General features: G+C 39.0%; 1 protein-coding gene across 1 annotated transcript; it reads right to left on the bottom strand.

Annotated features, from left to right (window-relative positions):
* Positions 1-47247: 47247 nt before the first annotated feature.
* On the bottom strand, positions 47248-252682 carry MOCOS (molybdenum cofactor sulfurase). The gene is made up of 15 exons (XM_054285191.1): positions 252559-252682; positions 225129-225218; positions 222463-222529; positions 168207-168845; positions 130496-130572; positions 96409-96608; positions 81963-82079; positions 78872-79315; positions 71864-72026; positions 65829-65910; positions 61613-61737; positions 60924-61029; positions 56856-56982; positions 54476-54580; positions 47248-47471 (listed from the first exon to the last, which is right to left on the bottom strand). Exons 1-15 carry the CDS (start codon positions 252680-252682, stop codon positions 47325-47327), a joined length of 2613 nt encoding a protein of 870 aa, XP_054141166.1. The 3' UTR covers positions 47248-47324.
* Positions 252683-280622: the final 27940 nt, after the last annotated feature.

Raw genomic sequence — 280622 nt, 5'->3', positions numbered from 1 at the left:
TGGGTGAAGTGCCTCTGAACTCATGTCCATAGGGCATAAATCCAAGCTGGCAAATCCAACCAGACTTCCATCTGAGTGGGAGGAGGCATGGTTAATTTGATTAGAAAGTGGCTAAGGTGCCCATTCCTGCTACCACTGCTAAAATAATAGTAGGTGAGGGCAAAAAATGAAGATGACACATTTGCAAACAATCTAAAAAGAAGCAGTCCTCAAATTTACCTGTTCCACAACCTTCCAATGCCTTTACAACAAGGGATGTGGGTTTTCTTATGACTGTTTTTCCAACAATAGAAAATTACTTGATGTCAACTTCTGTTTTTGAATGGCATGAACTGAGTTGGGTGGAGTAGGAAGGAGCCAGCCAAGAGGAAATTTGAGGCTTTTTTGTTTTTCCCTGTAAGCAGGTATGCATTGACTGTACTGCTTCCAAAGGCGTATGCTGCAACTCAGCATTAATAATACCTCACAAAAATGTGGCTAAACCTGTATAATACACAAGATGTAGTCATAGCACCTGGTAGGACAGCACCCATTATAGTGCAACCTCAAGATGCCTAAGTAGTAAGTCCTCTGCCCTCTGCAAGGCCACCACGTTTACAACCTATTTGCTCCCAAATTCCTCTGTCTCAGAATGACCCTGTCTAATAAAGGCAGCAGAAATCAGGCTCATGGGATTTTCCAACGAAATATTTTTACTGGAAAATTCCATTTCTGAGAACTGAAATGGTCCTCCAAAATGTAACTCTAAAAGAACAGGGAAATAAGACTTCCTGAGAAGATACTCAGTGGGCTTTGGTGCTCCCACATCTTGTAATGCCTGTGATTACTTGTGGGTTTTTCAGTCAGATTCCTGCACAGCCTTGCCACATGGAGTGAAAAATAATCCCCAAGGTTTCTGCTGCAGAAACAAGGGGCTGGTAACCCTGAGGGTTTATCTGCACTGAACCTTAGCTTTAGACTCTGCAATACAGGGCTGGAAAGCCTCACATTCCTGTTGATTCAGAGGTTTCCAGACTTATTTCACAGCTGGTCCCTCCTCTCATTGGCTCTTAAAAGCCATGTGGCAGCAATGGAAAGTGAACTTTCAAACTCAATTTTATTCCTAAACAAAAGATTTTAACTGTTTCTAAAACTTTTTTTGGTTGGTTTGGGTGTTTTGGTGGAGGGAGTTGGGGGTTTTTTTGTGGGTTTTTTGTTTGTTCATTTGTTTTGTTCTGCCACTGTGGAACATTTAGAACTTTTTTTTCTCCATTTTTCCTCACTTGGTATCTTTGGATTCCCAATTAGAAGGAAAAGTATAATTTTCGCCAGCTTTAATCAAAGTCCAAAAATAGAAACAAAAAATGAAAAACCTCCCAAACCTGTAGTATGATCCCCTACTTGGGAAATCTGTGGAGCTTTCCATCCTAACAGTGCAATTGCATCATTTGTCAGAAAGAGCAACATAGAATGGTTTTGCATTGAAAATACAGATGAACAGAAGAGCTATGGCCTTTGTCATCATAATCAGAAAACAAAGAGTTGATCCTGCTATTTACATAAGATAAAGATTTGTATTTCCCTGCTTTTCATTTAAGTGGATTTTTTGAATCTTGGGCAGTGAATAAAGAAACTAGTTGAGAGATTTCAGATAATGTGAAAAGAATGAAAAACCACACTTTTTAAAATTCATTGAAATGCTTTCATTAAACAAACTCAAATTATGACCTTTTATTCAGATTCCCTAAAATTTTATTTTGAAATATTGTGGAGGACAAAAAAGTTGTCTGTGATACACTTTGGTCTGGTGTCCTAAGAAAATAAGGATTACATTATCATTCTCTCAGTGTGTCTCTGCTTGTCTGTCCTCCTTCTCTCTTCCCACACCCCCAAAAGGTTTTGAATCTAGTTTTGATGAAATGTGTCAGAATGTTCTACAATTCTTACAGTCTCAGAAAAGTAGGCTTGAGAGTGAAGCTGGAAAAGAAACACTATTAATAGACCATTAGGGGTACAAGAACAAATATAAATCTTGTTAAACATGGGAGAATTTGCACCAGAATTTCTCATTATAGTCCCACCACTTACAAATCAGCTCATTAACGGTGTTGGGGAATTCAGGTCCTCAGTGTGATGGTCTTCTGGCTGAACACATAAGGAGAACCCAAAAGTTTTAAAGAAGCAAGAAACAGCAAAATAGAGACAAGGATAAGACTCTGAAGAAACACCGGGGAAGACAAATATTCAGGAATTGCCTTCAGCTAGGAATGGTCTAAAAGGATGTTTCTTCCCACATTTGATCACAGAGAAAAAAAAAGAAAAGAAGAAAAGAGTCCAAACTACTGAACTATTGGTCCAAACTATTGAACTATTGTTATTTAATCTAGAAATCTATTGAGTCTGAATAATCTGTGAGAATTATGAAGAAGTTTGAATTGCAAAAAGGCAGGCCCTGAAAGAGAAGAAAAAGCCTCCCCATCACACAGGACATTGCTCCCTGAGGGTGATGGAGATCTAAGCTGAAAGGAACAAACAGGTGCTTTCAAGGAAGTATTCAGAGATAGAACACTGGACCCATTTAATCATTTTTTACAATGTATTATGACTGTGAATAGAAGAATCCATCATGTTTTGAAAAAACTCTTCACAGGTTATTGGTTAATCACTTATATAGCTTCCATAGGAGCAGCCTTAAACTTCCAAGAGCAGCTGGGCAGGGGAGGTGTGGCAATACTGGGATCCCACTAGGAGTGGTTGCACTAGGGGCTCATACAGCCCAAGGCAGAGGAAGAGTGAAGATCACACTTAAGAAGGGTTCAAAGTAGGGTTTGAAAAAACCAGGTTACACTGCACGCCTGAGGGAAATGTGGTGTAAAGTCCAAAGCCATTTAAAAACAAAAAAACCCCAAAATTGGAAAAATAACCTTTGAATGATTGACAGAGGAAACAAGACTATTTTTGGAGCAGCTCCTGGTGAGTTCCCATCTCACAGTTTTCTCTTCAAAACAAAACTCTCCACTCCAAGTAGTTCATAGCCAGGTTTGCTGCCTGGGTGCACAAGTCAGAGGGATTGGGGACACTACAGAGCCAGGTGACAGCGAGATTGCCTGAGCAAGGCAACAAAACCAGCCAGGCTCTATCGAGTGCTCTGTAGCAACTGCCCCATGACAGTAATCCCTCATAGTAAGCAAAAGCAGGATTAACTGGTCTGCAATTACCAGGAGGGTTAATTCCCTCCTTTTAACATAAACATAGATCTAAAATGAGATTATATTACATCAGAAACAAGGCAAAGTTTGAGGATATTTGTTGAAAATTGGCCTAATGACTCTTTTGTCATTGTAATTCACACCTTTCACCTTGCTAATATCCAGCAATTGCAAATTGGCATACTACCAGAAAACGAAAGTAGTGTCTTTCACTTGTCCTGTTTGCTTGATCTGCTCTTTCCTCTTCTTTCTTAGGTACTTTTCAGACACGATGGACTTCCTTTTAAAAGCTACTAGTCATTTCCAATTTCTGACCACTGTACAGCCAGCTGCCTGTTTGTTTTTATAACAGGAGCCTTTTTTTCTTTTTTTTTGCTAAGCTAATGATATCAAAGTACCTCTGCACCCCTGTGCATTTTACACTCCCTGGCTGACAGCAGATTACAGCGAAAGAAATCAAAATTCCTTAACATGTCTTACACCCACCCAGAATGCATGGCTCCAAGGAATTTTGTTGAAGGCAAGGAAGAAACTCAAGAGGACAATTTCTGGATGTACTAGGCATTATCTAAGCTTTTTTAAAGCTGGCACAGAATAGGTACTTTGTAGAGACTCAGAAGGGAGCCCAAGCCATGAACTGGTCTGCCCACATGTGGAACACCATACAAGGGGTCTCCGGCCATGAGCACCTGCACTGCGGGGTGGGGAGAGCACATGGTGGGCAGCAGGCACGGCACTGCAGGCATGTAACCCCGGGGAGGTGAGGAAGAAAGGCAGTTCAGGCTGTTTTGAGGGTGGTGTTGCTGAGCTGGGCTGGGCCCCAGCTGCCTGCCTTGCCTGGTCCCCTCCCACAGCAGACAACTCAGAGCCCTGTGGAAGCTGTTATCATCTGCCACCATGAATTACTCGCAGAATTCCTCCTCCCTTTAGTCCTCCAGCAGCTGTCTTGTGGCTCAGATTCAGGAAAATCACTACACCCATCTTGGACACAGTAGACAGATCTTGCAGTGGCACTAGAAGCAAGGAAGGAATTTGCCTTGCCCTTATAAAGGCAAATTTTCCATGTACCCAGAATCACATGGACTGCAGGGTTAGGAATTGCCCTGTTTCAGTTAGCACAGGCAGGCTGTGCTGCCACTGTGCCCTGAGGGTGATGGTGACATCTCCTACACTGATATATCTTTACATTCTATAGTTTGTTATTTATTAAGTATTCCTTTCCAGAAGAATCATCAGTACTAACCAGACCAGAGGGGAGAGGAGTCCCCTTTGCCAGGAATCTTCTCCTCTCAAGATTCCAGTTTCATGAATCAGATTTCTGTTTAACTCATTTTTTCTGGCACAAAATACAGCAGATTCGTTCCATGCAGACAAGTAACAGCAGAAAAGGATGCAAGCATTTTCAGGGGGCAGTAAGCTAGCATATGAAGGGAAGAAGTTAGTATAACAAGTCCAATTTCATAGCTGTCTTTTCTTCAAGGACACAGAACTTGCCAAGTAGATGCTCTCTGCTGTCAGCTTTTAGCTTTTTTTTCTCTCCCTTATCACTCTGGTAGGAAGCAACATTCATGTTTTGTAAACACCTGCTCCCCAGTTTAGGAAAAAACTGTGGCTATGGGGGCAGCAGGAAGAATTTGCAAGAGCTTTGTTACAGTGATGACAAGCTCTCAGTGGATATAGGGGCATGTTTGATTCACACAACATCTGACAGACCTGTTTTCCAAGGTTTGGTGTAAATCTTAAAAAAATATGTGGTATGAAAATACCAGATTGTGAGGCTGAGGTTAAAACACAGCCTTGCCTTTCCACTGAGAGCCTGAGGTGCATGCTGTTTACTTACTCATCACAGTAACCAGTCTGGTGCATCTTTCCAGATTTTCAATATTAGATTATCTAAGGATATAAAATCAAATTGGGAGAATGAGTCAGCTGATAGATTATTGCCTACTATAGAAAAAGTACAGGAATGTCATTATATTTGCCTACAAAGAGCCACATGTACCTATGAGGTTGTAAAGATGGTAAGCATGAACTTGATTACTGCTAACAGGCTCTGCTTCATGTCACAGAAATTTCTTTTATATAATTTTTTGTTAATATCCTAGAGTTGATAAAATGCTTCAGAAAAATTAAACTGATGAATACTGTTTCACTGGCCTCATTAAAAATTCAAGCAATAATACCACAATAGCAATAAAAGCTATTGTTAAAAAAAGTAAACAGTTCCAGCTTAATGGTATCAAATATAATTAAGAAAATGGCATATTAACTCCAATGTTAATAGAAGTACAGTTTATATTGATAAAATTCCTTTTTTTTTTCTGCTATGGACACCACACCTAATTCTCTCCTTTTGTAGAGCTGAAAATTAATATTTCAGTTTACACATATATGTTACATATTATCAGCTAGAGATGGGATAGATTGCAGTCTAGCAGTTGCTGCTGCTGTGACTTTACAGAAAAAAAACCAACCAAACAAAAAACCCCCAACAATAGAAAGGCAGAAATGGCAGTGGTATTCGATCAATTGTCCCTCTGGAAGCTGGAAACAGTTGTCCATTCTGCCACTGGGAGCCTGTACATTGTCCCACTCTTTTTCCTGACATGCCTGAAGTATAGCAACTTGACAGCTCCCCACAGGTTTTCCCTCAGGTCTGTTCTGACCAAGGGAACAGACGTGGTGGCCTCACTTTGCGCTCTGCAAGGAGCATTCTTCTGCATGCTGTCCTGTGGGGCAGGGAGCTCAAGCTACAGGGGGTCATTCAAGAAGACACATCAGGAGAAACCTGCTCACCTTTCTCCTGATGTGGCCAGAGTACTTTAGCTATAAATACTATAATACCAGTGGGGCTCTTCAGGGAGAGCTGGAGGGAATCACAGCAGCAAGGTGGTCTGAGTAAAACTGCAGGGCTGATGCGAGGTGTTGTTACCTGAGTTTCTCCAGGTAACAAAGACCCTGTTTCCACAGAGATTTGGATTGAGCCCTCACAGCCTTCATCTGAGTCCACAGGCAGTGGGAAGACCTGCACTTCCCCACCAGGAGCATTTTGGAGGTAAAAGCCATCTGTGGAAGACTGACTCTGACTGGAAACCAGGTGCTCATTAAAGCCAATGGGTCCCTCCCACAGGAGGTGGTCCTTCAGGAGCAGGCTGCTCTACTGTGGGCCCCCCATGGGTCACAAGTCCTGACAGCAACCCTGCTCCCATGTAGACTCCTCTCTCCACAGGTCCTGTCAAGATCCCGCTCCAGCCTGGGCTCCCCATGGGGTCCTTCAGGTACCTCCACCTGCTCTGGTGTGGGCTCCTCCATCGCTCCAGGGGATCTCTGCTCCACTGTGCTCCTCCATGAGCTGCAGAAGCACAGCTGCCTCATCAGGGTCTGCACCACACCTTGCAGGGGAACCACTGCTCCAGTGGAGCACCTCCTGCCCCTCCATATCCACTGACCTTGGGTCTGCAGGGCTGTTCAGCTCACATATTCCCACTCCTCTCTGGCTGCAGTTGCTTTTGTGCAGTAAGTTTTCCCCCTTCTTAAATATGCCATCCCAGAAGTCCCAGAAGTCCTGCCACTGCTGCTGCCAGGCTCAGCCTTGGCCAGCAGTGGGTCCATTTTGGAGCCCCCTGGCACTAGCTCCATCAGACATGGGGAAACTTTCTATCAGCTTCTCACAGAATCCATGCCTGTAGCCTCTTCTCCAGCTACCAAAACCTCAGCACGCAAACCCAATACAACATTCCACCCTTCTGGCCTCTCTAGGGAGAGGCTGATCATCAGTCCTCATCCAAGGTCTTCTCTCATGGCCAGAGAGGGCAGAGCCCTCAGTGGTCACCAGTGAGGGGAAGCTGATATTGCACAGAAAGAAAAAAACTAAAGTGGAAGCAGCGAGGAAAACTAGCTAACTGTGATAGTGAGATGTGGAAGGAAGACAACTTGCCTGAGCCCTCCTACAACATATGAAGCCACAGGCCAAATCCAAAATGGCAGAGCAGATCCATGATTTCCATAGGCTTTTCTGTCACAGAAGCCATGACTACTAGCTATGGAAAAAGACTTAATGGTCAATAGCTTCCTGCCATCTCAGACAGTTACAAACCAAGAGGGATGCAGGTGCTGCCAGCCTGTCCTGTGTCATGGCCATGGTGGCTGGCACATGGCATGCCTGGGGAATGCCACAGTTCCAGAGAAACAACGGTCCCTCACTGCTCCTGAGGGTGATCTCCATGGATAGAACAACACCTTCCTACAGCAATATACTTTTTTCTTCCCCCTGCATAATTTCTCTCTAGCGAAGCCTAGCAAAATTTCCCAGTATTGCTTTCTCTGAGCATGAGCTGCTTGTAGGATGGTTGACTAACTCCTACCTGCAGGGAAGGCAGGGAGGAAAAGGCATGCTCTCTTTAATTTAATAATGAAAATAAAATTTAACAAAAATGAAAATATTCTTCATGAAATGTGGTTCTTTCTTTTTTTTTCAATAAAGAAGAAAAATGCAAGTAAGAATAGTGTCCAAAATAGTTCTGATAAACACCAAAACTTCCATTTGAAGAAAAAGAGTTACTGGAAAACATTTCTGAGGCCAGAGAGAATTCTGTATTTATTAACAGGCAAAGTTCAAAAGATTAATCATACAGAGTCTTTGATATTTTATAATGCAAAAGAATAATCTTGATAAGAAAAATGTTTTGGCAAGAGCACCCTCACTGTTGAACACACGATGGTTACTCTGGGAGAGGGAACAAGATCTAACTTGTTGAAATGGCACTGTAAATGCAGAAGAAAAGCAGGTTTTACTCAACACTGGTTCTAGACACTTATGTTGGTTTTTGTCCAATTTCTTGGACTACCTCTCACACAGCACCGGTGGGAGAATGAAAATAGAAAAGCCATCTCCTTCATGCCATTTATTTTTCCTCTTTCTCATTCCTGTTGGTTTTATTGTTGGGAAAGGATTCTCTAGGAGGCTCATAAGGCCATTTGTCTCTGAATCACAGAGAACAACAGGCAGCTCAGTGAAAAGCCACACTGGGGGAAAAGAAATCCAAACCACAAGCCATCAAGGTGAGTTAGTATTTCCGCCCCTGGTTTTGCAAGGGATTAACTATTAATAAAGATTTAACTAATCCCTGCTTTGCCTGTACAGCTGAAATATTAATAATGGCCATACATCTTGTAGATCTGTTGTATTTCCTCCATGGCAAGTCTGCAACAGTGAATATAGCTCCAGGCTGTTTCTATATTACTGAAACTCACATCATTGTGCTTTTCTGACCCTTTTCCCCCATCATCATTAAAAATAAAAAGGAAAAAGTGTTTTCTTCCACTCAGACTCTGCTGTCCCTCTCCATTCCCACCATATGTTATTGTCCTTCTCATTATCTCAGCCACAACAGTAAAAGTACAGAATGAAGCACGGACAAAAAGCCTGGAGCTATCTTAGAATGCCTGATGTCACGAGAATTACCTAACTAGCCAGCTTCCCTTTGCAATCAGATTTGATGTGATACCACGGCTGGAAGCCTGTAAAGTGCTTTTAGTTCTGACTTTACTTCTGCCTCTCTCTTGTTTACATATTTTTTGGCATCTCTAGAAGTTTATTTTCTTTACTTTGATTTCACAAATATTCTTATTTGTGATTTAGGTTGCATAAATGTCTGAGGTTTCTAGAGCAGACTAAATCTTGGTCTTCAGGACAACCCACAACTTCTAGGTCTGTACTAAAAGCCTTTAGTCACAACCCCTAAAACATGCATCACTATGGAAAATGTTTATTGATAGCCTTTTTTCCTCTCCTGGTTAGGAGGTACCTCAAACTTCAGGACAACTTAATTTCTGGCCTCATAAATTCTCCTAGTGCTATGAGCTGTACCCCAGGTTCATCCCTGTGTCTCCTCAGGGTGGGAGAAAGGGCAGGGAAGGTGGGCATCCATTGCCTTCCTAAAAACACCAAAGGAGGTGCAGGGACTCCAGTCACAGAGGTCTTGGAAACGCGCCAGCTACTGTGTGTGGAAGCCAAGGGAAATGCAGATGGCAGTCTCAGTATTTTGAGCTGTTGTGATCTCACATTATGACACCAAATAAAAAAAAGAAAAAAAGAGAAAATTAACTACAACAGATTTGACCTTTTCCAATTCCAGACAAAACATTATCAAGGACACTTTCGGCCTTCATCTCTCTTCAATTAATATGTACCTCCCTAGCAAATATTTTATGAATCCCATTGGTTTCTGTGCAGCAAAAACAAATGTTGAAAGAAACCAATCTGAAGGAAATGGTTTGGCTTTTGGAGTGTTGGGCCTTTTCGTTATGTTTTTTTTCCCTTTTTCTTTTTTAAAATTTGTTTTTTGATCTCTACTTTATTCTTTTGTCCTGAAATTACAAAATTGGTTCCAAACTTTGAACACAATTGTTTATGACAATAAATCAGTTGACTTCACTGTTTCAGTGCCATCCAAAATGACTTTGTAATCTGGAAAAAAATGATTGTTCTGAGGAGAAAGGGAGCAATGAACATTTCCCAGGCTTTTTTGACCTTCTGAGCAAGAATTGGAACTTGCCTAGTGGTTTAGATGCTAATCTATCTACCCAGTGTGTGGGTGTGCTCTGAGTCACAGCCAACATGCGCAGTCACTTCTAAAACAGGGCTTCCTAATATATTTTTGTAAGGGTAGCTTTTGTTTAACTTTCATTTGGCAGAGTCCCACATTGGGAACAGTCAAAAGCTCAGGAAGGACCATATGTTGCATGTAGAGCTGCTAAGGACAACTTTGAAAGTTTTCAAATCTTTTTCTCTCAAATTGAAGAAAAGACTCACCCTCCTCCCTAACATGATTCAGATATTGCTTTTTTCTCACCCACTTGCCAGAAAACCACAACTGTCAGACTTCAAGTGTGCAACAACTGTCTGTCCACAGTGAAGATAATTGTCTTTTTGTCTGGGTTTTTGTTTCTGTTCTTGGGGTGGGTGGTGGGGGGGGTGATTCATTTGTTTTGATGTTTGGTGGTTTTTTTACTGTTTTGTTTCATTTTGGGGTCTTTTTTGTGTGTGTGTGCTTGTTGTATTTATTTTTTTAACCTATGTCCAGCTCCCAAAACTCAAGGGGCATTCTGCTGAGGATGTTCCAGGCTACTGTAACCCTGTAAGTCTGAGCAAACAGGATACAGTGGCCACAGAGGCAGTGGGTACTGCAGACATTTCTGCAAGAAGTATTTTTTGGATATTTTTCTCCCTGTTACATAACTGGGAATGGGGATAATGAACATGTTTCAGTCAAAGTATCAGAGGTGTTACAAATTGCTTTCTCTCTAGGAGGCCCTGTTATTAACCCAGTTACTCCTCGTAATAATACCTGCTGCTCTGCAAATAAACCTGAAAAATGCACTGGGGCTAGATTCAATAAAGGGCTTTGGTGACTCAGAATAAGTTGGTGCAATACCCCGTATTTAAGATCTCAGGCCTTTGAGCAGAGTCTGAATCCTGAGCAATAGATCTATAAAGTGCACAAAGAGTGTTAGGAGCTAGCAATAACAACCCCAAGGAGCTTAGCATGTACCTGCACAGACCTAGCCAATAAAGCTGGCTGGGTGGGGAGAGAAACCTTAAAACCTACCTGTCAAACCTGCAAGGAGATACTAGCATCTGGTTGGGATCTGCAAACTGGATCCCTTCCAAAATATAACTTTTTGGGCTTTTCTGCCCCCTTTATTTATTTTCCTTTTCTTTTTCTTCTTCCCTTCAGAGAACTGTGCAGGCCTTAAGGTTTTTGATGTTCCCTCTTTGCCATAGTTTCCACACAACCACAGCACACACTGCTGCAGAAGCAGTGACCTGGGAATTGGATATCCTGAGTTTGGTTCCTCGCTTTGGCTGCACAGTGTGTGTGGGAAGGGGGCTGCTGTTCCTGCCCACCCTCCTTCCCTCCAAGCTTATGCCTTTAGCAGCTCTAAAGTAGGTCAGGCTGAGTGGGCTGGAGGGATGTGCTCCTCATCCTCCATCTGCAACTGTGCAGGAAACATTTCAAAAAACACTACTCCATTAAGAGAAGGAGCATATTAGGCAACTGAGTCAGGTTTCCTCATGCTCAGGACACTCACTTGGCGTGAGGGCATACAGCCTTCTGGCCCTTGTCTCTGCTTGGTTTTCTGTGTTTTATCCACTGGTGGTTGAATGTGAATGACAAGAAAAAAGTCCCAGCAGGGAAACTAAAACTCAGGCCTGTCCAGCTCTGCTTGAAATGAATAATCAGAACCAGGCTGGTGGCATGGTAGAAGTGGGACTGCCTGTTGCCAGAATAGCCTCTCTGCTGCTGGCATGGCTGTGTCTCAAGAGGCTGAAAAGATCTCAACATTCTCTGTTCACATAGGGAACGAAAATCTCCAAGCCCTCTGAAGTAAATACTCAGTCTACAAAGAAGTGCTTGGGCAAGAACAGGAATGCTGAATTTTGGCAGTAAAAAGCAAGAGTCACTGCACATAATAAGGTGAGAAATATGTCCCTGAAAGCTGAGTATGGTTAGAACACATTTGTGGGACCAATTGTCCCTACAATAGGCTTAGTTAGAGGTATGTACAAAGTGACACTTGAATTACCCACTCAACCCCACTAAGACTGGGACATCTCAGGATATAAACAGACATACAGCTTCAAGATCTTGGTAAACTGAAGAGCAAAAAAGCTTTTAAACTTAATCACCAGAAGCTTTGTTGGGATTTTAGTCTTAGATGTCTCAGCTGGGTCAAGTCCCAGGTCAGAAAATCTGATGTGGATTTGACACCTTGCTCCTTTTAAATGAGCAGCAAAGGACAGAGTCTCCTGCAGACTGCAGTGCTCCAAACCCATCACTCTGGAAGGAAACACTGTGCAAAATTTTGTTCTCAGTTACATCATTACAACTTTGACAGCATAACTGGGCCAAAAATAGGATAGCAGGATTGCTTTGTGGGGTTGTTTGTTTTGGTTTCTTATTATTCATAGGCAAAGTTATGCTATGGTATGGTGAGAAATACAAGTAGACATGTCAGTACCAATAGCTTTGTGTGGCCAGTGCAGTAGAGCCTCTACCCCTTGGGAACCCAGTAAAGCAAAAGTGATGAAGATACTTGCAGATGTGATTGAAGAAAAAAACCTTAAGAGAGCCAGAAACCTTCCTGGACCCAGGACTAGATGTGTGGGCCGTAGATGTGTGCATGATACCTTTGAGATGTGACATGTATGCTGAGCTATACTGCAGATGTATTCTGAGTCCATTTTAAACCTCCTTCTGCTGTTTTCTCCCTGAACATTGTTTCACTTTTTGGCAGAGTTAGCCTAGGCCAGCTCCCAGTGTCCCCCAGAGCCCATCTCCCTGCACGGGGAGCTGCAGGCCCCCAGCTCTGGTGGCGTTCCCACCCGTGTTACCACAGCAGCACAAACATTCAACTCAAGGATGCTGTGTGGGCAAAGCCCCTGCGTCCTCCGGGCTCCTGAGCAGCCTTTATGCAGCTGCCAGGCCCCTGAAGGAGCCTGCAGAGTTTGGGTGTTTGTTCCTTCCACTTTTCCAGCTAAGCCTGGCATTTTCCTGGGACATATAAAATAACCTGTGCAGAATGAGTAGTCAGTAGTGGTTATACCAACATTATGCAGAGAATATTTTTAGTGGCCATTCTATTCAGGAAGAATATAACTTAAGCTGTTTCCCCAAATATACTTCTCTGTAACCTTTGACAGGCACATTTGTCCATCTTATATGTCTGCCTGGGCTCCACCCTTGCATTGCATAAGCCCTTCTTCCAAAGATAATTCAGCACACAGGAATTCACATGGAAGTATCTTTCAATTTGGCTCTGAGTGGAGAAGCATGTGAATAGCACGTGTGTTGCTTTTGGCTTGTTTTCATTTATTTTCACTTCCTTTGGACATATCTGATCTTCAGAAATTAAGGAGTGATACAGACTTCATTTCCTATTAGCTGACTACAGCTATAGATTGGATTGACATAAACTGATGTGTTAATTTGGCAAGATATCAAAAAATCAGCCAGAAAAGCTGACAGGCAGCACAGTTCCCTGGAAAACAGATTTCCTTAAATAAATCTTTTGTTTTGACAGTATGACAGCTCTGTTCAAGAACTCTATCTGTATTAGAACAGTATATTTTGATTTCTCCAAGACATGCAATTTAACTGTACATGGCTTTTTAATTCAAAGTGTGCATTTACCGGAACTTATAAAGAGTGTCTTAGATAGATTAGAAATTGATTCCCTGTTAGGTTTTAAAAAGGTAGCTGTTCATCAGGAGATAGCTAGGGCTGTTTTTGTTGTGATCCACCTGAGACCAGTTCTTAGTCTGACATGATTTAATATGTTAATTCACAATCCAAACAAAAGAAAAGAAGTCTTTACAGGCAAATTCAAGAAGTGATTAAAAAAGGTGATATTGCTAACAGCGAATCACCCTGCTTTGAGGACGGTCATTAATTTAAGAGTCTTAGTCTAAAAAAATGCCTTCTGACATGATCAAACAAAACATTTAGATTTGAAAAGGAAAAAGATGAAAATTAGACTGAGAATGAGGAAGTGTCTGGGAAAACTGTTTCAAATAAAGACTTTTTAAATACTCCGCTTAGGCTACCACCATATTTTTGTATTCTCAAGACAGAGAGTGAACAGATATTTCCCATATCTTCTCATCAGCACACACATAACATCATAGTGCTTCTCTTAGACAGCAAGAATGAAATATATTAATTGTACAATATTTTTTCAAATCTGAAATCTAAGTAAGCCATCCTGAAAGTGTGTTTGACATTTCATGGCTGAGAAACAGTGGTCAAAAACAAGAAAATGAACAAAAAAACCCTTGATCTTCTCTACAAGCATAATTTGTGGTTGAAATATCTTTGTTTGCTTCTAAGAGAAAGTTGATTTGCTTTTAGAATAATTGAAAAAAAAAAAAAAGCAGTTATTTACTGTGTGACAGAAAACTAAAGCACAAGCACAAATGTGTTGGTTTTTTTTTTTGCGGGTTTTTTGTTTGCTTGTTGGTGAGTTATTGTTTGTTTTGATTTGGGGTTTTGTTGGTTTTGTTTGTTTGTTTTTTTGTTTGGTTGGCTGGCTGTTTTTTGGGTTTTTAATAAATGCTTAGACCAGTGTATTTTTGTCATATGCTCTTCTAGAGTTAATAAATTAATAAATAAATAAATCTATATTTGAGCTTTGGGAATGTACAAATATTCCCTAAAGAAGCAGCCTAACATAAGATATTCAAAATACACAAAAGATATGAAACTATTATTGAAATAGATGCAAAGGGAGAAGTGCAAAAAAGGCAGCTTCTGTCATTTTCCTTAGAAATTTACATTTGCAAGCAGCTGTTTAGGAATACTGTGTGATCATGTCACATAGTTTAGAAGTCTGTTTATCCTATTCTAGGAACAATAACATATTTGATACACTTTTTTCTTTCTAAGAGGAGTAAAATCCATTGTAATGGCTAATTTACTATTTTTTCCTTTGAAAGCTGCCTCTGCCAAGGGAGTTTCTAGTGACTTCAACAGAGTTTGCTCCAAATACCTAGTGAAATAAGGCTACAGACCACAGAAAACCCCAGCTCATATTCCTTTCAAGGGAAGAGAAAATATTCCCCTGTGGACTGAATAACATGACACTACAGCAGTAGACCCTCACATTTCTATGGAAAACATGCCATGTCTCTACAGGCTGATTTTTCAATGTTCTGACCATTCTGGTTTGTCTTAGAGGTCAAAAACCCCAAATATCTTAGTTTTCCCTTGCAAGAATTTTAGGGAGACAAATGGCATTAAGCAGAAGGCACATGGAAATGCATCATTACAGACAGCCAGCCCTTTGGTTCAGGTACAAAGTTCTGAGTTTCTTGTTGACTTCACACAGCAACAGGTACAAAACCAACAGCTCCCAACAAGTAGGTCCAGAGTTCCAAAGACATACCATGCTTAGCAGAAAGAATTTCTTAAAAGACTCAGTTTTTTATTTATAAGCTTAAATCTCCAGCAGTTTGACCTCTTGGATCAATCCAATACATCACTTAGCTTTGAGCTGAAAAGCATCACCCACTGAGGCATAATTTGACCCTTTACAGCTAGAATGGACCCATTCAGTGCTCTGTTTGTCTTTTTAACATGTCAGACACACACTGTACCTGGTCTGGGCAAGAGCTCAATGCTGTAAATGCAGCGAGGCTGGTCCTGCACATAGTCCTTTCCTAAGCCCATGGGGTAACCCTGTTGGCTTCAGGGGGGTCACTGCTGATTCATGGCACCACAAGGTGTAATTAGTGGACCCAGCTCATCCATCCTGAGGTATTACATGGCTTCCTTCCTCCTGTGGATTTAGTTCCTTTGGGCTTGATTTGATTTCTCTATGCAATTTTTTCAGCCCCTACAGCGCTGCGTGTCAGATTTCTGTGAATTTGACAGCCAAACTGAGACTGAGAAATCTCTCTCACACACACACAAATACAATGACACACAGTTTGAAGTTAAATTTCAGACACACAACTGAGCAATTTGAGAGGTTCAGTGACTTTTTAAGTTTTCCATAAAAGGCAATTGCATGACTTTAACCCACTATGACTCCCATTTTCTATTTAACATTAAAATGAACAACAGAAAAAAAAAAAAACAGTCCTTGAAACAAAAACCAATCATTTATATTGCTGATGTTGTTGCAAAGCTAAAAATAAAGTATTGTTATCCTGCTTTTTAAAAAACCTTTTAATAGGACACTAGGCAGCAGAAAGGAAAGTGTGGTTTGGTTGGGGTTTTTTAATAGCACAGATATTTTAACTCCAGGTTTCATTTAAACTCTGTCACAGTCAGTTGGTTATGAACTTCTAAGTCAGCTCAACAGGACACTGTGGTAAGGATGATTTCTATCTCTCTTGCCTTTTGCATACACATAGCAGGAAGTAGAAAACAAGACAAAAGTGAAAACGTCTCTCCACAGGTAAACTGCATTTTGCTGACATCCCTGGTCTATTCTGCTCCCAAAAATGAACACAAAGCCCTGTGCAAGGTGATAGTTTTACAAACAGAACAAAGACTATCCTTCAATCTGGAGTAAATTTTAAATAACCTCGTCATGAAGCAAGCTTGGCCATTCAAAAAGCAGCATTTCTTTAGTTGAAAGGGAGAAGGTTTGTTTTTTTTTTTTGCACTGGATTTTGTTCTGGCAGTGCACTGAAGCGGCTTCAGGACATACGAGTTCCATTTCTACATTTGCTTAATATTTTGTTCAGACATGTCCAGTCCACACTTAGTTACCTGACTTTGTTGCAGTCAGCTACATTTCTACCTTTCTGTCATACTCATCTTTAGCATGCTGGAAATCTGACTTGGTTATTTCACCAGTCTTTTAAAACATTCTCAGGCATTTTAAAAGCCAATATGTAGAGATTCTATTTGGTTTATTGTCTGTATTATATTTTCTGGTAATAAAAATAAAAATTCTTGTTCACAAAGTGGTTCTGTGACAGTGTGCTTTCAGGAAGGAGGAATGGATTTGGGTATATTCTCACTGTACCCTAATTTCAGCTAATATTTGGATAAAATAGCAGAAAGTGTGCTGATGTGTCAGGAAAAACAGGCATTGCATTGTTAAAAAAGCCTAAACTGTTGATTTTAATCACACCATGTCTTTCTTGAAAATGCTTTCTTTGCACTCCAGTCTGCTTCTTAAGTAACTAAATCAAAGCTCATTGTTCATGTTCTCTACCACACAAGCAGCTCCACACCACAGCACTTTGCAAATACAAACAGAAAGTGGAAGATTAAAGCAAGTTTCTTCAAGAAGCTTTTATATCAGAGTTGTGCATACAAGCATCCTTTCTTTTGCTTGCAAGCACGCTAATCGTATTTCAATTGCATGCCTACAATATAAAGTTAATAGCTTCCTTATTTCCTTCTTTCAGCATTTCCCCTCTACTCCCTCAGTCTTTTCAATTATACAACCTAGATAATTTCTTTCATTTCCTTCCTCCAGCCCCCTGTTTTCATTTCTTATACAAAATCATATTTGGTCACTTACACTTTTCTTGAGGATAAGCACACGATAGCAGCATCTCTTGCTCCACCATGGCGCTGTCTGTAGCAGAGGACAGTGGTCCCTTGAATAGCGCTTTAAGAAAATATTTGGGAAAGCTGAGCTCACTCATGCAGGCTTCTGATCTTCTCCAGCGCTCGCTCTTGGCTTCTCTGTGTGCTGTCACATGTTAGCCTCCCTCCCGAGAAACCTGTGAAACGGGTCTGGCAACACACAACTGGTGTGTCAGAGGAGTTTTAATTGATTCATTGCAACAGGTACCCACCCTCATTAAAAAAAAAGCTGTTGAAAGGAGTAGTCTCTTAGCGCCTCGTTTGAAATTACAGAACCTGCCCAGTGTCACAGCTGGTGCACTTTAAAGGGAAACTGCTTGCTGGGTTTGCGAATGCGCAGGAAATAATTTCAAATCAATCTTAACGTGCCAAAGAAACCACAAATAGCGGGAGAGTTCGGAGCCTTCTGCACTGTGGGAATGCAGGAATCCTTCTGCTCTGCCATGAGGTGGGGAGGGCTGCCCCTGCATCTCTCCAAGGCACGATGTCCTGAGGGACAAAGCAGCTCCACATTGCTGTACAGAGTCCTCTGTCTCCATGCTCAGCCGCTCTGATCGCTGCTGAAGGGGAACAATTGTGTGGGCCTGATTTCTGAGGAATGCCTCTTCAGGAACGTGAGGTTATCAGTGCCTCAGTGCTTGCAGGGAGGATTCCTCCATGCAGCAGCCATGGACGTGGCTCTGCCTTTCAGCAGCCCCTCTACCCACCCAGGGTTCGGTGAGGAGCCTCCAGCACTGCTCTGTGAGCCCCTCTCAGATCAGTTATCATTTACCTGCTGCCCCTGGGACCAAGAAGAACTGCAGGTGGACCCTGATTCTGATCCCACATCAGCTTCACATCAGGCTGCACTTTGCCGTACTCCCATAGCAGTTCCCTACTGCTTTTACAAGCTGGTGATACCATCTCCGAGTGAGGCTGTGGTTAGCAAGGAAGCAAAAAGCAGGAGACATGGGATTTATGCCTGACTCTGCCTCTAATTTGTCCTGTCACCTTGGGCAAATCGCTTTACCTCTTGGTGTTTCTGTTTCCCCATCTCTACCACGTGCATAATTACAGTTCACTTTCTTTGGGAAATGCTTTGAAATCTCTTTACAGAATGCAGCGTGAAAGAGGGAGCTATCATTATAGGACACTTGTAAAACATTGGGATGTGGCAGACAATAAACCCCAAGCATATGAGATTTTAAGCATGTAAAGTGTTTTATTTAAGAAGAACTTGACCTTATTGTAATAATGATTTTAAAAAAGAGGCACTCCTACAGAATTTGGCAAAAGCTCAGAGTCTATTTTCACAGTGGAATGATGAGAGAAAAATCTAAATCAATTCTCACTTCTAGGGTCACTACACCCTCCTGGAAATAACAATTCCACCAGCGGCTCCTCGCTGGAAAATGATATAATGTGGCAATTTCCTGCTTTTCTTTCACCTAGGTTAATAAAATCTCTCATTTTATAGCCTGTGACTACTTACATTATACTCAATAGGTCTAAATTCTTATCCTCATTTTCTTTCTGTCTCTTTGAAAGCTGAAACTCAACAATGCTTACAAAGATTGGTTTTGGTTTATTTTATTCATGTGCAGGTAAGATTGAACAGATTGATGCAAAGTTGTGTTTTCCGGAGGTCAAATTCACTCATATGGGAGCCTTATACTTCTTTTAGTACTTCAGTGAACAAATTGAAAGGGGTGCCCAGAGAAGCTGTGCCTGCTCCATCACTGGAAGTGTCCAAGGTCAGACTGGTCTGTACTATAAGGAACCTGGTCTAGTGAAAAATTTTCCTGTCCATGACAGAGGGCTTGGGTTAGATGATCTCTAAAGATCTCTTTCAACCCAAACAATTTTGTGGTTCTGTGCATACTTTCAGTGTTAATCATCGAGGAGCCTTCCTCAATGGGGAGCATTGTAAAAGGCACAACAGTGAACTTATTTTCCCCTGGACATTAGAGAAAATAATTTTTCACCTGCTCTGCTTGGGAAAACAGCAGTAGCTGGGCTGTGTGAAGAACAAGAGGATCTGCTTTGCCTTTCCTGCCTGTGCTTCTGCTGCCATAATCCATGTACTTTCACCATCAGGCTGAAGGCATCTCAAATGATGGCAACATTCTTGAGATGATACACTGAGGACTCATATAAGCTTGAAAACTAAAACAAATTTGCAAAAGCTTTCAGGACTTATATTGTTGTGTGGTCTGTGAAGAAGCAAAGTTACTGTTTTTTCTCCCTGCTTCCTCTTTCTCAATAGATGTTTATTTATCCACTATCCTGCTTATCCTAAAATCCTTAACGCGGGCGATAGCTCAGAGATTAAGCTGGGCAACACTGAACTGAAGATAAGTGGATGTGGAGAAATAGCTTTTTGTGAAATGCCCTTTGATTGCACTTAATACTGACACATTCCAAAGGCTTACCTGAGTCTTGAAACATAATTCTCTACATGACTTAACATGGCCAGCCAGCATTATTATAGACCAAGATAATAATGTATATAATAAATGCATAACCTACTTGCTTCTTACTCCATAATCCACTAACTTCAGAGTCATGTTCTAGGATGTCCTAAGGTTACTGCACTGACAATTTATAGTATGAGGTGAATAAGTTGGAGCTGCAAGCTCAGAAACTCTTGGAAGGGCATTTGCAGAGGAGTGTGTATTCATTTGTGTTGTCTGAATACATGTAGTTGCAGTGGGTGACTCCTCAATAATCACATTCTCAAATGAAGCACATTACCAAACTCCTATTGGGCATCAGATGAGCATAGTTTGAATGTCAGCGGAAGGAACTGTTAAAAAAATAAATAAAAGCTTTCTGTAGAGAGATAGTATAAAAATTGCACAGGCAATACTAATTTTTTTTCCTCTCTGTATACTTCTTCCTGTCAATGAAACATGTAAGGAATTAAAACAGTTCCTCAATCTTTGGAAATCAAAGGTACAGCCTGACTTGTTCCCAACTTTTTACAGCACAGAAGTGAAAACTATCAATTGAAGCTGTGCTATTTGTTTGAGGTCACACTTGAATGAGTGAATGCATTTGATTAAACATCAAATCTGAAAACCTTCTAATAAGTTAAGTGAACCAATATTGTCAAGTTTAGCCAGAACACCAGGAAGAATCAAATTCACATAAAATAGCATTCCGTTGCAATTACGAAATTAGGAGTATGAAGTGGTATCAGCCATCTATGTCTTTGGATGGACTCCAAACATTCAGATTGATGCATACATTTCTATGTCAGTTCCTGCCAAGTGTTCAAATGACAAACATCTCATAATTGCAGTCCTTGACCTTCCAAGAGGCTCATATCTATAATTATAACCATTGTCTGAAAAATAAACTGAGCAATTGATGCTTGTCCCCACTTCTGTCACTGAAGTGACAAAATAACCAAGTCCTGCTCTTACCTGCTTCCTTGTAATGCTACATTTGCCCTCACCTCAATATCTTGCTGCAACCTACAATCATGTGTCATTAATTTTGTGGAACTGATCAAAGCTTGTTCAGCTGAAGGCTGATTTGGGAATATGCCAAAAGTCTGAGGGTGGATGCTAACTGGCATCCAATGGATCAGGTTTATGCAACTGTTCCTTTAAACAGCACAGATTTTCCACTACAGGTAATGACTCTGTTATCCAGTGCTCTGTGAACACCAAGTCTTGAACACGTTGGTGCAGAGAGATGTGTTATGGTGTCATCCAAACCATTTGGGTAATCTTTGCCTTTCTGTTCTAACTGAAGAACCTCAAAATGCTAAATTTACACAGCAGGACAGTGTGTGCTTGAAAAAAGATTTCTGGTATTGCTGCACAAGTTACAGGACTGGGGCAAGCAGAGGAAAGGGAGCCAGAGCTTTCTTTGGAAGAGGTGAAGCTCACTTGGTGAGAAACTGCACTGAAACTGCTGCCTTGCCCTGGAAACAGTGAGCTGAGAGGTTATGAAACACAGAGATGCCAACCATGGTGTTGGGGAGCACATATCCACATCACCTGTGTGCAGGTGAGAGGCTCAGCACACACTGGGACCAGGGCTGCTGTGTATAAAAGGCTTTAGGAAGTGCAATCTTGCTCCAGGTATGTTTGAAGGAGAGGCTGTATTCCGAATTCCAGACACCTGTGCTGTAGATCTGTGTGTGTGAGGTGGTCAGCCCAGGCTGTCCCCACAGTCATGGAGAGAACCAGGCATGCTGAGGGTATAAATCGTTCCAGACACGTCCTTCAGGAGGAGCTGAGCCATGCCCTCGTTCCCTTTGAGCACTGATTCTCTCTCCCTTGTCTGTCAAGGGCACTCCCCCACGACCAGCTCTGAGGTGAGCTTCTGCATTTACTGAGATGAATTCTTCTTTCCAGATGCTGCACAAAACCAAATAGGTTCCATTTGTTTTTCTAATCTACATTTCTATCTATTTTCTCAGACAAGGGGATGAATAGCTTTCCCTAAGCTCCAGACTCCAGGACGACCCTGGGACCATAAAAGCCAAAAGAGGAACCACAAAGCAATACACAGCATTAGCAGTGCTGAACATGTCACTGCTGAGCAGTAAAACTAGGAGACCAGCAAAGATCACCTGAAATTTATCTTAGAACAAGATTTTCTGAACATGATATTAAATTGTTGAAATTTTTTTTACGTTATTTTGGTTGTTCGTTTGTTTGTTTTTTAAATTTAAATTAAACAGCAGCTCAATGTTGATGTCTCCAGATCACAAACCAAATGTCATCACGTACTTTTAGACAAAATCTAGCTCAAGCATCCACTGGCAGGGTAATTTCTGTGTGATGTGTATCTGCTGTCAGATACAATGCAGATTTCTGAAGAGCAAAGAGTGGTAAGATAACTTGATACACTGGCTACTTCATCTGGAGTCATTTCAATAAAAGCAGATTTAAATACCAGCCCATTCAACACTACTATCAAAGCTTTTCCTTCTAAACTTCCAGTTCCTGAAGGTAAATGAGCAAATCCCAGCAGGTTGAAAAGACCCTGGGAATGAAGTCAGCCTGCTAAGTTGCTGCAGAAACCTGAAGGGTTCCAGAGACAAAAGGCTGGGAGGAAGTGATGTGCTTTCACACTCTCTGTGAGGGTGATGCAATGCGTTGGGATCCAGTGCCACTTTTTTTTTCTCGAGCTTCAGCTCAAGGGATCAACAAACACACCTGAAGACAGCAGGGATGTGTTCAAACAAAGGACATGTGAACAGATTCAAACCTCAGACTTAAAACAGGCAAACAAAAAGACTGCATAAGGGAAAAAGGAGGCAGTTGTAGTAATTGCAAGGGCAAAACCTTGCAGAATAATGAACCCAGCAATAAACTGCTGCCAGCACACACAGATTTCCAGTTAAGTCTGTAGGCTGTTCCACTGCCAAATCCTGCCTGTTGAGGGGGGCACAATCAGGTAGAACATTTTTTTAAGGATTAAGTTATTTTTCCAACTTGTCTTCTCTCCATATTTGGTTATGTTGTGGTGTGAGTGTTTGGCTGACTGGCTGGTGAGCCAAGAGGGCTGATGCCAGAATTTGCTTTCGCTGTATGCTCCCACTTGCAGCAGTTCCCCTCACAGCCCCTCTGGCTTCATTACTTGCAGCCTCGAATTTCTCAGGTCTGTGGCTCTTTGTTTTGCCAGTAGTGAGTCATGCTACTCCAGCATGGATGAAATAACATCAGATGGAAACTGTGAAAGCTCCATCTTACAGTCAAAATTTCATACTCTGGAGGTAAAGATTGTTCTTGATGAAAAAAGTAGGGAGAGGTAGATATTCATGTATCAGCTCTGGAATTCTTTATAATGACAAATAAGGGCAATATACAATAAGTTCTCTTTTAATGTTCCTACATTAAACAGAATAAGAAGGACTTTATTTGCTGTTTCCATTCAAAATGTATTGATAGAGAGCAATGTGTCCACCACTGGTTGTGCTTGGACCATTTTCCACAGGTAATCTTTGCTAATCTCCCTAAAACCAAGGAGTCAAGAAGCCAGATTAATGTAGCTCTAAAAGGGAGGATAGCTGGAGAAGGCAGAGATATATCCCTTGGTTGTGGAAACCTCAGTTAGGTGCCCCCTCAGTGTGTATTTCTGGCTGGTTCCATCTCTTAGAGCTTCTGAGAGTACATCAGGGACATGAAGCCTCCTGGAGCAGTACAGGGTTAGGTGTAAGCGAAGCTGGCTAAACCCCCTGCTGGGCATGTTCCTCTTGCAGCTTGTAATTTTAAGTGATTGTCTGGAATTTAATCTATTTTTCAACTACAATTAGCATAAACTGGCACTTCCTCACTCTGAGTGCTGAAACTTATTTTTGTCATGAACAAAAAAACCAGAAAGGTATAATAACAAGAGGAAGAGGGTAGTCTTGCCTATTAGTCAGTGCATGCAGCCAGGTTCTTTTAAAAAACAATAATTAAGCATAAACAGACTAGATCATAGAATCATTGAATATCCTGAATTGGAAGGTACCCACAAGGATAATTGAAGTCCAATTCCTGGCCCCGCACAGGATATCCCCAAAAATTACATCATATGCCTGAAAGCCTTGTCCAAATGCCTCTTGAGCTCAGGCAGGTTTCATGCTGTGACCACTCCCCTGGGGAGTCTGTTCCAGTGCCCAGCCAGCCTCTGGGTGAAGAAGCTTTTTCTGATATCCAACCTAAACCTTCCCTGACAGACCTTCAGGCCATTTCCTTGGTCTTGTCATTGGTCACCACAGAGAAGGGATCAGTGCCTGCTTTTCCTCTTCACCTTGTGGGGATGTTGGAGCCTGTAATGAGGCCTTCCCTCAATCTCTTCTCCAGGCTGAACAGACCAAGTGACCTCAGCTGCTCCTCTTTTGGCTTCCCCTCAAGGCCCCTCACCATCTTTGTTGCCCTCCTTTGGATGCTCTCTCGCAGTTTAATGTCTTTCTTGTATTGTGACACCCAAAACCTCACACAATATTCAAGGTGAGGCCACCCCAGCTCAGAGCAGAGCAGAGCAAAGCAGGACAATCCCCTCCCTTGCCTGGCTGGCCATGTTGTGCCTGATGCTCTCCAGGACAGGGTTGGCCCTCCTGGCTGCCAGGGCACTGCTGACTCATGGTCACCTTGGCACTGACCAGGACCCCCAGGTGCCTTTCCGTGGTCCTCCTCTCCAGTATCTCATTCCCCTGTTTGTTTGTCCCATTCTGGGTGCAGGATTCAGCACTTGTCTTTATTAAACTGCATATGGTTGGTAGATAATTCCAATCTTTGCTAGAAATGATAGCCAGGAACTAGAGGACACTCTGAGGGTATTAAATGTACAGGAAATTCCTAGTGTGATTTTGTAGGTCAACTGAAAGATGGGGATTATTCTGAGTGGAGGGCAAAAATGCAACCACAAACATTCATTTAAAAAAATCATAAAACTGATCATTTAGGGTGTAGGAGGTTCCTCAGAGTTAGCTGGAGGGTTTAATTACCCTGCATTTCTTGGATGAGTAAGCTTCTTGACTTCTTTTCAATGTGCTGACCAGAGGACATGTGTAAGCTTCACTGTATTTAGTAAATACCTTAGAGTAGACGAATTCCAAGTGACATCCCCATGGTTTCATGCAGCAAAATTGTGACATGTCATCACCACCATGTTATCATCACACAAATTGTCAACATGGCCATGTTATTCACTACTGAGTGTGACACCTTTATGACATGGAGTGACATTTTGTTCCTTTTCAGCACCTGTACGTCTCGGAAGTGTGGCTCCTTCCTAGCCTAGTTTTAAGTCCCATCAATCCTTTTGTATTGACACACAAGCATGACCCTTGCACACACACTACAAAGCAAGAAGTGCCTACTAACTATATCTCCAAATTTTATCAAAGCCTAACACAGAAGGAGCTGGCTGCCAAAGGATCCAGAATAGCAAAAAGGCCCTGCAGAGGCAATCCAAATTTGGGCAATCTCTGAATAAAGCTTTAACCCTACTAGATTATTTGAGCCATTTTCAACAGTTGAAGTGAATTTGAAGCTCCAGATGCATTAAGCTTTACGCTTAAGGAAGGAGCTAGAAATATTCCTGTACAATTCTACCTGGACTACAGAGTCAGATGCATCCATGCAGAGCAGCAAAGAAAATGTCCCAGTCAGTCAGCAAGACAATGGGACACCCTCTGTTTAACCACCTCACTAAGAACTCTGCAAACTTGGGGTGCGGACCAAAAGTCAGGTAAGTGCTCAGGTAGATATTTGTCATCCTTAGATGAAAGGAAGTGACATATTTGATATACATTGGCTTAGAGATCAATACCAAGAAACTGTTTTTAAAGCTGCATAGGACCAGTATTTCAATAATGAGAGTTTTAGAGGTATGCTAGTTGAATTTAATCAGTCTCCACTTATGTTCATTACACATAAATGATGCTTCATCTTCACATAAGGCTCCAGATTTTTCACATCTATGTGTGAAATGCTCCATACCTAAGCACTTTGAAGCATTTTATCCATTGATCTCTTTGCAGCTATGCACACACATACAATTTTAAGAATTTTTTAATGTTTTCAAATACTCTCTGCACTATGGGATTTCATCTAGCTTATTATCCACTTGGCTACTGATTTCTTTGGCATCTGTGCTTTGCCTGCTGGGAATCAGGAGATTCAACCAAAGATCTAAATAAAAAAAAAAAAAAAAAACAGTCTAGGCTTAACTTCATTTTCTTCATTCAGGTAGCTTAGATGTAAAAGTTAAACATGCTGTATAGTAGATGAGGTTGTTGGGCAAAGTAAACATGAGTGTTTAAAAGAATATTTTAATGCTTGATCTGACATTAACTTCCAAACGGTGATATACTTGCTCACATAGCTATTGAATTTAACTTCAATAACAAAAAAATTTCTATTCAGTTTATTGTACATATCATGCTGGTTTTATGGTAACATCTGAAGGAAAAAAGAAAAGTTAAAGCTCTATATTTAACACTACTTTATGTATACATACACTTCTAACATTGTGCTTCAGCTTACCAAAAATATACTATCCCTTTGTGGCTTGTAAAAGGAGGTCTGTGATAAAAAACCAGCATATACCTCTCAGTATTTCTGCTGTTAATTGCCCTGATCTTATGAATCTACATGCCATGACTAAAAATCTTACTGCTCTTTATGAAGTCACACACTCCAGCATGGAGAGTGAAGGCATTGAATGTTGGGTCTTACAACTTTTTTTTTAAAAATCTCTGTGAACACAAAATATTCACAGCTAATAGAATGCCCTTACAGAAGAAGATGTTAGCATTCTCTGGAGAACAGATCAAACTTGTTTATTATCCACACAAGGACACCTCTCCGCCTATGAAGGAAGTGCCTCCAAAAGAAAGCACAAATGTAACACTAAGAGTTTGAAATGCATCTTAAGATGCTTTCTCAGAATCTGTTACTGCTTTTGACCACTACAGTTTTTAAGCCAAAATTCTAACCAAAATAGCTGATAACACAACTTAGTCCATGAGCTGATGGAAGTGTTTCATTATTCTTTCTTTGATAACTCTCAGTGCCTTGTTCTGGCACTGACAGTGTCAATTTTCTGTCACTTGTGGCTTTTTTATTATTTGAGGGTTTATTATTTTTTAATTATTGTATTTCTTAAATAATTTATTGTTTGCAATCTGATCTTTTTTGATATGCCACTTAGGACCAGGTAGTTTGTAATTTAGTGAGTATGGTCACAAGCGGTCCATTGGTAATTGAGAAAATAAAGGAGATAAGGTAATTAACAGGAAACTGATCCTATTCTTATTTAGCACATATTTTATGCCTTGAGAAAAATAAATCTTTTTCTGTGTTTGCTGTTAGATGTAAAGACCAGTGATCACTGCATTCCAAGTGCTGTGTAGCAAAGGCTTTGAAAAGAAGTGTGAGCTACTACTGTGTGTTGTGCATTTCTGCTTTTAAGGCCAGATATTCTGTTTTGTGATTTATATCAAAGTAACATTGGTTCCATTAACTATATTTAGAGTGATACAAAGCCAGATATAAAAAAATAGATGATACATCTGATGCCCTGAGCAAAGATCCACTAACCAAAAATCCCAATCCTTTTGCAGGATTTTTTGGATACCTTATTTCATGAGGCAGTGGTACCTCAGCATGTAATGTTCTTCAAGAGCTAATGACGTGAGCAGATGGGACTTTTGCTGTGAGTCAGCTCCATATTCATGATACAACTTCATCAGCATTTTAGTCCAGGTGAGGAGGGCATGCTGAAGTGACTCTCAGTTCCTGGACTACTCAGCTTTGGCCTGGGAGAGCACTAATTGGATCAAACTCCAGCCACAAAAAAACCCAATCACTCCTTGGAGTAGAATAATCCCTGTGGCAGAGATTTTGGACACGTTCTGTGGAGCCCCTGCTCTTGCTCTGCGCTGATTGCTAATGCAGACACGGCCTCAGGGTGCTCAGTGTTGCTGCTTCAGTAAAATGTTGGTGGGTTTTTGGGTGATCAAATCACACCACCTCTGACAGTCTGTGTTTCTTTAAAACAAAAGGTCGTGGGGGGAACAGATCATATTAAGGGAGGGAAGGGTTGGCAGGATAATTAAAACAATTCACTATCATGGAACTGGCTGGGATGTGGAGGCTGGGGGCTTTTTGATTGACTTGGTTCCAATTTCTTACAGAAGTTTAGCTTTTTCGATATAACAAACTAAGAATTAAAGCATTTTAACTTTATAAAAGTTATTGTTCTCTTTCCAAATGAGAATATATTACCTTAAAAGAAACAAACAAACAAAAAAACCCAAAAAACCAAGACAACCAACTAACTAACAAATTAAAAACAATTTATCATCTAAATCCTTGAAAAAACTTGCATGATTTTGAAATTCCAGAGTTTCTTATAGGACTAGGTTTCATTTTCAAAGAAACTCTTTTTTATACTATTCCTGAACTGGCACAACTATAACAGATATGGCCAAACGTGTTTCAGAGCAAAACCATGTACTCCAATTCCTTTCAATAGCTGCTGACACCTTGCACCCCCTCTCTCTGCTGAGAGCTATTATTTCCCAGGAAAAGGTGGCAGAAAATTAACTTATAAATCCAGATTTGTGGTAAATGCCCCAGGAAGCTCACCTTTGCTCCCGTTAATTTGTCCTCCTGCAAAAAATTCCACAGTGCTCTGCATTCATGAAGTTTTGTGCATTTGCAAGGAGTCAAAAGAAAAGAAATTTCTTTCCCGTAGTGCAGGCTCTGCCCCTTCCAAGGAAGAACATTTCTGAGCAGGCAGAACAGCAAATATTCCCTTCCTTTCCTCACCTAATGCCCTGCCACCACCCACAACATTTGGACTCCTCCCAAGGTCAAAAATGACAGTTGTTTCTCTTCCCAACCTGAAAGATACGGCATTAAAATCATTAGCATGAAGGCGTGTGAATACTGGAGAGCATGGAGCTCACCTGCCCTGCAAGGCAGTGGAAAGACTTATAGTTTCTAATTCATTTGGGTTGCACCACTTTTATTGTGGTAAAAATGATACTGCTTTTTAAAATCCTGCTACTGCTGTTCCCAGACAGGAATGCTGGGAGGAGTGGATGCTGCAATGTGTTTTTTTAGGATTAGCCACATAAGAGCACACACAGTCAACTTTGTGCTTCTAAAACAGGTTTTGGACATTCTGGTAGAGCTTCTAATGCCAGGAATGGGCTTTGCAGGTGACCCCAGTTATGGCCATTTGTCTGGAGGCATTTTGGTTTTATTGGACACTGTCTTACCTCCCTTTCTGTGCAACTTCTCCCTCTTGCCACCCAGCAGGAAGGTTATCATCTCCAGCAGAACAAAACCCTCCTGTGATTTCAGCTTGGACACTGAGAGAGAGAGAGATCTCCTCAAGGAAACAAGGACCAGAGGAGGGAAAGATGCTCAGGATTAGGGCAGTGGTGCTCAGCTGAAATGGTTCAGGAAAAGGCAACCAAGAGAAACCAGAGAATGTTTTTGGTCATGGTGCTGTGAGCAGCTGAGGCTTGGTACCCTGAGCTACCACACATGGCAGGCAGTGGGATGATTTGAGGCCATAGAGAGCCTGACTCAGCCTCCTGGGCAGCAGGAGTGGAAGTGCTGACCTGCTGTGGCCATTTGGGTAAGCCAAAGGCAATAACTTCATTTGAGTAATTCCAAGGTTTTCAACAGTTTCTTAATGTGTGGGTAACCACCCTGCTGTGTCATGCTTTTTAGGGAGAGAGAGGCATCTTCTCCAGGAATGGCCAGCTCCCTTTTCTCCCGGTTCAGGGTCAGCAGCTCCTTTTCCTGCCTTTGCTGGGGCATGGAGACAAAAAAAAATTATATATATATAGGTGTAAATATGTTTAAAGTTGCTGTTTATACATGAAAGGAAAAGGTTGATATATTAGCAAAAAATTACAGAACTTCCTGAAGGTCATATTAAGGCAGGCTTCCTGATACCAGCTTCAATTAGTGAATGGACTCTCAGATTTCTTTGGAATTCTGCCCATGTCTAAGAGCTTCCTCTTAATCCTTGCCTTGACTAGTTTTCAAAAATCCAATTGCAAATAAACAATATCAGTTTGCCAACACTGTGAGCAAAGCGCATGTTACTTTAACTCCTGCTAAAGAGCAGCCAATCACAATGCCCTGTGACTCAGTTATTCATGAACTGGTCTAATTTTCCTGTGAAAACTATAAAGAAACTTTCAAATTGCTTGCACACACATGCTTTTTGATCAGCTCAGCTCTATTTTTGGAACAAGCTCTCATGAACACATTAGCAGTCAGTCCTCATATTTATATTTTTCATTCTGTCTGAGTTTAGGGGAAATATGTGTCATTTATAAATTGGCTTATTATAGCTTTGTGTTGAGCTCATATGTGGAGCACACTGGTCTAAATTGGATTCCTTCATTATTTTAAATTGTAGCCCTAACAGAGGAGCTAAATACACAATTATATACTCATAATAACACGACTCTGGCCAAAGGGCAGTGGGGAGGGGTGAGATACTGACTGAGCCAACTAGTCAAGCAACAACACAAGTCCTTTGTACAGCCAGCCATTCTCCCCAGGGCTTCCTTGAAACCCAAAGAGCACTATTTACATTAGAAAACCTTCTCACAGAGGAAGCCCAGGCTGGGTTAGGAGTACTGGCTCTCCTTACATGGGGCCTTCTCCCTCTCTTCACTGCTCTGGTGACACCTGGCAGCCCTGGCTTGGCTCTGAATGTTGGACTGGCCTTTAGATGTCAGCTCCTGTCCATAATGCCCACCTATCCATGTGCACAGGAAAATAACTGGCTGTGACAGCGCATTACTGATGGATTTCCATCGTAGTACTATGCTGGGTCTTTGGGACTTTGGGTGAAAAATTGTGATGTTTTTAATGAGATCTGGGATGCGTCTGCTCTGGAGAGCTGGAAGCTGAGCACAAGCAGACAAAAGCACTTGATACTTACTAGGCACCCTGAAGGATAGGTCCTGCTTGGAAAAGTCCCATGAACTGAGAGTTAATCACTCAAAGAAAAAGAGGAAAGATAGCAACATGATGTAGGTCATACTCTGGAAGAGCAGATTAGGGATGGATCATTTGCAAATGCCATCCGGCTGGCAGCCACTCTCGCCCTCCTGGTAATGAAATTCACTCAGCATTTGCTATCACTATGAACAGAGTTTAGGATTTTGTATAGGCTGGACTTGCAAAGCATGACTTTTCCAAAGGCACAGAATTTTTTAGCTTGTCTTCGTCACACATTTAGAAGTATGATCCCCAGCTATCAATATATACTGCAGTGCAGGACAGAGTAAGATGTCCATCACATTTGTTACTGAGATAGGTAAAGAAATTCTTTATTCCAAAGCTCCATTTCATCAGTATTGAGACATTTTTGATTTGTGAGGACTTTCATAAGATAACCATACACATGCATTTATAGAATGTTTTTAAAATATATATCATCAAAAAAGTTGGTGATGAACCCAGCTCATGAAGTACCGCAAACCTCCACCCTCTGCACATTTAATGAGGGAGACAGCAGAACACAAACTCAGATTTAACTTATTCTGTACCTAAACTGCTTCTCAGTTAGAGCAATGCAAAGGAGATGAAAACAAGAGTCCAAATTGTAACAGACTCATTGCCCACTGTAAGCGGAAGAAGGAGATTGCAACTTGCCTTTCTTATTTTTTCCTCCCTCTTCCTATCAGGCTGGACGACTTACCTGTGTGAGTGCTTCTGCACCCCACAAAAGGATAATACAGCCTCCACACTGAGCTGGGTGTGAGAGATCCTGTTCTCTGGGTCTGCTCCAGCCCCAGGGCATAGCCTGAAGCAAAGGATGTAGGGGTGTGTGTAATTTGCATGACCTGCTCCTTCACAACTAGAAAACAAGGCCAAAAATAATTTCCTCGGGGTCTTTCCATTGATTCTTACTTGAAGGTGCTGTAAAAATACAAAACAAGATATATAAATATTCAAGCACCACTCACAGATCCACTTCTCAATAGCTTGAAGAAGAGAGGAAATAAAAGTGCCTAAAAAGTCAGGGCATGGATGATTGAATGTGTATTCAAAGCATCAGTATTTAAAAAATAGGAAGGAAGAGGAGACCTTAAGCTTGAGTGAAGTTCTGCTGCAATACACAGTAACCACATCATATTTCACACACAAATCCATGAGGAAACATATCCTCTGCTCAAATTCCCTAATTCACTGGCTGCTGTTTCCTTCACAGCTTCTTCTACATAAGAGTCTAACACCACCATTTTTCTCAGCAGTTACACACACTTATCTGATAAAGATTTTTCAGCATTTATCTGGATGCTTTGGGATGCTTTGACCTTGAAGGAGAAGGTCTCCATGCACCCACCTGGCAGCCAGGGGCATCTTTTGAGTGGGGTTGAAAGAATTGCCTGCTGTGGGAAAGCAGCAGCTCAGGTGTTGGTTGCTCCTCCTTGCCACAAGGTAGGACAAAGGCCACCTTGTGCAAGAGCACGTTGCAGGGACCTGCAGGAGCCCTGTCCCAGAGCACTGTTGTGTCTCACTGGGGAGAAGGGTTAGCCCTCATTTGCCAGTCAGGCTGAGCTGCTGAGAGCCACAGGGCAGGGATTCCCACCACCTTGCTCAGTTCAGAGGGATATGCTAAATATATGCAAAGGCATGAAATCAGATGCAATAGGGAAAGGGAAGGCTGATTATCTGTGGACCTTCCAGAAGGCCGCACTGTGCCATTGCCTCAGGGACGAAGAAAAATTCTCCCCCGGGACGTCGTGCGCACTGGATCATGCTTGCTGTGTCCTTGCTTCTAAGCAGAGGCAGTTAGCGTTTTTTCCCTGCCCTTCAGTGGTAAAATTAGGAGTAAAATCAAGAGAAAACAAAATGTGTTGTCTCAGATTAGGACAAATTAAGTTGTCAGAGCTTTCTTGTCAACATAGAGAGAAATAATTGTTGTGGACAATATAAGAATTCAATCATGTCCATGGATAGTAGTGGCCAAGATTATATTGCCATGCATTTTATGCACTGGCATGTAAGGACATGGCACATTCTCCTGTTCATTATCAGTGAAAAGTCTGATTCCATAAAAGATGAAAGAATTACATTAATCCACTTCCCCTGCTATTTTGGAGGACAGTTGATGTCTGATCACAAAGTGCTCAGAGGTGAGTGGTGACCCTAAGCAGAGGAAATGGAGAAAACAGGTCTCTTGGTGCCCTGACTGGAATGGTTATGCAAGAACCAGGCACAAACCACTTCATTTTCATTATCTAGGGCAGGCACTGTCTCCAGGGAAGGGAAAGGCAGGGAGCCGGAGGCAAGAGGAGAGAGGTTGTCAGGGACAGGAGTGTGTGCTGCAATGTGGCAGTGACCAAGGAGACTTCTGTCCTTCTGTCGGGGAGGAGAGATGAGTAACCCTCTCCAGGTGACTCAGCTGAGGTCTGATCAGCAAAACTGCTCAGAGCTCTGGGTACCCTCCTCTATAGAGCAAATCTTGCTTTCTAATTTCTATCAAATCCCTGACCAGACAGAGGTCAAGTGGTGGCAGCAATATTTTCTGGGCTGGGAAGACTGACTGGTCCAAGCTGGGAAAACAGACTTGAGGAAAGTTGGGTGAGCTGGGATAGGCTACAGGCAATTTCTCTGACAAGATTATTTGAAGGGTGGAGGTGAAAAAAGGAGACAAATCATCTAAGGCAGAGTAAGCACTATGGCCAGATCATTATGTACTTTTACAGCACTTAAAGAGTGATCAGATATTTTATAAAACAAATAAAATCCACGGTCTGAGACCCTTATACTATAGTCAGAGGCATAACAAGATGCATGACTGAAGGAATGAAAGGCAAGAAAATAGAGATTGAGGGACATAATAATAAGTAATGTGCTGAAACTAAGACAGGACAAATGTAAATTGAAATTAAAATTCAAATAGATCATTGGAGCCATTGCAAAATCATCCAAAATACTGATTAATATTCCATTTATCACACCTGAACAAAGTGTCATGTATAGCATCCCTTGCAAAATGCATGAAAGGAGTTCTTCTTAGAGGAATTCACAAACTGTTTCAGACAGGAGAAGGAACAGAGATGAGGTCTCAGCAAGGGGAATACAGAAACAGTGCAAAGAGTAGAGCACTGGACACAAGCAATGGCCTCTAAGGACATTGTCTCATTTGTCCTCAGAAAATGCAGGACGTCGTATAGAAAATACAGACATCATATAGAGACCCATTACACCAGTCATACACTGCTCAATTGGGGTTTTCATAAACACCAAGAATTATTTTGGAAGCTCTTTCTGTTGTGTCAAGCATTAGGGCTGGGCTGTATCCTGATTTCCAGAGTGATATGGGCTTGATTCCTTGTCATATTGCTTTCCAGTAAATCATCCAACACCATCAAATCCATAACACAATTCTGTGTCCCAGCACTACCACCACACTTCAAAAGACAACCTAGGATGCAAAATAGCTGTTCTTTAGTAATATTTTTCTTTAATATCGAAATGCTGGATGCACACAAGACCATCTTACAGGAATTTTATGCCAGAAAGTCCACTGGTATAATTGCTAATTACACAGGACCTAGATTGGGATCAGCTCTCAGGGCAATTTTATTGATTTCCTCATTCTATTTCTGATTTCTTACACTCATTCCTCACTGACTTAGCAGCAGTGAAAGTGCTAATTCCTAGAAAAGTTGGGGCAGAGAGAGACTTCCCTCACATTCAGCACAGCCTCTGGGAGTAAACTGATCCACGTCTTCATCACTAGGTCAAGTAAAAATGTTTGTAAAATAGGCCACCTTTCAAAAAAAATTTAATTTTTTACATATTCCACAAGTAAACACATTTCTCAATAAATTGGTGCATCATTCACAATTTTGTTTTCCTACTGAAACTTGCTCAGGACCCTAGGAGCTGATAGTTCCGAACAGACAGAATGGCCCGAGTAGCATAGAAAGTTTTTTCAGTGCAGCTGAGCCTGAACACACTCATTTTTGAGCAGATAAGATAAATAGAACAGATAAAGCTTGCCATCTAGAGGAACTGTACAGAAATCCACTTTTCTTTCTACTGAACCTGTTCTTGCAGTTACTCATTTGAGTGTGAGCAGACCAACAAGAGCAAGTGACTCATTTTAGTACTGATCAGAATTCAGCAGCTACCAAGGAGATTGGAACAAGATGATAGAGAGACGTGCCTTCAGCTTGTCCTTCTGCCATCCAACTTCTCCCTCTTTTTGCACCCAGTATAAAGATCCCTGCTCCATCTTGCTCCCACAACTATTCCATGGTGAGATCCCCTTCCTACTGCTTTCTGTGTAATAATGAGAAGGGACAGCAGAGCAGAGGGGTGAATCCCTGCCCTGATATTTTGCTGAGGTGAGGGAAATGCCTCAGGGGACTGAAATATCAATTCAAGACATCTTTCTCTGCTCATTACAGAAAGACAACCTTTAGACCATGAAGAAGCTCACAGGGACAGAAAAGGACCCAGGCCACAAGCTATTGGAGCTGCCTGAAAAATGCTGTTGATAAGGCAGAGGTAGGATGGTACAGCTGTGTCCTGCTAAAATCTCAGAGGCACACTGCAGTGCATCTCCTGGGTAGGAGATGCCTCTTGGTGGGAGCCCCAGAGCAGCCCCATCTGACTTGCTTGGTAAAGTTGACAGGATTTCCAAACCCGTTTGTTGCTTGGAGCGGAAGGAAGGTGGCCATGGTGGGCAGGGATAAATGCATCCAGGCAGCCAGGCCAAGGAAAATCAGGTCTCCTGCTCTGGAGGTGAAAGCAAGCTGCCCTGGCTGTGTGCAATCCAGTCGAGGCTGCTGTGCCATTCACCCTGGCCAAACACACAAGGTGACTCCCAGCTACTTTCTCTTGCACAAGAGTGTGTTACATAAGCAGCAGTGGTGGTGCAATTATTTGTCTGGGTACAGCACTGGGCACAAGGTCAGTGACACTGCCTGTTAAATTGCCTCAATTTCAGACCTGAGCTTCCGCCTCGAGTGCAGACACTTCAAAGAGATTGTGAGAAGAATGAGCACCACTCTCATTTCACTGGATGGAAAGTAATATGTCCTTTCAGCTTCAGGCCTAGCAAAAACAATAAACTGAGCTTCTCATGATTTTCACATTTGGGAGAACTTCATATAATTAAGAGAATGACCCTGTCCTGCTTCTCTTGAAATCAAAAGGAGTTCTGCAGTTTACAGGAATTAAAATTGCAGAAGTGTTCACTGTGCTTTTGCCTTTTCCCAGTCACACTGATATCAGAAGAGTCATGTTGGTGGAAATCAAGGAGATGCTGCCAACTTACACCAGGGCTGGAGGCAACTGATCATGAGTTGTCATCCCTCAGGCTAATTATGAACTCATCAGTTCAAGGACTCTTCTGAGTTCACTTTTAGGGATCAGTATGGTTAGTCCTCCACCTCCACTAAACCTAATTTTTAGCCTTAGAATGACATACCTAAGTACCTATGTTTAACTTCTGAGTTACCACTCCTTTGGGCTGGGAAACTGATAACAATTAGATGAGTTGTCCCCAGATCAGTGCTGGCCTCATATTTCACCCACCCTGCTGTACCCTGTTGTTTAATCATACCTCACTGCTCTTAATGAGACTCATTTGTCTTACTCTCAAGTTTCATACTGTTTGCTGCTTTACTGACTTTTGTGATGAAAGCAACAGAAACACTGTTAATTGATGCTTTTCAGGTGACATTAGCCCTTGCAAGAGCATCCATCAATGGTAAACATCTGTCTGATGAGAATTTTCCTTTTTATATTCCACTTTGGAAATTTAAAAATAGCTAAAGCTCTGCTGATAAAGGATAAGCAATACACAGCCTTCAACTGAGAAATTACAAGGATGGGGAGCCTGGTAACAGAAGTCTCTCAGATCCTTGGTGGCATGGTGGTGATTATAAGACCATGTTAAGCAGACTGACAAAATCCTTTCATCAAGAGCTGCCCTTTGCACATTAAGTTGCATGAGCATAAGCCTGTGAACACAGTGTCCATAATAGTCTGGGTGCACTGCCAGACTGGGTCAGCTCAGGGACAGCAAGAGTCTCCACGTTCAGCTATTAGTTGAAAAATAATCACCTTGGTCTTTGGCCAACATCAGTTACCTGGCAGAAAGTAAAAGTCAGGGAGCAAATCAGTGGAACTGACTGACTGAGGTGTCCAGGCTTGTGCACAAGCAGACTGACCACTTTGGTCCTCAGCCAAAGCAGTTACTGCTGCTTTCTGTGGCAAATGGAGAATGATCCTGATTGTCACAAGGAGAGAGCTGAGTGTTTTCAAGAGCACTTATCCCTAGTTCAGGCCTTGAGGGCACTGATATGGCACAACTGCCCTGAGCAGTGTTCCAAGACTCCATCCCTGCTCAGCCCAAGAGACCTGTCAGCTCCATCTGGGCACTCTGTTCAGCACTGCCCTCTGCTGCAGCAGGCTGGGGATGAAGAATGCTGGAGTTAGGGAACCATTTTTGATCTTTTTGTCACCAGCCAGGTAATCCACTGCTATATTTGGTGCTGTTCCAGGGCTGAGGGAAACATTTGATAACATCTCAAGGACTCTACTCCCTCCATTTTGCTGCTCTTCTCTAAGACACCAGGGTCATGTTTATCCTTGAGATTAATTGCACACCATTGCAAATATTGAAGTCTTGGGAATCTTCCAAGTGATCAGCTGGAAACGCCCAACTTTGTACAGCTCCTTTGTAGTTCAGCTAGATAACATGCATATGAGAATATCCCATCAAAGGGAAGAAGAACTGAGAAAAGCAAGAAATGTTGATTGACTTACTAACAACCTCTGCCTGGTAATAAAAGACTTGGATGCAAGGATTTTTAGATTGACAACCTCAACTCCTATGCTTGCAACATTAGCCTAATACAACAGAAAAAAATTGAAAAGTAAAAAAATTGGGAATCATTTTGAGCTCTGCCACCTCAGCAGGCAAAGAATTTAGGTTCTAACACCTTCTCAACTTCTTCACAATAAAAACATCCTACTGATCCTGGTTCAACATCACCTTGGAATTCATGCAGATTATTCATCACCTGTGTATGGGGATTTCAGAGCAATACTCGAGGGAAGGTTCTCTGCTCCCATGTCATTACAGCTTTTATATGTTGCACTGGGACAAATAAATATGCCAGGTGCCAGGGAAAGAAAAACGAGGCTGCTCAGCAGTTCAGGCCTTATTTTGTTCCTGTGATCGCCTGAATCACATTGACCTATTCTGCCTGATTCACACTTTTTGCACTGTACATGCTAAAGAGAGAAGCACAAAGATACATTTGTGAACAGCTGTCAACTTTCTCTGCCTGCTGGCAGAGAAACAGCTGATTAACTGCTTTCAGATGTGGTTCATTTAGTAAATTAGGAAGTGGTACATCTTTGTCTAAAGTTTCAGAAGTCCTTGGGCTGCATGGATATTTGACTGTTGCACTGCTCAGTCAACCCAATTTTTATTGAGTGTTCAGCTCATGCTTCTAGGAAATCAAATTTGTTAAGTATCCAAAACTGGGTATGCAGAAATGGAACTGCCTCAGTTGCATAGCAACTTTCTGAATATTGTGGAGATCCATTTAGAACATGTTGAGGGAAGCAAATATGATTACCACCAACCTAGAGAGGAAATGTGAGTTTACTCAGCAAAGATGAGTTTAGTTCTGCTGCTGACTTCATTCAGACCAAGATTTCAACCACATTCCAGTCTTGCAAAGAATGTACTAAACACCCCATCCCTCCCAATCCTTGAAAGTAAAACCCCAAATTTTCCTTGATTAAGTCAAGGGAAGTCTGAGGATTGCAGCACAGGATGTATGAGGTGATGCTGAGGGAGTGGGTTTCTTCAGACTAGAGAAGAGAAAGCAAAGGGCTGGGGGTACAATTACCTATGGGCCAGGGGTAGAGACCAGTCCTCAAAAAGATGCACAGTGAAAGGATAAGAAGCAACAGCCTGGAGTTGAATTTTGGTCTAAAGAAGGACTTCTTCATCAGAAGGTGGAAAAGCAAAGGATGAGGTTGCCCAAAAACATGGTTGGAGAGACTCAGGATACAGCCTGAGATATCTGATCTAGCCCTGAAACTTGGAGCAGTGTTTTGAACTAGAGGACCTTTAGAAGTTGACAGCTCCATTATCAAGAGGGTAACCAAAATTAATGAATGCTAGTAGCACTCAAAACAAAGTTTTGCATGAATGAATTCATGCAAAGCCCATCATAAACATTTTTTAAAATTTTTGAAGTTGCTATTGCACGGCAATATTTTGACTCATTAAATGAGGAAACTGGCTTATAATGAAAAAGGATTCACACTGAAATACACAGCTTTCTAATCTCATGTTTTTTTCTTTTCCAAATCCAGCTTTGCTTTTAGACAGAAATGAGAAATAGGTGAAAGATAGAGGGGAGAGTTCACTTTTAAGGCAGCATTTCCCCATTCTCAAGTCCATTCATGAATCTGTAGTTGCATTTTCAGATGGATTACCAGGCTCATGACTCCTGTTGCCCTAAGGGCACCAAGGGCTTTTGTTCTACTTATAGGCTCTAAAGACGCTTCATCTCCTCTGCCATTCATGCTCAGACATCCTCTTCCAGCCTGCAGTTATTTCTACCATGGAAAATCCAGGTTAAGAAAGGCTGAGTGTATGTCACAAAAATGCCAGCATCAAGAGGTCAAAAATCATGATGTTTCTGAACCAATAAATCTTGCTATAGCTAGAAAGCTTTTCAGCTTTTTATTGCAGTATTAAGGTCAGAATTTTCCTCTTTCTGAGAAAGAGTGCATCTCTTCATGAGGCCTTCCCTTATGATTTTAAGGTTTGCTCTATCATATAACTACATTGATTAGCAACTTTATCTCCATGCCCACATCCAGCATGAGTATCTCTGTCAATAATAAGCTGATAACAACATTATTTCAGTGACTTCTATCCACAATCTGGCAGTCAGGGGGCTGTAAAAACAATAACTGGTACGACAAACTGTGGCTTGGGTGTTCAAAACCCAAGAAATGGTTTTTATTTATGTTAATGTATTTTAGAAGGCTTAGTTTTGTTTAGTTCTGTTATTCACTTTTATACTAATTTTCATATTATTTTTAAACGTAATTTTCTTCCTACAGAGAAAGTGGTAGAAAATCAAAGCATGCTGTTTTCATTTAAAAAATTCCATTATTTTGCTGTATTGTGGCACTTTCCATCTGATACCACTTTGCCTCTCAATCTCTACTTGTTCCTTCTGGCATAAAGATCATCACCGGAGACTTCAGAAAAATAAGACCACCTGCTTAAAGTAAATGTCCTAATTTGAGTTTCTGAGAGAGAGGTGTGTGTACTTATGGGATTTCTCTTCCAGCAAGCATTCCCACTGAGCCTCAAGCCTCAGTGATGCCTGACTGCTTCTTCTCTTTGATAAGTGCCATGGACATTTTTCCAAATGGCTTGTTGTGTAATATCACCATTCAGCTAATTTGTAGTCTCAGTTTAGAAAGTTGTGTCTTGTTCAGGAGTTTTCAAAGTTCAATTCCTCTTACTGGATAGAAATTGTAATTTAAACAAATATTTTGCCCATCAACATTTAGGGGATGATAGATGCAATCAGAAGAAATGCAACACAGGTTATAATGACCCTCCCAACCCAAACTTATTCTTATTTGAAGCAGACCATTGATTTAATATATATGCAGATAAATATGCTAATTTAATACCTGACAATCTCATTTAGATCACATATAGCTTCTTAAATGCATGATTGATGGCTTTTATTATCTATGCACTTAACAAAAAGGGCTGGTAGGAATCTACTTACATTCTTCCCAATGTTTGATGCAGGTCCCTGCTCCACACAGCTCTCAGTCTTGCTTGACTGACTTAACCAATTGTTTCAGATTACCCACTCAATAAAACCTCAGATTTTCTCTTCCTCGACACAGCCTTCACTTTGCAAGTAAATAGCTCCAAATTGCCATGCTGTGCCAGGGGGAAAGGCAAGGGGGACTGAATGAACACCAAGTGACTCCATGATGCCAGTAGGAGACATAAAATAGTATAATAACTTGACAAATCCTTCCCTCAGAAAAAACCATATGCAACTAGTGAATGAAAAGTCCTCCAAGGCTGGTAAACTAAATTAGCAAAGACTGTTGGGTCTTAATTGATCTAAAAGTCTCTGGCCACAATATACAACTCCTGTGATACAGCAGTGGCAGCATTCCAACATTGTCCCTGGGCCACTGTGCCACTCTCACTCTCTCTCTCCATCTTCTTTTCTAACTGACCAGACATTTCTGAGGAATACTGTAGCTTATTCAAAATTCTGGCTGACAGATGAAGCAACTCAGACAAGAACCTTCACTTTTCAAGTGTATTAAATCACAACATCAAGCTTTGGATAGGAAGTCAAACAGAGAAAACTTAGATTCTTACAATCATAGAACCATTTAGTCTGGAAAACACCCTTAAGACCATTGAGTCCAACAGTTAACCCAGCACAGCCAAGTCCACCACCACTAACCATGTCCCTCAGAACCACATCTGTGTCTTTTAAATACCTCTGGGGATGGTGACTCAGCCACTTCCCTGGACAGCCTACTCCAATTCTTGACAACCTTTTCATGAAGAAATTTTTCCTAATATGCAACATAAACCTCCTGTGGCACAACTTGAGACTGTTTCCTTTTATTCCTTAAAGAAGAATGAAAACACACATTTGACCCAAGATAAATTTAATTTAATTTCAGCATTAAAGGGTTTGTTGGGAGAAACTTCGAAAGGAAATGCAAAGGCTCCAAGGATAAGAAATAATTGAAAGCATTTGGCTAAACCAGTGAAATTACAAATATTTAATACATGACTCACAGGACTTACATCCATGAATGATGGATACTGCAGAGGCTCATCTCCATTTGTAGAATGGGTTCAGCAGTGCAGGACCTTCTGTAGTCTTCTAGTTTTCTGTAGCTTCTGGAAATAATAACTCTCAAACTTTTCAACAGCTTTATCTGATTCATCTATCATAAGTACCAGGAAACAACAGACTTGATATTAGATCACTGCTGGCTTTTAAAACACAGCCTCATGGAAAAACAGCCCTTTTAGAAATTAAAAGCTGATTTCACTTCTGGACTGAGGAATCATCTCTGCATTAACAATCCTGGCCAGAATGCTTTAATCCAGATGGGACACTTGCCTCTGAAAGCCAGCAAAAAGCATGAAAGAGGCTCAAATATGGTATATACTGGTTATCTAGGAGAAGCTGATGTTGAGTTCCAGATTTGAACTGTGCTGAGAAGTTTTGGTGGCAAGTTTGGAAGAGATTGGCTCACAGAAGCAATTTGGTTTAAGACAGAACTGTACCTAGTTATAGGCTATGTGTGAACCATGCAAGGGAAGGGACTTTACATTTAAGGTCTGTATCCTTTCAAATTTGCCATGAAACTGCTGTACTTAATCAAATTCCCTGATTTCTCACATTTTGTCTTACTTGGTGGGTACTTAAGACACCCCTCAGCAATTCTGAGTGACAAAATGCTACAACATGCAATTTTTTTTGTTTCTCTCCTTTTCTAATCCTGCCTTTGCAATGATCTGTTCCCCAATGGCACGATTCTTGAATATCATCCTTAGAGGAAGACTTCACAGCACCAGCAGAAAAATTACTAAATTTTTCTGTAACACATATTTCTGGGATTATTAGGGACGTTTCTGATGTACTCTACCCATGACAGTGATGCTCAAAGATGCCCCATTTCAAACTTCCCTAACATCTCTCCCTGTCCATAGTGCTGAGTGAGTCACTTCACTCCTCATGCAGGAAAACTGCCTATTTTCTTTTCCAATGTAAAGGACCTACAATCACCACCTCACCAAGTGACTAGCAAAACAAACTGGTCAGCATGAAAAGGAGGGAAGAGAAGCCTCTTAAATGGTGCCTTGCTTTAGAGGCACCATTTGACCTCTCTGTCAATGACTTACTCTGAGTTCTCAGAATGATTTATGGGCCTAAGGATACCTACATACCTTAATTTTCTGGGGGAAAAAACCTACAAACTAGATGATGAAAGCATTCGCATCACAAATTTTCTTTCTCTCCCGCATTTTTTCCTGTTCACTCTGGCCTTACCACTGGCACACCTACCAAGAAGTCAGAAATGTAGGTACATCTTTTGTTGACTTAAACTCATATTTCCCCCAATGGCATATTTCAAAACACACCTGAGAGGTTCTTCTCTATTCTTGATGAAGTTCCACCTTTTATTTACACACTGGTGGCCAGAGGAAGGAGACAAAGCTGCTTCTGCAAATGTAGTGTCTCAAAAATCCCACTAGGGATTTTTGAAAGGAGCACTCTGCCTTCTCCTCCCTCCTGGGGGCTATGCCTATATTTTCCCCCAGCAGTTGCCTCAAGACAGCTGTATAATGCAGAGACAGGGCTGTGCCCACATTTCACCTCCATGGGAGTGACCTACCTGTTGTGTTGCAGAGTTCTGCTCTTCCTCCCCTCCCACATTCAGTGAATCAAAAAATGCATGAACAATCATTTGTCATAGTCATGTGTGGATGCTGCCTCACTCTGCTCATGTCTGTCTCTTGCTGGCCCTGTGAGTCACAGATCATTTCCATGTAAACCTCATGAGAAGGGAGGGACAAGCCTTCCCTGTGATTCCTACACATACCAACTCCTGTTTAGTCTTCTCTACTGACTGACACATTGGACATTGAGGAAAAACAGTGTTGGATCCCTCCAGGCAAAGGAGAGGGAAATAAACCATCTCTTCTCTCATCATCTCACCCTTGGTGAAAGCTCCAACTGGATAACAGAGATGGATTCAACAGTACTGACTGTACTTATTTTAAAGGAAACCAGTGATTATGAGCTCATTTTGTGCAGGGCCTGAGTGTGCAGCTGATTGGCATGTGGCTACACTGATGGAGGGAACACCTCACCTGTGAATCCCAGCAGCAATGAGACATCCCTTCAGTCCTGAGCCACGTCATCCATGTGCCCAGCCATGCCTCAAAGCAGAACTGAGCACCTCATGAGCTTGAAGGTCAGGAATGCAACCATCACCAACAGAAACATCAAACACAATATATATTTTATTGGTTTAATTTCCAAGGCAGTTAAAAACCAGATGAAAAAAGATTTACATAGCATAATCTCTAAAATTTATGAAGAATAATCACATTTTTATGCAGTCCTTTATCTTGATTTTCTTGACAGAAAGATGACCTAAAATTTTAGTATACTTTGAAGGACACCATTGGAAGTATATAAATTGTAAACTAATCTGAAATATCTTAGTCATATCAGAAAACACAGAGCTCAGAAACTTATCCTAAAAATGCTGATTTCTGTTTTGTGATTTCAGTCTCCTGGCTATTATTAGAGCTTGTAACAGTCACCATCTTTACCTTGAGATTTGAGAAGGGGCTAAGTCTCACAGAGAATGGAATGTGTCTGAATAATTAATTGCAAGTAAATAAGCATTTGGTTTTCAATCATATAGAGGACTTTCTAGATATAACACTCTGGAAATACTGTATTAAGTACATTTATTATCCACATAAGGCAAACATATATCTGCAATAATTATTTAATTATTAACAGGTTAATTTGGCAGTAATTGGAGTATTTAGATCAGAGCCTACATTCATATAAAGTGGTCTTATTTTCTATATACTTGGAAAGTTAAGAAATAAACCCTTATAGAACATATAATTTTTTAATATAGTGTTTCAAAGTGTTTATGTCCCTTTCGTATCTGCAGTCCTTGGGGTTGCAGTATGCTAAATTTCTTCTTCCTCTGAATTATTTTTTCACATTATGGGAGGCTTGTTCTTTCTGCAAACTTAAAGTGCATGCCACTTAAAAGTGACTTTTTGTACTTCAAGATTTTCCACAGAGTTTTGTCACTGAGAAGAATTTGCCTTCATCGATGGAAAGACATATCAGTTCTGGCAGGAACATTCCACTTACTAGAAGGGAAATATTATCTTTTATTTAGCTGAAAGATTCCTTATGTATCTTCCATCAATCTGAAGTGTTGTGACATTTCCTACCACTGTACAACAAGGATGTTCCTTCTGGGAAATGCACAGACTATACTAATGACTGTGTTCATACATCAGACAAAATCTTTCTTTTCCCCCTGTAAAATGGCAAAATTATTCTTGATCTAATATAACCAAGCCACAGTAGAGAGAATGTGTAATTGACTGTAAATAATAGGTCAAAATGACCAAGCATGACATTTTTAAAGTTCAAATCCTCTCATCCATAGTTATCATACATTGCATTATGGATATTCACAAACAGTATTTGTCAGGCCACTGTGTACCAAAGTGACTTATTTTGTACTAAATGCAATAACGAGCGAAACAGAACCTTTTGAGGTTGCTTTCAATTTCCTTTTCTAACTTTTGTGCCATTTTAAACAAATGACACTGGTGAGGTGAAGAGGACAGAGCAGAGCACCAGAGATCACCAAAGGTCAGCACACAACAGGTCTCTTCACATTAAATCTGCCAGAGCTATGCTGGCCTTCTACCCAACAAAGCAATGCCCTGCATAACAGAAAGTGAAGCAGTTAAGAGATTTAGATACCAGGAAACTGCTTTTCAAGGTTCCAAAAAAGCCTGCTTATTACAACCTCAGATAATTGACTTTTAGAGAGATAAACTCCCTGCTTTTCAAAGCAGGCATCAAGGAGCAGACCTTGGGCTCTGAAGTGGAAGGTACAACTCTCAAAACTGATTTTCAGTTTACATACATATGAAAAACCTCTCTCTTCCCATGTATTTTATGGCAGATTGTAAGAAACAGGTAATGTTTCTTCTCATTTCCATTACAAAGCTCTGCTGAGAGACTGTTCCAGCTGAAGTGAGTAAAACCAGTTCTTCAAAAGAGCAAAAGAAAAAAGAAACCATACATTAAAAAAAAAAGGAGGAAAAAAGGAAAGAGAAAAAGAAGAAAGAGCCTTTTTGAATTCTGATTTGTGCACTGGGTGATGAGCTTCCTTTTCCCATTCTCTGCTGCTCTGTGGTAGTCGCTGTCTTTTCAGAATGACTGTTTGACCAACTCTTTCACAAGGCTGCCTGCCTCCCTCCGGGGATATGCTCAAACAACGCAAGGATTGCTTCAGCCAGAAGCACTTTCACACAGCTGGAGCCAAAATTGCCCCTAAATCATACTGGATGAGAGTTTTGACGGTGCTTTTAGCGGGGTCAAAATTTCACTTCCCAGATGGCAATAGAGCAGCCAGTCTAGGAGAATTTTGCCTTCCAGGAGGACTTCCTGGAAGCATGAAATATCCCATAGCTAGCTGGACACATGTTGAGGGTCATAAAACACCTGGCCTCAATGTATTCAGTCTTGATTTACATCAACTTTCCACATGGATTTTCTTTTTTGCTCCATGTCTTCCTTTATTTATTTTTTGTAATTTTTGCAGTAATTGATACTTCAGACTAAGGTTTCAGACATTTGCTCTCATAAATCAGAAAGCATGAGTCTTTTTTAGGAGATGCCAACAGCTGTTTAAGAAGGGCACTATGAAATGAACAAAGGGTAAGAAAAAAGAATGCTTTGACCTTTTTGTGATGGAGAGCATTCAAACTCTCAAGAGTTCCCTCAACTGGCCATTAGAGATTGCTGAGGACAAACAAAGTTTGTATAGAAAATGGCTGTATTACTTGAAAAATCTCTAATTAGAGGTAATGTGTCAGCATCCACAAATGTAAAAGGAAACAAGAATGTGGAACTCATAGAGCCATGAAATGACTTGGGTTGGAAGGGACCTTAAAGACCATTTAGCTCCAACTCCTCTTCCATAGGCAGGGACATCATTACATAAAAAATCCTAGGGAAGAGATCACATAAATTAAATCAGATGGAAAAGTAACAAATGGAAGAGAAAGAAGTTGAGAACAAATGGATGGAATTCCTTCACAGGGAACGTGTATTGCAAATGAGTCCTCATTATCTTTGTGCTGTGTTAATGTTCTCATACACTACTCACACAGACTTCCCAATTATTCCCCCTTTTCCATTGCTTTCACGCTGTCTACACATCACCTTCAGTTTTCTTTTGGAAAAGCTGAATGCACTACTACTCTCATGCCACTCTTCCACTGTTCTCTTCCCACCCACATTGTTTCTAAAATATGTCTTGCATCCTCTTTTAATTGGGGTTTTTACAAAGCAGTAGAAGGAAGCAGTGTATTGTTGTGTTTACTTTCCTTCATTGAGATGTGGCTTTCTGACAACAAAGTCGGGCTTGTTTTGGGAGTCATCCACCAGTAAGACTTGATCAAACCTGTTGCACCCTGAAGCAATTGTGCAAAATAGAGTTATGGCTGCTGCAACATAATCACAAGCAAAAACATGTAGGTGAGCTGTAATTATCAACAGTTTTGCCATCTGATAACATTTACAGCAAACAGAAAATTACCACAAGCAAATGAGTGGAAGCTTTTTCTTTTTTTTTTGCGTAACTGACTACCGACTTTTCCCTGTAGTTGCATAAAAATTTCATCTCCACCAGAGAATCTATCCTGAACATTTTTCTTCACTGGATGTCGGAGGTTGAATTTCTGTATTCTCCTTTAGCACTGGAAGTACTTGAGACCCAACTGATAAAGTATCTGAAAAGGATGAGCAAAAGGGCTGGTTCATCAGGTATATGCCAAAGTTCGTCTGAAAAAAAGCCAAATGTTTATTAAGATGCAATATGTGTTAGAGTAATCAAATCTATAGAGGATCTCATAACCCAGATATGTTTAGAAGAAATATATTACTTTAAGAATAAGGAGGTATGTACTATGTCCATGTAATTAACAACATTCTTAACTCATTAATTATAATAGACTGGTAAACAGAAGCTAATGCCATGCTATTCAAGAAGAATAACTTAAGTAAGTGGATAAATAACGCAGTATTTCATCAGAGCTCCACAGTATCATGTATGTAATTCACACTTCCTCACAATCCTGTTATTTAATGTCTGCTCTGGCTCCTTGACAAATGCAGTGAATGTATTGTCACAAACAAAGGCTCTGCAGCATGGGAACACTGGTATGTTCCAACAGTAAAGTCTTGCATTTCACACCATGAATGACTCACTTTGTTAACAGAACTTTATTCTCCCTAGCTTCTGTGAGTTTCCCTTCATTTGTTTTTTATGAATATTCTAGTATGTTTTACAGAAAATATTCAGAAAATTCATTTTATTGTTGCTTCCACTTGTTACATGTCATCGCTGAATCCATCCTGCATAAATATTAGAAATACTTAGAATATCTCTTTGGAATATTGAGTAATATAGAAAAGAAAAACTGACTATCCACTTTGCCCACTGGCCATGCAACTCTCACAGGCACCAAAGACCTGATCTGAGTGCCTGCATTCTTATGTGAGGTCTTGATCTCAAGCAGTTGAGTGTTACAGTTGTGGGTGTGATCTGGAAATGTCACAGGAAGAGACTGGTGTGGTTCTGTGGTTTTGTTTTCCAGCAATGGAGAATTCAGAAACATGCAAGAAAAAGATTTGTCATTGCATGATAATATTTTCCAAAGAATTAGATAATAGTTAATCAAAAAATGCGTAAAGTAGGAAAAAAAAGGAACACTGAAGACCTTGTTAAATTGATAACAGATTTTTAGACTTCAAAAAGTCTTTGCTCTTTAAACCAAGGACCTTGGAAACCTGATATTAATTTTCTTGTCTCTTCTTGCAGGTTTCAAAAAAAGTATTTTGATTTGGTAGACTACAGCCAAAATGTACAAGTAAATAAATAAGCAAACTAAATTCAAAATTCTATTATCCTTTTCTATTTCCTGATTACATTTACCGCCATTGTTCAGATCAATGATTCTGCTGTTGAGTGAATTACATTTAGAGCAGGTTAAAAAAATAGTAGGCAAAAGGGATTGCAATAAAGGAAAAAAATAGATGACTTTAAGGGGGCATATTTCACAGATTAAATATGAAGGCAGTATGCTCTCCTATTCTTGCACTGCGTAATTAAATAAAGATGAAGCAATGAGGTAACAGAGAACAGCTCTTAGTGGTAAAAGAGAGGTAAGTTTGAGACCTACCCCCAAGTAAGAGAGATGCTGTAAAGCAGAGATCTATCCAAACATGGCCTCAAACCCTGAATTTGGCTATTTCTGCTTCATTTGTAATCCTAAACATCAATGAGAAAAACGGCCCCTAAGCTTAGATATTTTTGGCCACCTCTGCTATTCCTCCATCCCACTGGCATGTGACGTCAGAGGGCACCAGCTGGACCTCTCAGGCCTATCCCACTGCTGGCACTTTCTGGGTACCAGTGGCTGTGTTGGTGTCAATGCTTGGTGCACACCTTGGCAAATCCTTGTGGTCAATGTTCTAAAGTTGGTGCTGAGGAATGACTGCAGCACTGTAAGATCCCATCCCTCCAGCACAGTGATTCTGTTGGACCAATCGTGATGCTGTAATGGTGTCAGTAACTGTTTCATGTAAAATATTAAAGTACATAGTCTTATTTTTCCATTCTTGCTTTCCTCTCATTCGTTGGCAAGTTTCTCTATTGGCATAAATGTTGTGTTCTTCAGCCTTGTGGTTGATAAGCTGGATTCAATTCCTATATCCTAATACAAAAATGACAGTTGCCATGATTTTGTTTGTTTTTTTTACATCAGGCCATTATAAAACAAATATTGTAAAATTAATACTAGTTCATGCTACACCACATTTCACACAGGAAGGAATTTCTTAATTCATCCATGTAAATGAGCTTATTTGATGCATGAGAAGATTTTTATATATATTTACTGTATTGTCATCTTGATGTATCTTAAAATAAGACTAAAATAAATCTGGGCAGATTGTCCACTGTGAAGAACTTAATTTACCAGTTTTTGTTATTGAAAATCATTTAGCAGGATTTTTTTTTAATGCACCTTAAAACATCTAGATTTACTTAAGAAAATGCATGTCTGAATGCATCTTTTCTTCAGGAGTTCTCAAATGCTGTTTTAATACTGGTCCTTAGTATTTTCTTTCTCTGATTGGGCATCTCAAGTCTCAGTGTTTTTCTTGGTGAGTAATGCCTAAGGGGTTTCCAAGGTGATGATACACTGATGGTGTATCATACATATTTTAGTACTAATGCCTGTTTGGAATCACCGACCTCTTTCTTTCTTGTGAATGTTATTAAAACCAAAATTTAGCCTGTAATTGACAGAAGCGGATTTAAGATCTTTTAAGTAAATTTCCCTGCTTTTTTCAATAATTACAAATAATGACTCAGCAAGTACTGATAACAGTAATCACACACACACCCCTGACAAGCAGCCACAAAAGCTTCATCTGCCACTTCAGCTCTCTTTCAAGAGGAAGATAAAATGCAGAAATCCTCACATTTCTGATGAAAAATAAGGCTTTCAGATGCAGAGATTACAGCTTGCAGAGTTATTACAATGAACCTCATAATCTCTGCCTGCTACCTTTTCCTGACTTCAAGGACATTTTATTCTGCATATAATCTTCCCAGAACACTCCAAGAACTGGGCAGGGAGTGCAGGACCATGAGCACCATGGCTTTATCTGGCAGATGAGACCCTTCCCATCAATGTAAAATGTTACAGACACAAAAAATTTAAGGCTTCTTGATTAGGAAAAAGTAGACCACTTCACTGCTGGGAGAAAGAGAAAAAACATACATATTCTTGCCAACAGTGAATCATATGATAGTCATCACACTCACTTAAAGGAGGAGCTATGAAATGCTGTCATTCTTGCATGTTGTTTCAAGTTCATTTACTGGATCAACAGTAATATGCTCTACTCAGAAATTCACTGACAAATACCCTGTGTACACTATCCCCTTCTGCAAGACAGAAATGTGAGAGGCTTCATCTGACAAAGGCCTGAGGTGAGATGTCTTTGAGCTACGACTCCTAAAGAATCAGTTAACACAGACTGGAACCTGGTAGAGAAATATTTTGCTAGAATGTGTAACAAGCACATAAATCATACTGCATGCTAACACTTAACTTTGGATGGATGAGTTCTGGATTTTACCTCTCAGCTGCCATATTCCAATAGATAAATTTACCTGTCCAGGTCTTTTCATTTGTTCATACAATAACATAAACTCCCTCTCATCCAAAGATTTGGTAGATGCAATTATCAAAATTGATTTTCTTAATGTAATAATGTTTTATTAGCTTTGGATTTACCAGAATGTAAAGCCTTACAAAATAGGAGAGAAGAAGTACTCACTTCTGACCTGCTGATTTTTTATATTGGAAAAAGGCAAAATTTTAAGCTGGCATAAATAAAACCCCATATTGCTCTGTTGAAAATATCTGGACTGTAGAATGCTTCCTTAAGAAATGATATTCCTTTGCTCTACCTTAACTAAATGCATTTTCCAGTTCAGTCACCGATGAGAAAAGACAACCATATTATTTCAGAGGCCTATTAATTACAGCAATCACTGTTCTCAAATGTTCCAGATATTTGAATGAAAAACATTGCATGGTGTAAAGCCCTGTGTTACTGTGAAAATGATAATGATGCATCAGATATGAGAGGTAATTTGCTATCCTTGCTAACATTTCACTAAGCAATCCAAAGGCATGGCATCTAATTCTGCAGGAAAAGAAGCTCTCCCAAGGCACAATGAGATACATAAAGGAGGATCAACAGGGCCCAGAAAAAAACACAAGCTTTTTAGTGTATGAAGGCATGTGCAAACATAATGGATTTCCCTTGATGTACTGCTATCCATACATTTAGACAGGGCAGACTGCTAATGCAATAATTCCCTTTGCTACCTTGCCAGCAAGTCCCAGCTTATAGCACTGCTGCAAATCTACCCACAGGGCTTCCACTATCATTAGTGCTAAACTGCATCTGCAAAACTCCAAAGAGAGGCAGGAATGCTGTGTTCTCCCTTTCCCATCCATGTGTGTTTTGTGCCAGGTGGCGAGGCATGTGAAACAGCATGTGGCCATTTGCTTAATGGAGTTATCCAGTCTTTCCTCATTTCCTGTAGAAACAGAGAGCACTCTGTCACAGGAGGAGAGCTCATCTTTCCAGTCAAGAATTACAGAAGGAATCCTTTATGAGTGTTTCTTCAGAACGCAGAGCTCTGTTCACTTTATAGAGGTGTTTACATTTTGTGTCAAACAATGACATAAAAGGTTTCATAAAAATCAGCTGGCAAGGCTTCAGCACCATGCTTTGCATTTATCTGGAAAGATGTAAATTGCTTGGGTGGCTAGTTACAGTAGCTGGTCCTGAGTTTCAGCTGCAATCCATCTATGCAAAGGCTCCATCTTTCAATTTGAAGCACCAGGTTCTAAGAGTCTCAGAGGAATGAAGAAAAATAGGATTTCAGAAATAAATATTGAACTACCTCCTAACAGCCTTACATTATTTAGCTCATTATTGAAGTTCATTGGCAGTGCTGCTATTTGGGCTACACGTTTGATAAATTTCAATATAATTTTTTCAGGTTGGTGTTCTTGGAAAAAACAATATAAAATGGAAAATATTGACATCTGGGTCTCTTTTCTATCTGCAGCATCTTTAATGTTTTGGCAATCAACTTGCTACAGCAGCTTTCCAAAGACCTGGGAAACGATCTTAAATCTTATTTTTCTGCAATAGTTTTTTTGTATTTTGAATCAGATTATTGACAGATGGGAGCAAACACTGCTGATTTCCTTCACTGAACCTGCATCTGATTTAAAAAAAATTAAGTGTATTAGATGACTCCTTAGCAGAAAAGCACATGGTAGAGAAATGAGTCACCAAAGGATTAGCTCTGCGATTTAACACAGTCACATGAACTTGATGTTCTTTCTCTCTCCCCACTGTGAGCTGTGAAAGGTTTGGATCAGTGTCCTCTGTTAGGTCTGCTGAGCACACTAAAAATGCCACAGTCCTTCCTGGGTGCTGCTCAGAGATAATCAGCTAGTGCCCATCACCACTGGGGCGACCTGCAGAAGGAATGGGCTCGGAGATCTCAGAACAGACCAGGCAAATCTACCAGCTCAAACTCTCCCTTTCAATTGTCAGCTAAGCTCACCCTCCTGCAGAGCAGGGCATGCTCACATCTGCCAGCAGCGCTGAAGGCTGGGAAAAAACAAAAAAGGCTGAATGCCCGTGACTGTGCAGCGTGAATATGGGCACAGCTGAGGCAGAGAGAGCTCTCCCCTGCGGTGATCAGCAGCGCCTGCCTCCTCTCGCAGCGCGGCTTTTATCAGGCGCCAGCTCCTTCTGGAAAGGCTGGATTGCTCCCTTTGCCTTAGTCCTGTTTGAATGAGCCACTTGGTTCTAGCAGTGCATCATGAAAATCTCTTCATAGCTGAATTAATCAGAATGAGAGAGGAGCTCATCTTTGCTGTGGGAAACATGCAGAAGATGCTGTGCCTCTCCTGAGAATCTGCATCCTGAGTAAGGTTTTGTTGCCATTTTCTTGCTGAGTACAGAGTGCTCTTTACAGAGGTTTCAAGTCATAACCCAGTAAAACCCACATGGGCATAAAAAGTCGTCTGCATACTCCACCTCATGTGGCAGCAGGGAGCATCCCTGTCCCGAGTGTCCCAGATGCAGCAGCTGTGGCTCACCATTACTCGGAAAGTGCCCCTGTCCTCAGGCTACCCACTGTGGCCACGAGCTCATCTCACACAGGCTCATGTACTGTGGGGACCTGGAGCAGAGCCTGCTGTGCAAGCCTAAGTCACCTCAGGTCAGCGGGAAGCTGTGCCTCGACAGCCGGCCCTGCTCCGACATGGAGCCACAGGAGCTATTCACCAAGGACAACAGCCAACGAAAAGAAAGCCCTTTGTCTGCCTAATGAGTCACTGAGACGAATCAATCTTTTTTTTTTTTTTGTCCAAACATAGAATGCAGTATTTTTAACTTGTTTGTGCATTGTCTGGTTGAATGATTTTCAGCCTATTTGTTATTGCTCTTTGCTGGTGCTGTGCCCCGTCTCTGGTGTTTGGTGGGTCAAGCCCCACTGCCTGAGACACTTTAACAACAGGAGCTTAACCAACAGGAAGCAATGAATTTTGAATAAGGATTTTCAGCTAAATAAATACGTAGGAGGAGATTTGTGGAGTCTTTGGGATGCCGAACTGTCTGGCCATCATATGAGTGCTCTCAATTCCAAGAAGCAATGCAACCTAAGGAAGCGGGATCTCAAAAAAACACCTGCATTTCTCACTTAATTTTTGGTCTCTTTCCTAAGCAATTACTCTCTACTTTGACTATATTCACATCTGCTCTGTTTTTCCTACTAACTAATTTCTCAGGGTAAGAATAAAGTTTAGTCTTACACGCCAACTGTATAATTTAAAAAACTTTCTGATTTTTCAGCCTATTTCTTTTCTTAAATACGTCAGTGCATCAGCTTGTGCTTTTCAGATCAAAATAAACACTGTAAAGAAATACATATGAAATAAAAGCAAGCACAGTTAAAAATAATGCATATTAATAGACCATTTCTGAATTAAAAATGTATTAAGCATTTTATAGAAATAAACCATGCCATATCTGAGTTGTAGGTGCATCCTCTTTTTGCAGAAAAAATCGAAATGGTAACAACTTAGCTGTGAATATTCACTCAGCAGATATTTCACTATCCGTGCAATAAAGTCACTACATCTTTCATTACAGCTATTTTGAAGTACTGTACTGACCTTTCTACCTCTGGCAGCAGACAGGGACTGTAGAATTTCTTTGTTTCGTTCCCCAGACTGTTGATCAATGCAGATTATTTGACATCTGCTACATGGACCCATAACCTGAAATTTTAGTTAAAGAAAGTTCATGGCTGTTTATCAAAGCAGTACAGCATTGAATAGTACAAGTTTCTGACTATCATAATATATTAAACACATACCTTTTGCATACCTTTCCTGCGGTTTTTGAAGCTTTCATTATGTAAAAGGTCAAGTCTGTTCACCTAATGTAGTAAGTCTAAAGGCAAAAGTCTCACTGAATTTTTAATTCACTTTTTGCTTTTTGTAAGGAAAATTTTCTCAGAGGCAGAATCTGAGAAATACCAGACATTTACATATCTGTATTTCCTGATGGCTCCACTTCTTCTGTGGGTTAGCAGGGCTGCTTGCCCAAAGAACTGAATACAAAATTAAGCCAATGCCTCAGGATTCAACCCAAGGAGGATTTTCTTGGGACTGGGAAATGCACAACATGTTTCTTATATGCACGTCACTTTTAGATACTCAGAATGTAAAAGATTTAAATATACAAGTTTACCTAATCAGAAGAAATAATTCATCCTCTATTCATCTTCTATTACACGTGATATTACATACATAGTTGTTCTTAAAGCTAATTGTTGTTTGAACTAAAGTATGTTTTTAGGGGGAAAAAAACCAACCCTGCAACAAATTTCTTCTTAGAGCTTTAAAATGGAGAAGGGCGACATATTGCACTTTCACTTAACACTGCTTCCCTAACTTTAGCAGTACTTTCTGTACATTACAGAAATTATGTCTTACAGTATATCCCAGTATACACATTCTACTTTTGTAAAATGTGCCATAAATTTAAAAAAGGGCAAATAATTAAACTGTACACTTAGAACATTTTATGTGCTGATCTGAAGTGATATTTCAGGTTTTTGAGATGCATCTAGACTGCTCGTATAACTCTTCAGCAAAATCATCAACATCAAACATCAGCTCTTTTAGAAAATTATTTTCCACAGCTCTATTTTTGTAATTAAAAGAACAAGACAGACAAGGAAATTTTTTTTCCTGCTTTACTTTGTTCAACAACTTCTACCATTTTTGTGGCATAAAGAAACATTAACATAATTTCTACTGCTACTACATCAGTATCTGGAAAAGGACCTAGCAGAGATGGGAAAAGACAATGCAAGTTACATAAGCCTTTCTATTTTTGCCTTGTATTCCTAAAGTATATCAATGCCAGAAATAGGAATGCCTTTTATTTTGCAGTTTTACAGTAACTTATCAACAGGATCCTCAGCTGAACTCCCCAATGTAACTGCAGCCTCCAACAAGTTATACACCATGGATTTTGTTCTTTTTGTTTCTCATTTCTTACTTATAGCAATTTTTCCTCAATTTTCTGTAACTTATATTGCAACTTACTGATCAAAGTGCACATAAGAAGAGAGCAGATAAGCAATATTTTCCACCCTTGCTAAAAAAGTTTTTTATAGCATGCTGACTAGAAAAAAAAAGAGTGATGCCTATCACATTTTCTAGATTTGACCTCAGTACTCCTGTCATTCACACTTAAATTATAATCTCTAAGAAAACAACAAATAAGCCACTTTCACAACCTAGGCAAAGCATCTTCAAATACATATTTCATATCTCTTGGCCAGACAAATTCAGCACAACATTTAATACATGTGTGCATCATTCCCTTAGGTGTCATGTAGCTTTTACAGATTCTTTGTTAAGAGCTTTTCTTGGAAGAATGTATTTACAAACAAGGTCTGCCTCTGTAGCATTTTCCTTACAGTACCAAGGACAGTATGTTGTTAGCTATGAGGATACCAAAAAACCCTACCAGGCTAGAAGTAGAAACATTCCTTGAGTGAAGACTAGGATAAGATGTATACAACAGAGGGCAATAGACCATGACTGTTCACTTGTGTTCATGTTCAGTCTTGGGCCATCAGTTTCTTGATTTGCAGTGACGTAAGGTTATATTTGCACTACTGCGCTAAACAGCAACAAGTATTCTCTGCTGATGTGCTGGCTAAATATGTGCTGTAAACTCTGCCTAAAAAAACTGATTATTATTCAGTTCAGATAGATAAAGATAAGAAATGCTATGAATTATGAAATTCAATAGAGGTGTGGAGAAATATGGCAAAATCTCTTAAATACGTTGAAGTATGTTTCTCACAGGACACATCACTTTTTTTCACCCACACTTTATAAATTTTGCCTGCACAAAGTGTACTGCCCATATCCTTTGATTCAGGAATCAAAGCCTTGTAAAAATTGGTTTGTCTCCAGGAATCGAAATGTTGTGTGATACACTGGGGCACAGCCAAGAGAGAAAAGGTCACACCTGGAATTGCAGAGCACCTATTGAAATTTCAGCCCACTCCTCCTCTTCAAAGGACTCTGGTGCACTGATGACAATGTTGGCACGGAAACGCCGGATCAATTCCTCTATTTCCAATGGCTCCTTCAGTCTGTCTCACAGAGTTGACAAAGCAAAACAAAAATTAAAATTATTAACTAATTTTGCACTAGATGTTTGTAAGACTCTGGTGGTTCATGTGATTAGAAAATGCTTCTCCAGAATAAGCTGGACCAAGATTAATTACAAAGGCAATGGGAATGGCACAAGGTACTCAGCTAGAGTTTGTGACCTCTCAACCATAATATATAACCTTCTAGGTGGCTTATTCAGCAGTGTAATCTGGAACTATAGGTATGAAAACATGTAGAGAGGTGATTGTGAACCATGCATATGAGAAAATTCCCAAATTGTTATCATATGTAAGGCTAATGGTAACAAGTGAAAAGATCTTTTTAGTTAGTAATCATTTGACTTGTTAAATATTGCAAAAATAGAAGCTTCTAGAACCAAAGGCAAATAAAATTTTATTCTGCACATGTTACAATGTCAGAAGGGACAAAACCAGTAGTTGCTGAAGGTGAAAAAGGCCAGTAAAATAATTTTATGAGAGATATATCCCTCATATTATTATTATTTGCCTTTGGGAGGCAGCAGATTGCACCAAATGATAGGTGTTTAAAAAAAAATTAATCTCTGTGTGGTGATATCTCCCCCTCTTTACAAGCATTTGAGCTGCCAGAGTGTAGATTTGTGTCAGTGTGGAGAATATATATGAGACAGAAAGAGGAGCAGACTGCATACAAATATCAGAAATCTTGCAATCTTGCTGCATCTTTGAATTGCCATTCTTCACTCTTCTAAAGGAGAACTTGAACAATAGCAGAAAAAAAAAGACAGTGTGAATTTGACAGAGGGCTCTCTCAATGCCACAGTTAGTGGAGAAGAAACTTCTTTTTGCATTAGCTGTTAAGGACATGAACCATTTTTGATACTCCATAAACTGTACTCTGACAACTTAGGGATATGACATCCTACAGCAGAGGCAGAAACCTGGGTAAGCAGTGAAGAGACGTATTTCTGTTCCAAAAGAAAAAAAAAAAAAGAAGAAAAAAGTAAGGACATACAGCTTAAAATGCATTCTAGTTAGAGAAAAAACATGCAAAATCAAAGTACAGGGAAAACTTCACATCAAGCAGTCTTGGCAGAGGTGGCCTGTTAGGTGAAAAAAAAAGGGCTTGGTTTTATTTAAAAAAGTCTGGATGATCTTCTCTAGCAGACAAATCTGCGTGAGGATAATCTGCCCATGCAGAGTTTCAGTCAGACCACAGAAGCCCAGCTCCACCAAGCCCCAGTGTTACAAGGGCTCCAGCAGCCTGGGGGTAGAAGGTGGGATGAGAAGCTGCAAGGCTACAAGTTTTCCCTCAAGATCCCACAGTTAATCCTATGGCTGAGACACAATTTGTAATGAATGCAGGAGGTGGGAGCCAACAGGAAGCGTAGATTATGCCAGTGCTCATACAAACAAGAAGGAAAATAGCAGTTACTTGTGAACACATTCAATTATGCTGCTGTGCTTCCCAGCTTTGCTGTGGGCTCTTGGAGTTTGGCTGCAGTGGAGCCTCTAGTTTTGACTGTGTTTTGCAAAATTTAAGTGCCTGACACCCCAGCCTGCACTGGGGGCATCAAAAGCCCAGTAACCTCAGAGCTGGGCCTGCAGTGTCCTGAGACAGCTGCTTAAAAAACTTCAAGCTTCTGCTTATCTACCCCTTGCTGCTGAGCTCAAAGACTGCAATGCCCCTACCCCAACCTCTCTGCCTTCAATCTGCTTGGGCTCACGTCCAGAATACCTCACCTCTCTTGCACCTCCCCCAGCCCTCAGAAATGCTTGCAATTACTTGGCAACATGTATCTGAGTAAATTTCCATTATTTCTTCTCCCACAAAACATGCATTGGTTGGATGGAGTGGCAGGTACCTTCATCCTGCAAATCCTAACACGGACCTGCTTTGAACATCAGTGTAATGTGCCAAAGTCAGCCTAGGTGCTTTGGATTTTCACAGCAGTGGGCTCTGCAAGAATGCATTGCCTATATTTAACAGGCAAACTTGAAAATTAATATTTATATCTTCAGGGTTACAGTTCTAACAAGAACATTCGAGCGCTAGGCCAGGCCATAGGGATTTGCATGGAGGTGACCTGTAATGGAAACAGCAGAGAGACAAATGTCTGCAGGTACATGTAGCCCTCCAACAGTATACTGGATTCTAATTTTTAATTGAATTGCTGTTTCTGTTTTAGATCACCTCTAAAATGCCAAGTGCAAACTGAAGACTAGTTTTTACTTACGGAAGATACAAAGTGAAATTTAAAAAATTTAATTGAAAATTGAAATTGTTTTGCAAAATTCAGCAGGTTTCATTTAAGCAAAACCAAACTCAAATACCAAGAAGCTAAATAATACTTTTAAAAACCCTCCAATATTTAATAAAGATCCAGAAGTGCAGTTCTTAAAAGTACATTGGATTTTTCAATATTTGGAAAGTCCATACTCCATGATTTAGTAACAGTGCAGAATGAGGATGTTGTATATCTGAATTTATTTCTCCAGTACCCAGGAAAAGCACTGCATGGCAAAAATGCATGGAAGGGAGGACACTTCCAAGACTCAGACTGCAGTGTGGGAAGCCAGATGCTTCTCAGTCACCATTGCAGCTCTGGTCACATCTGGAGCTTCCTTTGAGGAAAAGGAGATTACAAGCCTAGTTGTGCTGGAAGATATTAGGTGTAAAATCAGTGATTGATCTGATGTTGAATGTCTTACTGAAGTTCATTGTTCTCCTGTGTCCTCACTTGCTGCTTCTTACTCTTCATCTTTGCACTCAAATCCCATATCTGGAAGGTTCCTCACTGAGTCTTATCATGGAAAAGCCCATCCTGAGTAAGGGATGTCTGCAAGAAGTGCCCTCCCAAGGAGATGCAACCCAGCCAGTCAAGCCTCACAAGAAGACATTAATTGTCACTGAGAAAGGGTAGTCAAAACACTGAGAGATGGACTGCTTCAAACCTTTTCTACAATAATTTCCCATGATATTCTAAAATTGCCCAATAGTCTGCTCCTGAAGAAGGAAAATCCTCAGACAATGCAAGCCCCAGTGGTCTTGGTGATGCTTCGTTCAGTCAGTGGATTTTAAATCCTGAAGCTATATACATATCCTCCTGCAGATATACAGATACATCTATCCTCTTCTACTCAAAGCAGGAATTTTCAATGCAGAGGATGTGTTTGGTGGGTGACTAAGAGAAGAGAAGATGACTCCAGGAAGAAGCAAAAGTTTTAAGAGACAGGAAAAGAGGGCTCAGATACAAATGCTGGGATTGTGAGATGTACAGACATAATGCAGGACTTGAGGAAAGATTTCTTGTGGAATTTGAACCTTTCCTAGTTATAGTCAAGAAACAAAAATTTCCTGTAGTCAGTATATGAAAATTTGTTTGGTAATGGGTTTGTAAACTTTGAATTATGGACTGACTCAGTGTTTTATTTGCTGCTTCTATCTCCCACTTTTGTATAAGTAAAGCCAAATTAAATTAAGAAATAAAATTATTCCAGTCCTGGAAATACTTTCAAAGTATTTCTGTTGTGCATATTTACTCTAAATCTTTATAATTCCCATGGGAGAGAAATAGTTCAGCCAGACTTTATATTTTTACCTGCCAGACAATTTATGTTGAGAAAACCTCTTTATCCTTGTTCTTCTGACAAACAGAAGTTGGCTGGTTCTCAATATCTTTTCACCAAATCATTTGACAAAAATTACATTTAAATTTTCCTAAAGATGACTGGTAGACAGATGATGCTCATGCATTTAATCCAAATTTTCAAAAATCATAAAATAGTTAGTAATTATAGCAGTTTAGTAACTGTGTATTTTTGAATGTTGAAAAGTAACTATCTCTACATTTCCACATAAAACACCTATATTGGCATCTTATGGCAAGATTCTGGAATGAAAGATCACCGAGAGACATTTGGAGGCAGAGGCATCTTACCTTGCAGAAATGTGTTCTTTCAGCTGCAGAATGCTTGCTACATTTATCAGGAGGTATTGTGCTTCATTCACAAGAGACAGTGAGATGTTTGTAGCAGATGACAGACCTAAAAAAAAAATAAAAATCAATCCAACATTCTAAAATCATCATAAAAATTAGTAATTTCACCTCATCTTTCTTTGACTTTTTACTCATTCTCATTGCTAGTTTATTCATTTGGTTCCAGGCACTAAGGAAATATTCCAAGGATGCCCTCCAACATGCAAATTGTAATGATGCAATGCAGTTAGAAACTGAGACAGACGTGAGATTTTACCAAATTTGTAAAATAGTTTACAAGAGCAATATCTATGCATTTTCAATACTCTTTCAAATATTTTTGTAATGAAATTTAATCTCTGAATAAATTATTTGATTCTTCGCAATCATTTTTCTAAATGGTCTCTTTGTGTTTCCAGGCAAAATCATGGTCATGATAATAACTTCCCCCCAATACTGGTTCCTCTGTACATTTTCACCAAATTTAACAAGTAGAAAGGCATCAAAAAGTCAGTTTGGGTATAACATAACGACTAGATCTATACTGGATAACTCTTTCAGCCTTTATCATACCCGTACACTCAGTGTGAAGTCCATGAGTCTGATTTTTGCATAAGGAATCACAAGTATTTTTAAGGATGACAACATACCTTTTGTATTTTTCTGATGTGACTTGCTTTTCATGTCTGAACTTTGTCTTATCAAGCGACACGGACGACCAAGAAACGCAGAGAGCCAGCCAGCAATTCTTTCTCCACAGTCATACGTTTTTACTCTATTACAAGAAGGAAGGAAGTTTAAATTGAAGGAAGTTTGATTGGCCACACATTAATTTGCAAAACAGAAGTCAAATTGTGAAGATGTTTATTCTGCTTCCTTTAATACGAAGTACAGAATCCATACTGTCTGATGAATATTTGATGTGAAGATCTGCATGACTCTAATTCCTCATTTCTTCAAGTTTACTCCTTTCCTCTTGAAATTGACTTTCACAAGATCAAATTCAGTTTAGTATGGAAAATTACAATAGAATAAAGGATTAATCATAACACTGAAGACACTGACTCTGAAATACAATAAGTGGTTGCCAATATAACACTATTACAATACAGTATTATGAAATAGTCACACTCTGGTCTGTACTTTTTGCTAAAAACAGAGAGGAATGATTTGAGTTCAATTTAAGACTGCTTTGCTGTGTGTAATTTTTAATGATCCCACCAGGTACAATGATGTTACCTCTCCAATTTAAATCATGTTTGTACTAACATTTCATATTAAAACATGACTCCACTAACAGATGCCAAGCATCTCTCTAAAGATGACTTCCATTACTTGTAAAATGTCTAGTGAGTTATGCAAGCTGACAATAGAATTGCCTTCTTTACCTGGATGTAGTCTTTCCTAGAGGGACTTTGAAATCATCTCTCTCAATCCAAGAAGGCCACTGATGCTGTTTGACATTAGGTTCCTCAGCCCTGAGTAAACTTAATGTCATTTAAATCTCCCAGACATCTCGTTTAAATCGGTTGTCTGGTTTTCACTCACAGATAATGGAAAGAAGTAAGTAGTTCCCATCTATATTAGACCTCAGGACTGGATGACCCTCACTGTGGGAATGTTCAACTCTCTACTGACCCCATAAGGAGATTTGACTGATACCTAACTTTAAATATAAGAGGAATGTGACTTCCTATGCTGACCTAGGAAACATACCTATAGCAAGGAAAGTGAAGTAGTTGTGTTCCTATTCTCACCCTGATGTCTATCCAGCCTAAGCAGTTGATCTGCATGGAAACCATCTGCTTTGTGAAACAAGAAAACAGCTACTCACAGCAAAAGGTGCTAAACCCCAGGACTGAGAGGAAATTGGCTTGGCTTTACAAACTGCGCTGTTGTGTTCAACTGAATTTCACAGGTACAAAGCCAGCAGAAGTGAAACCAAGGAGATTTTATAATTCTGCATGGATTTGGTATCTCTTCAGTGCTTATTCTGAATTTTGAATTATGGTGCAGCTCTGCATCTCTCTCCCCACTCAGAGTGGACAGAAGTCAACCAGAGCTGCATCTAGCCAGTGATGCCCTAGAACTGGAATGGTATTCTGGTATGAGTATGAAATGCAGGCACCCTGTCAAGAAAGAGGCCAAAAGGTGAGTGTCCACATGAGATTTCAGTCTGAACTGTGTTAGGGAGAAGGCTGTTAATGAGAACACGTGACTCTTCCATGGTAACAGTGCAGGTGAAACAAATTCCTCCAATATTTTTTTCCACCTTCACAGAGGTTCTAGGGGTGTTTAAAATCTGTCTGGAGCCAATTGTCTCTGGCAGCCTGTTGGAAATAAATACTGTACAAATCAGGAAGAAAGTTTTGCCCTCTCTGTATACACTTATTGTTTTGAATCATAGTGGCTGAGTTAGAGGCTCACACCATCCTTGATATTTCATCAAATGCCACTGTGTAGTTTTTGTACTCCAAATCACGTGTTTTCAAATTGCTTTCCCTTATTGTCAGACCATTTTCTGAGCAAGTACCATCATCTCTTCAAGGTCTTAGTCAAAGTCATTCTGTTGTAGCTCAATTCTACTTGTTTTCTGCTTGTGTTTATTTTTGTAGAGTATAACTTTACATCTGTCAGCATTACATTTCATTTGGCACATGTCAGGCAATTTATAAAAGAGAGCCTATTTCTCTCTTATTTCACTTGCTGTTTGCCTTGAGTTTCCCACTCATCTTTCTATTATGTCATTTAGCTTCAGTGCATTACAACTGGTCCCTCTAGCAGGGTAATTTACAGAACAAGAAACAAGGACAGATGAAGTCTGAATATTGATCCCATGGGATATAATACAACAGGCTCAGTTCACCTTGTTCTTAACTACATCTTTGTCTTCTACCACTGCTACACTTCCCTTGATCTCTTTGATTTTGCAACCTGTCAAAGAGGAGGTTGTGTCCCTCCTTATTCAGTAGAGCAGCAACCTTGAGCATTTAGTGTCTTCTTCAGCATCAATCCTATCAACATTGCTTCTACTTTCATAATTTATGTCACTGGTAGACATTGTACCAGAAAGCCAGGTCCCTCTGATGTGAGCAGCCCCCTCTGGGATGAAGGCTAATGCTGATGAATTGCTTCAGAAGGGAAATTTGGGCTCATTAAACTTCCGCGGCTGCTGCGAAATTAAACTTCTTCACATGACTGCTTGCAGATTCTACATCATGTGCTTTTCTCAGTTATCTCAGTGTAAATTCAGAGTAAGCCAACAGAACTGGATGAAATAACAGCATCAGAGCACAGAACTAATAAATAGAAAATACATTCACTAGGCATTTCCTTCTAATAAAACCCTTTTAACAAAGACTTTTGGCCCTACTGCTCACCTTAAACATGTTGCAGAAAGGACCCCTGACCACAAATCACCTCCTGTCCTCTTGGAAAGCACTGTTTTTCTCATTATTTTTGGCCCTGGAGGCTCCTCTGCTGAAACACTGGAAACTGACATAAATGGCTATTGGGTCTCTGAGCAGTTTCAGAGCCTCATCAATGTTGTTCAACTCATCTTGCTTTACTTCTTTTCTTGTTTATTTGCTAGTCACAGTCCACTCCCTGCAAATTGTTTTCACAACCCCCTTCTTGTTCATTCTCTTCTTTCCTTCCTTCACAGAACTCTAAGAAAGTTTCCCATGAAAACTTCCAATTTGATACAATAAAAATGACATAGTCAGTTACATGAAAGAGAAGCTACAATAAACAGTATGGCAACAAATTTTATGCACACAGAGAGAAAGATAACTCAGGCTGTTTTATAGCCTATAATAGATGGGCTTACCATGGGGAGGCTAGGGATGAGTCAACACTAAGGGAAGTGGGACAGATGGTTAAAACAAATGACTCTTGGGTGGGTTCCACTACCTGAGGAAAATACACTTCTGAGGAAAAGATGCTCTTTATCATCTGAATAGCTAGTAGAAAAGAAGGAGAAGATAATTTTCTGCATGGCTCCATGGGGAAATTGTCAGGTCTTCTGCTGGTTTGTTTATGTGTTACTCAGAGAAGCAAATGTAGAGGGCTACAAAAAATTAGTATACCTTGGTGAAAGGAAGACATAAATCTTTAAGTGCCTCTTTTAGTTGGACTTACCAAGAGACTCATTGAAAAGAAACACAGTAGATAATGCAAATGTACTTTAGGAAGGCACTTGATACACTGCCACTCAGAAAACTTAATGAGACTGCAGGAAGTTCTTAGAAAATATGATGAATAAACACTTAAGTTTATGGATAGGAAATAATTTTATTCCTAATGTTATAGTCACTGAAGTGGTATGTCTACTGATTAGAATTAATGTTATTTAACTTACGTACCTGCAGTCAAGATTGTTAAGGGGACACTGAACAACATGGGTGGTCAAAACAAAATTTAAAAGGATTGCAAATATGGAAAGCTGTTTATACCTTTAGAAGGTTCTAGCAGTTTTAAATCCATGCAGTATGAAATGGGCAAAGCTGCTAACACCATCACTATTAAATGTGGGAACTGAATTCAAGTCCTTCTGAGAGGTAACTGGGGACACCCCCTTTTCTCATGCTTGGAGCAAGTAAATAAAAAGATCTCACAAAGTCAGTTTACTGTACTGTCCTTCCTCTCCTTTTTTCATGTCTCAAAATTTTTTACTATTTTCTATCAGACATGTTGGGCATCCCAACTTACTTATTTAAATAGGACCACTCTCCTTGTTCACTAGTCATTCATTGCTTTCCACCATCTTTTCAAGGACTTCATTCTGTGTGTACCTTCTGTCTATGTTCACATCCTGAGTGCCACTACAGTGATTTTCAGCTTCAGTACCTCTCTGCTCTCCCTTACCTGTGTGAACAGACCTTACTGTCACAGGTCACAGCCTCTTTTCCAGTATTGTCTTCTAGTGGTACAGATATTGGGTCCATGCCTAGGTGGGAAGACAGAAAGTCATATTTAAATTAAAAAAATATGAAGAATGATAGGATCGTGAAAAAAGTTGCTATTTTTGCTCCTTTGCACAGTCACAGCAGCTTCACTAACAGCAAATTAAAAAAAAAATCTTTTTTTCTTTTTGCTAGAATTATATTCTCTGCCGGCAGGTGGCTCCAAATGATAAAACAAAGTGCAAAGGCTGCAGATGACCTTGGTACTCAAAGCATATTAAAAAAATACACAATTTCAGCTTTGAGTAATTTCCTTCTCTGTTTATCTCAGGCAGCAAAACTGGCACGGAATTATGGCCTCAGTCACAGTTTCTGTTGAAAGGATGGTTCCTCTGACAAGTCAGGAGATGATGTTAAACACTATCATGTTGGAGTAGAGGGATTGAGTGATCTGAAAGATGGAGGAGGGGGGGAAGAAAAAAAGAGGCACAGTCTTTTTAAAAAAGAAATATACTGTGAGACAAAACTATGATAATTTAAAGACAAGACAAAATTATGGAAAACTGCAAATGAGACAATTATTCCCATCTATTCATCTCCAAGTTTAAACCAGCTGAGGATTCCCTGGTAATGATCTATTTTAACTTCTCCCACATTTTTCTCATCTTGAACAGAATGAGCCAAAGATATGGAAAGAATACTGTAGTTTGCTAGAACTAAAAAGAAAAGCTGTACTACTTTTCTTTCTGTTAATTGAAAACAATAATCTTAAATGAAGAACAAAGTGTTTTACTGTGTGACTGCAATGAATCCTGCTTTTCCATTACACTGCAACATTGCAACATATATTAACCAAAACTTTTACACCCCCCCCCATTTCCCAGAATTATAACTACATATTTTGACATTATACAATATTGTAAAACAAACAAAAAAAATCATGCTCTACCAGCTCTGTGATATGGTGAAATCAAGTTGGCTTATTTTCTTCTGAAGAGTAATAAAATGTAGTTTAGATTCATTGTAACACCACTATCAGCTCTGTTTCATGCATGTTTTACAAAATAGAAAGTGGTCTACCTCTTCTTTTGTTAATTATGTTAGTATATGTCATAAGTGAAGACAGTGGGGTGAAAAGTTGGCTTCACTTAAGAAAATAATGCATGTAAAAAATGCTTTGAACTACCCTATAACAACCTGGAAAAAAGCCAATGTTATTATCTTATCAACTAGAACCCTTGGGCTTTGAAACAATTAAACATTAGAATCATTCCTTCTGGAAAAGATGAGTTTGAAATATTTCATCCTGCAGCACTCTTAACTGTTACATCTTTCAAATACTTCCTAAGAAAGTCATACTCACAAAATTTCCTAAAATAGAATTTCAGGGCTTTAAAAAGGCTTTTATACACCAGCAAGTGTATCACATTATTATTGAACAGTACACATTTTACAGTGATGTTTAGGTCAGTTAAACATTGTTAATTACAATTTTATTCTGTCTTTAAGGCAAAAAAAATAAAGTAGAATATTGCCAGTTACTAAAGTGCAAAAGCTGTCATTCTCCATGGTAATTTGCTTGATAATAAAATTCACAGATGTGCTCACAGTATTAATATAAAAAAATCTGATCGTTATAGCTCCTATTTTCAGTCAATGAGAAAAATTAGAGATCTGTTATTTCAATAGACTGAAATATAAACCATTCATGTATATTCTTTCATCAGTGTATGCACTTAATTCCCATTATTTTTATTGGCAGTAACACATGATTATTTGAAGGCACAATAAACTCCATAAAGTGCAATTAGCTGCTCAGTTTTGCTAGCATCTTTCTACTCCAATATTTTAAGATGCCTCCTCAACACTCAGAATTTCTCCCACTGCACAGTGGCAAACTAATGCTCAACTTGCCAGATTAATGCTGATTGTTAGCTAAAATGGAAAGAGAGAAATTAGTCTTTTCCAGAAATATATTCTCAGCTGAATTCTGTTTGGCTACACATTTGTGTAGGTCAGGAACAAGTGCGATGTAATCTGTGCTCCCACGTATTTGATGGAGGAGGACACTGAGATTTCCCTTGATTCTCACTCCAGTAATAGGGTTTCTGGAAATGAAGGCACTTGCTCCTGCTCACCTTTCAGTTACTGGGACCCAAACCTCTAATAACTTCATTCAAGACACATGAAATTCTTTCTCTCCATGAAGTCTGATTTAGAGTTAGGTACACTGATTTTCTCAAAGTGGGTTCTGTGATAGCAAGGCTTTGTTACACTCTGAACAGTAAACAAAATAGGGAATGCCTGTTAACAACCGCATTGCCTAAGAAAATAATTCTGACAAAATTAGTAAATGCAGTTTCTCAAAATTAAAATCTCACTCCCTCTGAGGAAGAAAAGTACAGCCAGCGAGAGAGCACGCACAAGCCCTTCCTCTCCCTCTGCTCTCACTTAACCCCTTTGTCAGAGATCTGGGAAACACCTGGAGCTCTCCAGCTGCCATGGCAAGCCAAATAATTTTGCAGGCATGCCAGGCAAAGATCCTAAGCCTTCAGGCAGCTTTGGGCTAGTGTAGAGCCCCACTCTGCCATCCTTGCTGCCCACAGTGAATGGGTGGCACGATTGCACATCTGGGTTGGTCAGACAGCAAGTTCTGCCCATCTACAGCTGGGGCTACAGAGACACCCAACATGCAGGGGTTAAAGAACAACCCTGAAAGGGTGTCTCAGTACAGAGAATTCAGCAAAAGGTGTTAAAGTAGTTACAGTCACACTAAATCATGCTGACAAATTTTCCTTGGACAGAGAAGACAGAGAATATTAAGCCACATTGAAATAAAATAGCCATAAACAAATTTTCTGCTAATGAAAAGTTCTAGAGGGAGAGGAACACGTTTGTCTGGAGGGGAAGAGAGAACAGACTCATTGTGTTTTAAAAGTGGTACAGATAAAGCATTCACCATAATCTAACAGTGTAACAGCAAAACGCTCTTAAAAACCGCTGTGTGCTCCAGCTATGTGGGATCCGGCTCACTCGGCTTCAGGCACTTACCAGAGCCCCTATTCCAGCAGCACGCTTGCCTTAGGCTCTCTCTTTTGGAGAGAGCCCCTCCAGCCAGCAAAGCTTGTCCTGGGCAGAGGTGTGTGCCACAGGCTGTGCTCCCAACAGGAAAAGCGCGGAGAGCAGCGGGGCTGGCAGGGAAAGCACCGCGGGTACGGCTCCTTGCAGAGGCAGGCAGCTGGACTGCGCTGTCACTGTCACCTGCAGCACTGGGCCTGCACAGTCATCGAAGCAAGGGCATGGCAGAAATGGAGAGAACAGAGAAACTCAGCACAGGGACTGTGAGGGCAGGGGGAGGAGAGATGGAGGGAACAAAGCTCAGCTTGGAAAGATGCATGCGGCTGTGGCTGAGCAAAGGCGGTTTGGGTGGGTGGCCTTCCATGTGGATGAAGGAGCAAAGCAGGAGGAGACCTGGAGGCAGCTGTCAGTCACCAGGCCAAGAGCTACAAATCTGAAATAGCATCAGCCACCAACACAGGCAGCCAAGGTTCTGAGCTTCAGAATAACCAGCTTGGCTCAAGTGGGTTCCACTGCTCCCCACCACATAGATCACTGCTCACAGGCTGTGCTTCAGAACAACCAGCCTGGCTCTAGTGGGTTCCACTGCTCCCCATCACATGGATCACTGCTCACAGGCAGCATTCAGCTTCAGGCCCCACGTTTGCAACCAACTACAGACAGGCTGGAGGTGTGGTGACAAAAGCGGCAGGGATTAATGTGGGATTTGTGAGGAAAGAGTCAATTTATTAAATTAAATTTGTCTGCCATGAAATGATTTAAGTGGAAGACATAACACTGACTCATGTTTGTGAAGGGATAAAAGATAAAGATTAAAAATTTAACACCAACAAACAAATAATGGATTTAGACTGCAGGTAAGAAGAAAGAAAACCTAATAAATATTGGAACAACTTCCTACAGTTTTATGTGCTCAGCCTTATCCTGCTGGTTTGTGTGTGCTCCCATCATTGTGCCATCTTAGGAGCAGTAAGCTCTGGAATAGACTCCCCAAGGAAAAGATTCCCATTATCTCATTGTTAAGAATTTAAAAAAATGCCAGGTTGCAAGACCAACCAGCAGGACTACTAGAAAAGAGGCCCCAGATCACCTCACGGGCTGGGACTTTGGTAGCTAGAGTCATTATACAAAGAATAAAATTACTCCATTCTTACACACTGGCTGTACCAAAGCAGACTGTAAATAAATGGCAATGACATTGCCATTAGAGCACACTGATCAATTACTTTTGGGTAGAGAAATGATCGATGGACATGGACAATCACTTCTGTGGGGAAATGGTTCTCCTTTTCATAGGAAGGAAAGGCAAATGACAATGAAAATTCCAAAAAAGACACAGCAAAATGTAGAATTTAAAGGCAAATTTCACCCAAGCACTAACTGTGGCAAGAGATTGTAAATCTCAGTGTGAAATGGGTGCTTTGACTGTCATTTTTGTCTGGGAAAACTTCCTCCTGACTCCCTGAAGTATGACAGGTGTTACTGACAGGTGTTATTGACAGGTGAACATACTAATGGGCAGGCACTTGTCTGAACGAGTGCTAGCAAGGAAAAAAAAATGAAGAACAGACAGAATGGTCAGAAAGGAAGTGAGATGGTAAGGAAACAAATCTCTAGAAATAATTAGTTCTGAAGCACTTGATAATTTAAAAGTTGTGGGAGAAGGCTTTCTGTGCAAGTCTACTACAGAAACTTGAGGTGCAAGGTGCTCCATGTAGAATTGAAATGAATTAATGATAGATTTTCAAGGAAATAGTGCCGAGGAAAGAGAGGAAAGCAGCAGTGTATGTGTCAGTGAGCAAGTCTGGGATCCCTAAGAAGAGACTAGTTTGTGTTTGGGATTGGAAACAGAAAATAGCAAATAGAAAATTAGTGGAAGTATCAAAATGTACATTTGAGAAACCTATTTCAGAGAAAAAGAATCAACAGGTCAGACTTAATTCTATGGAGAGTGCTCAGACAGTTGGAGATGACAGCAACCCTAATGTACACACAGAAAGGAGACTGTGGTTACAGATCCTCTCATATGGCTTTCTAAAAAAGGGTGAAAAATCTGAAGATAGGTTCCCTTGTTTTGCTCTGTCTGCTGAAAATGTGGGCACGTGTATTACTAGTGGTTAAGACATTATTGGCTGAGTAAACGTGGGACCCCAGGGAAATGATGAACACCATTCAGACACAAGCAAACTCAGCATTAGTAATGACTTCTGTCAATTCAAACCTGTTCCAGTGTTCAGAGGCAATGGCACTGTTATGGAAATAAATGATTTTCACCCCTGAGTAGTAAAGGGCTTTCTGTAACACTTTACATATTTTTTTCATTTTTTTCCCCTCAGCAGTGAATAAAAAGGATTTTGATAATTCCCAGGAAGCTCAAACATCATAAAATATTTGCCTGCTAGTGAAAGTATTTAATTGAGTTAAATAATGTCTGGTCCTTATTTTAATTCATACTAACTTCCACTGAAGACTTTACCCCTCTAATCCCACAGATGGAAGGAGGAAGAGAGATCCAAAACAGGAAGGTTTTTGTCCAAGGTGTTTAATGTTAAGACTCTTATTCCTTTACCTTTGCAGGATTAACAATCCCTTCAGGCTATGGGACTTCATGCTGTGGAGAGACACTAGTCAGTAAATTTCCATACCTGTCTGTTCCTTTATCCATCCTGGAGCATTCACTTAGTGATTGCACATAGGCAGTCACTGTCCACTCTCTGCCTGCCCAACAATACATTAGGAAGCCTCCCAGGGCTGCATCTAACAGGTTGGGCTTCATTGCCCACAGCTGGCACAGAACTTGTCCCTGAAGTCACAAGTAAGCATGCACAGCATTCAGTAGTTTGGTGGGAGCATGCAAGTGTCCCTGCCTAGAAATCCAACACCAATAAAGAAGGCAAGGAAAGGATATTGTTTACCAACCTTCTGCCTGAATGACCATAATTTTTTGCTTCAGATCAATTGAAGGGTTCACAAGACACAACCTTGGCTCCTGCTTCTGAGTCATGCAGACTCCATTCTGGTTTACAACCATCCAGTTGCGGTCATACAGCAAACCCTGGTTTCCTACTGGCCATTCTGTAACCTGGGAAAGCATTAGGAGGGGGTACAAGGGTTTAAAAAATGTTTGCTGTGTTAATAGATTCATGCTGAAAGGAAAAGAGAAGGAAAAGAATCCATTCATCAAAGATAAAGATATCACTGCACAATGCTGACAAAAAAAAATCAAATTACTGAAAGTTGTTACATATTATCATACAGTTTAACAGAGCTATAAGAATAAACAGTCCCCGAAACACTCTGAAAACTGTTTTCAATTTTATAACTCATCCATTTTTAGGACCTATTCCTCCAGAAATTTTCATTTAACTTACAAAGCACAGAAATTTTATGGGAATTTTATGAATTTAGGCAAAACCAAACAAACAGAAAGCAGGAAAACTGTGAAATTCAAAATTCTGAAAAAACTTGTTTTTCATAAAATGGGACCACTTTACCAATTAAGATTTGAGAAAATCTCTGCCACTGAAGCTTCTGCTTTTGCTGGGAGAATAATAGTTTCTTTAAATTCCCTTACAACAAAACACATTGTCTTCTTTGCTATCTGTTCTTCCATTATGTCTATAACAGCCTTTACATTGAATAGCCCATACAAGAACATTGTCCTTGCTTTCACATACATTTTTCTGGTGAAAAGAACATCTGTTTCTGATGCTACACAGATGGTAATCTTGAAATCCAAAAAGAGAGCAATTTTAGTAATGCCTTTGGGTGACATTAATATCTGCTTTCTTCTCCAGAATGTTAAAATATTAATACCATTCTTGTAATATAAAGCTGGCCACCAACACATTCTTCAGCTCACGTATGCTTTCTAGTCACAGTTGAATGGGGAGAAAAGTTTACAGCTGAACTTCGATGAATTCTTATAGAAAAGCTGAGCACATCTCACATGAATTAGCCAACAAAAGACTTCAGCAAAACCCTATTGAGTAAAAGATATGTCAAGCACAGCCTGATGCCATGAAGAACAGCATGTCTGGAAGCACTAGTTAGATAATTAAAAATCATATTTTTGTTTATCATGTGATCAACCCAAAACTTGACAGAACCTAAAATATCTCATATAAACTTGTCCTGTTTTTATAGAAGCCTGCAGCAGCAGTTTGACACTGACTGCCTGACTATAGAAAGCTAAGGGCAGGCATGGTAGAACTGAAAACTTAAAGCATCAAAACTGAAATAAAAACAATTTCACCACAGCTCAGTCAACTATACTGAATACAGAAAATAGAAAAATAAAAATTAGGAGAAGAAGTATGTTCTATCAACCCCCGTGATTTATAATATTATTTGCCATTTTTTTATGCAACTGTGGATGAAAATTCTGTGATAAAGAGAAATTTTAGGTCTGACAGTGTCGTCTGAAATCATATTATCCAAGTACCTCAAACTGTCAGCACCTCAGCTATGTGAACCTTTGCCCTGTCTTTTTTAGGAGAGGAATCAGCCCAAAGACTGCAATATCAGCTGAAGAATACACTTTTGTTCTTAGTGGAAATTATTCTTTGGAGAGACAGCATTTTTGGTTATCCTGTATAATTAGACAGCAAAATGCATTTGAACAGCTGGTGATCATCTGAGAGCTGCAAGATTTTCCTGCTAACAAATGTCCCTTCCAAAAAAGAAGATCATTAATTGGTAATACATCCTCCCATGAATCCAACAGATCTCTACAGGATTTGATTGATATAGAGAGCAGAATAAACTAAAAAAGCAGAAAAACAGAAGAAGACCACAAAGTTTCTCAGTTCCCTATTGCAACATTCAGTTGTTTTGGTTCCACTTCAGGACTGCAATCTTATTCGGGAAGTAGCTTAAACGTTTGCTTACCCTTCACTGAAGGCAAGAGGCTTTATGAGGAAAATAAATCTTCTCTTTAATCAGAGCTTCAGGAAGTTCTTGCATGCTGACAGGCATTAAAGGGTAAGCCTAGCTAACTAGCAGATATTTGGAAATAATCAACACCTTCCACTCAAGATATTTCTGACAGGTCCAAAATAATGGCGACTAACACCACGCTACACTCAAACCACAAATGTGATGCAGTCCATGACTACAGGTCCTCAACCCATTTTCCCCTCTTCCTCTACAATTTGCCACTGTAGTCAGAGTCACACACTGTGCCCTGCAGTGAGTCCCTATCCTGTCATGGATGTCCTCTGTGCACTGTCAGGTGCCCACATCCCTCTCCACTTTTCAGCTCACTGTATTGCACGTGTTGCTGGTAAAGGAAGTTGCAACAACAAAATAACTGTGGCTGCCTTGGATGGAGAGTCCCAGATGGCTCTGAAGAGCCAGAGCTTTTTTGCTGCTAATATTGACACTGGAGATGAGCAAGGAAGAACACATTCACTTCTTCTCTCAGCACTTAGGCCTGTGCAGAGCACATCCTGCCCTTATTTCACAGGGGCTGAAGGGATAGTTAAATAAAGTAAAATAGAGCAGGTTAGCATACGTGGCAGTGAGCAGTAGTGCATTGTATAGCCTGTAATGTGATTCCCTGAAGTTGCCTGGCCATCTCTGGCTACTGGGACAAAATAAAAGGGGAGGACAGAAGGAAAGCAGGGAGTGCATGGTTTTACTGAGAGATACCAGCACACACCTTCATTCCAAGCATGGCAGGTGATTATGCATCCAGGATCATTCAGTGTATGGTCTCCTCTACCTGTCATAAGGATCATTGCATAATACAGCCACTACTTGGTATTGTCCCATCTGCTTTAGTCCATCTTTTCCTATCACAAAATGAACATATCCACTGCAAAAACGTGTGGTGTTGTTTGGTTTTTTCTTTATTTCAGATTTTTCTGTAAAATATTTTGTGCTGCATTTCTCCCATAGTTCACAGTAATGTCATCATGAAGGCCAACACAGTTTTTGAACACATTAAAGGAATCACTGAAAAGGCTTTAAATTATCTAAGTTTAAAAATGTTAATGATCTTACATATAATTTATCCACTGACCACTAGGAACTTGCATTGTATTTTAAATTAAAAGCTAGCTCATCTTCTCTGTTGAGATGCAATTTTTTATACTCTGAAATCTACTGTAAGAATAATAAAGTTATTAATTAGTTATTAGTTTAAATTCCTAACCTCTTTCACTGGGCACATTGCATTATATAATTATGCAAAAGTCATCAACATGAGAGATGTTCCTGTTTAAAAATGCATGTTTAAACCACATTTTTATGCTGGAAAAAATAAAATGGTCTGGGATAGAGGTTACTCCTCTGCTTTTCTCTATTTAATAAAATAATTGTAGGAAAAAACCCCAAATTTGAGAAGCTGAGTTAGAAAACTCTGCCCTCTACTTCCTGTACCATGTGTACAAAATCCATGAGATAACAATGGCCAGGAACACTCCATACAATTCTGCAGAAACCACCTGACCTGCAGCTAGCTGACAATCTTCATGCCAAGTTTCATTCTCCCGGCTGCCAAAGCACTCTGCACTCTCATTTTCTCTGGAGGTCAAGAACCTCTCATACTAAACCACTTAGAATAGAACAGAGAAATCAGAGTTTAGGAGAGGAGGAGATTATGTGACTCTAAAGAGGAGATCAAACAGCTGTGAGTTCACACTCACATCCTCCTCAAGTTTGTCCTCCTGCCTCTAATCATCTATCCTGCAACCAGCAACTCTGTGGGCAGATTTCAGTGGCAGATGGGCTGAGTCCTGCTCACAGTTACCTGGAATTTTCCACTGCATACATTATTTTACAAAAACTCAAGTGATCACATAGTTACAATAAACCCTAGTTACAGAACATGCTAAAGGTCTGACCTCCCATACCAGCAGGAAGCCTCCACTTGAACCTACAAATCCATGAGCTTCTGATCTCAAGTATCAAAGTATTGGAAGGTGAATGAATTTACCGCAGCTCAGCATTTGAACCACTTCTACCTTTTCACATCAGCTAACTGAGTTACCCTATAACTGATAAACATGGAGATCAAGGTTTTAACTGGGAAAATAGTGTTCTACATTTCCAGCAACTACAAAGCATCTAAAGCTATTTTAGATGATTTGCAATTCTTGGATTCCAATCAATGACTAAGGCTACATGATTACTTTAGAACTACTTCAGAAGTTTATGCATTTCCTGAAGTAAGGAGATAATAAAATGTTAAGTGTGAAGTCTATGAAAAAACCCACTAAACAAATGGCAAAAGAATAGTTTTGGCTATGATTCAGTCTTTTCAAGATAAAGCCTAGAGATTCTGGTATAATCAATATTTTAGAAAGCAAAATTATTTCCAGGATTTGATTCCATTTAATTGTGGTAAGGTTTCTTCTCTAGCATGTCTTGCTTCACACTCAAGTGCATGTGACATACATTGTTTTCCTGTTTCAAGGTGATACAGGCTGAAGCTGCAGTAATGACATATAAAAATATATATATATATATATAGATACATATTGGAAGTTAGTGCACTCTGCAGGGTCTGGGTCCTGGCAGCCATGACTTTCTGTTCTACTTTTTCTCATTGGGAAGAGACTAAGCCACTTGGTGATTTAGAATGGGATAATTGAGTTTAAAGTTCATTTTACAAATGGTGGTCTGTAAGATGGTATTTTTATCTCTTATATAGGCAGACAGTGAGATTGGCAGATCTTTCACAGGCTGCTTATAAATGTATGACAGGTCTAGAAGTGCCAGTCAGACTTTTAGGAAGAAAAAACAAGAATATCTGGTGGACAGGAAAAGTCACAAAAGCAAACATATTTTTTGCAGGGATTTACTTCAATATAAAAACCCCATCAAAATCAAAATACTCTTTTGACTTCAACTCCTGGCCTGCTCTCCCAATGCAGTGAAAGCCCTTTCCCAGTGGATAACAACAATTTCCCATTTGTTAGGTCAATTTCTACTGTCCTTTTGCATGCACTCAGGTACCTTATATAAACCACATGGAAACCATGTGGAAATGCACAAAAAATACTGTTTAAGTAGAGGAGAAGAAAAGCTAAATTGTCTTTATAGTCAAATTCCAGTCCCTTCCAATACCATACACTAAATCCCCTATTTATTTAGTTTTCTGTAACTCTTTGGTAATACAGGCTCTGACAGTGCTTAGGTTACAGGCCTTTATTGTGGCTGAGGCTTTGTCATAAAAAAATCAAAACATACTTCAAAAATTACTCCAGACATGCAAAATTAAACCTCATAATGTAGTTGCAGTTTTTATATCTGTTTTTAAATTATTCAGATAAGCTAGTGTTAGCTGCATAATCGAAGTTGCCTTGGATTCCTCTTGCAGTCCATGAAAAGAAACAGAAATATCTAGGAAGATTTATTTCTCCTCCTGCAGATGCCTACTTTATGCTAAAATGACTAAGCAGGTATCCATCTCTCACTCCTTACAGAACAGTGCTGAGCTGTAGAGGTGGAAGCTGAGGTAAGATGAGTCCTGTTTTCACTCTGGGCCCATTAACTCATGCCTGACACAAGCACTATGCATGAGGCATGGGGATTTCCCCCCTTCATATAGAACTGCAGTCCTGTCTGCTGGGGAGTACCAGGTTTGTGCGAATTTATCACCTAAAGCTGTTTCCCCTCACAGAGCTTGAAGAGGAGAAATCTGGCTCAGCTTGTGGAGAAACATAAACTGTTTTTCATGCTGAGTTATGTCTTACCTGCTCCTGGGCACAATCACTTCAAAGCCTTCCTAGTGCTGAATGTTGTGGCATGTATCTCACAACACCAGCCTGCGTGTCAAAAACAGAACTTAACCCCACAGGTGCATGAGTACTGCCAACATATTTCAGCAGCTTCCATACTGGGCTTCTCTAATATAGCTATGAAAACTGCAACACTTCAACAAAGGTTAAAAAATTTTCACATGAAATGGGCAATTAATTTGATTTTCTAAACAGTTTGATCTAGTGGGAGGTTAATAAGGGGTGGAAATTGTTTGTTCAGGTCCCATTTGATGCTCAGGATTGTGTCTCTGAATTAAAGACATCATAAGCCAACCCAAATTTAAAAATACAGATGTTTGGTTGATCATTTAATAGTGTTTAATTGCCCAACCTCTCTGCACTGAGAAAGAAAAAAAAACAAAACAAAACATGATCAAATCAGCTGAGAAGCCCTGTTTGAAATTCAGGAGATTCGTTACTGGATTTGACCCCAATTTTCTCTCAGATGTGAGACACTGACCTACACCAGTAAGTTTTCGTAGGGAAAGTAATACCATTATTGACATTCATTAAATCACTTCCCAGTATGGTACTAAGCAGAGTGACATCCTAGGTCATGTGTGGGCCATACACCTATTTCATCATGCATTATTAAAAAAAAAAAGTCACAGCTAAGGTGATGATATTATTAACTTGGTAAAAAAGCAATTAAAATCTTCAAAGAGTGAACTTTCAAATAGCACAGCAACACTTAAATGTCATATTTCTGTTGCAAATGTATTTTTAATGATAACATTTCTTTGTAATGTAAATCAGCCGCCTCTCAATTATAACATGTTAATCAAGTTACTTCTCAATTGCTGCCTACCCTTCAATGCCTACGAGTCCATCACATGTCATTCTGTAAAAGCATACTAATTATTTGATTACATTTTAGTCAAGTTTTGCAAATCCAACTATTTTCTTCAAGTTACATCAAGTGCAGATTTGCCTGTTGTGGGGGACGGGAGAGCAGAAGACACATTTAACCTTCCCCTGTAACCTCAGCCTAATCCAAAATCCTTCAAGGTAGCCTAAAACGTGGGACTTGAATCCAGACCCTGGAAAAAAGGAAACATGGGTACCCACACCCTGCTTCCTAGTATCTCATACACATGGGTCTGATGAAAAACACAAGACTGAGCTGCACAAGCACTTCCGAATGGTTCAAAGCACATACCTCAAATGCAGAGCAGGATTTGATTGGGTAGAGGTAAATTTTGGCAACAGTGATAGGCTTGCCACCTTTTCTACACGTTGGCACTGCAGTCTCAGAAACAGCTGCCCTCATGCTTTCTGCCTCAGGCTCTGGTGGCTGCCAGCTGCCAGTTGTCTCTGCCTCAGATGGAATATTCCTGAGTCCTCTGTCAGAGATTTGCAGAATTGGAGACAATTTATCTGCCTTGTTAAAAGAAAGGTGGTCATCTGGAACAGACTCTGTCGGCAGCTTTGTAACAGACTGGAGAGGAATCTCAGCATCCAAGTTGGAGAGTCTGATGGCTATGATGAAATTCAAAAAAGTCTGCGCATCTTCAAAAGAAGACATGTAGCCAAAGGATATTCTCACAGAACCAGTGGGACGTCCATCAAGTAGGTCTATGTTATCTCCACAGACATGGCCAGCCTAGTTTGAAATAGGAAGAAAACCAGAGAGCTGTCATGATACTCTGCTTTATTTCTCTCTAATTTTACCTAGTTATTAATGAGTCTCTTAATTCTAACCTGAAAAACTGTTGTAAAAAATAGAAGGTTAACTCATCAATACAAAGAGAAAATGAAGAAAATGCCCTCAATCATCTTATGATTTACTTAGACTATGAAGATAATTTTGAGCTGCTTGTCCTATTCTATTCTAGGGGAAGAGATACTTCCCAAAAACATATAAAGAATCCCTTAAAGGTTGTATGTCCCATGATGGACAGCTCAGACAATCTCCAGGGATAATCCAGTCTCACCTGCATAGTTCACTGGGACTCAAACCGCGATGTTACATTCAGATAAGAAAACAAACCATGAGATGGTTGATTTTTTGGGGGAAGTTTTCTTGATATTCACTAGTCAGAAAAGCACCATTTTATACCAGTGGCTTTATCATGGCTTGTGTTTAATAGTCCAAACAGGAGAGAACTAACTCATTTGGTGTAACAGCAAAGTAGAGACTTGAATCTAGAGCTCAGACATCCTAAGTGACATAGGAATATCCAACAAATCTGTCTTGCTGATCCAGCCAACACATTGATTTTAGTATAAAGAGAACTAGTCTTCCCTCCAACACTTCCTCCTTTGAATAGCACAAGTTTCCACTTGAAAAAATCTTGCTGAAAAATTTTTTGAATGCCCTGTAGTGACCTCCATGTAGGTACCCATCTGATAGGTCTCTCAGACAAGATTTTATGGAAAAATCTGCCTTAAGGGCAAAAGTTTCTCATTCTTTAAGTGAGTCATTGAGTGCTGCAAGCTAGAGTCCCCCTTTGTTCATCCACTTAATAGTAGGTCACCAATGGACTTAGGATTTAGTCCAAACTCAGCATCCTATTCCCTAAGCGCAGCAGCTGTTGGGTATTTTTTCTCAGAATTTAATTTATTTACACATTTCTGTCACATTAAAAATGGACACATGAATAGTTTATTTACATGAGATCTGTTTTTTTTTAAGCAAGAAATGTCACAGGACAGTGAACACAGATGCCATTTAAGCAAGGAGAAATAAAAACCCTACATCTATGTCAAAGCATGCAACACAGTAGTAAATACTTTAATGCAGTGTGAAGTAGTTTTTATCCTTGACAACAGAGCAGAAGCAATATTTTCAAAATTAGGTTGCATCTGTTAATATACCCTTCTGCAACCCTTCTGCCGAGTATTGCTTGATTGACTGAGGAGAGAGGTTCCTACTGTGCAAATAAGTAAGCGAGTTCCTACATAACATTCTAAGAAAACTAACCACACTTCTCGAGGGACACTTGAAGACAGAAAGTCCTCCCTCACAGGCATTTTATCATGTACAACTTCATCAGGGAAGGAAGAATACAGCCAGCACCCTGGGAAAAGACGAAACTGAAGTATATGTGCAAATAATGTGATAAAAGATGACTCCCTCTACACAGCAATGCTGTCAATAACTCATCCTGATCCTTCTCAAAGCACTGAAGGGAATGGAATGTCCCCAAATAATGACTGTGTAACTGTACCACCTCATTATACAACCTGTGGTGATTAAGTGTCTCTCCATAAATTTAACTTTGGCCTATCCCCATTTAAATGACACAGATCTAAAAGAAGTCACTCACTCCTTAGCAAAATCCTCCCTGTATAAGGAGATCCAGGAGCATTGCAGCTGGTTATTTGGCATTTTTCACTTCAGCAAAAGGGTAGACTGTTTTTTGTTTTCTCAGAAGAGAGAGCTTCCAATGCAAGTCAAAGCACCATTTTCCCAAGGAAGGTATTAAAGAGCTGCAGAAGCCTTTAAGAGCTGGTGCTATCAGTCCTGCATGTAAATGTGCTTGCAAAATTATCTATATGTCTCTGGGAACTATAATATCATTATAGCCATTAGAATTTTTTTACCTTTGAAAGAACACCATTAATAAAGTTTTTGATTGTTCTGAATTAATTTACTGTATATTCAAACTCTGACAAATATGCAGACAGGAAGCCTCCTCCACTTCAGTGTAATACATCCTGCTATACATCTTTTAATGACATCTTATGGAAAACATTAGTAATCTTGAAAACAATCTTTATATTCATATTCTAAAAATCTAACACACCAGTAATCTAAATAGATTTCATCTAAATTTGGTTCATTCTCTGAGATTCACTGCATATTTGCCTTTACTGTTTCCTGTCCAATTTGTGTGTGTATTTTAAATTGTAACATCCAACAGCAACAGGTCTACAATTCTTGAGCCTTAGTATGTACAATAATTAATTACGATACTTAAAGAAAAACATGAGAGAAATTGTCCAGGAAATTCTATTCTGCTGGAAGTCTTGATATCATGAAATTCCAAAACCAAACAATTGGTTTTCTATTCTCCAATGAAATAATAACAAGCAACACATACTTCTCTGCATCCATCAAATGATTTTTTTTCAATACCTCATTTCAATGAGCCGAGTTTCAATCATTAGTTCCTTAACAAGGCAAAGCAGTTGAATGCTTAAAAAACCAAGTCAAATTTAACTTCATTTGCAAAGTCACAGAGACTCAAAACCGTGGAATGTGATGCACTTTAGGTCTTAACTTCTAACCACATTCAGAGACTAACCTGCAGGTTCCTTTGGATGTCCTCATTGCTTATGTCCAGATGCATCTGGCAGGCTCCAGTGTTACAGAAGCAGCCTGTGCGAACGTGTATGTTGTGGAGACTCGCCATGCTGTCCACCTTCCCAGCAGAAGACACAGGAGAAGAATGAAAAATAGACATTTTAAAGTTGTGGTCAACAAGATACAGTGTTTTAAAGGTAGAAATCCATGGAAGTAAATTATTTGTCTAAACAATTAACAACGTACTGCAGCTTTTACCATTCCCATACAAATTTTGCATTTTTCAACTTTGTTACTTCAGCCAGAAGAAAGCAGTGGTAGGAGCAGAGATGCTTACCTTAGCATTGAGCAACTACTCCACAAAAAAACACACACACACAATCAGGTCAATCAGGTCCTGAGACTATGAATGCCAGTACATCTGCTGAATTTTAAAGCTGCGAACAGGTTTATTCACATCAGTGCTGCTAATTACAGACATGCAGCCAGGTGTTACTCGGTGTCTTGACAGAGCCGCCACCTGCAACTGCCTCTGAAGAGACCGAAGAGAAGCCTGGGGCACCTTTTCAGGTAGCTAAAGAAAGCCTTGTGCTTCAAGGATCCGAAACTGCGAGTCCTCATTACAGAAACTGATGGCATCTATGGGATTTTGGCACACAACTGCTGGAAGGATCATCCCCTCAGTAAGCAGTAACTTTTGCCAGGACAGGGAATGAACTGGAATTTCTCATTGAGTTTTGTACATACAGCCCTCAATCTACCAAGTCCCTGGTGCATTTCTTCCTCATGCTGTTTGGTATTACACCATTTCTTTATCATCCACTGAATAATGAATGGGCAGAAATACAATACTAGATGACAAACTGGCATGAATAAATTATGGGAAGGAATGAAAATTATGTGCAAAGACAACAGAAGAATGTGCTTATACGTGCCTCATATGGAGACATATATATATATATATATGCACTGGGAGGACAGCGCTGCAAGGGATACAGATTGTCAGGGTTTCAGAGCACACCTAAGAAACACTACAGGGATCCTCTTAGCACAACTAAGAAACCATGGAGCCTCACTGCAGAAACCTGGAAATGCTTTATATTGATCTCAAAAAGCAAGAGCAGCAGCTGATAAGATTAGCTGAGCTACCACCAGCTATTTCTTTGATGAAAAACGATGAGCATTCCTGGTCAGGACTGCAAGAAAGGACAGGAAATAAATGAATGAAATCTGACCCTCACCTCTACCACAGACTCCCAAAACAACCTTGCACAACTTGCATTAACCCCTTTTGCTCCTTTTATTCAAAAGGAGAGCTGAGAGCCCTGCCAATGACCACGCTGCAGACTCAGGGGACTCTGCTGTACCAGGGTCAGAATCCTCCATGCAGGAAGCTCAGGCTCAGCTGGATGCACAGCAACAGCTCAGCCTAAAGGGGCAGGAAAGGGAGTGTCAACCAACTCACACTAACCACTTCCCTAACTGTGAGCTCATGCTTCATCTGAGGTAACAGTAAAAATCTTCAACCCAGCTTTTGTAGCTGGCTAAATCTCTACTGGCTTTTATTATTTTAAACATAAATTCCCTCTGTACAGAATAATGGCCCAGCACACATACCAAACACTTTCTGGTATAATTCAGTCTATTTTCTGTCTTAATATGTCAATCTTCCATCTTCTGATATCTCTGAGTTTAACTGTGTGCACCAAGCACTTTTAAAGTCACTATGTCAGTGGCTAGAAAACCCAAGCCTTCTGTTAGAACTTACTCCATACTGAAATAATTCATCCTAAATAGTATTTAGCTCTGCTAAAAGCAGTTAAGAATTATTGGTTTTTTTTTTTTTCATATGTGGGACATAAGGGTCTCTGCACAAAAATGTGCTGTATACAAAAAATTCTACATTGCTATAGCATACAAGTTCTCAAGTTCACATTTCAATGTGCCACTAGTTTAGTTCAAAATTGTTTGAATCTCCAACACAGACATAATCAAAATAACTCCATATATACAGACCTGGAAAGTAGAGAATATAATCAGCCCCAAGATCCCTATTGATGATTAATGCCTTGGAAAATATCTTGTGTTTAAAGCATTTTTCTCAAATTGAAGTTTTAGTAAGAGGCATCTGTTGAGAGAGACTGTTGTGGTGTTGCTAGCTTTGTTTTGTCAGAAGACTTCAATATGGGAACAGTGACATTTTCTTGATGTCTTTTTTAATTTAGATGAGAAAAGTTGTCATGCTGCCATAGCATGGTTTGTCATGGTGCTAGTGACTTGTGGGCGGATCTGTCATTCTGTTAATCATGACAAGCAAGGCAAAAATCATGACATACTTCACTGCTGAAATTGTGCAGTGTTTGGGCTTATTTATCAGTATACAAAAACCTTCAAAATATAGAATCTTTTTACTATTCATACTTTTTAAAAGGAATGTTCCTGAGGCAGCCTTGTCAATCAAAATGTATGCAGTGTAATACAGTTTCCATGACACATCTTCAAGGAATTCCAAACAGGATCTTTAATTTTTTTAACATTTTGTCAAATAAATTATTACTGTTCTTTAATGAACAGCAATTTCACTTTAGTCATGCAATCCAATCCTTACCTACAATGATACTTTAGTTGTAGTATATATCAACTTGTACACTGGCCCAGGATTACTGAGACATAAAAACATGATCATTAGAGGAATATGGGATTTGTGATTCAGGAGAAAAAAGGTAAGTTATGAATAGCTTTAGTACTAACTGAAGTTCATGATCACCAATGTGATAAAGTGTACAGATCTTGGGAATGTGATGCACACTTTTCACTGGAAACAATGGCACCATGTAAAGAACCAGTAAAGTCAGCACCGCAAAAGTATCTGTCCCTTGAATAGATGCTTGGTTTTCCCTTGGACATATGTTTTGATTTCTTCTCATTTATTTTCACCCTAGAAATACACTACTTGGGGAGTTAATTTAATCTCTCTCTGCAGTGCTATCACACAGCAAAACAAATAGAACATAAAACATCTGTTACAGTTATTTTGATGAAGAAAAGCTTCCTTAAATAAAACAAATCTTTAAAATTGCCATAAGGAGCAATAATGGATATTGAACTCAGGGTTATGAAATACAGAATGTCACTTGCAGCTCTGTCTGTAACAGCAGAGGGTGACTTTTGGGAGCCAGGAATGAATTCATCAATGAAGGCACAGAAGCATGAATGGTACTAATGGTAAGTACACAGCCTCATGTACTTGGATTGTCAGTTTTGGTGATTTTGTGGATCTGATACTTGGAATTATTGTGCCTTGGTTTTTAAGAGATTAAAGACTACAATTAAACTGCAAAACAAATGCAGAAATCTTGCAGCATTTTACTTATTTCAGTCATTGAGGACATGGTAATCAAGCCATCATGCTATCTTGGAGTCCCTTCTGTCTCTCAGAGCCCCTTGGCATTCATTACTTTTTTTGAAGCTCTTTACTGTGGGCCTGGCCCTGTAGACTTCTTCACACCCCAACACTTCTGATGTCACATTGTCTTGATTTTTGACAAGCAAAATGTGATTTTCACACTTCCAAGTCACGGTCTTCAAATTTAACAAAGATACGTAAAGGAAGTTTGCCTAAACCAATTTTTTAAAACAGTTAATTTTTTTCCATTAATGAGCTTTTCTTTAGTGTTCCCAGATTGATCAAATGCTCACATTTGGGGTTTTTTTCAGAGTGTTCTGTCTGATAAATACAATTTTTTTTTAATATAAAAAATATTGAAGTGGAGAGCTTTCAGTTTAATGCATTACCCTATAGTAGTCCCCTCTTGAAAATCTGGTATTTCAGTTGATACTCATCAGCTGGAAAGCTCTGAGGAGAAATGAGATTTTGGTCTGTTCTGCTTTCCCATTTCCTGTCACAATGCACTGGTAACTTCTCTGTGTTTGCTAAATGACTAACTTCTGCCAACAATTCACTTCAGGGCTTCTGAGGCACTCAGTGAAGGCTGGAAGTTTTTCTTTGGCATCAGTTTCATTACAATAAGTCTGAGAATGATATTCGCTGTAGGTATGTAAATGCTAAATGAGAGTAAAGATTTACAAATAGCACATAATTGTGCATTATTCCTAATCAACTAAGTCTAACACTTTCACCAAGAATGATGAATGCTTTATAAACCCCTGCTGAAGTCATTCCCATAGGATGCAGTTCTGTAGTTGTTATTCAAGCAAGTACTTATTTGTGTAAGTTATCACAAGAATTATTCACATGAATAAAGGAACTTTTTATAACACATCATGAAGTCTTCTGAAAAAAAAAATCATATAATTCAATACTGGTAAGTACTGTCCTTCCGGAATTGGGATTAGGACTTCTCATTCTGCTTTCTACAATGCCAATGCCCAAACCAGAGCAGTTTGTCTGTCTGATGGATTTGCTCATTACAAGAATTTCATTGCATACCACTGATGGCTGGTTATAAAACAGGCTTCAAGATGCTGTTCTCCACATCCACTGGTAAATTAATTCACTGATTCATGGCATGGAATTGGAGAGAAACTAAGCTAGCTCTTTCTGTCATCCAGCATTTGACTGTGAAACGCTGTTGCTGATGCAAATGCATACTTAATCTTGTTAAATACAATTTAATAAGAACTAGGTCAGAAGGAAAAAAAAAATCAGCACTTGTTTCCAAACCATTTAGTGTGGGGGTAGGGGGGAGAAGGAGGAATTTTACTTGAGTTACAGTATCATTAACTGTTTTAACTGCATAGTTTTCTACAACAAAGGCATTTTTTTTCCATCTCAGAGAAATAATTTCTATGTGGGCAGATTCTCTCAGTATTGAGTAATCTCATCCTCTCCTTTTTGCCTCTCTAGTTGTTGACAGTGGTTTAAATTAATCAAAGAGAGGACATATATATCTTCTTAGTCTTCATCCATTCATCATTTTGACCAAAATCCCTTTGGTAGAAGGCAGTGAAGTACTAGACAGAGATATTGAAATGTATTAATATTGTCAAGTTCAGTGTCCTGAATATACTTGTTCACTATAAATGCTGTCTTATCAGGAACTTTACGGCCGATGTGATAATTTTCTCAGCTAGTTTTAAAGACAGTCAAACAGCAGGTAAGATTGCATGGGAGAGAAGCAAGCTGGAAATATTGACATAATTCAAAATATGTGGTTTGTCACTCTGCAGGAATTCTCACTTAGGAGATGGCATACACATAGTGAACTGCAGGTTCTTCATGTATAAAGGAGCAACAATAATTTTACATTTCTGACAACCAGAATCTAGAAGATTTCTTGGGGATAGGGTGGCTATAAAAACGAAATGAAACAATGAAACACAGTCCTGTTAATGGATGACCTAACATTTTTTTCAACTGCTTTTTTTTCTTTCCTGCTGATTATGCAAGTGAATTTGAATCCAGCTATTTGAAACAGAACAGACTGATGAGTAAGCTAAACATCTTGGTTTTCTTTTTTTGATTTGGTGCCTTAATGACCACAGATCTCTCCAACCAATGACACCTTCCCTTCTGGTTTTTTTGGGGATTTTTTCCCCCCTCCAGTTCAAACTGCATTCACTGACAATGAAAACCTGGTTCACTAAAATGATATCAGGGAAAGGATAGATTTCAGGAAGAAAGCAAAGCAAAGGAACTCAAGCCCTCAGTGGCTTCATAACTGACTTCAACAAAGCAGCCTCTTGTGAGTCATAGAAAAACATCTGTATCTCTCCATCCCATTGAGCATCCCCAGGTATTTTGTAGGCTAAAGGCTTTCAGTCAAATTGCTGCTAGTCAGAAATGTTGAAGCCAGAGGAAAACTACACAGAAGACTAAGCTATAACTAATATCAAGAGGGATAAAGGGGAATGTAGCAGACATATACAAGTGGAAACAATGCCCAGGAATAAAAATGTGCAGTGCATGCCACTGAAAGTCCAGTGACATAGGTTTAATTCACGTCACAGTCAAAATCTTCTCCACCATTTCCTATTTATTTTAAGGCTCTTAAATCCTCTTCTGTCTGTATTTAACCCCTGAAAATGGGATAATAGAACATAGGGAGGTTGTGGGGTAAAATTCCCATATTACTTTAGTTAGGGTCACAGGATCCTATACAGTGGTGTGGTGGGAAAGAGGGATGTGGGGGTGGGAAGATGCAAACAAGGATGCAGAGTAACAGAGAAGGTGGGGCCAGTCTCTTTTTGTCTTGAAAGGCTTCAGAAAGGCTAGACTGAAACTAGACACTGCATGCATTCAAAGGCAGCTGATCTGCTTTTACCAAGATCAAGGACAAGGGAATCCAGTGTAAGCTCTCAAAAGTGCAGTTCTTTTCCTGGTACCATGTGGGTTTTTTCCACATTTCTCCCATGTGACAAGGTCTGTAGTTTAGAGTCACAGTTTGGCCCTGTTACCAAACAGAAAATGTTTAGCCTCCCTCATTCATCTTGGATTCTTTCATCTGAACAACTGTGAGCATCTTTCTTTTATCTCTTTTCGTTTCCTTAGCAACGTGCAAGGACACTCCAGAGAAACAGTGTCAGACAACACCTTCAGTCTAGTCTTTCATGAGGCTTTCTAACCTTGATCAGCTCTGATGTGCAGTTTAATAGTAGGCAATTTCAGGCACACTAACTCACATGTGTATTTGTACCCCTGCAATGAGATAAAACAGAAAGAACTCAGCCTGTACTCTGCCACTACTACCTCAGCAGGAAGAGAGTTTCATTACCTACTAACCAGGTTTGCATTTCTCACATTGAGCCTCTGAAGTACAGCACCTCCTTATGTTCAGTCAGTGATCAACTATTATGATTATGTTCAGACCTAGATCAATGAAGCTGCCTCCTATATTGTGAGCTCCTTTTTGCAAGGGTTGTCTTTGAGCACCCAGTGCCATGCCACAAAAGCAAAGATCCAGATTGTAATGATTTCTTGCCAGTTTGAAGAAACAAGGTGCCATTTACTGACACGCCAGTGTGGTTTACTGCATTGCTGCTATCTCCCTGGTCCAAGACATCCACAACACAATTGGAAACTAATTGGAACCAAGGAAATCAGTATATGTTCAACAGGAATCTTCACAACAATCTTTTTGTCCTTATAATCTTGTTTGCATTCTATTGTGCAGGTCCATCTGCCATTCCTGGCTTCCTGAAATCAATGGCTAAATCCATAGCTAAAATCAATAGTGAGTAATCAACTCAGCAATTTTTAGGTAGCTGTTGGGAAGATGGCCAAAAACCCCATTAAGCAAGTTAGAGAACATTTTTCTTTCCCTGAGTCATCAAAATTAATATAATGAGTGGTTATGCTTCTAAAAGCATTAGTGTAACTAGCTCAGAGTCATATGACCATTTCTGCAAAGCCATTCTTAGCTGGAATTAAAAATTGCTGGATTTCCATTTTCTGTGGCCCAGATGAAAAAATGCTGCACTTAACAAAACTGAATGATTGTTTTACACGGAAGTAAAAAGAAATAGATGGGGAAAAAATGCTAAAAAGACTAAATATAAAGAGCAACAAAAATGTCTTGATTAATAACTTTCTATGAAGATTTATTTCAAATAGGTTAAATGTAGTAGGAGGTTTCCCTCCTCATTGCCCACTTTCTCCTGCAGGGATGTGGTATGAATTTCCAGACAAGTACTGACAAGTAGTACCAGGCTCTGGTCAGTCTGATCCAAATTATTTGGTATCAACTTCCTGTGCATGGGAAATGCTCTAGCCCATTTTTTTTCTCACTCCTGTAATTCACATGTTGTCATTGCTCTAATTCTGTACACCATGTGTACAGTGGGCTCGAGATGATCTTCCAGTAAAACTAAAAATATTGTCTAAGACACAAACAGCAATTACTTTAAGAACTCAACCCACTTCAGGTATTGCCTGGTCCATTTTATCAGGTAACGATAAGCAGTGATATGAATATGTATTGAACCAGCTGCGTGTATGTACAAATGCATCCGCCACTTGGTATCTGAAGATTTGACAGTATTTAACATATTTTCTCTCCACTCCTGCGAGGTAAGAGTAAAGTGGGAAGATAAGGCATGGAATCCCTCAAGGTGACACTGAAAGCCTACAGCAGAGGGATGGCATTTCACCTGACTGTTGTCAGGTCCTGGTTACTAATCTAAGTCCAGCTGAACAATTCCTTAAGATATTACTGAAGGAACAGGAAGCTTTCAAAAGAGAATGTGGTGAAACCAAAGCAGTGTACTTACAGTATGAAAGCACTTCCAGAACTGGCTATCACCATATTTACCTAGAGCAGCTACATCTTTGTGCATTTCCCATCCTGCCTCACACCACTTTGTCCTGTGTTACTTTTGTTTGCAGACCTGTCCAAATACAAGCAGATGGAATAAGTTCTACCTGCATACAGTGCTCTGTCTCTTCCCTCGTCACACCTCACCCATACAACACTGCTTCATGCTTCTTGTCCAATTCTTCCCCTGTCTTGGATTTCTGAAATCCTCTATTTCTGCTTTTCTGCCCAAACTGGTGTCTCTTTCTTTGCCCAATACAAGTAATAATGGAGTCATTCTGCAGTGAGAGAAATTTAGTTTAAATACTAGGAAATATTTTGCAGTAGTGAACGTTGTACTGCATGTAAAATGTAAAAATTGCTGCCATCTCTGAGAGTGTAATGATGGTGTGGTTATTTGTTTCTTGCTTTAATGAAGTCCCAGAACAAATTGCCTCTGATAAGAAAGGTTTAAGTAAAGATGACCATGCAATTCTAAGATGTATTTTTCTCCCTCTACATCTCAAACCACAGGGTTGAATTTAGCTCGGCTGCTGAACTGTTTATGAGAAAATTCACTAACATAGAATGCTTTGGATGCAGAAGGAAAAATGAGATTAAAAGGAAAATGAAACTGTTTTTGGGGGAGTCTCATTCTGATTTTGCCTTCTTCAAGCAAGGTGCTAATAACACCAAGGTTGTGGGTTTTATCCTGTATGGACCATTTACTTAGGGTTGGACTTGATGATAATACTTGCAGGTCCCTTCCAACTCAGAATATTCTGTGATCTGGAACTAAAGATTATACTACTAACATACACTGCTAGCAGAAAGAGGCTACCAGAGTACAGAAGGTGTCACAGGGAGTGGTTGGATGTAAGTGATTTGAGGCCACACATTCCGATGGAAGACCCTGGTCTTCACTTCTGAATGACAGAAAGCAAGGGAGAAAAGGAAAAACCCAGTGGGGCATCAAGTCAATCTTAACTTTACATTAATTTAAGGTGGCTGAGATGGAGGAAAGCGGTCATCAAACTGTTTTATAGGTTTAGACTGAAGGGATGCACACTAGAAGTTGTCTCTTGAGAAATGTTGATTTTTTTCCTTTTAATTGAGAAGTGGGTGAAGAAAGTCAACTCAAAGTCTAGACCTCCCTTCACTCTATCTGGATTGATGAGGGTGAGCCAGGACATGCTAATGTATGCTCCTAGGCAAAACTGATTATAATATATGTGAGCAGGGTTCTCAGTCTCAAGAGGCAAAACTCATTCATATGTAACACTGCAGAAGAGCCTTCCTTAGGCAAACCAAAATGTTTACATTCTCTGTCTCTGGCAGCTATTCCTGTTATAGCAGTTTGTCTATCACACACAAGTGTGAAGTGGTAGGCAAGAAGGCTGAGACTGCTAATGGACTGATGCGCGTTCCCTTCCTGACAGGATCTTAGGGGACATGGCAAGCATATATGTAACTAAGGGAACTTTTGGAGGTGAGCCTATAACAGCAAGTTACTTGTGCTTTAGATTCAGGCTCCAAGCTAAGGAGTGATGAAATTGCAGAGTAGGGATGGATGCTGGTAATCCACAGCTGAAAAGTGAAATTATGATCATTTTTCAAAAGACAGTCATGATGGTTTGCTCACTTTTTAAAGCCCATTACTGGATCTATTACGCACAGGAGGAGAAAAAAAAATTGTCTCAGAAGATCAGAGTGGGAAAAGGAAAAGTTTGGTAAAGGAAGGGCTATTTTTCACTACTAGCATAACACTGAACTGAAAGTTGTGGCTGGGCAAGAGCTCTCCAGTGCATACAATTCAATAAATATTTCAGATAAACTTCCATCTGGCCATCTGTGTCACCTCTTTACCTTCTTCTGGCTTCCAAACTGACTTTATAGAATAAAATGTGAAGGGATTATAAAATAATTTTGAAATTATCTACTGAATATACACAGAGAATTTCACAGATCTCATCTCTCCACCAAAACAAAGAGAAGATTTCATAAATTATATTAGCATAAAAGGTCTCCCAGAGCAGAGATGGTGATGTTTCTTCACATCTGCAAGTCTGAAGAGAACATACAACATTTGCACTTTGACCTAGTTTATAAGAAATCCCCTTTTTTGTGTATATGATTGTTGTTTCAAATCTATGTTGTTCTCTTATGACTGTTCCATTTCTTTGACATTCAAATCAGCTTGGACTTCATAGAGTCCTATGCAAGTTTTTGCTGAAAAAAAAAAGATGGCAAGGATGCAAACTGAAGCTGAGTCATTGCTGTCAGTGTTCAAGAGGCTGGAAAGGACTTGGGGATGGCAGAACACATGACATTCATATATGCTGAAAGCTGCAGATATTCATTGTTAATGAATGAGCTGATGATTCTCTGTGCGAAGAGTTGGCTGCATTAGCTCAGCACCAGATATAAATGTGTAACACCATCTTTTGTTACATCACAAGCCCTCTTTCAAGTCTAGGGCTGATTGCTTCTCTTTTTCTGGTAGCCTCACAAGGAGGCAGAAAATTGACAGCGTGCTGCTTTAATGTCGACTCTTCTGCTTCTATCCTGCAGAGGTCCTTCATCTCTACCCCTGCACTTTTGCACCTTTCCAAATTACCAGTCTGTCATCCGTCCACACTTCATTAGCAGCAAAAACTCTAATGCTGGGGAATTATCCATTCTCGACTAGACAACTATATATGAAGAAGCCATTTGGCAAAAAGGCCATCTTTATGTCCTGGACCTGTCAAGTACTCGTCATAACTCAACCCCTGATCACAACAGGGGCTTTTTGATGCTGCAGTGCAAATAAACATTAAACAAAATGACAGAGGTGCTACTGCAGAGGACAGGCACCTTGTGTGAAAAGAATACAGGTCTCCTCCCAAGTGATTTCAAGAACAAATTACTACCAATAGTAGTCTGTGAGACAGCTTTACTGAAGGAAATAATTTTCATGGAAAGTATGTGGTGCAGCTCAAAGGAGGAAATTTAATGCAGTTTTAGTGCTCAAAGATGAGAGGTTTATGGAAATTTCAAAATGGTAGTAGTCTAATTCCTAGATAAAGAAATGTTTCATGAAAAATCTAAATTAAAACCATAGCTTCTGAGTGACTATTGTTGTTTGGGGTCCGAAAGTCCCTCTTATTTAATTGTTTTAATTACCATTTGGAACAAAAAACTCTAAACTAGTAATTAACTGTCAATTAAATCAGTGATACATATAGGATGCAGGACAAGTTTATTCCAAGTATAATATTCTACGACAGTATTACCCTTCAACAGTCACAAAGAAACACTTAAATGAAAAAGCAATAGCAATTCAACCAACTTCCATAGTTATTTCACTCCTACCCTATCATTTCTTAACATCCAAATATTCTGTATAATCTATATTGGGACAGGAGGCTGTAAAAATTGTTGCCATCTCTGAGAATGCAATCATGATGTGGTTATTTGTTTTTCACTTTAATGAAATGCCTTCATTTGCTCTTCAGAGCTGCAATGAAGGTTTTACTCAAAGATGAACCTGAGATTGTGGCTGTTTCCTCTTGGTGCAATTGACCCTGTGTATGTAATTCAAGAGTGTTTGTGTTTACTGGCACAATCCTGTTAGCTCTGGTAATCAAACTGATAACACTGACAAATGGATTTCAACCATATGAGCAGGTAAGAATAACTTTTTTCCCCATTACTACACAGACCAAAGACATAATTTTTTCTCTGTTCTCATTTTTCAGCAGTGGTATTACATGTCATGTATTTCACTACACGCCTTTCACATGCTAAATATCTTGGGCTTAGTTCAGAGTTTTGAATATCATGCCAATTATGCAAATCTTGAGGCTTAAATGTAAGCTTGGGATCGTCTGAAGACAGCGTCTACTTATGAAGTCTTTCTTGCCAATCTCAAGTGTTCCAAATAAACTGCTCCAAGCTTCCTCATAATATTTTCTCTGGATTCAGTTGGCCATATTGTCCTTTTCAAGCTACCAAATGTTAATGCCTAGTCACACTGTGCCCTACAATAGGCAATGGGCACATAACAATTGCCTGTCAAAGAGGCAAATGGAATTGGTTTGATGCCTGGTTATAAGTCATTCATTATAGATGGGATATCATCCATGATGGAATAGGACATTAGGTCCTTTCTTTCTCTTTTAATATGCAAAGATAACCCGAGTCATTAACTGATGTCCACTCGTAGTAGGTAAATGACAACCAATTTTCCCTTCATCAGAAATTCCCCAAAATGTTTTCTGGGAGCCTTCTGAAACTATGTTTTGCTGACTCCACTGGATTGCATGTGGAGACTGCCCTGTGAATCCACATGCAGTGTAGCCCATAGACACCATCAAACCAGAGGCCATTATTTCACTTCCAAACAATTAACAAAAGTATTGGATTTAAATTTGATTTGAATAAACCTATATAAATTCAGACATGTATGCAGGTATAAAGAGATTACATAGTCAGTTTGATGAAGCTTACTTTCTGTTGTATTTTCATTGTAATCACAAAAAGGAAGCAGCAAATATTTGTTCTCCCCCATAACTTCTATAAGGTGTCTATGAAAGAATTTCATTCCATAAAGAAGCCAATTATATATATATCACACATGTCATAGCTTTGGAAAGAATAGTGCTTGTTAATTTGTAAAAGTCATTAAATTACACCTTATTTTAATTAAACAAAGTACTCTAACAGGCACTGCAGATGAGACTAGGATGCATTTGAACATTTTATAGCTCTTCATTCTACATATGTTAGAAATCTTCAGAATCTGGTGAACAGCACAATCCAGATGATACACATTAATAAAGAAGCTTTTTATGAGCAGGCACTGTAGCAAACAGGCACAATGGATTCATAAGACTATGAAAGAATTTTTAATTTGCGGATTTGGTTGAGTTTTAAAAAGTGAAACATGGATCAGCCAATTTTACTAAGAAGTTGTAAAAATAAGAAATAAGAAATAAGAAAGGTTTTTATTTTAATCAAAAAACAGAAGCAACACTGAACTGTTTTGGGAGTTTTACAAACCCAGTTGTGTTAATATCTCCAATCTTTTCTGAACATTGTCACACATATTGAAGGCTACATAAATGACTAATTAATTCCTAAAATGTGGACTGCTTTGAAATGAAATGTGGTGAACATTTGCTGCTATTTGATAGCATTGGCTAAAAAAGATGTGTATGAAGAAGAACTTATTGAGTACTCTACATTTGGCCATCCCATGTTCATCAGGTAATGCCTTACAAAAATGTAAAACTCCACACTTGCAACTACAAAACAAATGCTTCACTTCTGTTCTCTCTAGTGAGAAATGGATCTCTTTCTGTATTCTTGTAGACATGTCTCCATGTTCTCCTCATTATCTTATTCTCTCAGGAAACCAAGGGGAAAAAAAAAAGAAGCAAGCAAAACAAGAGCACTGTGGTTTCTCTGCCTTCTGCTGATGAGCAAGTGAGCAACTGTCCCCTGAGTGACCCACTGCCTACACAGTGCACAGCCATGCACTCTCTGCTGAAGGGAGAAAAGCCTAATGAAGCTTCATCTTAAAGATACTTGCTGTACTTGATGGATAAAAGCTACAAAAAGCTGCTGAGAAAGACAGCATTTAAGAATTTCTTGAGTTTGAATCTCACTCTTTACACTGATCATTCAACTTTATTCCATGGTTGCTCAGGAATGTTACAAGAATGTAATTGTTACAACTGAAGGGAAAAGAGAACTCCTCTTTCATTTGTGACTGCAATATTCTGAGATCTAATTTCACGTGCATGTCAAAGCTCCAAGGCAGTCTCTTTATCAGCTTTTCCAGACTTGCTCTTCAATTCCCAGTTTTGAGTACTCTAGAGAAGGAAGCCAGCAAAATATCAAACTGCCTAGTCAATGTATCCTGTTAAAACAACCTACTTCCAAATTTCCTACTTGTGGAGTAATAAATCTGTAAGATATTGCCTCTGGCTATTAAGTATTTTGTATTGTGCTAGCACTATTTATTGAATTCGTTTCTACTGCTTTAAAAATGGTGTGTATATGTGGTGCAGAGCTATGAAGAAACAAACCCAAAACCTCAGAAAGGAGTACTGTGAATAAAAAATTTATTTTAGAACAAAGAATTCACTGTAAGCATGCTTAAATGAAAGTACAACTGTAAACTCAAGTTAAGACAAGAGAAAAACATACCTGTGCAAAGCCGAGCACTTGTCCATTTTCATCGAGCACATTAAAATTGATGATTGGACCTTGGGCATCAGGATTGCTGAAATCTGTGTCACTGTAAATACGGACTACAGGAGCCCCATTGGCATATTTCAAGTTAGACAGCACAGTGTAGGTGTAGTGAGCTAATGCAAAGGTGTGCTGCTTTATTTTCTCCATTCCACCTGCAAAAGAAAAGTGCACATATAGGTCAGGTGTAATATTTTTACGGCAATGTAAAAAAAAGGATGATTTTTCAGAATGGCGTGGTGAGAGGTAATTAGCACAAAATTGATATTTTCATTTTTCTTTAAATGCATATACAATTTTTAAGTCTTTCTTTCCTTATGTAGAAGTTTTAGAAGCGGTGTTGCACCAAGGACTTATCTATGGTTAATCTACTGTAGAAAGCTAAAGTTTCACTCAAATGGTTTACAGAAATGACAAGATTTATACTTCCAGTCTATACTTAAAACTAAGATGTTCTGGTGCAAATTAATTGAAAACCAAGTTTTTCTCCAGACCTAACTCTGGATATCATGGGAACACAGCACAGAAAGCAAACTGTTATGTCTGAGATAAAAATAATAAAATTCTAAATGTAATGACAAAATAAAAAAAAGTCATTTTACAAGGAATTTACTTGAATAATGAAGAATTATTCTTCCAAGACTTCTTTATGTAGAAGAAAAAGGGCAGTGTGAATTCTTGGCCTGGGAAAAGCATAAAGAGTAATTTATTTTTTTTTTTTTGCTACACTGTGCAGTCTGGAAAACAGATCTGCAGAGAATTCCTGACAGATGAAGATCTCCAAAATTTCTGCTCTTTGAGGAGAGGTTGTGTCTTTGCTAGATGCACCTATTGAAGGAACTTCCATTATGCAGACTGTGAACTGCACTATGGTGGGTCTAAACCATGTGGAAAGAGTAAAAACAGGATCAGCCAAGACCTCTTGAGGTAGCAGAGTATTTTCCTTTCTGGGTTTTGGACCCAGAGTGCTTTCTGTAATGCTGAGTATCCTATTTGAGGCTCGTGAGCATGTTTCACACTTTACCTTTGTTTATTAATCTTTGTAACTATGAACCTCACACTTCTGTGCATATTACTTTTATATCTGAGTGTCTGTAAAGTTCCACACTTGAAAATTCATAATCTTGTTGACTTTTCTGCCTTTATTAATAAAAAGACCATATATAAAGGAAAACAGTAAGACACATTTCTCCTGGCATGCAGAAGAACTGCAGCAGCATCTGTTATTCAGCTTTTTTTTGAGTTTCTCTATTATGTGCTATTTTCTTTAGATAAACTGGGAGGTCATATATTAAAAGCATAGTAACAGATTAGATATAAGGTAGAAACACATTTTTTTGGTGCTGAAGAATAATAAAGAGGAATAAGATATTTAATTAGACACTAACATGCAAAGCACTTGCAAGGAAGCATGCCAGAAGTGAATCAGTGCAATTTCTAGATGTTAGCCACAGTAAACTTGGTAAGCATCTCTAGAACATTTTGTTCTGAAAGATGATTTGTATTTTTAGAGTCTCTGAGAATAAGGATTGACTAGTCAGAAATGTCCCAGTCATTGCTGGGTAGAAGTTAAGAGTCTTGAAACAGCAAAAAAGGAAACCAAAACCACACACACACACAAAGTTATTTCTGAGCATTTTTCAGAAAGTAGCTGTCTTAAGAGAAGTGACTGCCTTGTCAGCTTCTGAGATGTGTCTAATCTCCTGATTCAGAGATTTTCCAAACTGACAGGAATCTTTTAATAGAAGATTAAACTACTGTCCTTGTGCCTGGTTGAAGAAATCACTTATTCAGAAATTTCAGTCACTCATTCACAGCAATCATCCCTGCTATCATTTCTATATTGTTTTCAGCTATTTTCTTTTAAAGTTTCTTAATCACATTTCCTTGTTCATTAGCGAAAAGCTGATGAGCCTTTTAATTATTTATTCTGCCAAATCCAAATGCAATAGCCTGCAGTTGCCTTTCTGCCGTGTGATTGGAGAAAGGAAGCTGTGTTGCCAGGGTCCCATATTTTTAAGTAGCAGAATAGGTGGTAATTAGGCCTGATGTCACAGAAAACCTTGTGGAAAAACTGCCAACAATCTGAAATTTATTCTGACAGAAAAAGGGATCTATTCAGAAAATAGCTGTGATTTATTTTTATTTCGTTCAACAAAATTATCTGTACTGTGTATTATATAAATACAGTGCTTACCTCATCTCCCTTCTAGGAGTAAGAATGTAAGGAAGAGAAAATAAAAGCCAGAACAAATCTCTGTTTGAGAATAAAAGTAGTAACACATGATAAGCCTTTTGTAAGACTTACAATTCAGAGAAATCATCGATACTGCACCTCAAGAAGGTGCTAGGAAAGACTCAAGTGCCCTGAACTTTTCTCAGTTTAGTGTTTTTATTCCCTACATCTGCATTATTTCATTAAGGGGAATTGCCTCTAGTTGCTTCTAAAAATTTTTTTTAAATTATGAACAATTTATGCATTCTGTAATTTGGATCAGAATTAATCCCACGTCTAAATTACTTTAGATGAAGTCTATCTAATACCATGCACAGTATTTATGTGCGTAATTTGTGTAGGGACACATTCAGCACAGAGAACGCTCACAGACCACAACCTGCACTCATCACGAACTTCGTGGTAAACTTTTTGAGCAGAAGAGAGTGACAGAGCAAGCTTCTACTTGCTTTTGTGTACAAACCTCCTTGCCAAAGTATTCTAGCAAACCTGTGGAGATGTTGGTATGCCTCATATTGCTGATGTATGTTTGCACACTACAGCGTTCTGATAGGTCAGCACCATCTCAGACCTACCAAATTATACCTCAGACTGGGTATTTTTATGGAAAATAATACTGTTCAAGTATGGAACATTCAGAGTGCCACTCCATTGAATAACCCACAGATAAATTTATAGTGTCAGCTCTTCCACAGGAATTGCATGTATGCATATGCCTCTCCACAGAGACTGTGGGACAGGTAAGTTATATTTAACAGAAGGAGAAGTTATCCCACACTTACAAGAGGGTACAAACTGTGTGCATTCAAAGTATTCACAATTTTTATCATGGTGTAGGAAATCCACTGCTTGTCTTGCTTGCTGATAACATCTTGTATTTGCATAACCTCTGTCTTGTTAGCTGCTTATTCTGTGCAAAATAGAGTAAAATATTCTTTTCCCGGTGGAATTTTATCTAATCAGATAAGTCTGAGATATACAGATGTCCAATAAATATTCAGAAAAGAATGATTCTGAGTTAGCATGGACCTGGTTTTGCCTTACATAATGGCACACATATAATGGCATATTATCTCCTTCTGAAAGAACCAGTATCTCAGCAGCCCAAATGTTCAAATGTTAACTCTTCCTGAAAGAGTTGTAGACAAATAAGCATATGTCAGCACCTATAAAAGATTTTGAAGATTTTGAATAAATAGATTAAGATAAAACAGAGACTGGAAAGGAGCCTCTAGAATGAAAGATCTGGTGCTTAAGGTTTTCAGGCTGTACTCAGAAACCTCGGTGATCTGCATTCAAATACATTTTTTGTCTCTCTTATTATGAGAAGCTAAATACTGGAGATAAGGAAGGAGAGATATAAAACAAATTCAGTTATTGTTCTAACTCAGTGTGAAAAAGCTACAGAAATTGAGGTTTAAGGGGAACGAATTTTCTATCACTCCAGTAAATCCAAGCTCACGTATATGTTTGGATAAGAGAAAGATCAATGTGATTCACTATCTGTCAGCATCACCTAATAGATAGATGCAAGGCAGAGAAATAATGAGCTGAAATCTCAGCAAACCAATCAGTAGGTAGTGAAACCATGATGTACCACCTTCTGCTGAATCCCAAATGAGGCAGACCACCATGCAGGACCAGTGAGCCAATGTGCTAATGAAGACATGGAACCTGGAAATCCTGTCAAACATTTGGAGTCTTTCCTTCACTTCCTTCAAGAAGTGTACATTAGGATTAATTTCTGAGGTTTTTTTTGGTGTTTTTTTTCTGCATAGGACTGGAGGTCTCTGACTGAGGTCTGTCACCTATTTAATGTTATTCTTCCCACTAAAAACCCTCTTGAGGATGAACTTGGTAATTTTTGGCGAATTTGAGTGTTTCAGCTTAAAACCACATTAAACAATGTATTCTAATCACTGCTATTCTTTAGCACTCCTGTTTTAAATAAAATGCTGCAAAGATGAAACATTCTTAAGACAATCCAACTCCCTGCCCCCAAAGTGCAACCCTGAAATGTTAAAAATAGAATACAAGAAAAGCAAATGAAGAGAAGAAAATATAATCAATCAGCTTGGTAAAGCTTCTACATTTATAAAAAATAAAAATAAAAATTAAATATGCTCACTCCTGGTGAGTTTTTTCCCCTAAATTATAAGAATAGTTGCCCTAAGAAAGACCAAATCTAGCTACTGGCTGTTTCCCAGAGTGAGGAGTAACAGATGCCTAGAGGAAAAAAAATATGAAAAAGGTATGTAATTTCTCATCAGTTACATTGAAGTAAACAAAATATATATATTTTAAAAAATCTCAAGATATGAAAATGTCCTTATGGGTTGTCTAACAGAACCAAACTGAATTAAAAAACTAAACAGTTTTTGAAACAGAACTAGGGGTAGAAAAACCACTCGGAACTTGAACATTACAATTAATACATTAACACTTCCTCGGTGTCAACAGAAAAAAGCTCCTCTGATGTAAAAAAACTGAAATATTGGTCATAACTGTTACCAAAATCTCACTCATTTAATCCAAAATAAACCACTGTAAATGGCTTACCCGCCAATTAATAAAAATATCTATCATCCACACCCACAGAAAAGGCACAAGGCATGGACAGGTTGCAAACTCCTCTTTCACTCTGACTCACATGACCAGTTCAATCAACTTGATCCATAAAACAAGTGTAATAAAAATTATTTTGGGGAACACAAAGTGGGGTGGACCATGACTGTTTCTGCAGCTAACGTGACTGCATTTGAGAGCAAGAAGGGTAAAATCTGTGTCCCCAGTTGTCATTGGTACCTCAAAAAAAAATAATGCAGGCTTATTTCTAAAGTTAAGAGGTAACAAAAAGAATTACATAAAAAGAAAATTTTGGTTATGAAACAATGTGCGTTTTTTTCCTGAAAAGTACATAGTATGGTTTGAAAGTACATAATCAACTGGCAAGAATCCATATCACAAGATCAGTGTCCAGATTGAAATTTTAGCTGGACTCCTGAAACCTAATTATGTACTTTCTATATGTCCAACATAGAGAGCTGCGTTACACTCTCAACACAGCTAAATCCATGCAGAATTCAATGGGTAATAGGGGGACCTTTTACTCTCTCAACACTAATTCTTTGCATAATAGCCTAAATCCTTTTATTCTCCTCCTTCTCCCACACCATCTCAATAGTTTAAGACTGTGGGAAGCAACTGCTTAATCCTCTATTCAGAACGTTATACTGAAACCAAACATGAAACACATATTCAGTGTTTATCTTAATGAACAGAAGGCTCTTTGATGCCCCATCTCCCACTTCTTTAGAGCAGCTAATTCAAGCTCTGTTTTCACACAGTGAGGGGAGTTCGAAGTCTCTGTTCTAAAAAAAATGAGCAGTGCATTCTGAAAGAAGCAGCTCCTAATTTCCAAACATCATAATAAGCAATACTTTGTCTTTAAAAAAAAACATTTTGGGAGTTGCATGAAAGCAGGGAAGCTGTACATGCCAGCTGTCTGACCCAATTCTAGTATAAATATTTTAATTACAGGTACAATTAAATTTCAGTTAACTGCTTCTTAGACTAATAGCTATCTAAGAATTCAAATAAGCTTAAAAATGAAATATACATTTAATTTACTGTTTGAGGGTATTTCTGTTCATCCTTTCTTTCCTTCCATGTGGCCATGCCTTACTCTCAGCAGAGGTAATAATTTCAAGATTACTTTTCAAACCATAAAACCAGCAACATAAAAGATGACTGGGGAGTCTCTCTCAAAAAGGCAGAGTGCCTTGCACACCTCATGGAAGCAGCATTCGTACTGTACCTCCAGAGTGCTGGATGACATGAGCCCACAGAGATTTCTGTGAGAACAGCAGAATCATCCCTAAAAGTATGTATTTATGTGATACTCACATTTTACCTCTAAAGGCTTTATCTCCCAAGGTTTTTCTCAGTCCAGCAGAATAACTTCTGCATATGATTCTGTCATCTTAAGGACAAAATGCAAGAGAAGCTTGTATATAAAAGCACATGAATTCTCCTGGCAGCTGTTAGAAACCTGAATGTTACATCCAGACCTGTTTTCTTCTTTATTATGAAATGTCTCTGTCCTTTGTTTAATGGAGGCTGCTGTACACAATTCCTTGAAGTCAGCATGGGGAAGCTTAACTGCTGCTTGTTCCCTGGAATTTTTAACTCTCCACAATTAGTCTGCTAATACAAGGCAGAGCATAAAGCTCTTTCTTTGTCTCACAGCTATATAAAGGGAATTTAGAAAATATGAGATGAGGCAGTAAGTCTTATGCTTTCAAGGCAATAAGACTGATTTGACCCTGATTTTGCATAAACAATTATTTTTTAATTTTTAACTTACTTATTCAAGTCAGGAGCCACTTTCTAATCACTGTAACATAGCTGGAGGAGAATCTTTGTCATCTGCTCAGCTAAACTGATACTATCATCAGATCTGCAGTTAAGTCGAATTCTTCCAAAAAATAACTTTCCTTTAAGACCCAGACACCTACTACTCGATAGTATCATGATTTTCTAACATCTCCACAGTTTTGTGAGTTGTTTGTTTTCATTTTCCCCTGAAGGGAGGTGCAGACCAATGGATACAAACAACTTGCACCAAAAATACACTGAATATAAAGAAAAGTCCAAATATTGGGGGGTGGGAGTTGTGGGAGGAAATTTTTCCCTCAGCATCAAGAGAACCCTTTGAAATATTCTAAAAACCCTGACAGCTTCCTTCTTTTCCTTCCTAAGATGACAGATCCTAATCTAAAACCTTGCTAGGATATAAATCAGTTCTGCTTCAAAGCTCACCCTGCCTGCATTAGGTGAAGTAGAAGAATGGCCAACGCTGTGCCCAGAACTCACACCTCAGTACCCTTTGGTTTGACTCTACCTTCCTACAGGTTTTGTATTAGCAAAACATTTAACATACCATTTTTGGAATCTCTCTGTTAGCGAAATACTTTAGTGTTCACTGCAGCATATTGATTTCTGTACAGCTTTTACCTTACTTGTAATTTTGGTTGGATGCCTTTCCTCTTTTTCTCTGACAATCTATGACCCAAGGCTTTTCCTGACAACATATGAAGTAGAGGGAGGCTCCATCCCTGCTTTTGTGCAGCCTTTTTATCCTGCTCTAAGACTCCACAGAACTTTCCCGTCACAGTGAAACAGAAAATACCACAAGTTTGTTTAATTATAAGAACCACAATACACTAAAAGAAAAGTTTCCAGAGAACAAATCTTAACGCATGATGCTGAATAGTGATGGAACAAGACAAAAAAAAAATCACTCAATTTCCTCATTCTCAATTTGTAACATTCAGGAATACAGGAAGTCAGTAAAATAATTTCTATACTTTTTTTATGAAAAGAACAATATTTTTCTTAGTGAAATTTTTGATTTATTGTTATTAATATTTTTTAATAACCTTAAAGGATGCTTTGCTATCTGTTTTGCATTCTCAGACTAGGTCTCTGCTGGTACTGTAATAATAGCAATAATAATAATAATTACCATGGAAGGAAGGGTGTCATTAATGAAACAACGGTAATAAAGCAAATAAAACGAATAATAAAAATGCATTAAGAAGTGCTCTGAATTCTGGACCCTCATGCTAAACTGAATCCCACCAGGTCTTCTCCCAGGCTTTTTGACCAGGCTAATGTTTTAACAATCATCTACACTAACACCACAAGAAAGACCTATAGTTTACATATAATCTGTCCTGAGGTCACAGCATGAAGTCTGCTTTACATCAGTCACTGTTCTTTTGAGGACCAAAAGGTGATCCACCAACACACTTTCCCTCCTGCAACTGTCTTTTCTGACTGCACGTGGCAGGCACAGACCTCTTGAAGTTCATTGCTGAGTTTGTGAACACAAAAGCATTCCACAGATAGTGAAAGGAAAAACTGAGAGCAAAAAGTGGCTACTTTGGCACAGTGTTACACACTCTCAACACACAGGTTTCAGCAATGATGGTATAGTTCCAGACTCACTTCTCAAGAGTTCATGCAATAAAAGTGAAATGCCAGTACTTCTTACAGTATAGCCATTGCTGGGGGATGCTCAGGAATTGCTCTGTAAAACAGCACCAGTTTTTTTTATAAGCAGAATGTCCTGCAGTGTTGGCTGATATAAATTAACTTCTGGGAGGTTTTTATTACACTGTTCACTGTTCATTCCTCTAAGCTTCTGAAACCCACTGCACCTAGAAGATTGTGTGGTCTCTGTCAAGGGGCTGATGAGCAATAAGGAAGTGTGCTGGATCAAGACTGAACATTTGTAATTTTGCAAGCATGGAATAGGTATTTTACTCAATTGTAAGTTAAATGAGCAGATCTACTAAACAGAAGACTAGAAGAGAAATCTAAGGTAGAAAATGTTGATATTATAAAGTAATTTATTGCAGTTTTTGCTTAGTTATAAAGACTGTAGGTAGTGTGCTTGTGAAAAAAAAACCCCACTCTTGGCCTTATATCAGCTTCAATAAGCTGTAGAGCCATAAATCAGTCAAAATCCGTACTTCAGATTCAGTTTAGAAGAGTTGAAGTATTGAAGACATGAGCAATTCCTACGTGCACCACTTGCTGTAAATCAAGCTCCACGGTGAGCTCGGGAACTGCCTCTGAAGAGAGACTTGGGCAAGTTAAAAGAAAACACTGATGCGAGCAAGGCGCTGGTGAAGGATGAGTGCTGCCAGCACAGAGGGAGCCCCTGACAGGGAAAAGAAGCAAGGCAGCATACACTAAGGAAGCCCTGGCCTCTTCCCATGGCAACCCATTACATTATGAGCTCTGCAGAAGGAAGGGAAAAGGAGTAGATGCTGCTGCAGCTCTGTCAAATGAAGGACTTTGCAGTTAAGCTGTAAACAAATAGCTTGAAAAAAGCCATTTTCCTCATCATTTTAGTTTCAAGTATTTTTTACAACAGCAATGCTTTAGAAATGAAGGTCCAGTTCAAGGAAGGCACTGTTCACAAATTTCCAGTTTTAGGTAACAAGGAAAAGGCAAAACAGCAAAGGTTTCCTTCCTACAAGGTAGGGATGAAGCTACAACACTCATGAGATGTGGAGGGGCCCAAATTCACTTATGTCTTCCCTCCAGGGGCTTCACACTCTAGTTTGTCACTACCCATAAAAACAAAAAAAATCTTTTACTTCCCTGATTTCTTTGGAGCTCTCAGTTTTTGGAATGCTTTTTCTTAGATCCACCAAAGTGTTAATAGTAGCTACTGCTCTTCAGACTGTTCTATGAGATTCAGATTTTAAAATGTTAAAGAACACTATCAGGGCAAATGAAGGAAAACAAGAGAAACAACAGCTCTTCTTGTGCCTTTTTTTTTTTTTTTTTGTTATTCAGTATTACCTACCATGCATTTCTTTCTTTCTTTTATGCAGCATATTTTACAAAGACATCTACAATGCCTTTATTTGTAAATGGAAATATTCAGGAGAGAATCAATTGAAGGAAAGAAGGACACAGATAATCCTTATTACTTTCCTTTTCATTCTTGCCCCACCAAGTGCAGTCTTGCTATTGTAAATGACCACAAAAAGAACTTCTTATTTAAAGCACCATGAAAAGAAAGCCCTCAGAAATGACTCACATTGTGTATGGCCATTATGCCTAACAGGCACTGAGGGTTACTACTGTTGGCAAAGAAAGTTGGCACACACTTAGCTCCATGACCTTTGGTCACACAGAGGTGCGGCACACCACGAGATATGCAAATGCCATACTCACAGCAAAGGATCTCTTTTCATACCTTAGCCTTGAATGACAAAACTTGATGAAATATGTTCATATTTTTCTTTTTTTTTTTTTCTTCTTGAAAGATGCTTAACTCAATACATGAGATAACTTGAATGGCTGCAGTGGCAAACAAGACACCCTTGTAGAAAACGCTGTCTTGGTTTGGAGTCTCTAGATGACCAGTCAGAAGCCCTGGCTTGCAGTTGAAATTACTTACACCTATTAAAGATTATTATTATTTAGTCTATTTCATTTATTAAGTGCAACAGATATTCTTATCTGAAATGAACTAATCAGAATGGCTGTCTCAGGCTGCCCAAGCTTCTTATACTTCTCTTGACCCAAACTCTCCAATATTTTATTGACTCAACCTTTCTGGCCTCACCACAGCTCTGGTAGTCTAACATACCCAGGTGACAGTCCTACAAGAATTCCATCACCCTGCTGAGGTACTTTGCAGGAGAGAGAAGACGCCTAATTCAAACAGCAAATTTTAGACCAATTAGAAGTGGAGTGAATAATCAAACTGTTCAAACATTTGACTGCAAACACAACAGGAAAACTTGTATAACTAAGAGGTGTAAATTTAAATGCATGGCATGCATTAAAAGGCTGTATGTACCAAACATTAGTGTGGCTGGCATTTCATGCAGAGCTGGTATATTAATTTACCTCTCCAAAACCCTTCTGCCTTCTTGGATATGGTAGGATAAAGGGGAAACAATTTGCAAACACTCAGCCCTGTTTCCTTTCACAACAGCAATAACAGTCTCACAATTTTGTGGGTTCCCGGCTGCAACATCTTTTACTAGTACTCAGTAGCATTCTTCCATGAAACTCCTCAATAATTTTTAAGAGTTCAAGAACATCTTCAATGTTTCTTATAAATGGTTTGAATTTACTGAGCAGTAAATTTTCAACAGTGAAATTTCACTAAATTGGTGAGACCAAAAGGCAACTGCAAGGACATCAACCATAGTGTGTTACTCTATTCTAGGGTGACCAAAAGTGACAGCAGGATCAGATGAAGCATTTATCACATAGTATTAGCTTGGACTGTGATATGGCTTCTAAACTCTTTCCCCTTTCATTATAATACCTGTTGTAACTGTCACCAGAGAGCCTTCTCAAAGGAGAAGGCATCAACACAAACTATGAAGGGAGGTCAGAAGATGCAGGATGAGCTGGCCTTTTATGGCAAGGGGAGGCAGTGACCTTAAACTCCCAGGAGAGACAAAGCAGCAGTGACAGCTACACTGCAAGTTCCCCTTCAGCAAGCTGCTCAAACTTCAGCAGTTTGGAACTGGCCTGGGAGGTTTTTTTTACAGCAGTTAGCAATTTTCCTTTTTCTTGTCTTCTCATCATACTTTGACAACCACACTCTCCAGAGTACGAGGAAGCTTATGTGACATATCTCTTGCTCTCAAGTCTTTGTAACAATATTGTGTTCTGTCTGTTTTTGTTAATTTCTTCCTAGCTATTCTGATACAAAAAACTCCACATAGTGTTGAGAAGTGATAGAAAAGCCTGCATTTTGATCTAAAGAGAGACTCTCTAATGTCCCAGACAGTTCTACTCTCTCACATGCCATCGGAAGATAGAAGTTCTCCCTTGTAAAGCTGGAGAAGAAAAAAATAAATTGATAAGTAAAGAAATGATGGCTCAAGCACTTCTTTCCTTCTCTATATCTAATCATGCAAGAAATAAATTGATTAATATCCTGAAGTCATCCATGATGAATCACAGAATTTTTAGGATCAGTAGAAGCTGTGTTGAATCATTTCACCTATCTTAGACACAGAAGAGAAAAGGAAAAAGGAAAGTACTATAAATTGAAGGGTCAGAAAAATTAGTTTTATGGTCCTGCAGAGACTTGACTCACCTATAAGGTCAGACCAATCAATCAATCAAAAAAATAAAAACCTTTCTTTTTGAGGACTTGACAACGTGAGTCCTGCCAAACGTACTCATTACAGCTCTTCCCTTTTTTCTTTCTTTATCAGAATGATGCTGTCAAGTTCAGTATGTGATCTAATATAAAAGCTTAGATCCTTCTTTATCAGAGCAGATAACAAGAAGTGTGGGTAGCAATACAGCATGTTGATTATTTCTGACTAAAAGCTGAACCTTGAAGGCTCGCTTTGTTCAATAGCCAGAGACAGCAATTGTAGTCTTTATTTTCTTCTGAAACTCCCAAGCTTTGACTTAAGTCATGCCACACTTTCTTATAACATATGATGAGCTCTGTTGCAAAGGATTAATTTGTTTCCCACATCTCATACAGTTCTTTTTTCCCCCTCATTTCCACGACTCTTTATGGATAACATTCTGGGTATGTGTGATATGTTTGCAATTTTATCTGAAAATACTCAGATAAAATAAACACATTACTATACTGCTCAGCTCTTTTGGCTTTTTGGCTATGCTGGTATTACTGTCCTGCAGACTTTGTCTCTTCATCTATAGGCACAGAAGAGATGAAGAAAGGCGTCAGGGGCATCAGCACTTTAATGTCAGCTGCTTGCAAGCCAGGTTAGTCAGTAATGTATTCAGAGCCTATTAAAGCTGACAGGATCCTCCACAGATGTAAAGCTCTCCTGCAGTAACCAGCAAGAACATTTTTCCATATCCTCTGTGATGCTGAGATGCAGATCCCTCCTTCGAAATGTTTTGAAATTCTTCCATGCTAACTGAATGCACCCCATTGGACTTCATCTCTTTAGTTTTAATATTTTGTTTGCAGCAGAGACAGTGAGTATTTGACCCAAAGACAGAGGCTGGATCAGTCTGTTTCACACAGCTGCTTGTCGAGCTGACATTTATTCAAAACTCTTCCCATCAGAAGAGAATGATCTATTACCACCACAAAATGGCAAAATGCCAAGAGACAGATTTTGAGAATTTCTGCTTCCATGAACAGGAAGATATTATCAAGACTAATTCATGAAAAGGAGTGCAAAATATATCTTTAAAACCACTTAACACAGCCATAAAAATATATTGCTTTTAAACGCCTACGATGTTATTCAATTAATGAATTGCTATCAATACCCTCAATTTAAAAATTCCTATTTATAAGATTCTCAGGCTCTACTTTACACCCTTTTTATTTCCATGCTCCCCCTTTCACTCACGTCCAACTCTTCTAAATCATTAAAGAAAATAATGAATTTCACCAGAACCTGTTGCCACAGGACACCTGTGCTAGGAGCAGGGCCTAGGATCTGCTGCCAGGGCTTGGCGATGCCCAGAGACCACCATGACACTGCAGGACTGGCACCCTGGTCCTGGGGGTATTGAAGGTGCACAGAGCCCTGGGGTGCCCAGCTCCCAGGAGAACAGCTCCCTCTCTCAGGAGGCAGCACTTGGCAGAGGATGCCAAAGACAGCCATGGAGATCCTTTTGGAGAACACCAACTCCCAGCCTGCTGAGGGGCTGCCAAGCCTTCAGAGGAGGTACCAGGAGAAGGATGGGGCAGGAGGGAGAGGCCACTGATGGCATGGGGCCTCACTGAGCTCTCTGGATGCTCAGGCCAGGCATGCCAGCACTGGGGGGCACGCTGTGCCAAGGCAGCCACTTTCATCCCACGCCTCTTCCCACACATGGGCCAGGGGCAGCAACATGCAGTGCCTCAGGACAGCCATGGCCAGGCCTCATCCCCACAAGGGGACAGGCTGCCACTGCTCCCAAAGACAGAAAACTTGCAGGTACCTAAGCTGAGAGAAAGCACAGGTTTAACTCTCAGAAAGTATTTTTATTATCTCTAAGCAGGTGACAGCCACTGCAGGTATAAGAACTATCTTCCTTTCTTGACTCCAGCTTTCAGTCATCTTTAAATTTCCTCAGCTTTGAAATTAAGATCTTCTTAATACCAGAGAAAGAGGCTTTGCATATGAAACGAATTATTAAACTCACATGAGATGCATCCATTTTGGAGATGAGGGATTGCATGAAAGAGAGACACACTGTGATCTTTTCCTTCTTGTCACTTTCATATTAAAACAAACGCTGTATCATTATTGGGACCCGTTTGTCCAAGGTCACTCAATTGTTCAGCATTTACAAGCTGGCAGCTTATCACAGGCAGAAGCAGCACATATAATCATTATTGATGCTGGCAGTCTCCACCCTCGCTAATACTGCTCGTTCTGTCAGCCAGTCCCTGGCTTGTCGCAGGCAAATGGAATTATTTTTTGAGCTGTGCCTCAGATCTGCAGCTCAAGGGAGCTGTTTGATGCTAGACCACAATTAAGTGCCAAATGGTATCATACCTATTTATGGAACATGCCAGGTCAACAGCTACTGATCAATTAGGCTCAACTCCTCCCATCCACAGCTCAACATGAATGCCATGTCATGTGGTGGGCACCTCTGAGGGAAAGCACCTCACCTCCTCCCACATGTGAAATGCCTGAAGAGTTGCCTTCTGATGCCATTGTAGCCCCCAGAGGGGGCTCTCCCTTGGATGGCATTGATCCCATCTTCCAGCTTTGGGTGAACGACTCCATTGCTCAGTTCCCACCGTGAGGCAGAAATATACAAGCTATAGGAATTCCTGGCTCCAGAGCCTTGCAGAAAGTGCCCTCTGCTCTGTAAACTTCCATAACTTTTCCCCCCATTTTATTAATCCTCCTCAAAACTTGTATTTGTAATTGCAACTGCTGAAATTTTACACTATGTAAATTACAATTGTATTTATTAACATGAAACCAGGTTTTTGAGTTTTCAGCTCAAAACTTTAGCTAACATTAAAGTATGATCTTTTTGAAGATGACAAAGAATTCTGTTTAAAACTCCAGAGATAAATGATTTCATAATATTTTTTAGATTACTGAATGTTCTTTTAGTTTACTCACTAAATATGCCAAAGTGGCAAACACACAGATGACACAGAGAGAGAACAAAATATATATTGCTGAACTTGCTTGTTTGCTAGGAATTGCTGTTCTATCAGGAATAAAAATCCCATGAAATTCACTTCCTAATGTTAGTAGAACACAGAAAAGCCATCGACTACTAAAATGCCATAGCTATGCTTCTCTTTGATACCTTGACAATTCAAAATTACCATTGATCTAAACCACTTCTTGCTAAGAACCAATACATAAAACATATCTCTGTAAGTATTTTTTTTTTTGCTGAGGGAAACACTAAAATCCAGTAATAGAGATGAAAGCACTTGTTTTGTGAAGATCTGCTGGGCTTCTGTTAGAGAAACACTTTTTAGAAAAAGAATTTGGGAAAGGGACACAAGCATATTTATGTAGATGCACATAAGAAATTTTAAGTTGGATGGAAAAACAGGGGTGTATTGCAGATAAAGTTTCTATAAGTTTGCTCTAAAATGAAGATATTCTGCTTAAAGAAATTACTGCATCAGCACTAGCCTCTTAAATTGCTTGAAAATAAAAACTTCGTTAGGACCTCAATCCTGGCAGTAACTAATTAAACATCATTAATAACTATATGCCTATAAGAGACTACTTAGAGAAAAACCTAGCAAAGTAAAATCTCTTTGGCTACCCTGCAGTTACTGTGAAAGTCCAGATAGTTTAAGAGAAAATTTTTCCTTTTTAGAGGGAGGCATTTCAGGCTTTCAAATGGGATTCCATATCAAGTTCATTTTTCTCTTCTAATTACTAGTGTACGGTTACAAATGCAATAGAAAAGCTTTTATTTTCTATTAAATCCTTGATAACTTTTTCAGGAAGGGCTAAACTCTAAATATTTAAGATTAGTTTAAATGATATTTTTTTACTACGCCCATAAAGAGCTTACAGGCTCCATCTTCTTCCCTTGCTACTATTCCCATAGGTATAGCATAGATTGATTCTTCTCCGAATGGTACAATGATCTCATGAACCACAAGAATAATCCACTTCCTGATTCTGTGCTCACGGAAATAAATGAGAAATTTTGGTACCAATTTAAATTATTCCTGAAAGATACATAGTCTACATACCCAAATGCCTGTTATTACCCAGTTGCTGATGTCCTTGTCCAGCTTTTCAGAAATGCTCCCCAGCACAGCTAGGATTAGTAATTGCAAAAATTAGGGTTTAACCTTACAAGAAAAATTCAACTTCAGGTACAAAAATCAGGTTTCAAGGATTACCTTCGTCAAGCTCACAAGTGGTCCATCCCAGCAAGCAGGAAACATAGTTAAGGCAGCAGACTTCCATGGATAAACAAGGAGCTCCCCACTAAACTAAAGCACAAGAAGTAGAAAGGTAAAAACAGGACCAAGTGACCCAGGAGGAACACAGAGCCATGGTTCAAACATGCATGGACGGAATCAGGAATTTGGCAAGGAATGTAACTGGTAACAAGAAGCATTTCTACAATCAGAATTCTCGTCGATCAAGGACACAGAAATGGGTAAAGGTCTCAATGTCTTCCATTACTCATTTTTTACTGGTGAGCCTTCCTTTGGGAATCCCAGGCCCTCAGCTCAGAGGAAAAGCCTAGTCCAAGGACAACATACCATCAGTGGTACAGGATCATCTTACAGAAAATAAACAGGGCATAAACAACTTCATGGGCCCTGATGGGATGCTCCCACAAGTACTAATGGAGCTGGTTGCTATTGCTTGCAAGGCCAATCCCGATAATCCTTGAAAGACCATGGTGATTGAGAGAATTTCCTAAAGACTAGGACTAGAGGAAAGCAAACGTCATTCGCATTCTCAAGAAGGGCAAGAAGGAAGACTGAAGGAATTACAGGTGGTCAGCCTTACCTCTGCCTCAGCGAAGGTAATAAAGCAAATGAGTCCAGAAATCATTTTCATACATGAAGGACAAGAAGGTGATCAGCAATAGTCATGAAAGATTTACAAAGAGTGAAACGTGCTTAACCAACCTCAAAGCCTTCTTCAATGAGATGACCAGTGTGGCAAATGAGGGAAGAACAGCAGATGCTATTTATCTTGACTTTATTATTTTTTGACACTCTCTCCCATAAAACCCTCACAGACCATCTGATGAAGTATAGGTTAGATAAATTTACAATGAAGTGGAACTGAAAAATGGCCTAACTTCCAGGCCTAGAGAGTAGTGATCAATGGCACAAAGTCCACCCCAGGTGTTGATACTGAGTCCTTTGCCATTGAAAAACTTTAATAATGACTTGGACAATGGTGAGGCATGCACAGTTAACAAATTTCCAGATGACACAACTAATGATCACACAGCCAACCAGAGGGATCTAAACAAGCTGGAGAATTATAAAGAGAAATTAATGAAGCTCAATAAAGAGAAATGCAAAATCCTGCATTTGGTTAGGAACAAACCCAGGCAGCAGAATTGGTCAGGGCCTGACTGGCTGGAAAGAAGCAGCTTTGTTAGAAAAGGGTCTGTGTGTCCCAGTGGGCAGCAAGCTGATCACCTCATGGCAAAGGACGTTAATGGTATCCTGGGCTGCATTAATTGAGGTTATCCCTCCCCTCTATTCAGTGCTGGTGAGGTCACCTCTGCAGTGCTGTGTCCAGTCCTGAGCTCGTGTCTTAGGTTGGAAATGGGGATGGGTATTCTATTCCTACCTGTTAGAGGTGGGGCAACTCCACAGTACAAGATGTAGCAGAGTGAGTCTAGTGAAGGATTACAAATATGAATAAGGGACTACACCATCTCTAATATGAGAAGCTGAGAAAGATGGAACTGTTCAGTCTGGAGAATAGATATTTCAGGTGGGATCTTTTTGATATGCATAAATATCCAAAGGGAAGGTTGTAAAAAAGATGAAGCCGGGCTCTTCTCAGTGGTGCCCAGTAACAGGACAAAAGGTAATGGGCACAAACTGAAAAAGTGGAAATTCCACATAGAAAAAACTTGACAGAAAGCATTCAACCTTGCACTGGGAGAGATCTTTTTCCTCATTCCATTGAGCAAAACATTTAGTCCCTCTGTGGGCCTAGAAGAGACATATGGACTCATTCAAGCAAAAAGGCCTGCCTAGTTATGCTGCTAGTTCAGTTTTTCAGTGATAGATTCATTCTTCTCTTATATGGACATAGTGACTAACAGTTTTAATAACCTGTGAGCAGCCAGACTTGATTATGACTCTCTTCATTGCATTATAAAATTCAGTCTCTTTGAAGGGAAAGCAGGGTTTCTACACAACTGTTCAAGAAATGAAATTCCTGTTATATATGAAACTCTAATATATTAAAAAGTAGTTCTGATTTGAAATGCAAATATAAAGTGATGAAATTCCTGTAAAGTGAAAATTTTCAAAAATCACCACAAAGTTAATACTCATGAACAAACATCTTATCTTATAAACAGGTTTTAAAGAAGTAGTTGCTGGAGTTGCTGAAGATGTAGAACTCATTGTCCTAGAGGTATCTTTCCACCAAGTACCTTCTGAGTGATGTAACTGAAAAACTCACCATGTTGGTTAGTTCTGACTTCTGAAAACTTCTAAAGTTAAAAAACTCCACATCTCATTATTATTTGACAGCATTTAACAAGATGCATAAAAAAAAGCCTCTTTAAAAATACAAAAAATCTATAACAAATTAAAATATTTTCATTTTCTAGGTACACAATCCACATTTTCTAGGTACAAAATCAATGAGATTTCTTTGAAAAGAAAAACAAACCCAAAAGCTCAGAAATGGTACATTTCCAAAAAGGGTTAAATTTTCATAAAAATCAAATGTCAGAAAATAATTTGGTTAATAAATACATTGCTGTCCAATACATCTGCAAGCAAAGGCTGTATCAATATCATCAAGGATCTTTGCAGAAGACTCAGCTCTTTCTAGAGTTACCACTCTGAGATTTGGTAGACTCTTAGTTGGCCTCAACATACTAACAGAAGGAAAATCCATTTCAGGATTTAACAGTTGAAGCGATGGTCTACAATTCCTCGGGACTCGTCACAAACCATCACGGGCTTGAGGAACAAGGAAGACTACTGTCAGCTTTTCCTTCCTGACTACTGCCAACTTCTCCTTCTGGCTGTAATCTATGTGGCTCATCAAACAGGAACAAAGCTCATGTGTGAGCACATAAGGACTTCACATGAACTTCCTGGGAGGAGGGACTCACAGTGTAAGACACCATTTCATAACACTTCATGTGGCCCTTGAGAATTTTTGACATTTACTGGAAGTATAGCTTCAGTGCACAGAGGTTGCTTGGACATCTAAATTCATTATTGCTGACTTAAAGGGGAAGGTTTGTAAAGGGACTTCTGGAGGAAAACATTAGTAGGTCCCATTAAAGCCAGGAAAAAAAAAAAAATCTGACACTAATAAAATTTCTTCCTTTTCAGAGGAGTCCTCCCCTATGATGAACTATAAAGTAACATCTCTATTTTCTGGGTAAATCTTCCAGTAAAATCTTCTCATAAAGATCTGTAGGCTATAGATAAATGGATATAAACTATGCTAGCTCCAAGGCTATATAAGTTGTAATAAATTCTGCACAGCCTCAAAATAAAGGTGTCCTAATCTCATTTGTTCCTTCATTTTTTATTTTTTTACTTTCATATGCTTTAAATTCAGTACTAAGCATAGGTCACCCAGACTCGCATTCCACCTGCATCAGCTCATGAAACCCATCCTGAGGTTTGTTATTTGGCTTGTTTTTTATAAATTCATTTACTCAAATAAGTAGTAACCTATTCAAAGTATCATGAAATCTTGGTGTTAAGCAGGCTTAATTAAGCTTTGAATACCCAATTAATTATCATTATTTGGAGGAGGCAGTTATAATTTACCTGCAATAGTATAGTATGGTAAATTCAAAAATTTCTGCTACTGCTAATCAAATTACATTGATATACTAATAATTAATAAGACCAGAGGAAAAGAAACCCAACAGTAAGAACAGCCACAACAAATTCTCCCTAAAGGTAGTGTCAGAAGTTCCAGCAATAGGAAGACAAATCTCAGCACTTCTAACTACTTAAAAGTAATGTCAGCCTCTGCCATCAGACAGTGATAACAGAGCCTAGTGCTGCCCTCAGCAACCTCAGCTTGAACATTCTCTCCAAGGTCCTTACAAAATTTAAATGCTTATTCCATCATCACTAGCTGCTAGACACAGAAAACTAACAATATCTGCTGAAAAATCAATCCCCTGATCACAGACTGTTGATGCACATCCCCAAAATATCTGCCCAATAAAAAACCACATCCACACAGACTAATACAGAGCAGGCAATGCTTATTCCTGTTGTTTTTCCCAAACATGCACCCTTCATCCCCAGAACCACAGGACCCACACAATTATTAAAACCTGCCATATTACATGCTTTATGCTGCTCCTACCTAACCTCTCACAAACATCAGTAGATCCAATCCAGGTATCTCAGACTATATCCATTCCTTTTCAAGGATGCAGAGAAAGCAAGTGAGGAGACAGAAACTCAACAGCTCATCTGGGTGAAAGAAATTCTGCAGCAACTTAAGAGAACACTTCTGCCAGGTAAATGGTTTTGGGAACGTTGGGATAAGGAGTTCAAAGCAGCCCTTTTGTCAGATATATGAACTCACCATTCTTCCCTACTCCTGGTTTGTCTATTGGTTTTTCCTGGTTTTGTTTGGGATTTTTTGTTTGTTTTGTTTTTCATTTTTGAGGGGTTTTTTAAGGTATGTAGCGTTACATTGGCTTTTAGGTAGAAGGAAAGAATTGATGGTGTTGCCAATCTTTTAATTTTCTTCCCCTTGGCCTCCAAGGCCTCAGTTCCCTTTAAAACTTGAGGCCAGGAAAATCTTGCAAAAGTTGCTCCTAACTTCCTTCTGATGTGATTATACGTCACAAACACAAAAAGGTAGTCAAAGATTGTTAGCAGGGAGAATGGCAAGCAATGTCTAAGTGTCTCTTCCACCCCGTGCTGTAAAGCAGCTCTGGATGCTTTCTTTAAATCTCAAGGCATTAACACTGCTTCATAGCCATTCTGCCAGTTTCATTAATTGCACTTCTATTCCAATCATTTCATAAGCAGATCGTGCTTATAATCTGGCTATTTATCCTAATGTTTGATGTTTCTGAGTCACATAAATACATTATGTTTGAATGCAGAGAAGTACTTTGCATGACAAATTTGAGATTTCTGCCGGAAATGTTTGACTGAAATTTATTTTTGCTATCCATAGGGAATAAGCCTCTGCATTATTTGATTGTTATTCACATTTTGGTAATCGCATTACGAACCTCTACAAAGAAATGAAATGGCAATGAGCCTCTTTTTTTTTTCCTCTAAGAGCAAACGTCTCCCTCCCCCTTCCAGATGCACAGACCTTGAAAAGGCATCAGAAAATTAAAAAGCCAACAGAAATGAAATAATGTATCTATGTTTGAATATTCATTAAAATACGACATTGCTTAGTCATTGCTCGCCATTTGGATGGTGCAGGGTTCTTAGGCAAGCTTAATGCAACAATGGGAATTCAGTCTTGTTTTTAAAGGGTGGGTGGAGACTTCAGTGGACAGATTCCTAATGATGCTCAGCTGTACTAATTCCATTAATATTTTTAGGCCATAGATCACCTTACATCAGTTGGTGATCTGACTTTATGTTGTAAATAAGACTTCAGCAAAATAGTAACAGATCTCATATCTGGGTGCTATTCAGATCCATCCTGATACTTCCCATTCTCTCCAGCAGCTGCTCTACCTACAGTGCTTTATACTAAAGACCACATGTTTTATCTAATGGAGTTTTCTGCCCTTGATGTTGTTTGCCCTTTGTTACTGTGGTATTACATATGCTCTTCTCTCCTAGAAACTTCTAGCAGCTCCCACACTGCCAAAAAATTTACCACACTTGATCTCATTCTATCTAGCCATTATCAAACATCACAAGCACAAGAAAGGATGACAAAAAACCATCATTGGGTACTAAAACCCATGAGCCAAATTTATTTCTTGTTTCACCTCACAAATTGCAGCAATCTGTTAATTGTGTCCCCCACTGCTTTTAGATTTTATGAGCATCAAATCACAGCAAGTTTTTTTTAATCTGGAATTTGATGAAAAAAACCCAACAAAAAATAGAACAAACAAAATTAAACTAAAATGCTGCCTCTACTCTTAGCCTTTCTAACATTCATTTTCTAATTGGAATGTCTGACGTACTTCCTAATCCCTAGCCCTTTGACAGCACTTCAGAATCTCCTCTGTTCTGTTACACTGCCCTGAAACTCCTACTGCCTGTGCTTCCACCAACTAACTAGCAGGAACCCTCATCTTCTGTACTTAGACAAAAAAGCAAATTGTGGTGGAATGGAGACTCAGGAGAACACACAGCCTCCCACCCAAGCACAGCTGCTCTGCTGAACCAGTTGTGCCTGTGCTCAGGGTAAAGAGGAAGGAACTGCACAACACCATGGGCACGTTTTGAAGCGGTGACCCAGCACCTCAGGCTCAGCCCTACCCCAGGACAGCACATGGAAGATGTAGGTCCTTGTAAGACATCACCTAATTTATAACATTTATACCACAAATCAGGAAGCCAGCCACATAGCCTTCTCACAATTCCTTATGCTAAACATACAGCATGACTTGAGATCTTTCATATTAGACAGTGAAATAATTTGGAGGCCAGTCAAAGCCAGTCCTTTGAAAGTTGCCAGTTATATTTTAGCTTGTTGCAAGGTAAAACACAGCTACAAACTCCACACAATACAGACACACAAAATTACCTATATAGAACTGCTATTTGATAGGAGCAAAAATCTCAGAACATAATGAAAAAGTTATGGTTTCTTCTCAAAATCTCATGATGTTGGGTCAAATCGTGCACCCCTTAATGGGGTTGCTCAAGTCACAGTGAGGCTGATTCAACTTTTTGCATTGTCAGTATGTGATGGATGTAGAGTGCTATCTAGTTTGCTTAGCCGATATTTCTTGAAAACGGTAAGAATTCCTTCCAGACTTGCTACCAATGTAATGTCCACTAGTCATGTAGTGTGTATTAATGCCAAAGACAGGTAAGTGGCTTAGTAATTTAATGAAAGTGATTAATAGAAACATGCCAACCCATTTAACTGAGTAATGATTATCTTCACATCATGTTTCTCGCAATTAAACTTGCACAATCCAAACATCCGCATGCATTACCCACATCAAGAAAAAGATATTCTGGGGTTTGAACTTCATTGTTTTCCTTAATAATTGGATGTACCTAGCAGTTTAACTGCCCAGATCAACAGTGCCTTTTGGCTAGCTCAAGGCCCTCTCATCGATCTTCTGCACACATGGTAAATTATTCAGACAATAACAGCTTGCAGACCCCAAATCCTTTTAATGTTATTGTTCTTATTGAATCAAGTGGCATTGGAACAATTGGATTGTCCTCATAGTTTCTTTTCCTGATTCCACCCTCTGTTTCTTGAACACCGGTCTAATTCTGCTGGTGACTTTCTTCTAAGAATACCAAATGCTCTGTGGAACAGCAGGAACAGGAGGCATTATGGGAATGCTCCAAACATGGCAAATGCTATGAAACCAAAGATATGTGGGAAAACGTGGAGATTTGTGTTCTGCTAAAACAGTGTTTTCAGTCCATAGAGGCTTCCTTTTTTTTTTTTTTTTTTTTTTTTTTTTAAGAGAGCCACGTCCCTAAATGATGCCATTGATTATTTTAGTCTCTGTTCATGTGAGCACTCATTTGTGCTGCTGCTTATTGCTGAGCACCCTCCAATTCTGTGGATGTACTTGTGTGGTGAGGCAATCAGGACTGCATTACACATTTTAGATTATAAGAAACATCTGATTTATAGGGTGGCACCTAAATATCTTCCACATTATTCTCCAAGATAGTCCATGGAACCTGTGTTCTCCACCCACACTATGTGAATATATAATTACCAGGGGCTTTATGTCTCGACTGCCTTTGGACCTTACTCATGTTTTTTAGCTTCTACTGACATAAAATTCAAACCTCTGCCTCACAGCCTCTTTCAGCCTACGCAGCACTCTGGTTACAGAAAACAAAATTCTGGCACCCACAGCCCTAACAAGGATTGTGAATTCAAGCATTCGGCTGGAGAGTTTCGTGATTTTTATTTTTTGAGACAGAGGTGGATGAAACTTCAGTTAGTAGGTTGGGCTGCCACCTGTCTGAGCTCACAGTAGGTACACTGACTACTCAGACTCTAGACATCAACTCTGGCCAAGATTCAGTGGGGAGGGCAGGGGGTGGGGGTGTCTGGGAACAGAAATTTCTTAATCACTTAATCAGCAGTGATGACAGTGAATTAGCAGCTTGTGCAAACCAGAGCCTAAGTAAAATCTGAGTTCCATGTCTCTCTAGAAGACCTTATTTCTCTGAAAATAAAAATAAAAAGTAGATATTCTCACACCAGACAATAAAAACAGTGGAGAAGAAAGAAATTACAACAAAAAAAAATTCGAATGATACTTGTTCCAATTGAAACTGGGTTGAAAAAACAGTAGAAGACATCTCCATTAACAGATGTGGTACCATTTCCAAAATCTTACAAAAACAGCAACAATGAAACTTCCACTAATGTCAAGAGGGAAAAAGGGAAAAATAAATGTAAAAAATTTAAAAAGGTGCCTGGAAGCACGCTGAAAAGGCACTGGTCTGTTGCTTTCAGTTGCCTATATAACAATTTTTGGTATACTTCAGAAAGTAAATTATCCACACTTGGGCCTTTACCTCTACTAATTAGAAACTGAGTTTCACAGCTTAACATAGAGCCACAAGAAGGAAAATTAATAATAATTTTCATGATTATGTGAACTACATTGAAAAATAAACCCTTTCAAGGCAGACTTCCACCTCTCTCCCAAAACAGGCTCAAACACAAATGTGTGAGCACCCAACCTACCCTGTTGTCTACTCATTCACCTAGAATCAATTTGATCCAGTTTTTCTTTAGTATAGAAGAAAGATCATACCACTGTAGAGAGTTGCCAAAATTTATGAAAACTTATTTTTACAAATAAAACCAGCTCAATAATTCTGATCCCCAGCCTTGCTCTCTAATTTCTAGGATGAAGTTATTTTAAGGTATGAACAAGCCATGTCCAAGGAGTGAAACTAGTTCAGCTGTTATAGGACCGTACTCTGAAGATATCATACCTTCTCGGTGATTTCTCATGTGCAACTCCTCACAGCACTGACTCCCTCTTATTCACAGCTCAACCAACAAACTCCAACTCTCTCCTCACCCAGCTAACTCACTCTTTTGTAGCACTCCTCTTCTTATTGGACACAGCTGTGGCCTATTAAGGGCAGGTCTGTTCCTAATCTTTGGTGATTAGTACAGCTGCACTACTCAGGTGTGAGACTACCTTCTGCACTATTTTCTTACATTCTACCCCTCCGCAGAACCATTAAGGTTGGAAAAGGTCTTCAAGATTGACTACAACCATCAGCCCATCACTGCCAAATCCATCACCAAACCATGTTCCTAAGCACAGCACCTAAGCCTTTTTTGAATACTTCCAGGGACAGTGATTACAAAACTTCCCTAAGCAGCCTGTTGAAATGCTTGAACATCATGACTGAAACACTGAGTTGTGCTGCTGGACACTCAGAAGCAAATAGCTGTTTTTTCTTGAAGGTCTTGCCAGTGTAGTTATGGTAGCAAAGTCCTCCTAACATATAGTTCAACCAGCTCCTGTGACAATACTCAACCTAGTCTGCTTGGGGAAACAACTAAGGAAAGGAGAAAGGAGGGAAAAACAACCAAAAAATATTTTTCCAGCTATTACAGAATTGCAACAATTGCAATTAAAGCAGCTTACAAATGGAGATTCTTTGCCCAGTAGTCTTCCTTTCATGGAAATTAGGATGTGGATGAAATTGGAAAATAGGGGGTGTGATATGGATGAGCAGATGTGTGGATCTCTGATCCGGAATTAGGCAGGTACACACAGAGTCATGAAAACATAACAGAGCTGAAATGGCATTTCAAATGTATATGAACTTAGAGTAATATAAAATGAATGCTTGTAGGATTGTAGCACACAAATGTCCAAAGTAGGTTCAGTTGGATGAGTAGGTTCAGAGAATAAGTACATTTTACTTGAATGAAGCTAATCTGAATAAAATTCACTTATTTGAGCACCTCAAATAAGACCTTTAAATATATTTTACTAGTAGTGATTGTGAGAAAAGGAACACACTCCAACTGGATGAATGAGATGCTACTTAGTGTCTCGAATCCACAGGTTACCCAAAAAGGCAAAGTCTAATTTTGAAATATTAAAGACCTTTTGTTGGGACCATGTAATCAATCATCTGTGTCTTTTCACTTCTGCTTTTGCACCTCTGCAAGGCTATGCCTGTCCCAAGGTATGTGAGTGTCTCCTGGGGGAGTAACAAGGCTGGACTGCAGAAGATGCCAGGTGCATTCCCAGGGGTTCCTTGAGGACCTAAGCCCAAGGGAGACTTGCTGGTAGCTCTGTTTGTGTGAGTTTTGTTCCACCCTGACAGCCTCTAGGTGTTTAAACCACAACTAGAGCAAGTAGTGCATAAGAGCCGAACCCTCCCCTGGAATGGTTCTATTGAGAGCCATTAACAACTGGGCAAAGGTGACAGCTGAGGCAGATCTGTATTGAAAAAATAAACTGCGAGTGTGGAGCAAGCATTAGACATGAAACCAGTCCCTGTAGGCAAAACAGCTCTCCCACTTATACCCTGTGGTTTCCTTCTTTCCATTTTATATTGACTGAATCAAAATCAATGGAGACTGATAACAATTATTAGGTGATTTGCAATGTTCTGTTCATCTACAATAGATCATAGACTCCTTTTCTCTGATATGCACATTTCTGCTAAAAGTAGCTGGTTGTTCAACAGGAAGCAATATTAGTGAGAAAATAGGAAAAAATTATTTTGCTGTTATTGATTTTGTATCTGTGGATACCCTACTTAACGCTTCTTCCAAAATAATACATTTAATGCTGCAGCACATCTAAAAGCTTCAATGTAGTCATTTCCATATTAGCAAGTCTCTCCTTCAGAGATGTAAGAAATGGCATTGTAGGACCTGAGGAGGAGAATGCCAGTTAACAATTTGCCAGTAGATGTCTCTGCTAAACACACTGACGGGAAAATACTCAGCTTGAAACTCCAGTGAAATGCAAGCAGAAGTTTGCGTACTTCAGGTGAAAAGCAGGCTAGGACCAACTAGGTCACTAGTCCTTTCTGAAGACTATTTTTACATAGTCACAATAAAAATGGCATTTACTTAAAACTCAGTGACTCTCAACTTAGTTAAATATTGAATTTGTCTCCTGTTATCTATCTCACTTAGGAGACTCAAGAAAGGCTAAGCTTATACATTAACATTCTTGACAGAAATTATGAGTCGTCTGGAAAACATTTTTATCATTTAAATCCTAACTTTTGTGAAAACAAGCAGTCCTTCCTACTTCCAACAGAGAACTTCTTTATTAAGTATTTTTGCCTCAAACTAAAGTACCATTATATGGAAAAAAAATTAGTTTTAGGCTGAAATAGCGCAATGCATGGTAGAATAATTGTGTCCCTGATGGAAAACATTCAGAGGTTCTCATATTTTCTTTACATCTATATGTTATTTGGCAATGGTCTTATTTGCAAAAGCAGAGCTTCTAAGCAGAGAAACTAAGATTAGTTTCTCATAATTGGCACTTGCCGTTAACATACAGCATGATTTTCTGATTAATAATGAAAAAAAAAGATCTCAAAAGGCACAGATCAGCTGGAAAAGCATCTGCTTAAAATACACACACATAATTAGGAGAGGACGTCAAACAGACTTGATTACATATTTCATGGGTATGTGTCAAAGAGTGTAAAGCATTTGACTTAACCCCAGGGTGACTTCAAGAGGATTTACTCTGTCTAGTGTTTGTGATTAGCACCATATAATCTGGATCTGCTGAACAAGTGGAGTTTTACATGATATGCAAATTTCATTTCACTTTAATTTAGCCCCTTTGGATTTAGCATAAAATCTCTGTGTTGCATGAAGGGCTGAAACAGCTGGATCCAGTTAACTGGGAAATTAAAAATGCACTAAATGAAATAAGGTAATCCTTGCCATGGTAGCCAGCACATACTAGAGTGGAACCCTGAGATCTCTGAGGGGTGGCTGAAGTGAGCACTGCTAACAGCAGCCAGATCATTTCCACAAACGCCAAAACACTGATCCTTCTCTAGTCCCAGTGTGCTCTAATTTTGTATAAAACTGAATTATTTCACCATCATGCAAAGGTTCATTTTCCAGGTGCATGTTAGTAAGGAAATAGTTCACCTTATCAGTAAAGGAAATTAGCACCTACTAGGTAACATTTTATTTCCTTGTTAGTATATCAAGATGTGGCAAAAAATAATTAGCAATACAATACCCTGTTTAAAATTAAATGGAATTAATTTATTTGTAATTTAATTTGTCATTCCCTTGCAGGTTTTAGTTGGAACTATACAGAGACAATTCTTGAATATTTCATATGCATGTTTTAAGAATACAGCTGAACAAGACTTTTTTTCCCCATTTCAAAAGGGTATTCTAAGAATAACAATCACCTAATCTACCACTTGAGGCATCAAAAAGTCTTTGGAAGATCTGCACCCAAGTCTAAAAGCTGCCACTTCTGTTCTCCTTTGAAAAAGATGGTTTCATAGTACTTTATCTCTTAGCAGTGATAATGACAACTTTGTAATGAAAATGACAAGTCCTTCAGGTCCTAACTGTATCTGACACAGAAAATGATCTTGGGAAAAAGTTATTACAGACAGAAAGTGCTTCTTATCCAAGATATCCTTTGGCCATATGTAGGCAATGCTGCATCATTGCACTGCAATGAGTAGATCTGTTTCATTACACTTGACTGCTGCTAATATTCCTGTGGCTTTTATTGAAGACTTGGTCTTATTGTCTCTCAGTGGGGGGTACAGCAATTTCTCCTGCTTTATTTCCTGGAAGTGATGGATTTCACCAGGCTACCTTAGGCAGAACTGGGAACAGATTTTGAATCTACAGTATAAAAAGTAGCCCCCATCTATTAATCCAAACTTGCCTTCCAAACACATTGTATGTGCTTGGCTGTACTTCCAGGCAGTTGCACAAGATGCCTCACCTCCTTGCTCATTTTGTAATACTGCCTCTGTAATTGTTTTAATTTCATCCATAGCCATTAGTAAATGCATGCTCACTTAAGCATGTTCTTTCTAATAAATTAACCACAGTCTCAACAATGGCATCTTTTGATGCAAAAGAACCAACTGAGCTTTCTTGCCTCCTAATCTGCTATAACCAGTCACTTGAATATTAAAATCACCACAGACTTCTGAAATCAGATGTACACACACATTCTTCATATAAGACATCTATTTTTTCACCACAACAGGCACATTTGCATCCTGGAGACAGAATCTATTTTGCCTTTGCAGGATAGTTTGCTGTCAGACTGTGAGCCTTTCCCCCTCAGAGAAAGCAACATCTACCTGAATAAACCTGGATTTGAAGCATGAAATATATGTTGGGAATCAGAAATCACTCCTAGAGTAATGGACAGATAAAGGCTTCACAAACAGAAAGCCTCCCCTCAGGGTTCTTCCAGAACATTTCCTGTTATGCTTTACTGGTTTATTTCAGCCACAGGAAATGTAGAACCTGCCCTGCTCAAAAGAAGCTGCAGATCTAAGGGAAACAAAAAAAATCCCAAAACACTATTTCCACCTTAACTAATCTGGTAGTTCAGCTTGCTAGTCCCAAAGGAATCATTAGCAGAAAAGTTATATAAAATTAAAGAAATGCCCTATACCACACTAAGCTAATCATCTAAGCTCCTTTAATAGACACAGAAAAGAGCTGATATTGCTGGCTTTAACTCCTCTCATTCTAAATTTCAACGAATTTAGAGGGATCAGGCTGGTGAAGTAACTGTCTATTCCACTGATTTCAGTGGGAATCAAAATGGTAGCTCAGACATCATTTGTTGACAGCAAGATAAGGTAAATGCCATCCAGATTTTAAATGCAGATCTGAAAGCATATTTGGTTACCTAACTCCCTGCTCCCCTTAAGATTAGTATTTATGTGATTTAATAAATGTCAAGTAAATTTTGTGCCCAAGGAAAGGAACTCAAATATCCCAATTCCTCTCCTATCTCCCATATTAGACTTTTCATGGCCCCACTGACTTCAGTGGAAGTATTCAGCAGTGTCCACACAGATGAAACACAAGTGAAAGTCCTCACAGTGAAACACAATCTCATGTTGCAAATCTAAAAGGGAACAAGTGCTGGCAACTCCTCTGTAGATGTTCTGACTCATTAGTAGGCCATGGCTTAGTTATACAGCAGCCATCTGATGTAAGACAGGAAACTCATCATTTTTATTATAATCCCACATGTAGAAAGAAAGATACACATGCTTGCAAAATATTTAGACTGTACAGTTGGTATTCACATTAGTGAACCCCCAAATCCATTAAAACTATGAATGAAGCCAGCACTAAGGATGAAAGCAGTAAAATACACAAGCAATGTGGTCCAAGTTCAGGTGATGTGACCAGACAAGAGTAGGATGATGCCACAAACTCTACCCAAAAGAAATCCCAGAAATCCCTGACAATTGTACTTAGAAGACCATTGGTTTTTTCTGGCCCCTAAACTGGATGACTTATATAACCTTAAGTGTTTAAACACAATACACCTGAGAATCTGTGCAGTACTATTAAATGCAGGCTACCAAACATCCCATCACTGACTGCAAGCAGTCCTTGATGGAGCAGAGCAAAATACAGCAAAAGTTCCAAAGACAAATTTAAAAAACTAAGTTACCATCACCATTTGACATCTTGCACTACATTATGCTTTGGCTGTTTTGTGGTGCAATTGTCTTTATGAAAGCCAAAGAAACCTTTACTCTAACAACCAATCAAGCATATGCTGAATTAGAAGCAACTTTCAATTCATCATCCTTAGGAGACTTAGACTGCATTTTAAAATTTCTTCCCATACACATTATATTTTCTTCTGAAGTGAATTAATGTTTCCTGAACAGACATTATAATCAAAGTAAACCTTATAACAGTACGGCACAAATGATGTGTCTTAGTTTCATTTTTAAAGCAGATGAAAATTTACTAATAAAAATACATACCATAAAACATAAGTTTAAAAATCATATAGACATAAGACCTCCAGGAATGGTTTAAATACACATGCACATCATTATGCAATTCTTGCAGGAAATTGTTCTAAATGGAAGTTGAGATAGGTCAAGGATGTATTCAGATGATATCAGAGTCAGAAACTGATCAGTATGTTTCACAACACTGACTAACACTGAAACTCTGAGTTACTTTCCATTAGTGATTTTCTTCCCTATCTTCAATAATTATACCAGAATACTCCAGCTAGAGCATATCCCCAAAGAACTTCAGCAGTGCTTTTATTACACATTAGGACACGATTAATGACAACAACATTTTGTTTATTTTGCTTGTTTCTACTCTAGGCTGTTTCCAGTCCAGAATGAGAATCATTGTTTGTGTTTGGGGAGTGCAAAGCAAGTGCTCCAGTAGCTACAGCAAAGTGAGATTCAAAAGTGACTCACATTTGACAGTGCATTTTGCCACTGAAAACTCTGACAGTTGAAGTGGAAGAAATATGCATAAAGAGGCTTAAAACAAATCTGCAGTCCTTCTGGACTACGAACTGCTTCTACAGCATGCAACGGCTTTGTTGTATATACCCAAGTGCTAATAATCACTGTTCAAAAGGAACACTGTGCTTTTGACAGAAATTAAATAATCTGCAAAACTCCATGTTGTCAATGATATTCAGGGGAGAAAAGGATGGTGAGAGGAAATGGCAACTGCAAATCCCTGAATTTCTTGTTGCATCAGTTGTGCCAGGAGCATTGAATGTCCACACAAATTGAAGAGCAGGGCCCCCAAAACCTTTGTCTCACAGCCAGGACAGAAGATCCAAGAGACCTGATATGGCTGAGCCACCCTTCACATCATCTTTGAAAAGTTGACGCACAAAAATGCATTTTATGATGGAAAAAATCCAAACATCACCATAGTTTGGCTATGTTCTACTATCGCCTTTGAGTGGCTTGTTTCATTTCCCTTCTGTATGATTAAATTCTAATTAACAAAAACACATCACATGGAAATTTTTGTGATTATGTAAGCATAATCACAAAGGTTTTAACATGAACATGTTTCAAGTTCCTACTTATCTGGAACAAAAGCTCAATTCATCTTTGGTCATGGAAAATGGTCTAGGACCAGCCCAACTTTGCAGAAAATTCTTGGATCATGTGGTGATTAAAATCCTTTCTAGAATTCCATTTTTTCTTCCACTATGGATTTCTCCAATCTCTTATATTTCTCATGTAATATCTTATATCTCTTATATCTCTTATATATTTGCCAGCAGTGCTGGCACTTCTGCTTTTCAATGTGGCACTCCAGAATTTGACTAGACACTACTAAAGTACCTAGATCATACCAGCAGTGCTGAAATTTTATAATTACAGTATTTGTCAAAACAATTTTTTAGTTAATTTTTCAATTTTCTCCTCTCCAATATAGGTTTCTTCTTGTTTGTTCTTTCAGTTGATGTTTTCCCATCTTTCTACATTTTAGCACTGTAGGAAAAAATGTTTTTAAATTTTTAAAATAAAAAATATTCCCAAATTTTTGACTTTCATTCTTTATGAAAGAATTGTAAATATGAAAATTTGAGCCAGTTCGTATTTTTGACAATTGAAAGACCTCAACACTATTTTTTATGCCTCTCTTCTATTGTGTCATCCACTGATACCCACTTCATTCAGATGCAGGGCTAAGTGTTCCCCTCAGTCTAGTATTAAGAGATTTTTCAATTGTTTAGCTAAAATAGGCACCAATAAGATGGATGAGAAATGCAACAGAGGAGGTGCTATCATAAAATCTCACATTCATGGCAGGCAATGCTCCTACACATTAAACCAAAGCCCTCTTTACAAGTGAATGTGTTTTTTTTAAGAGTGCACATTTTTGAGAAGCATTCTGTACTACAAGAACATATACTAAAGGCGGGTTAGTGATCCCTGGTCTCCATGTTGAGCAACATAAAATAAAACATTCTTACTTGCTGGTTTAGTCAGGCTATTGATGTGGATGAAAACTGCTATTGATTTCCACATGAACTAGACCTGAAGCTTCTAGCAGAATACTCCTCACAGAAGCCTTGCACTGGGAGGAAGAAGAAACCAGAATCCTTCAGATTAATCATGACAATAAACCTCCACAGACACTAGCTGAAATTACACTAACCTGAAAAGTACATAGCCCATGTCTCTCTGGACTCAGGCATCTTTTACATCATTATGCACTTCATGACTTTATATAGGAAATCGAAGAGTGCACTGGAGAAGGGAGGTTCAGACATTACACATTAAGTAATACATGTACCTGATCAAGAAACCCATTTCAGGAACATCCTTTGTTAACCTGGCACATTCTACATGTGGAAACATGCCATGGTGCATCTGCACAGCCTGTGGTGCCAGCTTCCCTGGCCAGGTGTCATCTCCTGCTCTGTTCAGGAGAGTCCCTGCCCCATGGCAGCAAACACAGAGAGATTGTGCTTTTGGGGTGCTGAGCCAGACAAGCAGCAGTCTGTCCCAGAGGGAATGTGCCTTCTCACAGCACATGAGTATCACCCTTCACATACAGGTTCTGGCTTGAAGTTTTATTTGGGACTTCAGCATTGGCTCCAGGGGCTTCAAAGGTTGACTCAAACAGTGTGAGTCACTCAGCTACCTTCTAGTGTTACTTTCCTATTGCATCTTTGTCAGTGTGAGGCAGATGAGATGTAGTCAAATCTTGCATATCCAGAACACTCTGGACCCTTTTTTTTCTTTCAAACCAGGCCAGAATAATCCAACAGGGAGCATGTGAATAAGCCAGTTACACTGAAGTCTCATCTTCACAATGATGAACATAGATAGTAAAACTAGAAAGGAAAATTAAGCTAGAGCCATAAGAAATATGATCAGACCTGTGCCCTGAGCATAAATCCGGAACTGCAGTCTTCAGTATTAGAGTTATATTAACTGACCTGTGAGTTTTTCCAGAACATCAAATCCATGTTTCAGAGCAATGATATCAAGAAAAGAGACTGTACCATCTTCAAACCTAAAGAATGGAATAAATGAGCACAGTAAATACAACATGCAGGTATAGTATCAATTTTAAATCTATTTTAAGAGTTATTATTTTTATATTCAGTGATTCTAACTTGCAGAGTGGAAACTCTTCCCTTAGGGATTCATCTGCCAGCCTTGTAGCAGAAAAATATTTTCCTCAAAGCAATAGAGGTCCACATAAACAGTTGCTTGCACATAGAAGTACATAATTTTCTCCTACATAGAGTAACTATGTACTAACCTACATTAAAGTAATGGTTGACAGTTATGTGTCATGAGCTAATGTCAAAACCAAAATTTACCTTCTGAGAATTTAGGGAATAGGTGAGAAGACAGGTGGAGACTTGTGTCCAGCCCCCCACCCCCTGATGTATTTACACAGTTGAGTTAGAAGGCTCCAGTAATCTGGTGCCAAAAGGAATCAGACAAAGAGATCACTAACAAATCTCCCTCTGTTATCTTCTCCTGGAAATTAATTTTTATCTAAGCGGCAACAAGAGCATTATACATGGATGGAGGAGGGGTGCATCCCCTACCATCATCTTTTAAAGGAAACACCAAATAGAAGCAAACCCACTGAATTTTATGAACTACTCCGGCCATTCCCACAGTCCAAGAGGAGAAAGTGAAGCTCCAAGGTGAGATTGTACTCAGGAATTGATGCACAAAAGTATTCAAGGGACCAGAAGAGACACCAGGGAAGCATCAAAATGTTTCATTTAGGCTTTGTGCGCAGCACAGTCCACAAGAAGTTTTAAGGAGAAATCATTCATTTTGCTTCACCACAAAGAAGAATGCAGAATAATGCAACTGATGAAGTTAGAACTGTAGAGAACTCAATACTTTGAAAGGCTGAACCTGGGGTCACAGCAAGTCTCTCAGGAAGGAACTATGCCCAAAACTGTAACAGTTAATGCTGGAAATGAACCCACCCTAAATCTCATCATTCAACCATGAGGATGAGACCTCCAGAGGGACCTGGTGTTCCTTGGATCTTTCTTGGAAAGATCAGATGATATCTACATTGAAGAATTAGTGGACAAGGTGGAACGTAAGACACACACTTTTGGGCAAAAATACTTTAAATACACATTTTAGACCAGAAAATAGGGGATTACATTTTTTTTCTTGGATGCATAATTTTTCATAGTGCATGTTTAAAGCTTTTGGTGCCACAATTAAATATGTCTTGTGAAAAGGCTCAAAATTTAAAAATGTCTTATATCAAATGCTTTTTCTTTAATAAAATAAACATCAATAGAATAACATAATAGCTCTCACTTCTATCATAACTTTTCTTACTTCCTATTTTATTTTTCTATAGTTATCAAATATTTTAAACACTGCAAGTGACATCAGCAGGTAAAGAACATATTAACCTTCCAAAAATCTTTGATAAAGGGCCACACAAAAAAAAAAAAAAAAATGCAATAGTATTGTGTATATACGATAATATGTTCAGCAGCAGCAAAAGAAGATAGAGGCAGCAAATATTTATAAACCATGTGATAAGAGAAAAGTGGTGCAGCACTACAAGGATGAATGATCCAAAAGAGAAAACTTATGTTCACATATTTTAACATAGCATAGGCCATAGAATCTATAGAAATGTCTGAATCTTCCCTACTAATTATTAATAATTGATATTGAACTTTAGAGAAGAAATCTTGCTGGTTGTCAGTGATGAAATGTAAAAGGGCCATTTGTGATTCGATAGAGGCCTAACACCAGGAATATTATCACAGAGACCTGTGGACCAGTATCTGAGGGAAGCATTACTCTGCCAAAAAAGCCATAAAAAATCTGGGAGGATGAGGAAGAAAAGATAAGGCAGAGGCTAACAGTTGTTTTGGAATTGAGCACAGAAACCTTTTGCTCTGGTTGCAGAAAAGGTCACAGCAGTCCCACATGTCTGCCAAGGAGAGATTACAGAGAGGGTCCCTGAGGGGGAACTGACCTGCTCTGCTCAGTTACTCACAGTGGCCAGCAAAGCAAACAAAACACTGGGAACTGGACCAGAGCAGAGACACTGGCACTGCGCCCATCAAGGAGACTGCACAATTCCCAACAATTTTATCACTATCATAGTGATAAAATTGTAGAAAAGCACTTGAAAGGGCAACAAACGTGCCAATGTAGATTATCAAAGACATCTGAGTTGTACCCATAGCAAAAGAGGAGACGACAATTGTATTTCTGTATATCAGATTTGATTATTAGCTAAGCAGACAACTGAAGTACACCCAATGCTACACAATAGGAGATATGCATGGACCATGTCACTTCACTCTTCTAAGATCTTAAATATTTTTATGAAAATAATTCAGAGCTTAGGAGTCTTCTCTCAAATTAAAGAAAGTAAACAGAGCTGTGGGCTTTTGGTCAAACCTTATGCTCCAGAACAGGCCAATTGTTGTGGCATGATATACATCCTGCATTTAGTCCTTCCATATCACAAACAAAAGTATCTCCTGGGAGCTCCATAGCAAGCACCAGAAGACACAAAAGAAATGAAAATAATGCTAAAAATATCTGCTCAAAGATATGGGCAAGTCATCTCTCTTTCTACAATTTAGACATGGACTATTTTGCAACATTCCTCTCTTCTATTTTGTTTGTTCATAGGGCCCCCTCTATTCTTACATTACCAGCTTTCCTGTTCTGCTTAACAAAGTAAGAATATGTTGTTATTCCTATAATATGTATATCTACACTACTTCCAGTGCACTTGACTCTCATAAATCCTCCAGATTTAGTGAATACCTGGTGTTCAGCTTCATGTCAAAATTTTCAGGAATACTGTATCAATTCTGATATTCAGCACATTAAGCCTTAAGTGCTATAGCAGTAGTGCCATGGCCAAACATGATGCTATGAAGGGCAGCTGCTCCCTTCTTGGGACACAAAGAGCTCTCCCTCAAAATATTTAACTGTATTAAAGATTGAGAAGAAACATGCTCCTTAAATTGCAAAACACTGTCTTCAGTGGTTATTTTTCTGCTTGGTGCAATTGATGCTTCAAATGAACTGTTTCCCCACTCAGTAGCAGTTGCAGTGTTAGAATAATCAGTTCAGGATGAAGTTCATTTGAATGCTAGTCTGGAAGCCACTTCCTGTAGTAATCAAGATTTTGCAGCTGATGATGTATAAAGGATACTTACAAAGGCTAATACTGTGGAATACCAACCCAAGGAACAAGAAGCTTACCTCTCTTATCTAGTTCTTATTATAATTGATCTCACTTAATCATGTCTGGGATGAGCTCAGTTGCTTAGCTGATTGTGTTTGTGAAGCGCTAATAGCATTTCACATCCAATTGCTATCTGACAAACTGACTAAGCAACTCGTGGCATAACAAAGAACAGAGCAGCGTGCCTAACATCTGTCCAGGAGTTATGAAGCTGATGAGCTGCTCTCCCTTTCCAAGTCACTGCTTTTAGAAGCAAAAACGTTTGAGTCACAAGAGGAAAGTATTGCTTTACAGTGAGTAGTCCTGCCTTTTAGGATCCTCCCAGGGATGGAGATGGGCTAGTCTTTCTTTGAATCTTTATTCAACTGATCTTCTCTGTTACACTTCTGCATATAAATGCTATTTTCTAATGTCACCATCCCACACTTCAGGGTAACTGAAACACAGAAGGAAACCGTGACATCTTGGGCAGTTTCAATTAATCCTGCCCTTAGCCAGGGCACCTTTATGCAGAAATAGAATGACAAGAATTCTGGCCTGGACAGATGTGATTTGAAATAAACTGCTGAAGGGCTAAAAAACCCCCTTCATGTTTGAAAATAGGACTTAGAGGAAATTTGTTGGAAGGCAAAAATATTACCCTGGAGTTTTACAGCACTGGCTTAAGGCTTCAGAAATTCCCTCAAGACCAATCAACCAATGCTGAGGTGGTGAAATATCTTTCATAATATAAGGTATTCTGCATATAAGAAGTATACAAGGGCTGGCTTTTAGGTGTTTTGGTTGGAAGCATCTGCTTCTGGACTGGGAATGCTGATTTGAGTGACTGAGTTGTTTGAGGGGTTTTTATGGTTTTGCGCTTTTTCCAATTCATTTGTGCAGATAGAGTAAATCTAGATGTATAGACATTCTATCTGTGCACAGTCACAGATTTACAGAATACCATGTTAGAGGGAACCTCAAGAATCATCTGGTCCAACCTTTTTTTGCAAAAGCATGGTCTAGACAAGATGGCACATCTTAAAAGTGTGCAATGCTGGGGAATTCATCACTTCCCTGAGGAGACTATTCCAATGGCTGATTGTTTTCATTGGGAATGTCCAGTCAGAATCTCCTCAGGAGTAGCTTGTACTCATTATGCCCCATATTTCCCATGTGAGTCCTTGAACAAAAGGGAGTTTCCATCTTCTTTGTACCCACCCTTTAAATACTGGAATATAGTGATAAGGTTTCCCTTCTAAAATCTAACCATTTGTCTTACTAGTCACCTTCAGCATGCTCAGCAAGATCCTAAACTCCCCAATACTGTGATCAAAGAAACATTGCTAACTGAGATATAAATGAAAGCAGTTTTTCTTGGGTTTTGTGGAGCAAATCCAGCAGTGCCTCTTTGCCAGCAGGCACAGCTACCATATGTATAAAGAAGTGGTTCTCCACACATTTCCAAAACTTGATAAATGATATGTTAGCTATTGTTCTTCCAATAAATGTTTAGGGTGTTGAAGTCACCCATAAGAACAGGGTTCTTGGTGATTTGAAGCTCATTTAGGCAACCCAAATATTGCTTTGTTGGACTTACTGCCTTGGTTTGGAGGTGAATAGCAGAGACCTCCTGTGAGATCCTCCTCGAAGATGACTCCTGTGATCTTGAGCCAGAGGCATTAGATAAGGCTTCCATAATCACTGCTTCTGTCCATTCAAGGCTCTCTTTAACTTGGAGTGTGACTCCTCCTCCTCTTCTTCCCTACCTGTCTTTATGAAAGAGCCCTCAACTATCAATTACAATACTCTGCTCATGCCAGTTGTCCCACCATGTTCGAGTTATTCCTACAATATCATAACTTTCTGACTAGGCATGGAGCTCCAGTTCCTCCTGTCTGTTTCCCAGGCTGCACGCACTGATATGTATACACTTGGTACATGGTGTTCTAGTTCTCACCTTGGGAGGCAGCTAAGGAACACTTCCATATGTGCAGTTCCTATCCAGAACACAGGCCAGAGCACTGAAACTTTGATAAAAATCCCATCACAAGGTCAAAAACAATCCTGCTCATTTGAGAGCATTGCTGAGTCAATGCAAAGTGCAGCGAAGGAGCACGGAGGGAACATCACTGTCAGCCAGCTGCCACTCTCCCTTACACCGGGGTAATGACTCCATTCAGGTCAAATGAACAGAAGTCATTCCCGAGTTTCTAAAGCAGGTAAAACCAAATCCATAGAGAATGCATATTTCTTGAATAAGCTGCTTTTCTTTCTTTTTTTTTTCTTTCTTTTTTTTTTAAACACTCCTCAAGAGTGGAGCTGCCCTTTGAAGTGAAATGTTACATGAGTTCCTTTCATCTTTTCAATTCATTTATTTTCATCTAATTAAAAAACACAACAATGCAGAGAGGTTCTTGGTATGCATTTAAAAGTAGTTCCTTCAGATGCTACTTTTCAGCTCTAACAGATACTCCATATCACCACCACATGAAACATCTGTCCCGGCAAATTCAATTTTTACATTTTATATTTTTTCATGTTTATTATAAAGCAACATTTTCTGGAATTACAACAGCACCAAGGGTATACAGCATGAAGCTCATGGCTGTAGGAACAGACTGTTTTCAGTCATATTCATGTTCTTAGGTTAGTAATTGCCATCTCTGATATTAGCAGGGGAACAGATTTTAATTGGTCTCACTGCTTTCCAACATCAAAACCCAACATTTGCAGAAGGACCGATATTTGTTTTGCTTTTCTTTAATTCAAAATATATCATTACTAGGCTACAAAACCTTTAGGGCCCTGCTCTGCTCTTTAGAACTTTCATCAACTCCTCCGGAGACAAAGTTCTCAGGTACTTTTCCAGGGTATTTGTGTGTCTCCAGAGGACAGGATTCCCTTTGCCTGGCTTTGTCTCCCACAGGTGATACTCTTCATTTTTAGCAATTTGCTAATTGACTGTATTAGTCACTTTCTTACTGGGGGAAATCCTGGTCACATTAACACTAAGAATTGAACTTTAAGGCAGCATCTCTCAAGCCCAAGCATTTGTCTGTGGGCTTTTTGATCCTCTACTAATAAAATCTTTGGAATATGATATGACCAACAGATGACTAACCTCAGGTACACACTCAATTTTGACTAAATACTTGTTGCTTCAATGGCATTCACTTTTTTTCACACAGTGAATGCCACTGAAGCAAGTAAATAAAATTAGGAGGTAGCCTGTTGTTACAGACACATATGCTACTATTAAACCATTCTTTCGTAATTATCTAACATTTGTTTAATTATCTGCACTGGAGCGTACTATAGAAAGCCAAGAATTTAAATGGTAGGAGGGCAGTAATAGATGTTAGACCTCAGAATAATACACCTATCTCACCATTTCAGCAACCCCCATTTTACCTCTGTTAGTGGCAAATTACACAATCATGAACAGTGATTTCTTCTCATTCAATGAAAGGAGATCCAGTGCCCTAAAACCAGCCACTTGTGGAGAAGAAAATTGAATTAATAAATCAATCCATTTTTATTTTTCACATGTCTCTGTGCATCTCTCCCTTAAGTACAATTTGATAAACTCCTAGCTGGTAACTTTGCTCACTATATATATCTAGAAAAACCTTCCCCATTTGCACTGAAAAGATTAGCAATCCTTAAGCCTGTTACTCAAATTGGTCTGAGCGACACACTGTGATTTTGTAGATTATCAGCTCCTCAGAGCTCTGAAACAATGAATAAATCATATCTCAGGGATAACATACTCCCCCTGCCAACCCCTACAAGGGCCCTCCAAAGTAAAATAATGACAAAATTACTTTCTTTTTTCCCCACTAGAAGTCATTGGTTGCAAATCAACCAAGGCACTGCATGTCACAGGCCAAAAGTTCCGTTCCAAGTTCACAAAATGGGCCAATATATTTTCATTGCATTGCTGTGGCAGATGGGGAGAAACAAAAATAATCTTTCTCTTTTAAATTCCATTACACAAAAGGATATTTCCTTGAGGTATATTAAATTTAAGTCTTTAGGAACATGAGGCCTGCTGGTTGACTACCCTCAAAGAATAATATGTTCAACTATCAGCTTGTTAGCTAGCAATTTATACTCATTCATCTTGACTTGTAACTTATTAATGTCAACAAGAACCCCATTAAGGTGCAATTCAGTGTGAGCAGGCGTATTGCAAATGATTTCTGTATCTGTCTGAGGATTTAACATTTGATATGCATTATACTCCCATGATTATATATCAATAATCCAAATGTTCATACCTCTGCTTCCCATGGGAAAGTAATATCCACATATAACCCCAAGTAATAGTTAAAGTGAGCAATTTGCAAAGTGTATTTGCATAAACTGTTCACTGATCAGCTATGAGTAATGAATCATTAATAAAAATTCAAAGCCCCTTCTTTGATTTTCTCCTTAGGAGGTAGGAAAGGATGAAAGAAATTCTGGAAGTAAATTTTTCATAGGCAAGAATCTGACCAGCCGTAACAATTTTTCTATGTACATTATAAACAGATTTGTTTATTTCCTCATGACGATTGAGATGTAATCTTTCATCCTTAAACAGGTAGATTTGGGATAAAGAATAACTTTGTAATTAACTGCTAAAGATCTAAATTGAAGTATCAGTTTAAAAATTGGCAGACAAAAATGGATGCACTTGAACATAAATTCAGTCTTAAAAACCTACACCTAAAAATAGGACTGTGTAATGGTGAGTGCCAGTGAGGCAGGCCCAGAGCAGTGACCTTGGATAAGGTTAGCAGTAACTTATCCTCAGATAATGGAGAAAAATCCCTGTGAGTGCTTTCCAACGGGTGGTCTCCATTCTGTACAAAGGTCTGTGCCTCGAAGAACGGGTTGCTGAGATGTATGAACTTTACTTCTGCTTCAGATAAAAGTGAATTCAGCAAGACTTCCGAGCATTTTATTTGCTCACTTAGGGAGTGTGTTACTGATAAATAAAGCTTTATAAAGCCTTACTTATCGGTAACATGTACGGATGGGTGCGGGTGTGAAAAAATTTCTCTGATGTCATCCACTTCTTTCTCTAGCAAAAAAATTCTTTCCAGAGGTAATTTTCACAGCCATCATATAGCCAAGATTAGCAGAATGCATTGGGAGCTGTGAATTAGGACCATCATGTTAAATCACTCTGTGTTGAGCACATTTGGGAAAGATGTGCTTGTCTTTTGTGGCAACCCAAAAACTAACGTAAGGAACTTCAAATGTTGCCACTGTCTGTAAGACAGAGACCCAATGTGTGCTCAGGAATGTGAGGGACCTGGACAGGCCAATTGTACAAGATTTAACAGGGTGAAGCACTGAGCCCTGTGCTTGGGTCACAACAAACCCAGGCAGTGCTACAGGCTGGGGGCAGACTGGCTGGAAAGCTGCCCAGTGGAAAAGGTGGGGATCAGGGATTGTTTAGCCTGGAGAAAAAGTGGTGTTGGGGGAATCTTGCTGCTCTTTACAGCTTACCTGAAAGGAGGTTGTGGCCAGGTGGGGGTCAGTCTCCTCTCCCAAGTAACAAACGACAGGACAAGAGGAAACAGCCTCAAGTTGCACAATGGGAGGTTTCGATTGGATATTGGAAAAATTGCTTTATGGAATGGGTTGTCAAGCTTTGGCACAGGTTGCTCAGGGAAGTAGTGGAGTCACCATCCCTGTTATTTCAAAGCTGTCTAGATGTGGCAGAGAGTGACACGGTTCAGTGGTGGACTTGGAGGTGCTAGACTAATTCAGATAAAGTACAAGCAGGAAATAATTTTTGTTTTTGCAATATAGAATGAGTTAGGTGGATTTCAGAAGCTTTCATGAATGTGCTGAATATTTCATAGGTGTCAGCAAGAATAATGCTATCAGTGCTTTTGTCTTTTACTTCTGATTTGAACATGCATGTATGGGAAATTATTGTAGTTGGTGGCATACAGCAACTACAAGTACTAACAAGTGAGCACTAATCAGCTAAAGTCAGTTTAATGTAGGCTATATATGTAGGAACAACACTGTGTATCCAGAAAGGCTGGCAGCTTGACAGAACTGGCATTATTAAATTACTGCTATGAAACAGCTTAGGTTCAGAATACGGTTTTACTGGCTAGTTTGCATTTTGAGACCTTTGTGGTAACAGTGAAATCATCAAAGAAGAATGGGACAAGACAAATACAAGGAAGACTTTAGCTAATAAAACATTCTAAGGTATATGAGTAGCCTTATTATGCCTAGGAGATACAATCAACTAAGACTTTCACAAGTAAAAACCCTTACTGCTTCTGCACCACTTTCATGCTTGAAAAAAATTAAAGAATTGTATAGTAAGGTCTGCTACACCAAATCAGGTGCAACCTGGTAACTACCTGGTTTACTGCAAGCTGTTTTTCCTCTTTGGGACTATAATATTCAGATTTCTTCCAATGTTTTTTTATTTTTCAGCATTGCTGCGAGGCCTGCTAATACTTCATACTACCTTGTGAGGTCAACAGGTAGTACCTCAGTGATGAAGACTGGAAAGTTAAGAAGTAAGCAACTTTTCTTTCCAAGGATCAACTTTAACTGATTTTCCAAGCATGGACTGGGTATTGGGAGGTACAAATTTCCAGAAAATTGAATTCACAGCAGTGAAAAGTGCAATGAAAAGTGCAATGAAACTCCTAATTTCTTACTGTTTTAAGCAGTTTGCACTTTATACTGAAGAAAGTCAAGAACCCTTTCCATGCCCCTCCTCCAACAGAAGCACAGTGATGGAGACCCCGGGAATTTCATGTCCTCATATAATCAAAGTTGTCCTGGACCTGCATTGATAAGGTCAGTAACTGGAGGAAGTTCTGGAAATCCTCGAGTCATCCTAATCCAGAAGAAAGCATCATCTGAACTAACAATTCCTTCAAGAAGTCAGGAAAATTCTGGCATGTTACCAGGCATTGCTGATGCTTGAAGAAGGGAGCCCAGGGAGATGACTCCTGTCCCTGACTTTGACAGAAAAGAGCATGAGTCATGCAGCTGAGGAAACAGGGTAAAGGAACAGCAGAGGGCTAGGAGTGTGTGCATCAATAGAGAAATAAAAACCTTAATATTCATAGAAGCATTTGTTATGCAAGCAATATCATCCCCAGCTATCACCCAAACAGAAAACAGGATAATGAGTGAGTAAAAAAGGCAGAGATGTTTATATGCTAAGACAAAGTACATGGGCTACAAAATGGAGGGATTAGAGCCACTCTAGGACACAACCTTATTAGCATGGGGTAGAAAAACAATCACAAACAGAAATCATGTTAAAGAAAACACAGACAAATATAGGAGAGACAGCAATGAAGAAAACTGAAATGTTTTGAATTGAAATGCCTTTGGTGAGATGTTCAAAACAAAAAGGACTAGTTGCTAAGATTCTGCTATCGGCTATGTAGATATATAGGAAAAAAAGTTTTTGGGTCCAAGAGATACTTTTTTATCACTCTCACAGAAATAAAATCATTTTTATTCGAGTAAAACCAAGATAACAGAAATGGTCACATTCAATTATTGCTTAATATCAGAGCCAAACCCAAAAAACCCCTTCTAAAATAAAATAATTACCTGAAAATGGCTTTTACAAACTGTTATACAATACACAATAGGAGACTTTGACTTATTGAAACCTTTGTCAGAGGAATTACAGGTTTACGTGTCACAGATGGATAAACAATCTCAAATGATATTTTGAATGGGACGGGGCAAAATGAGACATTAATGAAGCTACTTGGCCAGGAAAACTGAACTGAAATCATCAAATACTTAGATAAAGAGGAGACTTACAGTTAACTTGATGTTGAGGTTAAAAAATAGATGGAATTTGCATCCCAAAAGTATGAAAGAAATAAAGAAAATGAACTTTTACAGAAAGCCTCCAGTAATAACCTGCACTAAAAAAAACTTCTCTTATAAGAAATGTTAGTACTTCTTATTAATGATGACATGAAATCAGAAGAAGTGCTGCTCAGGGAAGGAAGCTACTGTTGGAAAGACAGAAAAAACAGGGATAAAGTGAGAATTCCAGGAGCCAAGCCCTGACAAAACAAATCTAACTGTACAGTGAACTATTCTTCATATAAAAACAATAGAAAATATTAATGATATATAATAACATATAGATATCTTTTAAAAATAAATAAAAAGAAAAAGAAAATTATTATGATTGTTATTCAAGAAGCAAAGAGCTGGTGGAAAAGTCTGAAAACTACCTGAGTATTTGGACTCAGATTTTAAGAAGGACTGATGAAAAGCAGGTCAGGAGAGGGTGACTCATGGCTGAAAGTGTATAGAAAGTATCAAAACTGAAGTTATTGCAACTGGTGTGGAAACTCGTTACAAAGGTTTAAGTGTAATTGAACACAGGCAGATAGATGAACTATGTTCCAGAATTATAAGAAGTTGGCATGAAAAAGTTCCTAAGACAAAAAACACAGGCCAGTAAGCAAATTTTTCAGACCAAGAATGGAAACCAGAAAACACAGTATTTCTACTGAAGAAAGGGAAGCAGAGTTATCCGGGGAACAACACATCTGTTATCTTGAACTCAGTGTTATATACGTTCTGAAAACAAGTCCTGAATGAAAGCACAATTAAATTAATAAATAAAAGCATGTTCAATTGTATCATGGATTGTGCCAATGGAAAATCAATCCCAGAGAGGCTGCCATTTTAAAAGCACATTATTTTTCTAGGTAAAGATTTTTTTAGGTAAAATGCAGAACCAATTTATCTGGATTTCAGTAAAACATTACCTCTAGTGTCATATGATGAACTATTGTAGAACAAAGAATATTAGAAGAGTGGAACAGTAGGCCAAGAAATTGTGCTGAAAGGGGTACTATTATGCTTGGAAAAGGTTTCCCATTTAATTCCTTGAGCACTGGCTTTGGGACAAGTATCTCTTTTAGTAGTCTCAGTCATGATCTTGGCATATAAGGTCGGAATGTGAAAATAAATTGGGCTGCTGAAGTCAAATCTGGAGGCTGTCAGTGCTGGAGATGGGGGCTGTATAATGCGTGCAGTAGGAAACAGATAATGTTGAAAACCCTAAAAACAGAAATGAGATTAAATGTATAATATGCTATAATGTATGATAAGTACATCATCATGCATAAGCCCTATTATGCGCTGAGGGATTACTGACATTAACTTTTGTCATGAACTGGAGGACTGTCATCCAAAATATTAGATTTGTCAGTCTATCAGATCAGCTATCAGCCATCAGGATGACAAACAGGAAAACATGCTAGGACTTATGGATAGAAAAATAAGAACACCATTAATAAAGGTTTGATAAGATTTTCTGCGGCAGGCTGTATATGATGAACAGAGAAAAGGAAAGCACATCTTAGAGAAGTGTTTGGTTCACTTAGTATGGAAATTCAAATCTAAGTAGAATTGCTTGGTAGATCTAAAGATGGAAAAGGTGAGTAGTAACCAGGAAGGAAAAACAGCTTGAAAATGTAGTTAAATGACCAAACTGACCACAAGGTAGTGTAGACTGCAAATTGAAAGTTTGTAAACATCCAAGACACGAGATCATAGAAACATTTCCCAAGCAAAGAAGCAGGACCAAACCAAAACCAACACATCCTCCTTCCCCTGTTCCAAAGGTATACCCCTCATTCTGCACACAAGCTCAGTATAAAGAGGGGATTACACAGTGTGCATGTATTTGGCCATGAATAGGTTGATTACACGACCCAAAAAGTTTTTGCCCCCCTCCAAGAATCCAAAAAAAAAGAAAACACCAAAATAGCAACTCCTTCTACTTTCTGAAACCGCATGTGAAAATAATACAATTGCACAAATTAGTTACTTTGAGAGCCCCTGAAAACTCTGGAGTCATCCCTCTTGATGGTTTTCCTGTGACCAAGTCAGTTCCATTTGACATGCAAATACAGTGACACCATCTTGCTCAACATCAGCTGTGTAAGAGACTACTGAGATAAGAGCAAAAGAAATGCTCGTACTGACAGGGCTTCCCTTCTTGTAAATTTGTGAGCAGATTCTGCCAGCCTGTGAATGTGGTGTATTCACTAGCTCCCTATGCTTCCATAAGGAGGGTCTCTGCTGATGGTGGTGAGGAATAAATAGATAATTTTATTTACATTGATCATCACAGAAGTAAAAGGTGATCTTGACAGCTGTACAATTTTACAAGATGATGCTAACACAGTAAATGTGGAAATATCCACCTGCATTCATGTTTTCTTTCACTTCAGAGTACAGGGAATCTCTCTGCTTCAATCATACCAGACACAAAAGACTCATGAAGAAAGAAAAATTGTAAAGTGACATTGTAATATAAAGCACTCATTTCAAAAACTCAGCATGCACCAATACAGCGAGTCATCTATTGCTTCTTATGAACAGAAGCACTTTTAAAATTCAGCTCTAAATGAGTCTATAATTCTCCTGGACAAAAATATATTGAGTTTTTGTAAATGCTATAGGCAGTGTTGCAGTAAGTGTAAGAGAAAATATTTGCATGCAAGTTTCACCAAATTGCACCCACCACCAGAGAAAAATTGGTATGTTTTCTGTAAATAAACCTTCTCATAGTTCATTTACAACCAAAGACTAAGCAGGGCTGAAATGAACCTACTTTCCCTTCCACTAGTTTGATTTTTCAGATAGAGCATATAGATATTTCAGGGACATGCAGCCAGATAACTGATGATTGTAAAATAATAGGCAGTGAAGATATTTGGTGTGAGTAGAAATATCCAATAGGAGAACCAGGTGACATTGCTCCAAATACAGTACATATAGTTGACAAAATGTACATATCTTCTCGTCAGACTTGCTAACCACTGGAAATGGCAGAAAGCAGGTAGCTTTCTATGCAGGGAATTCATAATATACAGAGGAAAGTATACTCAGAATTGAAAGTATGCTTAGTACTACACAAGAAATAAAGTACTTTGCTAAAACAGAGTCTTAAAAAGATAGCAAAGAGAGCAAAAATTTCATTCTTGAGTTGCCATGAGCTCTGACTGGGCCAATAGGGTGCTGTGGTGGTGCACCAGAGCACAAAGGGAAGCAGCAAAAAGCATTGCTACCCTCAGCTTAGTTGTCAGACTCCCAGATTGCCCAACACAAAGGAAAAGAGTTTGCACCAGCAGAACGGGAACTCCCCGAAGGCAAAAAGTTCTGGAGTGGAAAATAAATGTGAATTTGGAGTGAAAAGGTACATAGAGTTGCTATTCAAAAATAAAATATAAAATTTTTAGGGAAATACAGGAAACTTATTAGTATGAAGGCTGAAATACCACCCAGAGAGTATGTTTGGTGGTCAGAAGGATCCCTGATTTAAAATTTAGTTCAACACTAGTCTTCTATGTAAGACAGCAGAAATCTGGAACGTCATATGTTACCTTAAAATGACACAACCAGTAGGTCTCTGAAAAGTTTTGCCTTTAAAATTATTATTCACATAATGAATTCCAAATGTATTTCAGATTTTTAATCTCTTAATATATGTAAAAACCCCCACATAAAAACCTAATAAGACTGTCAGCCCATTCAGTATTTTGATATATCAGCTATGCCTTCAGAAGACTTCTTTCCTTCACCCTCCCTTCCCCGAGTATGTTAATGTTTGCTTTACTGGTTATAATTACTGAAAAAAATCCAGTTGAGATTAGATTTCCGTTATAATTAATGATGAATGTGTCAAAGTATTATGATGTTGTTTATCACACTGCTTGCAATGTAATTTAGTGCAATAATACTAAGGCTTGCTATGTGACAGTTATTTAGCATTTAAGTCTTCTTAAGATGCTCTGCAGAGTATCCTGAATGTTAACTATGGAAAGATTATTTTATACAAAAGCAGCTTCAGGCAAAATGTAGCGACAACTTGCTAGAGCCCAGCAAAAGCTCTTAAATCTTATGTCATCTACAAGCTGAAACATAATAATTAAATAATCTAGACATGTTGTAAAGCTAATGAGAAATCCAAAGGATAAAATTAAAAACTGACATTAATAGGGCAGCTTAACCATATGAGGGAATAAACAGTCTTTGTTCTTTCTGGTACAGTTTCTGAAGAAATATCTTTCTTTTCAATGTGTACATACACACAAAAGATTGAAACCTCAGATCCTGGGGGAAAGAAAAAATTAATAACTTTGGATGCCATAGACAGACAGCTCAGGGTATTTTAAGGCAAGTCTTAGCCGTTCTAGTTTGTTGTGTTGGGGGTGTTTTTGTTGGTTTGTTTTTGTTTGGCTTGTTTTTTTCTCTTTGTAGCCACTACATTAATTTTCTTTTCACTTCAGACGTGGTCTGAAGAATTTTCTACTGTCAGGGGGTCCCCATTGTGTATTTACTGGAATGCTTGTGCATCTTGTCACTGGCAATGAATGTGCATGCTTGCCCTGAGGAGCTGTGTCCCAGCACAGCACAGAGCTGCTGTACATGACCTCAGATTGAAAAGGAAAGCCGTAGTTTTACATATATGGACTGTGATGACCTTAGACAAAGGTAACTAACTGCTACGTGTTTTCACCAGGGAAATATCAGGCATGGTGAGAAACAAGAATATGTTAATTATTTTCATAGTTAGCATAGCTAAAATGAAAAAGTCTCAACATTCAGTCCAAATCTAGATGCAAGGTCTAGTTTAAGAAAACCTGTACACACACATAGAAAATCAGTTCACTTGGGGATATTATTTTCATGCTGCAGCATGCTGAAAGCATCTATAAAATTCAAACTTCTCAACAGAATTTATTTACTTTGTTTTGGTTTCTCACTGTGCCATATTGTATTCTGTGTACATATGACAATGCACATAAAATTTACTAACATGTTGTAATCTTATCCTCCTAAACCCAAACACACTTGAGGGACACAGTTATAGGCTCTGATTAAAAAAACAGTTGTCCACAAATTCTTCTGAAAACAAACCTAATGCTGAAAGTGCTGCCATTCTTGTAGAAAAAAATCGAAATTGTCCTTGCTTTGGTATAAAGAAATAAATATTACTAATATCTTGCTGACATATCTGAACTGCAAAAAATCTAAAATTTCTTTTGACTTGTAGCCTATGAAAATAACTGTTTTCATAGCAACCATATTCTCTAGCTTTTATGGTATTTAGCAAACTACTGGTCTTTAGGCTATTTTCTGGCTAATACTTTATATTTTTGGGGGAAGGGACATATCTGATAATACACTGTTAAGAACATTATAACTAATGTAATTTTGCATTTGCTAATGTTTCTAAAGCTACATTTGTTATTAGAATTCAGCTCTGCAGACATGAAGTTTAATACTACTAGACTAAAGTATTTGTTCAATTAACCAACATGGCATCCATTAAAATTCTGGTGTTCAAACACACCGGAGCCATTTCAAAGACTCCCTTGAGAAAACTAGAATAAATTAGTGAGATAAGTGGAAGATTTTTGAGAGGTACAACGTTTGATGTAGGCACACTCATCATCGACAAAAAAAACTTGGGAAATTTTAAGCTATGCAAAAGGAACTTTTTTACCACCTTCTGTTACCATAATAACAAACACCAATGATGGAACTGAAGACAACTACCCACAGAGATGGATATTGATTAACAAGAGAGATCCTGGCAAAATTCCACACTTAAGAAGCACTTGGCCACAGGCCTGGAGAGTCTGGCCACTAATTTTAAGTGGAGCCTTTGAGCTTTTGAATTGTTCCAATGACACTCCTGCTAGCAGCAACAACTTCTGTGGACAAATTTATCATGGACTGTAATCAGAATTTGTGACTCCTTTTTCCCTTACTCCCTCCCTCTGCACACAGATAGATGACACCAAGAAGAGTGTGCAGGTAGGTTGAGAAAAAGCACCATGCTGCCTTTTTCTACTCATAACACCCACGTCCACAGAGGGAGAAGGTGCCTGGGGAATTTTCTGGAGAGACTGGCAGATACAAATTGCTGGCTGCTACCACGAGAGGTTCTCATGGAATATTGGTGCCTATATCTAAGTTCACTGTTCTTCAGAACTTGCACTTCTCCTTGGTCTAACAGGTGCCATCTGCTGTGCTGCCTTTACTTGCACGTTTTTTCTCCAAAAGATTGAAGCTATTTTTTAATTTTAAAAAGTAACATAAAAATTAACTTTTTCATTAAAGTTATGGGAGTCCTCTTGACTTCCCTGCTTTTAGGCAGATACATGGCACTTTGCTCAGTTTCCAACCAAGTTAAATCATGCAGATCATCCATTGATGTGAAGAAATGTGAGTTGAGTAATTTCAGATTTCTTTCCTATATACCTGTGAGATATGTCATCAATGTTTATCCTGATCAGAATAAACTGGACACTTTCCTAACAATTGCTCACCAGCACCAGCTCAGGAACACATTCAACCATTCAGCTCCTCCAGCAACCTCACACCAGTCTGCATGGTGGGTCAGCTCTGTGCTAACCACTGTGAGCAGGTTGTAAATTAATACCTTGTGTCCTTCCATGTCACCTTTCATTAGCATAGATGCTAATGAAATACAAGCAATGTACATTAACCTAAATGCTGCTGTAAATTTATCTTTATTTACATTTTCCTCAGCCACTATTTAAAACCAAATCTTAGTGAAGATCTGACTGACCTTTTTGAATACACTTACCAAAAATAAATACTGCTCTCCTGCTTTACAAAAGTGAACTGGAGCTTAAGCAGACAAGAGCTGCAGTTTCAATTTTGAGATACAAAAATGGGAGCTGTATTTGGGTTTTGTTTTCAAATGCTGGGAGTAGCTACTGTTCTGCCAACTGACCAATGCTGGATTTCAGAGTTTAACAAAGGCATAAGTACAACAAAAAATTGATGGAAATTGAAAAATAGAGATTAGCATATACACAAATCAATTCTAAGTATTTCCTTTGGACACAAAATGATAGAACCATAAAGGTTGGAAAAACCTCTGAGATCATGTCCAACTGCTAACCCAGCACTGCCATGTTCACCACTAAAACATACCCCCAAGTGTCACATCCACCACTGTGACACTTGATGCTTTTGGAACACTACCAGGGTTGGTGATCCACCACTTCCCTGGGCAGCCTATCTCAATGCCTGGCCAACATTTCAGTGAAGAAATGTTTCCCAATTATTAATCTAAACCTCCTCCAGAGCAACCTGAGGCCATTTCCTCTCATCCTGTTGCCTGTTACCTGGGAGAAATCACACTGAATCAGAGGCTATTACTCCTTTACAGAGTCACAGCACACTGGCAGATTGCAGACTGAATAATGAAGAGCAAATAATCAGTATTGTGTACATCTAAGACACAAAGCTGCACAGAGCGACTGTCTAAAAACAGAATGTCATCTGGAAAAGGACAAGAATTCCCTAAAGTGAGTAGAGAAATGAAAATATTTAGTCTCAGAGCCTCTGAAAAGCACAAATTAACATGACTGCTTAACATACGCGAGGAATGCTTAAAGTATCAAGGGACTATTTGAAGGCAACATGAAGAAGATACCAAATAAATGCATTATAAACAACAATAGCACCACACACACTCTGCTGTATGTAGCCTTTTTTGTCAGCAAAACTGTACCATTTGAGAGGCCCGTGAGCAGGTAACATGGTCTTGCTAATATAATTTGAGCACTTTGAGTCAGACACAGCAGCAGTGGAGGACCACAGAGCATTTCTTGACATAAAATGAAAAAGTAAACAATCCTCTTTTTTCTACTTGCTTCTCCACTTTTTCTTTTCAGAAATGAATCCTTCCAAAGCAAGACAGTGCAGGTGCAGCTCTTGTGAACAGCAGGTATGTACATACTTGCTCTTAGCAAACAAAGCAAGCTGGCATATCTTAGCTGTTCTACCTCCTCAGGTGTCTTGGTACATACTGATTAGCCTAAGGCTAATATTTATGCTAAATAAGGGCATAATGCTAAGTAAGTCTCTGCACTGTTCCCTCTCAGAGACAATGGATCCTCACTCCATGTTCTGGAAGACTGTGCTTCTCTGGAAAAGCATCCACTGTATTTAGTCAATCCAGCAGCCATAAATCTCTTTTATTGCACAAGTACAAATTAACTATGCTTGCCCAGGTAAAAATAATTTATATTTAAGGAAGTAGCATTTTCAGGAGTGAACAGTCTTTCTAACTCAATGAAGAGTAAACTCCACACACAACAACAAAATTCTCATCTAGGAGGCTGCTTTGAAGTTGAATCACCTAAACTGTATTATTTTCTGGTGATAAAACTCTTCTTTCAAAGGACATACATTGTAAATGACAGAAAAATCCATGTTTACTTCCAACACAGTCAGCTAAAATCTCATTCTTCAATAATGAACACATTATGGCAAGAGGAGGTTAGAGATAAACTAAATTGAATATACTGTAATTATATATAATTGTAATTGTAATGGTAATTATTTTTCTTAATTTGCGTCTTTATCAAATGGCTGAGGAAATATTTGTAATGTAATTGTTATGCACACTGGCAGAATCATAATTCACACTGTAAATACAGAGCATTCTCTGAAGCTTTTCTTAAGAGTGAAGTATAATCAGGGGATTGCAAAACAAAACCAGAAAAAACAATGGAGTGAAAACAGAATAATGAGCCAACAGTTCCTTAGAATAATCTTAAAAGGAAGATCATAAAAATGTAATTTATAAAAAAAAACCCTGCAAAACATTCACACTTAGTCTGAATGTTGACATTTTCCACCCATGCAGGGTTTCTGCAAACAGGATTATTACTGATGCATCTCATATATGCCAAGAAGGTCTTATTCTCCTAGGATGCTGCTATAAGGCAATGCTGAAAGCGAGAAGACAAACTTTGAACTTCTCAGTCATAAAGAAATCCTCATTTTAAATGGTAATCAAATTGCTAGGATCAAAAGGATTCAGGGTTTTATCACTCCATTGACTATATTTTTCCTGCAATCAGGAAAGTAATTGAAATAAAAATATTAAGACAGAATGCTGGAAATAGTACAAGGTAACACTGTCTTTTCAGATCTGCTGAGAGACTGCAAGAAGACCCAGGAGGGACCTCAGCTTCCAAATCTAATTGGGGCTGTAGATATATACATCATTAAACAAATAAAGAAAACACGATTGACACCATGCCTCACTGATTTTTAGTTGCCTGAGGTTGCAGAACTTAGTTCTTCTTTGAATGAAAAATGGTGTCTAAAAATTGAAGTACATGGAAATTAAAAACTCAAAAATCATAGATCTAAATACTACTGCTATTTTTTTTTCTTCCTTTTAGGATTAGGGTTTATTCTGCAGTATCTTATAAAGGATATTATCTTTCTTTTACTGTGCAATTTAGTTTAAGTCATGCAAAGAGTGTTTTAAAGGATATTTTTCCTTTTTTTCTTCTGCAAACTGAAACAGATGCCAAAGATATTTTCCCCTATGGAAATCTGAAAAATGGTACTGTCATTGCTTTACTTTTTCCTGCAGATCAGTAATGCATATAGCGATTATATCACCATGGGTTGTCAAATCACTGAGGTATATAAAGCCATAAAGTCTCTGTTGCAATTGATAACTATATGTTCCAGTAAAAAGGTAGTTATACTGTTCTTTCTTTTAAATTTAAGAACCAGATTTCATCCCCTCCAATAAGACTGTTCTCTAGAAATCAAACATTGTTAGAATTCTTGTTTTGACTTAGAGAGAAATGGACAAGGAGCAGAGGATAAGCATCTGGATGTCTGTGATGTCTGTGTACTTTCAGTAGAGCACCAGCAAACACTGCCTGATTTAATGGTGTCTAAAGCTTGTAATGCAAGTTTTATAGAAAGAGGTAAACAGATTTCCCAGCTGTAGTGGCTAGTCCCATAAATAAGGTTACTTCAACTCATGAGTCTTGCCTCACTTGCATTTTAGACACTGTGACTGCAGCAACTCTCATGACCTTGGAGCCTCGGGGGCAAGAATTTGGCTGAACACTTCTAATTACAGCACTGTGCACTACCTGAACCACAGGAGCAGGCTTAAAACTTGCTCCTCCTTGTGAAAAGGAAAGAGATGTGTTCAATGTTTGGGTTTTCCCTTTTCCCTAAACGAAAACATTGTATTAGAGGATTTTTCATGCATTTAGCTTTAGAATAGACACGGAACAGACACAAGAAAAATCCTGCATTAATGTTTAAGTTATCTTGTATTAATGCTTAAAAAAAATAGCAATGTATGCCTGGAAAGTTAGCAGTTTGAAATGAAGTGATTAATCAGCTGTTATTACAGATACAGTTAAGATTCACATTATTTATTCTCAGGGCAGCACCACCCAGATTTTCTGGATCACAAAGAGCCCTAAAAGCATCAAGCATCAACCACTACCAGTTTACAGAGTTGATATGCTGATGTTTTCTTTAACATCAAGTTCTTCTGACATTTTCAAACCTTTATTCTGTAGCTATAATCAGCAGGTACCTCAGCATAGCCCAGAGAAAAGGTGAGAAGAGACTTGGCTTCTGTTTTTACCTTCTGTACAGTTAAGCCTAGAGACACGCTGACAGCAAGGCAGAGCAAATCAGCAAGATAAAAAATAGTTAGGAAGAGACTATTGTAGCTATTGCTCATCCTCTGATGGTGCACTGATCAGCCTTGTTTGCCAGGTCACTGCCTCAGACACAGTTTGGCCAGACAGAATTCAAAGGCAAAGGATGTCAGACAAGGCTCATGCACAGAACCGTGTGGAATTGAGAAATTAACCTGTCACGAGACAGGTGGGTCCCACTTCTCTGTTACTCTGAGTGTTGGCTACAGTCTTGGCTCTCTAGTAGTCTTGGAAGAAGAATGAGTTCTGAATGTAAGATGGAGGAAGAAATACTTGTCATGCAATATGCTGCATCAGTCCCTATGGCTTAGACTTTCTTTGGCAAGTAGTTCCATGAAAAAGCTAGTGGCATGCTCTCCTTGTTTGTATGTATATCGTTTTCCTTTGCATACATGTCATTTGCGCCTGGAAAATGAATTGTTAGTGCAATTTGCAGACATAAGTATAGTGAATATTCTTCCTCCACCCCCTTCAGGACATCCACACAAAAGCAAAGTTCACAGGCTTGTCAAGTGCTTTCACATCTTTTGCTAGGCCACTATGGATTAAAAAATGTCTCTGAATGAACCTCATATGATATTTAATGATGATTGGGCTTTCCTTGATAAATTCTTTGTGTACCTGAGGAAAAAATAATTCAGAAATGCTAAATTAATGGATTATTAATTGTTAGCTTGGGAAAGCAGCAGAGATAAATTTACTTAAATAAGATGTTCTGCTGAGAATTCTTATGATTGTATGAATTTCTAATACTCCTGAAGTCACTTGAACAGCTGAAGGTAGATCTACTTGGTTGTCATTACTGCTTCATTAACTACAAAATGGCTTCAAGATTCACATTCCCACCTTTGGACCATAATTTAAATAAACCAGTCTAGGATATGAAATCTTTATCTTTGACTCACAGTTCTGATTGCCAAGCATTTGTGTTCATCAGACTAGAAGAGAGATTAAATGAGAACTTATTCCATCCACCCTGCATGAAAGAAGTATATGTAAATTTACATTTTCTTGCACAGGGAAAACTGAAATAGACCTATATTTGCTATACTTCAACCTTAGTTATACACTAAGTTTGATTTGTCAAATAATCTGAGTTTCTGAAAATTCCATATAGTTCATCTTAGAGGTGCACATCCACTAAGGTGTGCATAGTATCACTTGTAGGATTTAGTGACAATATTGACAGCGTGAAGGTATTAGAGAAATTTTTAGGGAACACAAAATTAATATATCTACAGTCCTATGTACAGTTCAAATGAATGAAGCCAACAGTTCCTTAGACCCGCCTGCAGGTGGGTTTATACTGTGGACATTAATCTTAATTTCTTTACAGAAAAATCTTTCTTAATCATAATTTGTTTACAGAAAATATTTAGGACGTCTGCTACAAACTGGCACACAAACCATTTTGAAGACTATTCTCCTTTAGCAAGAGAAGAATAGTACAATTTGATTAACATTTTTTATGGAAGCTGAACACGTTCATATGTCCACACATGACTGAAGGTAAAATTTTGGCTGAAGGTAAAATTTTATAGCAGTTTCATCCACAATGTTTATCTGTGCTCTGCTGTGGACTTACATAAGCAGCACAAGATAAAGAATACAAACAAGAAAATGACAAAGGAACTCAACCTTCTTGAAAATGAAATCATGTTATTAAGCTAAAACAGGCTTCATTATATCTTATTGTTTAAAACATTTTGCATGCCATGTCCCTTACCAAGTTTTGCTTAGCAACACCACAGCATCTAGCCTCCACTAAAATTTAAAATTGCACCTTGCACTTCTGTGTGTAAAACTCATTATAAATCCCACCAGTTGGTATCAGAGAACAAGAAGAGTTACAGCTGCATGAACTTTTTACATGTAGAATGTAAACTCATATGCAGTCACAGTTTCCCATGGTTATTTGTCTACTGGTGAGTTTACTATAGTTTTGGGTTATGTATGCCCTTAGATATATATATATATATATATATATATACTCATATACTTAAAATGACAAATTCTTCAGAAAAATCAGATGCATGGTCCTGCTTATTTTTGTCCTAATTTAAACACCACATTAAATGCCAGGACTGCAATTCCTATGAAGAGCTAGAGAGGTGATATTTCTGTTCATCAACAATTCTGCAGCAATCTGCCGAGGAAAATCATCTAGAAATGTCTAGATAGAGAATTGCTGAGATCCATGTACTTTTAAAAAATCTATTCACTTGATTGAAATTGATTAAATTTGGCATAAGAAATGTAACTAGAGGTCTCTTGTTGAATTGGGTCAACAGGTCTGCACACAGCAGTTCTGTCACTTCTCCCAGACAGCTTATGCTATTCACACTGACTGTGTCATGTTTTTGAATGCCAGCAAAGGCTCTTCCTGGGCTTTTAGCACAACAGGGCACAACCTTTCTGGGGCTACATGTACTGTCCTAGCAAAGAGCCATACTAACATATCTGATGTGTAAAACCTTATTTTGAAAGATTTTTGCCACACAGAGAGGGGATTTGAATTATACTAGAAAAATGTTACAAATGTTTATCATTAAAATTATTAGAGATAACTTGATGTCTACACACAGGTATTTGGCAGTGAAGGATGGGTTGTGCAGGGCTCTGTTTTAGGCCCTGTTCCCTTCAATATCTTTATAAGTTACTTGGACGAAGGACTGGAAGGGATACTAAGCAAGTTGAGAGATGACACAAAATTGGAAGGAGCTGTTGACTCCCATGAAGGCAGGAAGGCCCTGCAGAGAGATCTCAGCAACTCAGAGGACTGGAAAATCACCAACTGTATGAAGTCAAAAAATCCAGGAAAGTGCTAGATTCTACACTGGACATGGGACAACTGCGGATGTACAGACAGACTGGGGAAGGAGATGCTGGGAAGCAGTGCCATGGAAAGGGACCTGGGGGTTCTGATCAATGGCAAATTGACCATGAGTCAGCAGTGAACTGGCAGCTGAGGGCCAAGCATGTCTGGAGTGTGTCAGGCACAGCATCACCCACCAGGCAAGGGAGGGGATTGTCCTGCTCTGCTCTGCACTGGGGCAGCCTCACACTGAATTCTGAATGCAGTTTTGGGTAAAAAAATATTAAAAAGATATTAGGCTTTTGAGACCATCCAAAAGAGGGCAACAAAGACGGTGAAGGGCCTTGAGAGGAAGACAAATGAGGAGTGGCTGAGGTCATTTGGTTTGAGGTCACTTGAAGGAGACTGCGGAGAGACCTCATCATGGTTACAAATTCCTCATGAGGGGAAGAGGAGGGGCAGACACTGATCTCTGCGGTGACCAGTGACAGAACCTGAGGGAATGGCCTGAAGTTGTGTCTGGGAAGGTTTAGGTTGGATATTAGTAAAAAGTTCTTCACCCAGAGGGTGGCTGGGCACTGGAACAGTCTCCCCAGGGAAGTGGTCACAGCACCAAGGCTGAGAGAGTTCAAAAAGCATTTGAACAATGCTCTCAAGAATACGTCACAGGATCAGGAGACGGACTTGATCATTCTTGTGAGTCTCTTTCAACTCAGCATAGTCTGTGATTCTTGATATCTTATATGTATACACATGCTTTACTTAACTGGATAAAAGCTCGTGCAAGGTTTATAATTTATCTTTCTCAAGACAAAGTCAAAAAATCTAGGGCTAACAATGGCTATTTATCTTGAAACTGTCCTTCTAAACTAACCCGTTATGATAAAACACAGAAAAATGTATATACAGAAAACCCAAGACCTAAATATGATATGACATGAACAACACCCTTTTTTAATATGGATGGAAACTTCAAAGCACTTGCCTTCATTCATATACTGACAGTAGAAAACTCAAAAAACATACTCTATTTTCTAGGAAGAGTTAACTGGGTTCCTGTTACTTGGCATCAATTTATTGATTTGCTTAAGAGGACAGACTTTGCCAGATCTGTCAGTGACAAAATCATCACACCATTTTTCCCACTTAAACTGGACATATATTAGTGTAGCTAACTTAAGATCAATCAAGACACTTCTAATATAAAGCCAAAATGAGTGATAAGAAGAGTCACATTCATACAAACCACTTTTTAGAAGTGAATGTTATGGAGAAAATCCATCCAATCTATATCGCTGAACTTAAAGACTGTTGGCATCAGCAACAATTAAAAAAAAAAAAAGAAAGGGCCACTTCAGAGTACAACTGACAACATAATGGTAAAATGTCTGCCATAAAGTATGAAATAGGAGATACAATCCTTTCAGCATAAATACTTTCCCTGCTGTAACTTTAAAACTTTTTATCATTAAATTCACTAAAAATAAAGCTGTTACAATCATTTGACACAGTTATTAAGCCATAGCAGATGTTACTTGATAATATAAATGCATAGATATTAAAACATAGATTATTATAATGCTAGAGAATCCCTCTGAATTTTTTAATTGAACATGAACAGACACTAATGTGACAGCCAAGTGTTTAATCAAATCTGTGTATTTCCATTTTTGGAAACCGTTGCTTATATGTGAAAGTTAAGGAAGACTGTAAAATTCCTTTTTCTCAAGGGCATCAATATTTTCCTTTTTCTTCTCAATTAAATCTGTTTGAGAAGCCTGTAGATGTTTCTTTTGTGGGTTCCCAAGAGCACAACAGCCAGATGCACTCTTGCATATATTTGACTAGTAAGAAGATGAAAAAAAAGAACCTAGACCATGCTTGCACTTGTAATCTTCAAATATTAGGTTGAGTGGTGTCATCTAAATATGTAAACTACTCTGTTTCTACATATCTCTTTTTTACCACTAGGAAGGTAGTGAACACTAAGCTTTTTTAAAAAAGTGGCACCCTGTAGCTTAGCTATAAATAAAATATAAAACAATATGGGTATCAAATAAGAAGCCACATACTCTGAGTACTAAAATTAAGATAGTTCTGTAGGGTTTTTGCTATGAACAGACAAATCTTCATGGCATTTCAGCTTGCTCTCTTGCATTCTGATGTTGTTTAGACTAGAAAAACATATCCTTTTCTTAAATGATAAGATTCCTCTGCTGATACTGACAAGAATAAGTCTGATTATGAATACCATTCCAAAAAAAGATTTTAGAAGCATGATTATGAGGGGAAGAAAGTCACCAAACTAGAAAAATATCAGTGAAGGAGAAGATCTCTTTCAAAAGGTCAAATCTGCAATTGCCACATGATATGCCACATCACATGGAGGCGTCTCAGTTTCCTTTGCTGGAGCCTTTACAGTGAGTTCATGGATCTCAAGGGATCCATGCACATCACGCTGAAACCCACTGATTTTTAGTCCTTTCCTGCTGGGCAAGCAAGAAATGGGCAAATAAAAGTAAGCAAGAATGATTAACATCAATTCACGACATTACAATGTATTAGTACATTATAGTAGAGGAAATGTTTCGTCATTCATGGTCAGGCATTTCTTGACATAACCTTAGCAGCAGTTTCTATTAGAGGAGCATACTTCTTCATTATGCAATGATTATTTCCATCAAGGACAAAATGTTAAAGGAAACTACCTTGTCCCATCCCATTTTGGAAAAACTAAATTTGGAAGGCATTCAGTCAGGGATTTTAAATGCCAGGCACTTTACCATGCCTTCCTCTGCCTACTGTCCACACACAAAAAAAAAATAAACTAAATCCATACAAGTAGTATGGGGACAGGAATTGCTGTGAGAAGGGAGAATATAAGTATTTCTTAAAAGTTTTGATTCTAAAAGGATCAATACAGAAATACACCAATGCAATTAGTATAAACTTATTTGACTTAAAGTATAAGCTGACGCCTCTGCTAAAGCTCAAGAAGTTTTTGAACCAGAGACTGACTGAAATAAATAAGCTTCAGTGCTTTTTTGAATTGGAGAAGAGATTCTCCTCCCCACAATTTTCACTGCTGTGCATTACTCTTTTTAAAACCCAACACAGCACTATCTCCTAAGTCTAAGAGTTGTTTCAACTGAAAAATGACACAACTGTTGAAACCAAGAAGGTTCAAAATGAAGAGTTTGTGCAGCCAGACAACCTTGCTCCTGGGGTGTGTGTCTCTGGAGAGGCACCCCTGGTCTGTCACAGGGATGCACTTGCAAAGGCACAGCTCACCATCAGACCTAGCAAATGGATTGGTGTGGGGCTCACAGTCTTGGTTACATGGCTCTACCTGGACACTGAGAGGGCCATGTGGCATTCAGCTCTCATCCACGAGTGGGAAATTAAACTACACAGAGTGGGAAATTAATCTTCACAGCTGTGAGCATGCATGTGTGAGTCTTGAATCCCCATGTGGCCCCGGGTGTCCTATTCTGCAGCACAAAGTCCACCCTGCTGGCAGAAGGACTGGATGGCACGGCAGCCATGCACAGCAGGATCCTGCAGTTTGGACTCATTTACTCATCAAAACAGAAAATCTAGGAAACCACAGATTACAATGGCTTCTTGGAAGCCCATGATGGCAGTATCCATGCAGAAGACATGCCAGGAGCTTTGGCACATGCTGAAGGGAAAGGCCCTCATCCAAAACTCATGACAGCTTCCAACAGGCCAACACCACTCATCTGTGGGTCAGAGATGCATGAGAAGACAGAGACATTGAGCTGCATTTCTTGGATTTCCCCATCTGCTCCTAACATGCCAAGCCCTCACCATTCCTGCCTGAAAGAGCCTCTCATGTGGATGGGTCAGTTCCCAGGGCAGATTTGCCTCTCCTCATGCAGAGCTGCCACCCTCGCAGCAGCAACATCACATCACCAAACCTGGGGCTTGGGGCTGGCACCCTTACAGACACATTGCTTCAACTTTTCCTCCATTTTTTCCATGTCCATTCTGCTTGTTGTTATTTCTATTAGCTCACACCTTTCTCCTGCCCACATTATCTCATGTTTTATAAAGTTGTAAAATAGAAGATATAGACACTTTGTCATAGTCATTTCTTGCCCTGATGACCTTCCTCCTTAGGAAGGAACATGGAAAAATGCGCACACACACACACACAACCCCCACACACACACCCCACACACACATGAAAACCATTCTTCCTTCCCTGTTCTCCTCAAAAACTAAGAGAAAAAAAATAAGGCTTTCCTGGGATAGGAGGAAAGATTTGAGAAGGATTCCTTCCTGCCTTCCTGTTTGGGAGGTTCTGAAGAAGTCCAGGGACACGCTCTGTGCAGGAGCAGACCTGTGGGCAGGCACATGCTGCTGCCCAGACCTGGTGGTTTCTGCACATCTCAGGCTGCGCCATTTAAAATGAGACCTAACTCACTCCAAAGAAACCAAAAAAGTTTCAGCAGCCAATTCAGAACAATTTCAGCATTGCCTTGGAAAGTATTTAAGTGCACACACACAGATGCCAGAGGATTCAGGGCACATAAAAACTAGGTTAAAATAATGTTAAATATCTAAATTGACCCCCTGATAGCAGTTACAGCTCTTCCATATGTCTGCCTTAGCTCATGCTTTTGTCTCTGAGACTTCAGGAGTCAAATAAAGAGCATTATACTAATTATATACTATACCATGGAGTATTTACAGCAATTCCTGTTACTAAGAACTGCCTGAGGTAAAGAGAGAGAGAAAAAGCTTTAATTCCTGCACTTTGAAGTAAATCAATCCCTTAACATTAATTAAATACAACTTGTATATTGTAAATACTGTCTGGGTCAAAAAGCCAGTCTCACCCTTTTACATCCAGCATTGCGACATTTTAAGTACACAGTACAAATGGCAAAGAAAAAAATGTGATTTTTTTGTGCCAAACAAGTTATCATTATATATACTCATATATCAAACAGGCTAATTAATCACAAATGTAAAATCTACAAAGCATAATTAAAAATGTGCCATAAATTTATGAGTAGAAAACCAATTCTGTAAAGTCACAATAGCTGGTGCTAGAAATTTACAAAGCCTTTTAGAGAAGTATTAGGGAAAAGGTTTGATTCTAAATAGGAGCAGAAGAACTCCATAGGGTAAAACTATGTTATGTCACTTTGTTAGCCACAATGACTTCAAAGATACATCCTGGTTCAAGCAAAATTTTTACTGTATTTGATCAAAGGCAAAATCAAATTCTGATAGAGACCACAATTCCGTTCTTCCTTGCTATCATCCCAAAACACTTTATATTTTAAGAAAAATGCATTTTACAATGAGCACCACATTTTTCTTTTTAAAAAATGAATGTGCTGTATCTCTCTAGCAGTTTATAAGGTTTATTTCATAAATGAGTAATTTGGTTTCTATTCATACAGTGGGATGGAGTTTCCCAACAATACAGATTGGTGCTTGCTGTGATTTACATGTGCCTCTCTGTGGTAGGCATGTGGCTACACTGGGCCCATGATTTCTATTGGCTTTCAATGGCACTTGCAAAACAAAAGATGAAACATGGCTAGTTAGATCAGCCTACTTCCAAGTAAGAGAATCTATAGTACAGTTAAAAAATTCTTTGTATTTCTGGGTTTTATTGATTTCATTATGCTGAACATTTCTAAAAAGCATGCAAGATCCACGACTTCCCCTGCCTGAGGAAAACACCTCCTGTATTGTTTCCACACTGTAGATAGCACCCTGGCATTTGGACACTCCAGAAGTGTGCAAATGAATAGAGGTGGGGCTGGCTGTATAACAGAAGCCACCTCTGCCAACTCTATTGCCTCTTCAAAGTTTTACCTATATTATTGCTTCTGTTTGGGTGATTATCCACTAATCCAAGTCAAAAAACATGTTTTCAAGTGACTGCTTGTGCTCTACAAGCATTTATCAGGTGCACTGCTTTCAGTTTATCCCAGATTCAGCATATTTAAGGTGAATCCCATGGTGAATCAAGATCAAAAGTAATTTCCTCAGGATAGCATTTGGGTCATTGATGTAGAATTTTCAGTTTATTCTGACTACACTGGGGAATGAAACAACTTCAGTATTGAAAAAAATCATCCAGAGGATTAGACTGCAAAATGATACATGGATGCCTTCTTAATGGTGGGACTTGGAGTAAAAAAAAAATGAGCAAAACTTCCCTTTGCATCAAATACTGAAGAATTTGGCTGGCTGCAGTGATGGCTGGCAGAAAAACACAGCAAATGTCACCTGCCACTTTGGATGTCCTGAGAGGTAACAAAACAGACTGCATGAAGCTTGCCAGCAGATACTTAACATTTCAGCAGAGAAGGGAAAGAGTAACTGGTTAGTTGAACCTTCTTACAGTTACCCTTTTATTTTTCCACAGCTCTTGTCTTGAAAAATAGTTATAAAAGTTGTCAGAATTAATTTCTATCAGTTAAATGAAAGGACTTTGCCTTTCAGATACAGGGAGCAGCTGAGTGAGAGTGCTATGTAATTCTTCTCAATGACCTCTGACCTCTCATCTCTGCAGGACAGGGTGGCAGTGGGAGCTGAGAGGAAGGAAAAGACTTGTTCACTGTCTTGATCCCTGTTACAAGTCCCTATTAGGAGCTGCAACAGGTCTGCCAGGTGCAGAAGCCATTCTCATGGTGCAAACACCCGTTAAAAATTAGATGAAGTTCCTGTTGCTTCCGAAGTATCTAATCTGAAATCCATCACTGCTATTTGAAAGGGTGCTTGTTCAGGAAATTCTCCCATAAGTGGCCCTGGAAATTCTCCCATAAGTGGATCTGGTTGGAGATCTCTAAACATAACAAAATGCAGAAGCAGCATAGCAAAATGCTTAAACAAAATGTATTACTGACAGGGTGATACTTCAGTCCACTTACCGCATTAAAGTAATCATGGGCAGATGGCCAGAGTTCTCATGTGGGGAACCAATGAGCATGTGCCAGACTACAAGGTGAGCTTGCACACAAAGACTGTGCTCTTCTCAGCACAGTCCAGGCCCTCGGTGATTTCTCAGCACTATGAAGAGCTTTGGTGGAATAAGCCAGCACCCATCAGTATATTCTTTCTTTCTAGGCTGACAGAAACAATCATGCTAAAGAGATTGCTTCAGGCAGATCAGCTTTATTTGACAAAGGATTCTCAAGCTGCTTCATACCCACCACCCAGCCTCAGGATTTTGTCTTAGCTCCAGCTCTTGGGACCCTAGTTTTCATCCCTAGCTTTCTGCCTCTATTTTCCATTCCTTGCTTCCTTCCCTTCTCTTCAGCACACACAAACCCAGAATGCAACTGAGGACCAAAACCATGTCAGTATACACTACATAAGCATGCACAGAGTTGTCCCAGAGATCTCTAGCCACAGCATCAAGAATAAAGAAACCTGCTGGGGCTAAGTGCAATGCATAATAGACTACAAAAGTGTGGGTGCTGCTTTGGGATTGTTAAATTATTCAAGCAGCAGAGGTGAGAGTCACTAAAACTTGTCAGGGACAAAGATGTGTCATCTGGATTTCCAAAGTTTTGAAAGTGAATTTGGAAATGAACAACATACAACACCTAATGCTCTAGATATTTCACACTGCTAGACTCAGATGCAGATACCCAATTTACAGATAACACAATAGCTCCTTTTCCTTTAGTCATAAATTCCAGGATGATCAGATTCTGAATAGCACTCCCAGATACAAAAGAAATATAGGGCAGATGATGAATATTTTATCGCTGAATTCTTGCTATCCATAATCATATTATTTTATTATCTCATGCTGTGCAGAAAAAAAAGGGAAATGAGGCTAGATTTGTGAATGATAATAGTAATTTGTCAAGCTGTTTGATACAAGGATGAAAATACAATAAACATGATTTTAAAAGTTGAGATGGGAAGATTGGCTACTGACACGAAATGGAAAAACATGGAAGTGATTTAAGGGTATTAAAGAAATGTAAAAGAGACTGTGTTACATTAATTTACATAGCAGGACTAGCTGTGTCCTAGCAAAAGCTGTGTCTATTAAGAAAAATGGTAACCATTTTGACAGTCCCGGGATGGAAAGATGGATAAACTGTATCCTCTTACATGTTTCCATTTATGTTTCACCTTGACTTAGAAAAAGATATTTTCTTAGTACACTGCTCTTGGATTATGTGTGAATGGGGAATACCTTCTGCTAGTGGCACTCAGACACATATATTCAAATCCCCTTTTCCAATGACATTTGCTAGAGTTCAAGTTTTCTTATGAATTGCCACATGAAATGACATGTTTTAGTGTATTCAAGCCAAATACTAATCACACAATGTAAAAAAGCATTTTTAAAAAAGAAGAAAATTAAAAATAAAACCTTTTGGAATTACAAAGACACCTCTGAAGAGACAATTCAGATGGAGCTTGGGAGAGTTGCATAAAATCAATCACAGAAGCACAGAGGCTGGAAAGGACCCTTGGGAATCTCAAATCCAACCTCCGGCATAAAGCATGTCCAGCTGGAGCAGGTTGCTCAGGGCTTTTGCCAGTTGGGTTTGGATGCCTACAAGGACAGAGGTTCCTTACTGCAAAATGGCAGGGATAAAACCTGACTAGAGCTGCTGTTCATGTGACAAATAATGACCCAAGTGTTTCAGTCACTAGCAAAGAAATGGAAATGTGGCCCACAGATAAGATAATCATATTAACTCTGGCTATGGTGACCTGGCATTTCATTTGAAGTGTAGTAGTTCTGTTCCTAACTGCTCTGCCTGTATTTCATTATTGGGAAAACACAACAAAGCAAAATCCATAGCAGCTAAGAGAAAAAAAAAAAAAAAAAGAAAAAGAAAAAGGTGATATAGCTTGAATCACATTGATTGAGAACAATGCCACACGTTGTTTTTACTCTTCAAGAAAGTTGTCCTCATTCCTGAACTACATTTGAAAACATCAAGCTTCCCCAGGCAGAACTTTAAGTCTTCACAGTTATGGACTGCATCAGTAATGCCCTAAACATGAACTTCTAAATATTGGCTTTTCAAATAACAACCAAAGGAACAGATGATGCCAAGTATAAATATTGACCTATGAACAATGACTTAGACTGTCTGCATGACACTTTGGTGTTTAATGGGAGCTAGTATCCAGCTGTCAGTTTTGATTATTTTAGTTTTAATACCTCATACCAAAGATTACATATTGTGTATCCAGACGTAGAAGCCAATTTCCTTTGTTTCTAACTCTGAAGTAGAAGACGGGTAAAGCAGGCCCTTCTTCTGAACTCAGTAAAAAAGCCCCTGAAACAGTGGGCGCCACAGATACATGAAAGATTTATAATTAGTCAACTTTTGAAAACTCTTGAAAAAGATACAGAAATAGAGTACCCCTCCAGGTTCCCTTACACCTTTCCCTTCCTAATTAGAGAAAGTATAAAAGCACAACTGAGATCTAAAATAGATTTCAGATGTTTTCATCTGCTATGCAGTCTCAGGAGTCATGTATCAATTACCTCTAGAAAAGCTGCTTGGAAACTAGAGCCTGCCCAGGTGAAATTAAAGGGAGTTTTATCCTTGGCTCGCAGATGATGCAGGAGCACCCTGGGATCCCATGATTTCTACGCCCTGTTATCCTGAATTTCAGTGAGAGTTGTGCTTCAAAGCCTTTTTTGGTTTGAAAAGTCAGAAACAGAGGTCTGAATGGCAATGTTTCCCTGTTCTTTTTATTTCTATATTAAAAGATTAACTGGACATTCACTGTACCAACATCCAATTCAGAAATAATGCATGGTCTCATCTAGCAAGAGCCAGATGAATGCAGCCAGCCTCTGCATTTACCAGTCCAGAACCAGAGCCCCCAGCAGCATTCACCAGAAGAGGTGCAATACATGAAGCATCATTTTGCACACAGTGAAAGGTCAGATATTCACATCATGGGAGATGCAGGGCATCGTGCTTCTGAATACACATCCATAAACAACTGAAAGGAATGAAGGCCTTTTTTTACCACTTCCTCTATTCACCTCTAGCCTTTCCCAAAGGCTATGATTTTATGTGTATCTATTTATCAAAATATATATCATATTTGTTAGAATACTGTGGGATAAAGCCCTGGCAGGAAGAGTGAGGCAAGAGAGCTGGTTAAGATTCAAGGGTCATCTATTCCAAGCTTGGAATGATGCATCTTAATAAAGAGGAAGTCAGGCAAAAATGCCAGGAGGCCTGCATGGATAACAAGGAGCCTCTGAACAAACAAAAACACCGAAAGGAAGCCTGCAGGGGGTGGAAGCAAAAACAGGTAACCTGGAAGGAATACACAGGGGTTGTCTTAGCCGCTAGACATCAGGCTAGGAAAGGTAGAGCCCTGAGAGAAACACATTGTGACAGGGACATCAGAGGAAACAAGAAAAACTGTACATTAGTAGTAAAAGGAAGAATGTGGGCTCTCTCCAGAAGGGATCAGGACACCTGGTTACCCAGGATATGGTGAAGGCTTTTATTCAACGACTTTTTTGCCTCTGTCTTGACTGGCAAGTGCTCCAGCCACACTGCCCAAGCTACAGAATGAAAAGGCAAGAACTGGAGAAATGAGGAAAACTGTAGGAAAATAACAGATTTGAGACCATCCAAGGAATCTGAAGGTGACCAAGTTCATGGCATCTGATGAGATGCATCTGTGGGTCCTGAAGGAACTGGTGGATGAAGTGGCTAAGCCACTTTCCATTGTATTTGAGAAGTCATGGCAGCCAGGTGAAGTTCCCAGTGACTGGAACCCCCACTTTTAAAAAGGGAGGAAAGGAATACCTGGGGAGCTACATGTTGGTTTGTCTCACCTTGGTGCCCAGCCAGAACATGGAGCAATCACACTGGAAATTATGCTAAGGCCCAAGTTAAATAAGAAGGTGATTTCTGCCAGCCAACATGGATTCACCAAGGGCAAATCATGTCCAACATTTTTGGTGGCCTATTACGATGGTGCTACAGCTTTGGTGGATAAGGGACGAGCAAGTGACATCGTCTACCTGGACTTGTGGAAAGCACTTGACACTGTCTTGCACGACACTCTTGCTCCTAAACTGAACAGGCATGGGTTTGACAGATGGAGCCCCCAGTGGATGAGTGGATGGATGGGTGATGAGGATGAGTGGATGGGTGATGAGGATGAGTGGATGGGTGATGACATGCAAAGAGCTGCCACCAATAGCTCGATGTCCAAGTGGAAATCAATGAAAAGAGGTATTCCTCAGGGGTTGATAAGAAGACTGGCACTGTTCCCCATCTTTGTCAGGATGTAGGCAGTGGAATTGAGTGCAGCCTCAGCAAGTTTGCCAATGTCACCAAGCTGTGTGGTGCAGCTGACACACTGGAGGGAAGGGATGCCAGAGGGCCCTTGGCAGGCTTGAGAGGTGGACCTGTGTGAATATCATAAATCTCAACAATGTCATGTAAAAGGTCCTGCACACAGTTCAGCTAGTCCCAGACACAAATACAGGCTGGGTGGAGAATGAACTGATATCAGCCCTGGGGAGAAGGACCTGGATGTGTTGATTGATGAGAAGATCAACATGAACCAGCAATGAGTGTGCTGGCAGCCCAGAAAGACAGCCATGTCCTGGGATTCATCCAGAGCAGTGTGGCCAGTAGATTGAGAAAGGGATACTGCCCCTCTGCTCTGCTCTCATGAGACCCCTCCCGCCCGGAATGCTGCATCCAGCTCTGAGGCATGCAACATAGAAAGGAAATGGATCTGTTTGAGTGAGTCCAGAAGAGGGTCATGAAAATGCTCAGAGGACTGGAGTACTTCTCTTACAAAGACAGGCTGAGAGAGCTGGGGTTGTTCAGCATGGAAAAGAGAAGGTTCAGGGAAGACCTTACAGCAGTCTCCCTTACCTGAAGGAGGCCTACAAGAGAACTGGAGAGAGACTTTTTACAAGGGTGTATACTGACAGGACAAAGGGAAATTCAAATGGAAAGGGGGAAGGTTTAGATCAGATATGAGGAAGAATTTTTTTACTCTGAGAGTAGTGAGGCAGTGGAAAAGGTTGCCCAGAGAGGTTCCTCGATGCCTCATCCCTGCAAGTGTTCAAGGCCAGGCTGGAGGGGCCTCTGAGTAATCTGGTCTAGTGGAAGGTGTCTGGGCCCACAGCAGGGGGCATGGAACTAGACAATCTTTAAGGTCCCTTCCAACACAAACTGTTCTATGATCCTGTGATGAAATACTGATCTCTAGCATTTCCTTTGTGCAGATGTGAGACAGGAAGAAAGACCCTTAACTGCAAGTTGTTGCTGACATGAAGGAGAGGGGCAGAGGGACCAAGCATCACTAAGAGTGGCACTTCAGTGTGTTCAGGAACTGTTGAAGCTTATCTTACTTCAGTGTGTTCAGGAACTTAAGGTGAAGCTTACCTTATTGCCCTGCATTTTCTTCTGTGTATATGTTTGACCTTCCTTAGGTGTTCTCTATTTTCTGTAGGAGAGTTTCAGAGCTACTTCAGAACCTCAGCCATGGAATAAGAGCACTGCAAGTATTCGTTGTAGGTAATGTATTTTACAGAACTTGTTATTCTGATAAAGCTTGTCTTGAAGGTAAAGCACTGCAGTGCTATTTCCAGTGAAATACACAGAGCTAACTTTGCAATTTCACTGAGGGTAGTTACACTGTGTTATCAACCTTGCTCTGGCTGCTTTGGGTGAGGAGTTTCAAAAACAATCAAGTTTCTACTGAGGTACCTTTAATACAAATTAAAAAATGCATGGATTGACCTTTTTGTCACCGAATGAAGCCTAAAATGTCACAGAATGAAGCCTTATATTTTTAGCAGTTTTGGCAAACTAGATCAGGAAAGGAAGGTAGATATTTCAGATGATGTTCTTTAGCTAAGAAAAAAGAATAATAAGACAAACCGAGTCAGATGTGAGATACCTATCCAACTGCATAAAAAGAACATGCATCATAGCCCAGTGCATATGCCAAGCCAGAGATATTTGTCTAATGCAAATGATACTGCAAATAATATCAGCAAAAAATCAAAAGCAAAAAATTTGTTTTGTAAAACAAAGTCTTACCTTTCTGCTATGGATTTCCTGGGGAAATAAAAATCCTCTCCTGCGAGGTAGGCAGCTGCAGTTCCACCTCCGAAATAGGTTTTCCTCAAGAGGGGAGCAATCCTGTTGTTTACCAATAATGCTCCTAAACCAGTTGGGAATCCAAAGATTTTATAGAATGAGATGGGGATAAAGTCAGCTTGGTGAACTCCCAGGTCTAATGGAGAAGTGCTCACGTATGAGGCTGCATCTAGTAGAACAAACCATTTCCCTGGTAGTTTGATGGGGCAGAGTCTTCCAGATTTTATGTCCTGTATCCATGAAAGGGGATATTTAGTACCAGAGAAATTGCTCTGAGCTGGGTAAGAGAATAGATGAGGTGTTGTGCAGTTTTGTTCTTCAGCTGGTAACCTGCTTTTTGCTACCAAAATGTCTTTTGGTTTTATTGGAACAGACAAGACATTCATTGAAGCAGTTATGCCCCTCATACCAACCACAGATGTGTGGCTGTCAGTTAGGTAACAAAATCGACTGCTGGGCTGCTTTGTGCCTTCAGGTATCCAAGGGAATGATTCTGCTATCAGTTTAAGTGCAGCTGTGCATCCAGATGTGAAAATGATGGTGTAATCCTCAGCAGTAGTGTGAAAGTGTTGCAATATTCTGAAAAATAAAAGAAAAAATAAAAAAGAAAAATATCTATTTATTTTGTGATTTTTGTCTTTTATTGCTATGTGAAATATTTTGGCATTCCTCACCCTAAGTTCTACTCGGACATCAGATATGAATAGAAGTAGACAAGTTTTGCCAAACAGTACAATAAACTTCAACAAGGGTGCCTGAATCATTCTGCCCACAAGAGACTCTTTTCAGTGCTGAAGTGAACGTGGCTGTGTTCTTAAGAAGCCAATTTGCCTGGCTCCAAATAGAATGGCCAGTCTGGTCCCTCAGTGGGATCAGAATCAAGCCTGCATATAATTAAAATTACACTGTCCTTCAGAGAGACCAGTTTTATTTGCAAACTATGAGGGTTTTCAGTTTACAAAATATTTAGAGCAAACAAAATATGTTTCAGTTAAGATAATCTACTTAAGTAGTGGACATCCAAATTAAGGGTCACAGTATTCAACAGGGAAACCTTAGCAAACAGCTTTGCTCCTTGCTTGTGTTATTAACAATAGAAACAGAAGGCAGCAAGAAGCAGCCACACATTTCCATGGGCCTTATGCACATAAAGCTGTAATCTCTGTACTCCACAAAGGTAGCGCAAAGCAGAAGAAATCTGATGTTTTCCAATGAGCCAGACTATGAAAAGCAAACTGGCCTCTGGAGGCATGTCTGGGCTACACATTCTTTGATGTCTTGACAGCACCTTGCTGGCCCTAAACCATCTTTTGTGAACACCATCTAACACAGATGTGGGACCCATGCTAGGTTGTGCATCTACTACAGCTTTGCAGTGTGCAAGATGAATCATTACAGAGATTGAGGAACAGCTTCAATTCAGTCACCTTTCTCACCTTTTTCACTTGATGCACTTTCTTTGAATTAACTTTATAAAACTCCTACTAAAATAAACAGAAAATGTAACAAACATCTGAGAGACATCCGCTTTAGTGAATAAAGCAGAGCAAAGAAAATTGAACCAGAGCATACATGTTACTGCTCAGAAATGCTTTCCAAGCAGCTGGCATTTGATCTATTGAATTCCAAGATAAAGATCAGCATTTAGAATCTATGAACTCTGGTTTCCATTGGGTATCATTAAAAGTTTGCATGTTTTATACAACAGAATATTCCTTTGCTAGAAGACACAGAAAATTAAGATTGAAGTGCATTTAAATATAAGTTGCACAAAAGATTATGTGACAAATTTGAGTTAAAAATCCTGATAGGACAGTGATGAAATTCCTTAAAATTTTATTCATCCAGTCTGAAACACAAATGCTACAGGCAAAGGGTTTTAGAGCTGGGTGGTGGGTGCAGCAGACAAATATTAAACACTGGAAAAGAAACAACTGCAATGGCTTTGATGATTTGCACTAAAAAAAACTACCCTAAAAAGGCCTACTGAAATGATATTATGAATACTTTTCTGAGTTGAAGAAAACTCTTAAGGTACTGGGAAGTACAGGATGCAACAGATGGATTCATAGGCCCAAATGAGACTCAACTTTCTTCAGAACTTAAATTTTTGAGAACTGATGCAAATGGTAGGTATTTTATGTCTTCTGGAAATGAAGAAAAAACTGCAACTCTTAAGAAGAAGCAGGTCATGTATTTAGGCTTTAAACATTCCAAGAAACTATTTGAAAGAATTCATAAGAATCTTTCTGAAACAGACTTGCCAGGGGATAGTTGCTGCAAGCATTCACAGGACATAATTTTTAAAAATCGTCTTTATAGAAACCAAATTTTCCCTTAGAGTTTAGAAACCCCATAAGGGACAGGAATAATCACAGACTTTTTTGTATCAGGTATTGAGGTGACAGCCTGCCTCATCCATTGCTGTGACCTGAATCACTCCCCTTTCCCCCTGCACAGAGCCGTGCAGCCTTTCCCTCCACCTCCTGCTTTGCAGCCTGCAGCATGTGTGTGTCACATAGGACACCTGAAACCCTTAACCCAGGTGACTCCAGGGCTAACACTCAGAAGCATGCCCTGAATTTCAGCCCTGATATCATTCTGCCTTTATTCTTCTTTCCTTCCATTTACCTAGACACAGAAAATGTGGAAAGCAGAAAGAGTCCTAATTTCATCTTCAGGGACAGAGAAGGAAAGCATTATACCTCTGTTTCTAGGGGAAAGGAATGGTGGAAAGTGGATTAGAAAGGAGGTTGGATCTTTGTGGTTATGGGCATAATTTTTTTATGTATTATATGATGTGGCTTATTTTTGTATGGTCTACAGTCATATAGGATAGATTTTGGAATCATCACACTGATATAAACAAAACTGCTAAAAGGTTGTGCAATTCCAAGAAAAATCAACAACAACAAAGTATCCAACTTGGTCTATTTTTACCTCTGAGAGCTGTAGGACATGCATTCACATGTATGTGTACACACAGAATACATTTTGAGCTAAAAAACTTGGTGATAGGAGCAAATTTTTAATATGTAACATCTTGTCATAAGAGTCAGCTAACAAGAGCAGCAACAAAAAGCAAGCTGAAAGCTATTATCAAGTCTGCTCCTCTCTTACTCTCAAAATTTCTCTGTTCTCCTCCCCACTTAACCCCTTTGTGCCACACAGGCTCAATGCAAGGTGAGACACACCGGGTAAAAAGTGAAATTTTGCATAAGAATGGCACCTGGAATTCTCCACTGGAATTGTACTCGCTTACCACAGTACTTAATTTGATCAAAAGACTATAAATGGGTATAGCTGGAATGCAACAATGGTGGAATGGGATTTAATAACGGGATGCTGTCATCCAACCATGAAAATCAGAGCCAGTGAGTACTTTTATTAAACATTTTAAGAATTCTACAAAACAATAAATACTATTTTGGATTGTTTAGGCTCACAAATAGTGACAGCTCTATGTTTAATTCATAAATGAGTGAGACAAAGCTCATTGGTATTTTAACTATGTTTAGTTTTAGTTCATTCAAATTCAGAAATAACAGAACAGTTCTGAAATAAAATCTCTGACACAACACTGTTGCATTATCTATTCAGTTCAGTACTAAAAATTGACTTTCACACGAAAAAAATCAAGCTTTATGGTTCATTTTCAGAAGTTTCCAAATAAATTAGAGGCTTTTTTTAAAGCTATTTCAGTTCCTAGAGTAAGAGAAACAACCAACTTACATTTCTAATTTACTTAGATAGGAAATAGATTATTTGGTGAGTCAAATTAGCTACCTATTGAATTTTGAGTCTCCAAATGTCTTATAAAATTGCCGTGACTCCAGTACTTGCAAAAGAGGTGGAATTTTTCAGGTCAGACTTACATTTTGATTGAACTATTTCTAACCTTGAAAAGAAAAATAAATAAATAAAGCAATAGCAATGAGTTCAGGGACTTTTTTTCTCCAGAATGACTTCTGACATGCAGACCAGAAAAGCTGCAAGAACCTCAGAATAAGGTTTATAAAATGAATACCACAAACTCTTGAACTAGAGCAGCACTGCCATGATAAAATCAGAGTACTCTGGGATAGAAAACTGCAATATGTCCCAATGACTTGTGCAGCTCACAGTCCTACATCCTCTGTTTTGACATGGATATTGGGAGGCACTGGCTATTACACACAAAATTCCTAATGCTGTCTGTCTTTGTGCAAGACATTCCCCATTACAGTGAAATGCAGTACACCTTTATTACACTCCAGAAAGATTTATAGGCATATATAAGGTCGCCGTTGGCAGCAGGACTAAAGACTCGCAGTGGAAAACTGATAACTTGATCTACTACAGCTGACAGCTGCAAAGAGCAGTAGCATTTTATAGTATTACAAATTCCCACTTTTCAAAGGACTCTTTGGAGGAAATGACTAAGAGGGTAATTGTTTCATGAAACCTATGGATACCACTGTGCCATCACTCGTGAGATGGCAGAAAGGCTGAGGAACCAGTCCCTTGCTGCTAGGCTGGCAAGGTGAGGGAGGAAGCTGCAAGCTCCTCTTGTCCTTGTCTTCTCAATGTCCCCAGGAGCACAGACTGTGGCATAGATCATGCAACCTGTCCAGAGAGAAGGCACTGAAAATGCCCTCAACTTGACCACGCTTTGCTGTGTATGTTTGTATTCTGAGACCTCTCTGTCAGCTGGCATATAATCATTTCTAAAAGTTGCCAGGAGAGTTTTGTATCGTTACAACAACAGCTGAGCCAAAATGCCTTTCCTCTTCAAAGCAAACACTGGCAAAGAAAGTCAATTTTCAACCCAACCAAGCCTGCTGTCTCATTTTATATGCTTAATACACACAAAATTAGTAATGAGTTTTATACTTAAAGATTTCTATAATCAAGTCATATATTTAGATGGAATAGCCACATCATCTAACTTATCTAATCCAAAAGCCCAAACTAATAGTTTAATTAGAACTATCACTCCACAGCGCCACTGGCAGCTCTGCAGAAGGTAAAGGACACTATTTGTTCAGCTGCCTTGGGACAGAGTGACACCCAAAGTTAGATGAAAGAGATACTCTCCAAAGCTGCTGCCTAGCTGCCCTTCCCTCATGCAAGAAGCCCCACATTTCTCCTTGCCATCAGCTCTTTGTAGCTTCCAGCAGATCAGTAGCAAACAAACTTATTCCCATATTACACCATTTCCATTACAGACTCCCAAAATTCAGCTCATTGACATGGCTTTTCTTCCATGCTGCTAGGCTTAAAATACTTCTAAAAAAAGTTATACATCAATTTCTCTCTATACAAATCTACCTTTCGAAAACAGCTGTAAAAAGCTGAAAAGCAACTTATATTGTTAGGTTTTCTTCCCTCCATACTTTAATTCCAATTGATACAAACGTTTCTATCTCTAGTTAGCAATTTCAAAATACAGTCAAGGAATTTGTGGTTTATATCTTTTATATTTGTATTCACAATTTTATTTAGATTGTATGAGTTTTCATAAATATGAGTACAATGCTTCTCTAGTCAGTAGCTGATCTATATAAAAAAACTCTTATAAAAATTTACATATGACAATTTTAACAGGAGATTCAGACTCAAAGACAGAAGCATAGTTACCTATTCAAGTTTAGGTAGCCCTTCATAAAGGAAATTTTTCAGCTGCACATTTACATTTAATTTTTTTTTATTTTAGCATTTTTTCAATGTCATGCTATCCAGATTCACAAATCCAGTTTGGACTTGTATTGAGAGATGCTTACCTTGGACCTTAGAAATACCATCATATTGTTTTCTGCTTTATGGAAACTCTGAAAAGATGTAACATGCTATTGTTCAATAAATAGGTTTTGTAAGAATGAAATTTAAAAATTACTTCAGAGTCATAAAATACTTTTTTTTTGTTTAATTTTGTTTAAATGTACCTTTTTTTAATTTAAATTCTGTAACCGGCATTTTAAGCCTTTCTGCACAGAAGTGCAAGTCGAAGTGGAGAGTGGCTGAATCTACATTTCTGAGTAAGAATGTTTCAACATTCCCCATTTATTAAACAAGAGTCAGATGGAGCTAACAAAGGAGTCGATGGAATAGCTCCCACCAACTTTTGTGACAGCTCCTAAGGTCCTGTAAACTGCTGTGCCTGTTACAGACACTTTGAGGCTTAACCCCTGCTATCAGGCTTAACTTCACATGCAGCTGTATGTATTTTCCTCTCTACATATACAGAGAAAAAAGGAAAAGAAAGTGTGGCTATCCTCATTCAAGCCAGCACAGAAGGATAGCACAGAAAATGTTCCAGTTAACAAATTAAGAAGACAGGGTTTGCAGGTAGGAAATATTTTATATCTTATTTCATAAAGACAAGGTCTAAATCCAGTATGTCACAGCACCAAGTTATATTCTTATTGCCAATTCTGAATTCAAATAAAAGCAAACTAAAATCTATAAATGCTTAAAGAATCAAATATATTCAAGCAAGAAAAAATTTACCTAGCCTGTCTCCCTTCAGCAAAACATAACTTAATGGAAAAAAGCCCTTGTAAAGGTTTAGGTTTGGAGTTTTTTAGTTTGGCTGGTTTGTTTGTTTATTTCTTCTTACAGCAATGTTTTCATCAGAAATCTATACCATCTAATGTGAAACTTAGACAGCTAATCCAGTGGCGATCCACCAAAGTGAGGGATTTCCCTATGGATTAATACCAGCATGAGAAAGAGCAGTGGGATAAATAATCTTTTACAGTTCTCTCTCAGTTTCCTCAGTCAGTCCCCATTTCTCTTTCAGTTTTCTTTCTCATACTGACAGTGCACAAATTTAGATTTTCCAGAGTACATGCTAACTGTGAAATAGCTGCACACTGCCTTGTTTATCCTCAGTAGTTACATACACATAAACCTCTTTTCTGACCATTTTACTTGAAAGGCACTCATTCTGAACCCATCTTCTTCTCATTACTGCTTGCAGAAGAGTGATTAGGATCCTACCCATTGATATGACTGTTGTTTATTTGATCCTTGGAGACAAAAAAAAAATTATTAGATGGAATGCACCTCATAAGTTTCACTTGGCATGGGCCGGTGATAGAAAAATCCCCCCTTCTATTGGAAAGCATTACTTTCTGTAGGCATTCACACTCAGCCATCTGAATTGAAGCATTATAATCCCTTACACTTATTCCCCTGTCCAGTTCACTGGAGACACACAGGAAATACCCGTTTGCTTACAAAGGGTCATAGCCAACAAATCCCCTCTCCAGCTGCACCAAGCTGGCAGCTCAGCAGAATGCCTGGAGTTTCCCCTCACACAGCAGTTGTAGGAGAGCAGGGGATCTTTTGTGGCCACAAAACATCTTCCTGCAGGAAAAGATGCTTTGATGAACAAAGCCTATGAGAAGCACACACCCTGACTGAGAGGTGTTGACCCTCATTACTCATTTCAAAGTGCACATCCAGAAAGTGTTCAGTGTCACACCTGGCACCCTGGCAGAGCAAACTACAAATAAGGGTGGTATTATGGCTCTGCATGTAATCAAAAGAGCAAAACAGACTCATGAAATCCACAAAATCCGATGCTGCAAGCGCCCTGTTGGTAGAGTTTTTTCTTACACACAACTGTATCTCCTCTCACTGACAGAAATCTCTAATGCCTGCAACTTTCTAAATGTGGCAGAAACCCCTGGGTAACTGTTTTCTTTGAAATTAACTGCTATTTTTCTGTGTAGAGAGGGAAGATCAATAGCTACATGACTTTAAAACCACTTTGTGGATATTTTTTCTGAGAAAGATCAGCCAGATCTGTTTACTTCAGTACTTGAACAAGTGCCAAAGATTTGTAAAAACACCCATGAAAACCTAGTATTTTCATTAATTACAACACAAATGTCTGAAAATTTAACCATAGGTTCTTTAAAGGAAAATTCAACACCTGGTATTCAAGTAACCAGGAAAGAAATGTAAAAAATAACCTTTATTTTAGGCAACCATTTAAGGAGGACTAGCCATAAACATCAAACAAGTCATGAAAAAACATTTCAAACTGTATTTGCACAAACTAATTTCCCAATTGAAAAAAAATAAATTAAAATGAATCAGTTTTGAAATCATTCACGTCCTAGAATTCAAGCTATTTCTGCAGGAAATCTTAGGAGTCACTAGGAGGAAGATAAAAACAAACACAAGAAGGTTTTGTGCATGGACTAGCATTTCACCTCAACTGGTGGTCTAGGCAACTCCACCATGAGATGTTTTCAATACAGTATTTTCTTCATAAGTTACACCAAACACCCATAAAAAAAATGACTGTATTTTCCTCTTACCTAGCACAGCCCATAAGTTTTATATTTAGGCATCCCCTGAACAGAAACAAACACAACAAGATTTGCTTCTATGGTGAACATTCAAGACAGCACAATACCAGCCAGAGGTCCATTTCTACCATGCTTATGTGCAATATCCTATTAAAAGGCTACAGGAACAAATTAAAGGGTGTGCATATGGAAATTCATATCACCGTGAGATATCTACACTGTGGACACCAGAGCAAATCCCTCTTTAGAGCCACCCAAAAACCACAAGCTCTGCATCAAGAAGCTCATCTGACCTAAGCCAGAGGTCTGCCTTAGGCTAGGTGTCTCACCCTGGGCATTACCAAACCCTGCCACTGCATGCCAAAGGCACCAAAATGTCTTGTGCACCATACACAGCTACGCTCACCCAGCTTAACCTCAGCATCTTTGGAGTGCAAACATCCCTCTTGCCAATCTTACTTAGTAAGTTCTGATCTCTGACCTTTCCACATGTTCTGAGCTCCTGCTGGGACACTCAGTGTTGCAGTGCTGAATTAATGCTGCTACTGCCAGCAACCATCACTGTCACAAGGCCTGCCTACCTGCCACAGAGATATTTGCTGGTAACTGGTCAGAAGTTACTGCACATTTTCTTTTCTGATTCTTGGAAACTGGAGCATAACGCTTGGCTACTTTCAGCAGCATAACAAATAAAAATTTGTAAAGGTTTTTTCAGAAAAAAAACCAACCCACTTAGGTGTTCTGATGGTTCCACACTCTCAGGTTTTCACAGTGGCTAACCTTTTAAGTAACATCAGATAAGAAATTAAATATTCTTCACTGTGCTAAAAAAACTTTATAAGCTAGCCTTTTTTCCCCCTTAAATAACATACAATTGCTTTCAGTCTTTTTTAAACATTATTCTTTGTTTAACTTTCATTTAGTGGAATTTGTTTCCAGATCAGATTTGGCCTTTAAACTGTATACATCTGTGATCTCTTCAGACATGGTTTGTTTTTTCTTCTGTAGTAGTTTTGTAGCCATTTTAAAAACTGCAGTAATTTTTTCCTGAAACAGTGTGTCACATAACCCAGACACTCTGACACTGGCCAATCTCTTTTTCCTGTAAGTGCCAGAGAATGGACATGTGACAATGAGTCCATGACCAGTTTACAAAATGGATTTGCTGTCAAGTAAGCTTGACTTGCACGTTTCCTGATATTTTAGACTGTAAGCCATGAGTAATGAAGCACAGCTGCAAAAGTATAACCCAGCAGCTCTCACACTCTCCAGCAACAGTTTGGTTTATTCTGTGGTGTGTGAGTCAAGCACAGGCCTATGTTCACTGAGTCTGCCATTACTTATTTAGCCTTTTTGGGCTCATGTTGCCTGGGACTAAGGTAGGTTTGAAATGCAGAAGGAGAGCAGGTGTGTAGACAAGCCTGTGCCTCTCCCATGTACCACAGTTTCTCCACACTTGCTCCAAGCAAGTCCATCCCTGAGCCTTCCTGAGTGCCAGGGATCTAAGCACAACAGTTGTGACAAGGTGTGTGGGTCCCCAGCACTCCCACATGGCTAACAACCTTCTTCCACCATCTTCCATCAGAAGGTTGAGGAGTCAATCACTCTGATTTGTGGTTATCAGAAAATGGATACACTTGAGTCTGTAGCTTGTGAAGAATACAGCTGCTGACCTTCCTGGTAGGATGAACCACTTGGAAGACACCTTCCCAATGCTGACATCTATTTGATGGTTTCTACTCCAATTCGTCCTCTGAAACCAGGCCTTGATCCTAATCTTGAAACATATAAACTACAAATAAAGTATGATCACATCAGAGATCACACATGCATTGCCAATTCTTTAATATTAATATGTTTCTCTGGAGTAATTGCAAAACACAACGTGAAAGGAAACAAAGACAAAACATTTTCATGTTAAAATGAGTCAACTACATAAAATGTACCCATAGTGGTGATGAAGTACTCTGATTCCAAATTCCAGAAGCTCCGAAACTGACTGTTTCCAGTATAAACCGTTGGAACTACCTCTGCAATATATTGTCACAGTGTGATTGACGGTCTAACTACAAAAAAATCATCAGACCCCCTGCCAGAGCTTTCTTGCTCAAAAGGAAAAAAGAATTATGAAGAAAGGATAAATTTTTGCATTTCATAAAAGTGAGTTCACATTTACTTGAAAAATGTGGCCCAGAACTTTGGAGGTACTCAGGTGCTTAAGAGGGAATTACATGATTTTGTGAATGTGGGTCCCAGTTACTATGGTGACAGCATTTAGTAAGTGCTCACAAATATATAGATCTTATTTCATCAAGGGTAGTTTTTCAAGTACTGTGCTTTTGTCTGGAAATTACTTTAGATGAATATGTTATTCTGAAATCACCTCAGTCTGCTTTCAAAATACAGAGGACTTACATATATCTATTCATGTATTTCAACAGTATTTTACTTTACGTGGCATAGTATCCCAGCAAATTTGGACTTATCCTCCATAGCAGTCTGTACTTCACCTTGTTGTGGGTGAAAAGCCACAAGTGAAGCCTGGAAGAAGGCTGGCCACCATTTATTTGCCATTTGTTTTTCATGTGATGTGATGTCCCACTTCAGCAGCATTGCTCTGATTCTGCTTCCTAGGAAGAGCATTGAGGCATTTTACACAAAGCTGCAGACACTTCCTCAAGGGCAGTGACAATAATATGAAGAGAACAGGCAGTAACACATGAACTCCCGAAACCTGGAAGGTGCATACTTTGGTAAAACACTGGACTATCTGATTGCTTGTGAGTTAGAAACAGCACAGTATCACAAATTCTTAGTGAAACCATCTTGGTGACTCTAATTGCAGAAATACTCAAGAGTGAAAGGCTTTTCTGCTTGTTTGATGCATGCTGCTCCCACATTCTTGTGTTGGCTCAGACAGCCCCAAGATTTCCCAGAAACTATGAATGGAGGTTTCCTCATATGGGAAACATCATTTCTGCCTGTCAAGGCTCTCTTCATTCACCTTAAATCCTCACAATTGAGCTTCCAGTGCTCCTGGCAGTTGACAGAGAAACTGTTTGACACATGATGGATGCAACAAGGCGTAAACGGCTGTTGAGGGATAGCCTTAAAACAAAGTTGGTGGCAATCTACAACAGCAGGGAAAAAGGAACAATAAAAGCATTTTAAGGAGGTCACAAGTGACATTTTTAGAATCATAAAATAAAAGCAGTTGACAGGAAACTTAAAACCCATAGGATCGCAAAACATCCATATAAAAGCCATTGCTTTATTAATTGAAGACAAAATATGAATAAAACTCAAGAGTCAGATCCTGCATATGTGACAGAGAGCTAAGAGAAGTATTTTGTGACTTGCTGCAATCCTTCCCATCTTTTCTGAGGATCATTCTGTTCAAACCAAAATGAACGTGACAATTATAACCTGAAACTAATGTTGTTTGAAGCATCCCATTAGCTAATCCTGATATAAATTTAAGACACTACTGATTGGAAAATTCACACCAAAAGATGCTTATGAAATAACCCCTCCTTTTTGAAAACCTGAAGACACAAAAGGTGACTAAAAACATGTACTAACAGCCACAATTTCATATAATCCTTTGACACTTCAATCTCATATTGTAGAGCTTCTAGGCAGAAAATTTGAGTCAGAAAATGTAGTGGCTGCCCTGAATTTCTCTTTTTGTCACTATCTAGGCTCTAGGAGGTAGAAACCTGACTCAGGAGGCCAGGAAATCCAGATGCGAAATGGTTGATTCATATATGAAAATACACACCTATGTTGACTATATTCTGGGAAACATTCTGAAAGCAAATTCATCACTGAATTACAATCTAAATTGTAATTTAGAGCAAATTACAAGAAGCAGTAATACTTAGGAATGTATTTATGGCATTTCAAGTGTGCCATCCTGCATAGCAAAGCCACAAAAAAAAACCCCCAAAAAACCCACAAAACACCAAAACCCCAAAATAACCCAACCAACCGAACAAAAACAAACAAACAAAAAAATTAGTTAGGGAAAAATTCTCAAAATGAGCAGAGGACTATGCACATGTGTAGGATATTACACAAGATGGCACACCATGCTGAGCTGAAACAAAATACTCAGCATCTTGTGGGAAAAGAGCCACAGATCACACCTGCAAAATAGTGATTATGTTGACTTTTCAAGTTTAAGTTTCTTTTTGTTTCTTTCATAACAAAAATAGAAAGAAACCAAAAGCTAAGTATGGAAAAACCTCAGCATGTTTAACTTCTTTTAAGTGTTATTTTAAATGGGATGATTAACAATTTAAAACTTTTGCAAAATTTTATCTTTCCTATTCCAGATATCAATGACCTTAAAAAAAACCCCAAAATAATGTGTTGCAGCTGACAACTGAAATCTGCACTTGAGTTGACATCTTATGTTGAGCTAGAAAAGCAGGAATACCCATTCTTCTTGAATACATGTAGATACATTGAAATTGCCTCATTCAAACTTGGATAATTTCACAGTACTGTCCATGTTCATGCACTGACAAAAGATTTGTTCCTCACTGCATGATTTCCTAGTTTTGCCATTCAGGGAAGGGGTTAATTAGTCTCATTTTCATTGGTAAATATGTGGTCATTTTAGCAGAACTAACGGTTGTGATAACACTGATGCAATTCCTGTCAGTGTATGCATGTGTAGGGCCAGGTGTGTTGTTACGTGCTCACAGCTGCATAAAAAGAAGCCCTCTACCCTTGATTACATTTCAAGGCAAACTATGGTCTAGAATTATTGCTACTGGGATCCAAAAGTTCTGAAAGTGTATTCAAGGTAAAACAAAAGCCTGGGTACATTCATGTATTATCTTATAAAGTGATGAAACCCTTTTGGGAAAAATGTAATTAAGTGAATAAATCTTTCACTAGACATAGATTTAACCTATAACCCTTTTGCATTAGGGAATATAGGCATTCTATAAATTCACCAAAATTGGAAAGCTGTATTAATGGCTGGAAAAAACATTCCACAACAAACAGAAATTGCAACAGCCTCTATGTTACCCTGCACCACCACATTACAGTAAATTAGTTCTTGTGAAAGTGATCTCTTCTCACATACAAATCAGAGGGGATGTGAGCAGTAAGATCTGATCAGAGTTTTAGAGATCTACTAAAGCTGTTCTCCACAACCCTCAGCTCAAATTCCAGCAGGATCAAGTAACATTTCATATGTTTGAAGCAGGAGAACAGAATTACAAGTTGTTTAATATAATAAGTTTATTCAGTTAAAATCTACTTTCTTTCTGGTCTGTACTTTAAAACTCTACCTATCATAATTTAAATACCATTTTGGAAGATTTGACACACCTTTGATGCTTTGATATTAGCTTTGGTAACATCTAATATCAAGAGGAGCAGAATGAAAAGTGAATATATTTGATGAATATTTATTCAAAGTTCTAAGGACACTCATGGTGTGTATGTCTCTGCCCTTTGTACATGGCTTTCTGCAAACATTCCAGCAAATGCACAGCAAGCATAAATGATTACAAAATGTTCCAGGGAGGTAAATATTCAACTTGTAATTGTACATTAGAACACTGATTCTAAGAGCTATGTTCTAAAGGCCAAAGGCAGAAGCTTACACACAGGCTGTATCTCATTAAAAAGTTAAAATTTTGAATTAAAAGACCTCAAAATTAATTTCTGGCAAGCAAGAAAGTTGTCAGCAAATTATGTCATGAATAACAAACCATGCTGAAGAACAGCCTCATTTTTATGGACAATTTCCAGAGTAAGTGATATGAAATTCCCAACACAGAATAAATAATTATGTTCTTTGCCCAGCTCATGGTCACCAGCTCACTAGGAATTTGTTCAGAAATAGTATCAAAAGGCAACCTTTTTTCAGAAGCCAAACTTAAAGACAATTAAATCCCAGAAGGATGTGTGAAAGTCCATTGTACTGCAGTAGGTATTTTTAGCTATCACACTTCAGATTTCATTAAGTATTTGTTCAATGTGACAGAGCACCAGGAGGTAAGTGCTCTGGTGTATCATTTCACACTTTTTAATCATCGTCTAGACCATCTGGCTGCAACTCAAAACTGCATGTCCCTAAAACAAAGGTAGATGCATGAATTGTCAAGAGACGCCATCAAAGTAAAGTTACCTATGAGTATTAGCAGAAGAAGTCAGAAACAGTAAGTGGTCTGCTATAAAAAGCAGAAGGACTCATTCCAAATGTACTTTGCTTGTGATTCAAAGACAATTAAATGTGAAGGGTACAAGATACTTTATGTGTTGGTGCTCATTCGCATTAAAGTTATATTGGGCTCTTTTTCATTATGCATAATTTTTCAACAAAGAAAAGGGCAAGAATTCCATAGATATTTTCAAACTTATAGTTTGATTGTATTGAAACTCTGACATTTCTCTATGTACCAATATTTTCATAGCTATATAAAAACAAAGGTATAGTTACAGCCTCTTGCACAAAAGCTTCAAGAAAGCAAATTTGATCAAATTATTAGGCAAGACCTTGAGATTGGGCAGCTATCAATTAGGCTTTTATTCAAGACGTGCAGATGTTGTTTGCTAAGCCAGGGGTCATTATGGTATGTTTGGCACTGCATGTATTGCTACATATTTGGACAGGCTGGGTCAATGGGCTGGGGACAATGGCATGAGGTTCAGCAAAGTGAAGCGCCAGGTCCTGCACTTCAGTCTCAAAAACCCTGTGCAGTGTTACAGGCTGGGGACAGAGTGGCTGGAAAACTGCTCAGCTGAAAAGAACTTGGGGGTGCTGGTCGACAGCAGCTGAACATGAGCCAGCATGCGCCCAAGAAGGCCAATGGCATCTGGCCTGTACCAAAATCAGTGTGGCCAGCAAGACAAGAACAGTAATTGTCCCCCTGTACACAGCACTGCTGAGGCTGCACCTCAAGTCCCTTGTCCAGTTCTAGGCCAAAGACCTAGAGGTGCTGGAACTTGCCCAGAGAAGGGCAAGGAAGCTGGTGAAGGGTCTAGAGAGTGAATCACATGAAGAGTAGCTGAGGGAGCTGGGGTTGTTTAGCCTGGAGAGAAGGAAGCTCAGGGGTGACCTTACAGATCTCTACAACCACCAGACAGGAGATTGTAGCCAGGTCAGTCTCTTCTCCCAGGCAACCAGTGACAGGACAAAAGGAAATGGCCTCAGGCTGTGACAGTGGAGGTTCTTGTTAGACATCAGGTATAATTTAATCACTGAAAGATGCTTAAGCATTGCAATAGGCTACCCAGGGAAGTGGTGGAGTCACCATCCCTGGAAGTGTTCAAGAAATGACTGGACATACAACTTAGAGCTATGGTTTAGTTGACAAGGTGGTTTTCAGTCAAAGATTGGACCTGATGATCTTAGAAGTCTCTTCCACCCTTATTTGCTTTTGTGATTCTCTAAGTCTGTATGGCTCAGAGTAGATTTGGCCACTTTACTTCTGGTCCTCAACTCTTGCTACTCATTAGAGAGCTGCTATCAAGCTCACCAGCAAAATGTTAGAGCTGGGCATAGGCACTCAGTGATTCATTCACCTGTCTTGCCATTTTGTGTATACCACTGTCCCTATAGAAATATCCATTCTGGTTGGGTTCCTACAGTTAGAGGCAGAAAGCTAAGCGCCCTTGCTCTGTGCCCCCAAAATGTCCTATTCGAAAAGATCCTAGTTGTATTTTTGTTCACCTTGTCTTTCCCACTAGACAAAATCAATAGTTACCTTTACAACAAAACAGCAGAAACTATGAAGAGTGGGATACACTTGGTGGACAGTCCTGCTCCAAGGTGTTGCACTTCCCAGGGAGCTTCTGAGGTTAAAAATGTGTTTCTGCACACTGTCATGAACTGTGCAATTTCTGTAATCTACTGAGACCTCCCTCCCAACCATTTACTCCTGCTGAAAGAACCACCACCACTTCTAGTGTACTCACTGCACATTTTGGCTAGAGGTCTGGTTGTATCAATGTCACATTGCTAGTAGCAACCCAGAAATAAGATCATTACAGAAGAATATGAAAGATAGAAAGCTCTGTTGATATTTATTGACTCTTGAGTTACTGCTTTATGTAGGGGTGCAGTGCCACTGATACACCACCTTTGTACCATATAAAGAACTTCAAAAAGCTCTCAGAATACACTTCTGAAGGCAATACACCCACAATGGTTGGCAATAAAGTAGATTCTGCTGCAGCATGTCAGTTTTCGTCTGACAGATGTTGGGCAGGTTTTCCAATTCCCTGCATAGAGCTACTGATTGATTTGTTTCTTTTCTTGAAGCAGGAAGGTTACTGCTTCCTCTGCTGCTGTCCTCCCCTCCTCCCTCTCATTTGGCAGCTATTACAGAAAACTCCTGCAGCAACAGCTATCACTTCAAATCCTGTCTATTTTTCACTGGAAGCAGCAGATGTACCCATAACACTTCACTAAAGTTAGAAAGGGAGGGTTGACATGACATATCTGTACTACAAGTGCACTGCAGGTTTATTGGGTGCTTAAGCCTTGGTAAGGAGAGTATTTAAGCATGTCTTTAACTCTCCATGTTTACCCATTGTTTTCAATTTGTCTGCAATTACACACATACCTAAGAACCTTCTTGAACAGAGACATTACATAGTAAATTTTTCACATTCATCCTTCTTCCTCAACCCCCACAAATGATTCAAATGCCATAAATATCATAACATTTTTATAGGCTATTCAACAGTTCTCTACTCAATGTTGAGCCATACTGACTATTTTTGTTTAACCACAGGTTCAAGCACCAAGAGGAAAGTACTCTGCCCTCTTACTGCTTGTAGGCTGGCAGAAGAGGGGGAGATGTCGAGCAGATTCATAGTGGATTTTAGCATAGCCTTTTTTATTCTTTTTTTACATGAATGTTCTGTTCTGGAGGTCTCTGAGAAAGAGATTCTAGATAAAGAATTAGATTCTAGATAAATAATTGGTTTATAATATTCCATCAAGCTGCAGTGCAGATGTCTTCAAAGATCTCTGTGACTATACATTTCTTTAAATGTAAGTGGCAAGGTTAATTTTTTATTATAATAACTCCACATAATAAGCAATAATGACAATTATAACAATTCATTATTGTTTTATAAGTAATGAAATATTGCAATTAATATTTTTCATATTATTGCACTTTTAGTGCAAATTTTAGCAAATCTGTAACTGTTTCCATTGCCTTCATGCTTCACTTAACATGTGATGGTGAGATTAAAAGATAAGGACTGAGCTTAAAAAAATAATCCCCAATACCATCTCCCAGAATTTCAGTTCCTCTTACCATGAGCTTGGAGTACAGACACACATTTGGTCACTGTTGTTTAATTATTTGCATTCTGTTACTACACAAGAAACTCGGCTCACCCACAGGATGCTGCTGTGAGAGATGCTGTATTCACACAGAACAAACGAAATTCCCCAAGGAACTTCAGGATGGCTCTGATTGCCTTCTAAAAGCTTGTGTGTGCTGCAGAATTGGCAAGGTTTACAGCACAGCCTTAAAAAACACTTTACAACCAGGCAGACTGCACAAAGCAAAATCAAACACAAATTGTGCTTTGCTTAGATACACAACTGCGTATATGCACAGACCAAAAAAAAATCCCTTTAAGCTAGGGGAAAAAACATGTAAATAAAAAGAAAATTACTCCAGAATAGTTGTAAAGCTTTACAAGATCTTAAAAGCTATGCAAAGGAATAGAGCTTCTGTGTGCTCCCTAGACGAAGCTAATTGACTGTCGATTTAAGAGAAAGAAAAAGCCTTACAGTCTTGTGATATCTACTTCATTCAGTGCATAAGACTTCTTATGGACATATGGAGACCATTTGTGACTTTATTGTCCTTACTGTTCTCATGAGGATTAAGCTTTTTGTGATTCTCAGATATTGCTCAGCCATATTACAAAGGAAGAAAAAAATATACATCTGCCACAAGCTTGCATTCCTTTACGATCAACAGAGGTACTGTTATTTTACTCTGAACGAGAAACCAAAGAGAAATTAGCTTTTAAGTCATGATACATAGGTGCTAAAAAGGTTTATATTTTGTACAATAAGCCAAGAAGCATTTTTACTTATTATATTGAGTAAAAACTGAGCCATCAGGGAATTCAAAAGCTTAGGAGATTTTTTTCCTCCCCTTGATCTCTCTTTTCCCTTTGTGCTTTTGCAGAATACTTGGTATCTGATGCTCAGAAACCCATGTCAGAAAAGGACAAGCACTGCAATGTTCTTGTACATATCCTGTTGCTCTTTTGCAACCACTGCTCTGTGCAGCAATTGAGGTACACTGCACTTTGATCCTCTGCTATTCTTGGAAAGCTACAGGCTGAGGCCCTGGCACGAGCTAAAGTCTTTGCCATTTCTCTGTAACATTTACACATTTACATGATTAAGTGATGTATCTCACATGTTAACAACTGACATTCTTGCTAGCAATTCCACAAAATTTTTGCCAAATAAACACTGCTTAGATAAGAAAATGTTGACAAGTCTGAACATTTATTTCTGTAAGGCTTCTCATAACTTTCTCTAACGTGTTCCAAACACATTACCAGCATTATTTAATTTCAAACATTTCTTTCAATAAAGTGTTTCAAAGAGAAATAAATAAATAATTAACTGCTTTGAATCCTCAAAGCATTAACTAAACTACACTTACATAACCTTGTAATGTCCCAGGGCATGCCTGTTTCCATGTGTCCACCAGGACAAAATATCTAATGTAACTCACTTAGCATGCTCTTCTCTGCCTTTGACATCACTTCTTTCTCCCATTCTCTGCTAGTTCAAATTCTCCTGCAAGAAGCAGCTTCTCCCTTTTACACTTTGACCAACTCACCGTTCCCAGGTACCTCTCTCCATCGCTACTGAAACAAAAAGGGAATTTTTTTCTCCACTGCCAAGGTTTTGATTCTCGACTCCGTGCCACAAACCTCATCACTTTTGCATTTTCAAACAGCCCCAGTCCTGCTCTTGCAAAAGTTTGTAGCAAGCACCCACTAGCAGAATATCCATTTACAGATATTTGATTACAATTCTCCCTTGTTGCCTTCCACCTTCACTACCCTCCAGAATAAATTTTCTTTCAACAAGTGGGGCATTACCACTGTTACTTCTTATGTTGATTTCTCTTGTCTGCTGGGTCTACTATGGTCCCTTTAAACATCTGTGCCCACCTGCAGTTCCCACTCTTAAAACTAGATAATAACTTTTTCAGGAAAGAGACTACCTTCCCCAGACACTACCTAACACATCAAGCACCACTGTATGCATCAGGTATTTTACGCACTATCAGAGCAAAAAGAAAAGAAGATGCATGGTAAACATTTGTATCCTAAATGTTGAATGCAATCCAAATTCACAAAAAAGCATGAAGATTTTGGATGCCTGATTTGGTAGCTCTTCTGAAATTAAGGCTTAAGTAACACACCTATAACACCTACTAATGATGATAACAGTTTGTCACACTCAACTATCTTTTAATTAATAGCTGACTGTATTTTAAACTGATTGTACTTTAGCTGATAATTTTATTGAAATTATTCCTCCAAGAAATCAGACAGAGGATGTGTGAAAATCTCCTCTTTTCAAATTACTACATAAAGCCAACTTCCACCAGCAGTACAATCTGAAATGTTTTGCAATCAACATGATGCTAAAGGGGTACTTATTAGTACCCATAAAAAAAAACAAAACATTTTTACTTGAAAGTTACCTGGAGACCTATTTTTTAAACCATGAAACTTAACTGCATCTCTGCTCTCAATGTCAGAAAGCAAGAGAGTATATGAATGGGCACAACCAGAAACTATGAAGATAAAATATTTTGCAAGAATTCAGCATTAATAAAACATGAGTAACTGACCAAAAAGTCACACACAGACACATAGAAAGGAAAGGTTCACTAAAGAAGCTTTTTTTTGAGATTACGGTATAGTGGTTTCAAGTGTTCAAGAAAATAATACATTTATTATTTTCTTTGGAAGCAACAAATTGTACTGCTAGAATGAAACATCCACAAGGAAAATGAAGGTTACTAATGACAAATTACTGTTATGCAAAAGCAACCAGATCAAAAGAATAGTCTGTTACCGTATTAAAAGAATACTCTGCTAAAAGATACACTTAATTTTTCCTGCTACAACAAAAATACCATCAGAATAAACATTCTGCAGTACAGAAAACCCCATCTCTTCCAAGAAGCCTCTGAAATGCTAAACTATTATTTCTAGACACCAGATGTAATTAGAGTACAACCACTTTAAGTGCAGTCTAAGCTGGATTAATCAATAATGCATCAACTCCATGCTCAAAATAGCAGGTCACTGTCACCAGGGATTAGCAGGTATCACATCTGGGAAAATGTGCACACAGAGCATTTACAATTCACCAAATAAATGACAGATCAAAGTACACAGCCTTTACAGATTCCAAGATAAGCTACATCTAGTAGGAGAGTAATGGAGCACTTTGAATGAGGCCAAGCGATTTCTGCCAAGTGTAAGCAGTTAACCAGCTCCTGCCATGGGGGGCTTGGTTAGTTCTATAACATTTTGGCAATTGAGTAACATTCCCTTTTAGGTATATGTACACCAAAGGGAATATGGGCCTGACAGCCAAGAAGGCAAGCAGCATCCTGGGCTGGATTACCTAAAGCACAGCCCACCATCCTCTTCTATGAAGCAATCATTAGGAGCACTGAGGTTTCAGGCCTGCAGCACAGAAAAGACAGTGATCAAGTGCAGCAAGTTCAGTGGAGGAACATCAAGGCTGAGCACATGACCTGCAGGGGTTCCAGCCTCTCAAGGTGAGGACTTAGGGGGATCTAACAGCAGCCTTCCCTTACTGTTAGTAAGGAGGAGGTTGCTAAGAAGACAGAGACAAGCTCTTCACAATGGCACAGCGTGAGGATGTGGGGCAAAGATATTAAATGAAATGAGAGAGGATCAATTTGGATAGAAGAAAAAGCTTTTGCCTGTGGGGACAGCAAAGCAATGAAACTTTGCCAAGAAGTATTATACAGACTGGAGTTCTCAGAGGTTTACAAATGGATGTGGCTTTCAAGAACTGTATGGTTTTCACCATGTACCAAACACCTTCTCCTTCCATTCTCAAGGTCCTCTACATTTAAAGCACAAGGGATGACTGATATCTTTGGCACTGTTTTCTTTTGCGCTTTTCAGAAACAAGAAAGCCAGAAGTAGAGCAAAAACGCCTTCCAAAGTAGATAATTTTGTTGTTGCAAGTGTGAAAATGGGTTTGATATATGTCACACAACAAGAAAAATAAAAATAGTTAGGTCTTAAATAATTAAGAACTTGAAGTCTGGCTGCTAACTCTAACTGGATGTGCTGCTGTTTTGTTTTATTTTTTTCCAAAGCTGACAGTGCAAACCACTTGTCTAAAAATATTTAGTTTACAAGAACATAAAATGAGCCAGAAATTAAAAACAACACCAAAAACCAAACACCCCCATGCTGTTATTTTTTGTGCTCCTGTAATTAAAAATAAAGCCTGATAATATAAAAAAAAAAAGCCCTGTTCTGAACAGCAGTTAAACACATACCTAGTTTTAAATGTGGGCTTGTGTCCCACTAGAGACTTAAGATTTTAATGGATGCTTATGTGTTAGTCCAGACAGTAAGAGAAAAATGGAATTATCTTCTGGAGTGGAGGCCTGACATTGTTTACCAGAAGGGAAGTTTAAGTTGACTAAGAGCAGGTTATTAAAATCTGTCCATGTCTGTGTGGGTCCTTCTGGCACCTACCACCAGAGCTATCTGCAAGTCCTGCAGAAGAAAAGACAAGGCAGCAAAAAGGCCAGTGGCCCTAGCTTTCCAAACCAAAGCATTTAAAATCATAATTTACTTTTTGTTCACCTCTTTCCCTTCTGATTGCTTCAGCTCTGTCTGCCAAACACAAAATCCAAGGTAAAGGGTTTTCTATGGCCTGAGGTCCATGTGTGAGTGTATATTTTTTCCTCAGTCAGTGCTTCAGAGGAAATATTGTTTTGAACAAATAAAATTATGAAGAAAATATGCTACCAATCCACATTTTGTACAACAGCTCCTTAGTGTATTTTTTTGCTTAGTTTCCCAGGTTTCTTTGTATCACCTTGGTGTGCAAGTATTGTAAAAATTTGAATCCAAATACAAAATGTGTGGTAGTTTTTGCATGTGCAAGGTGAGGAGTTCTGATAGCAAATGAAAATTTAAACACGGACCATCGCAGATTTGCAAAAGCCAGAAAAATTTGTTACTTTGTGTAGTTTGCAGGAAGATTAAAATTTCACATCCTAATCAGTCTCTGAAATACAATTTTTACAGTTATTAACTGTCTTTTCAAGGAAAAAAAAAGGATGTTTTTACTGCACTTTGCACAGTTTTCTGTGAAACATCTCACCAGTAGGCATGATTGACTGAATTGGCTTGTTGCTGCTTAAACAAACTGAGAATTGACTGGCTGATTTTAATTCCTAATACCACTCTAAAAAGCCCTGGCTAATTACAGTTTTGCAAATGTAGAAAACCCTCATGCAGAGTTCTAAAGACATTAAGTTGAAACCTGATGGCACCAATGATTTATTGATTAGGCAAATGTCTTACACAAAAAATATATCTGTATGTAGGAGAGAGACCTAAAAGAAATATTGCATGTTCTTTCAATAGAAATAGGAGGGAAACAGCCAAGAAAATAGCACGGTATATGAAGAAAAACTATACAAGAGATGGCACAAAAAAGATTTTTTTTTAAATGCCTAGAGCAAATACCACATATTCTTAATCCCCAAGCCACCTCCACTTTACAGACTGTTATACAATCAAACTATTTTGATTAAGAAATCTACTTTTTGTTTATAGGGATTCAACCAATGAAGTATTTACATGTGATTAAAAATGTCATTTTTCAGACTCACAAATTTTACCTAAGGTCAGGACCACTCTTGATGGAAATCATGCAGGTCCATCCCTCAGATCCAGCAAGTTAAGCACAAGTTGTTGGATATAAACCCCACCAAAAACAGCACTGACATCACTTGAGGATGAGGCTTTGGTTTGCACAGGTAAGCAAGAGGCAGAGGGATTCTGCAAGCATCCTCATTATGAAGGAGATGCATTAAACAGCCCCACTAGCACAAGGTAAACTGTGCCTTCCAAGTTTCAAAAAGGTTTGACAGCTAGGAAGTCAAGGAAGAAGACAGTTTAGCTGCACACATTTTCACATTTGCATCATATTATTTGTTTTCATTAGGTAAAAAGTTTTTCAACACTTATAGAGATAGCTTGACATAGCAATAAATTCAGAACCACTAAAAGTCTCCCTTGATTTCACCTTGAGATGGAATGGGGTAAACCACTAAGTACTTCACAAAGGGCTTTGGCTGCTGGTCTTGCTGGGAGATACAGAAATACAGGATCTCACAAAAAATTTAGCACAGAGAGACAACATTTCCTTCTTTGGCAGCATTGGCTGTATAGTGGATATCAAAGGTCTGTGTTTATTTAAAAAGGTGCTGTTGATGCATCAAAAGTTTTTATTAACAATAACATGGCTTGGAAAGTAATGTGTTACAAAATTTAAAATTATTCCACTGCTTTCTTCCGTGGCTTACCTATAATCAGCACTGCTATTTACCCATGTTTAACCAATTGGTATTCCTATTCAGAAATGTCAGCAAGAAATATGATTACTTGAAAGGAATCACATTTGTATAACATTAAATCAACAGCTAATTAATGTAGCAAATAACCACTGCATTTTTATTATAATCATTCTAAGTGTAGTGGTTACAACAACAGTAAATTTTATTACACAGATATATCTCTGTTTTGATAATGTTGTTAAAACATAACTATCTGACTGACTGTTTCATGTATTAGAATATGCAAAAGCCTAATATCATGTTCTTCCACCTGTTTGGGTTATGATATTCATTTGTTTGAGTGTTGAGTTGCACCCCTGAAATTATCATGAGCATTAGCTGATAAAGAAAGAGAACAAGACATAATAATGGAAGACACAGTAATGCAATGCCACAGCATGCTCATGCATAATGCATACAGCCATTTATTTCCCTCAAGTAATAATAAAAAGGTTCATAAAGATGCTAAGCTCTGCTATTGTGCCTGTAGAACCCCTTTTTAGCACGTGTACATGTAGCTAAGAGGCATAGAAAACCTCCAGAGCAACCAAACAGGCCAAAAAATTAAGAGTCCTAGAAATAAATACCTTGCCATGTACAGGCCACCTTCTCCAAAAGAACAAGCTATGGTCTTGTCTCTCTATGGTACTGATCAGCACTGAGACCCACTGCACTCTCTGGTAAACCTCTTTTATTTGTCCAGAACACCAGGAATATCTAAACTCATGCCAAAATATCTCCATATCTCTAAGGTGCTCAGAACTGTGGGCATCTATCCATTACCCTGTCCACATGCAGAGGGATATACTATCCTCCCACTACTCACAGTGATATTTCTCCCAAGAAATAAAGAAAATGCAAATCACAATTTCAATCGCACATATGTAGAAGCCTAGAAGACAAGAGGGCTAATGCATTTGTCTCAAACACCAATGGCCAGATACTTGTGGAGCCAACCAAAGACTATTGGTAATAACAGTGTGAGAAAGAACAGGGTGTGACTGGAGAGGGTGATCATGTGGAGGTAGGGCTGCACTTCTCTGGTACAAACATCCTTGTTCTGGCTTCTGAAGACAAGCACAGCACAATACAATACAAGAGAAGCAGGCATGGACTGTCAACCAATAGCTGATCCAGTAGGGGGGAATCAAGATCACTGAAGACCCCTGAGGCTCTCCAACCCATTTCCACAAATGTCTAGAGGAACGGACAGTGCATGATAGCTAATTTGCACAGAAAGCAAGACACTAATCTCCAGCTGAGTGTGTGCAAACAGTGCATTTGTGTGGAATTCCAAACATATACTGCACAGTAATATTAGCAGCATGGATACAGGTCCAGTGATTATTCCTATTGCCCAGCACTCAAAGGATGTTTGGATTTCTGTGTTCAGTTTTGTGTCTTCGGTATTTGTAGACTGCATTGAGTCCAACAGTGGCCCACTAAAATGGTTAGGAAGTTGAAGCACCTGTCCTATAAAGAAAGACTGAAAGATGGTATTCTCTCAGCCTGGAGAAGAGGAGAGACACTTCGGGAAATCTCATTACCATCTTCATTAATTAAAGAGAGTGGAGTTAAAGACAAAATAAAGCCAGACTCTTCTCAGATATACACAGTACAGGATAAGAGGCAACAATCACAGATGCAGGAAGGAAAATTTGGATCAAAGATAAAGAAGAAAGTATTTCCCAAGAGGGCAGTCAATCACTACAACAGGTTTCTCAGAGAGGCTGTGTCCTCTCCATCCTTGGGGATAACTCAAAACTAGTCTGGACACAGTCCTGAACAACCTATCCTGTATTGAAAGGTAGCCCTGTTTGGTGACAGATGCCATTCCAGAGATCCCTTCTAATCTGAATTATTGTATGAATCTGCATGTCATAAGGGAAACTAGGCAAAATCATTATGAAATGCTGTAAGGTGGGACATTGCTGCTCCTTTGTAGGGCAACAAAAACTGAACTGATGCTGGAGAGAAGGAAAGAAGGGTGTGTAAAAAATCTGGATTTGTACAACACTGTTTAAAAAATGGCAGGATAAAAACTGCACAGATGTTTGAGAATAAACAGGTTACAAAAACACTGTGGCCACAACAACAGAATTCCTGCCAACAAACAACCTCCAACTAGGAAAAAAACTGAGAAGACTCAAGAGCCAAAGGAATTGGGGAGGCTTGCAGAAAATCAGCTCCTTGTATGGTAAAGGCTTTAAAAGTCATTTGGGTCAGTTTAAAATTGATCCATTGTCACTTTATGGGCAGCAAGTGACAGGACCGCTGGGTGGCTGCAATGTGATCACAGCCACTCGGTCCCGTGAGCAGTGTGAGGCTGCACTCTGCCACGGCTGCGAGCAGCAGGCAGCCTCTTGCTGGAAACCCCACTAAGAGAAAATTGCCACAGTTGATCCTCATGCTGCTGTTCAATTTGATGGGAATTTTTACTGCATAAATGACTGCAGGACCATAGCCTACATTAAAAAAGCATAAACATAATAAAACATGCTTTAATTTCACAATCATATGGCTCCCACTTGTTTATAACCAACAGGAAATCTGTGTCAAAGGGCAAATTTGGCTCCCAGCTTACCGTTGCATTACCTAGTTGCTCTTATAAAAATGAGGAAACAAAGGAAAAAAGGAAAACGTCATATACAATCATGGATACATTTCCATTTCCGACTTGGAGATGACCTTTTATTCTGATAAATTTCTGGGCTGTCAAATACTGGTAACAATATATTTATCACATAGAAACTGATGTGCTGGCAACACCTTTTTCAAAAAACCTCTGTCCCAGCCAAATGTCAAAGTCTGTTATTTCATGTTAAATGAATTTATTCAATTCTCTTGCAAGTCAGTGCACAGCCTGACCTTAGGCAGCAACTGCAATAAGGAAGCTTGTACAAGGAAGTAATCTGCATTACATAGCTAGTCTAGTACCAAGGGTACAATAAGTTCATAACTAACTTTCATCACCATTTATCAACAAACATGCTGATAAATCTCTAATGAATATTCTACTAATATTCAACTTCAGTGAGAATTCTAGGCACTAAAGCACTTTTCTGCTGCTTTTTTTGTATGCAGCAATGGAAAGGAGAAAACAAGAAAAGTTGGCACACACAACTCTCCCCTTGAAGGCAGCTCAGCTACATGCACAGTACTCAGCTGTGCTGAGCTTCCCTTGATAGATCTAGTCATCTAATTATTGGGAACATTTCCTCTCATCCTACATGGAAATTTAAAAATTAGCTATCTGTTTTCTTGGGTGCTGTTGCAATATCAAAGAAGGTGACAGATCTTGTCACACTTCTTCAGACATTGTTCTGACATTGGAAGTAGAAGGAAAAAGAAGAAATGAGAGATTTTGCTGTTCATTACATTTTTTTTGCCCCCTCTGGTGCCTCTGTTCCATCACTATCCTTGAGGGAAAACATCTGTTACCTTACCAAGAATTTGCCTTCCTTCTTAGATCTGTTTCCCTCTGAAACATCTTTAATTTTGCTGCACTGGCATTTTATATGTCCTTTATTCTTTCTCTCCTTTCAATATGCTTCGGTTTTAACCTGCACAACTTTATTTTTCACCTTCATCCTAAAAAATAGTTCAGAAAGAGCTGTGAAATGTCTTCTTAGGGGCAAGAACTGTATTTTTTTTCCTAGTCAGCGGAAGGATTTCTATCAGCATCTAGAGAGATTTCATGCAAGGTATGCATGTACATATGCTACATGCAAGTTGTACATTTCTTGTTGCAAAAGAGCTCACTCGGCTTTTTACCTGGGCTTATATTTACAAATACTTTGCTCTGTTTTTATTCCAAGCTTAAAATCTACTCCACCAATAACCAGAAAAGTTGAAATAAGGGGCAAAACTTTACAACTGTTTTTAATATCTAAAATAGAGGGAAGAAATATATGTGAACAAGTGCCTCTGATAACCAAGAGCTTGGGACAGAAAACTGAAAAAGCCAAGCCCCAACGATAACTTTGACTTTTATGATGAATTTTAGTTCTAAGCTATAGTTGTATCAAGTCCTTCAAAGTTATTAAAAGTTGTTCCTCTTAATCAAAAGTATTAATTTATTAATTTTATTTTGCCACCAGCATTGATAGCTATCCTAGCCGAATCTAAAGGCTCAGTCATTTTGCTTCAAAGCTGTAAGGTTCTTATATTGTGAAATCAATTAGTCTTACTTGTAGATAATTATATAGTAGCAAGTGACATAAACTAGACAAGATGTATTGATTCCAATAGGATAAAAATTCAGCCATGTTCTCTGTGATTGTTGAATATACAAAAACCTCTCACAAGGCCACCATTATCTTGCAGCTTGAAAATTATGGTAAATGTTAAAAAGAGGTCAAGGGTGATATACAAATCAATCTTTCTCTCTTTAGAAAAAGACTGTAGTCCTATAAATAGTTCCAAGGACAGCCATAACTGTTAAATGGGTAAGGACAATGGCACAAACTTCAGCCAAAGTGCCAGATTCAAAAATTATTAAAGTTTATGGCACTAAAAAAAGGCATTTTTGTTAATCCCCAAATTAAAAAAAATCTTAATCCCTATTTGGATTATTGTGGAAAGTGAGCAAAGTGTCTTGACAGTCATTGCAAGTCTATGTGGCAAAACTAAGTCACTGGAAATGCCAGCGCAACTCTGAGCTCTTATTGACAGCTCAGTAAAAATAATACAGAACTTTTCAACATCCAATGCTCCTATCACCAGCAACTAGACTTTAGTGTTCCATGAAGATGGAGATGTATCTGTTCCTTACAGAAAGAGATCACTGCTGTAAATAAATAAAATACTGTTGATACACATAAAATGTAATCTCATTACATAGGTAAGTCTTAAAGTCAGCTCTTCAAATTTCAAACATATTTTATCTTTTTTTTGCTACTTAGACAATGAATCACATATATATATATCGGTTACAACTGAACATGGAATTCACCATCACTGTTCCCAAATACAGCAGAACTAAAAATTCTTTCAAGGAAATGGAAGTCCTGTATCATTCTGAGCAGACATGTCCACATAGTGAGTGAATGATGTTTTTAATTGCAGCTGAGCTAACCGGAATCCTTCTTAGTATCAAAAGACACTGACTACTTACAGCACCTGATGCAATAGGAAAAAGAATGATTTTCATGACAGGTAATTTGGACACGACATAAGGTGTAAATTATAAAACCCATCTCATGTAAAGAGACCTTATTAGAAAACAGAAACATTTTAATGGATATGGGACATCTTCATTTGCAAAGATGACAATTTCTTACCTTATTGCTTAAAGACATTAAAAGTCAAAATGTACAGAAATTCAAACAATTCCCGTTTCCCTGCCCATGTCTTCTTTTTGCCCTGAATTATTCCATTACGCTACCCAGAGAGGCACTTCCAGCAGTTTGTTAAAAAATAAGAGAAAATTATTAGCTATTACTGATCATAGCTGGTTAAGAGGGAAAATATTTCCTAAGAATGCGCTGTGACCTGTCACCTTCCATGCAAAGGGAAGAGCTATGATATTCTCGAGACCTTAAACAATGGTTTCAGGGTGTTATTTGAAGCTGATTTCCCCACTTATTTACTTTTCTATATTAAAAGCATGTCAGGTCAAGCCTGAAGTCTTACAGAGGTACATTGTTTTAGAGTAGAAAAGTGACCATAACCTCCAAGGCATTAAGAAAAACAACTTGTCAGCTGCCACAGAATGCTACAGGGCATTCAGTGGTCACAAATTTAGTTTTTTCTTCTGTCAACAGCCATCTGCAGATGGTCTTACTAAAACCAGAAGCTTTCCTTTACTTTCAGAATATATCAATCAAACCACAACAGACAGAGAGTATCTTTCCTGGTGAAAAAGATTTTTTGTTGATGGCCATATGAAAACTATTCATTTCCAGCTGAATCTCTACAAATCTATAGGACCTGATGGGATTCATCCAAGAATCCTCAAGGAACTGGTTGATGGCACCACAAAGCCTCTCTCAATGATTTTTGAGTGGTCTTGGGAATCCAGAGTGGTCCCAGCTTACTGAAAAGCATGTAAATGTTGTCCCAGTTCTCAAGAAGGGCAAAAAGCAGGACCCTGGAAACTACAGGCCTGTCAGTGGCACTTCAGTACTTGTTAAAGTTATGGAGGAGATAATTCTGGAACATATTGAAAAACACCACTCATTGGTCACAGCCAGCATGGGTTCATGAAAGAAAGTTCTGCTTATCAAACCTGATTTCCTTTTATAACAGGATAACCGACCTAGATGATAAAGGGAAGCCAGTTGATGTAAACTTTCTGGATTTCTGTAAAGTGTTTGATACCATCTCTCATGACATCCTCAAGGACAAATGCACAGCACACATCTAGATAAAAACATCATGCAACGAATGAGCAACTGGTTCACAGGTTGGGCTCAAAGGGTCACAGTGAACGGAGAGATGTTAGACCGGGGACCTGTCGCTAGTGGGGTTCCACAGAGTGCCCGCTTAGGGCCTGTGCTCTTCAACATCTTCATAAATGACTTGGACACAGAATTAAGGGACACTGAGCAAGTTTGCAGACACTACAAAACTGGGAGGAGATGCTGATTCTCTTGGGGGCAGGGAGGCCCTGCAGGGGGATCCCAACAAATTAAGAGGGCTGGGCAATCACCAGCTGTATGAAGTACAACAAGGGAACTGCTCGATTCTGCACCTGGGATGGAGCAACCCTAGATGCATGGACAGACTGGGGAAGGAGATGCTGGGAAGCAGTGCCATGGAAAGGGACCTGGGGGTTCTGATCAGAGGCAAATTGACCATGAGTCAGCAGTGCCCTGGCAGCCAGGAGGGCCAAGCATGGCCTGGAGGGAATCAGGCACAGAATCATCAGCCGAGCAAGGGAGGGGACTGTCCCTCTCTCCTCTGCAGTGGGGCGGCCGTGAGTGCTGTGTGCAGTTTTGGGTGTCACAATATAAAAAAAGATATTAAGCTATCAGAGAGCATCCAAAGGAGGGCAATGCAGAGGATGAAGTGCCTTGAAGGGAAGCCAAATGAGGAGGAACTGAGGTCACTTGGTCTGTTCAGCCTGGAGGAGACTGAGGAGAGACCTCATGATGGTTACAAATTCCTCATCGGGGGAAGAGGAGAGGCAGGCACTCTTGGCTTCTCTGTGACAGAGCCCAAGGGAATGGCCTGAAGTTGGGTCAGGAGAGGTTTAGGTTGGATATTAGTAAAAAGTTCTTTACCCAGAGGGTGGCTGGACACAGGAACAGGCTCCCCAGGGAAGTAGTCACAGCACCAAGCCTGAGTGAGTTCAAGAAGCATTTGGCCAACACTTTCAGACACGTGGTGTGACTCTTGGGGATGGTCCTGTGCAGGAATGAGCTGGACTTGATGATCCTTGTGGGTCCTTCCAACTCAGAATATGTGGTGATTCTGTGATTCTGCAGTTAATTTCAGAGGACTGATTTTCAGCACTATGGTATATTTCTATATACACTACTTATTGTAATTCAAAGAAAAATATTAGAAGAAATTAATTATTATAAAGATTCTTTTGATAAGAGGTTTAAGTAGGTGATTTGAGATTTTGACTTTTTCAGTTAACTTGCGAACAAGCTTTGCACATTTCACTGTTTGATGTGACACATTTTATACAGTGTGGATTAAGCTTCAGCTGAACATTATCTTTCTTCATATGCATTTTCCTTGATTTCTGTGGGAACCAAAATTCACTGAATTCCACTATTAGTGTAAGAAAACAAAAAAAAAAACAGGTGTCAGGGTCTCTAAGCTGTCTCCCCATCTCAGAAATCATGTCTTCATAAATGTGTTCTATGTTCTTCTATGGGAGAATCTTCACTACTTATTGTAAAAGTTTTAACTTATTTTAGTCCATAGTTCCTTTGCCTCTCAGATACAGCCTGTAAACTCAAGTTCTTTCCTGCTATTCAATTGTCTACATTGAAAACAAACAAAAGTGTAGACTACAATTTTTTTACATGCATCTTTTCTTTCTGGTACATGCACATGTCAGTTTTCCTCAATTGGCTGAACAAGCTCTTTTGACTAAAATCCCCCGTTTATTTATGCTAGCAGCAGAAGTGCAGCATATGTCAGTTATATCCCTGCATCTCAAGCCTTTTTGAGTCACTCATTCCAAATTACAGGCCTTTATTCTGTAGAAAGAAAATCTGCTTTTCATGTCTGGGTGCAAAACTTTTAAAACATAAATGAAAACAAGAAAATCTGTGCAGTGCTAAGTCAAATGCCTATCAAAAATCTCATATGTCAAGGGCTCTTTCTCCCAATTAAACTCAGAAAATGGTCTCAAGCAAACAAAATTTGTTTTCCATGAGTTTGATTTGCACACAGATTTACATTAAGAAAGTTGCTATCCTTTAATACTGTACTGATTGAATCTTTCAGATAGATATCAGAAGAGATGTCAAGCTTTATGGGTACAAAGTTGTTAAAGTTTCCTAGGAGAAAATAATACTTTTGAACAAAGCCTGGGCATTGCAAATGACACACCTGGAGTCCCCCAACAAGCTACATAAATGGTAGAATGGCTCTGTATATATTTTCCTCTTCAATAAGGTAGTTATTAGGTTCACTTTTTATCTATCCAAGCCATCTGCGAGTTGAAGAACTTAGTTCCTAATGTGTGTAATCTGAAATCCATCATTTTTCACAATGTGAGCAATCAGAATTGAATTATTTAGAAATTATCAAATGCAAGCTTCCTCAATGCTTTGAAGGGTAAGAACATGAAAGGAGAAGAAAGCATATCCAATCAGTGGACTAAGTAAGTGAAATCAAAGGTACACAAGGTCATGGTGACTAAACGCTGATCTCATTTCATTGCCCAGACCAAAATGCCCAGGTCACAGAGACAGTGCAAATTAACTCACAAAAAATCCATTGTTACTTGCAATGTGGTTGTCAATCATTAACTTGTATCACTCTTCATAACCCAAAGTTTTCATAGGTATTTCCCAACTAACTCTGTGCTCTTCCCCCATCACGTAAGAGTGGAAAAGAGAACAAAAACTTAAAAAGTAGGCCTATTGCAGACTGGGTTTTTTTACCCTCTCAACAGCTCCAAAAAAGATGTAATGCAGTTCAGCAGCACAAGAAACAAGAATGATCCTCAGCATCACTGTTACCTAGCAAACTCCATAAAGTCAAATAATTTATACATATACAGCACAGTAGGCACAAACTTCCAGTTAGGAAAACACCATCAATGCTTTACATATCTTGTCCTACTAAAATTATACAGGTATAAATATAGTTATTTTAAAGGTTTAATTAAAATTAAGCAAAACCTGTATACACTTTGCTAGCTTAAAGGACAAAATGTGGGGAACAAGGTCTGAGAGTTAAACCACTGGTTAAGAACTCAGAAAATAGTAGTTCATTTCCATAAACCTCATGAATCTCAGTCTTAGTCACTTCAGACAGTTCTTTCAGAAGGGCTATTATGATGGCAAAAGCATTACTGCTTGTGAACCCTCCTTCCCCACAGATTTCATGAGAACAAACAATAGAAGCATCAATACAAACTGAGCTTAAACATCAACTGTATGTGTCATGCTTTGCAAGGACATAGCACACTCTCAAATGACTTAGAGAGCAATTCTGAGTACTGACAAGGCCCTAGGTCTTCTTAACTGCACTTGTGTATAGACTTTACAGAATTTTAGGAGCATTTATTTCACAGCAAACCATCAAAAGCAGCATGGGCTACTTGTATAAGCATAAGATATTTATTATTATAAAACATCAATCTGTAACCTTGGTCTTGAACTGCCCAAAGATGAAAGAGACACTACTTTCATAACACTGGTTGTGATATAGTTTGGCTGTACATATTTTTAAAATTAAATCTAATATATTATTTTCCACTCAAGTATCTTACAATCATAAAAGTATCCCCTTATTAAGCTTCAAAATACCTCTCTAACTCAGCAAGATATTATCTTCATATTTTACACATAGGAAAAAAGGTTCCAACAAGCTGAAACAGAGCCCTAGCACCACGTAATTTGGTCTATCAAGAAGAATTCTAATTCCTGCAAACTCCAAATCTATGATTAGCTCTCTAACTTCTAACGTGAGAGATTTTTTAATGTTGCCAAACAATAATCTCACTGAAGATTTGTAATACCTGGAATATAACAAAATCTAGAAGCTGCAAACTTTTAAGATATATTATCAATCAATAATGATCAACTGAGTATCTTGTGCTACATTCCAGGGACAATGTAATATAAAAATCTCAAAAAGGTCTGAGGGAACAGATTATTTCAAAGTAATTTGACCTAGCAAGCTATAGAATGCAAAGCACCTTCAATACAGAAACCTCACTTAAGACTACAAGATAGTGTTTTAATTATGTAGCACAATGGCTATACAAGTTTGGAGGATTTAATGTAACAGAATTAAATTTCAGTAACTCATTGAAGTGTACACTTGCTGAATTAAAATAGGTTATCCAGAGAAGCTGTGGATACCCCAGAGCACTGGAAATGTTCAAAGCCAAGCTGTATGGGGCTTGCATCACCTGTTCTAGAAGGTGCCCCTGCCCATGGCAGGAGGGTAGCAACTGGGTGACCTTTAAGTGCCCTTCCAACCCAAACCATTCTAAGATTCTATGATATTTATATATTAATAACTCTATATTGAGTTTCTTTTGCACTGCTGTGTTGAGTATATTACCTACAGTATCACATTTCTGGTTTGTATCTTAACTTCACACATACCCTAAACCTGCATTTTGAGCAGTCTGGCTGGTGGATCACCACCAATGCCACAACACTCTGCCACTACCACATTTTACCACTAGAAGAAACACCTCAGCAGATGTATGTTAATGAGACTACAACCAACATACTCCCCTTCCTCTCCAGTACTTATTATTCACTGAAGTGCATTCCTGCTTTACAATGTTTTTAAGTATATTAAATGTACTAACAATGCAGCTGGCACATTAGTAGCTGTCCCAAGGATGAATTTAATTCTGAGTGTGAACAGCAAAGTATACACAAGGGAAGATTGTATTTACATGCACAAACACACCTAATGCTAATTAGGCAGAATACTGGAGAGACTAATTCTTGCAACATTTTTTATTCTACATTTTACCAGTGTAGCTGGGGCTCCTTCACACTTACTTGTCTAAATACTTTCCTTTAATAAGTGGGGGGTTTTAGGTAAGAACTATATTCCCTCTTTAAATTTCCTTCCCAGATTTCTCAAAAAATAAAATCTTTTTACATAGACCCAAACAGAGGTAGAAAAATTATTCATTATATATCAATTTCTTTGCTTCTGATAAGAGGACTGTCCTGTCCAAATGAAAGATTCAGCTGAAGCTTTCCCTATTTAATTAGCACTGGCTGAGGTGTAGCCCTAAGAACAATGCTAGGAACCCCAGTACAGGTGAGGTTATCTTTCCTCTTTCCCATACCCACTGGCTTGATTTGTAGTGAGGAAGGTGTTTGTGAAAATAACAAGTGAGCAGATAGACCTCTTGGTTTAAGCTTTAACACCAAAGTCCACCTTGCACTGTTGAGAGCTGGGACAAAATTTTACTCTTTCATGGCTTGTACAGCTAAGGGTAACTGCAAAATTATAGCCCTTTGCCCCATCTTATACCACCACTAAAAAAGCTGTCTAGAACATTCTCTTAAGGGAAGAACATTTTAAAATATCCTAAACTCTTGCCACAACTCTAATATGTGGGAAAGCTTTACCGCTATATGTTACTGCATATGAAAATAACAGTGTCTGATTGTCTAACAAGTTTCTTTCTATAATATGCATTCAATAAACGGTTTTATTTCTCCAATGATTTTAATTGTTCAAAAAAATCTTTAAATTTAAAAGAAGCTAAGGAACAGCCTTTTAACACATAGATATGCTGGTGTCACCACTTGTTCCCCCCTGAAGTGGCTACAGCACAGAAAAAAATCCAATGAACAGGCTTCTGCAACTAAGAGCTCTTCTCATTTCCACTTATTCAGCAGAGGGATGCATGGTATCACCATGTATTCCCACCTCACTACTTAAACCATCAGCTTTCCACTGAGAATTATATTTTCTCTGACTAACTGTTATTTCATAGCCTCTGCAAAAGAAAGCTCCAAGTAGCTGAGTGAAGGGGAACAAAACTCTAGTTTTAGAAATTCTTTGTTACCCCCTGTTTTTTGTGAGCAAAAGGCTGGACTCCCAATTCTCTGAGCAAAAGGTTTTTTAAGGTTGGACTCCAAACTGAATAATGTGGCAATTGTGTAACATTTGAAGGACAGAGAGTGCACTATGCTTTGTCTCCACTCATATGTACTATAGTTATTAAGATTAACTGTAACATAGCTGTTTGTACTTATAGAAAACTTACTGCCCCAGAGTTGAAGGGAAAGAAATACAGTGACAAAGAACAGCCCTGTTTTCCCCCTCTCCTCCCCCATGAATCACAGGGGGCATGAGTAGTCCTAAATACACCAACTTCTTACGGTTTCCATTGACTGCAATAAATTGTCTTTGCTCCTTAACAAGCAGTAATGGTGCTTGAGATGACTGTGTCCCACAAACACAGACAAGCCTTGCATTGAATATTCTACATTTTCTTGTTTTTCTCAGAAGCAGACTGTTTTTACATAAGTCATTCCTCCCTCAGGTTACTGCAACACAGTACAGTGACTATTTTTGCCACTTTTAGAAGTACAATAGTAAAAACAGCTGTCAATATCAATCTTGGTTCAATCATTTCTACCTGTCATTGGGAAAAAAAATCCTTTCTTATATTCTTTTTCTTCTTTTGCTCTAAAGTTCTGCATAACAAAGGTTACCAAATTCTGGATCAGACATTTAATAAAATGTCTGGGTTTTTTCTAGAAATAGAATTATAGCATCAGAAATGCATGCAGTAAATAATGCTTTTTGGATTCTGGGACTGGAATCACTTTACCTAAGTTTAACATCAAAACATAAACTAGTCATCCCTAAAAAAGTAGATTTATGCTACCTAACCTAGATACCAATCTCAACCTGAGATAGTAAAAATAAGGTAACTAAACTGACCAATTTGTAAAGTACCAAAACTCAGGCCAGGACTGACATTGAAGTGTTGGAGCAAGTCCAGAGAAGGGCAGTAAAGGGTCCAGAGGACCCTGGACCCTTTACTCTCCTATGAGGAGCTTACGAAAGATAAGGAGAGCAGAGGAAAAGGATATTGGTACTGGCAACATACCTTCATGCATCCCAAAATGCATAACACCTGCACAGATTTCTGTGCAAAAGTCAAATTGAATAGTCTACCTCTTACAGCATGTCCAAACAACATGCTTTGTAGAAATACTTTCTGACAACTGAAGTTAGCAAAAGAAATCAGAGTCCACTTACAGCAGCACAGATTCTCTGATTTTGTGCATGTGGAACAGACTATAAAACCAAAATGAACATTTCTCATGAAGGATGTTGATCCCTCATAATTCATATACGCAGACTAACAGCTATTACAAAATTATGTAAACAGTGCAATTGCTACCATCCAATCCTTTGTGCTCAAAGCTGCATGGCATTTATTTTGTGTGATCAATCGGAGATGCTTACATGTAGATAATTAAATTCAAAATCGGTGATGAAAGGAAGAAAAGTCCAGATCGATTCCCACTGGATAAAAACCCAGACACCTCATCAATTTATTTATCCACTATGAAAAACAGTTTTAGAAATTACAGACATTTGTGGGATAAAATATTCTACCAGAACAGTGCACTGTGCTTGGCAGCAAACCAATTCCAGTGACTTAAGCAGAAGAAAATTGACATTGATATTGCAATTGCTGCAAATGGGTACAACTCCCTCATAGTATTATGAGTCTGTGCAATTACTACACTAAGAAAACTTCACAGGTACCTGTTCCAAATGCTGAAAAGGAAAGGTTTGGGGAGAATGGGTTTTCTTGAACACACACGTGTTTGTGGCTTTGTTTTCCATGTTTCACAAAGGATAAGACCAAACACCCTAGGAAAGACGAAAGGAATCCCCAGAACAGCTAAAACCCCATTAAAAAATGAACCACAGTTTCTTATTATGCAAGACAGAGACCAGGAAGCTCATGCTAACTCCAGTATCACATAAACTAGCTGAAAGACACAATGTGCCTCTTCTTTCTCCACTTAGTACTTCTTTTCCATATAACTAATAATAATTGGATAAAAGTCTCTTTACCAATGGTTAGTGGCACCCTCAGGGAAAAAAAAAAGTGAAGTTTCAAACCCATGGGCCACATCAGATAGAAAAGACTGCTTAGGAAAATATACTTGGCAACTACATGCTAGACACACTTGCATAGGATGTACTTCATATTTTTCTACTTCATACATTCCCTTGCCTCTGACTATCCAACCTCAATTCTCTGCGGTTGGCGTAGCTTCTCTGTCCTGTTGTTAGAAGCAAATCAGCACAATAAAAACTCACAAAGGATCATAAAGACAAACCCCAGTGGTAATTACAGCCTTTTGGGGGGATAGGGAGAACTTTATGCCATGTCACAACTTCTGGTAGGATCTCTACCTCAAGCTCTTCCTGAGGATGCTGTCAAATTTCAGATCAGTACAACTGAGGGGAAAAGGTCTCAGAGACTGCTGGAACAGGAAAAAATAAATATTGACTTTCTCAGCTGCAGTTGAAATAGACTCACATAACTACATCCAGTGAGAAAAAAGTGAGCAGGATGCTGCTATATGCCACCTCTCAGAGCCAAGCCAGGCAGTCAAGCAAAATGCTCATTTGAGCCTAATAACAAGCTACAGTGCTCTTTACTAGTAGTTGTCAAACCAGAAGCATTCAAAAACAAAAAGGGGGATACCACAAGTCTCCTAATATTTACAGAGACTGTGTCAGGTTTTCTCTTGGGAGCAGAAGTCACAGCTGTGGGCTTTAACACCCACAATCTCACAATTTCACAGTCAATACAAGCACCATTCCTCTTGTACACAAGAGACACAAGTTTTTTTGCAGACATAAGACAGAGAGCCACATGCAAGACCCCAGAGTCCCATGGAGGTAAAAAAACTGGAATCTTAAATTTTGTTCTGGTGTTTGAGTTTATCTTGTTATTACTAGGTTAGCAGTTTATGCAGAGTACTTTTGAACATCTGCTGCCATGGCACAATTCTCATATCCAAAGCAAGCTTTTCAAATTTTTTCAAGGCAGGCACCAGGTAAGAACTTGAAGGCTGCTGCTTTTCTAGCAGCTCTTCAGAAGAAGCAAGGCTGATCTGACAACCTATTTTACATAGACAATGTCAGGATATAAGTGAGCTCATAGAGTTGTTTTTTGTTTTAACTGAAAAATATGTTGTGAAGTGCCTGACAGTGAAAACAGTGAAGAGGGTCCAAGGAGTTAAAACAGTCAGGTAAAACCAATGCAGTCTATGAAATGAGAAAATAATACTTTGGATACCAAACAAAGGAAAAAGACTGAAGATCATAGAAAACAGTGATGAATGGCAGTATATCTTTACTTCTTAAAGTGTAACTCTTCTCTGGGCAATAATAGTATGAGATCAGTCTCCTCTCATGTCATGAAGTAAGAGGACAGAAAAGAATGTCCCAAGTCCTAAAATGTGGAGCCCAGCATTAAGAGGATGTGAAAATGGCTGAAAAACTTCTCAATCAGAATTTCTTGTAAAACTTGGGTTTAAAAGGTGTGCTAGCGAAATGGAGAAAAATATAACCAATAAAAATAAAATCATGGCAGCCACATAGCACTATAGAAGCCCTCGGGGTTCTCAAAATTATTTTAGGGCCTCTCATCTCAGTCTGCTCCTATTTCTGCTATCAGAAATAGAATTGCATATGTAAAGACCAAAGAGTTTTATTTCTCAGTAGCCTACCACCCACAGATTTGAATTTGCTGGGTTTTTTCCCCTTTACATTACCAGCCTTCTAGGCACACCACACACATTACACAGATATAGAAGAGCACAAAACCAGGGTTCTGCATATAATGCTGCTCTGCCTTACAAAGCTCTTTCCTGTAGTCAAATCACCTGCCTACAGTAGCAGAAAGAAAACATAATAATCCCTTTGCATTGTTATAAAATCAGCAGACAAACCTGTAAGAACATATCTCGAGTGGAGAGCCTGAGGAAAAAGGAGGAAACACTCATTCAAGAAATGTAGAAAATATATGATTAAATTTGTTAGAATCCTACTTCTAGTCCATTAGTCAATTTAGTTCAGTACAAACTGCTGCTGGGATCCAGAAGGAAGTATAGAGAGCCACTGCATCATTTTTGCATTCTGACTAGCAGTTCTTCTCTCCTGACTTGCATCAATTTCTCTCTCTCTAGTTTTGTTTCAGAGAATTCAGCTATATGCTTTTGTGGTCATTTTTATCAGCAGCCCTAGCTTACTGTATCCACTGCAGGTAGCTTATGCAATTTATGGTTTTAATTTTTCTGCAAAGCACCTAGTACAATGGTGAGAGGCTCCATGTAAAATTACCTACATAAATAAGCAAATATACCACCATTAGCATAACAGATTGTGCTCAACAAGTCATAAACACTGTAAGTTCAGAAAGTTTAGTGGCAGTGAGACTACCAATGCATGGAGGCACATATATTCATTTTCTAATAGGTCTAACAGACCTTAAGTTGTTGCATAACTCAATAATAATCTTCTCACAATTTTCTAGGAAGAATTTAGGATTCTCATTTTCTTCTTTACATTCTATCAGTAGCTTTTGCTGGGAAACACACTTGCTGTGCTAGACCCAAAAGCTTTGAAGTTACAAATAGCCAAAATTCATCTACCACAACTCCTCTGACACCATTAACAGGGGGGATAATGTATGGGACCAGCCAAGAACAAAATTTCCTTATGCAATGCCTTTGGAAATCTGATCTCTACCAAGTGATACCCAGAATGCTGGATTTTCCAGATCCAGGTCCTCAAATCAGTGCAAGCCTCAAACAATTTGAACATCCAGTCCGAGCACTGACAGAAGGCCACGTTCCAGGGCAGTACTCACCATCTTACAGCTCCACTCTCAGAGACAGCAGCCCAGCCTAGCAGGGACCTGAGCCATGCCATGTGCCACAGGCATTATTACCATGAGCTGCTGTGAGTCTGATTTTCAACACATCCATTTGCCTGCCTTGCCGCTTGCCCAAAATGACCTGTTTTCACCACAGCTGGTACTGTCCACATGTCTGTCCCCACTTCTCCAGCTCCACATTTGGCATTTGGTGTGGTCCAAATGACTGCCAGCAGCTCCAGTCTGCTGGTACCAGAGGTGTACCTCCGGAAAAGGCATGGAAGGAGCCCATGCACGTGACCAAAGCTGGTAGAGCATTATTTACGTGACAACTCATCCCACAGCTCCCTTAAAAGCTGCCTTCAAACACAGGATGCCCCATCGGGTAAGTCTGCTGACCTCTGCTCACCAAATAATGCTTTGCTGTGTTTTTTCCTTTCCTTCTAAAAAGTGACACTGATCTGTATGCTACAAAGAATAAATCATGAGGGCAATTCTTTCACTGTAGTTGTAAAAACAAGTTTAACAACACTTATATTTTGCTGTGATTAAACCTTCACAGAGAGTTGCCATTCACAAATTTTAAATTACTTACAATATGCTGTGAACCTCAGTGATTATATTCTAAGCCATCAAGTTCACACATGCTCTCCTTCTGTAGCAACCCACGTATGCTTGAGAGAAATTGCTTCTGAACATGCCTAATTTCAAAGTCTTCATTTTATACACTGTATGTAATCAAAATTTTTATTAAACATTGCCAAGCAATCTGTCTCATTTAAAATGAACATCTCAGAAAATGTAAAGGTCCATTAAGCTGTTAATTGTGCACTATAACTCTGAATTCTTGAAAAGTTACTTTGAATATTGTTTTCCAAATGCTTAATTTCATATTTAGCTAGTTCTACTGCCATAGTTACTATATTGGTCAGGTATATGATAAGAAGTCAGTATAGCCACATGAGCAAAATTCTTGCATCTAGAAAGAGGGAACAAAAAAAGAGTGTTTAATTTCCATTTCTCTTGTTTGAGTTTTATACAGGGAATTTCACTATATAGGTACAAAACACAAATCTGCTAATGTAGAAATATAAGTATACCCTAAAGGCAGAGTGATTCTGCTACAGTAATGGTTTTAGTGATTTGATAGCTCAAATTCTTTGCAAGTAAACGTCAATTAGACTTGAAAATGAAAGTCAAGCAAGTGACATATCAAATATATATATGCTGCTGGTTTTAAATTACTTATAATGGAGGTGAAAAAATACTTTAGGCTGTGAAAATAAAACTGAGATGACTCCAAAACACATAAACCACATATAAACATATTCAAAAAGATTGCTCCCTATTATAAATGGTTTTGAAACAGTTTGAATGCAGGTCTTTGTGTGCAAAAAAACCCTTCCAGTGAAACATTCAAATGTGACTATTCCAAACTCAAGAAACAGCAACTCTTTTTTACATACTAGCTAATTAATTAGACCTTACTTCCTATCATGTACTCTTGCCAAATAAAATTGTATTTCTTATCTTTAAAGGACTCTATATCCATCTTTGCTTTTTGTTTGTAGCAATATGAATCATATGATACTGAAGGTTAAGGAGGAAAAGGATGAAGCACATACTAATTTCTCTAAAAGACTTGTAATTCAAAGCACAGTATTACATAAATGTTGACAGTTATTTTTCCTCTTTCTCCGTTCCTATTCAATTTGGTGTACACACCTTCTCACAACACTGAAAATGAAGTAATTAGCACTGCTAAGTGCGAATTTATTACATCTTGCAGAAGACTTTGTCGGGGACTCTCCCTGCTCCAAGCCTTATGACCCTTCTATAGGAACTTCTTCAGCCAACTGGCTTTCCAGCATCTTATCACGGCTACATAGTTTAAAAATGGCAGGACACCCAGCCAGAATTTGTGATCAATCCCTCTCCACTTGGCAAGGCCTGTGACAGCTCTGAATTGCCAGGCATGAATTCCTCATTTACAGCAACACACTTCGTTGCATTGTCCACAGGGTGCAGCCAGAAGCAAAATCCTTCTCAGTATTCTAGATTCCAGCAGCAGATACCAGGTGCTTTAGCCCTGTTGTTGATACTCAAGTGTTTACAGCTCTGATTTTCTTGGGCTACAACCAGGGGGAAATTTACCTCAGCTCTTTTTCACACAATTGAAAAAGAAATACCTGAGGAAATAAAAAGGGCCCGAAATTTACCAAAGAAAACAAACAGGAGTATTTTGTTGAACACAAAAAGCTTTGAAATATATCAGCACTATCTTTCAAATTATAATAGTTGTTCAGGGCCTGAGACTTCAGATTAAGAGAATTAAATTTCCAAAATTCAGTGGAGTGTGTGGTTATTTAATTAAAAGCAGACAGAATTTCATTTGCACTTCATTGTTAAGAATACCACCTATAATACCACATTTTCACAATGCAGCTTAACTCCAATTTACACTAAAAGCATACTTCATCAAACTCATTCTGAAGTTCATTAGAAAAGCTAAATGCCAGTACTATTTGCTATGGCAATCCCATCCCATTTAGATGTTTAAACAGGCAAACACAGTCAGATAAACTCACAGCAGAGTGTGAATGTTCTATGGTTTTTCAGATGAAGTCTTCTATATCCCAACCTCTACTGTGAGCTACATGATATAACATTGATTTTAAATTTTCACAGGTATGGCTCTAGGCATTGAAAAACTATCTTGCTTGTATGTGTGCCTATAAAGTAAGCCAGTTTATTTTATTTTCCTCTCAGAAATGAAGCAGCATTAACTCATCACTGTGGCTATGTCCCACACAGCAAGGACAGAAAGTTACCCTTGTGCACTGCTTTCAGACAATGCATACGTAAGGTTAACACAGAACTTTCGCCCACCCAAAGGGCAGAGAAGGAGACTTAAAACAAGCCAGAGCATACCATTTACTATGACAGCCACTCAAAACAGTTGACAAGTGTTCCTGGAATGCTGGAGGCCTCCCTCCTTCATCTAAGCAACATAGTCAGCCAAGTAGGAGGGAGGAGAGGCACTGCCCCTACCTATTTTGGTTAAGGCATGTCTGGTTAGCTGAATTATACCATGGTTTTTAGGTTACTTCTTCGACTGAGGTAGCCTGCTGCTGAAAGATTTACAAACTCTTTTCAGCTGACCTGCAACACACTGAGCTCATCACAAACACAGGCAGTTTGTGCTGGAGTCATAGACAGTAATGCAGAAATAACCTGCTTGTAGCACATTCTTTACATAGCTGGGACATGACCAAGAAGAAGAGTTTGAAGGTCTGTTTCAATCTAGGCTCTCCTAGTCACTGCCTTCATACACTGTCTCAGCCACAACACTTCAGGGGACCATCAACTGGTCTCATTCCAGCTTCAAAGCATGGTAACACTGACATTACTAACCAGGCAGGCTGTAATAACAATTATTGTAAATGTCTTATTAAATGATGGCAGATAAAATTCAAATTATCAAAACTCTCCATAAATACCTTTTGCAGGGAAGGAACCATTCCTCAAGCATGTTCCTGAATTATTATATGGTGTACAGGATATTGATGGAGTTCATATTAAGTATTTTAGCATAAAGTTTTACATACGTGGCTGGTTGCTTGGTCCTTGGAAGGCCAGACAGGCATGGGGACCCCCCCCACTTGTACATGGGGACTTTGGGGTTTGCAGTGAATTGGTGTGGGACTAAAGGCTTTACAGCCCTGCAATATGAGCAAGGCAGCTATTGTCTAACAGAACATTTTGGATTCTTGTTTTCACCTTCCACAAGAAGACAGATATGTGTGAAATAAAATAACTTTCAGCTTTTATGAATTTACAGCAAGATTGTATGCATCTTGGGACAAGCTCTTACTGACAGGCTGATCTCTTTCTCCTGTTGCAAGTTAGCTGGACAGTCATTGAACTGGAAGTTTCACACCCAGTCTTCCAGGGAGCCACACTTATAAAAGAAGATGGAATACAAGATTTTGGCACCAGGATTTTGGAACCAACAGGTCAGTGAAATTTTTATTAACAAGGGAAAAGTAACTAAGATTGTGCCTGTAAGATTGTAACACCTCTGCTGCAGAGTGCTTCCCTTGTTAGTACAGAAGCCTCAGCCTTATATTCTAGAGGTCAATTTTAATAATGTTCATATCTTTCATCCTTTTGTGGTTTTGTGTTCATTTTTTTTCTTTCCTGTAAAGCAATACTGTATTCATGCACATTTTACTCACAAGTCAGAAATATCTGGTATGTGACCACTGGCAGATATTGCAAAAAAGTGTTTCATGTGTCTAAAATCTCCTTTTTATCACATGACAGGTATTGGCAAAAAAAAAAAAAAAAAAAAGTACTGAAAATTTAAACCCTTTTATTAAGGTAAAAACAGACAAATTAAAAGAAGTGGTGAGTGGATGGCTGAGAAAACCTGTGTGTTCAAAAGCTCATTTGAGAAACATTGTCTGTGGTCACTGGATTCATTACAAGACTAAGGCATCTCCATAAAATCCAAAGTACATACATCAAACTCCTCAAACAGTCTCACTATCCAAAAGCTTGAAATAAATTCTAAATTATTCACAACATGGTATTGAGCTGGCACTCAATCATACCAATGATGCAATTTTCTTCTGCCTTGACACAAACAAAATACACTAATAAAACCTAGCAAATTAAACCTGGATTCACTAAGTGTTATTAACCTTAATATAAAGGACACAGTTCTCTTAAAAGTCTTGCTTTGTTTATCATTCACATTCTTTATCATTCATATTTTACCATGACTCGTGCTGCTTCTTAAAGGTAGCCTTTAATTTCAAGAACACCATCTTTGCTTACAACCTTCAAACTAGAAATAAAGTTTAAAACAGGTAAGAAACTTGAATCAATGCAATCAGCAGAAAAACAATAGAAAGAATAATGAAAGCTAGAAGGAACTGATTAATATTGCCAGCATACACTACAAAGTTCTATCTGAGTTTTAGTACTTATTTGCTATTATTTCAAATTACCAATTAAAGTTAGTGCATTTAGCTTCAAAGAACAGAATGCTTAAAGTGATCAAGTTTAATCAAATTATTTTCTCTTCTTTAAGTCATTGTGGTACCCCTAAACAAAAACTCTCTGTACAAAATCTCACAATCTTCTTTGATTTTTGCTCCATTCTTGTAAGTATAAACCAGTTTATGGACCACATTATCACTTTCAGCCTAGCATGAAGTTTCATAACAAAAACAAACAAGAAAGCTCACGTTCCAACAAATTTATTACACTCTAGAAGAATTCCCAGAAAGATGTGCTTTCTTTCTGTCTGGAAATCCATTGTGCCACCAGATTTCCTCTATTTATTTGAAATGCTCATGCCATTTTCTTAGCTTTACAACACTTTTGGTCTTCCCATAGCACCCAGAACACTTGTTGAGGTCACGAGGTCACACTACAATTTCAAGAATCTTTCATTCCATCTCAATTACCAAACCCTCAATTGCCAGGCTACAAGATTTACTTCAACAACCCCACTCTATTTTGTCACACACTTCAGAAAGATTAGGGTAATTTGGATCAAGCCCAAATACAAAGTCATTGAGATTGGCGTGGGGGATGAAAATTGCGTTTTGGAAGTAGCATCTAGAGGAGTTTATCTTGTTCAGCCTATGAAAACAGGTCTCCTCTACTTAAATACATCAGAAGGGGTTAATAGTAGAACAGACCACAAAAGCCTACAAGCAACACAAAATTTGGGTGTAGGAACAAAAGGACACTGGTTTCTCAAGACCCACTGTAAGAGGGAGAATTCTGCTCCTCATAATGGGGAAAGATCATCAACAGTAGATGAAAAGTACTCTATAATAGCTGGAGATGAAACACTAAATCCTGAAGGTTACATGCATTCTCATACTCTTTAACCATATCAGTGGGGATATGTTTCTGACCTGGCTTTCCTGAAACCTGGCACCCTAAAGCCCCTACTGGGCACACACAGACTCATTCCATCCCTGTCCAGGTCAAGGTGGCTGGGTTATACCACACCCTCACCCCCTGACAGTCACTGCCCATCTTTCCAAACTCCTCAGTTTTTTCTCCTGCTGCAGTGCCCGTTGGCTCTGCTCCCTGTGGTGTTTAACACATCCCCTGGGCAGCCTGGAAGCTGTGCAGCTGTCTGCCTTTTGCCACAGAAAAGTTTTCATCAGGGCAGCCATGACCTCAGCAACAGGCTGTTACACATTTAATGAACACAGCTAGCTGGCACTGCCTGCGGCCAGGTGCAGTCTTAGTGCTGGGGGGAGGAAAAAAACTGCTAAGAGACATGGGATATTAACTGAGAATTTCAGCAAGACAGCACGTCGGAGAGGGCAGCAAAATAAAATTAAAAAAAAAAACCAAACCAAAAACAAATAACAAAAAAATCCAAAAGCGTTAGGACTACAGCATCAAGCATGGCTGCTGTAAACAACCTGCTCATTAGAGAAAGGGAGCTGAAGGCTTGTGCCATCATTTGACAAAGTAAATGAGTCTGCTCGGTGTATAAGAAGACCAGATGAGCTACAGATAGTCTGGAACAATGCAGAGAAGAAATTGGCATTATCACAGATGAGAAGGCAGCCATAGTTACACTTGATGGATCAGGGGCAGAAGATAATTCGAAGGTTACATCAGAAAAAAGAGTAAAAAGAAATGTGATGAAATCATTCAAACACTGCAGAGGCACCTACCCCAAAGTTACTACTACTTGCACATCATATCTGCTTCTGGAGAAAAAAAATAGCAGAAGATCCTGAATATATTGCTATATTCAGGAGATGAAAAGTTCACTAGTAGTTAAAATATATATATAGTCATAATTTAAATAGTAAGTCATTAATTAGTTATCCCCCATTCATAATAATAAAAACATAGGCAACACTAATAGCTATTGACTTAGGTGGACTTTAAAATATAACTACTTCAGTGGATATCAGTGTTTAAAGTATTCAAAATCCTGATCACTAAGGATCATGCAGTGGGGGCAACAAAAACAGTACCAAAGTGCCAAGGGAGCAGAACAGTAAGTAGAGTCAGAACAGGGAGTCAGAATTTTGAATGGGAGCAAAAAGACTCATAGTGCAAATGATGACTTTTTAAGGACTCAAATCTGCTATCAAAAGTGCAGCAAGGAGGGGCTCAGAAGAAAAATAAAGGATGAGTGCAGAACACTGTCTTGCAGCAGCAATGATACCAGGAATTTCAGATGGATTGAGACACATATGGCAGGCACCATGGAAGCCCTTGGGAATGTTTTAGTGTGTCCTCAACAGCTTAATTATAACCATAAATGAAATACTCATATTGCTTTGCAAGTGGAATGAATAAGATTCAAAATGGAGCTCAAAACTGGGTTTGCTAACTTCTCAGAAAGATTATTAGAGACTATTTTAAAAGGCCCAGAAATAAATTATCTCTGTGTTTCTAAAAAAATAGATGAATTAGTATTTCCCAAAGTTATGATTTTAAACATGAAAATAAGGTATGAACAGCACAAGTTAAAATTTTTCAGTCATGCACTTCTTGCTGCCGGATCATTGAGTCAGTTTCAGATGGAGCAAAACAGAAAGTGTCCATAGGCTTCAAAAAAATAAATGAAAATGAAAATGAAAAAAAATCAGCCGAATTTTGAATAACATACATAATTGAAGATGGATTTCCAAATTTCTTGACTTCAGTCAGATGGAGCACCTCTCCAATGCTACATAACTTGTGCTGAGAAGCAGCAATGCACTGAAGCCAAAACAAAGTTGTCAAGCATAACAGGTGCACACAGGGGATGGCAGAAATTATATTTGTGCTAAATATCTGGTCTTCCAAAAGCCTCACTTGAAATACAAATAATCATGTAAGCCCCTAATGAAGTTGTCAGGCTCCCCTGGAGTTGGCAAAGGAGCTGCTAGTGCTCCCAGCAGCCAGGAAGGACAATGTTACTGCTCCTTGAACATCCAAGGCAATGCAAACATCACCAGAAACGTCATCCATCTCACAATGCTGCTTCCTAGGAAAAGCAGCTGCAAACCCAGAAGAGGCAGGAACACTATATTTCTTCTGTAAGTATTGTATAGCCTTGGGAGGGGAAAAAAAGCTTCCATATAAATCCTGAAAAAGACAAAGAGACTGATAAAATGAAAAAAAAAAGGAATTTGCATTGGAGAAATGTCACTGTTTTTTTCAGTGTTTTGTTCCAGTTGGAATATTTCATTCATCAGCTCATGTGCCCTTTCAAAGACCTCCCCATGGGCACAGAGGCCATTGGGTCTCTGCCAGAAAAGCAGCTGAGGATGCATCAAGGCTGTGTGCATTTAAAAAAATGTGAACTAAACCAGCGGCCTGAATCCAAGTAAGCCTGTACCACTCTCCCTACTCTAAATGTTATCTAGAGAGCAATGGCACAGAAAGATCTCATTTAAACTTGGTCTCCATAACTGCTTAGTCACAAACATATTATAAAAGCAGAGTCCTGAGGGGTTTTTTTCTGAATCAGAAAGAAAAAAAAAAGGTTGCATCCAGTCTTTTTCAGACCTCAATGTAAAACATTTTAGCCACCCATACTAATAAAACTCAGAATTTCCCAGAAGCATTTAATCCTTTTTGTTCATAAACTAGCAATCTTGACCTCCAGCTTTTAATTTATTTTACTGAAGAATTTGTTTCTTTCAATAAATGAAGAATTCCAGATTTGACTCTTTATGCAACAAAGATTAGTCAGGGAGCATGACAGTGCATGTATCAATTTTATTTGCTACTCTCCATATATATATGAAGGTATAAAGCTGACTACCAGAAGAGTAACAGAAGGCACTAGCAATTCCTTTCTAAAGCTTCAGGTCATCAAGTTAATGATTAATGAATTTATTAAAATAGAGCTGAAAGTCCAGGAGCAAAGTTCCAAAGTAAAACAAAGTAATTTTACTTTTTATTAAAACAGTCTCCTAGCTCATTCAAAAATGACCAGTTACCCTGACCAGAAGCTTTTTACTACCTTGCATAGGATTGCAAAGAGTAAATCCTCCAAAAGTAATAGATTGACTCATGGAAACAACTGTTTATAAAGTGGAGCCCTTTGTAGAAAAGGCTAGGTGTGGCTGAGGGAAAAACAAGAAGGATTTGCACCAAAGTCCCTGCTGTGCTGTCACTCAGCACATGACAGAGCCCACAGTGGGGTCATCAGACACTCACTGGGGGCACACTTGGATTGTTTAATTGCACGCCTAAATAATTTCATGAACCACAAGGAAAAGATCAGCCCTCTTGCCTAAACTCTTCCAAAAAACCTATCCATTATTCCTAATTATCTTCTAATGCCTCTCTCATTTGCATGCACAGCATCACTGCAGTGAGCACGGTGACCTTTTGCTGGACTTCTCCAACTGGTGCTTCAGAGCTGTCCCACTGAGCAGTGGGATCAGGAAAAGCAGTGACTGCAAATGGTGCTCTAAAACAAGCAAGCAAAAGGGCTGAACCACCCTAGATTGGAAACAAGGTTTTCAAGCTGATGGGTGTCACTAAGGAGGACAGGATGCAGTGCTCAGATGTCACTCATCCATACAGTCTCCTGTCAATGACCTTTGCAAAGAACAAATCGATACTAAGAAGATACTGTATCTACTACTTCTCACTGTGCAGGAAAGGTCAAGCCATTTTCATGTATGTTTCAGTTCCAACATCACTGTTTTCAGACATGGAACTGCTTAAACTCAGGAATTAAAAAAAAATCCCTATCTTGAACAAAGCACCATTTCAAAATGTGTTAACTTAAAGAAAAGGTTTGGAAGGGAAACTTTTCTTAAGCAAGGTATGATGCTTGCAGAAGAAATGTAAAGTTCTATCTTGCTATCATGAAATGTTCTCAAAAATACAATGCAAATGAAATTATAAAGAGCACTTATGAGACTGCTTCCTTAGCATAATCTGGTACCACTTGTATGTTTTACCACAGAAAAAAATATATTTTTAAAACACTGAGCCATTTACAGTCGTTTTGTGCATGCCCATGTTTTTGATTCCATGTACTGATTAATCTCCTCTTACAGCTCACTAGATAGCATATTTTGAGAGAAGCTCTTATAGAAAGACATGTTTTGGCTCTATATTTTAACTTGATCCCATTTATCTCCTTTTAGCTTCAGTGACAAAATTCTGTAATTTACATATTGCCGTGGTCTAGGAGATGCTTGATACCAAAATCATAACTGAAATTTCTGGCCTTTTTTAAAAATATATATTTGAATTCCCAAAGCATTATTCAGCTTAACATTTCATAGGACCTGAAAGTTCAAGGATGAACATCAAAATTCTATTACAACACTGTGCATACATGAAAAAGTATCCTGTTATATATCTTAAACATACCACAGATTTCAAACTTCAGTCTGGTTCCGGTTAGAAGACACTGATGACTATTTGATATTGCAAATGCAAGATCCACAAGGACAATGTGTTAAAATATTCAGAAATCTAGTATTTTAAAATGCTTGCATATGGGAAAAGGGTTATTTAATACTCAGTGTAATGAATTTCTGAGTTACATTAACTGCAGCATCATACAGAGATATTGTACTCCTGTTCTCTAGCTGTGTGGAAGTGGAGCAATGGCAGAGCCATACATCCATAAGCAAACTAGTAAAAAAGGATCTATAATTTTTGGACACATACATTTAATGCATTTCTGTAAGGTTTATTATATTTCTTGCTTCCTCTTTCAGCATCACTCATGGTCAATGTTGAGTATGCACAGTGCTTAAAATCACTCAGCTGTCCACATTAAGAAAAGAGAAGCAATATTTTAAAGAATAAAATAGTTATTTCTAATCTTATTGCACTTGAATTGGTTAAGAGGTAAAGCATCTTTTTATAATTTTGTAAATCAGAGAAAACATCCATTGACTCAATTATTTAATTATTCATGTTATTCTATTGCAAAGCCACATTGTAAGAATGGTTTCTCTCTGTCAAGCAGATATGAAGGTAAAACCAAATCCCTCAGGTTCGTACCATTGAACCGTGTACACTGACAGATTAGGAAAGTCTATTCTAATGCTGCTGTTACCCATATCAGCAAATATAAATCTGAAATAAGTTTGTTGTTAATTTTTAATTAGTTGATTGTGCAATCACTTTGGAAAATCAAAAATAAAAAATAATTTAAAAAAAAGCATTGTCTTGGAATCAAACACTGAAAAAAAGGTATACTTCTGACTGCAACATGTGCCAAAAGCCAAATTACAAGCTAGCAACTAATTTTAAGATTTCCAAAACTACCAGCTGAATTTCACTGAGGAAATCCAATCTATGCACTGTGATGCAGGACAGAGCTGCCTGTCTCCCTGTCTTGTCATACTGCTTATTTTGATTAGCTGCAATGGCATAGAGGTATAGATTTTTAATATACTTTTATTGCATTTTGGATAGCTGACTTATTGACAGTAGGTTTGGGGCATTTTCTTCCTGAATTTTTATGACTATGTCTTTTTGACAACTATGCTTTTAAATTTTTTATTGGGAGTTTAAAAATGGCTGCATTTCTTTAGGGATGAGTGAAAAATTTTATTAGGTGTAATATCAAAAATGTTCATTCAGATGCAGAGGGCATTTTTAAAAAAACAAAACACACAAAAAAACCCTCAATACTAACATTGGTATGTTCTTGTAATCTCCCATTCTGCCCTTAAAAAGTCTCAAGCTCTTTTAAAGCAGCATCAAAAATAAAACATGCTGAAGATGGAAGTTCTTTTCAAGTGATCTAGGTTTTTACACAGTGAAAGCCTATTTCCTTACTCTCTAACAACAAAGCACACACAGTACAATAGTAATTATTCTAAAAACAGTTCCACTTCCTACTGTGCCTTCATAAGCAGAACTGCGAAACAGCAACATTGCAAGAGCACTCAGTAAATGGAAATCAGAATGCTAACCCTGCATGTGAGCACACAGGTCTGATCAAAAGACTCTGCAGACTGTGGATATTGCTGTAACTGGCTGTAAGTGTCTGCTTCTGAAGACAGCTACTCCTCATGGGTAGTCTCTTTCATTTCATTTGGCCATACATTATGAGGTTGTCATCCTGCACAGCATTAAGAGAGGGCTGTGGCAGAAGCAAAAAGAAATGCTTTCTTCAGAAAGTTGGTGATGGGAAGGGGGAAACAGATTGTAGCCAGCATCAGCATCCAAACAGAAATTCTTGAGTTTTTTACACTGCCATACAAACAGTCAGAGAAAATGCAGCAGAAAGGTATAAAACAGATTTTCTTCATTACAACTATGAACACTACAATGCTATTGATCTGAATTCTATGATGTATTTTGGAGAAATATTTACTTTCAAGGAAGAAGATAAAATAGGAATCCATTACATTCTTTACTTGCCTTAAGTGTGTCATTAAAAGCAGGGAAATAAACTCAAAGTACCCATATTCTGTGATAAAAATATATTTTACAAAATAGCAAGAGTTTTCTGAAACAAATCCCTAAAACAAATAACCAAGTGCCTAAGTGGTATATTTCATCATGGTGTCAATCATGGCAAATCAATTGCAAGGTGTGTACCTTCAGCACACTCCATCCCAAGCTTTCAAAGGAATACTTTGTTTAGAGAATCAGTTCATTTTCTTGCCCGTACCCAGAAGCCCCAACACTCAATTTTATCTTTTTTTCCTTCTACTCTTAAAAGTCATATTGAAAATGCTTTAAAAGGTATTTTATTACTCTAATGGAAGTAAGTGCCTGCTGTAAAACAACGTACACATTCCCATAAGGTTTTTGCAAATTCCCACAAGCCATTACACCCTATTTAATTTTATCTGAATTTTAACGTGTCTTTGCACCTAGTCCCACCTTACTATCTTACCATACCATCTTACTAATAATCACTTCTGAAATTCCAAGTCCTAGATCTTAATTAAAACTGTGGACTTGTATTACAGCACTAAATTAACTACAGGACTTTGAGGATTTGGGCATCTGGGAGAAAAAGAATTGATATGATCCAAGACTTGATTGGATCATACCCAAATATCTTGTGTTTTAAGAGTGAGGTGTTTCCTTTAGGCATTACAGATGATCCTTAGAAAACGGTATCACATCGAAGTCATCAAAACAATGCAGGCCTAACCAAAATGAAAAGTATCAAGTGTATCATATAACATCTGAAACAAAGAATATTCTACCTGTATCGAACATGCTCGATTGTGTCATATGTCAGCTTGCTGCTGATATTCTGACTATGAGGGTTGCCTAGGAGACAATAGAGATACAGAAATTAATCATTAATCACAATTTTGCTATTAAATTTCTCTTTTATCAAAGTATTACACCAAGAGAGACTAAAAGATGATAAAGACTCAATGCGTACTTCACAGCAATTCCCTGCAGCCCCTCAGGCAAGAGAAGGGACATACAACAGGACAGAGCAATTATGACAGACCTAGAAACTTCAGCTGGATCTCTTACTAATATTTAGGCAGTTCCCCTAAAAAGAAAATGAAACTGCATATGCACAAACATACTAGAAAAACTGCAGACAGAATGCACATTCATAAACATATCTGTGCAGTAGGTAAGAAGCAAAAGACAGGATCTGGAGATAACAGACAATCATGATGAGATAGAAGAATTAATTCTTGGGTTTTAGTGTCTGAAATTCAAATAATTCATTGAAATATAAATTTTATTGCAAAATTAGTAGCCACCTTAGCCCAGCTCAGCACAAGCATATATACCAATTAAGACAGTATGATTTTATCTTCTTGAGCAAAAATGATTAAAGCAATATTCAGCCAGACACAGCACACTTTCCTATTAGCAAATACTTAGAGAACATGTAAAAACAGTTTGGAAAGGGAATAAGGAAAAAGTTGCTATACTAACACAGTGTCTGCAGTAGGCTCCAATATTAGCTACTCTTTTCAAAATTTAAAAGTTACGCTGCTGAAAGTTGTTGAGTGAAAGTGTTGAAAATAATAACTTTAGAGCTCAAATCCAAAACTTAGACTTTTCAGGTCAATGATGTTCCATTTCTGTAATTTCCAATTCAAATATTTTCAATTTAGAAGTGAGACTATATCTTACTTACATTACTTTCCCTTATTTACACATGCAACAGCTAAACTGCAGTTCTTTGGGCCTGTGGATTGTCACCAAGAAAATAAAAAACCTGCAAGTCAAACTCCCCCTTCATTCACATCTGTATTTATTAAATTGACTCTTCCTATACTGTCCTTAGACAGCATTTACTGTCCTTAGAGTATGAGAGATAACTGGAAAAAAAAAAATATTGACCATGCTGGAGCTCTTGTTATAATTTTAGATTAAAATACCAATAAAAATATACAATTTTTTTTTCTCCTATAGCATTATAGGTACTATGCAAATCTGCTCCAAACTGGCAGTACTACTATTTCTATTCACAAACATTCAATTGATTCACAAATTATTTTCTTTTTCTGACACAGATGGTACTTATTAAAAGGGTTGAGCCCAATGTTTGAAATAACTAAGATCAGAGTGCAGACATTTCACTTTACAATGTCTGTGGTGACAGAACGTTAATTTTTGTATCACTGGCATGCACTTAGATAGGAAATCTTCAATGTAATCAAATCGATGTATTTTATTATAACAGAAAAAAAAGCCCCTATCTCTATAAAGAATAACACTTATTTGTAGTGGAACTCAAATTTATGCTCTGGATCCCAGCCTTGCCAGCATTGAGGAAAAAGAATAGGGGGAAATGACAAAATGGCACATGGAGAATGAAAACTACCCAAAACTTTCAAGTGGCTTGCCCAGGTGACAAGCACACGTGTGCCAGTCCTGAAGTGAACAAACATTTTCTTGTAGAGCAGTGGTACCCAGTTCCCAAGTGAGGAATCCCTTTGTTCCATGTATCAGGGAGCACAAGAAACACACAAAACTAGAAAAAAGGACACATGACCCACAGATAGCAACACATCATAGGAAATTTGATTACTTCAGTGGGACTTCTCACAGCATAATACTGTACAGTATATATTTTTTCTGGTTGAGCATGACTCACTTTAATGTAAATTGTCTCACACAGTATCAATATTTCTTATACAATGGATGCTGCTGACTTTGTATAAAAATCACTCAGTGTGTGATTCTCAGCTAGATAATAACATCAGAGAGAAATGAAAGGTTTAGGCAGAGGATCTGGGGTTGAAGTACTTACAGGTGGTGCTGTAATAGTCAAATCTCAACCCAGATATTACACAATTCTGTAGATACTTTTACTCATATTCCTCTGCACAGGATTGCTTTGGCAATCCTTTTTCTGAGTAGGCACCCAAGTCTAATAGTCAGAGCAGAGCAAAGTCTAATAGTACCTATTCTGTGCCTAAATTCACTTGGGATCTTTGAGCTATGCTTTCTTCTTAATAAAATTCTTAGACTGAGTCACAGTATAAGTTCTTTGTGATGACTCTGTCTGAAAAGGAGGTTGGTTCTGGATTCTGGTCCTTGTATAAGAAACTAGGTTTGCATTTTTGTGTGGAAATAAACCACAAAGAATGAACAGTGCTTATAGCTAAAATGTATATTTTTATCCCAAGCCTGGTGCCTTAACAGAGTCCTGCAACAGAGCCATGTTTGCTTTGATCTTTCTTCTTTACCAATATAGACAGGTCTTTGGCCACCAGAGAATGAAGCCAGGGGTGACACAAAAAGCCTATGCCTCCTTTGTAAAAGCACTGGTCTTTCATGTACCCTACAGCAGCATTAAAAAGCCTGCAGAAGGTCTCTTCCAAGAAGCTCAGTTTTGAATGATTTAGATGGAAAGTTGAGAAGACTCATGGGCACGTTGCTTTGCACTTACCATAAACATTGTTTCTGAGGTCATCAGTAAAAGCTTTAAGTAGACTCTCTGGGAAAAGTGCTGAACCAGCATGGTCAAGGTAAGTAATCCCTAAAATACAAATACAATTACTAGTTTCAATTTTTAAAAGATTTTTAATGCTATTTTCTCACACAGATTACATTGTGAAGTGCACCATCCAAATACCTCTTTTCATCCACTAGCAGAAAATTTTTAAAAAGGATGAAACAATAGAAGGCAAACATTTTGATTACCTGTGTGTAATTTTTAATCAAAACCAAAGAGGTCCTTCCTTTCATGCTTAGATTACACAATCCTTGGAAGAGAAAAATCTTTTGTTTGGCCTGCACCAAAATGAGCAAGCTGGTGTCTTCAGCCATAGTACCTTGCTACTTCTAGGCACTATGTATTATGAAAACTACTATTACCACAATGCTAATAATTATTATTAACAGCAACACTGATAGTGACATCTCCTTGCTGACAGGTGATGCAACTCTCTCAAGAACTGACAAGACCTAAATCGTTTCTGAAGACCAAAGACAGGACTAGTAGAAGTTTTAATGTATTTAATCATGTCTCTCCACTCTGCTACACTCAACATTCAATTAATTTTTAAAATCTACTTTTATATTATTAAGTTATTGTAAAACTTTTAAATAAATGCTTATTGGAAATGAAGGCTTTTTTATGTTTAGCCATTTTATATTTCTTAAAGTTTAGCAATTATTCTTCCATTTCTCCAGTGTGTTTCATGCTCTTTATTAGTTTTCTTATTTCACTTACCTTAAGTACTTCAACCTATTTCAAATTTTAATAATGATGAATATGATTAAGATTAGAATTTATTAAGTATTTTAAAGGTCTTCCCTTTCCACATGGATTTAAAATTGAGTTAAGCTTTAAATGAAACCTCTCGGTACTTGGAAATATATAATATTATATATAATGTCACTCTAGCAGTGATCCAGTGGGTTAAAGCTGTGAGGCAGGGCTAATAATAAAACCAATCCAGACATCCACCCTTTATTTTCAAAAAAGAAGAATCCTCTCCTGCCTTAAGATTTCCTCACTTTGAGTACCTAGCAGAAGTAGAATTCTTAATGATGGCTTGAAGTCAGTCAAGTGTTTAAGGTGCATGGACAAAACCAAGGGTCAAAAAAAAAAAAGGGTCAACTTATAGCTGTACAGGTTTTTAAGGTTTTTACTTATTTAAAAAAGATGAATCCTAGGAAGTTTCTCCCAAGCAGTATGAAGCAGCACACACAAGCACTCAGGGGTCAAAACGCATATGGAGGTCTGTCCTGCTCAGTTCCCAACAGCTGCTCAGCTCTCTGCAGGAATGCAGGGATTTGGAGGGAGAGAGCATGCTGCCCACAGCAGGACACAGCCAGACCCCTGCCCAGCACTCTGCCACAGCTTCTGCCAGCAAGGGAACAGCAGCTTTCCCTCCAGCAGGACACATACCATGGCCACCAGCAGCTCAGGCAGGTCCTGAGATGGAGCTAAAGCACGGAGCAAAAGCCAGAAATTCAATGAGCTCTGACAGCAGCAGTCAGGGCAACAGGCAGCCCATGGTCACTGGCTACAGCTGGGAGACTGTGGAAAAGGCAGGACAGGGGCTGAGAATGGGAAGAGGCAGCCCTGAGCCAGACACAGGTGGAAGAACTGCTGTCCTGGAGGGGAACACCCTGGCTAATACTCTTCCAACAAAGCCTCCACAGAGGCACCATTTGGCTCTTATGGGCACCAGGAGCACAGCCAGGTGATGCTCCTCTGGGAGCAGCTTCTTGTTTGGCCCTTTCCAGCCCCAAGGATGGAGACAGCACTGTAGTCATTACACAACCCTACAGCATGAGCAAAAAAACAGGCAACCAGCTGAGGCTCCTCAAACACAAACCATCCACTGACAAAGGACAGGCACTTCCCATCCTGACCAACACTCCTGTGAGACAATGTGGACTAAAAGACCTCTAGGTAAAGGCCCCTTAAGTGGTTTCTCAAGTTTGATTCCTTATGCAGCTCATGATGAAGGACAATATTCCAGTTCTGTGAAATGGAAGTATAAAAAGCAGCTAGTCATTTTTTAAACTCCTCCTCTGGGTATAATACTTTTAAAATCTGTGAGGAAATTTGGCTGAGGAAGGAAATATTATTAATTCTTAAACTTTTATTTTATATTTAATGCTGCTGTTTAATTGAAAACAGAGAACAGCATTTAATACTCTCTCCCATTGCCCAAAAAAAGAAATGGGCTCCCTCATCTTTTGAGGCTGCACTGAAACAAATATCTTCATTGCTATTGCACTTTTATGATGTAGTTTTTCCTTGCTGTCTTATTTCAACCAAATTGTATTTTTAAAGAAAAGAAAAAAGTGGCACATGTATAACACAACAGAAAAAAACATATTAATAACTTTCATTGTGTTTTTCCCCTGGTTTACTAACATTTGCTATTTTATCTTTATTGAGTGCACATTAAGCAGAGATTTGTCAGTATATAGAGAACAATACAGTGTCCACTGTTTCACTGTGGTATTTAGTATATAGGCTGTCAGCACTATGAAATGATACTGTTTATGGGAAATAACAGGAGAAAGAAAATATAATATGATCAACCAAAAGAACATTAAAATGCAATATCCATCAGGACATAGTTTCATTGCTCAGGGAAAATGCAAAATTAACTTTTAGTTTAATTTACATACTATTATGTTTGGAGTGTGTAACTGACTTCACCAGTCTAATAATATACCAACTATTTGATAAAATCATATTTCAGAAGTAGGGTTTTTTAATACAAGCATCAAAAACCATGAATGTGTTAGCATTAGTCATGGAGAGTTATTCAGCCAGAGTATCGGTTCATAAGCTGCAATATTCATATGCTAATATCCTTGCAGATTAATTTTACATGGGGAACTCTTTGGGAACCAATACAAGCCAGTCTGTCCTGCTGGAAAAGTCCTAGCCCAGCTCTCTGATCTCCTTATGTGCTGCAATTCACCTCTTAACGCAGCATTTACCATATCTGTGGCTCTTGGCCCCTTGTAAAAAACCTTCTTCACACACCTACATACAGCCTCATAAAAGCCAGTTTAACTGAACATTTCTATCTCTTAAAAGAAAAAAAGATAGTTTAATTTGGAGCATTTCAATAGTAGAGTTTAAGGCCAAGCAAGAACACTCAACTGGCATGAAAATCTGAAAACCTGAAAAACATACAAGGAAAAGAGAAACTACCAGATCAATCTTTGTGAGCCAAATGTCTGCTTCTGACAAAAGCACACTTGCCTAAAATGTGACTTCACGCAACTTAGAAGAAATTGAAAGACGTCATTTGATGAACTGAAAGTTGAACTAAATCTTTTAGTAACTACTAAGCTGTGTAAATGTCTACCCCCCAGAGGACAGTCTCGAGGGGAAGCATAGAGAGCCATCCTGGAGGCAGGGCAGCCACCCTTCCTACCGCACAGGTAGCCACCCTTCCTGCAATGGCCTGGTGCCACAGGGCACTAAGTGACTAAGCTGTCTCCTACTTCACAACCCACCCATAAACCCATGTCTAGTCACCCAGCTCCTCTCTGGCTAAATGATTACTACTTTGGTATTTTGAAATATGTTCCTGTAATCCTTGAAACTGTTCTTGGTGCTACACATTTTTGAACTTTGTCTAAGTATCACTTCCAAAAATAACCAATTTACCTACGCACCATCTGGACACTCTGTGTTCACCTCCTTAACCTTTTGTTATTCTGTGGTTCTACTACAGTCACCAAAACAAGCCCGCCTGAGCTCCACAGGTTATTTCTCACAGTCTTGGCACTTCAAAATTCCTGCACTCCAGCTGATTATAGGCTGCCAGTTATATCGCCCAAAGTCTCATAATAAAGAATGAAATGTGTAGTTACAAGGCAGTAACTCTACAGAGTCATAAATTTTGACTGGTGGATATAATTGCTATTCAGTAAGATTACATACACGATATTACTTGGAAAGCAGATACAGAAAATGCCCTAGGGAGAGAATATATATCTTAAGTATGGCAATATTAAAAAAAACAGTATGAAATAAACACAAGCTGAAGGCAAAATCAAACATTATCTGTCAAAAGATAAATATCACATTTCCATAAACCAAGCCATAAGCAGGAGGAAAAAGGAGTGACAAAACAGGGAGAAGTGGGCTCTACAGAGGTTGTAGACAAGTGTGATTTCATTTGGACACAGAGAGGCTTTAACAGATAGGATCACATCTAGGAGTACCTCAGACTCCTAGAATCACAGAACAGTTTGGGCTAGAAGAGACCTTAAAGATCATCTCGTTCCAACCACTCTGCTATGAGCAGGGACACCTTCCATTAGCCCAGGTTGCCTGAAGTCCCATCCAACCTGATTTTGAACACTTCAAGGGATGGGGCATCCATGACATCCCTAGGCAATCTGTTCCAGTGCCTCATCACCCTCACATTAAAGAATTTCTTCCTAATATATAATCTAAACCTAATTCTCTTCCAGTTTGAAGCCATTTATCCCTTGTCCTGCCTGTCTTAGGTTGGGAATGGAGGTTTGTATTCTATTCCTATCTGTTAGAGGTGGGGCAGTAATCTTCTGTTAATTGGGCAGTTTTCTTTATTCCTTCTACAACCAATCCTCCCTCAGGAAAGATATCTTCTGTTAATGGGCCATTGAGTCTCACTGCACGACAGACAAAATTACATCATCCTATTGCGAGAAGCTCCACCCAGAGGAGGAGCCAAGCATTCCTAACTGGATATAATCATCGATTTTGGGATACCAGAGCAGCCTTTCTCACTGGATTCCCAGCGGAAGACTAGGGCCATCTACACCACTGACAGACCTTCAGAGGAAGACTACACCCTTCTACAGCATCACTACTCCAACAGAACCACACCTGGCACTCCAGCAGGACTGCCGCCACCATTCTAAATGGAGTGCTACCAACACCCTGACCAACAGGGTATCAGGTTGTGTTCTGACTCTGTCAGTGTTGTTTTGTACTACTTTTTTATTGTTCATTTTATTTTTTATTTTCTCTCCTAATAAAGTACTGTTATTCCTGTTCCCATATCTTTGCCTGAGAGCCCCTCTTAAAATCAAATTTATAACAATTCAGATGGTGCGGGTTTACATTTTCCATTTCAGGGGAGGCTCCTGCCTTTCTTAGCAGATACCTGTCTTTTCAAACCAAGACACTGTCACTATATGCTCTTATAAAAAGTTCCTCTCATATTTCTTGTAGGCTTCAAATACCAGAAGGCTGCAATTACATCACCCCAAAGCCTTCTCTTCTCCAGGCTGAACAATCCCAATTCTCTCAGCCTTTCCTTATGGGAGAGGTACTCCAGTCCTCCAATCATCTCGGTGGCCTCCTCTAGGTTGCACTAACAGGTCAGTGCCCTTCCTGTGTTGAGGACTCCAGAGCTGGATGCAGAACTGCAGGCAGGGATCTCAACGGAGCAGAGCAGAGGGGCAGAATCACCTCTGTCACCCTGCTGGCCTCGCTGCTTTGGATGCAGCCTGGGATACAGCTGGCCTTCCAGGCTGTCAGCACATGTCGCCAGGTCACGTCCAGCCGCCAGGTTATTTTAGTAATCTAAGTCAGATACCCTTTAGAGTCAGCTCCTTCTTTCCAGTCACTGTGTAAGACTTAGCTGCCCCAAGGGATGCTCCTAAATTAAATAGCACAAAGTAGCTTTAACTATGTAATGTAGTACACACAGCCTTTCTAAAAGTGCCGGAATTCCCTGACACAGGGTATGATATGCCTACACGCTGTATGGACAGACAGACAAAGATCCTCATTACGTAAAACCATTAATAAAGTGCATTAACAGAAAACAAAAGCCTACTAATATGGTTTGAGATTTGCCTTTTCTGGATATTTTTTGGATTAAACATTTAATTAATATTTTTACCTGCACCTTCAGTTCCTTTTTGGCATCGATTTAGACAAAAACTATCACTTTAGAGTATGTTTTCTTAATAAAAACATGCCTCTCATCTAAATAGTCCTGTTCTGCTAGACAAGGTAATGTTTTATTTCCCTTGCTTAAGGCCAAGGAGCTCTTCAAAAGACCACAAAAGCATAGTACTTGATGAACAAGGCCATAGATGCTCAAAGCCTGAATAGTTAGTATGCAGTTAAAGGAGTTCCTCAGCATGACTTGACTTAATTGCTGCAGGCCTGGTGAAGTAACACAGCAGTGAGCCCACAGTCATGGGGCACATTCTGCCAGTCCACCAAATTCATCAATTCAAGTAATCACAGCTTGACCTGCCTGCCAAATGCTGCTCCACACTAGGCTCCGACCAACCTGGATAATGGTACCAATATTCTAAGGGCTGCTATCCAGTTACAGAATTCTGTGGGAAAATGGTGTTTAATTAATGTGTTTGAGTGTTTGACTTGATGGACTCATTACAAAAAGCAAAGCATGAAATGTGCAATTACATTTATCCATAATAAAGTCCCATTATTTTTTCCATGTGCTACTGGCTTGCATTATTTGCTCTCACTGCATTATTACCTACAGCAAAGTAGGCAGAACATCAAAACCCTTTACAGAGAATACCAGACACTCTCTTTGCTTGCTGTACTCCCCAGGAGGGGCTATACCAACTGCACAAAAACTCTTCAGGTGGATGAGGTTATTCAGTGTCATTATGCACTGACACTGCTCTATGCATGAAGTCTCTACTTGTAGGTTTCAGTTTACAGCCTACTGGTACTGAGGAAGAGGGGAGCAGAAAAGAAAGCAATGATTTCACATTTACTAAGAAATCACATCCAAACCTATGTATTCTTCACAGCTACAGAAAAAAAAATAGAAATAAAAACTGCAAGCCATCAAATTTCATCATTTGCCAACTTCGGTGTTAAATAAGACTGCAGGAAAGGGATCAAGCAGCGCTCCCCTTCATCCTTACAGGCCTACCTGTAAGGCATAGCTTTACTCAGTGCATCACTGGGGCAGGAATAAATATCGACTGCACTCAGTGATGTTATTTCCACAGACAGTTTTAATGGATTGTGTGAGGCTGGTTGAAGTCTTATTTGTGGGCATGAACCAGATGTATCCCAGCTTCATACAAATAACCTACTGCAGCCTGTCTCTCTGTCTTTGGATGAAATATACATCACAAGTGATTCATATTCATGCATTTCTTCAAACAACTACAACCTGCTCAGACAAAAAACAGCATTCACACCTCCCTAGAGAAGATATGATCATCTTTCAGTCTCTTTCTTTTTTCCCTTTCTCTCTGATGAAATTGATCATATGAAAGAAGAGTTGAAAGAGAGCATATTCCCCATTCTTCTATTACCAGAAAATGCTTTTGTTGGTTTTCCAGAAAATTTTACAGAAACATTCACATTTGTGTAGGAAAGAAGCAGGTTTGTGTAGGAAAGAGAATTCCCTCTTGAGATGAAAACACAATGGCAAAAAACAATGTTTAAGGTATCATAATAATTGTTTACAATAGCGGTCATTACCTAAACATTCTAGTATCATACTCCTGCTTTTTTTCCTTCCTTTTCTTCCCATGAAACAGCCACAGACTTTTAAAAATGTTTAAAACTGACTTTTCTAGTCAGTTCTATTTCTTGCTCTGTGACCTGAAATAATGGGCTTCATATGAAATCGGTGACAAAACAGTGACTCAATATTCTCTCCAAAATATGTAAAATTAATTTTGAAGATATACAGAAAGCCTTTTAAATTATTTTATGTGTTCCAAAAGCACTAGAAGATAAATTAAGTTCAAAACAAAAATCAACGAGTAACCTTTTGTCCTTAAAACTCATTTCATTACACAGAAATAATTCTTTATGAGCTTCTGGCAGCTGGAGCCTTGGGTTGAACTTCCAACCATAGCAATAATTAAAAACCCACATGAGAAGTGATACACACAATGAACACTCAACGACAGAAAGCAAAAATCAATTGTCCCCACTGTTGAGGCCTTGCAGAAGTACTTCCTGGCCCTCATTCCTTGCCAATGACAAGACCACATTAACGCCTTGTTTGGCAAATGTACCAGCACTTCTCTCTGCTGCTTTTTCTGGCAAAGAAGCAAGGCTGCTACTGCAAACCAGTGGTAAATTATTCTGCAGTGGAAGTTCTTCATACAAGGCTCCCTACAGACATTTAGAGCCCTTGATTTCCTTCTACTGTCCAGCAAAAAGTTCAGGAACAAATACTGAAGATCAATTTCAGGGATTTAAGAATAAGTGAAGCATAAATTTCTGTTCAGCATAAATTTGATCTTTCAGGGAAAAATATGTAAAACCAAATGACCACATTACCAAGAGGAACTGTGCATAAATTCAAAGACTGCGGAATGAAGAGTGTGAGTGAGGACTTTAGCAAAAGCCACACTCATAGGATGAGAGGTCTAAAAAGTTTCTCCTGGCCCACAATGGGCAGTCCTTTGCTACAACAGTCTTCAGTTAAGCTACGTCCATATTAAAAACAAGCAAGTTGGTTGTTAGTCCCTTTGCTCAAACCAGAACAGCGCTCCAGAATTGCATCTTCCTAGTAAGAAACTGCATCTCAACCTCCAGACTGTTTTTCCATGACCAGTGTATTCTCATATCTCCCATGTCAGCGTTGCTGTGATTTAATACTTATCTTCAGCCATTCAGCTTTAACAGGTATTTCTCCCTTGAAAACCCAGTAGCATCTCTCCACCTGCTCTGGCTAAAACTGCCGTGTTCTTTTATTCTTAATAAATGGTAATTCCAAAAACTCATTTCAATTCCAGCCATACCTCTTCCAGCTGGAAGCCCTTTCTCTGGGAACAACAGGGGATTGGAGAGCAGGAGTGGGAGAGCAGAACAGGCATTCCAGAAGATGATGTCAGAATTTTGGAAACCTAGGGCAGGTATCCCTAACTTTACTGGGAAAATACCTTGTTAGACCAACACATCCAGATTTCTTGGGTTACACTGGGTTACAACAATTACTCCTAATTTTTATTCCTGATTTACACTCCTAAATGATTGTCATGTAGTCAGAAAAAACAGCATTATTCAACCAGGGAGAGGTTTCAATGCTTGAAATGCCCACATAATGCTTGACCAAGATCTCCTGTATCTCCTTTTACCCAGTGAGCAGCCCTCAACCAAAAGTGAAACCACAAACATGACACAGCAAGAATGGTGTGTAAAAATGTTAAGCGTAGGAGTTTCAGTATCACTACTGAGTAAATACTTAAGACTTAATACAAACAGTTTACTTTTAATGAGGCAGAGAAAATACTGAGATTTCATTAGGGAGATAGTAAGTATGCATGAAAAACTATGTATAAGCTTTTCTTCTGCATATATATTGGGTTAATCTAGATATTTTTCCATCATAAACCTTTTGGCTCCAAGTTTCCACAAATTAACTTATACTTTATAGTAATTTAATCCAAACTGCTCTCTCAGGTGAAACTATTCAACTATAAATAGACCCACCTAAAAGGTAAGATTATACTCAATTGCTTTACCTCTATTGAAGTTAATTGACCACATGAGATATGCAGATATCAATAACAGAACTCATTAAATAACCTTATTTCTTATTTAGGGATTTTTTAAAATAAGAATTATTTTGTAAATTTTTTGAGGACTGACTATAATTTCTTGATACCTCCACAAAATTCTAATAAATCAGTAGAAAAAGCATCTCCTAATTGGAAAATAAAATTGTTTCCACTAAAAAAAATCTAACAGACACAATTTTCTCTAAATAAAATTTAATAGGTATGCAATTAAATATTGGCATAAATGTTCTGTTACTACTTTATTTTACTCAACCTAAATTAGTTTCCACATGTTCCATTTTTTAGGGGTATTCCCAAGCATAGATTCAAATACCCAACAACCATTTTCAGAAATGTTCTAGGAACAAAAAAACACATTTATCAAAAAATACTGTTATAGGAAACCAAAGGTTTTAATTCTGAAACAGTTTGGCAACTATAGAGATTCGTTAACTAGTTCTGACAAAAATACCAGCTTGCTAATGAATAGGTCTGAAAACAGCAGTATATGATAGAAATCCTACTTAACAGACCTGCTTTAAATACAAATAACAGCATGCAGCTTCCAGATACTTAATTTATTTTAAAGTTCCCTGATGTCCATCTTAAAGGTTTCTAAAAGAAAACTAAAAATCTCTTGAGCTGTTGGCCCAAACATGTAATTTACAACCATCTTCTGTAAAGAATGGCTAGCATGTGATACAACTTTTGGAAGTTTGGTGATTACTTTGAATCTGACTTTGGGCAGCAACAATCCACTGTTGCACACAGCCATACAGCTGTTTAAAAGGAGGAGTTTGTGGCCCTTCAAGAGACGCTACATTGCACAGGGTACAGATACTGCACTTTCAGAGGACAGGCTCTCTGAACTCAAAGGGCTGCAACCCAACAAAAAAGGTCTTTTCCAAGGTCCAGTGACTCGAAAGGACCCCATGCAGAGTCTGATTGCATTTCTGCTGTGCTACAGTGAATAACCAAAGCAGAACTTTGCCTTCAGGTCACAGACACCTCAACTCTACAAAGAGAAACAAACTCCATTCAAACACGAAAACACATGGCAAGGTTTTCAGAGCCTTTGAAATAATTATGAGTAAATCTGAGTTAAGCCATTAACAAATACACTATAACCAGCACTTCCTAAAGATACTGCACTGATCAAACTTTCTGGTTTCAAGCCAAGTTAAAGAGCTGGGTTACAATTTTTGCAGAAGCCCAAATGACCTTTGAAACAAGTGAAATTTTCTTTTCTTTAATCAAAAGCATTGGACTGCTTATACAGCTGTATCTTCATCAGGCACCTACAGAACACTTTCAGTCTCTAGAGTATGCATGGACTCTCTAAAAGTCCAGATACCAATTTTAAAAGTGCAACATTTGTAATAACCCATAGGCAAGAGGAGTAGGAGTGCTATAATAACAGGCAAAAGTAACAGAATCTCGAAATCACACACATCAATTTACTACAGTCAGTTACATCAAATGAAGAACTGCTCCAAAGGTGTGTTTAAACATCCAGTTGATTCTTTATTTCCTCCTAGCACATATTGTACATATCTTATTTAAAAATATGCACAAATGTGCCTGTGTACGCAGTGCTGAGATGGGTATATGAATATATGTAAATAAGTATCCCCTTTAGAGGATAATTAGTGTTTTCCTGTTGCTTCTCGTAGCAGAGCATAAGGAAAAGCAGATGTGAGCCTGAAGACTCCCTTCCCTTACAGCTCTTTTCCACTTTCTCTTCTCTAGCACTTCTCCAATTGTACATTTTGGTATTTTTGGCAAAATCATAACGTAGAAGCCATCACATCTGCTTTCAATTAAAATCAACATCTACAGAACATCATCAACACTCAACAAAAACAACACCAACTTTCAGTAACAATACACTAACCACAGTTACCAGTGAGTATCCTTGCACGCTCAGGCACACTTCTAAACTGAATAAATTTGCATCCACTATAGAACTCCAGTACTGGGGACTGAGCTCAAATACTGCTCAGCTCAATGCAATTCTACTTTTCATCTTTGTTTATCAGAATGCTCTATGTTTAAATGAAAGTAGTATTTGGGACACCAGTGAAGTTAGTCCAATTTAAGTTATTACCAAGAGATATAAATATCTGAGCATCATAAAAACCCAATGACAGCCTGACACTACTGATTTATATGAAATTCTGTGTATAAACACACAGAATTTCATTTTTGGTAGCAACCTTACATTGGATACCTTTGGCTACAAAAATGAGTTTCACCATTTTTCATTTTTAATTTTTTTAATGGACCGAGCAATAAAGCAATTACTACATCATCCCAGTTTTTATCAGCTTCACTAGGTCATAATATAATTTCTCTCAATCACAGGGCTTCTTTCAATACTAATGACTTTCAAAATTAAAGATAATTATCATTTCATCATAAACAATTCAAAGTACTAAATACAAGTGGCCTCATTAACACTAGACTAGCTTTGAAAATGAGTAAAATATTATACATGGAAAAACAAATATTCCAGTTTCCCTAATCTCTGAAGTCTGAGCTTAAATTCACAACCCTGCCCCAACACTAGCTATTACACTTTGCCTCAGAGCATCTAAGAAAACATGATATATTTAAAAATCAAGGTCTTCCCCCACAAACTGCATAATACTTGAATAAATGACAAGACCAGACACAACATTCATATGATATATCTTACTCAATTTCTGAGACAAGATACTTGAAAATGCTACCTAGATAAAACTGCAGATGGCATATAGGCTTCCAGAAGTGACTACAGTCACTTGGATTCCAAGTATGGGTAGCAATTCCCTCTGTGGAGCCTTCTCCATAACTAGCACAGTCACATGGAAGTGCTAGAGCTGCTGGAATTCCTTAGGCAGGCCAAAGGCTGCTCTTTCTCTACAGATCATTTCTACAGATGCTGTACAAACCAGATGGCTGAACACCCTCATCGTTGCATGGGCAGAGGATGTTTGGTGACACATGAAGAGTTATACAAGCAAAGAAATTCAGGAACTGAATCCATAACATGAAATGAGGATTGAGAGGTATTTTAAGTGAGGTGAGAATTATTTATGACAATTAATTATCTAATTAATAATGAACAGTATTACCATAATTGGAAAAGTAATAGTAATTTACTTTTATTTCAAAGCTAACTTATGCACTGTTAATTTTCAAATACATCCTCAGACTAGACTAGAGTTATATGGAGTTGCTATAACTAGAGGTAACATCTCAGAATAGTACTGAGCTTCTGTAATGAGTTCTTTTTATATCCTCAAAATTTCTACTTTTTGTTGAATTTGTGCTTGCAGAGATTTTTTTACCATATTCCCCCAAAGCAAGTATGTTTAAGGCAACAATAGCACATTTGGTTTCCATAACTTGCATTCTAAAGCTACTTATTAAGATGAAATAAACTTCTGTTTGAAATAAAATAAAAAATAAAACTCTGTTTATTTTTAGCAAAACTGCATGAACATGTTTCACCAGGAAAAACCTAAATGCATCAACACCACTTTCTAAAATAGTGAGTAAACGTTCCTAGTAGAGCACAGAAAGGCCAAGGTAGGGCTGAGGGCTTTGGAAACAGCCCTATAAGGGGAGAGGGGTATACCTCTAAGCAAAGGAACAACAAAATCAAACTGGTTAAATAAAAATGTTAATTTTAAAATTAGTATGTTAGCATGCCCTCATTTGTGTCCTTAGTTACAGCTACCTCAAGAGGGATCCAATTTCTAAGGAACTGTAAGATCACAACTATTGTAAATCTGGTCGAGTGAGATATCTCAATCTGCCCACCACATTTCAAATTAGACATTTAAAAATTCAAACAACTATTGGGAAAAAAAGTATGGGTCACAATACTCTGAAACAGTGGTAACTCAAAGAATGCTTCTAACTCAGTGCATACAACAATTGGTTTTACATGTTTCATTCCAGATCTACTTACTTTCCAAAACTTCTCTCCAAACTTATGCCATAAATACTGGAATGCAAATAATCCCAATTATGTTATATAATCACCACCATAACAAAATTAATGTAATAAATAATCCCCAATAGTAAACCAAGAATGAGCCCAGGCAATCAGCTGTACAGAATGCTGGTTTCATGTGAGATAACTGCATTGAGGAAGTTTGTTTCCACATGGAAAGCAAGTATTCCTCAATATTTTGTACAGACACCAGATATCTGGTACTTTGCCTCCCCAGAAAATCAGGATAAAGTGAACCTTGTCAGATCAGTCATTGCACAGTGTATACAGAGTATTTTATTTTTTACTACAGAATAAACTACAGGGCTTGTCTTTCCCATTTCTTCTGACTGAGAGACAAGAAGAAAGGTATTAAGGGCAAATTTTTCTCCCTTGCCTACTCTGTGCTCTTTTTCCCCTATTCCCCCCTTCCAATTTGAAACAGTTTTCTTCCTTCTCCTATGAAAGATGATGCTTTGTGTTCTCACCACAGTGACAGTAAAATTCACAGATTTAGAGAGAGACACCCATCTATTTATATTTTTTGTGCATTGTAATGACTGCTCAGTGGAAAGACAATAAGAAACAATCAATTTTGATAGAAATAGATTCTTCCCCATATAAATTTTTTCCTCTAGTGTTTCTTTTTTTTCTAATATACTACTGTCTACAAGCCAGGAACCCCAGCCAACATATATCCAGAGACTATATGTTAGACTAGGCTGCTGTTTTCTTCTGAATCATTCCACATGGAATACACAGTGCAGTGAAGCAGACTCAACATATGCAACCCTGGCTATATCTCACTTGAATTAAAAACCTAAACAGTAAAGTTTCTCCTCTAGATTCAGCTATTTCTGTTCTACAACTAAGGGGAAATTCAATCTACAGTAAAAAAAAACAAAACAAAAAAACCAAACCAACCAACTACCCAACCCCCCCCCCCCCGCAAAAAAAAAAAAAGAGGAAAAATAAAAGAATACCCAAACAAACAAACCAAACAAAAAAAGGAGATGTAGTGACTAGAATGACCCCAAGTTCTGTAGCTGAATTTAACCAATCAAACAAACAGCACATACACACAGAATCTCTTATACTAAAGTAAAACACCCAAGAGATTCCCTTCCATGCTTCACCCCTCATACCTAGATTTTTATATTTTTATTATAAATATCAGTTTTACGCATTTGAGAAATTCTCATGCTATTTCAATACATGTAATAATCCAAATAATTTTTAAATACACAATAAATTCTGTAAACATAAAATTTAGGAAGCAGTTGAAGAAGTGGGAACTAGGCAAAGACAGGTGTTCCCCAAAACTTCTGCATACCCCACTCTTTTTAAATCATTTCACATGTAAGACTGAGGAGAAATCATTGTAAATTAACAGCTACTTGATTAGGTTAGTGCCTAATCACATTCCTACAACTAGAATGGATGAAAACAGAAGTGATGGCTACTATAGGCTGAATGTAACCACAAGGTATCCAGCATTCAGATTTGAAGATCTGATCAGACACTTTTGGAGACATGACAGCTGTCATGAGATTATTTGGTACTGTTTCTCCCACTTCAGTGGGACTGAAGTTTATCCAGAAAGCATTGCAGTGTAATCCTTGTGACACTTTACAAGTACAACTATCCTTCTGTGTACTTGCAGAAATGAAAGAAAAACTGAATAAAGTTCTGATGGCAACAGCCCTTTAATCTCACAGGAGCTGTCACGCTCAGTGATGCAAAGCCTGGATAATCGACTGAGTGCCTTCAAACAAGCGTTACACACTGTGAACTCGACATCCAAAGGAAAGGAGGTTTTAATATTTTTTTTTTTAATGGGTAACTTTAGCACCCATGATCTAAAAAGCCTGATTTGCCTTTCATTATTGCTAATCAGGATATAAATATTCCAACAAAAGCTGGTGTTTTTAAATTTGACACTGGGGAGGCTGAAAGGGGAAGACTTATCCAAACCTTGAAAAACACCAGACTGAAAGGAAACTCACAAGAGTAAAGTATTGAACTAACTCATTAGAATTTATACTTTTTCATCATTCATGAAGTACTCCACCTCATACTATTACAAGCTTCTAAGGACAACCAAGAGGATGAGATGTAAGAGAGGGAAGTAGATGGCTTCAGTCCCTATAAGAGCATTTTACTGGAGTAGGCTCATCCTCTGGGCAAGATGATATTGAAAAACAAGGAACGGAGGGATGATTTATTTTTACACAGCCTACATCTCAAGGAGGCTGCCCTCAGTGCCACATGAAGGGTTTCTCTCCTGTCCTCCAGTCTCTCCCAGTGGATCAGCAGAAGCTGGGGCCATGTCAGTGCTCCCTGGAAGGCAGCCCTGGTTCCACAGCCCTGTGGTGCCGTGATGCTTCCTGTGCTCTGCAGATGAGCTTCACCAAGCCTCAACATGAGGCAGCTCCTAACAATCCCATCATGACTTTCTCACTCATTCACAGAAGTTTGTTTTCTTTCCCATCCGTAGTTCATGACTAAAGATCAGTTTAAATTCTATTTTCCAAACAAATATGCTTAGGCCTCTACAGAAATAAAGGATGGAAAGTTTAAAGTTCAACTTTAAAATAAGCTTTTGAACTTACTATTGACACAGCTCTTTGTGACAGGAATAATGAATATTTTAAAGCTTATTTTTTGACCAAGACATCTGCCCCGTTCCCTCTTCTTCATGCCCTACCCCTTTCTTCAGCTCAGGGTTTTTACAGAGGCTTAGAGGAATGTAACTGAAGTGACTCAAACTCTTGATCAACCCTTTTGAAGGAAAGTATTTAACAGCAACAAATCCTAATTGTTAGTATCTGAACGGAAAAAAGGTGCTTCCCAAGGAATAGACTTTCTTTATGTTGGAATTACAGTTGCAGTGTTCTGTTACAGGAGAACCACTTCAATGCATGGTAGTCTCCTCCATGCTGTAGAGCCATAAGCTATGTTTGAGTACATCAATAGCTGCTATTCTAATTGATGAAAAGCTAAATTTCCATGTAACCCAAAATCAGAACCTTTTCTCTTTCTGCAGAAGAAAAACAAATCATTAATGTTCTGATCATTAGACAAGTTAACCTATTACTCTGAAAGTGACCCTGAAGGACAAAGGACAGATAAAGCTGCTGGTGCTATGACTTTTTAATAAAATTCCGGTTTAGAATTTCACCTGAGCATGAATTTTGAATAGTTTTACTGAAATACACAACTCATTTATCAAAAATCGCTCAGATTTATAGCTATGGTTTCAAGAAGACCTATATAAAAGACAATGGGGAAGGGGAGGGGCAGGGCAGGGCAGGGCAGGGAAGGGAAGGGAAGGGAAGGGAAGACTGACTCTCACCAAGACTCCAGCTTTGCAATTTAAGATTGGGTTTGGGGATATTTAATATATACAGAAAGTGATTTTCCTTTTACAACTGTCACAGTTATCTCCCTTCTGTATTTCTGATCTTGGTGAGTTTGGAGTGATACTAGGACAATTCACAGTAGAAATGTTGACTAACAAGCTAACGATTTGTAAAAAGAGGGCTTCATTTCATTACCAGAAAAACATCTGTCAAGGACATGCACCTCAGTAACACCAGAAATGGAAAAAACTAAATGGAAAGGAGTGTGTGGGTCCCAATCACATGGGCTGCTCTGTCCCCAGAAAAAGTGAGCAGCAGTGCAGTTCAGAGGTGTCACACACTTACTTCCTTAGTCTCTCTTAAAAATACACCTTCTGAGTTATCCCTTAAAGGTTATTTTTGCATTTTAATGTCTCTTGCATGTAATTTCATGCTACCCAAATCATAGCTTACATGGTTTTTAGTTTATTTCTTATTAAGTCCAAGTCTTCCAAGTCACTTCTGATGAATTTAAATGACACATATTTTCATGCACTTATAGTCGTATTAAATGATCTTCTTTTTAGAAGGGCAAAGAGTCCTCCTGCATTTGTGATTTCAGGCTGTCTTGGCAGCATTGTACCTGCCACTAAATATCCATGCTAAGGAAGTAAGAACAGGAACATTATCATATTGCTACATTTCATGACAACCTTCCATGATATCAAAGAACCATAGAATTTTTAAGGTTGGAAAAGACGTCCAAGATCGTTGACTCCAAACTGTGACCAATCCCCACTTTGTGAACTAAAGCACAGCACTGTGCCACAATCCAGTCGTTTCTTCAACACCTCCAAGGATGGTGACTCTGCCACCTCCCTGAGCAACCAATTCCAGTCCTTCAGGAATTAACTCAATCATCAAACACTTCATTTGTTGTGAACACAAACTCTATGACCAACAACAGAGTGCAATTACCTACATAGAGTTTTGTCTGAACATTAGTTTGGTCAGCTTCCCAGCTAGGCATTACCAGCAAGTTTCTGTGTGTGGGGAGGAGAAAGCAACATGTCTGTGGATGGTAAAAGCTTCTTTTTCATGCAGTCTTTAATTTTGGGCCATTCAGTCTGCTAGGTAGGGAATTCTTGCTAGGTATCCACTTTCATTTAGCTTTTTTTTATCCAGTCTCATGAGAAGGCAAGGTGCATTATCAAAGCAAATTGTCCATCACAGCTGAGACTGGGGAAGGTATGAAAAGAAATGCCACTCTGCTCACTGGGCTTACACACGCCTAAATTGATTAAATATATAAGAAATATTTTCCTAGTGTGTGATGAATCAAAGATGATGACAGATTTAAAGAAAGTTGCATTCTGCCAGAGCAGCCAAGTAACATTTTGTTTTTAGACAAGTCTAACTGTTTAACATTAAAATAAATTATAGGCAGGCATACAAAAAATAAAAATGGAACTCAGAGACACATTTAATAAGCTACACTCCTCAATAAATTGGGAAATGTATGGCACGGGAGATGAAGAGGGTATTTTACTCAAAAGCAGTACAAAGTTTTTTTCTTCCTTTTTTTCTGAAGAAAGGCAACATATGCTGGAACCCGTTGCTGATATCATCAGTTCCAAATTACTGAATTATGACATCTTTAATGTGCTGTGTGACATGAACATAAACATGTGAAAAATCTTGGGCTTCAATTTCTTCCTCCGGAAGAAATTAGAGGAGAAATTTTCTGATGACTGTGTAACTTCACCTGACCCATTCGTAAGTTTGCAAAGGGGTACACACAGTGATATTTGGTGTTTAATTGTGCAGTAATGAAATTAATTCACACACCATTAATTTAATTAATGAATATTTCTTCAAATAAGCTTCCTGTCACCTTTCCAAATTTTAATTTGGAACATTATTCTGCACATTGGCAGAAGAAATAAGCTTAGTTGTATAATCATCCCTCACAGCTAACGATGTCACCAAAATATCACATCCTTGTGATCACATCTCTCTTTTTTAGGAAAACTATGACAAAACCCCTGTCCAGTCATGCTCTTAACTTTCTTTTAAAAGCATTTTAGATCCTGGTGCTCCAGGGACTAATCTGAATGAGCACAAAGATCTGTTTCTGACTTCTCATGTGAGAGCCGTATTCCCGTGGCTGCTACAAGGAACCATGAGTGAGTCAGGACAATGCTGAAAGCAAGAAGGAGAAATAAAAGACTGTGGAGGAGTCAGCCTTGCCTCCCAGCTTAATACATTTATTTCACATAATGGGGGGAAAAAAGAGCAACTTTGCACTTTCCTGCGTGCCACTCTCTCAAGAGCTGCCTAGCTGGGGTCACATCCCCACTGCAGGCATCTCACAGACCATCACTTCTCTACAGCAGAGCAGAAGGTGAAGGGGCAAAGAGCACAAAAGCACAGGATCTATCTGGGCTGATAAAAATACTGGCAGGAGCCTAACAACTTGACTCACTAGCAATTAAACTAATTAAGTCTGACTTTTAAATGCTTTGTGGCCTGTCTTTACACCTCCCTGCCCTACTATACCTGTTTCTCTCTAACTCTGACCTCACTGTCCCACACCTTCAGTCTTGACACCACCCTTTTCCTAATTGTGACAGAAACCAGTCAGTGGTTCTCAATATGCAGATGTGGTAACACTAATAGCATGATTAACTTCAGAAGAAAAAATAATTATACCAACTCCAAGCTGACATATTCCTAAAAAGAATTTTGTTTCAGTCCCCTTTTCAAGTTCAGTAAGCAAAAAAAAAAAACAAAACAAAACAAAAAAAACCAAAAAACCCCACCTTCAAAGTACTTTAGTGTCACACAAAGTAAAACATCTGCATTGATGGCTTGGGCCAAGAACCACGAGTTATAAAAAGCCTGAGGCATTTGGACCCTCATCCTACTTCCTAAATATCCTCTCAGAGTTAAGCATCCTACTGGCTTCCCATTCTCCAAACATACTGGGCTGTCTACACATTTATCAATTTCATATCACCGCTTTTTACTATGCAGTGTTCTGCAGTATGGCTTTCCTAAATTCAATGACAGTGTCTTCACATCCAAGGAATGCCTCTGCAGCATCTCTCTGATACCAGGCAGGCAATGAATCAAGCTGATCAACAAAAGCTGACCTCTCACCTCTCCATTTGTCTGTTTGTCCTTACACAGGGAACACCCCTGAATTCTAACAAGCAGTGTAGAAATGGGAATTCCTACCCTAACATCTTATGGAAATTTCAAGGGCATCAGATTCCAGGTTCTGATTTGGAAGAAGAAATTCCAGTATAAGTGCAGGAACACCAGAAGCAGATCACTTCTGCTGGAAACATACATAAACACACTCTTTAATTAATAATCTTATATTTAACACTAAAAGAAAAAATTAAAAATCCATGATAACACAGAAACATATAGAAATAGGCTAAAAAGAAATCAATACACATCTCACATACAGCAACATCACAACAATCCAAGAGGACAAACAGGAGAATTTAAGAGGACGCAAAGGCAACAGGAGGAAGAAAGGTGCCGGTACAAACAGTAGAGCCACAAGCAACACCAAAGAAGACTCCAAGCACCTGCAACCCTTTATTATTCTTCAATCCAGCCTTTTAAACCCTTCACCTTACATGCCTTACACCTGTGTGCCCTTTGGTGATTGGTCAGCACACCTCAGCACTCCATGTCCTGTTACCTTCAGTGCTGCTCACCTGTCCTGCACAGCTGCAGCCCACGGGGGATGAGGCTCCACTGCAGCCCCACTCCCAATTAACACAAACTCTGTGCCTTCAGCAGAAGGCACCACTGATGTGGTATTGTGCAGGAAAAAGACACTGGTGCTCTTCCAATTTTTAAGTAAGAGATAAAAAGTATCTTGTGCTCTTCTAAGTAGAACATCTGCCTGTTTCAATACTTTCAAATATTAATATACATCTTGTACAGGCATTAATTTAGAAGATAATGTATCTTTTAATTAAAAGTGCAACTTTTTAGAAAATGGGTGGCTGATACCCATTTTCTATGGAGTTCCATAAATTATCTTCCCAAATCTAATATTTTTTCACATCTACATATTGACTTAAAAAAAATCTCATGTCTATATATGATTATTCATTCTTGTAAAGAATCTAGTCCCAACTGATTAACTATTTATTTCTAAATTACCACTGAATACTTGGAGTTCATGTCACCTGTATCAAGTTTATAGAGTTTGGGACTTTGCTTTCCTGCTCCACATTTCTTTTTTTTCCACTGAATAAACTTGAAAGTAACTAAAACTGTTTTCCATGCTGAAATATTACAATGACAATATCACTGACTACTCTTCATTTAGACCTATGTCCATCATTAACAGCAACTGAAAGTTCAGTCCTGCACAGAGTAGACCATCTCATGAACCCTGAAATGCAACATAAGGAATTCCTTAAGACTACTTGTTACTTCTGTGTAGGCAGAGGAAAACATCTGAAACTAACACAAAGCTATTGTTACTGCATGTGGGAATAAACACGCTTTATGCTCAACACATGCTTCGTCTTTGATAGCAGTTCTATAGATAAGAGCTAATGTAGATAATTGTGGCTGACCTGAAATCACCAGGAAGCGTTAAGGCTTTACATGAGCATACATATTTTTATTTTTACAAAAAAATTTTCATTAGTTTTGCAGTTACACTTCCCATACTACAGCTTCTTTTCACAATTACCTTCTCCACCCCCTGAATGTATCTTCCCAGATGCCTTCTAGCATTTCAGACTGTCCAACAGCAGCTTCCTTTGATAATTTTTTTGCTTTCTTTTCCCCTCCAAATAAAAATAAATAGGCACTTCACAAAAACAAATCATATTCTGGTGGAGAGGCTACAGAGAACAGGAGCAGGTTACCAGAGATCTCACAGCCACTGAGGAGAGCGAAAGGGCCTCAACAGTGGTAGAAAGAGGAGTTCTCAGCTTTAAACATCAAATGGAAAGGTTTAGAAGATTTTCTCTCTGTTCAGGATGAGCTAGAGATGAGGAAATTCAGACTTTTTCTCCAGAACAGTTATCATCTCTTCTAGGCTACATGGGATCTTCCAGTGAGACAACAAAAAGCAGTCTCATCCTTCCCCTACACATTGCTTTTGCTGCCTTTCTGTGGGAGAGGCAAGCACTGGATTAACATTAACATATGCCAGTATCTGCAAGTGGGAGAAGTAATTTGTCCTTTCTGGAGATGCTGTCTCAACACTGGCCAGCAATGGGTGGGTGTGCTTCAGGGAACTCACAGTAAGTACTGCTCCTGACCATAAAATGGCACAGGCCTTGTTTCTGGTTTATGATAGTCTTCAAACAAAACTTAATTAAAATAAACTTATCGCTCACTATCAAACTGGTTTTTACAGAATAAGATCAAATTTGCCTCCTTGGTCAAAGCCCAATACTGCTCAAAGAACTCAAAGGTTTGCTGAAAACTCAGTCACTTAGTCTTCAAGAATAAGAAAAAAACTGAGATTAAAAGGAAAAGATTCATCCACAGATAAAAATTATTAATAGTTAAGAAATCAGCAGAGTAATTCATACACATATGGAAGATAGCTACCAGATTGAACAGAATGGTCTTACAAAAAGCAAAACAAAACAAAACAAACAAGCAAACCAACCCCCCCAAAAGAAGTCATTTTAGGATGCAAAAGATGTTCTTTTTTTTTTTTCCAAAATTCAGAAAAAGCCTCAGGCACAAGACTGGTAGAATTTCTGGTTGACAAGGCCAGCCTACATTTGCAATCAAGAGGTGAGCATGACTCTCGAGGCTCACAGTCCACTCATCTTCACAAGTTTCATAAAGTGCAAGCATCAGTTACCTATCAACAAAATTACTGAGTTGACACACCAGAATGTACTTCTTACTTCTGAAGTTCACCCAAAAAAGTCTAGATTACCCCAAAGGTGACAAAACAGACTTTTCTATTCTCAGAGGACAGAGATGAACTTTGCTAACCGAGCTGCTGAGGACTTAACTGCAGCACACAGAGATCTGCTTTTCACATTCTTGTACTCAGAGGAAAAGTCACCACACAAATAATTACCAGCAATATGAGTAAAAAAGACCTATTTTTGTGTAAGGTCAGATCCAAAACCCAGCTGTTCCTCAACTGAAGAGTATGATAAGCCCTTGTACAAGTGACCAGTTCACGGGACATCATTGGAGTCTCAAAGAAACAAAGGCCAATTCTGTTACTCAAAGATCAGTCTGCCTTTCCTTTCTGTTTAACAGACAAATTTCATTATTATTGTTAGTTGTATGTGATCATACATATCACAAATGTTTATACTATTAAGGTAAGGCATGATGTTGAAGTACAGGCCAGTGACCAATTTGACATTAAATGGGACAGTCCATCTCAAGCTCACTTAAAGACTACCTTCAAATAGCCAGTATCTCTTAAAGAATACCTGATTCCTATTACATCCTGTTTTTTATTTGGAGGATGGATATCCACTGCTTAGAGCTCTTGGAAAGCTCCCACTCAACTACCACAGCTATATTAGACAAGAATACTGGCACACAACTTAAAATGGAAAGGTATCTTGTGATTAAATGCTGTGTCCAAATCACATGTCAGCTTTTTCTTTTTTAAAACCATGATACAAACTGAAGCTGGTATTTTCCTTGCTCTGATAAACATCACAGAAGCATATTCATCCCCATTACTTAACAACAGAACCTATAAACTCCTGCTGATTTCTTTATCTGTTTCTAAAGCACAATTTAAAATCCTACACTGCAGATAAGGGTATACTGCTCACAAGATTAAAGTCAAGGTCACATATTGCACATACGCTGCTGCCTGTGAAACAGCGATCTGTTTCACAGACTCCACATATATTTTTAGAAAGGGCTGCTCTAGTCATCAGCTAACAGCCTTTGAATTACAGAAGTGAAGATAAACTTTGGCTTAAAAGGGAAAATGTAAGTCTTCTGTGCCAAAACAGACAGACCCCTGCTGATTTAAGGAAGTAAAGTAGTTCCTTTTATCTCTTCACAAAACCTGAAGGGGAAATCCCCAACACACTGAGTATGAACCTTACTTTCCTCCTGATGCAGCTAAGACTGAAACTCCCCAAGACTTGGTACAACCACAGGTGGACCACCTTTGAGAAATGCTGGCTTCGCAGTATGCCTGGTAGCTAAGCTGGGGCTCTCTCCAGACATCTGCTGAACCTTCTGCTCAACAGGCACCTGTGCAGCTATTCATACTAAAGCTACAACAGAAGCACCAGCACCATGTAAGAAATGGTCTCTAACACAGAAAAGATTTCTGCCTTGCCCAGAGAACACCATTTGCACAGTATGTCATTAGTGGATGCCACAAAATATTAGTAATCAGGAAAAAGTGAATACATTGATATGCAATAATTATTCCCACATGATGCTCATAAAAAGATGACACTTCCTAAATCAAACATTAGACTTAATTCATGGGTATCTAGAAGGGGATTCCAAAAATTCTGTTCACACAAAACGTGAGCAGCAAAATCTGGATTTTTAACCAGCTTTAATGACCAAAAGATCTTTAAGGCATGCCCCAAATAAACAGGGCACAGGCTGAGAGAGTGAGGCTGTTCGGCCTGGAGAAGAGAAGGTTCCAGGGAGACCTTGTAGCCCCTTCCAGTACCTAAAGGAGGATTACAGGAGAGGTGGAGAGGACACGTACTCACAGAACAGGGGGGAATGGATTCAAACTGGAAGAGAGAAGGTTTAGATTAGCTGTTTGGAAGAAATTCTTTACTATAAGGGGAGTGAGGGACTGAAACATGTTGCCTGGAGATGTTGTGGACTCCCCATCCCTGGAGGTGCTCAGGGCCAGCCTGGGTGGGGCTTTGAGTGGCCTGGTCTAGCGGAAGGCATCCCTGTCCATGGCAGGGGGTTGGAACTAGATGATCTTTAAGGTCCCTTTCAACCCAAACCATTCTATGATTCTATGATTCCTGTTAACTCCCTAAGATAGCACATGTTCTCTTTTGCCCAGTGGAACTAGTTAAGATTTCTCTTTACTAGAAGGGACAAAACTACAGCAGCTTTGTGCAGTAGGGAGACACAGAGCAGAGATCAACACCATGCACAGGCAGAAGTTCATAAAGTGAATCACTCTTTGTACGATCAGGACTTACCCAAAGAGTTGATCCAAGGCCACCAGAGATGTAAAACGTCTACCTCATCCTACTACCTGCATGTTCTGGCAGGCCACTAAAAATGCCACTATTAGCAGCTAAATGCTAATTTTTCTAAGTCACTCAGAGAAGGTTCTTTTATTTACTGTTGCTGCCACCAACCTGTACATTAGCCACCCTTTGCCTTGTTTCTGCAAGACAACAAAATTGAGAGCTTTAGAAGACTTTTCATTACATCAACATCAGTGTGTTGAGACCTTTGGTAAGTGGGGATAAACGGATAAATAAAAGGAGGGCAATAAATGAATAAATAAAAGCAGCGTGCTTCTCGTCCACACTGCTCTGCTGTCAGCCAGCTCCTGAGCTCCTGGAGTCTGTCCTGGACTAGTACAATTAGTCAGCTTTGAGACTAAGAGACATGTTAGGCAGGGGACACTAGGCCTAGGAACCTGTCCCTGGGCACCTTTCATTTGGCACTGCTGGCATCACTTGAAGGCACCAGTTCCTGACCAGAGATGTGTCACTGTTTTTCAGACAAGAAGTCCCAGACAGGACACCACATGCATGCACAGCAATCAGTTACATTTCCTCACAGACATGGAGTTTCCTCACAGAGGTGACAAGCTTGCAAGATGAATGGATGACAATTCATTAATTGGATAACATGTTAAAATTCCAAGGGGGAAATCAGAAGGAATTTGCAACCTAGGTCACCTTACCATAGGTGATCACATGATTATGTAATTTCAATTAGCTAACATTACTGAAGATTCTACTTCATACCCTGTATTTGCTCATCTCTTTCTAGAAATATTCTAAGTTATCTACATCTTATTTCAGCAGGCTGGACAACTCAGAAGACTGCATTAGCAAAACATTTTCAAATGGAGAAAAACTCCTAATGCTCTGCCTTTGCAGTAACCTCCCCTTGGGAACTAGACTAACCCATCGGACATTATTCATTAACAGATACACTTTATTTCAAAACTGGGGAGCCTCCGAGAAATGAGCCTGATTCTCGAGAGTTTTAAAAACTCATCTGCTTAAAAGCCTAAACAATATTTCAGTAACAAAATAGCCACTTTTCAGAATTTACACCTAATTTTGGAGAAGCAACTTCTGGTGCTCAAACTTTCACTGCTGTAACTACTATGTGTAATAATACACTGCGACACTGACTTACTAAATCTTCAAGTTCTTTAAAGTGCTGCTGAAGTTTTTTCACATTCCTCTAGAGGCCAAGTATACCTCCATTCAATCTAAACACCTGTGCATGAGAAAGCCCACTCCTGTATCCAATCACCAAAATTCAGTGAAATTACAAAAATAAAAAGAGCAGCAAGACAAACCTCTCAAGTGAAAGAGTGGCCTAAATAACAATTATAGGGCATCCAAACTGATGCTAGTTACTCCACTCTCTACCTGGGGCTTTTTGTCGTAAGATTTTTGAAGTGCCAATACCATAAGCTGTCACAGACATGTTTTATGAAAAATCCTTTCCTTAGGATTTTTTCTCCTGAGAAACTGAGAGGCCTCAGGAACAAAATGTAAACAATGGTTATCTGCTGCTGTGGATTGCAACAGGTGTATCATGTGGTTGTTTCTAATTAATGGCCAATCACAGTCCAGCTGTCTCGGACTGTCAGTCAGTCACAAGCCTTTGTTATCATTTCTTTTTCTCTTCTTAGCTAGCCTTCTGATGAAATCCTTGCCTCTATTCTTTTAGTATAGTTTTAATATAATGTATATCATAAAATAATAAATCAAGCCTTCTGAAACATAGAATCAACATTCTCATCTCTTCCCTCACCCTAAGACCCCTGCGAACACCATCACAATAAGCATTGATACTTCTTTAAACCAGACAAATTACTGTCGTATAATCATATAACCATCACGATTATATTTGAAGTAGTATGCACAAGGATGTTTAATGCTGGGGGGATAGCAACCTGTAAAAGTAGTTCACAAACACCTGTCTAACTATAAGCTGAAAACTAGAAATGGGTTTTATGTACTATTATAATGTCTCTCCTTCACCTCCGAACTCCCTTCTTCATATCCATATCGAAATCCTATTACTGAATCCATGGCACCTTTGAGGCATTTGTGCCGGAGGGAAGAGGACAGGGACGATCGGGAGGAGAGGGAGGAGAGCGAGAGCTGCTCCTTGTCTCCTCCCCGAGCCGCAGAAATCACTGCAGCGAGCTGAGCCCAGCACTCGCTGCCAGCGTCCCCGCCCCTGCCGCCGCTCCGTCACACCAGAGCGCTCCGTCCCGCCCGGCGCCGATCCGAGCCGGGACTGGCCCGGGCCTCCCCGCCCCCGGCCGGCCTCCCCGCCCCCGGCCCGCCCCCGGCCGGCCCGCCCGCCCGCGGTACCTCGCAGCCGGGGGAACTCGCGGTCCCGCAGCGCCCGGAGCCCGTCCCCGTGCCCGTAGCCGTACTCGCAGCCGGCGGGGCAGGCGTCGAGGAAGGCGCGGAAGGAGAGCGGCTCCCCGGCCATGGCTCTGGGCATGCAGGGCCCGGCGCGGAGAGCAGCGCGGCTCCCGCCCCAGCGCAGCCTCCGCGGGCGCTGCGCTCTGGGCCCGCTCGGCACGGCCCGGCCCGGCCGGTCTGCTCCGCTCCGCCCGCCTCCCGCCCCGCCTGCCCCGCATGAGCCGGGGCCGGTCCGGCCGCCGCTGAACCGGGCACTGGGCCGGCACAGGGAGGAGTTTCCCGTAAGGAACAAGTTTCCCGAAGCGCTCACAGATCTGTTTGGAGGTGGTAGCAACAAGTGTGCCCTCCTGTTGAGGCATGCTGTTTAAAATACTTCATGGAAATCTCTCTCCCCTAAAATTTTCCAATTCAAGCTCAGATTTCCCTCGATGCCTCTTCCATTGCTGCTAATGGCAGAGGTCGCTTTCTCACACCTTGTACTTTGCGTAGAACACTCGTGCATCACGTCGAGCTGGCTCATTTGGCCATGGATGCTGTGTGGCCAATGCAAAGTACCACGGCCCAAAGCCAAAGGTGTGGAATGGGCTGCTCATCAGGGGTAGAGAACAGGAATATTCTCCATGTAAACACCATTCCTGAAAAATCCTCTGAACCATATACATAATCAAAAAAAAAATCATAGCCAAAGGAATGTGTCTGTTGAGAGTTTTTTTGTTTGCTTGCTTTGATTGTTGTTTCATTGTTGGGTTTTGTTTGGGTTTTTGTTGTTGTTTTGTTATTAATTTTTTCCTAACATACTACTCACAATGAATTTTTCTACTTCCTGTTCTGCAATCTGCAGAGCATTAAATGACCTCTAATGCTAGTCCAATACCAAAATAAAACTGCACATATTAGGATGGACCTACATCCAAAACCTGGTAAGGCAGACTCTCATTAGATTGTTTGAAATGCTGCTAGTGGGATGGCAGCGAAATGGGAAACTACACAGAACAAACTTCAGCCCAAACTGAACTGTAAAGATTTTCACTCACAAAGTGGTACTGAAATAAAACCATGCAGTAAATAATAAAATAAGCCTGACATGAAATATAGCATACTAATGTGCTCCCTGCTTTATATACTAGGAATTTTTGTCTAATTTAAACACATAGCCCTGGCTTCAGGGCATATATTTCTATAAAACTATAAAAGTGTGTTTGCCCCTGACTCTCTTCATGACTGGGGCAGATACATAGTGTATGACATCCTCAGGTGAAATTGTACACCTTTCAGCCAGCCGATGATTTTACCAAAACTAATTGCCAAATAAGTTACACCGTAAACATTTCCTTCCAGATGAACAAAGCACCACTGACAAAAAAAAGAAAGTTGCTATCAAGTGGAGCAATGTTCTTGGCTGATCTCCTGAAGTCACTTAAAAAAAAAAAAAAAAACCAAAACCAAAAAAACCCCAAAACAACAACCAAACAAAAACCTTGCACCAAATAGCTTCTTAAAAATTATTTTAACAGTTTATGAATTGCAATTTAGGAGACTCTAGGCCATCACTATGATTTATTTTTTATTGCAGGTGCATGCAGAAAATATCTGCTATGGATTTTCCTTAATATTTCTAGCTTCCCGTTATCAATTTGCAGAGCAATTTATTTATATTGATTGCTATGCATAGTTCCCTCACCACTTGCATATATTGTTTACATCAAATAGTTGTTTTCAATTCCTTATTGAAACCAGTTTTCCCCATCAAAACAGATGACAGAACGCAGCTTTCTGATCTTACAGTAAATGTGTCTTGAAGACCTAATTTCCATTCACATTTTTATATAAAATAAGGTCCCTCACAACTGATTTGTGTCTCTTTTCTTTGTCCTGATTTTTGAATATTTGCCCTTTGGAAGTAACACACACATGAAGACTACTAATTGGGAATGTGCTCTGTTTGCATACTGTAAGTAACCTTGTGATGAGCACTGATTATTGGGTTTCCAATGAAGTGCTTAGTTAATCCATCATAAAGGCTGACCAGAGTCTTTAAACAATAGGAGGCATTCAGGCCACTCAATGTCAGTATAGAAGTTTTTGTGTTTGAAGATTAGTATAACTTCTAGAAAATTGACTAGGCTTTACTGTTAACTCTATTTCTGAGTTAAAAACTGGAGATTTTGTAGAATTTCAACATGAAGCCACAACTTTCAGCTCTGAACTTGGTCACACCCAGCTTGCCTAACCACAACAGGACTATCCCAAGGCACAGTCTACTGCTTTGACAAAGCTTTTCTGACAAGGCTGCTATAAAATTCACAGGGTAATGCTGTAGAAAGCCCAGAGCTAGGGCTTTGTCTCTGCCTTGATCTACTGTATGAGCAGGAGAGGGTATCCCTTCCTTGTAGTGGCCTTACATATTAATTCTTGAAAACTGTGAGTCAGAGCTAATGGGCATGATTGGATATTGCATTAAAGAGTTGAGCAGTTTGGAGCCATGTAACAGGAAGCATGCAGAATAATAAGAGCCAACATAATGCAGTATATGTGAAAACTGCAAAATGGGTCTTGGAAGGGAGGGGTATTGCTCTCAGGCAGAACTTTTGCCAGCAGAAAGCCAGGTTCTCTTTGATCCTCCACTGACACTGAAAGCATTAGTGGAAATGAATGTTACAGCCATTAAATGATTGCACTGAGGTCAGCACAGCCTCACCTTTGTGCTTCTATGTTAGGAAAGGCATTTTTAACTCATTGCAGCCCAGATAACAGTTGTTACATGTTCAGGACTGACATAATCCTTCTCTTTTATTCATTATACACAAAATTTGGTTCACCTTGCTATATTCTTTTGCACATTGCATCATGATACTGTTTTGCTCGTTGTAGAGACAATGAGCAAAATGTATGCACTCAGTGCTCCAGTCTCTGATTAACTGCTTGATCTGAAAAAATGTGCAGGATCAGAACTCTGATGCTGTTACTTCCTAACTGTAAACAGTTTGATTTTTGGCTTTGTTGACTATAAAGAAAACTTTATCTAAATCAGAACATGCTTGGAGTTAGTTACAGAAATTCCACTTATTGTATACCTCTTTGAGACCACCAGTTGTAAAAAAGCTACTATGGCACACAGAGCAAAAGTCAAGATTGTAACTGTTAGTTTATTCCTGTGGGGGGGGGGGGGGGGGGGGGAGCAAAAAAAAAAAGCCAAAAAAAAAAAAAGCCAAAAAAAAAAAACCAACGAAACCCACAAAAACCAAACTACGTTCAAGGAAAATACAAGACTTCTTCAACTTCTTCACTTACACCTGGTATTCTGTTTTGCCCATAAATAGCTGTCTTTAATAATGAAAATGGCCAAATTTCTCATCAGGATTAGAGATGTCATTGTCAACTGTTTAGACACTTGGTCTGTGGCAATCTTTCACGCAGGGAAAAAGAAGTGAAAATCAGGACCTTACATACACAACCCGTCAGCAATTGCATTGCAGTTGTAGCAAAAGCAAGCATGAAAATACAGTTTTGCTGGCTTCAGTGGAAGGAGTCTGTTGATTTGAAGAACAGAAAATGCTTCAGCATTCAAAAGACTGACTCCAGCTCTGAAGTAGGCTCATAAAGACCCTACTGTGAGACTTGGGGATTATTCCTAAATAACTTATTAGCAGAGGAATCACTGAGAAAGCTCTCTCTGCTTGATGGCTTGCTGCATGTCCCCCAGTATTACCACTAAGAGCAACCATAGGTGCTTAGTGCCACCTCAGTAGCTGAGGAGAAGCACTGCAGGAAAGGAATGTGAGAGCAGACAGGGAAGCAACCCCTCACACCACTGCAGGGTGCAGTAGGAAGGACACAGCACTGGCAGAGTCATAATGACCCTGTAAGCCTCTGCATCCTCCAGTCCGTTGTGGCCAACCACTTCCAGGACTGTACAGCCACATGCCTTAATCATTCCCCTACGAGGGCCAGCATTTCTAAACAAGTCCAGATCAACAGATTGAGAAGACTCCTGAGGCAGCAGGACAGGTCATACCAGAAGCTTGAGCAGAAACACAGGTGCCACAATGATTTGGTGGGGCAGGTAGGATGGGCTGTCTCTCAGTTCCCTGCCCTTTTTGCCCTCCCATTCCACTAATGCTCACCATTTCCTCACAGCTTCAGCCTACATGTGCTTCCCACTTCTTCCAGTCTATTTGCAGCACACCTTCTCTTTTAGTTGTCTTTAAATTTGGCTAATCTTTGCCTAGCAGTGGTGAATCCTGAGACACATCCCCATTCCTGAAAAAAGTAGCAACTATTAAGACATGGTAAAAAAACCCTTAATAGTACAGGTGACATATTTTGCCCCATTTCCCCACTCCTCTTCAGGCCTGTGTTTTGAAACTTTAAGTTCTGGAACAGAGCCCATTTTTCTACTGCTGCTGACTACGTCTGTTCAATGTTTGTTGCAATCAGCCCCTGTTCTGAGGCAAACCCCAGCCCCAGCTTAGGTAGCAGGTGATGAACCTCTAACGGGTTTAGGCCATAAGCACTCACACTTGACGGAAGTATTTAATTCCTGCAAATGTTATAATTAAACTTTATGTTCAAAGGTTTTAACAGCTGCTAAATATGAATTTTTGCAACAGCATGACAAAGCTTTGTGCTTCTAAAGAGAATCCAAAAGTTCAAAGGAAGACTTGATGACATAAGCCTCTGCTTTTAAAAGACTGATTGTGTTGCAAATATGACTGCATGGGTTTGACAAACAGTAGCTAGGCCATCTTTCATTAGTCATTCTGACTAAAGCAGACTTCACTAGAAACACATCTGCGTGCAGCCCTTGTCATCCTAAAAGTCAGGCAGGGCACACTAGATAGACATGTGAGAAAAACAGAAGGACCAAATGAAACACAAATTAAAACATGTTTTAACATGTTTAAAACATGTTTTAATACCTGATGTTTTTGGCAAACCTCTTATCCCATATGGAGATCAGAAGTGAATATGTTTGGGATTCAGATTTTACCACTTGTCCTCACCTGTAACACCTGTCCAGACAGGGCAGTTTTATCACAAGTTACCTGTTACAGTACTGTCCACAGAAATCAACATGAGTGATAATGCAGGGTTAGGTTCAAAATTATGGTCTTCGTTTCATAACACATCCACCATGACTAGATTTGCAAATGCTTGCAGCATACAAATACTTTTTGCTTTTAATGTAATGTATCCAGAAAATATAAACACTTTCTATCTCTGACAGGGCTACAAGCTTCGTGGAGATATTTTACACTGAATTATTAATGTGGATTGGAGAGTATAATCTTGCTGGTTGAGGCTTAGTGATACTGACTTTAAATGGCAAAATGGCTTTTTACAGTTACAAAATCCAAAACATTTCATATATATACATGAAAAATTGCAAAGAAGATTTCTCTTCTGCATAGTAAATGCAACACATCCACATACAGGTTGTTTATAACCATGAAACTTATAATTTATACCTGTTATCACAAGCTACCAAAAGTCATTCCCAGCAGGTTAACTTTAACACTCTGGCAACTTGGTAAAAAATTTAATTCTCTCTCTCTCTTTGAAATAACATTAGAGATTTAAAAATATACCTAAATATACAATAATGTTTCTCATGCAACCTCCCATTTTTAAACTTTCCATTATCATTTGATTGTTCAGCTTTTAAGATTCAGAATTTTTTGTGCAGACTAAAAACCAATATGAAACAAATATGTGATGAGCTACTGTTACCAGTTGAGCTTCATTACTTTCAGTATATTGCTTTATTTTTAGGGTATGCTCTGTGTCTGTAGGTAATACATTTGACATCTCTCTTCAAATACAAATTAAAGTATATTTTATGCTGTTGAACAACTGTCAGAGTTTAACCTAGGCTAGAAACTAAAGTTCAAACAGCCACTTGCTCCCTCCCTGCAGCGGGATGGGGAAGAGACTCAGAAGAGGAACATCAAGAAAACTTGTGGGTCGAGATAAAGACAGTTTAACAGGTAAAGCAAAAGCCATGCATACAAGCAGTGTGCACACAAAACAAGGAGTGCATTCACAATTTCCCATGAGCAGGCAAGCGTTCAACCACCTCCAGGAAAGCAGAGCTCCATCATGTTTGATGGTAACTTGGGAAAACAAACCCCATCACTCTGAACATCGCCCACTTCTTCTGTCTTCCCCCTGCCTTATCTGCTGAACATGACATCAGCACAAGTCTCTGGGGCTGGATGGGGTGCACCCAAGGCATCCCAGGAGCGCTCACCAAAGCACTTTCCATCATTTACAAAATCACACAATAATCTGAGTTGTAAAAAGTGCAGAAGGATCATCAACTCTAAGTGAATGGCCCATATGGGGACTGAACCCATGAACCCCGGCATTATTTACTAGCAGCTTTGGCTAACCAGGAAGGTCACAGGTGACAGGAAGTTAGCAAGTGCAACACTCATTTACAAGAAGGGTTGGAAAGAGGATGCAGGGAATTACAGGCCTGTCAGCCTGACCTCAGTGCCAGGGAAGGCCCTGGAGCAGATCTTCCTGAATGCGATCACATAGTGCACACTGGACAATCAGGGGATCAGGCCCAGCCAGTGTGGGTTTGTACAAGGCAGATTGACTTGACAAACTGGATCTCCGTCTATGACAGTGTAACCTGACTAGAAGATCAGGGAAAGGCTGTGGATGTTTTCTAGCTAGACTTTACTAAAGACTGCAACGTAATTTCCGACTGCATTCTCATGGAGAAACGGGCTACTTGTGAGTTGGACAGGTGCCCTCCTTACTTGGCAAAAAAACTGTCTGGATGGCCGGGTCTAGAGAGGGAAGTGACTGGAGTTACATCCACCTGGTGCCCGTCACCAGTGGTGCTCCCCAGTGCTTGGGCCAGTTCTGTGTAAATCTTTATCCATGATCTGTGTGAGGGTATCATCAGTTGACAGATGACACCAGGCTGGGAAGGTGTGTTGATCTGCTGGAGGGTGGAAAGGCTATAGAGAGGAATCTGGATAGGCTGGATAATGTGCCAAGGCCAACAAAATGAGTTTCAACAAGATGACGTGCCAGATCCTGCACTTGGGTCACAATAACCCCATGCAAGTCTACAGGCTGGGGACAGAATGGTTGGAAAACAGCCCAGTGGAGAAGCACCTGGGGGTGCTTGTTGATAGCAGCTGAACATGATCCAACAGTGTGCCCAGGTGGCCAAGAACACCAAAGGCATCCTGGCCTGCATCAGAAATAGTGTGGCCAGCAGGACCAGGTAAGTGGCCATCGTGCTGTACTCAGCCCTGGTGAACCCACGTCTCAAATCCTGTGTTCAATTTTGGGTTCCTCACTACAAGAATGACGTTGAGGTGCTGGAGCATATCCATAGAAGGGTAATGAAGCAGGTTAAGGGGCTGAAGCAAGAGTTTTGTGTGGAGCAGCTGAGGGGCCTGGGGTTATTTAGCCTGGAAAAAAAGGAGGCTCAAGAAGGATGTTATTGTTCTACACAACTGCCTTAAAAGAGGGTGTGGACACGTGGGGGGGTTAGTCTCTTGTCCCAGGTAAAAAGTTACAGGACAAGAGGAAATGGACTCATGTTGCACAAGAAAAGGTTTAGACTGGATATTAGTAAAAATTTCTTCAATAGAAGGTTATCCGATACCGACACAGGCTGCCCAGGGAAGGGATTGAATCACTATCCCTCAAGGTATCACAAAGACAAAGTGTAGATGTGGCACTGAGGGAGACGGGTCCGTGCTGGATTTGGTAGTGCTGGGTTTACAGTTTGGTTAATTGTCTTGAAGGTCTTTTCATAACTAAATAATATTATGATAAAGTGTAAGCCCTGCTCAGCAGTAGCAAAAACATCTCTGTTATCAATACTGTTTCCAGGACAAATCCAAAATATAACTCCACAGTAGCTAATGAAGAAAATTATTTTAATCCCAGCCAAAACCAATTTTGACACTTCTGGCAACACACTGAGGTATTGTGAATAGTGGTTCTGGCCACAAATTTTTGCTATACATAATACTCCTCATAAAAATACTCAAACAGAAGAGCCTTCATTTCAAAGACACCTTTGCTCTTCCTTTCTGGAGTGCAAATGGGTGGTGGGGAAAATGAAGATTACTTTTGTTAATTTAAAATAATCTTATTCTTAATGAATTTTGACAGTCATTTTTGTGCATGCAGATGGTTTTCAAGCTATAGCAGACAGTTAACTAAGTAAAAATACCCTTTGTACACACAGAATCTGACATTAGATCTAGTGGTTTGGGTTTTTTTCTTGAAAATGTTGGAAACACATTGTAAGAAGATATTGCCTCCAGTTTGGGACTAGGAGCTTTACTTAAGTAATTATTGTTGGTCTTTTGTCATTTTGGCCTTTTTCAAAGTGATTTTTACTAGCCAGCAATTTAAAAATAAAAATAATAATTTTAAAAAAATCAATCTTGCATTTGATTGAGTCTCAACTACCTAAAATTCTTCTGTACTAAATTCTGAGAAGCACTGCAGACATCATTCATAGCTTTAGAAATGTTGCTTAGGAGTCTTATATTATGTAAGAGAGTAATTATGCCATCAGCAACAATCAGGAAGTTAGATGTGATACAATGACCAGTAGCCAGGTTTTCACACACCTATAAGCAATCTAATAGCTCAAACTGAGCTGGGAGAAAGAAACCATCATATTAGTATGCATCTGTGATTCTGCAGCAGGGTGAAATAAATCCCATTAGAGAAAGGAGAGGCCCCTGGGCTTGAGAAAGTAATTACAAGCCCAGAAAAAGGAAGGTGTTAGGTTGCTGTTGTGGCTTAATCCAGTAGGCAGCTGAGCACCATGCAGATGTGTGCTCAGTCCCCACCATGTGGGATGGGGGAAAGAATCAGGAAAAAAATTATAGTTGGTGGGTTGAGATACAGATATTTTCATGGGACAGAAAAGGAAAATACTTATTATAAAAGAATATACAGACCAAGTAATGCGGAATCCAGTTGCTTACCACTCCCTGACCAGTGCACAGCCAGGTCATGAGCAGGGGGTTGCCACCCCCAGGCCAATCTCTCCCAGTTTTATTGCTGACTAGGACACTCTATGGAATGGAAGAACAACTCACTTACTACTGGCACAAAAAAAAAAAAATCCCAGAGGCATTTTAATACAAAGCAGTGCAGCATCTCAGGCTTCTGCCACTTAGAAGGAGTCATCTCCACAGGCCCTTTTCTCTAACCTGTAAGCAGATTAAGGAATGAGCCACAGAAATCAGCTCATCAGGAAGCAATATAAACTAATAGAAACAAACCACAGACAAATAAGCTTATAAGGAAGTACATTCTGTTCAGATAATCTGTTTGTCTCAAGTCTGGCTGAAAATAAACTGCTTCCTGCAGCTGGTGTTATGAACAAGTGCACTGACAAGTGATAAATCCTGAAAGTTGGTGCTTATAGGGTTGCATAACTGTGTCCAAATCCCCAATTCAAAAGAGGAACTTGAAATCCTCCTACACAAGGATGCTATTAACACAGTTCACAGGGTCTTCTGCAATGTAGGTTCCCTTAGTGCTTGTAGTCTGTTGCCAGAGTACATGCAACAAAAACCATCTTTAATCTCAGTGGACTTATCCAACCTGATCAGTCTGACTCCAGAGTATTGTGCATCCTGAACCTTCTTCCCACTCTGGTTTCACTATCAAATACATTTTAACTTAGCCTAATGTCTATTTCTGGATAAAAAAGGACAGTACCTTTTCACTGAATCACAGAGTTGTTTGGGTTGGAAGGGACCTTTAAAGCTCATCTTGTCTTCATCTTGAACCATCTGTCAAGTAGATCAGAATGTTCAGAACTCCATCCAACCTGGCCTTGGACAGTTCTAGGGATGGGGCATTTACCATGTCTCTGAGCAACCTGTTCCAGTGTTCTACAACTCTCATTTATGACAAAAGAGCTGCCTCCCAATGCCACTGCTATCAGGGAGGGGCACTAGAAGCACTTTCTTGGACTCCAAAGATTTCAGAGTTAAATTCAAGTCTGTGGTTTGTAATATTCAAGAGCTACATTGCCTGGCCAAAGAAAGGAATAATCACATTGACTCTGAGAAGCTGATAATGGAATTGAAATTAAATTACTGCACAATGAAACTTGTGCCAATTTACAGCTTAGAGTTTGGAGTCAGTTGTGCTACAGCAACACGCCAAATCTTAAATTTCAAGCTATACCCTTTAAAAGTTTTCACTTAAATTTTTTATGCTTCCCTTTATAAAAAATTAAAAGAGAGGGAGTTTTTCTGCAATTAAGAAATACTCCATGAACTTTTAGGAGGGACTACATGTTTCAAAAAGTTAGGAGGTAGCATTCTGTAATTGGAGTTGACACTTGGCATAGTGAATATGCACACTTGACCCTGCCAGAATGTCCCTCATCGTGCACGTGGAGACATCCTTCTACAGCATCTGACTGGCAGGCAGCAGCCCTATGACAGCTCTCCAGCTTACTGAAATAGGTGGGTAGAGGAGCAGAAATACTCAGAATTTATAGTGCACAACAAAGAATCAAGGGATTTGTGAAAAGAAAATTAAATAGGAATTATTTCTGGCTTTTGTGAAATTCATAGAAAACATTAGCACCATGAGGAAATAGGAGAATTTTGCATAAAAGCAAAAGGGGAGGTAAAGAACAAAGCAAGCACCTTTTCAAGCAACAAAGTGACACTGACCTGCCAACTGTCATATAATGAAAAGGAGTTAATGTCAGACCTTGACAGGCTGATCTGAGAAACTTGTTACGCTGAAAGTGCTCAGATTTGGGGTTGGTATTTTTTGGTCTTTGCAAGGCCTCTTAGGCAGTAGCAGCTGAAGAAATAGAGGGAAAGGGAAGCTCTGTAAATAAGACAAAAAAGATAAATTAATCTAATAAATGCTGTGGTAGTGATATAATGAATATAAATGCAAATCTATCACCTACAGCAACAAGAAGTTGCTTCTGGGATTTCCCTTTGAATGGCTGAAAGTATCTCAACTTTTCCATATCTCAGAGCCAAAACTCTGGTTAGGTGAATCTCTGTGTGCTGGCAATCTTGGTAGATTTGCTGTGTGGGTTTGGCAGCAGTGCTCTCACAGCCTTGCGCTGACATGTAAAGTTCACCATTTCTAAGAATCAGAGATTCTTGAATTTATAATGAGAAGTTACTTTCACTTTGGAAAATTTTGTCATACAGCTTCAAATTTTTCAGCAGCCAAGTCATCTGAAGTAACCCTGTTGTACATCATGTGAGTTCTTTAGTCAGAAGTCTGTGGCCCGGTAGTGACTGGAAAGATCATCTACTTGGCTCAAAGAAATGCAACCAAGGCTTTTTGGGCTAATTTGTACTCTAACAATTTCTTGCTAGCAGCAATTGTTAATATTAACAAAAGCATTGATATGCAACTGCCTCCACCTAGTCAGAACGAACACCATGCAACAACCATAAATTACAGCAAGTTACATTTTTGTTCATTAAAATTTCATGTAAATAAAGAAATGTCACTTGTCTACATCCCAGTTTTAGTGTGGTTAATAAAAAGAAATACTAGCTTGCAGCAAAAGAGAAAGTACCGTGTCAATGTTTGTAAAATTGTTGTTGGCAAAGTAAATCATTTATTTGCAGTAATGCTCAACATTTTTGTCTCAGGATACATATCCAAAAATTGAAAAAAATAATGTGCAGAATGTCACATTTTTCTTATGAACAATTTGAAATATTACACAAGGAGACAAGTAAAACTCTATTAAATGGAGACCGAGGTCTGTCTGAGATTTTGAAATTCCCAGATCAGTTTACTCTTTGGTAATTTCATTATCAAAGAGTACTTTGGTAATAACAAAATACAAGCTTGAGATCCTTATAGCAAGAAATTTTTAACATGTTTCAAGAGTCAGAGAAATCTTCAGGGTAGTTATAGATGAAGCCAGCTCCTTTCTTCACTTCACATACTTTCTCCCTTTTTACTCAGGAGAGAGAGAGATAGTTGCTCTTGTCTCAGGGAGAGAGAAGAAAATCTGTCTTGCTGTTAGAATTCAAAAAGTGAAATTCTTGGAATTTGTACTTCTTCAAACAAGACTTTGAATAAATTAATAAAGACTCCAAACCTGTCATTCCAGGTTGCATAAACCCTTCTAGGCCTCTGGCTGACAGATATGACACCTGCAATATATATATTTCTTGACATGTAAGAGCACTGTATAATAAAGCCATTAATAACAACAGTTCCTTGGCTTACATAGTGCTTCTCAACTGAAGTTTTTAATAAAAACAGTCCACAAAGCTTAACATTCACAAGGGATTTAAAGCCTCAGTACTCCACAGTGTAAACCAGCCCTACTATGAGGCAAAAAGAATAGCAGGGGTAAAATTCTAAATAATTTCAAAATATCATTGATTTAGTTTCCTTTTGCCTTTCTGTGGAGCATATATATATATATAAAACTTGTCTTTCTCAAGGGCCAACCAGTGTTGTGGTCAATAAGATAATGATTTTTGTTCCTACTCTGTTTTTCAGACAGAAAAGCCATGAGGTATGGCTGAGATACCATTGTATATTACCAAGCTGCCTTTGAGTTGATCAGATAGAATGATTTAGACACCACCACAAACACAGACCTGCAGTATAAATTTTCCCTTCTCAGTCCTATACTTTGACCAGTAGATCACACTTGTGCTCCCTGGAGCCTAATGCCTTCAGCACTTTCACAGCTGCTGTGTAAAATACGGTAACCAAGACCACTTGTAGCACAGAAAGAAATGAACTGTTGCTACATGTATACCTCAAAGATGTGTATATTATTCTCTTTTGTTATAATCTTTCACAACACAGCTAGTGGTGCTTCTTTGTATTGTGTATTGAAAGAGGTTACATTTTTAAAGTAGAAAACTTATGCAAAGAAAAAATTTGGAGTATATTTCATATGGAAATTTCTGAAATCAGAAAACCACTCATTTTTTAAAATTACTGGTGTTCATTGCTTCATTGCATGAAAGTGAACGATTAAGGACATTTGTCAACTTCTATTGAGAATTAAATCTCTTCAAATAACAAGAGACTTGGTTGCCACAGTATTTGTCTTAACTATCACACTACATCCTAACAGAATAATGAGCAACAATCATCTTCAGCTTGCACACAGGCAATAGTTATCCCTGAAAGCTTTCCAAATCCCAGTGCAGGTGGTGCCAGCAGAAAGGATCAGAAAGTGATGAGCGATGCGAAAGGATGCAGAGGAGTTATACTGGCAGACACAGTCAGAGGATTTTGAACAGAGCTTTATCCCCATCATGTAGAGCTTTGTCCTAAGTTTCTAAGCTCTGTACGGCAGCCAGGATAAAGCCACTCATTTAGGAAACGTTGCAGAAAATTTGAACACTGTGAACAAACTCCTTTCATAAATCCACTGGCACTAGAACTACAACCAGGACTTCAAATCTTGTGTGGGCCTTGGCATTCATGAACCAACAACATTAATACATTTGTGCTACCACATATGACTTGCTAAATTAACATTATGATATTTATTACAGTAAAGTCACTCCAGTCCTCATTGTTCCTTAACAGCAAAGCTATGTCTGAAAAGCATTTGTGGCAAAACTGTACACACTAACATTATAATATCTATTGCTGAGCAAGCTACTTAATTTAGGTTTTTGAGGGAACAACTCTGGTGTAATCTATTTTCCTATTTTTAATGCTATTCTTTCATTTTTACTTCAAAGCACAACTCCTACCACTCTTAAGTGTTCACATTCCTGACACACAGCTCTCCTTACCTGCAAGCTATTGCCCTGCCTTCCACATGTGCTCACTGCACACACAGAATCTTGCAACTAATTTGAAGCTCCTTCCCTTTAAAGAGATGAAGAACAGATTGAGTACAAGAACACTCTTACTTCCAATGAGATGTAGTGTAAAGCAGAAGGCTTAGTCCTTACTCAGAAAGGCCCACAGGGCCTGAAGCAGAAAGCAAAATTCAGGCCTGGAAGTACAAGATCCAAATCTGAAAAGCCTTAATAACATATATTTCTTTACAGACTAAATATTTGTAAGATTGACAAAATCAGCATTCTACCATGTGCTGCCATGTACTGGGAAAGTCAGTTAATTCTGGAGGACAGAGAGAAATCAGCCAAAGGACAAAGGCCATACATGCAGTACATCCTCCATAAGAAGCTGCTGGCATGGCTGCCAGTGCTGCTGTGCTGGAGAACACATCCTGCTGCATGTTCTAACCCACATCCCTTCCCAGCAGAACAGCTGGGTGACCTGGTGACAGAAAGCACCAATTGCTTGGCCTCCTCAAGTGGTGTGCATATACCATCTAGAATAAAGCCTTTATTTTTTTGGTAGCTTGAGTTCCTCATGCACAGCTTGAAGATGTCATTAGCAGTTCCTCTTAACTCATCTGTACTGAATTGTAAAAAAAGTCTCAATATTTTTTGCATTTCTGTCTGACAATAATTGGGGTTAATTGCTGATAATGGTAAGGTAATTAATTAACCTTAACAGGCACTAAGGTCCATAACCCAAGCCTCTTATGACAGAAATGGAACAGCAGTCAAAATGTAGCATGAGAAATAACATGGCATCATCCAGTCATCTGCAAATGTCAGGGGCTGGAGATTATGTAATATTTGTATGCACTTCCTTATGAATGCATGCAAACTACTTTAAAAAAGGTGAAATCTTGTGCACTGTGCACTTACTACACTTTTGTTATTGATATTGCCCAAAGTGCAGCAATCTAGGATTTGCCAACAAACACTCCAACATCAGGTTGGGAAGTTGGACCTCTTTGTCCAGGAAGGAACAACTCTTTGAACTATTGTTTAACACTAGATGTAGGGGTTGATGACAAGTAAAATCTTTCACTTTTCTGTAGGTTCCCCCCTCTGCCCTCTCCAAGATTTATGAAGCATCCCATCTGAGAATAGAAAGCAAAGTCAAAGCAGAAGTTACCATTCTTCAAGCTAGTACAGCAGCTTGAAATCTTGCAAAAATTAAATACTCTGTCTCACTTAGTCTTTCCACACAGCCCTCCCATTGCCTCCCCCATGAAGGGTTTCCTCATTGTAAGCCTGGCACCTCTTGGGCTGAAATCAGGTTTTTTAGGGTTTACCTCCCCAACAGTGAATTGAGGTGACCTATGACAGCTGCACCCACCAGCCATCACCCATGTTCCTGCTGATCAGCTGAGACTGGCCTACACATGGTGTGCTGGGACCCATTTCCACACATTATTAAAAGTACTATTTTACTGCAGTACTGGGGTGGGTGCGGGAGGAAGTGGAATCACCAAAAATCAGTATTAGTTCAGTTTTTAATGCAAGTACAGTAAAGTATAGAAATGGGTGAAACTATTAGTCTTTGAAATTCATCAGGGTTTAGGGAAAATCACATATCCTATTTGGACCTTAAGAGCAGCTTTAATTGTAGAGTCAGCACAGAGCAATCATCTCATACTAAGGTTAATGAAATCCACATTTTTAAAATCAACTTGTTCTGGAAAGCCTGACAAATATTTGAGATTGAGACACAAATATTTGAGAAGAAATAAGATTGTGTTCTAAGGTTGAAGGGAAGATGACTGTTCCTAGGACTACAGCATAGCAGTAACTTTTGAAATTCTTGGCTAGGCTGACAGAAGGTGACTGGGGGTGTAATCACAGTGTGACAAGGAAAGTTTACGGCTCGATGGCATAAAAGCCTGATCTTAAATTTTCCTAAAGTCTTTAAAACAGATATTAAAATAATAATGCAGGCAGCAAGCACTTGTAATCCCACTGAGCTCAATTACTTTTGAATGTGCTCAGCACTTTTGAACACTAAGCTATTTATTTACTTGTCTGTGTGCATGTACAGACACATTTCTGTATCTTGTTTTAGACAAGCAAACACAGGGTTTAATCTTTCCACTGTCTTACCCTAAAATGCTATTATATATCCTTTTAAAGGAATAGGCCTCCTTCATTTATTTTTTCATGGGAATAATCTGCGTTTCAAACAGCAAGACAAACCAGGGACATCATTTTACAATTTCAGTGTCACCTACTTGAGCCTAGAGCATCAAAGCTGGATAGCCACTTCACATAGTTACAGAGCCAACATGAGTGAAAGGTGATTTTAAGTCCAGTTTAGCCTTGAGACTGAGAAATGGGGTGACTCTTAGCAAGGTGCCCTATCTCTCACCCATTTTCCCCAAATAGCTTTCAATGCACTGATAACTGGACATAACTAAGTTGAATTGTTATTCAGCTATGTTACACCCCTGCCTTACTTACAGGAACACTGAATTCAGTCCAAGGATTTGTAAGTGTTGTGTGAATGCTGACACTGTTGCCCTGTAAAAGGAATTGGACATCGCTACCATACAACACATTTCAAAGTCACCAGGGAACTTTTTGGGAGGCGTGGGTATACTGTCAATTGTTAGGTTCATCTAATATAGGTTCAATCTGTAAATTAAGAGGCCATAAGACCAAAAGGAACTGGCTATAATCCTGTACCCACACTGTGCAATGCATATTAGACGAATGCCCTGAATTAATTTATGTCTAAATAAGGTTTTGGAGGAAAAACGGCCCCACAATCTTGATACGCCAGTTTCCAGTTTTGTGCAATCCAAAAAAATCTCAGGCAAGCTGCTCCAATTTCCAATGACCTCTTGGCTAAAAATTAAAGAACGTATCAGCTTTATCATAATAGATTATAATCAAGTATTATCATTGTTTTCCAAAATACACAGAGGAATGCTAATATCCTAATATATTCGATACAATTTCTATGTTTATATATATATCTATCTAAAACATCATTTTCCAATGAAAACATCATAAATACAAAGTTTCATTAGAAACTTTGAGATGATATTCAGGCAAATTCTGTACATAGCTTAGTGTCATTTATGCTGCAGGAAGACCTTTAGCCTTATTGTTTGAGAAAAACCAGACATGAGCAATCAGAATCCTTAGAAAATGTCATCTTGAAGCTGCCTCTTAACATTCCATCTAGCACATCATTCATCTTTCAACTCACTTTAGAGGCTACTCTGTAAGAAATATTTTTCAGAAATTTTGTGGATAGAAGATAATATACAATAGTGACTCTATTAATATTTATGGTTCCAGGAAACTCGTGGCAGAAGAGGTTTCCAAATTAAGCCAAATGTCTCCTTGAACCAGGCATCAAGAACATCAGCAGAAATGCTAATATGAACCCTTGCCAGTGGCACAGTCATGAATCTCCAGGCTTAGATTGAAGAGAATGAGCCCTTTTAGTATATTTGGAAACACAGAGTGTTGCGGCAAGTTTAAAACCAAAACCCCTTTTTCCTTGCTACATGAATAAAGTCTTTCCTTTTGCTGTTTATTTCTGGTTTTCAATCAGGGAAGAACATCCCTGCAGCCTCTGATTTCAGTGTTTTTCAGAGCCTTTAGGAGCTGGAGGATTTAATTTTTATCACCAGCTCCAAACAGTGCCTGGCAGGAGGCATCTGCAGTGACAAGCTCTCTATCAGGAAAACCCGAAGCACCCAAATTGTTCTTTGTATCTTCACTTTTGAGGGCCAGCTTTAATGTTAAAATAGAGTGCCACTTAAAAACTAAGTTGAAGACACTAACTTCCTCTGGGAATGGTTCTGATCTGCAGGTGTCCTTAAAAGGAATTCTTGATGCATTTTTACCAAGTCTAGTATTTCTTCATCTCCTTTGATTCTGAGGGTAAAACAGGCTACTAAGGTGGGCTGGGTGGGGACAGGCAAGGAGATGGGTTCAAGTTCCCTGATTTTGATGAGGTGGGCACTCACTATGCAGAGAAGGATGTAAGAAACTGAAAACATTTATTGTGCACTATTTCATCTGCAAGTTGATTAAACAGTTTCCAGGGATGTAGTTTTCTACTGAAAGATGCCAAGTCAATGAAATTTAAATGTGTCTTGTAATATTATTATAAAATGCTGACAAAAAGTTATCACAGCATCTTGATACAGTTGCAACAGTTTGTTTTTAAACACACAAAAGCCAAACGTGCACTTAGAAGATGATATTTTCACTTTGATTGGTATTGTTTAAATTTCTCATCCTAATCTAGGAAAAAATTAAATTTTGATAAATCCTGCCATTAAAAAAAAACCAAAAAGCATTCTGTTGTTTGACTAACTCAATTTAGTGTATCTCCATAAACACATCACAGATTTGTCTGGTTTGCAAATAATCTCTCCTTATGCCTTTCCTTATCCAATTCTTCATAATCCCAATGGGTTCTTTTCAAGAATACTCATTAGTCAAATGTTTATTGCTAAATTTCATCCTGGGCTATCCTGCTTAGCCTAAAGGTTTCTGATTGTGCTTTATGTGACAGTTATCCTCTCCTTTGCCTTTGAAATGTTCTATGAATGGTTCTTAACAAACAATTCTGTTGATAAAGTACAAGAAAAAGAAATCAAAGTGTTTCTCAGCAGTGGTACCTCTGCAGGGCAAACAGGAATAAAGCTCAGTGAAAATGTATTCATGTCACTCAAATTAGAAGATGGGAATCTGAAAGTGCTCTGTACAAGATATTGTGTGAAAAGCCATCAGTTTAGCATAGCTTCATTTCAGGAAAGCACGGTATTCCATGAGAAATAACTCTCCCTCTAGAAGCAGGTTTTGAGATCTAAATTACTATCTTCTGGCTTATGAAAGTTGCTCTTATATTAATAGGTTGAATTTTTGTAAGAACATATAGAAGTACAGAAAAAAAAAAGTAGAAATATGGATAAACAATTTCTCTGAATAGAGCTTGCATTGATACTAAATACTGAAAAGCCAAGTATGTCTGGAGTTAATAGCTGCCTTGTTGATAAGGTTAATCAATATGAGTAAAAATTTAGGGCCATTATCTTTGAGATCTGAGTGTTACTGGCAAAAAATTATATTGAATATGGCACCAACATCTTGTTTGGCATAAAAATTGGAATTCTGTCCTAAAAACAATAGATTAAGAGGAAGAAATAGTCCAGTTGATAATTCTAGAAGGGTAATCTGAGTTTTTTAGCAAGCAGCTCACCTCTTCATGTTGTTTACAATCTGTAAGGAATGCTTGATTTCATTTTCAACCTCACCACCTCAGTCCTGGGACATCTGAACAGGTCTGGTAAACAAGCATACTGTAAAGCTGAACTAGAGCAATTCTAACCAATATTATTTCAGATATAATCTATCTTAATATAGTATTAAACTAGGAAAATAGCAAAATCGAATTATCTTCACTCACACTCTGAACCACTCTGGTTAGTCTTCAGGTTTTAATATTGTGTGATTTAACACATCTGATACCATCAACACATCACCGTTGTGCTACAGAAAAACACAATACACAGGCAGTATTTTAACTGATTGATATCAAGCTTAGGTTGTAAATTGGCTACACCACAAGTTCCATGGAGAAAAAAAAAGTCACTAGTTTGGCACTGAGGTAATGGTTAAGAAGCAGAGAATGCCACAGGTACACAGTAAGGCCTGTTTTGTTCAGCAGATTTGATAGCAAGAGCACACCTCAGCAGATCTCTAGGGAGGTTCAGTCTAGAAAGACCTGATAAACTCGGGGACTGATCTGTGAGAGACCAAAATGTTAAAGGTGAATGGCTCAAGCAATCTGCCATTTGCAAAAGCAGTGGGTGCTTGGCTGATGATGTGCAAGGAAATAGCCCAGGTGCAAGGGCAGGCACAGCAGAGGATGACAATGATAAATAAACCTTTTTTTAGCAACAAGCTGGTTTTGAGGCAGATGAGCCAGTAAGAGGCTATTTGACACAGAGGCCAGTAAGCTTCTGTGAGGTGGGATAGTGCTTTTTGTCGTGCCAATGTCCTCCCCTACACAACTGGCTCAGATGTGAAAACTGCCCCTCCTGTTTGCACACAAGCATGAGACTGTTCATCCCTTCTGATGGGGCATTATTGGCATTACTACCGTGACCTGAGAGGCAGCTATCATGTCTTGGAGGGTGTGATAATTCAAAGACTCCCAAAGTGTCCTCAGACTCATTTCCAGGGCTTCCTACTGGAGGACTGTACATGATCCATGGTGCTACATCAGCCAATGTTAAACTCAGCCCTAGGGGAGATACCTGGGTGTTCCCACATAGCCTGAGTATATATTAACACATTGAACTTCTCTTATCGTTTTTTCTTTCTCTTTTATCTCCTAGATTCTTCTTCTTGAATTATAATGTAAGCCAGACTAAAGAATTCCAGTCATTGCCTCAATAAGTGCCTTAAATTGTCTGGATAAATTGAAGTTCGCTATGTTAAAGCTTATAAAATAGCTTACTTTAGATGTTGTTTTAAAATTTGCCAAGTACCTTATTCTATCTTAATTTTCTAAAGTTTGCAAGTGAAAGTTTGTTATTGAAGCTCCTGAGAATTTTTTCTTTTCTCCTGTGCACCACCCAGGGTGAATCAAACAACCTTCCCCTAAACCCACTGAGCATATTGAGGTATAACATGAGCCAACACATGCCTCAAGAAGCTCAGCAAAAAGCCCAGAGAATTACACTGGAAATCAGGGAATCCCATCTGTCAGCCCAGCTGGAAGAGAACTGGATGAGGAGCAGACCTGCTAAAATGGGCTGGGGTATTTCAGTCAACACTAGATAACTCTGTGCTCGCTATCAGTGCAGGAAACTGGTGCTGGACTGCATCAGGTGGAGCTTTCCTCTTTGCCACGGAGACTGCAGTTGGAATTTTGTGTCCTTGTTTCAGCATCTCTGTATCTCTGTTAAAAAAAAAACCGATGCTGAGGAGCTAAAGGAGGGTACAAGAAGTTGCTGTCAGGATGTCTGGGGACTAGAGCTGCTCCTCAGAAGCTGTGTGCCCAAACACACAGCTTAATCTGGTGAAAAGAAGACTAAGGTTAATTTGCTAATAGCCCACAACTGCATGAAAGAGTTAAACGCCAATGGAACCAACCGCTTCCCAGCAACGGCAGAAATGTGCAAAATTAGGGGAAATGGCCAAGGCCTTCAGCTTGAGGAGTCCAAATGGCACAACAGGAAACATTTCTTCATGGGGAGAATAGCACAGCACAGGAACGAGTTAATTTTGGAGACAATGATGACTTTTGAAGGATTTTCTTCCTTGGCTAGAGAAAATCATTGCTAAAACATGTGGAGAACACATGCTGTGAGGTGGTTGAAGTAGGTGGTGCTTTGGGCAGCAGTTGCAGCAGACAGCCTGCAGAGCCCATAACAGCCAACACTTCTGTGGCTGTGCCATCAGCTGATGATGGCCTGTCTGCAGCTCTTGTCAAGGACACAGGGCTGCCTTAACCCAGTTCTCCCCACTCTTTTCCAGCTGAAAGAACTGTCATAACAGACAACTCTTCTTTCATCTCTCACGACTGATCTAATTTTTCCAACACTAACACCAACCTACTTTGGGAGCATGTGAGGCAACACTTAAGGAGTGCCTCAAAGCAATCCTTGAAAAGCTCCCAGTCAGCAAAACAACTGTGCATCTATTCCTGCCACCTTCATTAATATGCTCTAGATTTAGTGAATTCTTGCTGATTTTAACAGGAGTGTTCATCATAGATCTAGGGTACTAAGAAGGCCTTAATATAGATGGCCTCTATTTCCACCTCCAGCAAGAGTGAATGAAAGTTTTCACATATGTAGCATTTAAACGTCATAGTAAAGACTGCTCCAGAAACACTTACTTGAGAATAAAATTTGAAAGCATTTTTAGTTCTGTTCAGCTTTAATTTTTCCATTTCCCTGGGGGATTCTTAATAGACATAAAAATGTTCAAGAAAAATTTTGTTTCTTTTAAAGTTTCAGACTTCTTGAGTCTGCTTTTTGGACACTTTTCCAAGGAAAAAATTTCCTTAGCAGGAAAGCAAAGGGGGGATTAATATACACTAAAGAGAAATTCTGTCTTCAAAATATAAAATAATTTCTGGTTTTGAAGTTTTCGGTTATTTCTCCTAGGAATGACATAAAAATACAGGATTAAACTTAACACAGATGTTTCGGTTGATACATTCTGAAGTATTCTTTGTGGATGGAAATTTTACACGGTTTCTCTTGTTACCGACATGAAACAAGCATATCATTCAATCTTGTCATTGCTGTCATTAATCAGAAAGTTATCCTTACACAAGATAGTCCTACTTCATTCCACTTCAAAATTTCAAGTTCATGCTTGAAATCATGCCAAAGGCAACATTTATGCACAGCAATATATAATTGCTAATTTTTAGTAAATAGAAGGGATTTACCAAAAGCTTTTTTTTTCCCTGTATTACTTTCTATTTTTCAATACATGGGTTCTTTTCATATATATCTGATCAGATGTGGAAATATACAGTGTAAGCAATGCAAATACTACTTTTTCCTCCTGTTTTCAGAGCTGACCTTCCTCTTTTGAGATTTGAGAAAGTGATGGCCTTACGTCCTATCAGCCATAAGTCTGCAAGGTTTTACCATACAGTGTTCCAAACCAAAATGGAGGGGAAAAAGCCCAATTAGTCACTGTGCATAAGCTTAGAAATGCATCTCTGCTGTGGTTTGACCCCAGCCAGACACCATGCCCTGCACAGATGCTTGCTCATTCTTCTAGCAACAGGTCCAGGGAGGAGAATAGGAAAAAGCAGAAAGCACACAGATTGAGATAAAGATGGTTTAGTAGGGAAAGCAAAAGCTGTGTACACAAGCAAAGCAAAAGAAGGAATAAATTCACTGCTTTCCATGGGCAGGCAGGTGTTCAGCCAGCCTGAAGAGGTCAGGGCCCCATCATGTATAACCGTGACTTGGGAAGACAAACTCCATCACTCCAAATGTTCCCCCTTTCCTCCTTCTTCCCCCCAGCTTTACATACTGAGCATGATGTCATATAACCTGGAAGAGCCCTTTGGTCAGTTTGGGTCACCTCTTCTGGCTGTGTCTCCTCCCAGTTTCCCATTGACCCCAACTTCCTCACCAGTGTGGCAGCATGGAAAGCAGCAAAGGCCTTGGCTCTGTGTAAGCCCTGCTCAGCAATAACAAAAACATCTCCATATTATTAGCTCTGTTCCAGCAAAAATCCAAAACGGGACATAACTTAAATTTACATTTAAAATCAGTTAATCTTAGTTTCATGAGAAATTGTGGTGATTTTTCCACAAAAAATAAAGTTAATTTTAATGAACTAGACATCAGCTGGCACAGGTCCTCAATTATTGCAAGTTTGAACCACTACTGTGCTCTATTCTTTTCCTATTCTTCTTGAAATAATTACATGATTGGAAAACACTCTGCTTTTTCATTAAATATATCCTGAAAAGGGAAAGCACGACCTCAAAGTGTGCCAATAGAGTAATTTGCCCCCTTTTTAGCTCCACTTGCTTCCATGAAAGCAGAATCATACCTTCCTATTAATAAAGTCTAAATAATTACTTGTGCTGTTTTCAAAAGATATAACAAAGTCAAAGAATTACAGCCACAAAGCATTCCTTTGTCCTCTGTAACATCTCTCAGTCCACTACAGCAAGTCTCAAATGGACCCCCAGTGTCTGATGCTCAGCATCTGCTCTGGGCAGGAGAATTCAGAGTGTTGCAGGGAGCTTATGCCATTACCATGCAGAAGCAGGGAGGAACATTTCATCCAGCATTATTTCAGTTGTGCAATTACCTTCTGCTAAGCTTGGTGTGTGGATGATAAAGGTATTTTAATCTGTTTTTAATTCCTTTGTTTCTTGCTTTATTTTAAGCTATTTAAGGTAAAACTATTTGAAGTAGTAAAGGCCAGCTGCTATTAGTATTACATGCTTGTTAGGCCAGTATTTCAAATGCCTGCTGTATTCCTTTATCTGTGATCACAATACTTTGTGGAGTTTCAGTTGCTGAAGCACCACTCCATAATTATGATGTTGAATCAATATTATGGATTTAAAAAAGAAGTAGCTTTTCTTCTGTTCCTTATCTTGTAATCAGATTAATGTTCAATTTGTATATATAGATGTGCTCTTGGCATTTGTGAGGCTTTTCTTCTTCCTTTCAGTACTACATGCCAGAGTGTCACAGGACCATTCCAGTTTCATTCAAGGTGAAAAAATGCTGATCTCATAAGAAAACAAAATTGCAACCAGAAAAACACAACAACAAAAGAAACCTCTAAACAAACAAACAAAACACCAAATGAACTGAGTCAACAGAAAAAGCCATATATATTAAAGCTCAGCTGGGAACAGCACAAAATAGCTTTTATCCCCCATGACACTGTGGAGCCAGGTTTCTTGAAGAGTGTAAACTTCAGGATAAAGGGGTGAAATATATACCTGCTCTTTGCTGTATTACTCTCACTACTCTGAGAGCATATATTTTGGTCCAGAGCAGATCTGTGTCTCCCCCTGGGCAAAACACAGTCCCATTACACCTCAGAAAGCCATGTTCCTTTCCTGTCACCCACAGGTCCCTCAGCTCACCCGGCTGCTGTTGTAAGTCTTATGCTAGTGAAGGTGTTGTCCAGAGATTGCTTCCCCCAGTTTCTTTAACTAGAAGTTCTATTTGCTGCATTTATCCAGCTGAACATGAGAGCAGGCTCTGCCTAATCAGAGGGGTCACCACTGTAACCAGGAAGGGAAGGTGAAAGCTTCCACCTTCACTTGAGCAGGAAAGAAGTAATTCAGTGGGCATTGTAAAATGATACTTGAGATTCTAGTAGAACACCTATTATTCTGTTATTGATTCATAGGTAGCACATCATACTTAGGAAAATCAGGAAAGGGAGGTAAATCAAGAAGGAAGCAGCACTGGACAAGGATCAGGAGCTGTGCACCAAAGACTGCATTCAGCTAAGGGTTTAGTCCAGTCAGACTAAAGATCAAGTGAAATACAGCTTCATGAAAAGTGTTGAAGAAACTTGGTCATCAATTGTATAAATACTCTTTTGTCCTACAGAAACTTGTTGGGTAAACATTACTAGGACAGCACTTATTTCTTTATCCTCATTATCATCTGTGTGCTCATAAATCCAGAATGGTGCCATAAAATAAAGATTTTAATAGTGATGCAAACACAATTGTATATGAAGATTATGAAACAAAGATCCCACTTTCTCATGGAACAGAAGGTAGCTACTTTTGAAAACCTGAAATAACTAGGCACACTCTACTGTAGCTTGGAGTTTTGAAATAATGAGGAAAATCTGTAACACTGCCCCTAAATAAAGGGTAATACAGGACTCCTCACATAACTGGGACTTTTATGTAGGCAACTGAATAGATAAAATATTTAGGGGTTGGAATAAAAAGAAACCTAAATAAGAGAGTCAGATTTATTTTAGAAACAGGGGTGAGTATGAAAATGGATATGGGCAGATGGAAGTGACTGAAAATCTCTCCAGGGAAAGGGTAATACTGTTAAAATAAATATTCTAAACTACTCTATATTTTTAGCACCTTTACTTCAAGTAATGTGGTGCAGTTGGTTGACTCTCAACTTTGGTTCTTTCTAAAGAGATTTCAAGATACAGCATTGCCAAAAGTATGTTCTGTCTCAGAAAACGATTAGGGACTTTTTTATTTGTGTCAAAATGATTCCTTGCAATGCTTGCAATCAAGGAAGGACACCACTATGACAGAATAATAACGATAGGTAAAATAAATAAAGAGCTAAGTAAAAGAAAAATAAATGTATTGGTTTTTTTTCCTGTTCACTGCATGAGGCATCTAACCATTAGAAATAGTTAGCAAGTAGGAAAAGGTAATCAATAGCAATGGTACAAGACATTATTAAAATTTGTTGTTATTGTTATTTTGAGGAAGTTTTAGTAATGCTGTTACAAACTTCTCCATTTTATATTCACCTTCTCTAGGCATTATCTGTAAGAATGTAAAAGCCTTTCAAAAAGGGAGAGTAAGGTTCCTAACTGGGAGGTGATGAGAGAAATGCCTAAAAGGTAACTATTGACAAAAGTCTAGTCCTTATTTCTCAGAGACATCAAATTCTTGCCCCACCCCATCCCACTTGGTGTTTCTCCGCTGAAGCTTTTAGCAAGTTCTCTGAATGTTGCATCTGGCCCTGCTGGGAGCAGCTAATGCAGGCAGAGCCTGTGGCATGCCCCTCAGAGCATCATTTGTCTGTAATCTGTGCAAGCAAGTTTTCCTTCTTTTCCAGATTCTTTATGGGCAAATAGGAAAAGAATTTATTCCTTTAACACATGCAGCGTAAAAAGTATTTGATGGAACCCCTGACAACTGATATCCCTGACATTCCCAAAATGGCCTTACTCAAACCAGAGGTTTTAGATTCTGCTATGGAAGTCCACAGGTCTTTGTCTTTTCCTAATATGCTTCCAGAGAACAGAGCTTCTGTCACAGTCAAATCCAAATGCAGAGATATACCTGAAGTTAAATCTGGCCTTAAATGCTTTCCTGTCTGGAGAAGGCAAATAGAAGCAGCATGGCAGTACAAAGCTTTGGCTGATAAAGTCAAAGCACACAGGAGACAGTGATTGTGATCTCTAATACTAGAATCTTCATACAGTTGTGTTTGTGAGGAATTACTCCTGCTTTACACCTGTGACTAGTCTTAAAGCACATTCCAAACCAGATATACAAACTGTGGACCCACTTCACCACTGTATTACTCTATTTTGACATCTGTATCTACACCAAGAGACTGAGGTGAGCACTATGAGAAAATACACTAATTAAGCTCTGGGAATCTAACTTTGCTTTCCACTCTCATTTGTTGTTTTCCTAGAGAAAAAAAGGCTGATGAAGCTTGAGATCATTCAGCTCCTTAAAGTCAGAAGGGTTTTGAAGACAAGATCCTGGTTTGGTCTTCCTATATTTTGAGTTTTGGTCTTGTTTTGCTCATAAAATGTGAAAATAAGTTTCTAAGCAGGCACATACAGATTTTTTCCCACTATTTCCAAAGTTGTTCATATGCTTTCTACTCTATTAATCTTTCCCAGTCAAAGAAATAACGTATCACTGATCTGCTTGTATTTTAAAATTGGGTTATAGCTTATAGTCTGGTTTTATATAACACTACTTTTTATTTCTTTGGTAATGCAAGTCTTTCCACTTTCTCAGTAACTCCAGAGCTGAGTCAACCATGCAGCAAATTGTGATCACCCAAACACGTTACTGCCTGTTTGGAGAAATAATTGCCATAAGCACCCCCTGAAAAATCATGCTTCATTAGGTACATGTATAATGCACTAAACAAGATTATATAAACATGTACTTTTAGTAAGGGACTTTAAAATCATCAGATGAAATGGCTACAGAGACAGCATCCAAAGTCATCATCTTCATCACAATAAAATTGTGCCTAAACCTGGCAGCAATGTGTTAATCAAAAATCACCTGCTGCACAGAGCAAAAAGCTCATGAAGTCTGTATTATCCAAATCATAACAGGATAAAATGCAGTTAATTGTCTGTTCTGTCCTTTGCTAAACATATTTCTATCACCCTCCAGAGTGGAACTTGCCCTAGTCCTGTCAGTCAGAGCTTTACAAAAAGCATCATGCTTGCACCTTACATTTCAGTGACACAAGCTAAGAATGAACCTGCTGACCAAACATTTATGCCCAAGGTAAAGAAAAACAGACTTCATATTCACAAAGTCACTGTCTAAAGGTGTTCAGATCTTTCTGTTGCTCTTAATTTCCTGCTGAAGGAAACAGTCATTTCATTGAAGCCTAAGGAAAACAAAAGATGTGTTTTGTCTGGAGATATCACTAGGATAAACATGATTAAATTATTTACCTGGCCACCAGATTTTAAGACATAATTTGTAAGATAGCTTGGTTGACTTGTGATTAGCAAAGTATTATATTTCTCTACATATTTGTATCACTAAGAAATGCTCATGCCTTTGGGAGAGAAATAATTCTTGAGTTTAGTTACTCTTATTTATATTAAAATATGTAGATTTAAAGAGTTTATGTGGAATTTAAAGATAAATTGCATCAGGTACTCCAGATGCTGGAAATAACTTACTTTGCCTGGCCTACAGCATTACTATTTGTTTATCAT

This window comes from Melozone crissalis, unplaced genomic scaffold, assembly GCF_028551555.1.
Source record: "Melozone crissalis strain CALT ecotype California unplaced genomic scaffold, PUWL_Pcris_2 ptg000042l_1, whole genome shotgun sequence".
Lineage (NCBI taxonomy): Eukaryota > Metazoa > Chordata > Aves > Passeriformes > Passerellidae > Melozone > Melozone crissalis.
This window is presented reverse-complemented; position numbering and strand designations above follow the sequence as displayed.

Excerpts from the sequence above, each read along its gene's own strand:
- MOCOS (XM_054285191.1), bottom strand. The coding sequence starts at position 252,682 with ATGGCCGGGGAGCCGCTCTCCTTCCGCGCCTTCCTCGACGCCTGCCCC. Across the intron at positions 168,846-222,462 it reads ATCGAGCATGTTCGATACAG|AATATTGCAACACTTTCACA; the intron begins GTAGAATATTCT and ends TTTATTTTTCAG. Across the intron at positions 82,080-96,408 it reads AAGTGCTCGGCTTTGCACAG|GTGGACAGCATGGCGAGTCT; the intron begins GTATGTTTTTCT and ends TCTGCTGGGAAG.